General features: G+C 50.3%; 4 protein-coding genes and 3 non-coding genes across 7 annotated transcripts; 2 read left to right on the top strand and 5 right to left on the bottom strand.

The window, feature by feature from the left end:
• Positions 1-9,018: 9,018 nt before the first annotated feature.
• On the top strand, positions 9,019-119,210 carry L1CAM (L1 cell adhesion molecule). The gene is made up of 27 exons (XM_056850328.1): positions 9,019-9,092; positions 42,604-42,791; positions 51,742-51,847; positions 55,488-55,684; positions 59,034-59,156; positions 59,389-59,559; positions 60,281-60,392; positions 61,722-61,906; positions 66,410-66,541; positions 67,479-67,622; positions 67,982-68,093; positions 68,433-68,599; positions 71,249-71,408; positions 71,502-71,626; positions 75,022-75,123; positions 76,142-76,339; positions 77,392-77,462; positions 81,796-82,015; positions 84,626-84,741; positions 86,723-86,951; positions 87,739-87,861; positions 90,811-90,978; positions 92,438-92,560; positions 104,277-104,441; positions 110,023-110,151; positions 112,372-112,444; positions 118,837-119,210. The coding sequence occupies exons 1-27, from the start codon at positions 9,019-9,021 to the stop codon at positions 119,063-119,065; spliced, it is 3,942 nt and encodes a 1,313-aa protein (XP_056706306.1). The 3' UTR covers positions 119,066-119,210.
• A 15,607-nt stretch (positions 119,211-134,817) lies between these two features.
• On the top strand, positions 134,818-162,005 carry PDZD4 (PDZ domain containing 4). The gene is made up of 8 exons (XM_056855985.1): positions 134,818-135,022; positions 153,414-153,685; positions 154,373-154,463; positions 155,488-155,586; positions 157,592-157,654; positions 157,775-157,876; positions 159,697-159,813; positions 160,667-162,005. Exons 1-8 carry the CDS (start codon positions 134,963-134,965, stop codon positions 161,999-162,001), a joined length of 2,139 nt encoding a protein of 712 aa, XP_056711963.1. The 5' UTR covers positions 134,818-134,962; the 3' UTR covers positions 162,002-162,005.
• An 8,030-nt stretch (positions 162,006-170,035) lies between these two features.
• On the bottom strand, positions 170,036-177,289 carry SSR4 (signal sequence receptor subunit 4). Its single transcript, XM_056855957.1, has 6 exons — positions 177,212-177,289; positions 175,509-175,627; positions 173,743-173,817; positions 172,189-172,278; positions 171,603-171,668; positions 170,036-170,140 (listed from the first exon to the last, which is right to left on the bottom strand). The coding sequence occupies exons 1-6, from the start codon at positions 177,276-177,278 to the stop codon at positions 170,036-170,038; spliced, it is 522 nt and encodes a 173-aa protein (XP_056711935.1). The 5' UTR covers positions 177,279-177,289.
• On the bottom strand, positions 172,367-172,505 carry LOC130493648 (small nucleolar RNA SNORA42/SNORA80 family). The gene has a single exon (XR_008934010.1). It is a non-coding gene; the product is annotated as a small nucleolar RNA SNORA42/SNORA80 family (small nucleolar RNA).
• On the bottom strand, positions 175,266-175,401 carry LOC130493646 (small nucleolar RNA SNORA42/SNORA80 family). Its single transcript, XR_008934009.1, has one exon. It is a non-coding gene; the product is annotated as a small nucleolar RNA SNORA42/SNORA80 family (small nucleolar RNA).
• A 16,120-nt stretch (positions 177,290-193,409) lies between the features above and the next one.
• FLNA (filamin A) lies at positions 193,410-282,648 on the bottom strand. Its single transcript, XM_056855973.1, has 45 exons — positions 282,258-282,648; positions 267,542-267,790; positions 265,771-265,868; positions 263,845-263,992; positions 262,654-262,772; positions 262,470-262,547; positions 261,611-261,773; positions 256,690-256,890; positions 255,195-255,332; positions 249,635-249,761; positions 248,456-248,592; positions 247,206-247,399; positions 246,377-246,490; positions 246,100-246,243; positions 244,796-244,919; positions 243,443-243,603; positions 242,794-242,884; positions 241,095-241,264; positions 240,213-240,330; positions 237,686-237,948; positions 235,981-236,578; positions 234,653-234,826; positions 233,206-233,368; positions 231,255-231,415; positions 230,459-230,629; positions 230,247-230,370; positions 229,545-229,701; positions 228,067-228,256; positions 224,250-224,497; positions 214,072-214,162; positions 212,820-212,960; positions 212,186-212,314; positions 211,128-211,301; positions 210,406-210,567; positions 210,110-210,313; positions 208,726-208,878; positions 207,331-207,453; positions 205,762-206,028; positions 205,304-205,441; positions 202,786-202,901; positions 201,823-201,955; positions 198,191-198,367; positions 197,873-198,091; positions 195,886-196,074; positions 193,410-193,609 (listed from the first exon to the last, which is right to left on the bottom strand). The coding sequence occupies exons 1-45, from the start codon at positions 282,646-282,648 to the stop codon at positions 193,422-193,424; spliced, it is 7,818 nt and encodes a 2,605-aa protein (XP_056711951.1). The 3' UTR covers positions 193,410-193,421.
• On the bottom strand, positions 255,074-255,145 carry TRNAE-CUC (transfer RNA glutamic acid (anticodon CUC)). Its single transcript has one exon. It is a non-coding gene; the product is annotated as a tRNA-Glu (tRNA).
• Positions 282,649-284,861: the final 2,213 nt, after the last annotated feature.

The following is a 284,861-nucleotide window of genomic DNA, read 5'->3' as shown; positions in this document are numbered from 1 at the left end:
TGCACAATGCAGGAAATTCACAACTACCTCCCCGCCACACCCCCATGGACCCCTACTCCATGCCCAGAAGATGGCCAAGATGCCCTTCCTCTCACGATCTGCCTAAGGTCACAGAATCAGCTGACAGAATGGTGACAAATGCATACATAGAGTTTCCAGGTCCCTCTTTGCCACCGGCAGGAGGTTTTTGGGGAGGGACTCCCATGCCATAGAGTCCAATGGCCAAAGCGGCCATTTTCTCCAGGTGATCTGATCTCTATCCGCTGGAGATCAGTTGTAATAGCAGATCTCCAGCTAGTACCTGGAGGTTGGCAACCCTAGTTGCCAGCTCCAGGTTGGGGAAATACCTGGAGATTTCTGGGGTGGATTCAGAGGAGGGAAGGGTTTAGAGAGGGGAGGGACTTCAATGCCATAAAGTCCAATGGCCAAAGTGGCTATTTTCTCCAGGGGAACTGATCTCTGTCGGCTGGAGGTCAGTTGTAATAGCAGGAGATCTCCAGCTGTTACCTGGAGGTTGGCAGCCCTACGCGTACAATATAGACACCACACACCCCATAGGGCAGGTCTTTCTCGGCTTCTTTCTTTGAGAGCGGTGGGGGCCTCTGGAAAATTCTGTAGAATCTGATTCAGGAAGTGCCAACCCAAGAAAGGAAGATGACTGAGAAAAACATCAGCTGCCACCCTTTTTTCTCAGTGGTCATACACTCTTGATTTCTTTACCAGTTACCCACAGGAACAAAAGGAAGTTGTGATTGGGGGGTGGGGAGGGTTGAGAAACATCAACCTTTTATCTTTTTATTGCTCCCAACTGGGGCCTGATTCAAGTAAGATGCCTGTGGAACGAAATAACCTCTCCGTGACTTTAGCATCTTGTTTAAACCAGGTTACCATATGCGCGGCTTTAGAATGCTGGTGCAGCACCTGGAAGGGGTACATATCTTTATTATTATTATATTTACTTTATTTGCTTCATTTATACCTTCCTTTCTCCCCCATAGGAGCCCCGTGGCGCAGTGTTAAGCTGCAGTATTGCAGTCCAAGCTCTGCTCACGACCTGAGTTCGATCCCGACGGAAGTCGGTCTCAGGTCGCCGGCTCAAGGTCGACTCAGCCTTCCATCCTTCCAAGGTCGGTGAAATGAGCACCCAGCTTGCTGGGGGTAAAGGGAAGATGACTGGGGAAGGCACTGGCAAACCACCCTGTAAACAAAGTCTGCTTAGTAAACGTCGGGATGTGACGTCACCCCATGGGTCAGGAATGACCCCGTGCTTCCACAGGGGACCTTTACCTTCTCCCCCATTGGGGGCCCAAACCAGCTTACATCATTCCCCTCTCCTCCATTTTATCCTCTTCTTCTTGCCTCCATTTTCCCCCTCACAACCAACCCTGTGAGGCAGGTCAGGCTGAGTGTGTGTGACTGGCCCAAGGTCACCCAGCGATCTTCCATGGCACAAGTGGGGATTCGAACCTGGGTCTCCCAGGTCCTAGTCCGTCACTCTGTCGACTCCACTCCACTGCAGTATCTCTCTTGTGCGTGTTTATCCTGACCTTCCTTCCTGCTACTCAGGGAGGTGAACAAGATTTATCCTCACAACGACCCTGTGAAGTAGGCTAGGCGGAGTGTGAGGGATTGGCTCAAGTTTACCTAGTGAACTTCAAGACCAAGGTCTGTTATGCGTGGCTGTTTCCCTTGCAGTCACCCCTCCGACGATTTCCAGTCTTTGTGTTGATTATGCATGCCGTTTCCGACCATCAGTTGTAGGGTTGCCAACCTCCAGGTAGTGGCTGGAGACCTCCCGCTATTATCTCCAGGCCCTTCAGCATTCACCCATGGTAGATATAAAAAAATTCCTCATAATTTAAGGCTATGTCCCTGCTCCTCAGGTTCAATAGAGGATCTCCCACGTATTTTGTTTAGTTGCCCATTTTACAAATCCATTCGTTTTAAATTAACCCAGCATATCCCTGATGTATTAGATACAGTTGAGGGTCGAGTTAGATTTTTAGTGGCAGACGTTAATTCAAAGATCACGCTTAGTGTGGCCTTTTATACCATGTTAGCTTCTAAGCTAAGGAAGAAATTTGTTGAAAATTAGACTCCGAAGTTGATACAGAAAGAATAATTTAGGAGAACTATAATATTCAATCCAGTAACCAATATGTATATATGTGGCTGTCTGTAAAAATTTTATTCATGTAACTGGGCATTGTGGGTTATACATTTTGAATGGTTTTAATCTGAACATTGTTAAGGTCTGTGACTAAAACAGTAATAAAATTGATGGTGAGTATCTCCAGGTGACAGAGATCAATTCCCCTGGACGAAATGGCCGCTTTGGCAATTGGACTACGGCATTGAAGTCCCCCCGCTCTCCAAACCCCACCCCCTCAGGCTCCACCCCCAAATCTCCAGGTATTTCCCAACCCGGAGCTGGCAACCCTAATCAGTTGGTTGGCAACCCTATCAATCGAGTTCAGTATTGTCCACTCAGACCGGCAACGGCTCTCCAGCATCTCGGGCAGAGGTCTTTCACATCACCAACTGCCTGATCCTTTTAACTGGAGATGCTGGGGATTGAACCTGGGACCGTTTGCATGCCAAGCAGAGGCTCTTCCACTGAGCCACGGCCCCTCTCCATGGCTCTCCAGGGTCTCAGGCGGAGGTCTTTCACATCACCTACTTGCCTAGTCCCTTTTAACTAGAGAGGCCAGGGACTGAACCTGGGACCTTCTGCATGCCAAACAGATGCTCTACCACTGAGCCACGGCCCCTCCTCTTCCACTTCTGATGGCTGTGCCTATCGAGTTTTGAATCTGTCACCGCTTCCTCTCAAGAAGCCCTTTATTTCTTTTTGCAATGAGCCCTTTGAATTGAGTGGCAGTCCAAAGCCATGTGACCGTATCCTTTGCTTCAATCGAGTTCCTAGCCGAAAATAGGTCCCACCCTTTTATATGAGCCGGACGGCTGTCCAAACGCTCGCTGTCCAGAGCTGAAATGCGATTGCAGATTAATATGCAAATTGCAGCTGGGATTTTAAAAAGAAAATATGCCGTCACTCTGGGGGTTTAAGGTCAGGGTTCAGCGCCTCTAACTTGTCTTGTGTGCACCACAAAGGCCATTCATGCCATGCGCCGGAACATGAAAATGCTGCAGCAGCTATAATGAAACAGGATTGTGTTTTAGCATAATTTTTCCATGGCTTTTGCTGGTCAGTGGGAAAAGAAAAGAGCGTCATGGGGCAAACGAACCCGTGCCCCATTTAAACCAATGGAAATCCTGTTTGTGTTGCTGTGATCTCTGGGGTTTGCGAGTCTCTCTTAGCAGATTGGAGGACAAGAAGCTTGCTTTTAAAATGAGCGGACCCTCCATATGCAATTTCGTGCTCGCAGGGGACAGCCGGCGACTTGTGGGGTAAACGCCCTCATGGGCCGAGACACAAGGAGCCAGCAGTTCTTTTTAGCCTTGTAGCTTTCCGCTTGCCCTGACCTGGACGGCCCATGCTAGCCTGACCTGGTCAGATCTTAGAATCATAGAATAGAATCATAGAGTTGGAAGGGACCAGCAGGGTCATCTAGTCCAACCCCCTGCACAATGCAGGAAATTCACAACTACCTCCCCCCCCCACAAACATCCCCAGTGACCCCTACTCCGTGCCCAGAAGATGGCCAAGATGCCCTCCCTCTCACGATCTGCCTAAGGTCATGGAATCAGCATTGCTGACAGATGGCCATCTAACCTTAATTGATACTGTTTTTATTGTAAATTTATGTTACTCCTGATTAGATCTGTTCTTTTTTTTGGTCAAATGACAGTAAAATAAATGATTGATTGATTGAACCTCTTCTTAAAAACCTCCAGGGAAGGAGAGCTCACCACCTCCCGAGAAAGCTTGTTCCACTGAGGAACCACTCTGTTAGAAAATTCTTCCTAAGCTAAGGCGGATCGGCCCACGTTAGTACTTGGATGACAGACCACCAAGGAAGCCCAGGGTTGCAATGCCGAGGCAAAGAGGGACCTGGCCACCCTAGCGCAGCAGCAAAATGGCTGCCACAAAATGGCTGCCGCAGGAGGCGGAGCCAGCCACAAAATGATTGCCGCAGCTGCATTTCAGCAACCCAGTGCAGAGCCTTGTGCTGGGGTGGCAGATGCTGCCAAAGCAACACTTGGGGAAAAAAATCTGCACAGCCAATCATATCTCTGATACTCGATCAGAAGCTGGGCAAAAGCCCTTCTTGCCCCCCCCCCCCCACGTCCTAAAATCGCTTGGCGGGACCAATGCTCTAGAGCTAAATGTGACTCAGTGCCGAACCAAATATGTGCCTTAAAATTATATATACGTAAAATCTTGCAAGGTGTAAAGTGGGGCAGTAGATGCCCAGTACGTGAAAGGAATGGAAAGCAAAGATTTTTATGGGTGTCAAGGGCTTCTGAGACATACTTTCCAGAAAGGCAAAATGAGAGAGGGGAACGGTTGCCAGGAATTCAAGCGTGAGCCATGTGCAAGTGTATGCCAGTAAAACGATCGAGCGGGTGCTCCTCTGTAATACTTATGAGTTATCGCGAGTCCTTGTGTGTGCCTAACAAAGGAAGCGCGGCAGCCAGCGTTTGGGCTGCGGAAACTTTAATAAGGTGGCCAGCTCCAGGTCGGGAAATTCCTGGAGATTTGGGGGTGAAGCCTGGAAAGGGAGAGCTTTGGGTAGGGGAGGGGCTTCAACAGGTATAATGCCATAGGGTCTCCCTTCTGAAGCAGCCATTTCCTCCAGGAGAACTGATCAGTTGGAGGTCAGTTGTAATTCTGGGAGATCTCCAGGCCCCACCTGGAGACTCAACCTGTCAGTAATGCTAAGTTGTGTAGTTTTTACTGATGCCCACAGGCAGCTCTTTGTTGGTCTCTTGCTCTGGATTTCGATGTAATTTGGCCCTTTAATGAGAAAACATTGCAAGTGTTTGTCCCAAGGGCTCCTGCTTCCAGGAGATGCTGAAGTACTTGAAGGGCTGTCAGTATAGAGGAGGGCACCGAGTTGTTTTCTGTTGCCCCAGAAGGTCGGACCAGAACCAACCGGTTGAAATTAAATCAGAAGAGTTTCCGTCTGGGGCACAGGCCCCACAGGGGGCAATTTGAAAGCTTGTTTAGACCAGGTTAATGGCCTTTTAAGACTTCCTCCACTTGAATAGGAGTTCACTTTTTGAATAATAAGAATTATATGGCACAGGGGGGGCATCAGGACTTTAGAGATGCTTAGGTGGGACATGGCCAAAAAAAGTTGGGAACCACTTGGAAGACCTTTCTAACAGAGCGGTTCTTCGGTGGAACAGGCTTCCTTGGGAGGTGTTGAGTGCTCCTTCCCTGGAGGTTTTTAAGCAGAGGCTAGATGGCCATCTGTCAGCAATGCTGATTCTGTGACCTTAGGCAGATCACGAGAGGGAGGGATAATTAGTTGGTATCCAAGCTTCCAAGTTGCCTGAAGAGGAGAAGAGAAGACTGAGAGGGGATATGATAACCATCTTCAAGTACTTGAAGGGCTGTCAGATAGAGGATGATGGTGCCGAGTTGTTTCCTGTTGCCCCAGAAGGTCGGACCAGAACCAATGGGTTGAAATTAAATCAAAAGAGTTTCCGTCTAGACATTAGGAAGAACTTTGTAACAGTCAGAGCGGTTCCTCGGTGGAACAGGCTTCCTCGGGAGGTGGTGAGCCTCTCCTTCCCTGGAGGTTTTGAAGCAGAGGCTAGATGGCCATCTGTCAGCAATGCTGATTCTGTGACCTTAGGCAGATCATGAGGGAGGGCACCTTGGCCATCTTCTGGGCATGGAGTAGGGGTAACGGGGTGTGTGTGTGTGGGAGGAGGTAGTTGTGAATTTCCTGCATTGTGCAGGGGGTTGGACTGGATGACCCTGGTGGTCCCTTCTGACTCTATGATTCTAGATCTCATGCCTACTCTCTGTATCCATGGGTCCCTGCAGTCCATTTCTGATCCATGAAGCTGGTGGTCACATAGCCCAAAGTCACTCGTAGACCACGGCTGCTGGACCTCCAGAGGAACTGGTGAGCCTCTCCATGAAACAGGATGCTGGACTAGATGGACCCTCACTGGTCTGATCCAGCAGGGCTCTTCTGGTGTTCTTACCAAGGGAAGGCCTCAGCTCTGTGCCCTGTTGTTGGACCTCCAGAGGAACTGGTTGGCCTCAGTGTGAGCCCGGATGCTGGACTAGATGAACCACTGCTCTGATCCAGCAGGGCTCTTCTTATATTCTTCCCCTATCAGCACAAATACATGAAGATGCATTATAGTAAATCAGATGATCGTTCCATTAAGGTCAGAATTGTTCACTCAGACTGGTAGCAGCTCTCCAGGGTCTCAGACAGAGTCACATCGCCTTTTAACTGGAGATGCCAGGGATTGAACCTGGGACCTTCTGCATGCCAAGAAGAGGCTCTGCCACTGAGCCATGGCATAGGGGAAGCCCTACTGATTCAGACCTCTTGTCCATCAAGGTCAGCATTGTCCCCTCAGTCTGGCAGCAGCTCTCCAGGGTCTCAGGCAGAGGCCTTTCACATCACCTACTGCTTGGTCCTTTTAAACTAGAGATGCGAGGGATTGAACCTGGGACTTTCTGCATGCAAAGCAGAGGTTCTACCACCGAGACATCGCCCTTCCCCAAACACACAGTCAGACTATCAATCCATCAAGGTCAGTATTGTCTACACAGACTGGCAGCAGCTCTCCAGGTTCTCAGGCGGAGGTCTTTCACATCACCTACTACCTAATCTTTTTAACTGAAGATGCCAGGGATTTATCCTGGGCCCTCCTGCATGCCAAGCAGAGGCTCTCCTCTTCTCATCGTGCCCTGGCCCACCGCACCCTCTTTTCTGATTTTGCCTCCTTCCCTCAGTCCGTCAGTCCCCTGCCCCCAAGAGCTGCCCCCTTCGGTTCTTTTCCCCTCTCCCTGCTGTATGGGGCTGCTTTGCTCATCGGAATCCCAAAGGAGCTCAGCTCCATTTCTCTCTGCCAGGTGTTGCTATGCCCTGTAACATACAGCGGGCAGGCTAGCCCCGGAGCCCCCTGGCACAAGAAGGGGGGGTCAGTATGACTCCTTTGTGGGCGACCTTGCCCCTGCAGCCTGAGTTTTGAGTGATAGGGATTCTAAATGTGTTACACACGACACCCCCGCAGCCAGGAGATGCATTTCAGGGCCGCCTCCAAAGAGAGGCGTGTCTGTTTGTGCATGTGTGTGTGTGCTTGTCTGTAAGAGAGAAAGACAGCTCAGACAATATGGGGAGGGGGTTTTGACCTCCCCCCAGTCAGTGGTGGTGCAGAGGGGTTTAGGGGGGTGGAAGAAAAATCCTGACCCCCCCTCTTTTCCCTTGCCAGAACCCCTAGTGTCAAGAGGCCAAGGGGCCATGGCTTAGCGGTAGAGCATCTGCTTGGCATGCAGAAGGTCCCATGTTCAATCCCAGGCATCTCCAGTTAAAGGGACCAGGCAAGTAGGTGATGGGAAAGACCTAACCGAGAGCCTTGGAGAGGGGCCGTGGCTCAGTGGTAGAGCATCTGCCTGACACATACAGAAGGTCCCAGGTTCAATCCCCGGCATCTCAGTTAAAGGGACTAGGCGAGTAGGTGCAGTGAAAGACCCCTGCCTGAGACCCTGGAGAGCCGCTGCCGGTCTGAGTAGACAAGACTGACTTTGATGGACCAAGGGTCCGATTCAGTAGAAGGCGGCTTCATGTGTTCAAGAGTCCTGCCTCTACTCCAAGAGCTGAGAACCCAGCCAGGACACCTGGGTCACACCCATCCCCACTCCGGTTCCAACTTGCTCCCTCCTCCCTCCCTTTTCCAACAGCCAGTCAATAAGGAACCCGGGCGTCCTGACCTCCTGCAATGGATTGAACAGGGTTTCCAGCCTGGTGAAGTGGTTAAGAGTGGTGGTTTGGAGCAGTGGGTTCCAATCTGGAGAGCTGGGTTCAATTCCCCACTCGTACATATGAGTGGCGGACTCTAATCTGGAGAACCAGGTTCCATTCCCCACTACTCCACATGAGCTGCAGACTCTAACTTGGAGGACCGGGTTTGATTCCCTGGCTCCTCCACATGAGTGGCGGATTCTAATCTGGAGAACCAGGTTCGATGCCCCACTCCTCCCCATGAGCGGCGGACTCTAATCTGGAGAACCGGGTTTGATTCCCCACCCCTCCACATGAAGCCTGCTGGGTGACCTGGGGCCAGTCACAGTTCTCTCCGAACTCTCTCAGCCCCACCGACCTTGGGAAGGCAATTGTAAGCCGGTTTGATTCTCCTTAAAAGGGAGAGAACATCGGCATATAAAAACCCAATTCTTCTTTTTCTTTTTGTGTCGTCGTCACCCTCCTCCTCTTCTTCTTCCTCTTCTCCTCCTCCTCCTCCTCTTCTTCCTCCTCTTCTCCTTCCTTCTTCTTCTTCCTCTCCTCCTCCTCCTCTTCTCCCTCTTCTTCTTCCTTCCTCTTCCTCCTCTTCTTCCTCTCCTCCTCCTCCTCCTCGTCTTCTCCTTCTTCCTCCTCTTCTTCTTCCTTCCTCTTCCTCTTCTTTTTCCTCTCCTCCTCTTCTCCTTCCTTCTTCCTCTCCTCCCCTCCTCTTCTTCCTCTTCTTCTTCCTTCCTCTTCCTCCTCTTCTCCCTCTTCTCCTCCTCTTCTTCTCCTTCTTCCTTCTTCTTCCTCTTCTTCATTCCTCTTCCTCTTCTTCCTCTTCTCCTTCCTTCTTCCTCTCCTCCCCCTCCTCTTCTTCTTCCTCTTCTTCCTCCTCTTCTCTTTCTTCTTTCTTCTTTCTTCTTCCTCTTCTCCTCCTCCTCCTCCTCTTCCCAAACTCTCTCTGCGGCAGGGATCTCTTTTTGGGGAGGGGAGTGGAGGGGAGGGGGGAAGCGATGCCGGATCTCTCCTTCCCAGCCTGAGCCAGAGTGGCGGGGGGGGGCCGGGGGGGGCGAGAGAGCCGGGGGCCGGGCGGGGCCGGGCGGGCGGGGCCTGGCTGCTGCCGCCGCGGCTGCCGATTATGTCACATCGATCAGAGGCGCTGCAGCAGCAGCAGCGGCGGCAGAAGCAGCGGCGGAGACGGGCGCGGCCCAGGTAGGAGCCGGGGCGGGCGGCTTGCGGACCCCCCCCCCGCGCCTGTGCGGGGTGGAGAACCGGGGGGGCAGGAGGAGCAATCTTGGGGGGGGTGCCCCCTTCCCACTAGGAGGTGTGTCCCCCATAGCCTTTGTCAGAATCTGGAGGGAGGGGGGATGCTCCCCCCAAATCAGGGATGTAGAATGGGTGGGGTGGGGGTCCCTTCCTCTCCGGCGTCCCGGGAAACCAGCCCCCCCTTGCTTAGAAGGAATTGGGGGGGGGCACCGGTAAGAAACTGCAAGAGGGGAATCTGGAGGGGGAGGCTCCCCCCAAATCTTGGATGCAGAATGTGGGGGGGGGTCCCCTCCTCTCCGGCGCCCCGGGAAATCAGACCCCCCCGCTTACCAGGAATGGGGGGGCGCCTCTAAGAAATCTGCAAGGGGGGGATAATATATCTCTAGATCCCGGCTCCAGCGTGGTGGGAGGCGTGCTGCTGGTTGGAGAGCGAATGGGCTTTTATTCTAGGGGGCGACTGGGGAGGGGGGGGAGAGGCGAACGTGGGGAGGGCGGGGGTCCCCCCTTTGCAATGCGTCCCCCCCTTGCCAATGCATGGGAATGCGGGGCAGGTGTGCAGGACCGGCGGAGGCTGCGGCAGGGTGGGGGAGAGGGGTGGGGGAGAGGGGTGGGGGAGAGGGGAGGGGGCGCAGGTTGCGCTAAAGCCACAGGCGCTATGGGTCCCACAACCCCCCCCCCAGTCTTCCTAGAATCTCCCATAGGGGGTCCCTAAGAGGTCCCAGTATGATGCATGCGGGGGGCCTGGGAGTGCCTGGAAGAACCAGGTGGGACCGGCGCGCGTGCAGGAAGGAGAGGTGGATCGGGACCCTCGGTCTGGAAAGATGGGTTCCTCGGCACAGGTGTAGACCAGTAGACCGGTGTAGACCAGTGAGGAGAGGCTGGCGCTAAGGTTGCCCAGGGCGGGCTGCGCATGAGAGGGATTCTCCCACAGGCGGGGTGGGGTGGGGGTCCTTGGGAGGGAGAGGGCAACTGAACGGTGCATGGCACGGTCTGTGCATGCATGCACCGAGGGGAATGTGGTAAATGTGTGGGTGTGGGTTCAAGTTGCGGCCCTGTGGTGTGTGGGAAAGGGAAGCTTTGTGTGTCGGCCAGGCTGATGTGGGAAGGTGTGGGTGATGGGAATATACGGCATTCTGGCCATTCAGCGGGCATGAAAAGGGTGTGGCGGTTGGCGCTGGGCCTCAAGTAGGCGGATTTTTGGGTCACCCGTGGAAGCCCAGATTTACGCTCAGGCCGGCCGGCGGGGCCTACCCTACATGGCGGGATTGGAGGGCGGACAACGAAAAGGCCGCCAACTGTGGATTATTTCACAGATCATAATATTTTTGGGTGTCGGAGGCAGCAGAATGTTTGGGCTGAGCCATGCATCTCTGGCCATTTATGCACGGCAGGTTTTGCCTTGGATTTGCCACTCTCTAGATGCCCATTTTCCCCATCCGAATTCTCAAAACACTGCACGGGGGCTTATTGTTGAGTTTTGAGAATTTAGATGGGGAAAATCGGCATCTAGAGCGCGGCAAATCCGAGGCAAAACCTCCCAGGCATAAATGGACTGTGGAATACAAAATAAGGCATGTGCTATTTTTTTAAGTACAAGGCGTTTGACTGTAGGGGTCAAAGAACAAGTAATATAAAGTGTCTGGGGGGGTTGGCTTTTCTATTTTACAGGGGTCTCCTCTGACTTCCTGTTTTGGACAGCAGAGTCTCATTTTTTTGCGCTTGGGGGACTATGGAAGGGAATCCCCACCCTGTCGGTGGTGCGTGGAAGGTTTGTGAACTGGAGTGTGTATGAGAGAGAAGGACGCTGGGTGTGTCGGCGACGTGCTGTGTCGTACCGGGAGGGGCAGCGGAGAGGGACAGCCGTGCTTTGTGTGTGTTTGTGTGCGGGATCTGGCTCTGAGCACCGGTCAGGGATAAAGCCAGGAGTCAGATCTGTAAGGTTTTGTTGGTTAAGGTGTGCGCAGAGAGCTGTTGTGGGTGCAGAAGGTTCATGTCTGTGTGCAACCCCTGTGCGCGGGTGTGTGGGGGAGAGGGAATTCTAGGTCTGCGTAAAAGGAAAATGCCTCAGTGTTTTCAGGGCTCGGATCTGAGGCTACTGCTATAAAATACAGGTTGTGTAAGCAGTGGGTTGTGGGGAGGGGCTGTGGCTCAGTTTGTAGAGCATCTGCTCAGCATGCAGAAGGACCCAGGTTCAACCCCCGGCATCTCCAGTTAAAGGGACTGGGCAGGTAGGTGATGTGAAAGACCCCTGCCTGAGTCCCTGGAGAGCCACTGCCAGTCTGAGTAGACAATACTGACTTTGACGGACCCAGGGTCTGATTCAGTAGAAGGCAGCTTCATGTGTTTTAGGGGAGGGGCCATGGCTCAGTGGCAGAGCATCTGCTTGGCATGCAGAGGGTCCCAGGTTCAATCCCCGGCATCTCCAGTTAGAAAGACCAGGTAGTTGTTTATGTGTAAGACCTCTGACTGAGACCCTGGAGAGCTCCTGCTGGTCTGAGTAGACAATACTGACTTTGATGGACCAAGGGTCTGATTCAATATAATGCAGCTTCATGTGTTGGGGAGGGGCTCAGTGGCAGAGCCTCTGCTTGGCATGCAGATGGTCCCAGGTTCAATCCCCGGCATCTCCAGTTAAAGGGACTAGGCAAGTAGTTGATGTGAAAGACCTCGGCCTGAGACTCTGGAGAGCCGCTGTCGATCTGAGTAGATAATACTGACTTTGATGGACCAAGGGATCTTCATGTGTTTTAGGGGAGGGGCCGTGGCTCAGAGGCTGAGCATTCCCTTGGCATGCAGAAGGTCCCAGGTTCAATCCCTGGCATCTCCAGTTAGAAAGACCAGGTAGTTGTTTATGTGTAAGACCTCTGCCTGAGACCCTGGAGAGCAGCTGCCGGTCTGAGTAGGCAATACTGACTTTGATGGACCAAAGGTCTGATTCAGTAGAAGGGAGCTTCATGAGTAACTTGTGTTAGTAGTGGGTAAGTAGTGCATGCCGGAGGGTTGTGTTGTGGAGTGTTAGTGCACGAGAAATGTTGTGTGTCTGGGCATGCAAGCGAAGGAGTCTTACATGTCTCATAGTCATATTACACAGAAGTTTGTTGGGGCTGTGTTTTTGTATCAGGATGCTTATATGGTGTGTAGTGCCAGACATGCGCCGGGATGCTAAAGAGTGTTATTCACTGAGCGTGCAGCAGGGCTTAAATTGAGCAACAGTCTCTCCCCCCCCCCCCCACGCTGGCCTGGAAATCTGTTTGCAATAGAACAAGAAGCAGAGTTGGCTTTCATTTGCTGATTTTATGTAACCTTTTAAGGACAATCAAACCGGCTGACAATCTCCTTCCCTTCCTCTCCCCATAACAGACACCCTGTGAGGTAGGCGGGGCTGAGAGAGCTCAAAGAGAACTGTGACTAGCCCAACTGTGACTGGCCCGAGGTCACCCAGCTGGCTTCATGTGGAGGAGTGGGGAATCAAACCCGGTTCTCCAGATTAGAGTCTGCTGGACTTAATGGGCCTTGGTCTGATCCAGCAAGGCCTTTCTTATGAGAAGAATAAGAATAATAAGAAGAGTTGGTTTTTATATGCCGATTTTCTCTCCCTTTTACGGAGAATCAAACCGGCTTACAATCGCCTTCCCTCCCCCTCCCCACAACAGACACCTTGTGAGGTAGGTGGGGCTGAGAGAGCTTGAAGAGAGCTGTGACTAGCCCAAGGTCACCCAGCTGGCTTCATGTGGAGGAGTGGGGAAACCAACCCGGTTCACCAGATTAGAGTCCACCGCTCACGTGGAGGAGTGGGGAATCGAACCCGGTTCTCCAGATTAGAGTCCACTGCTCTCAACCCCTATACCACACTGGCTCTTAATAGAGAGTTGCCAACTCTGGGTCAGGAAATTCCCGAAGATTTGGGAGTGGTGCCTGGGTAGGGTTTGGGGAGAGAGGGTCCTCAGCAGGGTATAATGCCATACAGCCCACCTTCTGATTCTTTTATCTCCAGGGAAAGGGGTCTCTGTAGTCTGGAGATCAGCTGTAACTCAAGGAGATCTCCAGGCCCCACCTGGAGGTTGCTACCCTGAGTTTGCAATGCCGGGGCTTGTCATTGGGAGTGGAAGAGGATACATTTGGGGAATGGCTGTGGCTCAGTGGAAGAAGCTCTGCTTTGCATGCAGAAGGTCCCAGGTTTAGTCCCCGGCATCTCCAGTTAAAGGGACCAGGCAGCAGGGGATGTGAAAGACCTCCGCCTGAGACCCTGGAGAGCTGCTGCCAGTCAGACAATACTGACCTTGATGGTCCAAGGGTCTGATTCAGTACAAGGCAGCTTCATGCTCATGCAAATCAGTAAGGGTGCCTTAATCTCACCACTGAGAAACTACTAACCTGGTTGTGAGGTCAGTGAATTCAAATAATCCCAGGTCCCTCTCTTTTGAGCAATTGCATGCAGATGTTTTGCATTGTAGATTTGTGTGTTGCGTGCTACCTGAGAGCATACAGCACTGATTTGTACTGGGTGAGGTCAGTTGTAATCTCCTTATTCCATGCCCAATTTGCTGTGCATGCATAAGAAAGGCCCTGCTGGATCAGACCAAGGCCCATCAAGTCCAGCAGTCTGTTCACACAGTGGCCAACCAGGTGCCTCCAGGAAGCCCACAAACCAGACAACTGCAGGAGCATTATCCTGCCTGTGTTCCACCGCACCCAAAATAATAGGCCTGCTCCTCTGATCCTGGAGAGAATAGGCATGCATCATGACCAGTATCCATTTGATAGCCATCCTCCATAAGAACATAAGGAAAGCCCTGGTGGGTCAGACCAAGGCCAATTAAGTCCAGCCATCTGTTCATACAGGGGCCAACCAGGTGCCTTTAGGAAGCCCACAAGCGAAATGATTGCAGCAGCATTATCCTGCCTGAGTTCCACAGCACCTTAATAGAATAATCATGCTCCTCTGATCCTGGAGAGAATAGGTATGCACCGTTACTAGTATCCATTTGGACTGGTAGCCATGGATCGCCCTCTCCTCCAGGAATATGTCCACTCCCCTCTTCAAGCCTTCCAAGTTGGCTGCCATCACCACATCCTGGGGCAGGGAGTTCCACAATTTAACTAATGCAGGATGTGGAAGTGCGCCTAAGGCTTTGAATGCTGCAGGGGGTGTGTGGTTCATCTAGGGAGTTATTGGTGGAGAACAGGTGGGTCTACGTACAACCCTTGTCTTTGGCCTGGCTCTCGCGGGCTCCACTTGCAGAACCCGAGCCCAGCCGAGCGAGACCCTAATGAAAAGAGAACACCTCGAAACATGCGCAGAGTGGCCTTACTTCGCCCCTGGCTAACTACACCTGGGAATAGGGGTAAAGGCTAGGTTAAGGAGTATAACCTCGAGTTGAGCTTTCATTTTGGAAAGGAACCAGGGCTTATCCTCTCCGTGTGCAAACAGGGTAAGGCTAGTTGTGGAGAAAGTTGAATGCCACCGTTGGCCCCAAGTTTTATTTATTTATTTATTTCATTTATACCCTGCCTTTCTCCCCCATGGGGACCTGAAGGGGCTTACATCATTCCCTTGCCAGCATGGTGTAGTGGTTAAGAGCGGTGGTTTGGAGCGGCGGACTCTGATCTGGAGAGCCGGGTTCGATTCCCCTCTCCTCCACATGAGCAGCTGACGCTAAACTGGTGAACCAGGTTGGTTTCCCCGCTCCTACACGCGAAGCCAGCTGGGTGACCTTGGGCTAGTCACAGCTCTCTCAGTCCCACCTCCCGCACAGGGTGTCTGTTGTGGGGAGGGGAAGGTGACTGCAAGCCGGTTTCATTCTTCCTTAAGCGGTGGAGAAAGTTGGCTTGTAAAAACCAACTCTTCTTCTTACCTCCATGTTTCTTCACAACAACCCTGTGAGGTAGGCTAGGCTGAGTGTGTGTGACTGGCCCAAGGTCACCCAGCGAGCTTCCATGGCACAAATGGGGGATTTGAACCTTGGTATCCCAGATACTAGTCCGACACTCTTCACCACTACACCATGCTGTGTGTGTGTGGGGTCTTCCTGACCTCCTCAGGCCCTGTGACCCCCACCCAGGGCGGCCAATACCAGCGTGGATCCTTCCATAGCGCTGAAGACCAAGACACCCAGTATTAGGTACAGTAAAACACCCATCTTCCTCAACTCCCTTGGATTCTTCTTGGATTCCAAGGTGGGGGGACAATAATTCCAAGATGAGGGGCTTGTATAGAGGCGTTTCCTTGTCTGGGAAATTCCTGATTGAGAGCTGAAATCCGGAAGGTTCACACCCATGGCAAATGTGTATATACCTACGCATTCCTCCCCCCTCCCCGGTCACTACGCTGTCAAAAGGCCAAAGGGCATCGTTTGACAAGGGATTGTCAGAGATGGTCCCACAGTGGGGTTGCCAGCTCTGGGTTGGGAGATTCCTGGGAGGAGCGTGGCGAGGGTGGAGTTTAGGGAAGCCCAGCAAGGATGCTACTCTTAGACTCTATGGTACACCATAGAGCCCTCCCTCCAGAGCTTCCATTTCCTCCAAGGGAGCTGAACTCCTTAGTGTGGAGATCAGTGTCAATTTGGGGAGAACCCGTGTGTGTATGTGTGGGGTCTTCCTAACCTCAGGCAGGCCATTTCACAGAATGGGGGGCCACTACAAAGAAAGCCCATGTTTGGGCAGATGTGGTTCTTGTCCAGATGTTGTTCTTGTCCCTATTCCAGAGCCCTGTGTCAAAAATCTGGAAAGGGCCTGGAGTGGGAGTCAACAGATCTCCTAAGAGAGCCAGCATGGTTTAGTGGTTAAGAGCGGTGGTTTGGAGCGGTTGACTCTGATCTGGAGAACTGAGTTCGATTCCCCACTCCTCCACATGAGCGGTGGAGACTAATCTGGTGAACCAGGTTGGTTTCCCCAATCCTACACATGAAACCAGCTAGGTGACCTTGGGCTAGTCACAGTTCTCTTAGAGCTCTCTCAGCCTCACCTACCTCACAAATGTGTCTGTTGTGGGGAGGGGAAGGGAAGGAGATTGTAAGCCGGTTTGATTCTTCCTTAAGTGGTAGAGAAAGTCGGCATATAAAAACCAGCTCTTCTTCTTCTTCTTCTAATGTGCCGATCCGAATGTTGCTGAGCTCAGAAATTCGCTCAGACGTTCACTGACATCTCTCCGATAAACCAAACCGCAACTCCTGGGTTCCTACCAGACCGGAGGCCCAAGCAGTTGAACAACCACACACACACACCCCGTACCAATCAACTGGGTATTTAGGAAACTGAATAGAAATCAATGACATTTTCTGCCCTGTGAGATTAGGGGAAGTCCCCAGAGCCACAGTAATAAACATGAATGGGAATTGTATCCCGGGGAGTGAAATAACCCCAAATCTCCTGTCAAACCACTTTGCAATTTTGAATTTCTGGAGTTTGGAGCGGGGAGTAATTTCCCCATCTGATGTTTATTTTGGCAACGTGAGACGCCCTATGGCTGTTTGTTTGGCTCCCTTATTAGGGAGACGCTTGGTAATTAGCGTTTTCATTAGCCTAATAATAGCAGGGGGCGGGTAGAACTCATAATCCCGGTATTAGGGCAATGATTTGCTTTTTGAATTCCTCGCCAGAAAAATTATATCTTGGCCAGCTTTGCCAAAGGACCCGTTTGCTGGCCGGCTCTTCCCCTTCTGGCCCTAAATTGAAGGCCCAGTCCCAGAAAAAGGCCACGGAAGAGAACCCCGGATCTCTTTCCCTGCCCCAACCCAAGTCATATAAATGGATCGGTTTTTCCATCTATAGAAAAAAGACCAATTTGGGTGCCCCCCGCGAAGCACTATTCAGTTCTTGTGTTTTTCTCTCTCATTCCAATGGAGCTTAGGGTTGCCAGCTCTGGGTTAGGAAATTCCTGGAGGTTTGGGGGTGGAGCCTGAAGACGGCAGGGTTTGGGGGCGAAGGACCTCAGCGGGGCATAATGCCATAAGAATCCACCGTCCAAAGCTGCCATTTTCTCCAGGGACACTGATCAACGTCGTCTCAAGATCGATTGCGATAGCAGCAGATCTCCAGGCCCCACCTGGAGGTTGGCAACCTCAGGGTTGGGAAATTCCTGGAGTTTTTGGAGGCCGGCTTTTGGGAAGGGAGGAACCTCAGCTGGGTATAAGGCCATAGAGTCCACCCTCCAAAGCAGCGTTTCTCAACCTTTTTACCCTTGCGGAACCCTTGAAATAATATTAATGTCTCCGGGAACCCCTACATACGATTTACATATGATTTACATATGATTAGCCTATTCATCACTATTTCTCGCGGAACCCCTGGCGATTTCTCGCGGAACCCTGGTTGAGGAACGCTGCTCCAAAGCATCCATTTTCTCCAGGGCAACTGATCTCTGTAATCTGGAGATCAGTTGTAATTCCGGGAGATCTCCAGGCCCTGCCTGGAGGTTGGCAGCCTTCCCGGGGAATCGGGTCCCAGCGCCCACCTTTATTAATTAACCAGGCCTTCCCCCTTTCCGCCGGAGCAATGGGAGCTAACCCCGGCTGCCCTCGGCCTGCCTCTCTTGCCTCCTGACAGGAGGGAATTGGGGAGGGGGCAGCAGGTGGCAATTGATTTACAGGAGGAATCTGTCCGAGGCAGGGCTAGGGGGGCGACGGTGGTGGTGGTGGTAGGGGGGGGGGGCGAGTGGACGGGTAGCTATTTGTTGCTGAGCAACGCGAAACGATGGCCTGGCATGTTCCCCATCAATCCCCCTCGCCTGTGGCTCCGGCGGCAGGGTGGAGGGAAAGGTCCCTCCCGCCGCGGCACTGCCCGGGGTCCTGACCCCGGCTTTCTGATCTCCCTGCTTTGACAACACCCCCACTCAAGCCCTTGCGAGACTCCCTCTCCGACCCACACAAGGGGTCTCTTCCCTCCCTGTGAAGGGCTCTTTGTTTCCCCTTCGGCTGCATTGTCCCCTGCTTCTCCCGATGCCGCAAGAAAGGGGGCCAGGAGACGCCTTTAATCTCCTGCGTTGCAGAGCACGGTCGCGTGCGTGCCGAGATTCTTTTCTCACCAGCTACGGCCGGGCCCGGGGTTCGCCCTGAGCCGCCCCGGGCCTGGCCCAGCCTTTGCAGCTACGGGTTCGGTGCCCCGAGCGTGCACCTGCGTTTCTCGCCCCGTAACCAGACATGCGGTGACTCATTGCCCTGCCCTTTCTTTTCATGTCGCTTATTTGCCTGCCGAGCAGCCGCATGTCCTCTCCCCGCGGCACCTGCCGGGATGAATCCGGAGGCAAAGGAGAGGCGTGAGTGGGGGTGCCGGCCTCCGGGTGGGGCCTGGGGATCTCCCCGGAATTGCAGCTCATCTCCAGATTACAAAGATCAATTCCCCTGGAGAAAATGGATGCTTTGGAGGGTGGATTCTGTGGCCTAGGGATGCCAGCCTGCAGGTGGGACCTGGGGATCCCCCGGAATTACAGCTGCGGTTGCCAGGTCCCTCTTGGCAACCAGCGGGAGGTTTTTGGGGCGTAGCCTGAGGAGGGCGGGGTTTGTGGAAGGGAGGGACTTCAAGGCCATAGAGTCCAATGGCCAAATTGGCCGTTTTCTCCAGGGGAATGGATCTCTATCGGCTGGAGATCAGTTGTAATAGAGGGAGATCTCCGGCTACTACCTGGAGATGGCAACCCTAATTACAGCTCATCTCCAGACTACACAGATCTGTTCCCCTGGAGAAAATGGATGCTCTGGAGGGTGGACTCTATGGCATTATACCCTGCAAAGGTCACTGGAAAAGAATCGTCTTCCACCGTCCCTTGGAGTGGTGTTTTTTTTTACTGCAGCCCCCTTTCCCTTTGATAGCGAACGGAGACTTCTAAAATAATGGGTCAGGGACAGGAGTCATTCTCTGTCCAACCTAGGGATGCCAACCGGCAGGTGGGACCTGGGTCTCTGTCCTCCCCAGGCGCCATCCCCAAATCTCTAGGAGTTTCCAACTTGGAGTTGGCAACCATCCCTCCTTCACACACCCTTGCCAGTGGCCAGGGGGTATCTGGCAACCCTAGGAACCACACGCCTTTGAAAGGCATCCTACGAAGGATACATTCCAGAGGGACGGGACACCTGGGGTATTAGACAAATAATAGGGAGGCCAGCAGATGATATTCGCAGCTGTCCTCAGCCATAGGCCTGGTGGAAAAGCTCTGTCTTGCAGGCCCTGTGGAACTCTTTAAGGTCCCACAGGGCCCAGATGTCACCAGTCAGAGCATTCCACCAGGCTGGTGCCAGCACCGAAAAGGCCCTGGCTCTCGTCGAGGACAGCCTTAAGTGGTAGAGAAAGTCGACATATAAAAACCAACTCTTCTTCTTCTTCTTCCTCTTCTTCCTCATCCTCCTCTTCCTCGTCTTCCTCTTCCTCTTCCTCCTCCTCCCATGAAACAGCCTCTGTTGTCCGAGCCCGATCAAAATCGAGCCACAGCGAAGCATTTTTAGCTGCTTCCCAGTGGTAAACGAGGTTGCGGGCATACTGCGCCACGTCACGTTTCATCATGTGGTAGGCTGTTAGATTTAAGGAGACAGCCCGTCCCGAGCCATGGGAATCAGACACCTGGCAGGAGGTCTCCCTGGCGCTTGTGAATTTGAATTCACATAGGAGAAGATCACCCGTCACGCCCGTTTAGCGTCTTGTAGCAGGGAGGGAAGACATTCGACCAGGATTCAATCTGGATTTCAATCCTTTCCCTCCGAGTGGTTCCCTCCTCTTGGGTGGGCCGAGGGACAGCATGGCTATCTTATGGGGCCGTCTACGGAGAATGGATGCTCTCCTTACTGTCAGTCACAGAATCACAGAATCATAGAGTTGGAAGGGACCACCAGGGTCATCTAGCCCAACCCCCTGCACAATACAGGAAATTCACAACTATCTCCCCTCCCCACACCCCCAGTGACCTTACTCCAAACCCAGAAGATGGCCAAGGTACCCTTTTGTCAGCCAGTGTGTGGCCATAGGCCTTTACAATCAAGACAATATTACAACAACTTAAGATATATATAAAACCATTAAAAGTTGTAAGATTAAAGTACCCCAATTTGGCTCCTTTCCTCGTTCACTGGCTTTTTTGTGCCCGGATTTTCCTGGCCGCGAGGCCATAAAGTGCCATTTTCCGGGAAACAAAAGGGTCAGTATTGGAAAGCAAGAAAAATTAGTTTATCAGCATCAGATAATAAATAGAAAGTGGAAAGAATATTTGCCAGGAACGTATTCTGAGGCTCGGTGTAAACACGGCAGGCCAGGATATTATGGAATAGATCTTCCACTGAGCTACCGCATAAGCAGATATGTTGAGCCCAGGTTTTTTTCCCCAAAAAATGACTCGCAGGAAGCTCATGAACACATGAGCACATGAAACCGCCTTATACTGAATCAGACCCTGGGTCCAAAAAGGTCAGTATTGTCTACTCAGACCGGCAGCGGCTCTCCAGGGTCTCAGGCGGAGGTCTTTCACACCACCTACTTGCCTAGCTCCTTTAACTGGAGATGCCGGGGCTTGAACCTGGGACCTTCTGCATGCCAAGCAGAGGCTTTACCACTGAACCACATCCCCTTGGTCCATCAAAGTCAGTATTGTCTACTCAGACCGGCAGCAGGTCTCCAGGGTCTCAGGCAGAGGTCTTTCCCATCCCCTACTTGCCTGGTCCCTTTAACTGGAGATACAGGGGATTGAACCTGGGGCCTTCTGCATGCCAAGCAGAGGCTCTTCCACTGAGCCACATCCCCCTGGTCTATCAAAGTCAGTATTGTCTACTCAGACGAGCAGCTGCTGTCCAGGGTCTCAGGCAGGGGTCTTTCACATCACCTCCTTGCCTGGCCCCTTTAACTGGAGAGGCCGGGGATTGAACCTGAGACCTTCTGCAGGCCAAGCAGATTCCCGACCGCTGAGCCACGGCCCCTTCCCTTCGTGGGCATAGTTTGAAATCGCAGTGATGTGAGAGCTGCTCTAAGGCTATACGTTGCTATATCATCTCCTTACAGTTCGGCTGGGCCCGGCAGGAAGAACGGGGGCTCTTAACGGGTCACTCGGAGGCCTAAGCTGCCATCACTCCTCTGGAATCCGAATCCCAAACAATCACCGCCTTGTCAAGGGCTCTCTGCTTCTTGTTGACTGGACAGCTTAGCGGCCCCCATATTTCCGCTGACGCGCCCTTGGCTTGACCCAGCCCCAGGGCATCGTTGGCACAAATAGGGGCTTGATGGGGGTCCCAGGGCACTGATGGATCGTTGAGGGGCCGAGGGGAGGATGGGCCATGCTCTGGGACAAGCAAACAGGACAGGTGACTGGGAGGACCCAAGGCCTGGATCTCTCATACTGACAGCAGCATGAATCAGGCTGTTCCGAGAAGGAGGCGTTTCCCCATGCGGGACCTTTTCTTCCCAGAAGTACCAGCCCACTCCAAGCAGGCTGCTGGCCTCATCCCAATGAGGGCTAGCCATTGTCTTGCAAACCAGCAGAGGACCTAGAATCTTAGAGTGGGAAGGGACCACCAGGGTCATCTAGTCGAACCCTCTGCACAATGCAGGAAATTCACAACTGCCTCCCCCCCCACACCCCCAGTGACCCCTACACCATGCCCAGAAGTTGCCCAAGGTCCCCTCCCTCTCATCATCTGCCTAAGGTTATAGAATCGGCGTTGTTGACAGATGGCCATCTAGCCTCTCCTTAAAAACCTCCAGGGAAGGAGAGCTCACCACCTCTCTAGGAAGCCGATTCCACTGCTGAACTACTCTTACTGTAAAAAAGGTTTCCTAATATCCAGCCGATACCTTTCCGCCTGTAATTTATACCCATTCTTGCGAGTCCTATCCTCTGCTGCCTGTGAGCTCATATCCAGTTGATCCCCAATAGGTTTGACCTAGGGTTGCCAACCTCCGGATGGTGGCTAGAGATCTCCCGCTATTACAACTGATCTCCAGGTGACAAAGATCAGTTCACCTGGAGAAAATGGCCACTTTGGAAGGGGGACTCTATGGCATTACACCCCACTGAAGTCCCTCCCTGCCCCAAACCCCGCCCTCCTCAGATTCCACCCCCAAAATCTCCAGGTATTTCCCAACCTGGAGCTGGCAACCCTAATTTAACCCGAAGTCCATTCCAGTGTGGACAAAGAGCATCCTATTTGCCTGTGATTGCGTTGTCTCTTTTCATGAACCTAACGGGGGGAGCTTCATTGCTCGATATTATTAATCGCCTGTAAGCCAAGTTTAATATTTATTTATTCTAGGCCCTTATTACCTGCACTCTCAGCCAGGAAATTTTGGCTTTTTGGGTGTCTTACACAAAACAATCAACAATGGTACAATAAGCAAGCCAAACCATTAAGGGTTGGTTTCGAACTTCTGCCAGTGGAAGCATGGATCTTTGCTGCATCTCCCCCCACCCCCACCTCAACCGAAGAAGAAGAAAAAGGGTTGGTTTTTATATGCTGACTTTCTCTACCACTTGAGGAAGAATCAAACCGGCTGACAGTCACCTTCCCTCCCCACAACAGACACCCTGTGAGGTAGGTGGGGCTGAGAGGGCTCCAAGAGAGCTGTGACTAGCCCAAGGTCACCCAGCAGGCTTCATGTGGAGGAGTGGCGAAACCAACCTGGTTCTCCAGATTAGAGTCCGCCGCTCATGTGGAGGAGTGGGGAATCAAAGCCGCTTCTCCAGATTAGAGTCCACCACTCTTAACCACTATACCACGCTGGCCGACAGAAGAGACAAACAACAAAATGACAAGAAACTCCTATGCTGAAAAATAATAACATTTAAACGGTTTTAGGTTAAGGATTACATTAATTACTTCCATCTGACAGTTGATAGAATCATAGAATCGTAGAGTTGGAAGGGACCACCAGGGTCATCTAGTCCAACCCCCTGCACAATGCAGGAAACTCACAACTACCTCCCCCCCCACACCCCCAGTGACCCCCACTACATGCCCAGAAGATGGCCAAGGTGCCCTCCCGCTCATCATCTGCTTAAGGTCATAGAATCAGCATTGCTGGCAGATGGCCATCTGATGTTTCTATATGATCCTTTCTCATCCTTCCAACTGTTAAGCTGATACTATACATGCGTCTTTCTGAATTGACTCTCCATACTTTGAGAGCAGGACTGTTAAGGCGTTCTTATATGGACTGTAGAACCTGTTATCAAAAACGGTGGACAAATCTAGGGTCCCGTCAGCCGCGAGCCTTCTCTACCAGCTACAAGCTCTCCTCTCCCAGCTTCAAGCTGCAAGTCTTCAATCTTTACCCTGACTTCAAATATTATTGATGAGTCATTTATTTCAAGCCACAAGCATCTTTACAAACTATACTTCAAGCCTCCAGTGTGTTTGTTTTTAACCTGAAGACTTTACACAATATTATTGAGGCTTACCTGATACTTACCTCATTGTACTGATGTTTAGAGCCTGCCTATTATATGCTGTTTCTCCTCTGGGAAGGGAATGGCCAGATGGCAAAACAGGCAGCCAAATTTTGTGCAATTGCGTATAAAGTTCGACGCCTAATGTTGGGCAATTGCAGTTGGATTAAATCCTAATTTGGTCAGTGTTAGTCTGTTATGAATTATTGGGAAATTTGAATTAGGAATGTTTTTGGTTGAACTGCTACATTTTTTTTACCTTTTGTATAAACGATACATGTGTTTTACTGGCTTATGCTGCATTAATAAATCTGAATCCATATTATGTTTTGTTTTTTGATAAAACACTCTAGTATTGTGTTATGTCTAGGCGTTTCTCATAACGTTCTGTTACTAGTTAGGTAGCCATTTGCTTGATTTAAGAGTATCTTTGGGCTCGACGTTCTCTTTTGGTTTGACTTGTCTTGTTTGCATAATACTTTGCTTCCAATGTACTGTTTAGTATTGGCCATCGCGCTGGTTATTTTGTTTAGATGACAGAAGAGACCGGGATGGTGCCTTTTACCTCCTTCCCCTCTACACTCTGCCAACCCTCAGACCTTTGGGTTCATGCGGGCCCTCCGCGCCCCTGGGAATCTAGTTTCCAGAAGGGAGCAGGGACTACTGGGGCAGAGAGCAATGTGTTAAAAGTTCTGCCGACTGTTGGCGGTGGCAAGGATCCAACATTAAAAATAGCAGCATGCAAAACGCAGGAAAGTAAAACCAAGGGGAGTGAAAACAACTAGATTCAAGCGCAGCGGCACCTGCGAGACCAAGATTTCCCGGGTATAAGCTTTCGAGAGTCAAAGATCCCTTCGTCAGAGCGTTGACTCTTGCAAGTTTATACCCTGAAAATCTTCCTGGTCTCCAAGATGCTGCTGGACTCGAATCGAGCTGTTCTATAGAGCAACATGGCTGGGATCCTCTGAAACTATCCCCAGTGAAAACAGGAGCTTTTTAAACCAGCAAATCCAAAGCATTTCCAGTATTTTAAAAGCCAGAAGCTTGGTAACATTAAACAGGCCATGTGAACGTTTATATCTTTTATTGTTTTTATAAAGGAGTGCAGAAAGTAAAAAAGGGGAATAAGGGGGAAGGGATCAAATCTATTTCTACTTCCGAGCATTACACGGTCAAAACTATAGTCAGGTCGACATAACGCGAGTCATCTTAAACATATAACTATTGTTATAGACACTCGTTGATTAATTTCTAGAATAATTCTCTAAATTCCTGATTTTTAATAAATATTCCTGGCAGGTGAGTAATGATCATATAAAGGTTGCCATGGCGTCGTGAATGCGTCCATTGAGTTCATTTTAGCAGGTGAGTTAGTCTGGCCATTAATGCAAAGTCAAAGAGTTTGCTGCTAGCATGTAAACATTTATAATAATGACGGTGCTCAAAAGGATACAAAGGAGAGATCATAGTCAAATAGAATCGGTGGTACAAAATAATGATAAAAATAGAGATCCGCATAATGAGGGAGGGAAACATAATAAGTAAACTTGACAAAATGTGTAGGCGGATGAATTTTAATCAGGCTCTGGAAGCGAGAAAGGTTCTGTGCGGGGTGAAAATGGTGGGGAGATTATTCCCGAGTGAGGATGCTATAGAGGAGAAAAGCTTGTCCTGTAGGGGTCCTTGGAGCCAGGGCTGCCAGCATCCAGGTGGGGACTGGATAGGGTTGCCAACTGCCAGGTAGTAGCAGGAGATCTGCTAATTCAACTAATCTCCAGCCGATAGAGATCAGTTCACCTGGAGAAAAATGGCCGCTTTGGCAATTGAACTCTATGGCTTTGAAGTCCCTCCCCTCCCCAAACCCTGCCCTCCGCAGGCTCCGCCCCCCAAATATCCCGCTGGTTGAAAAGAGGGACCTGGCAACCCTAGGACTGGAGATCTGGAATTGCAACTGCTCTCCAAATGGCAGAGATCAGTTCCCCTAGAGGAAATGGCTTCTTTTGAGGCCAAACAATATGGCATTATAACTAGGGTTGCCAGGTCCCTCTTCGCCACCGGCGGGAGGTTTTTGGGGTGGAGCCTGATGAGGGCGGGGTTTGGGGAGGGGAGGGACTTCAATGCCATAGAGTCCAATAGCCAAAGTGGCCATTTTCTCCAGGTGAACCTGGACCTTTATTGGCTGGAGATCAGTTGTAATAGCAGGAGATCTCCAGCTACAACCTGGAGGTTGGCAAGCCCTAACTATAGCTAAGTATATTGCATGCCAAGCATCAGTTTGTCTTTCTGGCTAGCAGAAAGAACATTCTGTGGCTTGACTCGGAGTAAGGCGAAGGGGGCTGCCCAGACGTTTGTTCTCAGAGTTTTGTAACCAAGTTGCAACCATACATAGTAAGTAGTAGGGGCTTGTTTACTCCCTATTACATCCTGTTATAAAACCTGTTGATACTTGTGATTTTTTGGGGGGAGAGTGTTCTGTTGTCGTGTCGGTCAGGCGCCGCCTCTCCCGTTTACGAGAAAGTATTGACCATTTCCCCAGATGTTCTCTGAGCTTCATATTTGAGTTCAGCCCGTAGTCTTGAACCTATTTGGGTCGGGGTTTGGATTTCCCCGATGATCCCAGGGACAGACGTCTCTGCGTGCTGAGATTTGGGGGCACTGTTCCTCCTACGGGTGCCAACTCTGGCTCGGGAAATTCCTGCAGATTTGAAGCAGGGCTTGGGGTGGGAGCTCTGCCGTAGAATCCACCCTCTGAAGCTGCTGTTTACCCCAGGGAAACTTATATCTGCAGTCTGGGGATCAGTTGTAATTCTAGGGAAGCTCCGGGCCCCACGCTCCTCCCTTCCTCCCCCAATCTAGAACTCTAGATCTGGGGACTGTTTTACTCTCTTGTTGGGATTTGCATGTTTTCTTTTGCAAATGATGTCCCAGGAGGCAGGTGGGGTTAACCCCTTAGCCTCCAAACGGAAGGTTCCTCCTAGCTTCCTGGTCAGCAACCCCTCCCCCACCCAGAAATGGACATGGGGATTCTCTGTTCAGTTTATTCAGCAACCCAATGGGAAGAATAGAAAATTGGGAGCCAAGATCCTGAGGGCTGTATTCCTGATTTTAGGAAATGAGCAGGGTGGAGTGGTTAGAGCAGGGGGGGTGCTGAATCTCACCCCCAGGTTTTGTTCTCCAGTGAACTATCAGGATCCTCCCCTTTCTCCATCTTTCGTGTGTGTTTACTGGGCAGAATCCTGAAGGCTGTTTGGTTTGAAGGTCCCGGTAGCTCAGCTATGCTGGCAGATGCCATGGAGACCCCAGATTTGCACCATCGTGCAGGGCAGGGGAGGGGCCGTGGCTCAGTGGTAGAGCATCTGCTCGACATGCAGACGGTCCCAGGTTCGATCCCCGGCATCTCCAGTTAAAGGGACCAGGCAGGTAGGTGATGTGAAATACCCCTGCCTGAGACCCTGGAGAGCCGCTGTTGGTTTGAGTAGACAATACTGACTTGGATGGACTGAGGGTCTGATTCAGTATAAGGCAGCTTCATGTGTTCATGTGACAGAAGTTGGGAGAGGGGTTTTCGGGTGTGCGAGATGCAGTGTGTCGAGAGCAGGGAATCTGTTGTGCCACGTGGGGGTAGTGTGAAATTTATCTAGATTGACGTGGCTTCTTTGGAGGAATGAAGAGGACGCATTCACAAGTGTGAATTCACAAGCAGAAACTTGCAGAGAAATGAGGTTGCTTTGCACCTTCAGATTTGCAAAGGGCTGGTTGTTCTGGTAGGGGTTGGCTGGGTGGCGGCAGCTGCTTTCTTATACATGTAAAGACATATTGGGGGCTCCAGGGGCATTTCCTATCGTGCTGCTAAAATAAACCGGAGTCCAGTGGCGCCTTAAAGATGAAGCAGATTCTGTTCCTGCAGATGCTTCCGTAGACTAGAGTCTGCTTTGTTTGGTGGCAAAGAAGCATCTTTTCTCTGTCTGATGATGCGGTCTCCAGTCGGCGAAGGCTTCTGGTCAGTCTTTAAGGAGCCCCCAGACTCAATTTCATTTTTGTTGCTATAGACTCAGGTTGCTCCCATCTTTACCCCATGCGGACAGCGGGAACCCCCTGCTGTATTTTATCTATACATTTCATTTACATTTATGCCCTGCCTCCTCACCCCCCATTGGTGACACCTTTCGCCTCTCCTCCGTTTTTATCCTCACAACCACCCTGCGAGGTAGGTTAGGTTGAGCTTGTTGACTGGCGCAAAGTCAGACTCCAGACTCCAGAGATTGGTTACCCTATAGTGGGTGTCAAACATCCAGGCCTGCGGGCTGGATCCGGCCCCTTGAGAGCTGTTATCCAGCCCGCAAACCAGCTGAGGCAGCCACCCTCCAACTCTCGATCTGGGCTGGCGAGGCATGGCCCGGCCCAACCAAGTGACATTTATGACATATACGGCCCTCGTAACAATTGAGTCCAACACCCCTGCCCTATAGCGTTATGCCCCGCTGAGGTCCCCCTGTACCCTGCCCTCCCCAGGCTCCTCCCCCAAACCTCCAGGATTTCCCAACATGGAGTTGGCAACCCTATCGGTCAGAGCTCCTATCCTGGATGTTTTCTACAATGCTTTCTTCATCCCTTTACAAATCTTTCCCCTTTTTTCTCAGTTTGAAGGTATACTGTCAAATACCTCTTTAATCTGTTTTGAAAAGCATCGGTTCACGTGTCTTCCACCCCCCCCATGCTTTATGTCAGTTTTTATTGAACTACTATTAATTAATAGCTGGTCACCCAACCCCTTGGGGAGGTTGTAAATTACCTGCTATGCTTTTTAATAGCATTCTGCCCCCAGTGAGTTTCTATTCTGTGCATTTTCTAAATTGCCGACGGTACCTTTTCCAACATTTGCGCGCTGCTCTCAAAGGTTTCTCTCCTCATTCTTATATCTAATAGCCAAGAGCCTGGCCTCTGCATGGAGAACCCCCCCCACACACACACACACAACTGGACAAGCCTTCAGCTCCCATTTAGGGTTCTGCAAACCAGAGGGGAACCGGATTTAAATGTGCTTTTAAAGATATTATTATTTGAGGTAGAAAAGAGCAAGAGTCCAGTAGCTCCTTAAAGACGAACAAAATTTCTGGCAGGGTAGGAGCTTACGTGAGGCATGGCTGTGGCTCATGAAAGCTCCTACCCTTAGGGCCGTTTAGCTTGGAAAGACGGTGGTTAAGGGGAGACGTGATAGAGGTCTATAAAATTATGCATGGTGTGTAGAGAGTGGACAGGGAGAAGCTTCTCTCTCTCTCTCTCTCTCGTCATACCTGAACGCGGGGTCATCTGAAGCTGGAGGGTGAGAGATTCAAAACAGATAAAAGGAAGTATTTCTTCACACAACGCATAGTTAAACGGTGGAACTCCCTGCCCCAGGATGTGGTGATGGCCGTTGACTTGGAAGGCTTTAAGAGGGGAGTGGACACGTTCATGGAGGAGAGGGGTATTCATGGCTGCTAGTTAAAATGGATACTAATGATGCATGGCTATTATCTCCAGTATCAGAGGAGCATGCCTATCATATTAGGTGCTTTAGAACACAGGCAGGACAATGCTGCTGCAGTTGTCTTGCTTGTGGGCTTCCTGGAGGCCCCTGGTTGGCCTCTGTGTGAACAGACTGCTGGACTTGATGGGCCTCGGTCCGATCCAGTATGCCTTTCTTATGTCCTTATGATAGGGCTATCCATGGCTACTAGTAAATACTGATACTAGTCATGATGCATACCTATTCTCTCCAGGATCAGACGAGCATGTCCATTATCTTAGGTGCCGTGGAATACAAACAGGACAATGCTGCTGCAGCCGTCTTGCTGGTGGGCTTCCTAGAGGGACCTGGTTGGCCACTGTGTGAACAGACTGCTGGACTTGATGGGCCTGGGTCTGATACAGCAGGGCTTTTCTTATGTTCTTATGTTCCCTTTTCTACAGCGATTGACAGACTAACATGGCTACCCATCGTGATCTGTTATTTGAGGGTTAACCCCCCCTCCTCCCTAAAGGTTAAAAGTGGTGTCTCTACACAGTCACAGACTTCTTTTTTAAAAAAACACACAAGGTTTGGATGGCGCCAGGAAGAGGAGAAGCGTGTAGGGAAACCGTGCCAGCTAAAGCCGGAGTGTGAAAATGGATCCGGAGCCAGTGGGGAGGGAGGAGAGGCTGACAGGGGAAAGCAGAGGCAATATGGGGGGGGAGAGAGAGAAGGGAATGGGAGTCCCACCCCCATGAATCCTTGCAGCGCCCCCCTTGTAAAATTTCTATTTTTGCACTCATGTCCATATATCATTTCTTCATTTTCTGACATGTTATAATAACGATAAAAATACGGAAGAACTGGACTCTCGCTGGAATTCAACCATTTCAAGGATGGGAAAAGCACTCCAATGTGTAAATTGCAGAGAGATGTAATAATCGCAGAGAGATGTAGAGAGATGTAATAATAATCACAGAGAGATGTAATAATCATGCGGATTCTAGATAAATAGAGTATTACTTGATTAAGTGCTACGGGTATTTTAGTTATATTAGTAGCACTGTTTTAGTTTTTTTAAAAATAATTTGTATCATTAGTATTTGATTTTTTTTTTTAGGAATGTTATATCTATGTGTTGTTGTTTTAAAATAATTTCTTCTTGTCCTTCGGGTGTTTTTCTTCAACTGCATTCAGCGACATTTATTATCATCAAAAGATCAGTCAACAGAAGTTTAACAGAGCGAATTACATACAAATATAAAATGAATATACAGAGATTAAAATGCATAACCTTATTGTGCTGCAATTAGTTATACACAGAAGTTATTTAAAACATTTGAAACAGCTGGTTTCTTATGGATCGGGTTGCCAACCTCCAGGTACTAGCTGGAGATCTCCTGCTGTTCCAGCTGACCTCCAGCCGATAGAGATCAGTTCCCCTGGAGAAAAGGGCCGCTTTGGCAATTGGACTCTATGGCATTGAAGTCCCTCCCCTCCTCAAACCACACCCACCTCAGGCTCCACCCCAAAAACCTCCCGCCAGTGGCGAAGAGGGACCTGGCAACCCTCCTTATGGACAAAATCTCAGCGCAGAATTTAGCCGCTTTAGAGATGGTCTCGTTGGACCCGCCAGCGAGGAGATAGGGGTAGAGTTTTCCAGATCTTCCCATTCGTTTTCTTGCACTTGGGTACCTCAGCTCTGCTATTCGTTCCTTTCTGTCTTACCTTAGATGTGCAACGTTTTCATCTTTATTCCTTTTGTAATTCCCCACCTTGCTTTTCCTCTGTTGAGAAGGGTGTCAGATTGAAAATCTGCATTGGACTTTTGTTGTACTGCCGTTGCTGTTCCCCCCTTCGCGCGCACTTGAAGAATCCTAGGCAGAAAATAAGATCCATCTGGTTGCCTCTCTGCTTTTAAGTACCGCAGTGTGGTTGAATGACTTGAGGGGGTAACTAATCTGTATTAATGGGGTGGTTGGTATGCGCGGTGTGGGGGCAGCGAGATTGAAATGTTTCGAGCGACAGCCTGTGTCCCTTAAGTCAGAGAGAACGTGTGGAAAGGAGGATCCTTGGAATTGCAAAAGGTCATGGCGACCGTAGGGTTTGCCACCCCCTAGGGATTCCATACTCTGCTGGAGAAAAACACGATCGCTCTGGGCTGAAGATCTCCCAATCCTCCCGGGCTTTCGCTTTCCTATTAAATGCCGAAGCCGCAAATCAATATGTAAATGAAAACAAAGATCCAGTTCATTTCAGAAGATGGAGGGGCCATGCTGGAAATGACGGTGGATGGAAAGCGGTGCGTGTCCCCCAGAGGCTGCCAGGCAGATCGTAAATCGGCTGAGGGTGGAATCATAGAATCATAGAGTTGGAAGGGACCACCAGGGTCATCTAGTCCAACCCCCTGCACAATGCAGGACATTCCAAACTACCTCCCCGCCCACACCCCCAGTGACCCCTACTCCATGCCCGGAAGATGGCCTCTCATGATCTGCCTAAGGTCATAGTATCAGCATTGCTGACAGATGGCCATCTAGCCTCTTCTTAAAAACCTCCAGGGAAGGAGAGCTCACCACCTCCCGAGGAAGCCTGTTCCACTGAGGAGCCACTCTAACTGTTAGAAAGTTCTTCATAATAGACGGAAACTCTTGATTTAATTTCAACCCGTTGGTTCTGGTCTGACTTTCTGCGGCAACAGAAAACAACTCGGCACCCTCCTCTATGTGACAGCCCTTCAAGTACTTGAAGATGGTTATCATCTCCCCTCTCAGTCTTCTCCTCTCCAGGCTAAACATACCCAGCTCCTTCAACCTTTCCTCATAGGACTTGGTCTCCAGACCCCCTCACCACCATTGGGTGAAAACACATGGTCGCTTTATCCTCCTTTAATCCCTGTTTCAGCCAGGATTCAGCCTGGATCGAACGCATGCGTTTCGCCTAATGTGAGTTCGATCCTGGCTAAAACAGGGGTTAAAGGAGGATAAAGCGACCATGCGTTTTCACCCTTTGTTGCCCTCCTCGGGACACATTCCAGCTTGTCTACATCTTTCTTAAATTGCGGTGCCCCAAACTGAACACAGTACTCTAGGTGAGGTCTAACCAGAGCAGAGTAAAGCGATACCATCACTTTGCATGATCTGGACACTATACTTCTGTTGATACAGCTACCTTCTTCAGTATCTCACAAAAAGATGCTTTGAAAAAGTGTTAGCGATATTTTTGGTCCTAAACGTAATCAATCTACGACTCCGTTACAAGTCAGAAGACAGATCACTCAGCTAAAAGCTCTGTAATGGATTAAAAGCCTTAGTGAAAAGGGGTTTTCCAGTGAGAAAGTGGTAACTCTGATTTCATAGACTCATAGAGTTGGAAGGGACCACCAGGGTCATTAATCCCCTGCTCAATGCAGGAAATTCACAACTATTTTCCCCACACACACCCCCAGTGACCCCTACTCCATGCCCAGAAGATGGCCAAGGTGCCCTCATCTGCCTAAGGTCATAGAATCAGCATTGCTGGCAGATGGCCATCTGGCTTCTGCTTTAAAAAAAGCCCACCACCTCCCGAGGAAGCCTGTTCCACTGAGGAACCGCTCTCACTGTTAGAAAATTCTTCCTAATGTCTAGATGGAAACTCTTTCGATTTAATGGTTCTGGTCCAACCTTCTGGGGCAACAGAAAACAGCAACAACAGATTTGGTACAGGGGGGTTGATTCAGGGCTCTCAAAGGAGATCTCTTTCTTTCTCTCATGGCGTACAAGTGGCTGAGGTGGGGGTGGGCTCCTCTACCCCCCCCAAACTTCCCCTTTCTTTCATCCGAGCCCATAATCAGATTCCCCTCTCTTCACCGCATCCCCCTACCCATCAGTCCAGCCTCCATTAAGGGGGCTTTTGACAGGGCCTGTCATGAACATCATTAATTCTCCTGCTTCCAGGATGTTTGTTTGTTTTTTAACCCCAGGGAGAAGAAATATGAAAAGGTTAAAAAAGAGGATTCTGATAGGGGGAGGGTAGGATTGGGTCAAATAGAGGCGAGAGGGAATGGGGGAGGGGGGGAAACGAAGAGCGCTGAACGATGAATGGGAGGCCAGACTCCGGGAGATGAATGAGGAGAGGATGAAGATTTCTTGGATTTATTAACTGATCTCCAGATAGCAGAGATTGATTTCCCTGGAGAAAATGGCTGCCTTGTAGGGTGGACTCTATGGCACAAGTTGTGTGTCTCTGTGTGTGCATTTGCACATGTGACGTTTGTGTTGCATGTGGGGACAGTAGTGGTGGAAAGCGCCATTGGGTTACAGCCGACTCGTGGCAACCCCGTAGGGTTTTCAAGGCAAGAGATGAACAGAAGGGGTTTGCCATTGCCTGCCTCTTCATAGCTACCCTGGATTTCATTGGTGGTCTCCTATCCAGGGCTGACCCTCTTTAGCTTCCAAGATATGATGAGATCTGGCTAGCCTGGGCCATCCAGGTCAAGAAAAGAGACGAATAGAAGTGCCTGCCTCTGCCTTTGCCATTGCCTGCCTCTGCGTAGCAACCCTGGACTTCCTTGGTAGCCCCCCCCCCCATCCAAGTACTAACCAGGGCTGACCCTGCTTAGCTTCCAAAAGCTGCTAAGATTGGGCTATCCTGGGCTATCCAGATCAGGGCAAATGACACACACAGGTGGTTTGCTATTGCCTGCCTCTGCATAGCAGACCCTGGACTTCCTTGGCTGTCTCCAGTCCATGTACTAACCAGGGATGACCTTGCTTAGCTTCTGGGATCTGACCAGATTGGGCCAGCCTGGACCATCCAGGTCAAAGCAGAGATGAACAGAGCTGGTTGGAAATTGCCTCCCTCTGTACAGCAACCCCAGACTTCCTTGATGGTCTTCCAACCATGTACTAACCAGGGCCGATCTTGCTTAGCTTCCGAGAGCCGATGAGATAGTTCCAGCCTGGGCCATGCTGACCAGGGCACATGGGGATAACATTGCTCAATAACACGGGCACTCTGCTCCCCTGAATGGCGTCTCAAATCTTCCACCTGAATGATCTATGTTCGGCACCCTTAAAAGAGAGCCAGCGTGGTGTGGTGGTTAAGAGTGGTGGTTTGGAGTGGCGAAGTCTGATCGAGAGAACCAGGTTTGAGTCCCACTCCTCCACATGAGCGGTGGAGTCTAAGCTGGTGAACTGGGTTGGTTTCCCCACTCCTCCACATGAAGCCAGCTGGGTGACCTTGGGCTAGTCACAGCTCTCTTCGAGCTCTCTCAGCCCCACCTGCCTCCCAGGGTGTCTGTTGTGGGGCGGGGAAGGGAAGGTGATTGTAAGCCTGTTTGATTCTTCCTTAAGTGGTAGAGAAAGTCAGCATATGAAAGCCAACTCTTCTTTTTCTCAATACCTCTGAGTGGGCTGGGAATTATATCATGGTGTGAATTCCAGGGCTGGGAAAGTATTGATTGATTGGGAGCGATTTAGACTGAGGCTGCTTCGTGCATGAACATGTGCTTATTAGCAGCGTCCCCCTCCCCCCGGACAAGCTCTGCCTTGCTCTACGGAACCATCTGCTGCAGGGCGACCTGATGGGTCTCAGAGGGGCGGAGCCCCCTGTTGATACCCAGAATGGCTGCCCAGGATGCCAGCTGAGCATCTGGGCAGAGGTTTGAGCCAGCTGCTCCACTGGAATGAGCCTGCTGGGAAGAACTACAAGGGGGGGAGTGGAATCTGGTTGGATAGTATCTGGAGACTACGAACCTTCCCAGTTCCCACCCATACTAAGCGTTTCTAATTTTTACTTGGGGAGGGGCTCAGTGGAAGAGCCTCTGCTTTGCAAGCAGAAGGTCCCAAGTTTGATTCCGGGCATCTCCAGTTTAAAGGGACTAGTCAGGTAGGTGATGTGAAAGACCCCTGCCTGAGACCCTGGAGAGCTGCTGCCGGTCTGAGTAGACAATACCGACTCTGATGGACCAAGGGTCTGATTTAGTAGAAGGCAGCTTCATGTGTTCATGAGTACTTCTTTGCAACCACAAGAGCTATAGTCGTGGGTGTTGAAAGCAAATGGAAGCATATTTGCCAAAGCTGTCTTGCGCCTCTGAGCTCCTGAGAGCCAGCGTGGTGTAGTGGTTAAGAGCGGTGGTTTGGAGCGGTGGACTCTGATCTGGAGAACCAGGTTGATTCCCTGCTCCTCCATATGAGCAGTGGATGCTAATCTGGTGAACTGGATTTCCCCCCACTCCTCCACATGAAGCCAGCTGGGTGACCTTGGGCTAGTCACAGCTCTCTGAGAGCTCTCTCAGCCCCACCTACCTCCCAGGGTGTCTGTTGTGGGGAGGGGAAGGGAAGGAGATTGTAAGCCGGTTTGATTCTCCCTTAAGTGGTAGAGAAATTCAGCATATAAAAACCAACTCTTCTTCTTACCTCTTTTATTTTGGCATAGAAAAATAGATGGTGCCAATAGGTTGATTTCAAGTTGGTTGGTCATGTGTGTGGTGGGTTATTTTTCCCCAGCAAAGGACACAATAAACTTGAGGGGATATATGCAGGGAGTTCAGTGGTGGCATGGCATAGTGGTTAGTGGGTTGGACTAGGATCTGGGAGACCATATAATACCATTCGTTGTACCAGTTAGCTCAAAACAATGCGCAAGCTTTCGAGCCCGCCGGGACTATTCATCAAGTTGGATTTTACAAGATTTAAAAAGATACAAGGGTGAAAAGCAGGTGAGTATTTTCAGGGCTGCAGTCCTATGCACGCTTACCTGGGGTTCTTTCTTCATTTTTTGCCATCAACTGTGTTAAGGAGGAAGAAGCGTTGTTTTTTATATGCTGACTTTCTCCACCACTTAAGGGAGAGTCAAACTGGCTTACAATCACCTTCCCCTCAAAAGACACCTTGTGAGGTAGGTGGGGCCGCGAGAGTTCTAAGAGAGCTGTGACTGGCCTGAGGTCACCCAGCTGTCTTCAGGTGGAGGGGTGGGGAAACCAACCCGGTTCACCAGATTAGCGTCCACCGCTCATGTGGAGGAGTGGGGGAATCAAACCGGGTTCTCCAGAGCAGAGTCCACCGCTCCGAACCACCGCTCTTAACCACTACACCGCTCTTAACTGGCTCTCATTTAACCCCATGGGACTTGCTTCTCAGTAAATATGCCTATAATCAGAGCGAACCGCCCTGGCCCTGAGGTATGTGAACGCTCTTGAGTAGAAATCCGCAGCAAATGTGAGCTTTAAAGAAGGAACGGCGGCTCGCTGTTCTTAACCTGCAATAGACCACAGAAGCCCCAGTCAAAGCGGGGTGGGTTGGGGGAGGTCTCTCTTTGTCTCCATCCTGAGGAAGCGTCAAGGGAAGAGGGGGTGTTCCCCAAAGGCAGGTAAAGACTGAAGCGCCAGAGAAGCAGCGTCTAGAGACAAAGGGAAACCCTCTCCAGAAAAATGCAATGGAAATAGGGGCGTGAACTTCTTAATGGGGCAGCAAATTCCTTTTGTTGGCCCCAAACCAGCCTCTCTCATATGCCCTCCATCGTACAGAAAAAAACTTCTCTGGCAACTGGCTGGAAAGGGAAAATACTGGTCCTGCCAGTGGGAAATGGAGTTGCCAACCTCCTGGTGGGGCCTGGAGATCTCCTGCTATTACACTTGATCGCCACATGACCGAGATGAGTTCCCCTGGAGAAAATGGCTTTCCCTCTGTGGAAAGCACGTGCTCATTTATTTTCTTCCGATTTCTTTTTGTTAATTGAAACGCACAACCGTGTCCCCCCTGGTGCCTGTCCTTTACTACCTGAGCCAAGTCAGCATCGCCGATCCTTCGGCGGATTCTCCTGTGATTTGCCAGGACAATAATCAGAAGCATCTTTCCAGGCCTGTGATTTCCCCCTCTTCCTATTCCCCCCCCCTGCCTCCTCTTATTTGCGTTGCCTTGACCTTCCTTGGCATTGCAATCAGAATCATGGCCTGTCCCCTGTGGGGGTTCCCCCCTCCCTTCCCCGGCCCCGGCTGACAGGTTGCTGTCTCCCAGCCCCCTTCTGCTCTTAAATAATTCAGTCCCCCATAGCTGCCCCTCGGTTCCATCTGCATCGCGGCTGCTGGCTGCTGGGCCCCCGCCGAGCTAACAACATAAGCCCCCTCGCTCGGTAATTGCTAGATGAATAGAGGAAGGCGGGAGACACCGGAGGGAAGTGGGAGGGAGCGGCGTTGGTGGAGGAATGCATGAGCCACACACAACCGAGCGTCTTTGCTCGGAGTTATCAGGAATCCAGAATCACGGCTGCTCCCTGGTTCCAGATGCGGGAATACAGAGGATCGTTTGCCAAGATGATGCATGCCTATTCTCTCCAGGATCAGAGGAGCATGCCTATTATATTAGGTGCTGTGAAACACGGGCAAGATAATGCTTCTGCAGTCGTCTTGCATGGCTTCCTGGAGGCACCTGGTTGGCCACTGTGTGAACAGACTGCTGGACTTGATGGACCTTGGTCTGATCCAGTATGGCCTTTCTTATGTTCTCATGGAGGGTAGGGCTATCCATGGCTACCAGTCAAAATGAATACTAGCCATGGTGCATATCTATTATCTCCAGGATCAGAGGAGCATGCTGAATATATTAGGTGCTTTGGAACACTGGCAGGATGCTGCTGCTGCTGCAGTCGTCTTGTTTATGGGCTTCGTAGAGGCACCTGGCTGGCCACTGTGTGAACAGACTGCTGGACTTGATGGGCCTTGGTCTGATCCAGCAGAGCTTTCCTTATGTTCTTATGGAGGATGGGGCTATCCATGGCTGCTAGTCCAAATGGCTACTAGTCATGATGCATACCTACTCTCTCCAGGATCAGAGGAGCATGCTGAATATATCAGGTGCTGTGGAACTCAGGCAGGATAATGCCACTTCAGTCGTCTTGTTTGTGGGCTTCCTAGAGGCCCCTGGTTGGCCCCTGTGTGAACAGACTGCTGGACTTGATGGGCCTTGGTCTGATCCAGCAGGGCTTTCCTTATGTTCTTATGATGCATGCCTATTCTCTCCAGGATCAGAGGAGCATGCCTATTCTATTAGGTGCTGTGGGACGTGGGTAGGAGAATGCTGCTGCAGTTTTCTGGTTTGTGGGCTTCTTAGAGGCTCCTGGTTGGCCACTGTGTGAACAGACTGCTGGACTTGATGGCCTTTGGTCTGATCCAGCATGGCCTTTCTTATGTTCTTATGTAAAGGTGCACAAAATCGATTTGGAAGAGGCATGTTTGCACACTTCTGCATAGAGTTGCCAACCTCCAGGTGGGGCCTGGCGATCTGGCTGAGTTACACATCTGATCTCCAGACTACAGAGATCTGTTCCCTGGAGAAAATGGCTGCTCTGGAGGGCGAACTCTGTGGCGTTTCACCCGGCTGAGGTCCCTCCCTTTCCCAAACCGCACCCTTCCCTCGCTCCACTCCAGAATCTCCAGCGGTTTCTCAACATGGAGATGGCAACCCTACGGGCTCTGAGCCTAGTCAAAACTTTGGGGGAAGGTTAGAATTCTCACTGCTTGGCCAGAGGATGCAGCTGACCGGCTTAATCAATAGTTGCATGCCCAATGCAATGAGTTGGTACATGGTCCACTAGAAATATGAGAACCATCTTCAAGTACTTGAAGGGCTGTCATACAGAGGAGGGTGCGGAGTTGTTTTCTGTTGCCCCAGAAGGTCAGACCAGAACCAACAGGTTGAAATTAAATCAAAAGTGTTTCCGTCTAGACATTAGGAAGAACTTTCTAACAGTTAGAGAGGTTCCTCAGTGGAGCAGGCTTCCTCTGGAGGTGGTGAGCTCTCCTTCCCTGGAGGTTTTTAAGAAGAGGCTAGATGGCCATCTGTCAGCAAGGCCGATTCTATGACCTTAGGCAGATGATAAGAGGGAGGGGACCTTGGCCATCTTCTGGGCATGGAGTAGGGGTCACTGGGTGTGTGTGGGGGGAGGTAGTTGTGAATTTCCTGCACTGTGCAGGGGGTTGGACTAGATGACCCTGGTGGTTCCTTCCACTTCTATGATTCTATGAAATTCGTGAGACTGCTTGGTTCCCCTCCAAAAGGTTTTGGCTGGGCCAGGAACAATTTGATTTGACAGGGTTCCAGGATGCACTCTAGGCACATGCAGAGAGGCTGAACAAGTCTGATTGACAGCCCCTCAGGCTATTCTGAGATAATCTATGCATGCTCAGGATTTAACTACACATTGCATTTTCTCAAGTGCATGCAACAAGATGTGGATTATGGGGGAGGGGAGTCTGTGTTGTGTGGGCCAATTTGGATTGGGACCACATCCTGAGGGGAGAGAGGGCTCATTCATTCATTCATTCAAAACATTTACTAGCCGCCTTTCTACCTTCCAGAACAAGGCAGCTTACAATGTAAATAGAACATCAAACATAAAAAAGACGTAAGATGCATGAAAACGACTGCTAGTCCAAATGGATACTAGTCATGATGCAGACCTATCCTCTCCAGTTTCAGAAGAACTTGCCTATTCTACTAGGCGCTGTGGAACGCAGGCAGGACAATGCTGCTGCTGTCGTCTGGTTTGTGGGCTTCCTAGAGGCGCCTGGTTGGGCCACTGTGTGAACGGACGGCTGGACTTGATGGGCCTTGGTCTGATCCAGCAGGGCTTTCCTTATGTTCTTGTGTTCTTAAGTTCTGACAATACTGAGGTGTATCTTCTGGGTAGCCTGCAGCTGGTGTGATCTGCAAATTGCACGACAACTTTCATAGTTGTCTTTCATAGTAACTTTCATAGTTGTATCCCCACAGCTGTCCTCTTCTGCGTGTGTGCAGCTGGATCAGGGCCACTGTCTCTCCCCTTCCCAAGCCGTTGCCAGCATTCAGCATATATTCCCTACTTTCTCATCTCAATTTAGGTAGCTAAAGCTTATGTCCTTGCTCTGGCTGGAAGTTTGGGCCCGGGTCAAAAAGACTGGGCAATTCATTCTACCTGTGTTGTAAGTAATTATTAAAGGATAACTCCACAGCAGTAGCTCTCTTGGCCTGTTGCAGGAAAGCCAAACCAGAGTCTTGCATAGGTCAGGTTGCCAACCCCAAGGTGGGGCCTGGAGATCTCTTGGAATTACAACTGATCTCCAGACGACAGAGATCAATTTCCCCCAAGGAAATGGCTGCTTTGGAGGGTGGATCCTATGGCATTATACCCCACTGAGGTCCCTCCTCTCCCCAAACCCTGCCTGCCTAGTCTCCACCCCCAAAAATCTCCAGGAATTTCCTAGCCCAGAGTTGGCAATCCAATGTGTAAGGGTCTCTTCAGAATCCCCGGCCAATCTGGCCCAGAGGAAAATTGCTTCCTGACCCAAAGTGGCGATAGGCAGTATCCTGGACTTGTAAGCAAGGGCCATAAGAGCCAAACACTGTCACAATCCTTCCTGCCCTCCCTCTCATGATCTTGCTAAGGTCACAGAATCAGCATTGCTGACAGATGGCCATCTAGCCTCTTCTTAAAAACCTCCAAGGAAGGCGAGCTCACCACCTCCCGAGGAAGCCTGTTCCACGGAGGAACCGCTCTAACATATCTGCTTCATTTTTATCCTACCTTTCTCCCCAGTGGGTACCCAAAATGACTTCTGCAATTCTATCCTCTGTTTTGTCCTCGCAACAAAAACCTGTGAGGTAGACTAGGCCGAATCTGACCCGAGGTCACCCAGCGAGCTTTCATGGCAGAGCGGAGATTCGAACCTGGGACTCCCAGACTTTAGGAGAGTTTGTTCCCCCTTGGAATCCTGGGCCTTCCCTTGTGGCCTTGGTGGTATCGGGCGGGGGCTTCTTTCAGTGGGCCACGGCCTCGTTGGCTGACGAGCATTTCAACCAAAAGCAGTGCCTTCCTCTCGGCCGTATCTAGAGCATTTCCCCCTCCAGAACAGGGAGAAATAAGATGTTGCAGATAGGGTTGCCAACTCTAGGTTGGGAAATACCTGGAGATTTTTGGGGTGGAGCCTAAGGAGGGCGGGGTTTAGGGAGAGGAGGGACTTCAGTGGGGTAGTCGTAGAGTCCACCATCTATAGCAGCTGTTTTCTCCAGGTGATCTCTGTCACCTGCAGTTCAGTTGTAATTGGTGTTGCCAACCTCCAGGTGGTGGCTGGAGGTCTCCTGCTATTGCAACTGATCTCCAGCTGATAGAGATCAGTTCACCCGGAGAAAATGGCCACTTTGGCCATTGGACTCTATGGTGTTGAAGCCCCTCCCCTCCCCAAACCCCGCCCTCTTCAGGCTCTGCCCGGCGAAGAGGGACTTGGCAGCCCTAGTTGTAATCCCAGGAAATCTCCAGCCACCACCTGGAGGTTAAAACCAATAGAAACCAATACCGCTATACCAGTTTGAGTCTATTTTAAATACATTCATTAATGGTTAGCTCCACATATATAAGCTCTTATACAAATGTTGTAACATAAATACATACATTTTCACAGCCTTGCATAATAAATAAGTTAATAGAGGATAAGTAAACTTGTGTTATAAACTTTGTTTTACATAAAGAACAGGAATAAGAATCAGTAAGACTTCAAAAGCCACTAAGATTCTCCTGTGAAATTTAAAGCAACGAGACTTCCGAGGAAGCAAAAAGTGAAACAAGGAAAACCCACAAAACCTTGTCAAAACTTATGCATTTGTGTTACAACATTTGTATAAGAGCGTATATATCTGGAGTTAACCATCAATGAATTTATATAAAATAGACTCATACTTGTATAGGGGTATTGGTTTTCTATTGGTTTTAGTTCAGGTACCATGTGGAGATTGGCAACCCTAGTGGGAGAGGGCTTTTGTGTTGCTGAGTTCTCCCCCTCCCACCTCTCATTCATCAGAAATCTCTGCTGGGGGGAGGTGGGGGGGATACATAAGCATTGACAATCAGCTGCTAAAAGCATGAGGTTTCAGTTTCCATCGTTTCCCTTCCCATCTGCACACTTCCAGGCATTTCCCCTGCTCTTCCTCCTCCTCTCTCTTTCCCTCCTCCATCCGAGCAGGCTGCCTGCCTTTCCCCACCACCCGCCCGCCGCTCCTTCCATCCATCAACCCACAGCTCGCCCCCCCCGTACTCCCCCCACCTCCCTTCTCTCTCCCCCCACCTCTTCTCCCCATCGACCTCCCCCGAGCATCCCGGCCCCCCCCTCCGCTCTGCCTTTCCGTGACCCGTTCTCCTTCCCAGAACAAAAGGGCCCCTCCCTTCCCCGTGCTTGTGGCCCTGAAATTGTGCGCTATGCAGGGAAATCCCTCCTAGCTCCCTTTTTTTCCTCTTTCCCTATTGAAGCATCTCCCTTTCTCTCTGCTTTAATCCCCCCCCCCCCGTTTGTTGGTAGGAACGGAGACATGGGGAGATGCCTTAATTCCCCCCGCCCTTTGCTGGTAGGAACTGAGACACTTGTAAGGATGCAGCGCGATCCTCCAACAGGTTGGAGGGGAAGGAGGATGGAAATACAGAAATAAAGGGCTGCATTAACTCTCTTTCTCCCTCCCCCCTCCCTCCCTCCCTTCTTTTTGCTGTCTGTGCTGAAGTCCTTGGGGAGAGGATGTTTTGTAGAGGTGGGGGCGTTACAATTACGCAAGGTTTTTTTTCCTCCTTGGCTAATGGTCTCTCTCTCTTTCTCTCTCCCCCGTCAGCCACAGTTCACTCTGGGGTGCGCTAGCCACGGGCTCCTCTAGTGCTGTCCCCCTCCCCGGGTCCAGCGACTGGGCCCAGCCCAAACTGCTGAGGAAGATGCCTTCCAGGACGGCCTCTTTGCTGCTGCTGGGCTCCTTGGTGCTGCTGTTCTGCGGTCCGGCCGTTGCCATCCAGTTGCCCAAAGACTGTGAGTAGCAGAGGGGGCTGCTTCTGCCTCGGAGGGGGTCCGTTGGCAAGGTGTGGGGTGGGGTTTGGATCTTTGAGATCCTTTGGGCAGGGTTCTGATGGCGGGTGGCATTTGGCGTTCCGGCAGCTTTTCTCGGTTTCCGGACTCGGCGCATTTGTCTCGGCGGTTGGTTCCACTCGTGGTGTAGAATCAGAGAATCACAGAGTTGGAAGGGGGCGTACAGGCCATCTAGTCCAACCCCCTGCTTAGTGTGGGATCAGCCTAGAGCAATGGTCCCCAAAGTGGGCAGTACCACTTCCTGGGGGGCAGTGGGATTACCTAGGGGGGCAGTAAGAGGCAAGGGGGCAGAGGGTGTGTGTGTGCTAGAGGTGGGCCCCTTCAACTGTGTTGTTGGATAGGGTAGGGGGCACTGGGGTTGAGTTTGTGGAACCAAGGGGGGGTTCCCCAAAAAGTTTGGGAACCACTGGCCTAAAGTATCCCTGACCAGTGTTTGTCCAGCCTCTGCTTAAAGACTGCCAGTGAGGGGGAGCTCACCACCTCCCTAGGGAGCCGATTCCACTGTCGAACAATTCTTACTGTAAAAATGTTTTTCCTAATATCCAGCCGGTACCTTTCCGCCCATGATTTAAGCCCATTATTGCGAGTCCTACCCTCTGCTGCCAACAGGAACAGTTCCCTGCCCTCCTCGAAGTGACAGTCCTTCAAATACTTAAAGAGAGCCATCATGTCCCCCCTCAACCTCCTCTTCTCCAGACTGAGCATTCCCAACTCCCTCAGCCTTTCCTCATAGGGCTCGGTCTCCAGGCCCCTGATCATCCTCGTCGCTCTCCTCTTCACCTACTCCATTCTGTCCTGTCCCCCGTATGTGTTGGCTTTGCAGAGCGGCGTTGCCTCGGAAGATGCCTTCTTTTGCATTTGCTCCACTTAGGGTCACCTGCTGTAAACTTCCAAGTCTGTCTAAGGGCAGACTGGCCTTTAACTTCCAGGGAGTTTTCCCTGTCGGCCACTGGCCTAGAGGGACGATGGGGGCCAGGAGCAAGAAGAGCCAAGGCCAAACAACAGCCAGTGGGGATCCAAAACCGCTTACATCGTTCTCCTCTCCTCCATTTTATCCTCACAACAACCCCTTGAGGTAGATCACGACGGGTAGCTGCTTTAGTCTGTCACTAACAGTAGAAAAATGTTGGAGTCCGGTAGCACCTTAAAGACTAACGAAATCCCTAGCCTAACCCTTTCTAGCCTAACGCTGGGAGCCAGCATGGTGTAGTGGTTAAGAGCAGTGGTTTGGGGAGGTGGACTCTGATCTGGGGAACCGGGTTTGATTCTCCACTCCTCCACATGAGCGGCAGATGCTAATTTGGTGAATTGGATTTGTTTCCCCACTCCTACGCATGAAGCCAGCTGGGTGGCCTTGGGCTAGTTACAGCTCTCTCCACCCCACCTACCTCACAGGGTGTCTGTTGTGGGGAGGGAGAGGGAAGAGAGATTGTAAGCCAGTTTGATTCTTCCTAAAGTGGTAGAGAAGGTCAGCATATAAAAACCAACTCTTCTTCTTCTTCTTTGAGGTAGGTTAGGCTAAGAGGGTGTGGCTGGCTCAAGGGTCGCCCAGAGAGCATCCGTGGCAGATTGGGGATTCGAACCCGGGTCACCCAGATCCTAGTTTAACTCTTTCATCACCACACCTGACTGGTTCTCATTGCTCTGAGGTTCTCAGAAGAAGCATGGGGTGAAATTTGAAAGACGGGCAAATAACGCAGCTCCACTACAGATTGGATGTCTGGATAGTTATTAATATCACTTTGAACTTAGGTAGCATTTTTAGTGTGCTGAGATTTTCTCGGGCTGTCCGTGGCTATCCTCACAGTGACCCCTGAGAGGGATTGACACAGTTTCATTTTAGAGCTGGAAAAGAGAAGCTAAGAACTAATGACCGGCCCAAGGCCACAACAGTGGTCTGAGGCTGGGAGGTGGAATAACGCCAGGGCTGCTATACCCAAGTCCAGGAATTTATTCACTGGGGTCCCCACAGCCTTAGATGAGGCATACCTTGGAGATACTGCAGGTTTGGTTCCAGACCACTACAATAAAGCAAATATCGCAATAAAAAAAAAGTCAGACTTTTTTGTTTGTTTGTTTCCCAGTGCATACTTTACTTTAATGATACTGGCCAATTCGGCCCTGAACAATGTCACAAGCTATTTAGCTTGGAAAGAAGGCAGCTAAGGGGAGGCATGATAGAGCTCTATAAAATTATGCAAGGTTTGGAGAGAGTGGACAGGGAGAAGCTTTTCTCCCTCTCTCATCATACTAGAATGCGGGGTCATCTGCTGAAGCTGGAGGGTGGGAGATTCAACACTGATAAAAGGAAGTATTTCTTCGCACAACACATAGTTCAATTGTGGAACTCCCTGCCCCAGGATGTGGTGATGGCTGCCAACTTGGAAGGCTTGAAGAAGGGAGTGGACACGTTCATGGAGGAGAGGGGTTTTCATGGCTGCTAGTGAAAATGGATACTAATGACACATGGCTATTATCTCCAGTACCAGAGGAGCATGCCTATCATATTAGGTGCTGTGGGACGCAGGCAGGATAATGTTGCTGCAGTCGTCTTGCTTATGGGCTTCCTGGAGGCACCTGGTTGGCCCCTGTGTGAACAGACTGCTGGACTTGATGGGCCTTGGTCTGAGCCAGCAGGGCCTTTCTTATGTCCTTATGATAGTGCTATCCATGGCTACTAGTAAATATGGATACTAGTTATGATGCATACCTATTCTCTCCAGGATCAGAGGAGCATGTCCATTATATTAGGTGCTGTGGAACCCAGGCAGGATGGTACTGCTGCCGTCGTCTTGCTTGTGGGCTTCCTGGAGGCACCTGGTTGGCCCCTGTGTGAACAGGCTTCTGGACTTGATGGGCCTTGGTCTGATCCAGCAGGGCTTTTCTTATGTTCTTATGTTCTCACACTAAGATCAAAATTTTAAAAAGGAACTATAGATATAGATATATAAACAGATATCTAGATAAACACAATATCTGTGAAACACAATATCTGTGAAGCGCAACAGAACGAGCTGTGCTGGTACTTTCTCCAGCGATCTGCTGCTTCGCGCGGTGCAGGCCTTTTCAAAGTTAATTAATTTTATATTAGTGTTTGCATCTGTGTTGCTCCGCTCCTGAATGGCCTGTGGGCCCTAATAAAGACTGAATTAACTGAACAAGGCGTCAAGCCCTTCCGCCTTGCCTTTCCGCTTTCAAACCTCCTGGCTGCTTTGATGCAAACGGAAGGCTTTGGAATCGGGGTTGTGCTCTCCGGCCAAATTTCAGCACCACGGACAGTACACAAGAACTGGCGGACAGGTAGACCGTTGTCTTTTCAGCACCGCGGAGAGCGCACCAGGGCAGGACAATTCCGGGGAGGAGGAGGAGAAGAAGAGTTGGTTTTTATATGCTGATTTTCTCTACCTTTTAAGGAGAATCAAAGCGACTTACAATCTCCTTCCCTTCCTCTCCCCACAACAGACACCTTGTGAGGCAGGTGGGGCTCAGAGAGTTCAGAGAGAACTGTGACTAGCCCAAGGTCACCCAGCAGGCTTCAGGTGGAGGAGGGGGGAATTGAACTCGGTTCAGTAGGCCTAGAGAGCCAGTGTGGTGTAGTGGTTAAGAGCAGTGGACTCTAATCTGGAGAACCGGGTTTGATTCGCCACTCCCCCACCTGAAGCCTTTCAAGCAGTGGGAATACAGATGACCGTTTGCCAAGAGGATGCATGCCTATTCTCTCCAGTGTCAAAGGAGCATGCCTGTCTTATTAGATGCAGTGGAATGCAGGCAGGGTAATGCTGCTGCAGCCGTCTTGCTTGTGGGCTTCCTAGAGGCACCTGGTTGGCCACTGTGTGAACAGACTGCTGGACTTGATGGGCCTTGATCTGATCCTGCAGGGCTTTCTTTATGTTCTTATGGAGGATGGGGCTATCCATGGCTACTAATCCAAATGGATACTAGTCATGAAGCATACCCTATTCTCTTCAGTGTCAGAGAAGCATGGCTGTCGTATTAGATGCTGTGGCACACAGGCAGGATAATACTGCTACAGTCGTCTGGTTTTTGGGCTTCCTAGAGGCACTTGGTTGGCCACTGTGTGAACAGACTGCTGGACTTCTTTTGTGTGGTTTTTTTGTCTGGTATTTTGAGTTCCTATAAGGTAGAAAGGCGGCTAATAAAGGTTTTAAATAGCTAAATTAAATTAAATTAAATTATGCCCTTCTCCCTCCAGTTTGTCCTCACAACAATCTTGTGAGGTAGGTTAGGGCGAAAGAGGGTGACCGCCCCAAGGTCCTCGTCTAGGGTTGCCAACCTCCAGGTTGCACCTGGAGGTCTCCTGAAGTTACAATTGCTCTCCATACAACCATGATCTGTTCCCCCGTAGAAAATGGCTGCTTTGGAGGGTGGGCTGTATGGCATATTACCATGCTGAGGGCCCTCCCCTCCCCAAACCCCACCTTCCCCAGGCTGTACCCCCACAAATCTCCAAGAATTTCCCAACCCAGAGTTGGCAATCTTAGCTTTTCTGGCTGCAGCGTGCTACCTCGTTGGCCTATACCCCTTTGGCCTATACCATTTCTGCATCTCAAATGAACAAATGGTTGTTTGTGAGTTAGGGGAGGGGCTGTGTCTCAGTGGTAGAGCATCTCCTAGGCATGCAGAAAATCCCAAGTTCAATCCCCAACATCTCTGGTTAAAGGGAATAGGCAAGTAGGTGATGTGAAAGACCCCTGCCTGAGTTCCTGGAGAGCTGCTGCTGGTCTGAGTAGACAATACTGACTTTGATGGACCACGGATATGATTCAGTATAAGGCAGCTTCATGTGTTCATGTTTTCAACCTTATACATATGAATCTCATGACACCCATTGTATCAATTATAAATGCTTGCAAATTTGGATCAAGCAGATCCGTAATATGTTTAATTCATTTTGTATAATGTTCATGTGCGGCAAACGGTTCAGAGCCTTGAGAAACGGGCATATAATTTGAAGGTGGTCATATCAGAAGCCGGTATCTGGAGATTAGCATTTTAGCTGCTGATCGTAGGCATGGCATAACTTTTGCTTGGGATCTCTTTCCTAATCCCTTTAGGTATCCTGGAAACAGACCTGGTGCCTTTTCTAATAATTTCCGTCCAGATTGTTTTGAACCACCGTTTCTGTCTTTTCCTGGAATCATAATTGCTTCGACATTATGGTTTACGTAATTTAGTTAGGAGCACAGTTATTGAGTGCCTCTGAGCTCCCTCTCTCAATATAAACCCTTGGGAGGGTCTCACCTTCCACTAGCGTTCCTTGCAGCCCCCAGCCCCCCCCCATCCTGGTGTTTGTGTATCTCTCTCCTCCCCTCTACCCTTATGTCTGGGATGAGCAGGCAAGTGATTCCCAGGAGATACTTCCCCTCCCCTAATTGGAGCGTCTTTCAACGCTGACTCAACCAGATGCAATGTTTCCTACAAGAATCAATTCCTCTTGCATTAAAGGGGTGGGAAGGGGGAAGGACTGCCTGGACTTTCGGCCTAGGGTTGCCAGCCGCCAGGTACTAGCTGGAGATCTCCTGCTATTACAACGGATCTCCAGCTGAGAGAGGTCAGTTTCCCTGGAGAAAATGGCCACTTTGGCAATTGGACTCTATGGCATTGAAGACCTTCCCCTCCCCAAATCCCACCCTCCTCAGGCTCTGCCCCCAAAACCTCCTGCCGGTGGCGAAGAGGGACCTGGCAATCCTATTTCGGCCAGATTCAGAGGAGGGAGGGTCCTTCCTTCCTTTTGCTCTGACCTGTGAGGGCGGAAAAGACACACAACTACAAAGGGCAAACCCACACTGAGGACCAAACTAGACATTACAGTGGCCGCGGGTCCAACCTGTGGCTGCTGACGTAGGGTTGAAACCTAGGTGGTGGCTGGAGATCTCCCGCTATTACAACTGATCTCCAGGCGACAGAGATCAATTCCCCTGGAGAAAATGGCCCCTTTGGCAATTGGACTCTATGGCATTGATGTCCCTCCCCTCCCCAAACCCCACCCTCCTCAGGCTCCATCCCAAAAACCTCCCGCCGGTGGCAAAGAGGGGTCTGGCAACCCTACCCACTAGGTTCGCTTTTTAGAAAACCATGTGAGGCTGAGGTCTTTAGAAGGATTGATTAGAACGAAGAGATAGAGGTGGGAATTGGCATTTCCCGGCTCTGTGCGATATCTCCCAGCTCTAATCAAGCGGATTACATTCTGCATCCTACCTCTGCATCCTCACAGCAGCTGGTCCATTCTGGGGGCACCCCGCCCGCCTTCTGACCTGGATATAAAGACTGATGACTCTTCGTTCTTCTTTGTATCTGAGAAGGCGAGCTTTGCCTCACAAAAGATGATGTGGTCAAGAAGCAGCCGACCTTTGGCAACCCCACAGAGTTTTCAAGGCGAGAGACGGACCGAGGTGGTTGGCCGTTGCCTGCCTCTGCGTTGCAACTCTGGACTTCCTCAGCGGTCTCCCATCCAAGCGCTGACCATGGCTGATCCGGCTTCGCTCCCAAGACCTGAGACCGGGCTAGCCTGGGCCATCCAGGTCAGGGACACGAGAGCCTATGCCCTGGAAAAATTGTGTTCATCTCTAAGGTGCTATTGGATTGGATTTTGTTCTGCTGTGGCAGACTATAGCTCTCCACCTGAAAATAGATTGACAATCAAAGCCCTTAGAATCCAGAATCTCATAGAATCATAGATTCATAGAATCATAGAGTTGGAAGGGGCCATACAGGCCATCTAGTCCAACCCCCTGCTTAATGCAGGATCAGCCTAGCACATCCCCGACAAGTGTATAGAATACTAGAGTTGGAAGGGGCCATACGGGCCATCTAGTCCAACCCCTTCTCTCCAGGATCAGAGAAGCATGCCTATTATATTAGGCGCTTTGGAACGCAGGCAGGATAATGCTGCTGCAGTTGTCTTGTTTGTGGGCTTCCTAGAGGCCGCTGGTTGGCCCCTGTGTGAAAAGATTGCTGGACTTGATGGGCCTGGGTCTGATCCAGCAGGGCCTTTCCTTATGTTCTTATGGAGGATGGGGCTATCCACGGCTCCTAGTCAAAATGGATACTAGTTATGATGCATGCCTATTCTCTCCAGTCTCAAAGGAGCATGCCTATTATCTTAGGTGCTGTGGATCACAGGCAGGATGGTGCTGCTGCAGTTGTCTTGCTTGTGGGCTTCCTAGAGGCACCTGGTTGGCCCCTGTGTGAACAGACTGCTGGACTTGATGGACCTTGGTCTGATCCAGCAGGGCCTTTCTTATGTTCTCACTGTCTGATCCAGCAGGGCTCTTCTGGTGTTCTTATCAGGGGAAGGCCTCGGCCTCTGCTCCCTCTTGCTGGTCCTCCAGAGGAACCGGTTGGCCCCTGTTCGAGGCAGGATGCTGCACTAGATGGACCATTAGTCTGACCCAGCAGGGCTTTTCTTCTGATGTTCTAATAAAGGCCTTGGCCTCTGTGCTCTGTTGTTGGCCCTCCAGAGGAACTGAGCGGCCACCGCTTCAGGCCGGATGCTGGCCTAGATGGACCACAGGTCTGATCCAGCAGGGCTCTTCCTATGCATTTGTATTTCCCTTCTCAAACGTGCTTGGTATGCATCCTGCGTAACCTCCCGCCGTGTGTCGTTTCGCTCTTTTGCATACAACTGCATACTTACATTTCCATGCCGGGCTGAGCTTTGATTGACAGATGCAAAGTAGCCAATGCAATAATAGCAGATTTGGCGTTAACAGCAACGATCATAGCTGACACTCTAATCATAACTTCTTTCTCTCTTCCCTTCCTCCTTTGCTTTCTTGATGGCGCAGATGACCTACAGAACTGTAAGTCTTTTAGGAAATGGGGCAGTGGAGATGTGAGGGGGGCAGAGGGAACTCAAAGCCAATCAATGCTTGCGTTTTGGGGCTCACATTTTTGCATCTGAATTCTGCAACCCTTTCTCGTGTCCTTCTGAGAATCACAGTTATTTTATTACAGCCTGCTAAGAGGAGAGGGACCGGGTGTGCTGAATCTGTGGTTCTGGCTTGTAACTTTCTCTCTCTGTGTGTTAAGTGCCGTCAAGTTGCTTCCGACTCATGGCGACCCTATGAATCAATGTCCTCCAAAACGTCCTATCCTTAACTGCCTTGCTCAGGTCTTGCAAACTGAGGGCCGTGGCTTCCTTATAGAGTCGATCCATCTGTTGTTGGGTCTTCCTCTTTCCCTGGTGCCTTCCACTTTCCCTAGCATGACTGTCTTTTCCAGTGACTCTTGTCTTCTCATGATGTGACCAAAGTACGACAGCCTCAGCTGAGTCATTTTAGCTTCTAGGGTCAGTTCGGGCTTGATTTGATCTATAACCCACTGATTTGTTTTTTTTTTGGCCATCCATGTTATCTGTAACACTTTTCTCCAACACCACATTTCAAAGGGATCTACTCTCTTCCTATCAGCTTTCTTCATTGTCCAGCTTTCACACCCATATGTAGTAATACAGAATATGATGGTATGAATTAACTTGATCTTGGTTGCCCGTGACTCATCCTTACCCTCAAGAATCTTTTCTAGCTCCTTCACGGCTGCCCTTCCCAGCCTCAACCTCCTTCTGATTTCTTGGCTGCAGTCTCCCTTTTGGTTGATGATGGAGCCAAGGAATAGAAAGTTTTCAACAATTTCCATTTCCTCATTGTCAACCTTAAAGTTGAGTAACTCTCCTGTATTCATTACTTTTATCTTCTTGATGTTCAGCTGTAGTCCTGCTTTGGCACTTTCTCCTTTAACTTTCATCAGGGGTCTTTTCAAGTCTTAAGGGCTTGTTTTTAATGCATGCATTTGCTTTGTAATAAGTAGAATAGAAATAGAAAGTCTTGAACAACCTCAATTTTAACTTTCTCTGCCTCTCTCCATTTTGCAGTGTGGAAACCACCCGAATTCACAGAGCAGCCGGAAGAGGAGCATATTGTGTTCTCTAACGATTACGTATTGCTGAAATGTGAGGCCACGGGGAACCCCCCTGTGACGTGAGTATGGGAAATCCTTGCAACCCCCTGCCCCCACTCCCCTTGAAAAGAACATGGAGGGTGTCTTCCTGCAGCATTTTTAAGGCATTGGTCATTTATGCATGGGTACTTTCACTCACGTTCGCTCCCGGCCTGTCTTGGTTGTTCCTTGGAGTTATGCATGACTTTCCCATCCATTAGAGATGATCTCGCTGCCAGCCCTCACTGCCAGCCCTCACAAACCCTGGGTCTTCCCGTTCCTCTTGTTAACCTGATTCTTCCCTCTCCCCTGAGCTCAGCCTGGATGAATTCTCTGTGCAGAAGGCAAAGCGCAGGTCATGGAAGCTTGGTTTCTCTCATAGCCAATCACAAAGCAGCATGTAAAGAGGCGGGGATTCAAATGCTTCCTGCTTCCTCGGAGCTCCTTCTGAGCTGAAGAAAGGCTTTTTAAAACCGAGGCTTGGACGCCCCCCCTTTCTTTCAGATTGCTCCGGTTTTCTTTTTTATGCAGCTACTGGGTTTTGGGGGGAGATTTTCTTTCACAGTAAGCACTACAAAGTAAACCAATCACAAAGCAGCATTTCAAGGGGCGGGGACTTGATTTGAGCTTGGAGGCTGCTGGTGCATAGATTCCCAACAGGAAAGTGTGGGTCCAGCCAGCAACAAACCTCAGGCAAAACTCCCATGCATAAATGACCACTGTTTCCCAAATGGTTAGGAGCTGAAGTGCTGAATTACAATTGGAGGATGAGATTCCCTGAAAAAGACTACAGAATACTCTGATGGGCTGGTAGGATTGCCTACCAAGTTGCCACAAATGGCCATCAGAAGGGTTGCCAACCTCCAGCTGGGCCCTGGAGGTCTCCTGGAATTACAGCTGTTCTCTGGGTGACAGAGATCAGTTCCCCCAGAGAAAACGGCTGCTTTGGGGGTGGACTCCAGGGCATTATAGCCTGCCGAGGTCTCTTCCTTGCCCTCCCCAGGCTCCATCCCCAAATCTCCAGGTATTTATTTACTTACTTCATTTATATTCTGCATTTCTCCCAAATGGGGGCTCAAAGCAGCTTACATTATTCTCCACTCATCTGTTTTTTCCTCGCAGCAACCACTGCACCACGCTGACTCTATTTCCCATCCAGGAGTGGGGAAACCTAGCCATTGGTAGCATAAAGGGAGTAAGAAGAAGAGTTGGTTTTTATATGCCGAGTTTCTCTACCATTTAAGGAAGACTCAAACCGGCTCACAATCACCTTCCCTTCCCCTCCCCACAACAGACACCCTATGAGGTAGGTGGGGCTGAGAGAGCTGTGACTAGCCCAAGGTCACCCAGCGGGCTTCATGTGGAGGAGTGGGGAAACAAATCCAGTTCACCAGGTTAGCCTCTGCCACTCATGTGGAGGAGGAGGGGAATTGAACCCAGTTCTCCAGATTAGAGTCCACCGCTCCAAACCACCGCTCTTAACCACCACACCATGCTGGAGGAAGGAAGGCAGCATGGTACAGCCAATCCTGTCAGAAGCTAATCCGGGTCAATAATTGGATGGGAGACCAGCAAGAAAGACTCTGCAGAGGAAGGCAATGGCACACCACCTCTGCTTCTCACTTGCCTGGAGAGCCCCTTGCTGGGGTCACCAGGGACCACCAGGGTCATCTAGTCCAACCCCCTGCACAATGTGGGAAAGTCACAACTACCTCCCCCCCCCAACCCCCAGCCCCAGTGACCTTTACTCCATGCCCAGAAGATGGCAATAAAAACTCTTCAGAATCCCTGGCCAATCTGGCCTGGAGGAAAATTGCTTCCTGACCCCAAAGTTTCAATCAGCATTACCCTGGGGCATGTAAGAAAGGGCCACAAGAGCCAAACGCTGGTGCAACCCTTCCTGCCCTCCCTCTCAAGATCTGCCTAAGTTCACAAAATCAGCATTGCTGACAGATGGCCATCTAGCCTCTGCTTCAAAACCTCCAGGGAAGGAGAGCCCATCACCTCCCTAGGAAGCCTGTTCCACTAAGGAACTGCTCTGACTGTCAGAAAATTCTTCCTGATGTCTGGACGGAAACTCTGTTGATTTAATTTCAAACTGTTGGTTCTGGTCCAACCTTCTGGGGCAACAGAAAACAACTCAGCACCATCCTCTATGTGACAGCCCTTCAAATACTTGAAGATGATTATCATATCACCTCTTGGTCGCCTCCTCTCCAGGCTAAACATCCCCATCTCCTTCAACCTTTCCTCATAGGACTTGGTCTCCAGACCCCTCACCATCTTTGTTGCCCTCCTCTGGACACCTAAGGGCCACTTAAGAAGAAGAGGCAAGATTTGAACTGGTTCACGGCTCACAGTCCCCTATGCTAGCTATAGATGTGGGTCTAGGTGGGGGTATGGGCATACACATGCTGTGCCAATATCTTCTCTTGCAGCTGCCTCGCTGCTCGGCATCAAGCAAATATCACATTCTGCAGAAATTCAAATGTCCAGCATACAAATAAACCATTCTTACGCTACAACCGTCGCTGATATGAAGTTAGTTGCTTCATTGAGTATTGCGATTCAATCTGCATACATTTGCACAAGAGCCAAGCATACTTCCGACAAAAAGAAAAAAGCGTGGCTTTTAGGTGATGCGTACACCCTGTCACGTCTGCAGCGTCCTTCAATTAGCAATGCACTGTTTAGTCCGCTCATTGGTCCTGTTAACGGATTAAAAGCTTTTTGATTGACTAAAAAGATGCGGCAGGTTTGGAGAGGTGGACTCTGATCTGGAGAACCGGGTTTGATTCCCTGCTCCTCCACATGAGCGGCGGAGGTAATCTGGTGAACTGGGTTTGTTTCCCCACTCCTACACATGAAGCCAGCTGGGTGACCTTGGGCAAGTCTCAGCTCTCTCAGGCCCACCTACCTCACAGGGTGTCTGTTGTGGGGAGGGGAAGGGAAGGTGATTGTAAGCCGGTTTGATTCTCCCTTAAGTGGTAGAGAAAATTGGCATATAAAAACCAACTCCTCCTCCTCCTTTTCCTCCTCCTTCATATAGAATTGCAGTTGTGTGTTTATCTGCCCAAGGCTCAATACATCCCAAGATACTTTAGTTTATGGTTGCTGTTTCCTGAGGGCTGGTAGAAGGTGGATTTAATGCCATAGAGTCCAATTGTCAAAGTGGCCATTTTCTCCAGGGGAACTGATCTCTGTCGCCTGGATGTCAGTTGTAATAGCAGGAGCTCGCCAGCTACTACCTAGAAATTGGCAACCCTAGAGATAACACTTATACTTGAGTGATTTAGTTCACTTTCCTTTCAAGCTCCTGTGACCCAAAGGTTTGGAGCAGGAAATAGGGAGCCTTTATTTCTTTAAGGAAAATACAGTGGATATTTAGGGTTGCCAGGTCCCTCTTTGCCACCGGCAGGAGGTTTTTGGGGCGGAGCCTGAGGAGGGCGAGGTTTGGGGAGGGGAGGGACTTCAATGTCATACAGCCCAATTGCCAAAGCGGCCATTTCCTCCAGGTGAACTGATCTCTATCAGCTGGAGGTCAGCTGTAATAGCCGGAGATCTCCAGCAAGTACTTGGAGGTTGGCAACCCTAGGGAGAAAGGTTGGGGTGGAAATGAAGCAAATACATCAATGTCCCCCTTTGACTGAGCCATTTCTTTTCCTCCCCCCGATTCGGCAGGTTCCGCTGGACCAAGGATGGGAAAGAGTTTGATCCGCAGAAGGAGGTATGGGTGACCCATCAGAACGAATCCGGGACCCTGGAGATCATGACCAGCAACGGCGTTCTGGCGAGCAGGTTCCAGGGGATCTATCGGTGCTACGCCAGCAACTCCTTGGGCACTGCCATGAGCACGGAGAGTCGCGTCGTGGTCGAGAGTGAGTGCCCTCCCCCTGCCTTTCTACTGATGCTCTTCAATTAGGGTTGCCAACTCCAGGTTGGGAAATTCCTGGAGATTTGGGGGTAGAGCCTGGGGAGGGAAGGGTAGGGGACCTCCGAGGGAGGAGGAGGAGGAAGAAGAAGAGGAGGAGGAAGAGGAGGAAGAGGAAGAAGTAGTAGTTTTTATAAGCCGACTTTCCCTTACCACTTAAGGGGGAATTAAACCGATTTACAATCTCCTTCCCTTCCCCTCCCCACAACAGACACCCTAGGAGGTAGGTGGGGCTGAGAGAGCTCTAAGAGAGGGGTGACTAGCCCAAGGTCACCCAGCAGGCTTCCCGTGGAGGAGCGGGGAATCGAACCCGGTTCCCCAGATTAGAGTCCGCTGCTCATGTGTCGGAGTGGGGAATCAAACCCAGTTCTCCAGATTAGAGTCCGCCACTCATGTGTCAGAGCTGGGAATCGAACCCGGTTCCCCAGATTAGCTTCCGCCGCTCATGTGGAGGAGCGGGGAATCAAACCCGGTTCTCCAGATCAGAGTCCACCGCTCCAAACCACCGCTCTTCACCACTACACCACGCTGGAAAGCAGCCATTTCCTTCCGGGGAGCTCAACTCTGAAGCCTGAGGAGGAGTGTTGTCGTGCTGGGAGATCTCCAGGTCCTACCTGGAGGTTGGCAACCCAGTCTTCAGCCCTCTCCTTTCCTCATCTACATCTCTCTCTCTCTCACACACACACACAACATACTGTAATACTGTATCTGCCCAGGCTTTTGCTGATGCCGCCGGTCCTTGGCCCCGCCGCGGCTGCAGCACAGGAGAGCGCGCGGGGCACGCCCCGTTCTCCGAGCCATAAATTCCTCTCCTCCTCCCTGAGCAATAAATGTCTTTTCTCTCCCAGCATCGTCCCCTCTTTTTACCTGCCCGGCCTCCCCGGAGTGCAGCCGGGCGCCCCTGTTTCCCCGGCAACGGTTGCCATGGTTTCGCAGCGTTGGGGGTGATGTAATTGCCAATCTCCTCCATCCGCAACTCTGCGGGGTCTCCCTCCCCCACGCTGCCTCTCCGGCCTCGCCCTCCCACCCACCGAGGATGAAGTTTAAAAAAAAAAGAAAGGATGGGATGCATTTGGGGAGGTGGCGGGTGGGAAGAGGAGGCCCGGCATCGATCCGGGCTGCAAGCCGCAAAGAGGATTGATGCCGGCGAGGAATTTGCTTGGGGTTGGGCCCTGGAAGCGTTCCAGCGTCTCTCTTTCGCTTCCAGAATTGGAGCTTCTTTGCAGTTCCCCCCCTCCCAACTCTGGCTCTAAAAACCCCCAAAGAAATACCCTTGCCCTTTATGGCATCCCCATCTTGCTCATTATTACTGGAGCGTGAACCGGGTGAATTCTCCGTGGCTTTCGGGGAGCCGCTGTCTCGGCAGCGTTGCCAACCCCTGGGCAGGGTCTGGAGATCTCCCGGAGTGAGAACTTTATCTCCGGTCGACAGTGATGAGGCTGCTTCACGGGGTGGTTGTTGTAAGGATAAAATGGGGAGGGGCCGTAGCTCAGTGGTAGAGCCTCTGCTTGGCATGCAGAAGGTCCCAGGTTCAATCCCAGCATCTCCAGTTGAAGAGACCAGGCAAGTAGGTGATGTGAAAGACCCTGGAGAGCTGCTGCCGGTCTGAGTAGTCAATACTGACTTTGACGGGCCAAGGGTTTGATTCAGTAGGGAAGGGGCTGTGGCTCAGTGGTAAAGCATCTGCTTGGCATGCAGAAGGTCCCAGGTTCAATCCCCAGCATCTCCAGTTAAAGGGACTAGGCAGGTAGGTGATGGGAAAGACCCCTGCCTGAGACCCTGGAGAGCCGCTGCTGGTCTGAGTAGATCGACACTGACTTTAACTGGAGATGCCGGGTGTTAAGTCCGCGTGCAAAGGATTCACGAGATCAGAGACGGAGTTCAACAACACAGCTTTATTTGATTTCAGCACAGAACTAACTTACCCATGGAACGTGCCCTGCTTATATGCCCCCCTGGCTGCCTGCGGCCACTCCCCCCCTGATCCGTGATAGGGGGGGAATACCCTCTCGGTGACCAATGGGACATGCTGGCTTAGGGCCAATAGGATCCGTTTGACCAATGGGGTGAACAGGGTTTAGGATCCTGCGTGCAGAACTCAAGCTCCTGAGTCCCCCTTGATTACTCCCCAACTATATACATACACATCACCGGGGATTGAACCTGGGACTTTCTGCATGCCAAGCAGATGCTCTACCACTGAGCCATAGCCCCTCCCCAAGGTCTCTCTCTCTGTGTCTCTTTCTGCCTTGCTTTCGTATTTACCTGGATATTCTGAGTCTGTCATTCAGGAACTTGAACTCAGACCTCTCCCATTCCATGCTGCACGCACTAGACAACAGGCACCATGGCATGTTACCCATGATCCTGCCAAAGCAAGGATTTCCACTCACAATCATCAAAGGCCTGTTAGGAACCATGCAAATATGTAACTTATAAAATTGGATTTCTTCTTTCTCTCTTTGCTTATTGTTTCAGCATGATAGTAACAAAAAGAAGAATGATAATGATTTGAGTTAATTATATATCGTATGCTAAGAGAACAGACAAGTAAAATGCAAATAGTTCATTTCAAACCACCAATATTATAAGTTAAAATATGCAGGTGAATATTTTGTAGAATCAATATTGATAGCTTAATATAGATATATAAGAAATGTAGCTATGGTGTGGTATAACTAAAAGCTTTTTTATATACTTCTAGGTAGATATAAATACAAGTTAAGTGGCTAACTAGAAGTAGAAAACCTGGAGACAACAAGACGTAGTGTGGAATAGCAGGTAGAAATAAAAATAATAACAGATGCTCAATTTAGATTAAAGCTAGTCACATTTGGTAACGTGTTAAATGTAATGCTAGGTATGTTGTGTGTTATGTCGATGTTATTTCTTATTCTTTTTTTGTAATTTGCAAGTTTAAAGTAAACATTTATCAAAGGCCTATTAGATTTACATCCTTCCCTAGGGCTGAGGAGAAACTGGAGGCAAGGAGGATCGAAGACAGAGGTTCCCAAACTGTGCTCCACGGAGCACCAAACATCTCCTAGTGCTCCATGAAGAGACTGGAAAGAAAGATGCTACTGTCATTCGGTTTTGTATATAGGTGCTAGGCGAAAATTAGTGCTCCGTGACAATTTTCTCTCCTGAAAAGTGCCCCAAGACTCGAAAAGTTTGGGAAACTCTGATCTAAGGGAAAGAGCTTTGCCTTTCGTGCCCGTAACCCTTCCCTGGCGGTTTCTCAACCTGCCCCTCCAGCCCTAACTTCCTTCTTTGTTCTGTGCTTCCTTACCCTCCAGCGGCTCCCCAGTGGCCGAAGGAGAGCATGGCCCCTTTCGAAGTGGAGGAAGGGGCTTCGGCCATTTTACCATGCAACCCGCCCCTCAGTGCCTTCACCCCCAAAATCTACTGGCTAAACAGCAGTGAGTATTTCGGGTTGCTGTTTGGGAGACCTCTAGATCTGACCAAAATAGGATGGTTGCCTGCTTTTGTAGGAAGTGATCAATCACTAAGCATGTTGGTTTGGGGATGGGCTTGCGTTTTGTTCCTGCGGTGTTGGGTTGGGCTTCCCCTGCAGATTGGGGGAGGAAGACACCTGTCGGATGGCCCAGTGGGACTTGACCCCTCTGCCGTGCTCCGTTCTCCCCTCCCCAGAGATTATCCACATCAGACAGAACGACCGAGTCAACATGGGTCAGGACGGGAACCTTTATTTTGCCAACGTGCAGTTGTCCGACAACCGCCCAGACTACATCTGCAATGCCCACTTCCTCGGCCCCCGAGTAATCATGCAGCAGGAACCTATAGAACTGAAAGTCAAACCTAGTAAGTCTCCGGGGGATCACAGCCCTCGAGGTTGACGTGGCGGGAGTCCTGTTTGATCTCGGTTTCCGAAGTGATGGTATCGCTTTACTCTGCCCTGGTTAGACCTCACCTAGAGTATTGTGTTCAGTTTTGGGCACCACAACTTAAGAAGGATGTAGACAAGCTGGAAGGTGTCCAGAGGAGGGCAACGAAGATGGTGAGGGGTCTGGAGACCAAGTCCTATGAGGAAAGGTTGAAGGAGCTGGGTACGTTTAACCTGAAGAGGAGAAGACTGAGAGGGGATATGATAACCATCCTCAAGTACTTGAAGGGCTGTCATACAGAGGATGGTGCCGAGTTGTTTTCTGTTGCCCCAGAAGGTCGGACCAGAACCAATGGGTTGAAATTAAATGAAAAGAGTTCCCATCTAGACATTAGGAAGAACTTTCTATCAGTTAGAGTGGTTCCTCGGTGGAACAGGCTTCCTCAGGAGGTGGTGATCTCTCCTTCCCTGGAGGTTTTGAAGCAGAGGCTAGATGGCCATCTGTCAGCAATGCTGATTCTTTGACCTCAGGCAGATCATGAGAGGGAGGGCTCCTTGGCCATCTTCTGGGCATGGAGTAGGGGTCACTGGGGGTGTAGGGGGGAGGTAGTTGTGAATGTCCTGCCTTGTGCAGGGGGTTGGACTAGATGACCCTGGTGGTCCCTTCCAACTCTATGATTATATTATTCTTTTCCACAGCCAACTCTATCCTGATGAGGAAGCCACGTCTCATGCTGCCGGAGAAAATGTCCAGCTCCTATGTGGCTCTGCAGGGAAAGTCCTTTACGCTGGAGTGTATCCCAGAGGGGCTGTAAGTTCCCGGGGGAGAAGAGTTGTTCGGGGGCAATGGGGTAGTCGTGCAAAGACTTGCGAGTAAAGATGGACATGGTGTCTCTGTTGGGAGATCATTTCAGAGGGTAGCTGTGTCAGTCCGCAGTAGAAGAGCTAGGTTTGAGTTCCCTACTGTGCTGTTGGTCTATTAGTTTGGGGGGGGGGGGTTGTATATTTTCATTGTGATTTCGTGGGGGTGCTGACATGTTTTGTTAATTTGTGAGCTGCTGCAAAGAAGCAAGACAAAATAAATATGTTTTTAAAAGGAAGGATTCTGGATTTCCCCTTTGCTCCTTACAGAAGGTTGGCAGGGAAATGGAAATCTCAGCCTGGGAACAAGAACTTCTCTGAGCCATCAGACTAACATTAGAACATAAGAAAAGCCCTGCTGGATCGGACCAAGGCCCATCAAGTCCAGCAGTCTGTTCACACAGGAGCCAACCAGGTGCCACTAGGAAGCCCACAAACAAGACGACTGCAGCAGCACCATCCTGCCTGTGTTCCAATACAATAGGCATGCTCCTCTGATACTAGAGAGAATAGGTGTGCATCATGACTGGCATCCATTTGGACTAGTAGTTGTGGATAGCCCCATCCTCCATAAGAGCATAACGAAAGCCCTGCTGGATCAGGCCAAGGCCCATCAAGTCCAGCAGTCAGTTCACACAGTGGCCAACCAGGTCCCTCTAGGAAGCCCACAAACAAGACAACTGCAGCAACGTTATCCTGCCTGCGTTCCAATACAATGGGGATGCTCCTCTGATCCTGGACAGAATAGGTATGCATCATGACTAGCATCCATTTGGACTAGTAGCCATGAATAGCCCCATCCTCCATAAGAACGTAAGAAAGGCCGTGCTGGATCAGACCAAGGCCCATGAAGTCCAGGAGTCTGTTCACACAGGGGCCAACTAGGGGCCTCTAGGAAGCCCACAAACAAGACGACTGTAGCAGCATTATCCTGCGTGTATCCCACAGCACCTAATATGATAGGCATGCTCCACTGATCCTGGAGATAATAGGTATGCATCATGACTGGCATCCATTTGGACTAGCAGCCATGGGTAGCCCCATTCTCCATAAGAACATAAGGAAAGCCCTGTTGCATCAGACCAAGGCCCATCAAGTCCAGCAGTCTGTTCCCACAGCGGCCAACCAGGTGCCTCTAGGAAGCCCACAAACAAGACGACTGCAGCAGCATTACCCTGCCTGCGCTCCACAGCGCCTAATATAATGACTATTTGCCCTCAGACCAAAGTGAGAAGCCAGCTTTCCTGACTCCCCTTACTTTTTCCCCTTCTCACCACAGCCCCACACCGACAGTGGAATGGATCTACAAGGACGGGCTGATGCCCCTACACCGGGCGGTCCTCGAGAACTTCAACAGGACCCTGCGCATTGAGAACGTGACCGAGGACGACGACGGCGAATATCAGTGCATCGCCCGCAACACCCACGGCTACACGCAGCACACGTTCCACGTGGCTGTTGAAGGTACGTGCGAGATTGTAGCAAAAGAAAAAGGACTATCAAAGAGCTGAGGGAAAGTGGGGGATCCGGGGGAAAGATTTTAGGACTTTCACACATACCCATAACAAGACATGATCCACGCCAGGCCTTGCTCAGGTCTTGCAAACTGAGGGCCGTGGTTTCCTTTATAGGGTCCGTCCATCTCTCGTTGGGTCTCCCTCTTTTCCTGCTGCCTTCCGCTTTTCCCAACATGAAAACCCTAGGATGGGACAATAAAAAAACAGATAAGAAATATAAAATATTAACATTAAAATTAACATTTTATTTAATAAAATAAACATATACGGTTAGCACCATACCACTACAAAACAACCCAAACCTAGGCAAGTTTGGTGCCGAGTTGTTTTCTGTTGCCCCAGAAGGTCGGACCAGAACCAACTGGTTGAAATTAAATCAGAAGAGTTTCCGTCTAGACATTAGGAAGAATTTTCTAACGGTCAGAGCGGTTCCTCAGTGGAACAGGCTTCTTCGGGAGGTGGTGATCTCTCCTTCCCTGGAGGTTTTTAAGCAGAGGCTAGATGGCCATCTGTCAGCAATGCTGATTCTATGACCTTAGGCAGATCATGAGAGGGCATCTTGGCCATCTTCTGGGCGTGGAGTAGGGGGTCACTGGGGGTGTGTGGGGGAGGTAGTTGTGAATTTCCTGCGTTGTGCAGGGGGTTGGACTAGATGACCCTGGTGGTCCTTTCCAACTCTATGATTCTATGATTCTAACCTACTCCATTTCAGTTTCAGTATCTCTTGCTTTCCAAAGCCCTGCAGGACCTGATTCAATTTCTCCTCTTTGTTTGCACTCTGCAAAGGCCCTCTTCTCCGAGCAGAAACCGAGAGCCAGTTATTCCCGTGGAATATCTTCTGTGGGAATCTGGTGATGTTCCCAGACTGATGTTTCCAGGGAAGAGCTATTCTTTCAACGTGCCGCGTTCTGTTCCGCTTGCAAGTTGTGCCAAACAGAAATGAGGACTGCTTCAGTCCAAGGATTATTCTAATGTGCAGTGTCAAAAAAATTGTGCGGCATGAAATAGGTTTCTGTGCAGCTGGGTGTATGGAATTTAATGAAGGATTTGGTTGTTTCTTAAAAAGAACTGGACGAGAAAAAAAGACGTATAGCGGAGTTTGAGTCTTGTCTCACAACTCCAGCAATTAGCGGAACCAAGCAACACCAGGATAAGACAACATTCACACCAGCTGTTGTGTGCATCACAGACATTATTCTTTATTGGTTTGTTTTGTCATCATAAGCAAATACTCTTCAGTGCTAAAGCACCTGAGCTCTACAATCTGTGAAGGTGGATGTAATAGAAATGAATTGCTGGGGGTAATGCAACAGCACTGGGAGACCTTTAGCACAGTAATGGAGAAGTGTGAGAAACTGACAGATAGAATCATAGAAGAAGGGACCACCAGGGTCATCTAGTCCAACCCCCTGCACAATGCAGGAAATTCACAACTACCTCCCCGCCTACACCCCCAGTGACCCCTACTCCATGGCCAGAAGATGTCCAAGATGTCCTCCCTCTTATCATCTGCCTAAGGTCATAGAATCAGCATTGCTGACAGATGGCCATCTAACATTAAAAACCTCCAGGGAAGGGGAGCTCACCACCTCCCGAGGAAGCCTGTTCCACCGAGGAACCGCTCTATCTGCTAGAAAATTGTTCCTAATGTCTAGACGGAAACTCTTTTGATTTAATTTCAACCGGTTGGTTCTAGTTCGACCTTCTGGGGCAAAAGAAATCAACTCGGCACCCCCCTCTATCTGACAGCCCTTCAAGTACTTGAAGATGGTTATCATATCCCCTCTCAGTCCTCTTCAAGCTAAACATACCCAGCTCCTTCAGACGAAGTGGATATAGATCAGGGGTGTCGAACTCATTTGTTACGATGGCCGAATATGTCATAAACGTTACCTGGTCGGGCCAGGCCATGCCTCACCTGTCCAGATTGGCAGTGGGGGGGGGCATGCTAACTCACCTGGCTCGCGGGCCGGATAAGAGCTCTCAAGGGGTTGGCCCTGGCTCGCTGGCCTTATGTTTGACCAATTTGATGTAGAACTTACAGCCCCATGACAACCCAAACAACAGACAAACCATGCTAATCTTCCCAACCGATCCACAGAAGAGTTTTACCAGCTATCCATCTACATTCCTTGCCTGGATTCCTTTATTACGTCACCAAGGACTCCTTTTAGTGATGAAAACCAACCTGCTTACTGTTTATTTTATTTTATTTATTGCATTTCTATCCCGCCCTCATTCCCAGCAAGCCAGGCTCAGAGCGGGTCACAACAGGATAAAAACGTAGGTTGAAACACATATTAAAACATACTATAAAATCATTCTTCGTTATACATTAAAACAATAGAACAAGATGGCATTCTCTTTCGTTTGTGCCGCTAGACCCTAAACAGGCCTGGAGAACAGAGGACCCCCAGATCTAGTTGGGGGAGGATGGGGAGGCCAACAAATGATGAAAACAGAGGACAGTTTTATAAAGACTGAAATCAAATCCAACTCAGACGAAGAAAAAACACTTCCAAGCCCATGTTAATTCTGTCCAGCAATTTAACAAATCTGGAAACTTTGCAAGCGAATCTGGCATGTCTTGTGGTCATGCCTTGTGGTCTTGGCATGACTTGTGGTCAAGAAGAGATACAAAGGAAAACACATTCATCGTTGTGTGACGTATGCAAGCTGAGACTTATTGCGCTACTGGACTACTCCAGATCGTTCCCCCCTATTAAAATGGCCATTCTTACCGCCCTTTGACTCCCAGTTACAACGTGCACAATTGAACAATCCTTTAGAAGTCTGCGCAGAGTGTAGGTATAGGGTTGTGGGCCTGCCTGCCAATGCCTCCACGGATGAGGATGAGGAAGAAACGGAGGAAGCCGGCCCCAGCCCTTGCAAGCCTCCATGCAGCCCTTGTCCACTGGACGAGGCAGAAGCCCCACCCTCCCCAATCTTCACCTCCAAATCTCCAGGAATTTCCTAACTTGGAGTTGGCAACCCTACTCAGAAGGAAAGCAGGGTTCGCCTGGGTTAGTTCTTGGATGGGAGACCACTGAGGAAGTCCAGGGCTGCTCCACTGAGGCAGGCAATGGCAAACCACCTCTGTGTGCCTTTTGCCCTGACCTGGTAGCCCAGGCTAGCCCGATCCTAGAAGCTAAGCAGGGTCAGCCCTGGTTAGTACTTGAGGAAGTACCACCGAGGAAGTCCAGGGTCGCTATGCAGAAGCAGGCAACGGCCAGCCACCTCTTTTCGTCTCTTGCCTTGAAAACCCTAAGGGGGTGCCATACATCGGCTGTGTCCCTTCTACAATGACATAAGATCGCAGTACATTCTCTCCATATTGTCATCCTTTCCTGGGAGATCGGAAGAAGCTAAAGTTTCCCTTCTCAGCAGACTCCTCTCGGGAGATAACCAACCAAGTAGCCAAATTTTGCCTCCAGTCTAGTGGGATTTGTAAACTGCCGATTGAAAACCTTTCCCCATAGAAGATCTTCCCTCCTCCTCTTTAAATCATCCCTCCCAGAACCATCAACGTTTATTATTTTAACCTAACTTTGATTTTTATTCAGAGCTGATAAATAAAAGAAGAAGAAGAGGAAGAGTTGGTTTTTATATGCCGACTTTCTCTGCCACTTAAGGCAGAATCAAACTGGCTTACAATCACCTTCCCTTAAGAACATAAGAACATAAGAAAGGCCCTGCTAGATCACACCAAGGCCCATCAAGTCCAGCAGTCTGTTCACACAGTGGCCAACTAGGTGCCTCTAGGAAGTCACAAACAAGATGACTGCAGCAGCACCATCCTGCCTGTGTTCCACCGCACCCAAAATAATAGGCATGCTCCTCTGATACTAGAGAGAATAGGTATGCAGCATGACTAGTATCCATTTTAACTAATAGCCATGAATACCCCCTTTCCTCCATGAATATGTCTACTCCCCTCTTAAAGCCTTCCAAGTTGGCAGCCATCACCACATCCTGGGGCAGGGAGTTCCACAATTTAACTATGCTTCCCCTCCCCACAACAGACATCCTGTGAGGTAGGTGGGGCTGAGAGAGCTGTGACTAGCCCAAGGTCACCCAGCTGGCTTCATGTGGAGGAGCGGGGAAACAAATCCAGTTCACCAGATTAGCCTCCGCCGTTCATGTGGAGGAGTGGGGGAACAACCCCGAGACTCCACTGCTCCAAACCACCGTTCTTAACCACTATACCACTGTGGCTCGATTGATTGATTGATTGATTGATTGATTGATTGATTGATTGAAATTGGCTGTGAATTAACGGCACTTTCAGCCCCTAGTGACGGTGGAGATGGGGGAGCTTTGAGATCAGGAGAATACACTTGAATCTCTTTCTTTTAGGTTTCAAAAGTTGGCCGGGCACAAGCAGCTAACCGTAGGCCGGAACTGACATTATTTCAATCAGCGCAATTAACAGTGATCCTTTTCCTATCAGCTGCTCCATCATGGTCCAAGCAGCCAGAGAGCCATATCTATGGGCCGGGGGAGAACGTGCGCATGCCTTGCGAGGCCGACGGGAAACCCAAGCCGGAGATGGAGTGGAGAATAAACGGGATTCCTCTCAAAAGTGAGTATTGTGTCTAGATCACTGGTTCCCAACCAGGGGTCCACGAGAACTAAACCAGGGGTCCATGAAACAAAGTTATAAACCCATAATAAATTAATATTTTCAATTAAAAGTTCTCTATTATAAAATATATATTCAAATATTATTCTAAGTTTAATGTTTAACTAACAGTTATGATTAAAGTTTATTTTCAAATTCTCAGAATTTTTATTTTGAAACTTGGGGTCCCTGCACCGAACAAAAAAGTCCTAGTGGTCCCTGGTCAAAAAAAGGTTGGGAACCACTGGTCTAGATCAAGGGACGTAATACTACCACTGTATTCTGCATTGGTCAGACCTCACTTGGAATACTGTGTCCAGCTTTGGGCTCCACAGTTTCAGAAGGATGTTGACAAGTTGGAGCGTGTCCAGAGGAGGGCGACCAGAATGGTCAAAGGTCTGGAATCCAGGCCCTATGAGGAGAGACTTAGGGAGTTGGGTTTGCTTACTTTGGAGAAGAGAAGGTTGAGGGGAGACATGATGCCCATGTTGAAATATTTGAAGGGATGTCATGTTGATGAGGGAACTAGCTTGTGCTCTGTTGCTCCAGAGACTAGGACGCGGAGTAATGGATTTAAACTAAGAGAAAAGCGATTCCACCTAAACGTTAGGAAGAACTTTCTGACGACGAGGGCTGTTCGACGGTGGGATGCACTTCTGCCTTGGAGGGTGGTGGAGTCCCCGTCTTCGGAGGTCTTTAAGCAGAGGCTAGATGGCCATCTGTCGGGAGCACTTTCATTGTGGGATCCTGCATGGCAGGGGGTTGGACTGGATGGCCCTTGTGGTCTCTTCCGACCTTGCGTGATTTTTGTGATTTGGGGTGGGGGAGTGGGGAGGGGAACAAGGCACCAGAGCGCCCGACTTCCCCTTCCGTGCCTCAATTCTCTGTCGGGTTTCAGATCTGCCGCCGGACCCGAGGAGGATGCTGCAACGGGGAGCCCTGATCTTCAGCCAGGTGGAGCCCAACGATACGGCGGTGATCCAGTGCCATGCCCACAACAAACATGGCAGCCTCTTAGCCAACGCTTACATCTACGTAGTCCGTGAGTCCCTCTGTTTGTCTTGGATCAGAGCAAAGCCGGCGAGGGGAAAGTTGGAAAGGTGGGGTGTTTGCGGGACCTGCGGAAGGTCCTGTTGCCCCAACAAGGCTGTCATTTGACATGACGGGAGGGTGAGAGATTCAAAACAGATAAAAGGAAGGATTTCTTCACACGACGCATAGTTAAATTGTGGAACTCCCTGCCTCCGGATGTGGTGATGGCGGCCAACTTGGAAGGCTTTAAGAGGGGAGCGGACATGTCCATGGAGGAGAGGGCTATCCATGGCCACTAGTCAAAATGGCCGGGACCAGCTGTTTGTTTAGCTAGTAGCCTGTGCCAAACATCTGCTTGGTTTGCCCCAGGCCTCCCAGCACAGATCCTGACCCCCGACAACATGAGCTACAGCGTGGTGGAGAACCAAACGGCCTTTTTGCACTGCAAAACCTTTGGGGCGCCGGGGCCTACGGTGAAATGGTGAGTCCTCTCCTCACTTATTCTGCTCTCAGGTGACCCTCAAAACGTGCGGGGGCTTGCTTTGTCCTTAGTTTGTGCCACCTTCACATGTCGACCGATCTCCAGACTACAGAGATCTGTCCCCCTGAAGGAAATGGTTGCTTTGGAGGGTGGGGGGACCCTACAGCATTAGACCCCCGTTAAGGTCCTGCCCCTCCCCACACCCCACCCTTCCTAGTCTCTACCCCCCAAACCTCCCAGAGTTCTGGAACCCAGAGCTGGCAACCCCAGGCATGACGATTAGGGAATTTTCTCCTTGACGCACCACCCACTCCACCCCTTTCTTCTTCTCCTCTCCAGGTTTACGGAAGACACGTCCCCTGCCCTCGAAAACGACCGGTCCTTCGAGTTCACAAACGGTACCCTGCAGCTGGAGCAAGTCCAGGGCAAGGACGCGGGGAGTTATCAGTGCTTGGCGAAGAACGACCAGAACGAAGTCTCCATCACCGCGCGTCTCATTGTCAAAAGTGAGCTTCCCCAGCGTGCGCCTGGTTATTCGAGGGACGATATGAAATCGCAGACGGGGTATCGTGTTAAGCAGAATGAGGCATGATGGGAAGGAAGTGGGTCAGAGCGAGGTACCGGGTGCCAGTGGGGTGTAGTTGCTAAAGAATTGGACCTGGGAGCCCTGGGTTCAAATCCACCTTCTGCCTTGATGCTTACTAGATAATCATTGGCCCGTCTCTCATTCTATCTCTCTGCCTGGCCTACCTCATAGGGTTATTGGCTATTTATGCAGGGTCGATTTTGATTCTCGCTCAAAGCTCCTTTTAAAAATCTGACCTTTAAAATACCTATTCGCAGTCCCGATGCAAGAGGAGAAAGTCAAACAAATTCCACCCCTCACTTGCCTGCTTCTTTGTTCCTTTGTTTGCATAGCCATTAGCAATCATCGTTTGCATAGCTAACCCTCGGCTGTGATTCTTCATGCTTCCTTGAGTGGATGCTTCGAGGCGGGGACGGAGCAAATAAAAAAGGTCGCTTTAAAGGGGCTCTTAAGAAATGCGAAGCAGGCGTGCGCTGGCTTCGCAGTGACTTCTGGAATGACGGTTCAGCATGAAGAACTAAAAAAAATAAATATGCGGGGCACTTCAGCCTGGAACGCGCTGCTAATCGCCAAGCATAAATGGCCACTGTGAGGGTAGCAATAGGGAAGAGAGAGCCATATATACCACTCCTTTGAGGAAAGGTGGGGTAAAAATACCCCAGATATGTGAAAAATAGGCCTGAGGGTTTCGACATTCACCTTCAAAGGCAAACAGAGCGAACGGTCTCAGAAAGACGGAAGAGAACTTGCTTTACTATCTGTTCTAGTACACACTTAAATGGGTCTCCCCTCCTCCCTTTTATCTTCACAACAGCGTTGTGAGGTAGGCTGGGATGAGAGAGAATGGCTGACCCAAGGACACCGAGCATGCTTCATGGCAGAGTGGAGATTTGAACCCAGGTTTTTCAGATCCTCGTTCAACAGGCTAACCCACTAGCATTTCCTCCTGCCCCTGAGAGGTTTCATCCAAGGACATTCACTAGTAACTATATAGTGCAATAAGGGAGCATCACCAAATTCACAGCTTCCCATGATATAACACTCTCCTCTTCCTGAGTCTTTTGAGATAGTGCCAGAACTGTATCCTCCATCATAATTTCGGAAAACAGGTCAGATTCCTTTGGGTCTTGTGCCGTCGCTTGAGTAGCCCTATTCAGCAATGTTGCACGCTCTCTCTTTCACCAGGATTGGTGGCAGAGAAACACTGTAGCTCATTTGCATACATTAAATCATTTATAAACACAGAGACTGAAAGAAAAATGTGCTGTTATTGAGCTGACCTAAGAAAAACCTCTCCATGTAAATATTAGAAGAAGAAGAAGAGGAAGAGTTGGTTTTTATATGCTGATTTTCTCTACCACTTAAGGGAGAATCAAACTGGCTTACAATCTCCTTCCCCTCCCCACAGCAGACACCCTGTGAGGTAGGTGGGGCTGAGAGAGCTCTTAATAGAACTGTGACTTGCCCAAGGTCATCCAGCTGGCTTCGGGTGTAGGAGTGGGGAAACAAATCCAGTTCACCAGATTAGCATCCGCCGCTCATGTGGAGGAACGGGGAATCGAACCCGGTTCTCCAGATCAGAGTCCACCGCTCCAAACCACCGCTCTTAACCAATACACCATGCTGAGATAGTTTAAAGGTAGCCCGATGGCCACTATAATCAGGGGTGACTGTACCACGAGGCCCGTAAGGTGGCCGGTTTAGATGGGGTTGGGTTTTGGAGTGTCCATAAAGACAACAGAGTGGGAAATGGGGTGAGAGCCAGTGTGGTGTAATGGTTAAGGGTGTCTGCCTAGGATCTGGGAGACCCAGGTTCAAATCTCCACTTGTGCCATGGAAGCTCGCTGGGTGACCTTGGGCCAGTCACACTCTTTCAGCCGAACCTACCTCACAGGGCCGTTGTGAGGATAAATGGAGGAGAGGGGAATGATGTAAGCTACTTTGGGTCCCCGTTGGGGAGAAAAGGGAGATATAAACGAATGAAATAAACAGGAAAAAACGCTCTCCCCCAGTTCCCAGTTTGTTTCAGCTAGGAGAATATCTCATTGTGATGAAGGGGAGCGTTGACTCTCGAAAGCTTACCCCCTGAAAATCTCGATGGTCTCTAAGGTGCTTCTGAACTCCAATCTTATCTCAGCCTTGTTAATGAGGTGGCAGAGGAAACCTGCCAATTAATTTTTCTGCCTTGGGGCACCAAAATGAGTTGGCTGGCCCCAGTTGCAGTGGAAAGAGCCGAAGCGGTACGGAAGAGTGGGGAGGGAAAAGAGTGGTGAGCCAAAATTACGAGAGGCCTGTTGAGACCTCTGCAAGGCATGATTGGGAAGGGAACCAAAATTACGAGAGGCCTGTTGAGACCTCTGCAAGGCATGATGGGGAAGGGAACCAAAATTACGAGAGGCCTGTTGAGACTTCTGCAAGGCATGATGGGGAAGGGAACCAAAATTACGAGAGGCCTGTTGAGACTTCTGCAAGGCATGATGGGGAAGGGAACCAATATTACAAGAGGCCTGTTGAGACCACGGCAAGGCATAATGGGGGAGAGAGAGCACAACTCTCTGATCTCTTCCAGGAGCCACCAGGATTTTGGTGGGGCCTGCCAACAAGAAGATGATGAAAGGCACCAGCGTGACCTTCCACTGTGAGGCGTGGTTTGACGACTCCATACTGAAGCATGGAATCAAATGGCAACTAGAAGGACGGGACATTAAGGAGTCAGACGACACCGACAAGTGAGTGTTGTGGGCGAAGGGGCGGACAGGAAGGCTTGCTCCCCTGGGAGGAAACCTGCGCGGTATTTGTTGTGTTCGTTTCTCTCTCCCCAGGTATTTCATCAGCAATACCACCCTGACCATCACCGACTTGGACTACTCTGATCAAGGGTTGTACAGCTGTGTGGCTTGGACATCTCTCGACTCTGTGAGGAAGAGCGCCAGGCTGTTGGTGGCTGGCAAGTATCCAGAAAGGGCATTAGGAAGTAGGCTGTTTCCCCTCTTGGGACCTCTCAGGACTCCAGTGAGAAAGTCAAAGGCATGGATTGGGGTGGTTGTTACGGGTGGCAGGTTTTGGGGGGTAGGGTGGCCAACCTTCAGGTGAAGCCATGGCTCTATGGTAGAGCATCTGTTTGGCATGCAGAAGGTCCTACACTCAATCTCTGGCATCTCCAATGAAAAGGTTCAGAGAGAGTGTCTCTGTGTGTAAAGTGCTGTCAAGTCACAGCCGATTTATGGCAACCCGGTAGGATTGTTAAGGCAAGACATAACAGAGGTGGTTTACCATTGCCTTCCTCTGCATAGTGATCCTGGTATTCCTTGGTGGTCTCCTATCCAAGTACTAATCACGGCTGACCCCGCTTAGCTTCTGAGATCTGACGAGATCATGGTAGCTTGGGCCATCCAGGTCAAGGCAAGAGATAAATAGGGGTGGTTTGCTATTGCTTGCCTCTGTATAGCAACCCTGAACTTCCTTGGTTGTCTCCCATCCAAGTACTTACCTGGGCTGACTCCGCTTAGTTTCTGAGATCTGACAAGATCAGGGTATCCCAAGCCATCCAGGTCAAGGCAAGAGATAAACAGAGGTGGTCTGCCGTTGCCTGCCTCTGCGTAGCAACCCTGGACTACTTGGGGGTCTCCCATCCAAGAACTAACCAGGGCCCACCCTGCTTAGCTTCCAGGATCTGACAAGATCAGGGTAGCCTGGGCCATGCAGGTCAGGGTGGTTCAGGTAGCAGGTGATCTGAAAGACCTCCACCTGAGACCCCGGAGAGCTGCTGCCAGTCTGAGTAGACAATACTGACTTTGATGGACTGGGGGTCTGATTCAGTATAAGGCAGCTTCACATGTTCAGGTGGTGCCTGGAGATCTCCCAGAGTTACAACTAATCTCCAAACTACAAAGATCAATTCCCCTGGAGAAAATGGCTGCTTTGGAGGCTGGACTCTAGGGCATTATATCCCACTGAGCTCCCCCGCTTCCCAAATCCCGTCTTCCCCAGGGTCCATCCCTAAATCTCCAGGGATTTCCCAACACAGTTGGCAGCCTTATTTGTGGGAACCGCAATGTGTTGTCCGGTATTTAATTAGTAGGCTAATCAATTAAAAGCGGAGCTGGTTAATTGGTGGGGATCTATTCTAATGAAATTTGAATAGGTAAGGGCTGCACACAAAGGTCTTTTTTTTAAAGGCAGATTTTGTTCTGCTGTGTTACTATAATAAGGAACTTAAAATATTAAAGATGGCCTTTCTACGTAGAACCTTTTGTTTAATAAATCATCAGCCGTTTTACTCTCCTTTAATATGTCAAGAAAGGAATCTGTTTCGAGATTAGGGTAACACACAAATGAACTTTAAATTTCATCATCAAATTATCAAAAAGGCAACTTATTAATGATCTAAAAACGTCTTTGGACATCCCCGATCAGTTATGTAAATTAATATATTAATTTTTAACAGTTTTGATGCATTCTTTCTTACCAAAACCAAATACAAAAAAAAATGCTTAATTTGCCTTAAATACATTTAATATATACATAAATTATATTTAAAAGAAAGTTTATTTAATGTAACAGTTTAATCTGCGATACTATCAATTTTCCACTTTTTTTCTCCCAATCCCCCCATTGTCTGTCTTTAGGGTGGTTAGTTGCGAGCAAAAAGCAGCACAAAGGCTCCGCTGAAATCAATAATACAATAATTTACTAAATGCCTATAACATCCGTTATAATTCTCTGCATTGCAAAACATAAATTGCATAGCATGAACACAAATAAGGAACCAACAGTTACTCAGAGGAACGAATTCAACTGATGAGACCAACTGATGAAGCAGTTTTGCGAAACGTACACTGATCTAGAGGTGTCGTCTTATTGACTGGACTCTGCTTGCTTTCTTCTCCTGGTTGGGCACATTCGCGGTCTTGGAATCAGGGGAAACAGCCACGGCTTACCACTTCCTTGACACAATTTTGGGACACCTTCATATAGATCAGCTCCAGTAGCGCTTGAAAGGACATATTCTCTCATGGAATTCGTTCCTCTGAGTAATTGATGGTTCCTTATTTGTTCCTTATTTGTGTTCATGCTATGCAATTTATGTTTTGCAATGCAGAGAATTATAATGGATGTTATAGGCATTTAGTAAACTATTGTATTGTTGACTTCAACTGAGCCTTCGTGCTGCTTTTTGCTAGCAACTTTGTTAATTCAGCATAGGTATTTCTTATATAAGAACCTCCAGGCGGTGGCTGGAAATCTCCCACTATTACAACTGATCTCCAGCCAATAGAGATCAGTTCACCTGGAGCAAAGGGCCGCTTTGACCATTGGACTCTATGGCATTGAAGTCCCTCCCTTCCCCAAACCCCGCCCTCCTCAGGTCGACCACCAAAATCTCCAGGTATTTCCCAACCCGGAGCTGGCAAGCCTATCTGTCTTCCACTTTTATACCTACTTCTGCCTTCTTAGAGTCTCTTAAAATATAGATCAACTTTAAATTGGATAAACTATTCCATCATTTAATCTCCCATTCTTCTATGATCTCCCTATTGATTTTTAAAATGTAATCTCTCTTCTGATTTTTCTAGTATTTTTCAACCTTGATTCCTGTGGTCATCCATAAATTAAATAGCAGCTCAGTTATCTTGTTTCACATATTCTAAATAGTATCATTTCTGGAACTAAAGGGATTTCTACTTCTGCTACTTGTGGACCCAATTTGTTGCCTTTATACCAAAAGCAAATTAAGTTGTTGGCACTGCTAACACATATATATGAGAACAGCATTTTTCCATCTAAATTTCCAGCACCAACATTAGAATACATATTTTTTTTATTCCGATTTTTATCAGGACGGGGTGGTGGTGGTGCGGGGAAGTGCCATTTAGAATTTCCGTCTTAGGTTTCAGCACTCTTGGGGTTGGCCTTGGCAAATCTGCTGAAAGAGTTTGGGAAGATCTTGGAGCCTGCATAGTGTTGCCAACCTCCAGGTGGTGGCTGGAGATCTCCCGCTATTACAACTGATCTCCAGCCGATAGAGATCAGTTCACCCGGAGAAAATGGCCTCTTTGGCAATTGGACTTTATGGCATTGAAGCCCCTCCCCTACACGAACTCTGCCCTCCTCAGGTTTTGCCCCCAAAATCTCAAGGTATTTTCCAACCCGGAGCTGGCAATCCTAAGCCAACATCTGTCAATTGCAAAGCTTTTTTTGGGGGGGGGGGTAGTTGTGAATTTCCTTCATTGTGCAGGGGGTTGGACTAGATGACCCTGGTGGTCCCTTCCAACTCTATGATTTTATGATCTTCTAGGGGCTTTATCTCCCGTTTGGGTCAGGTAATTTTCTCCCTTTCAGGCTTGCCCGGTCCGGTGTTGGATCTGGAATTGTCAGAGCAGCAGGAACGCCAAGTGAAGTTGACGTGGACGCCGGGAGACGATCACAACAGTCCTATCCTGAGTAAGAAATCGCAATGGGTGTCTTGGGCCTAGAGAAGAGCGTTGCCAAAATATCAAGAGGCAGTCCAAATCCAGAAGCTATTTGTGTTCTATCATCAAAACTCTTGTATGAGGGTGTTTGGGGTTGCCGTCTCCAGCACCCCAGATCTTTTCTGTCCCAGTAATCACCTCAGGAAAGAACATCAGAGAACAACGCAGCTGTCGTGTTCGTCAGCAATTTATCCTCTTTTCTCTAAATCAGAGAGAGATAGAAGAAGAGTTGGTTTTTCTATGCCGATTTTCTCTGCCTTTTAAGGAGAATCCATTCAGCTTACAATCTTCTTCCCCACAACAGACACCTTGTGAGGTAGGTGGGGCTGAGACAGTTCGGAGAGAACTGTGACTAGCCCAAGGTCACCCGGCTGGCTTCATGTGGAGGAGCGGGGAACCCGGAGTTAGTGTCTCCTTTGCAACTGAGAGCTCTGTGTGTGCATTTTGGCATTGAAACTGAGATCCTTTCGGACCTGAGGTTTAAAGGCAAGGTGGTTGATGAGATGGGGTACGCCTAAAAGTTTTACAAACATTTGAAATCTCAGGCATGCTTATCTGAGAGGAGGGACTCCTTGTTGACCATACGTCCAGTGGCAAGCCCGGGTGTCACTTGTTCAATGACCAAAGTCGGCATATAAAAACCAACTCTCCTTCTCCTTCTCCTCCTTCTCCTTCTCCTTCTCCTTCTCCTTCTCCTTCTCCTTCTCTTCTCCTCCTCCTCCTCCTCCTCCTCCTCCTCCTCCTCCTTCTTCTCCTTCTTCTTCTCCTTCTCCTTCTCCTTCTCCTTCTCCTTCTCCTTCTCCTTCTCCTTCTCCTTCTCCTTCTCTTTCTCCTTCTCCTCCTCCTCCTCCTCCTCCTCCTCCTCCTTCTCCTCCTCCTCCTCCTCCTCCTTCTCACTTCTCACTTCTTCCCAGTCAAGCACTTCAACAGCCCTGAACGTCTTCCTTTCCAATAAGATTCTGACGAGATTCCCCTTTCTCTCCCCGCAGAATATTATGTGTTGTTTGAGGAGAGCATCTTCGATCCCGGCCAGTGGCACACTCTGACCCACGTGCCCGGCAACCAGCCGTGGGCCAAGCTCCGCCTCTCGCCGTATGGGAAATACCGCTTCCGCGTGCAGGCGGCCAACTCCTACGGGCGCGGTAATCAAAGCGAAAGCTCGGAACTTTATGAGACCAGCCCAGGAGGTATGGGACCCGAGGGTGCCGTGGAGAAATGTGTTAGGGGTAGAGGGGCCCTTGAAGGAGGAACCCCTCACCGCTGCGTGACTAGGAACAGCGGAGTGCCCAGATCAGATGGCAATCGACCGGGGCGACGAACCCCTTGCATAACTGATGAGGAGACTAGATTGAGTGCACGCTAGATTTCCATGCAGGATCAGACAGTCACAGAATTCTCTGCTCGAGTGTAGAAATGTGCAATCTGGAATTCCCAGCTGTAATTTTTTTTAAAAAAAGAAAAACGTTTCTTGCCCTGATGGTTACTAGGCATGGTGACTAAAGGGAACCTCCACGTTCAGAGGCAGTCAACCTCTGAATCCCAGTGCCAGGAGGCAACATCAGGGGGAGGCCTCGGCCTCTGTGCCCTGTTGCTGGACCTCCAGAGGGACTGGTTGGCCCCCATGTGAGAAAGGATGCTGGACTAGATGGACCCCTGGTCTGATCCAGCAGGGCTCTTCTGAGGTTCTTATGAAGTCCTCAGCCTCTGGCCCTGTTGCTGGACCTCCAGAGGATCTGGTTGGCTACTGTGTGAGACAGGATGCTGGACTAGATGGACCACTGGTCTGATCCAGCAGGGCTCTTCTGAGGTTCTTATGAAGTCCTCAGCCTCTGGCCCTGTTGCTGGACCTCCAGAGGATCTGGTTGGCTACTGTGTGAGACAGGATGCTGGACTAGATGGACCGCTGGTCTGACCCAGAAGGGCTCTTCTGATGCTCATGTCAGGGGAAGGCCTTGTTGGCCTGTGTGAAACAGAATGCTGGACTAGAGGGACCCTCCCTGGTCTGATCTAGCAGGGCTCTTGTTATGAAGGCCTTGACGTCTCTGTCCTGTAGTTGGCCCTCCAGAGTAACAGGTTGGCCACTGTGTGAGATGGGATCCTGGATTATATGGACCCTTGCTGGTCTGATCCAGCAGTCCTCTTCTGAGGTTCTTACGTTAACCTCAGTCTTGGAGGCAAGGTGAGCTGTTGATGATGACTGATAAATAAGCCAACGTAACTCTAATCTGTTGCTCTCTAGCCCCTGACGTGAATCCGTCTGGAGTAAAAGGGGAAGGAAATGAGACCGATAACATGATCATCACCTGGAAGGTAAGAACAATATAAATATTCTTGCACCACTGGTATTGGTGTGCCTCTGTTCACAACAGCAGTGCCATTCTTTGGGGAGGGGCCCTGGCTCAGTGGTAGATCCTCTGCTTTGCATGTTGAAGGTCCCAGGTTCAACCCCCAGCATCTCCACCTGAAAGGGTCAGATAGTGCTGTGAAGTTGCAGCCAACTTATGGTACCCCGTAGGGTTTTCAAGACGAGAGAGGTTCAATGGAAGTTTTGCCATTGTCTGCCTCTGCATAGCAACCCTGGACTTCCTTGGTGGTCTCCCATCCAAGTACTAACCAGGGAAGACCCTGCTTAGTTTCTGAGATCTGATGAGATTGGGCCATCCTGGGCCATCCTGGTCAAGAGACAAACAGAAGTGGTTTGCCATTGACTGCCTTTGCGTAGCAACCCTGGACTTCCTTGGTGGTCTCCCATCCAAGTACTAACCAGGGCAGACCCTGCTTAGCTTCTGACATCTGATGAGATCGGGCCAGCCTGGGCCATCCGGGTCAAGAGACAAACAGAAGTGGTTTGCCATTGACTACCTCTGCGGAGCAACCCTGGACTTCCTTGGTGGTCTCCCATCCAAGTACGAACCAGGGCTGACTCTGCTTAGCTTCTGAGATCTGATGAGATCGGGCTAGCCCGATGAGATCAGGTCAGGGCCCACATTGTATAATCTGGAATAATTCAGAGGTCGGTCATTCTTGTGCATCACACACACAGCTGGTTTAATTGTACATTAAATTGTGTATCTAATTGGCCATTTTATTTCACTGGCCTGATGGTCCTGTTTCCAACCCCGCTGCCTGTTTTGAGACGCTTTTCAGCTCCGACGAATTTTTGGAGTTTTTTTTTTGGAATGGGGAACGAAAAATCACAGATAATTCGCAGCACCCCTGAACTTGATCTGTGGATATGACAGATAATTTACTTATTTCTTTATTTAAAATATTTATACGCCCTCTATGTGTGTGTGTGTGTGTAAAGTGCCTTCAAGTCGCAGCCGACTTATGGTGACCCCTTTTTTGGGGGGGTTTCATGGCAAGAGACTAACAGAGGTGGTTTGCCAGTGCCTTCCTCTGCACAGCAACCCTGGACTTCCTTGGGTGGTCTCCCATCCAAATACTAACCAGGGCTGACCCTGCTTAGCTTCTGAGATCTGACGAGATCAGGCTAGCCTGGGCCATCCAGGTCAGGGCTCGCCCTCTATAGATGGTGCATAAACAGCCTCTTTGCTCATAGACCATGAGGTCAGGCAATGTGCGCGCGCCGTGGTGCGTCAGAGTGGTGCGTTTTGGTTGCGGTGGCGTGTGTGTATGCCCCACCTATGTCTTTATTTATTTCCACGGTGTTTGGGGCGCCTGCGTTGGAACACAAGAGGGTTGCCTGTGCGTACTGCAATGTGTCTGCCTTCTGGCGTGGTCCCTGAGTGCCCGCAGTTTGCCATCGCGATGGGCATCCTGGGCCACCTTCTCGGTAGAGGCTGGTGCCAGGCGATTCAGCCTGAGGAGGCTCATCCCGCATTCAGTCTGGCAAACGTTGTTGCCAAAATACAGAAAGCGGAGCAGACAGTCTGCTCTTGCCGTGGCTGACCCCGCTTTTCTTGCTCCCCCATGGTTGTGGTTTTTCTTTCCCTTTTCACACATCAGAGCCATGGTGGTGTAGTGGTTAGGAGCGGCGGACTCTAATCTGGAGAACCGGGTGGCTGGAGATCAAAGTTAAATTGTGGAACTCCCTGCCCCAGGATGTGGTGATGGCTGCCAAATTGGAAGGCTTTAAGAGGGGAGTGGACATGTTCATGGAGGAGAGGGCTATCCATGGCTATTAGTAAAAATGGATACAAGTCATAATGCATGCCTATTGTCTCCAGGATCAGGGGAACATGCCTATTACATTAGGTGCTTTGGAACGCAGGCAGGATAATGCTGCTGCAGTCGTCTTGCTTGTGGCTTCCTAGAGGCACCAAGTTGGCCACTGTGTGAACAGACTGCTGGACTTGACGGGCCTGGGTCTGATCCAGCATGACCTTTCTTATGTTCTTATGGAGGATGGGGCTATCCATGGCTGCTAGTCAAAATGAATTCTAGTCATGATGCATACCTATTATCTCCAGGATCAGAGGAGCATGCCCATTGTATTAGGTGCTGTGGAACCCAGGCAGGATGCTGCTGCTTCAGTCTAGTTTGTGGGCTTCCTAGAGGCCCCTGGTTGGCCACTGTGTGAATGGACTGCTGGACTTGACGGGCCTTGGTCTGATCCAGCAGGGCTTTCCTTATGTTCTTACATTCTTATCTCCCACTTTTACAACTGATCTCCAGGCAACAGAGATCAGTTCCCTTGGAGAAAATGGCCTCTTTTTTGGGGACTCTATGGCATTATGGCAAGGAGCCCCGTGGCGCAGAGTGTTAAGCTGCAGTACTGCAGTCCAAAGCTCTGCTCACGACCTGAGTTCAATCCCGACGGAAGTCGGTTTCAGGTGGCCGGCTCAAGGTCGACTCAGTCTTCCACCCTTCCAAGGTCGGTGAAATGAGTACCCAGCTTGGGGATATGACTGGGGAAGGCACTGGCAAACCACCCCGTAAACAAAACGAAACGTCGGGATGTGACGTCACCCCATGGGTCAGGAATGACCCTGCGCTTGCACAGGGGACCGTCACCTTTACCTTATATGGCATTATACCCCATTGAGGTCCCTCCCCAAACCCCCCCTCTTCAGCCCCCGTCCCCCCCCCCAAATCTCCAGCCGTTTCCCAACCCAGAGCTGGCAACCCTGCGGCCACCTGTTTTCCTTGGCCCCGCTCCTCTGCTTTTAACAGCTGCCTGCAAAGAAATGTGATCGATGAAGCCTAGCACAGATCGCTTAAGTGGTGGTGGTGTAGGGGAAGCTTGGCCTAAAGGCAAACCCCCTCCATGGGGCCAGGAACTTAAGGGGACCACCCCCATGGTCATGCACATTGCTGGGAGCCTTTCCATGTATCTGTGTTTTGTGCTGGCTGGACTGTTCTTTGCAGAGTCTTCTCAATGGATACCTCCCCCTGCTGGACAGTCAAAGAACTGCCATGGTACATAAGCCGGGCTCCTCAAACTATTCCTTTTTTTAAAATTACTTTTTATTGTTTTTTCCCATAATATCGCAATCCATCTTATTCGGTATTTCATAAAGCTTATCTTTCCATATGTTAGTAAATAGCAATATATAGCTTAATGTATACCTTCAATGTTAAATACATCTAATAGTTGGGACTTCCCCCCTCAGCTTCCTCTAACCTATTCATAATCTAGTCACTCCTTTTTATTGAAAATTATCTATTCTTTCTAGACTGGTATATATTTATTTCTAATTTTCTATTTATTCCTAATATCCATTATATACCCATTGTCATATATAAACTAATCACCAATATCATCAACTAAAATTAAAAGAATTAAAAATGCTAATAGGTTACATAATAGTTCCCAAAAAAGGATAGATCTATAAATTCTTTACATTAATAAGCAAATTAAAAACTTATCCTCAAACTTTTCCTTAGGGCAGGCTCCACCCAAGAGACCACTGCCCCATTGCTTCCCCCTCTGCTGCCTTCTGATTGGGCCCTATTAATAATGATAATAATAATAAGAAGTTGGTTTTAATATGTCGACTTTCTCCACCACTTAAGGAAGAACCGAACTGGCTTCCAATCGCCTTCCCTTCCCCTCCCCACAACAGGCATAGGGTTGTCAGGTCCCTCTTCTCCACTGGCGGGAAGTTTTTGGGGCAGAGCCTGAGGAGGGTGGGGTTTGGGGAGGGGAGGGACTTCGACACCCTAGAGTCCAATGGCCAAAGTGGCCATTTTCTCCAGGTGAACTGATCTCTATTGGCTGGAGACCCGTTGTAATAGCAGGAGATCTCCAGCTAGTACCTGGGGGTTGGCAACCCTAAAAAGACACCCTGTGAGGTCGATGGGGCTGAGAGAGCTCCAAGAGAGCTGTGACTAGCCCAAGGTCACCCAGCGGGCTTCATGTGGAGGAGTGGGGAAACCGACCCGGTTCACCAAATTAGCGTCCGCCACTAACATGGAGGAGTGGGGAATCAAACCCGGTTCTCCAGATTAGAGTCCATCCATCACTCCAAATCGCCACTCCAACTCGTTACACCACACTTATCAACAGCGAATAATGGAACATCCATAAACAGGAGTAGTATAGCTGGGATGGACATTGCTGCCTTCATGTCCTATTTGTGAGAACTGTCTTGGATACAGATAATGGGCGAAGTAGACTTTGGGTCTGACCCAGGTTGGCTGTCCTTATTTGCGGTTCCTTCGTTTGTCTCCCTCTCAGCCGCTGCCTCCCATGGACTGGAACGCCCCGAAGGTCAAATACCACGTGCAGTGGCGCCCGTTGGACGAACCACACTGGAACGAGGTTGAAGTTGCAGGACCCCCGGTGGTGGTGTCGGACACGCCGACCTTCTCCCCCTACCTGATCAAGGTGCAGTCTCGCAACCAGTTTGGCCACGGACCCGAACCGGACGTCATCAGGGGCTACTCAGGGGAAGATGGTGAGTAAGGAGGGGGGTGGGGCGTCCCCCATCCCCGGCAGGGGTGACATCCACTAAGGAAGGAGGGAGGTCATGGAATGCAACACGTTGATTTGGGCCAGGGGTCCCCAATAGGGTTGCACACCTCCCGGTACTAGCTGGAGATCTCCTGCTATTACAACTGATCTCCAGCCGATAAAGATCAGTCAACCTGGAGAAAATGGCCGCTTAGGCAATTGGACTCTATGGCATTGAAGTCCCTCGCCTCCCCAAACCCTGCCCTCCTCAGGCTCTGCCCCCAAAACCCTATGCCAACACCTTTCCTGGCACCCACCAAGTGTTTTTAGAAAGTGGATGGGTATTGGAGATGTGAGGGGCTGTGCAGATTTTTTAAAATGTTGCTTTGGCAGCAGCTGCCCCCTCAGTACAAGGATCGGCACTTTGTCACTGCAAGCAAGCTGTGGCATCCATTTTATGTCTGGTGAAGTGCCTGGCTGTCTCATAGAGTCCAATGAACAGACAGCAAGGAGGAGGTTAAGTTCAAAAGCAAACCGTTCTTTATTTAGCTAAACACAGAGCTGGGTGAGTTAAACCACTGATAAGGCACGGGGTTACTCACAAAGGAACAAAGCATGGGATAGATCCTTTATACCTTAGGATCGGGGGAAGGTACATTGCCTTACAAGGAAACATTTCGTATTGCAAAAGAACCAATACACATTAGGTGTCTACTAGTAGTTAATTAGCATAGCCTATAGACATTGCCCGAAGGCGTAACTGAGCAAGTGCTTGAACTTGTGAGCTAGGAAACAGAAACTACATTCCTAAGGTTAGAGGTAATTCAAAGACAGCTTTCTCTCTACTGGTGAGAGGCAGTACCAGGCAGAGTATGATTTGTTGGCTCAAAGCCTTTGGATGCCAACTTCCCTAAAGCTTCTATGTGTGTGCATATGAGAACATAGTGTTTTATACCTAACCTTAGATCTGGGCACTACACTGGCTCTACCTTCTGCAGCAGCTGTTTTGTAACAGCCAATTTGTGGCTTGCATTAGGGTTGCCAGGTGCCCCTTTACCACCGGCGGAAGCTTCAGTGAAGGGGGGGTGATTTGCAAGCGCACAGCTTGTGCACAAAATAATGTCCTTTCCGGGGTAAACCCAGAAGCGGGGATGCTCTAGCACATCCCTCCCCAACAAACCCCTCTATTGAAACCATAATTTTTTTGGAGAAATGTGCTAGAGCATCCCTGTCAAACCTGGAAGTGATGGGAACACTCTAGGATGCTCCTCCAAAAACACTATGGTTTCCATAGAGGGGTTTTTTGAAGGGACGTGCTACAGAGTCCCTGTCTATTCTGGGTTTACACTAAAAAGGACGTTATTGTGCTGCATGCTGCCGTCTGCGCATGCCGATTGTCTTCCCCCCCTTTAGCTGGACTGCTTCCCCCTCTGGCCAGCTGAGGGGCGGCGGGCAGTAGGGTTGCCAGGTCCCTCTTCACCACCAGTGGGAGGTTTTTGGGGTGGAGCCTCAGGAGGGCATGGTTTGGGGCGGGGAGGGACTTCAGTGCCATAGAGTCCAATGGCCAGAGCGGCCATTTTCTCCAGGGGAACTGATCTCTATCGGCTGGAGATCAGTTGTAATAGCAGGAGATCTCCTGCTAGTACCTGGAGGCTAGCAACCAAGCAACAACAGCACAATTTTTTCAAATTGTGAAATTGTTCAGCTGATGAAGCCTTGGCGAAACGTGGACAACGATCTTGACAATACGTTCATCATCTTCCGGCTGTTTTTTATTGTGGAACTCTTCTTACTTTGTATCTGAAAATATCATACTATACTTACCTGGAACCTTGTGGAAAAGGAAAAGATTATTATTAATAACATTTACTAGTACTTACCTTGTTTGATAGTTATAACTTATTAGTTCTCAAATTGTATTGTGTGTATTGTTTGTCTTTTATGTATTCACATCACACCTTTTGCACTTAATATATGTTTTTGCATTGAAAAAATTGTGCTGTTGTTGCTTGGTTGCTATACTTCACAGCACAGAGCCTCCCTTCTTCTGGTAGTACCTGGAGGCTGGCAACCCAAGCATCTGGTAACCCTAGGCTGCACCCACCATGTTGTGTCAGAATGCCCAATGTGCCCACGGTCTCAAAAAGGTTGGGGACCCCTGATTTAGACTTTTAACTCATTTCAGGAGATCCCCCAACCCAGCAAGTGTGGTGTGGAGAGCCAGCGTGGTGTAGTGGTTAAGAGCAGTGGTTTGGAGCGGTTCGATTCCCCACTCCTCCACATGAGCGGCGGAGACTAATCTGGTGAACTGGATTTGTTTCCCTGCTCCAACACACGAAGCCAGACGGGTGACCTGGGGCTAGTCACAGTTCTATTAAGAGCTCTCTCAGCCTCGCCTACCTTGCAGGGTGTCTGTTGTGGGGAGGGGAAGGGAAGGTGATTGTAAGCCGGGTTGACTCTCCCTTAAGTGGTAGAAAAAGTCGGCATATAAAAACCAACTCCTCTTCTTGTTCTTCTTGTTCTTCTTCTTGTTCTTCTTCTTCCTCCCCCCGATCTACTTTGGAGGTGTCCTTGCTTTGTTCGGTCTGGGCACTAATTCCTCTTCTCCTTTCAGTGCCTGAGGCCACCCCGGAAAATGTGGGAATGGAAATAATCAACATCACAACCATCAACCTGTCCTGGAGTCTGCCTAACGTTGAGAAAATCTGGGGCCACCTCAAGGGGTTCAAGGTAAAGCCATAACTCAGCTCAAGGTGGGTGGCGTTTTTAGGGCTGGGGAGCCAGGTACGTAAACAGAAATAATTACCATGAATCCTGCATTCAGCACTCATTTAGCAGCTAGCTTCGGGGGCTCACAAATCTTGTCTGGCCTTGATAGCTAGCTAACACTTCTGCGCACAACCGACAAGCTTCTCCCCCACCCCCCTTGTGCGGGAATGTCAGGCTGAGCTATGGCAGTTGCCTTCCTCTGCAGAGGCTTCCTTGGTGGTCTCCCATCCAAGCACCGACCCTGCTTAGCTTCCTGCTAGGTGACCTTGGGCCAGTCACAGTTCTCTCTGAACTCTCTCAGCCCCGCCTGTCTCACTAGGCATCTGTTGTAGGGAGAAGGGAAGATGATTTCTTCTTCTTCCATTTTCAATTTTCAGGGATTGGGAGGAGGGCTTCAGTGACCTGTGTTGCCCTATGGCGTAAACCTTATCACTAGCAACCTTCCCCCCCCCAAAAAAAAAAATTAAGCAAAATTGGGGTAGCAGAATAAATGATGCAAAGTAAGAGAAAGCATACACTTTTTGATTCGGCAGATCAGGAACGAGGGTAGCTGATTGTCCAGATGTTTATTGGCCCAGCCAGAATTTTGTCCTCCTGACTACCAGCTAGAACACTGGTTCCCAACCAGGGGTCCGTGGACACCCAGGGGTCCGCGAGAACTAAATTAAGGTCTGCGAAACAAAGTTATAAACCCATAATAAATTAATATTTTCAATTAAAAGTTCTCTATTATAAAAATATATATTCAAATATTATTCTAAGTTTAATGTTTAACTAATAGTTATGATTAAAGTTTAGTTTCAAATTCTCAGGATTTTTATTTTGAACCTTGGGGTCCCTGCACCGAACAAAAAAGTCCTAGTGGTCCCTGGTCAAAAAAAGGTTGGGAACCACTGAGCTAGAAGGACTGGATATAGAACTAGAATCACATTGTGTTTATTGTTCCTGTTGGTGCTTCCCTGATTCCTATAAGCTGCATTGTTTTGAAAAGAATGTGCTCTGTGGGTAGTGTTGCCAACCTCCAGGTGGGGCCTGGAGATCTCCCAGCATTATAACTGATCTCCAGACTTCAGAGATCAGTACCCCCGGAGAAAATGGCTGCTTTGGAGGGTGGGCGGTATGTGGCATTTTACCCCACTGAGGTCCATCCCCTCCTAAACCCCATCCTCCCCAAGCTCCAACCCCAACTCTCTAGGAATTGCATAACCTAGAGTTGACAACCCTACCTTTGGGGAGAAGGAGGAGACATTGCTTCTGGTCAGGCGCATTCTGGTTTTACATAAACGTCTTTTGAAAAACGTTTACTATCAGAGCGGGACATTGGAGACATGTTTCCTGTAGATCCTTCTTTAAAAGCGGTGTTTCTGTTGGAGGAGGAAGTACGCCACATATGCTCAGAGGCACGTAGCCCAAAGGCTACTATCATAGAATCATAGAGTTGGAAGGGACCACCGGGGTCATCTAGTCCGTCCCCCTGCACAATGCAGGAAATTCACATCTACCGCCGCCCCCCACACCCCCAGTGGCCCCTACTCCATGCCCAGAAGATGGCCAAGGTGCCCTCCCTCTCATGAGCTGCCTGAGGTCATAGAATCAGCATTGCTGACAGATGGCCAACTAACCCCTGCTTAAAAACCTCCATGGAAGGAGAGCTCACCACCTCCGAAGGAAGCCTGTCCCATTGAGGAACCACTCTGTTAGAAATCAGGGGGAAATCAGAGGGGTAAATGGAGACACATTTCCTACAAATCCTTCTCAAAAAGCGGTGTTTCTGTTGGAGGAGGAAGTATTCCGCACATGCTCAGAGGCACATAGCCCAAAGGCTTCTAGAAAACAGGATTTGGTGATACTAACGGGAGCAGCTGCGAGGGGATGGGTGGGCGGGGGGCTTGGGTTATAGGACTGCAGGTAAATAACACTCTTTCCCTCTCTCCTCCCCAAGGCTTATTACACCTGGCTAAAGCCCAAGGGAGAGCACCGCTGTCCGCAGCCACCCCCCCACGGTCACCACCACCAGGAGAAATGGGACCAGCTGATTGACGGGAACGTGTCTCAGACCCTACTGGGGGTTTTCATGCCCTGGACCCGGTACCAGATTGAGATGACTGTGCTCAACGGGAAGGGGGAGGGGCCCTTCAGCGAAGCCATGGAAGTGACCATGCCGGAAGGAGGTAAGGACCATGAACCTTAAATCCATCACTGAGAGCCAGCGTGGCGTTGTGGTTAAGAGCGGTGGTTTGGAGCGGTGGACTCTGGTCTGGAGAACCGGGTTTGATTCCCCACTCCTCCACGTGAGCGGCGGAGGCTAATCTGGTTAACTGGGCTGGTTTCCCCCACTCCTACACATGAAGCCAGCTGGGTGAGCTGGGGCTAGTCACAGCTCCCTCAGCCCCACCTACCTCCCAGGGTGACTGTTGTGGGGAGGGGAAGGGGATTGTAAACTGGTTTGATTCTTCCTTAAGTGGTAGAGAAAGTCAGCATATAAAAAACAACTCTTCTTCTTCTTCATCTTCACACTCCATTTTCTACTTACAATAGAGCTTCTCCTTGCACTTTACTTGTGGTTGGGCGTATACATTTCTTAAGTGTATTTTTTAAATGTTATGGGCTTCCTTTCTTTGCAAAAAAAGAGCAAGCTTAACATGCATAAATACACATGGGGAGGGGCTGTGGCTCAGTGGTAGAGCACCTGCTTGGCATGCAGAAGGTCCCAGGTTCAATCCCTGGCGTCTCCAGTTAAAGGGACCAGGCAAGTAGGTGATGTGAAAGACTTCCACCTGAGACCCTGGAGAGCCACTGCCGGTCTGAGGAGACAATACTGAATTTGATAGACCGAGGGTCTGGTTCAGTAGAAGGCAGCTTCATGTGTTCACCCTGACTTGTGATTTCCTCTCTCCCCATCCCCAAATCTTTCCCCTGTTTTCTTCACTCTCCATTTCTCTCTGCCTGCACATGTAGTGCCTAGCCCCCCGGAGGCTGTAACCATGGAACTCCTCCCGAATATGACGGTGAGCATTCAGTGGAGATGCCCCAAATACCCCAATGGGAGAATACTGAAATATGGATTGAAATACCATCTAGGTGAGTCGGGGGAAAGTTTTTGTTGTGTGTGTATGTACAAATGTACTGTATGGTTTCAAGGGAAACAATTCCTACTGAATGGTTTAAAGGGAAACAATTCCCGGGCTCCTGAACTGCATGTTCCTATTGGCGACTAGGGTTATCCTCCCAATCACGGACTTGGGGGGGAGTGGCCGCAGGTGGCCAAGTGGGCATAAAAGCAGGGGTCCGATCACAGTAGTTAGTTCTGTTCTCCGTTGTTGGTGTCCGTTCTTCGTCTCCGTTCTTCATGTATCACCAACGCTACATAACAGTTTTGGCTTTGCCCGGGGATCGAGTTGCACAGGGCATGGGGAATCTTGGTAGCTCATACTCCAGGATAATTCGGACTGTTCCATAATGACTGTTTAAAACATTATTGTTATAATAATTTTGGAAGACTCTTTCCAAGATCCTTTTTCTTGACAGGTCAGGTGGGCTCTTGCACTCTCCTTCTTTCTGGGATCTTTTTCAAATATTTGAAAACTGTCCATACATATGGGTGTTCTCGAAAGGCCAGATCCCGCCTGCAGGGCCTTATGTTTTTTTTTCTCTTTGATAAAGTTTTTATTATTTTTTTATATAACACAATCAATTTGTACACATCACACACTCCTTAAACTTCATACCCACTACAAGATGCTCCTCCATTAACAGACGAAGTGGAGCTAATACATTCTATATCAGTTAATACATTTCTTGTTAGTCTGGACTCACACTATATTCTTTACTAAAATACATATTCATTGGCCATTTATGCACAGGGGTTTTTGCTTTGGATTTGCCTCTTTTTAGATGCACATTTTCCCCATCCAGATTCTCAAAACTCAACAAAAAGCCCCCATGCAGAGTTTGGAAAATTTGGATGGGAAAAATGTACATCTAGAGAGGGGCAAATCCAAGGCAAAACCTCCCATGCATAAGTGGCCTTTGACTAACATTTAATCTGGTTATTTATCTTCATTTGGTTAATCTCGCATCTCAGAACCTTAGGGTGGCTTTCACCTCCCTAAGATTTCGGACCATGCCTTCCGCCTTTCTGAAAAGGCGGTATAATAAAATCCCAAAGGAACATCACCCATGTATCTGTGGATCTTTATTACCGGAGGACATTTTTCGTTATGTGCGATCATGTTTGTTGTATAGTGACCCTAGAGCCAAATTCTTGGATGGAATTTTGAAGGGAGTAAATTTTTGTTCTGAAATTGATAAATTGTTTTGTTTTTTTACTCTCTGACTCTGATTCACATGTCACCTTTAAAATGTCTCTATTTGCTATAGCGGCCAGGAAGATTAGAGCTCTTGACGCTATTAAGAAAAATTTTGTATAGGAAAGCAAATGAGTGCGATCTTTGTTTTATTAGAGATTTTGTATGAAATAGTTTTTATCCAGGCAATGTATATTGAGTATATTGAGTACCCAGCTTGCTGGGGGTAAAGGGAAGATGACTGGGGAAGGCACTGGCAAACCACCCCGCAAACAAAGTCTGCCTAGTAAGCGTCGGGATGTGACGTCACCCCGTGGGTCAGGAATGACCTGGTGCTTGCACAGGGGACCCTTTACCTTTACCTTTTTAATGTATATTGATGCAATTTTATCCCTTGTTTGGCCTTTTGTACATATGTAAGGATATTTTGTAACGGACTATGGCTAAACAAATAAATGAATTCTCTCTCATTTGTAATTATATTAACTTAAAACATTAATGCTCCTGGCTAAAGCTAATAATCGGTATTTTAAACTACCATTAAAACCAAATATTTTTCCATGTCAAATCTGCTGTCTACTCTTATATCTTTGACACCGGTGATTTAAGCAATTTTGTGAAAGTTTTGTCAATACGGCTCCTAAGGGAGTGAAAGTTCTTGCAGCGACCGAAGCCGAGGTGGTCGGCCGAAGGCTATAGCATAGAAGCTGTGGCGTTTAGGAGCGGAGATCTGGAAAATAAAGCAGGAAATTGAAATGGCTAAATTAGAAAAAAAGGAGAAAGAACTTGAGATGTTGAGAATAAGGCCGTTTATGCATGGGAGGTTTTGCCTTGGATTGGCCACTCTCTAGATGCACATTTTCCCCGTCCAAATTCTCATAGCTTTGCATGGGGGCTTATTGTTGAGTTTTTGAGAATTTGGACGGGGAAAATGTACACCTAGAGAGCGGCCAGTCTAAGGCAAAACCTCCTATGCATAAATGGCCTAAGACAAAAAGCCCAGGTAAATGGAAATTGAATTAAAAAGAGAAAAGCCCAGAGATAGCAGGAAATCAAATTAAGTAAATCAAATTGTAAGTAAGGGCTGGGTTGGGACATTCTAGGCTAGGGGGCGATGTCTATGACATCGATCAAAAGAAATTTCCAAAATTTCAGAAAGGCGACAATATTGAATTCCCCCTGTAAGCTTTTAAAGGGCTTGTAAAGATTTTCAGGTGGCTGACCATTTAGGTGAAAGTTCGGCACCAGCAACGCCCTCCCACGTGCCACCCTCTGCTAGTTTGGTGCCCCGCGTGGCCACCTGGGTTGCTCGGGCAGCGAAGGATGCAGTGCCTAGCGTTCGGGATTTGCCTTTCATTGTATTAAAGGTAAAGGTCCCCTGTGCAAGCACGGGGTCATTCCTGACCCATGGGGTGACATCACATCCCGACGTTTCCTAGGCAGACTTTTGTTTATGGGCTGGTTTGCCAGTGCCTTCCCCAGTCATCTTCTCTTTACCCCCAGCAAGCTGGGTCCTCATTTTACCGACCTCGGAAGGATGGAAGGCTGAGTCAACCTTGAGCCGGCGACCTGAAACCGACTTTTGTCGGGATCGAACTCAGGTCGTGAGCAGAGCTTGGACTGCAGTACTGCAGCTGACCACTCTGCGCCACGGGGCTCTTGATGCGTTGTATTATGTGTCGTATTAATATTCCCACCCACGCTTCTGCCTTCTTCTGCCTAGCCAATGAGACGGAAGGGGATCTCCTCATCGACATCCCGGACAGTCAGCATTCATACTCCATCAACGGCCTGGTGCCCAATGCCGACTACAAATTCTACTTGTGGGCAGCGACACAGGCGGGGCCGGGGGAGCCCTACGTCCTCGAGGGGAGTACAGTTCCAGAGTCAGGTAAGAATAACCCATTGAGTAATTTCTCGAAAATGTTGAGAGAGACAGAGGGTTTTTCTGCATTCTCCTTTTGGAGCGGTGGCCTCTGATCTGGAGAACTGGGTTTGATTCTCCACTCCTCTACATGAGCGGCGGAGGCTAGTCTGGTGAACTGGATTTGTTTCCCCACTCCTACACATGAAGCCAGCTACACTTGAGCTAGTCACACTCTCTCAGCCCCACCTACCTCGCAGGGTGTCTATTGTGGGGAGGGGGAGGGAAGGTGATTGTAAGCCGGTTTGAGTCTCCCTTAAGTGGTAGAGAAAGTCAGCATATAAAAACCAACTCCTCCTCCTCCAGCTCCTCCTCCTCTTCTTCCTCTTCTTCCTCTCCTCCTCCTCCTCTTCTTCTTCCTCCTCCTCCTCTTCTCCTTCCTTCTTCTTCCTCTCCTCCTCCTCTTCTGCTTCTCCTTCCTTCCTTCTTCCTCTCCTCCTCCTCCTCCTCCTCCTCCTCCTCCTCTCTTCTTCTTCTTCTTCTTCTTCTTCTTCTTCTTCTTCTTCCTCTTCTTCCTTTTCCTCCTCCTCCTCCTCCTCCTTGTAAGTTCCTGTTTCTTTTTGGGGGGGTTGTTTCCGGTTCCGCATGTGTTTTTCTCCCTCATGCTGTGTTCTACATGGGAAGAATCCCTATGTGGAAGCGGTCCCTGTGTGGTCGCAGCCTAGAAGAGCTCCTCTTTGTGGAACGCAGACCCCTGCCGGAATTTCCTCTCCTTCCTCGCGATGACGATAATTCTTCAACATACATTTGTAGATCATGGGAACGGCCACCGTTGAAACGTGGGGTTTTTGACCTCGTTGATTTGAGGCCGTATGTTGGAAGGACCTGGTGCAGAATCTGGGTCTGCGGTGAACAGGCTGCAGGGCAAAGAACGTCTGTGTTTGGGTCAGTCTTCCCAAGAGACAGAGGCAGGCAGAATGATCGATCTCTCAAGCAAGGTCAAGTAGGAATGTGAAACGTTTCTGGACATTTTGAAGCCATAGGATGGACCAGAGGGAAGGAAGGCGGCATGGTATAGCCCGATTATGTAAGGTCTCGGTACTTGGAAGTAGGGTCGCCAGGTCCTACTTGTCCACAAGTGGGAGTTTCTTTGGCGCTGGGCTTTATTTTGACGGTCTGCGTATGCATGGCACAATGGTGGCACTTCCGGGTTTACCCCAGAAGTACCAGCATCATGTGGGATGCTCTAGCAATTCCCTCCAAAAAACTCTAAAGAGTTTTTGCCCAAACACCAGAGTGTCCCCATGTTGGCAGCAACGTGATGACATCACTTAGGTGAGCGCTGGAAGTGATGTCGACGCATCGCCAGCGATCGAGACCTAGGTCTTCGTTTGCTGCTGGTAAGTCCGTCGGTAGGCTCTTGAATGACGGCTTGAAGATGCTGCGCTAATAAATTCCTTTTCCACTCCTTTTCCTCCCTGCCTAGTGCTGCTTTCCTTTGAGAACATCACCATTGCTGAAGTGGGGGAGAACTTCACCGTCATCAGGTGGATTCCACACACCAAACGACGCGACATCGAGTTTTCAGTCCTTATTATGGACAAGACCGGTAAGGGCGAGGGGCTGTGACCCTTCTTATGGGAGGGTGGGGCTGGGTGAATAACAACATTCCCTTCTCACATTTGTTTGCATGTCAGTTGTATAAGGTCAATTGGCTGTTATAATTTTGTAAGTCGAGGAACAATTGCCCCAAGCTACCCTGGCCAAGGTCTTCAAAGCCCCACACTCGTTTGCCTTGTGAGCTAATTTTTGTCCTGTCCTTAGAATATAGCACATGTTCTTGGATGAGTTCCTTTTAGCTAACAGGAAAAGGCAGACTTGTGGAGGGGTTCTCTCTTTCTTTCTTTCTTTCTTTCTTTCTTTCTTTCTTTCTTTCTTTCTTTCTTTCTTTCTTTCTTTCTTTCTTCCTTCCTTCCTTCCTTCCTTCCTTCCTTCCTTCCTTCCTTCCACTCTTCTTTCTTTCTTTCTTTCTTTCTTTCTTTCTTCCTTCCTTCCTTCCTTCCTTCCTTCCTTCCTTCCTTCCTTCCTTCCTTCCTTCTTTCCTTCCTTCCTTCCTTCCTTCCTTCCTTCCTTCCTTCCTTCCTTCCTTCCTTCCTTCCTTCCTTCCTTCCTTCCTTCCTTCCTTCCTTCCTTCCTTCCTTCCTCATATCTTCAGTATCCATAGAAAAATAGCTAAAAATCATCTCTTCAGTACTAGTAGATAAATACAGACGGGTTGCCGGCTCCTAACCCCGTTTCATAAAAATCTTCTTCAAAACTTAACATTTGTCATATTTGTCCAGAATAATATATGATCTGACAAACTTCTAATTTCATGAGGAGATATCCACCACATGTGGAAGAACAAGCTCAAGAATTGCATAAGGACTCTTGATTCTATGTAGCTGACATTATGCCAGTAGAAGTATTGATTGTAATCTTGGATGTATTTTAGTCAATACATCTAGGTAGTCATAAAGTTTTGTAAATGATAAATTAAATTTATGAGGATTTGTCCCTCAGCCACATACTTTTGTATTTTGAGGTTTAATGACAGTTGGACTTTTGCCAGTCTCTGAAATTATTCCGCTTGGACTATTTGGCTGGGAGACAGGGGTGTGACATTTGAGGGGCTGTTTCCAACAATAAGACAGGATTGTGATTGCAGAGTATTTTTCTTTACAAAAAAAAAAGAATATTTGCAAGCTTCTTTGAGTCCTACTTTGCAGGAGGAAAGTGGAAACGAACTATTTTAAAATGAAACAAAGAACTGCAGATCAGGTGCCCGGCGGGAGGCGATTTCAAGCTGAAGATTCACTTAACAGCCCAAGTTTCTCCTGGGTCGACGGCCGATACTAAAGGGCCGGTCCTGAACCCCAAGCAGGTCTTCAGTCTCTCTGGGCTGCCGATGTCCAGATTGGGGATTTTGTTGTTGGGGGAGGCCATCTGGCCACTCCAACTGTCTGGGCCCCAGACAACTGGCTTTCAGCCTGCCAGTCTCCGAGACATTTGGGCATCCTGACAGATGGAGAGAGCTGGTGGAAAAAGAGCCTGTGCCAACTGCTGGAGTGGATTCCAAGATCTGGCAGGTTTTGCTCTAGCATGAGGTTGGGGGGGGCAAGACAGACACTCTGGAGGCTCCCAAGGGTGTCTTGACAACCTGGTTCCTCTCTCTACTGTGTTCCTCAATGTCAACCTCCCTGGAGGCCGAGGATAATCAGATTCCCCTATGTGTTTCGCGCGAGCTTTTCCAGAGAGATCTTTCTGTACTTCAGAGTCCTGGAAAGAAAGGTCTCCCTGAAGAAGCTCATGTGAAACGCAGTGGGGGTTACACAATTTATTAAAACATTCCCTTGCACCAATTATTGGGGTTTTTTTTGCCTTTGTTTTATTTTGGCACGGACCTCTCTTTTTCTGGTTTGTAAGTCGCCTTGAGTTCTGTAAGGTAGAATGTGTGTGTTAAGTGCCATCAAGTCGCTTCCGACTCAAGGCGACCCTATGAATCAATGTCCTCTAAAATGTCCTATCTTTGACAGCCTTGCTCAGGTCTTGCAAACTGAGGGCCCTGGCTTCCTTTGTAGAGTCCGTCCATCTCTTGTGGGGTCTCCCTCTTTTCCTGCTGCCCTCAACTTTTCCTAGCATGACTGTCTTTTCCAGTGACTCTTGTCTTCTTGTAATGTGACCAAAATACGACAGCCTCAGTTTAGTCATCTTAGCTTCTAGGGTCAGTTCAGGCTTGATTTGATCTATAACCCACTGATTTGTTTTTTAGCAGTCCACGGTATCCGTAACACCCTCCTCCAACACCACAGGTCAAAGGAATCTACTTTCTTCCTATCAGCTTTTTTCATTGTCCAGCTCTCACACCCATACATAGTAATAGGGAATACGATGGAAGAATTTCTCTTTAAAAGGTTTCTCTTTAAAAAAAATATTAGTTTTGTAATATTATAGGGATACGGAAGGGGAAAAAGGGAAGGATAGAAATAGAATAAAAGGGTATCCGTCTTGCAGTAATGAAAAAGGTAACATAAGCGTACACGTCTTAAAGACTAATGAAGCAGATAGTATTATTATTCTTTTTTTTCTGTTGCTTCAGGCAAGATTTTACATGCGTTTGAAGAATAGACACCCTCTACCTATTATATAGGTATAACCTATTATATAGGTATAACCTATAATAGGTATTGTGAAGGAAAAGCACCCTGCTTTCCTTCTAGGAAACACTGGTTCAGGCTTCAGGCCTGGTATTTTCTGATATTAACCGTTGGAGCATTAAACATTGAGGGGCCTGGAATAACAAGCAGGCTTCTCACAAATCACAGTGGAATGTACTTTCGGTTTTAGAGGTACTCCTTAAAGATCTCAAGGTTGGAGATAAACAGCTGCCCTGACTTTACAGCTATTGGGGGCAGCACCAACGATTTATCTCCTTGACAACGAAGGGGCCCATTAAGCGTTATCACTCAGTTGGAGTCTTTCCAGGTGCCTCGCATAACTGCAGAATGCGGGACACCGGTAACACTCGTGACTGGGAGATGACCGGACAATTAATTCAGGGCTGATTGAAATTCTCGCCATTTTATTGGCTAGGATGGCCATAAGCCGCTAAGATGGAGGGAATAAAATGAGCCCTGTTTGGACTTAGAGGCTGGAGGCTTTTGGGATGCGCGGGCGCATCCTGGAGTCTTTCATCACCTCTTGCTTTGTCCCATAGAACGAATCTATGCTTGACTGAGGAGACCAGCATGCTGACACCCAGATGCTAACTCGTGGACTGTGGTAACTCTTTTGCATCTCCAAAAGCTTTACCAATTTGCCTGATTGCCTAAACCTAAGCCAGTTGCCTTTCTGATGAAATGTGTAGTTAGATTATTGAAGCTTTCTTGTTTTATATGCTAACCTGCCTCACGTTTGTCTTTCTGTAACGAGCACAAACTTTTGAATAAACTTCTAGTTTATTATATTTGTTGTGTCTAGTGGTTTCTGTGGTTTTCCCAAGCCTGAATCCTAGTGCCTAGACTGGCTTTGCCCATGCTATCTTTTGTGTAAACCTTTTGGACAGTGTGAACCACTCTGACCAAGTCTCAGCTTGGCAGAGAGACTCACCCTGTATTTGGAGCTTGGTAAGGGTTGCTCTGAGCCCTTTGCCTGGAGGCTCAACCTTTTGATTCAGAGCTGGTGGCAGCGATCCGTTCAGCTCAAGGCGGAAGCCTGGAGTTGAACGTTTTGTTTTGTAGATTACCCCAAACCTAAACACCAGAGAGCCCAGCTGGTGGAGACCGGTTGGCGCTCTCTCATTTTGACATGGTGGCAGCGGTGGGATTCGAACTGGGAACCCAGAGATTGCTTTACACCTATTTTGTGCTGAGGATTACAGTGTGAGGTGGCTGGCAAGTGTTTGTTATTTTGTGAGGTGTGAGTTAGGAATTTGGCAATGGCAACAGGTAGGCTGTCTTTTGAAAACCAGAATGAGAGCAGCCTAACGACAGTTGACCAGACTGGTCTTTTGGACACTTCCTACCGGATGGGGGAAGAGGGGGGAGAACCCCAGAGACCTTTACTTGACAGAAAGGAACGAATTACTAAACCTCTGACTGAAGTGGGATTGCGAGACCTCGTGGAGCTCTCGGAGGATGAGTGGGACCTAGTAAGGCCAGACCCACAACCGTGTTGGAAGCCTATCAGTGGTGAGCCGGCAGTACGCTCTAAACAACCTGCCCCCCCAACTGTTGGGAATTTGGCAACGACTACTCGACCTGGCAGCTCGACCCAGCTTGCGGCTATGGAAGAAGAACTCCGAAGTGCCCAGCAGAGAGAGGAGGAGATGTGGCAGGAGATGAGACGGAAATGGGAGAGAGAGTGGGGCCAACCAAGGAAGCCGACGGCAGCTTTTTACAGCTCTGCAAACCACCTCGGTGAGTCTGGGGAAAGGAGGGGAGAGCCAGAAAGAGCGAAGTCCCCAAACATCCAACCTCGAGACCGAGAGGCAAGGAGATGGGAGCTGGAATGCTGTGTGCCCCGGGAGCCAAAGCTGACGACTTACCGCCCGGAAGACTACATGGGTGAGAGTGGGGAAAGGGGGGAAAAGACTTTTCGAGCTAATTCCCCAGTACCCACACCCCGAGACTCAGAGGAGAGGGGAAGGTCCAGGCAAAGAGACTGGGAGAGACGGGAGGAAGAGCAGAGGAAGTTTTCCCTGTGGGACAACCGAGAGAGATCCCGTCCCCTCGAACCTAGAGCCAAGCCAGAAGTCCCCTACAGCAGCCCATCCCCAGCGGAGCGGAAGTTTATCTGGCAGGGAGATGGTGGGGCAGGCGAGCTGACGGATCACAGACCCCTAAGGCAGCGGCAGCAGAGCCGGGAGAGGAGGAGAAGCAAGTGGAGAGATTACTATACCTCCGATGAGGAAGAAGACTTTTCCCCGCACCGTGGCCGAGGCCAGAAAGATCCTCTCGCTACATGGCGAGCCAATAGACATTTGCTACCGCCATACTCAGAGTCTTGTGATCTTTTGGCATATTTTTCACTTTTCGAATTGGCATGTCTGGATTTTAATATCCCGACTAATCATTGGATGAGAGTTTTGAGGGCCCAGATATCGGGGAGCCTACTTGACTTGATGGGGAACCTCCCCCTTAGCGCGAGTAATGATTATATGGCATTTAAGAAGCTAGCTCAGCAGCACTTCGCTTTGTCTGCTGAATCCTATCGTAGAGCCTTTAGAAAGATTGACCGAAATACCACTGAGGGCTACCCAGCCATTGCGTCCCGTTTGAATCGCAATTTTGAAAGGTGGCTAGCCTCAGAGAACATCCATACTTTCCAAGACTTGAAAGAGCTTATGCTTCTGGAACAATTTTTTCGGCTTCTCCCGGAGGATCTGGTGGCCCTTGTCAAGGATAAAAGCCCAGGGACTTTGACCAGTGCAGCCAGTTGTGCTGAGCAGCTGCAATTGAACAGGCAGAAGGGCTTTGGAAAACCAAGTAGCATGGGAGGGCAGCCACGAAACCCTGCTCCAACTCAGAGTAAGAAGTCGGGAGGGGAAGAGAGACGTGGGGGAAAGCCAGCAGAAACCTCCCCTACAGCTACAGTACATCCCCATGTGTCCATCGAGTCTGGCCTATGCTCCTTCTGTAAGAAGAAAGGGCACAAAAGACAGGACTGCCCGGCATTAAAGGAGAGGGAGAAGAAAAAATCAAACCCCCCCACTCCTGCTCCAAGAGTGCGGCTTGTGACTACAACTCAGCAGCCTGCAGCTGAAAATTGGGAAGAGGAAATCAGCATAACTGAGGGTGAGCCAGCGGCGGCAGTTTCAACTCCTCCAGCCGGAATGCAGACAGCCGGGAGGGAGCCGAGAGAAGCAGCCCCAGCCCAACCTGATGCAAGCCTGCAGCCTGTGAGGATGGCCTTCATCGACCCGAGGCAACCCTGCTGGTCCAAAATGACTTTTAGCTGCGAACTTCAGGTGAATAATAAAAAAGTGTTAGGGCTAAGAGACACCGGTTCAGAAATAAGTAGTATAAATGAGAATTTGTTAGAACCGGGACAGTTGAAAGAGGGACAACAAATGTGGGTGACCCCTTATGCCAGTGATCCAATTTCAATGAGGGTTGCTTTTGTAAAAATTGCTTATAAAGATGTGAATGAGGTTATGCCTGTCTTAGTACACTCAAACAATTGTGGGCATCAGTGTCTTGTGGGAAATGATGTAGCATATAAGCAATATTTGATTGATAAAATGAATTTTGAAAAGGAGGAAGAGGGGGAAGGGGAAATTCCTTTACCTGTCTTGATTGCTAAGCCTCTCTTGCCAGAGAGCAGCTCCACGAATTCCTCCCCTTCAGATGTAAATGAGCCTGAGAGTGAGGGAAAGGGACCAGGAGAGCCTTTGCCTCTCACAGTAGAAAATGTTAACTTTGCAAATGAGCAGCAACAAGATGAGACTCTTGAAAGGTGCCGAGAACAGGCCCAGACAGAGCTAAGGGCCTCTGGAGACAGAAGGGTACGCTTTTATTTTAAAAATGAGTTGCTCTATAGAGAATTTCATCCCAAGGACTTAGCTCCTGAATGTGCCCCTAGAAAACAGTTGGTTGTGCCAAAATCTCAGAGAGGCAGTGTGCTTCAGATGGCACATGAGTGTGCTTTTAGTGGGCATTTTGGAGTGAAAAGGACTTTAGAGAAGATCTCCAGACAGTTCTATTGGCCGGATGTGTATGAGGATGTTAAAAATTATGTGAGAACTTGTGATGTGTGCCAGAGGGTGGGGTATGAGCGAGATCATGCAAGGTACCCCCTGCAACCCTCTGCCATAGAGGGAGAGCCTTTTGCAAAATGGGGAATTGATCTGGTAGGGCCCTTTCCGACCCCCACCAGAACTGGGAAGAAATATATACTGACCATGATTGATTTTTGTACCCACTTTTGTGAAGCCATTCCCCTTGCTAGTATCTCAGCTCCTAGCATTGCTAAAGCTTTATTAACCCTTGTGTGCTCCTTTGGGATTCCTAAGACCATAGCCAGCGATCTTGGGGGTAGTTTCCTGTCCAACCTGGTCCAACAGGTGTTCAAGTTGGCTAACATAGAACACCGAGTCAGCGTCGCGTATTGTCACTGGTCAAATGGTCTGATAGAGAAGTTGAATAAAACAATTGGGACCATGCTGAAAAAGTACGCTGTGACTCACCCAGCTGACTGGGATCAGAATTTGCTGTTTCTTGTGTGTGCCTACCGTGATACGATTCAGGAAAGCCTGGGGTTTTCCCCAAATGAGTTGGCTTTGGGCAGATCTGTACGCAGCCCCCTAAACTTGTTAAAACAACAGTGGGAAGGGACCCTAGAGGTTGGGCCCAGATCTGTGTGTGAATACATGACTAAGCTGAAGGAAACTCTAAGTGGTGTGTGGAGAATAGCCCAGCAGAACATGAAGAAGGCTCAACTAGTACAGAAAAAATACTATGATAAAAAAGCTGTGGTCAGAGAATTTGAGGCTGGGGATAAAGTGTTGATTCTCAGGCATATCAGGCCTAATAAGCAAACTTTGGCCTGGTTAGGACCTGGTGAAGTTCTGAGGAGGGAAAATGAAGTGAATTATTTGGTATCTTGCCCCCAGGAACACCCCAAGCCTCGCCTCTATCATGTGAACACCCTTAAGAGGTACCATGAGCGAGCTCCTGGCATGTTTGCAGTAAAAGCTGAGCTGGAGGAACAGCCTTTTGATCTGCTTTCAGACTGCCAGCAACCTGGTGGGTTGAGTGAGCTAATGTTAAGCCCTGCTCTGAGTGTTTCACAGGCTGAACAGTTGTATGGTGTCTTGAGCAAGTTTGAAACAACTTTTTCTAGTTTACCGGGAAAGACCAGCATGGCTAAACATGCGATTGATACTGGAACTGCAGCTCCATTAGCTGTACATCCCTATAGAGTGTCCCCTCAGCAAGGGAAAGCCATTGCAGAGGAAGTAAAAGCTATGCTGGAGATGGGGGTGATTAGGCCAAGTAATTCCCCCTGGTGTTCCCCTGTGGTGTTGGTGAATAAACCTGATGGTTCTATTAGATTTTGTGTAGACTATAGGAAGCTGAATGCTGTGACAGTGGCAGACCATTTCCCAATGCCACGGATAGATGACTTGATTGAAAGGTTGGGGCGGGCCCAGTATGTCAGCTGTATAGATTTGACCAAAGGGTACTGGCAGATCCCTGTGGAGCCCGAGTCCATTCAGAAAACTGCTTTCTCTACTCCTATGGGACTCTATGAGTTTGTTACTCTCCCTTTTGGTCTTCGAAATGCCCCGGCGACCTTTCAAAGGTTAATTAATTCCCTGTTAAATGGTCTTAATGAGTTCTCCTGTGCGTACCTAGATGATGTGGCGATCTATAGTGACAGTTGGGAAGAACATTTGGTTCATTTGGAAAAGGTTTTGGAGAGACTGAAGTCTGCAGGCCTAACTGTGAAAGCCCCAAAGTGTCAATTTGGGCTAGGATCTGTTCAATATTTGGGCTATATCGTTGGCAAGGGCCTGATTCAACCTTTAGAGGCCAAGGTGCAAAGTATCCAAGAGTGGCCTAGGCCCAAAACCAAACGTCAATTGCAGGCCTTCCTGGGCCTTATAGGATTTTACAGGAGGTTTATAGCCCACTTCTCTACCCTGGCCACTCCGCTGACGGAGTTATGTAGAAAAAGACAACCCATTAGGCTCGTTTGGACTGAGGAGTGTCAAACAGCATTTGCTGCGTTAAAGCAGGCTCTTTTGCAATCACAGGTGCTAATTGCCCCTGATCCTAATGAACAGTTTGTAGTCCAGACGGATGCGTCTGATTTTGGCCTTGGAGCCGCCCTGCTTCAGAAGGATCCTCAGGGAGAACTGAGGCCTGTGGTATTTTTGAGCAAAAAGTTGCTGCCACGAGAAAGGAACCTGGCAGTTATTGAACGGGAGTGTTTAGCTATTTTTTGGGCATTAAATAAATTGAGACCTTACCTATGGGGACAGCAATTTGAATTGCAAACGGATCACTCACCTTTATGCTGGCTTGATAGAGTTAAAAATACCAACCAGAAACTTTTGAGGTGGAGCCTTGCTTTGCAAGATTTTGATTTTAAAATAGTTCACATTAAAGGGAGGGACAACAAGGTTGCTGATCACCTCTCTCGAGCTTATGTGGACTCTGATTTGGTTTAGGTTAAGCTGTTTTAACCCTGTTTTCTCTTCTGTATTTGTGTAGTTATTGGAATATAGCCATTTTTGCACAATGCTGCTAGTAAAACCTAATCTACCTCATATATGTTTAGTTTCTGTATTAAACTGTGTAGGTTGTTGTGTGATTTTAATTGACTATGGTAGATTAGTTTTATGGTAAGATAAAAATAAGCGAACCGCGTATTTTCATCTCCCCGAAGGGAAGGATGTGAAGGAAAAGCACCCTGCTTTCCTTCTAGGAAACACTGGTTCAGGCTTCAGGCCTGGTATTTTCTGATATTAACCGTTGGAGCATTAAACATTGAGGGGCCTGGAATAACAAGCAGGCTTCTCACAAATCACAGTGGAATGTACTTTCGGTTTTAGAGGTACTCCTTAAAGATCTCAAGGTTGGAGATAAACAGCTGCCCTGACTTTACAGCTATTGGGGGCAGCACCAACGATTTATCTCCTTGACAACGAAGGGGCCCATTAAGCGTTATCACTCAGTTGGAGTCTTTCCAGGTGCCTCGCATAACTGCAGAATGCGGGACACCGGTAACACTCGTGACTGGGAGATGACCGGACAATTAATTCAGGGCTGATTGAAATTCTCGCCATTTTATTGGCTAGGATGGCCATAAGCCGCTAAGATGGAGGGAATAAAATGAGCCCTGTTTGGACTTAGAGGCTGGAGGCTTTTGGGATGCGCGGGCGCATCCTGGAGTCTTTCATCACCTCTTGCTTTGTCCCATAGAACGAATCTATGCTTGACTGAGGAGACCAGCATGCTGACACCCAGATGCTAACTCGTGGACTGTGGTAACTCTTTTGCATCTCCAAAAGCTTTACCAATTTGCCTGATTGCCTAAACCTAAGCCAATTGCCTTTCTGATGAAATGTGTAGTTAGATTATTGAAGCTTTCTTGTTTTATATGCTAACCTGCCTCACGTTTGTCTTTCTGTAACGAGCACAAACTTTTGAATAAACTTCTAGTTTATTATATTTGCTGTGTCTAGTGGTTTCTGTGGTTTTCCCAAGCCTGAATCCTAGTGCCTAGACTGGCTTTGCCCATGCTATCTTTTGTGTAAACCTTTTGGACAGTGTGAACCACTCTGACCAAGTCTCAGCTTGGCAGAGAGACTCACCCTGTATTTGGAGCTTGGTAAGGGTTGCTCTGAGCCCTTTGCCTGGAGGCTCAACCTTTTGATTCAGAGCTGGTGGCAGCGATCCGTTCAGCTCAAGGCGGAAGCCTGGAGTTGAACGTTTTGTTTTGTAGATTACCCCAAACCTAAACACCAGAGAGCCCAGCTGGTGGAGACCGGTTGGCGCTCTCTCATTTTGACAGGTATAACCTATTAACGATTTCCTACTCTAAACTTAAAATTATGTTGCTATTTTATAGTATTAAAGGTAAAGGTCTTCTGTGCAAGCACCAGGTCATTCCTGACCCATGGGGTGACGTCACATCCCGACGTTTCCAAGGCAGACTTTGTTTGCGGGGTGGTTTGCCAGTGCCTTCCCCAGTCATCTTCCCTTTACCCCCAGCAAGCTGGGTCCTCATTTTACCGACCTCGGAAGGGTGGAAGGCTGAATCGACCTTGAGCCGGCTACCTGAAACCAACTTCCGTTGGGATCGAACTCAGGTCATGAGCAGAGCTTTTGACTGCAGTACTGCAGCTTAACACTCTGCGCTGCGGGGCTCAGTTATAGTATTAGGTTACTATTTTTGTTTCTGTTAGTCTTGAGCCTGAGTGTATCTGTAGAATAGTTTCCATTTTTCATTTGAACAGTTCATATCACATCATTAATTGTATTTGCCATGTGGGTTTCTCGAAGAACATGGTTCAGGTGAAAATTAAAAACCCCCGAAAGAGCCCAATGTATATATGATTAGCTGGACATCACTGAGCCCCACGTCAAATCAGAACATCTAGCTGCTCTACGCTGCTGGTGGACATGCCCAAAAGTTTGTTTATTTTGGGACAAGATCTTGAGAGAGAGAGAATTAATCACGCCATGCAAAGTCCCTCGCGGTGCCTTCATTGTCCTACTAGAAAAATTTGAAATACAACAACTCTCTACCCCCCAAAAAGGGAACTGATTTCAATACTGCTACTGGCAGCAAAATTGCTGATTGCCTGGTAATGGGAAAAAGCAAAGATGCTTTCCACTGGGCAGTGGTATGAGAAGGTGTGGAACCTTTTAATTTTAGATAAGATATCTTCTTCACAACTCAAAGTAGCAAATAACTTATCATACTCTACAAGCGTTTTAAATAGATGGCTGCCTTTTCTAGAATATGAAGGAGGCATCACGAACTAAACGATGCCCACGAAACTATCGTACAATTTGCGTTTATTAAGTTCTGCCCAGTGAATACAACAAATGGTATGATTTCTGTAAAGAGCACGGATGTATAATATTGGAGCATATGTTGAAACCAAGTATTGAAACCTATCTTGACTGTACAAGGATGTTTAACCTACTGCTGTATTTTTATTTTGTTGTGGTTATTATAAAATAAACTTAAAATAAAGAGTTTTTCAGCTAGCTGCTGAAGGAGCTGAATATAACTTGGACATTCCCCCTTTCTTTCTGGGCACTCACCAGACGGAGAAAAGTGGCAAGACTTAGGGAAGGCGAGCTCTAGCACAGGCTTCTACATTATCTCGGACCTGCAGTCGGGGAAACAGTATCGTATCCAGTTTGTGAAAGAGCACCGTAACGGGACCAGCGAAACCTTCTGGGAGGAAGAGGTGGAAACCGACGGCAACGGTAAGTGGTCCTGCGGACAAAGGGGTCAACATAGAAATGACCGCTATCACTCTATAGGCTCATACTTGCTCATGTTCGCGCTATGCTCCCTTTGCTTGATCTGGATGGTCCAGGCTAGTCAGATCTCGGAAGCTAAGCAGGGCCGGCCATGGTTAGTACGTGGAGGGGAGACCACCAAGGAAGTCCAGGGTAGCTGTGCAGAGGGAGGCAATGGCCAACCACCTCTGTTCATCTCTGCCCTGACCTGGAGAGACCAGGCTAGCCCGATCCCATCAGATCTTGGAAGCTAAGCAGGCTCGATCCTGGTTGGTACTTGGGTGGGAGATCACAAAGGAAGTCCAGGATTGCTCCGCAGAGGTGGGGAATGGGCAGCCGCCCCTGTTTCTCTCCTGCCTTGACCTGGATGGCCCAGGCTAACACACTCTCATCAGATCTTGGACGCTAAGCATGGTCTTAGATGGGAGACCACCAAGGAAGTCCATGGTTGCTACACAGTGGCAGGCAATAGCAAACCACCTCTGTTTGTCTCTTGCCGTGACCTGGATGGGCCTGGCTAGCCCGATCTCATCAGATCTCAGAAGCTAAGCTGGGTCGTCACTGGTTTGTACATAGGGTTGCCAACCTCCAGGTACTAGCTTGAGATCTCCTGCTATTGCAATTGATCTCCAGCCGATAGAGATCAGTTCACCTGGAGAAAATGGCCGCTTTGGTAATTGGACTCTATGGCATTGAAGTCCCTTCCCTCTCCAGCCCCGCCTTCTTCAGGCTCCGTCCCAAAAACCTCCTGCTGTTGGCGAAGAGGGACCCAGCAGCCCTATTTTACGTGGATGGGAGACCACCAAGGAAGTCCAAGTTTTCTGTCAATGGCAAACCACCTCTGTTCTATGGGGCCTGTACCTTATCTTGCACAGGGTCAGTTTGGGAGATAAGCTTCCACACTTGGTATTTGATCAGGCTTTATTGTTTATGGGAAACGGGGTTTTTCCCCACTTCCAGACAGCATCAGAGTCCTTTTGTGCACCTTGCAGCTTCCCCCTGCGCATTTTCTGCAATCTTTCCTAAACCTACTTTTCTACAATCTTTTACTTTACTGCAATCATTTTCCCTGTTGCTACGAAGGCCATTTCCCCCTCTCATATCACTGGATTTGGTAACTAGCAAATTGCATTATAACTTTGGTAATTGGCAATGTGAGAAAGGGCCTTCTTGGTGGTGGCACCAAAACCCTGGAACACCCTTAAAAACCCTGCAATACCCTTCCCAGTAGGGTTGCCAACTCCAGGTTGGGAGATGACCAAGATCAGTTCCCTTGGAGATAGGGTTGCCAACCTTCAGCTACTAGCTGGCGATCTCCTGCTATTACAACTGATCTCCAGCCGATAGAGATCAGTTCACCTGGAGAAAATGGCTGCTTTGGCCATTGGACTCTATGGCATTGGAGTCCCTCCCCTCCCCAAACCCCGCCCTTCCTAGGCTTCGCCCCAAAAACCTCCTGCAAAGAGGGACCTGGCAACCCTACTTGGAGAAAATGGCTGCTTTGGAAGGTGGACTCTATGGCATTATATCCGGTTGAGGCCCCTCCCCTCCCCAAACCCTGCTCTCCCCAGGCTCCACCCCCAAAATCTCCAGGTGTTTCCCAACCCAGAGCTGGCAACCTGTCTCCAGGCTTGTGGAGGATTATATATTACATTGAATATTCTCTTCTATTAAACTTCATAATAGAATGTACATTTATAAGGCGTCAGTTCACAGCCGGCGCTTTACAATCTATCAGTAGTATGCTTAAAGACGTCAGTTTTTTATCGCCCTTTCTGTTTTCCTCTTTTGAGCGTTTCCTCCCTCTTGGTTTCTTGGGCATTTTAATAGGTTTAGTGGTGTATTATTTATGGATCGCTGTTATTCGATGTGACCCGTTTAAGAGGAGGAAGGCCTGGCAGGCGTCTTGGCCGGACGCTGTCGGAAAGCCAGGCTCCGGTAGCGATGCCAAGGAAGAGGGTTCTGAGTTGGTTTTGGAAACGATGATGAAGGCAGGGGATTCGGTAACCGCCTTGAAATATTTACGAGGTGGCGACAGAGAGGAGGGAGAGGGATTGTGCCTTCTTGTGGGAGACAAAGGGCCAGAGATTGCTACTGTGGGCGAGCAGGTTTGCGGGAAACATTAGGAAGGGCAGTGAGTGGACTTCATTGAGGTTGACGGAGGCTTGAATTACGAAGCTTTTCAAAAAAGGGGGTTGGGGTTTTTAATGTTTTTCTTGCCTTCCGTCTCACCCCCAGGCTGTTGAAAGTGAGCAATGGGGTTACCACCTGCCTGGAGGGGGGGAAATTCCTAACTTTTTAACAGGGGTTTATTTACCAGGGGATGTTATTTACATCAGTGCCATGAAAAACATCATTTCTACACATGAATTATCTTCATCATGAATATTATGAATATTATTATGACATTATTATTATGAAATGTTGTTAGTGGTTAAGAGCGGTGGTTTGGAGTGGTTTGGAGCGCTGGACTCTAATCTGGAGAACCGGGTTCGACTCTTCACTCCTCCACATGGGCGGCGGATACTAATCTGGTGAACTGGATTTGTATCCCCACTCATACACATGAGCGGGAAACTCTGATCTGGTGAACCGGGTTCGATTCCCCACTCCTCCACATGCTGCCAGCTGGGTGACCTTGGGCCAGTCACAGCTCTCTTAGACATGATCTACAACCTTATTAAAGGTAAAGGTCCCCGAGACTTCCGGTGGTGACGCTGGGCTGAGTGCTTCATTCTCCCAGGGGCTCCTGGGGGAAATCCAAGTTTGCGTTTCTTTTGGGGTGATTTACTGCACCCCAACCCAGCCCTTGCAAGTGGGCTGGGAAGCAGGAATTCCCTGCAGCCATCTATGCGGTTTGATCTCCTGAATACTCCGAGGGAGCTTTATTAAGTCCCCCGGAGATTCAGACGCTGATCCCGTGGGCACGAAGGGATTGAAATCGCCAGAGCGCAACTTCGGCATTTAGACTCTACCCTCCACCACCTTATAAACATCATAAGGACTACATTAAGATTAGAACCTCACCTCCAGATGCCCAAGTGAGTAGATAAGAATCTTTCGTTCTTCACTGGCGTTATCGAATAACAGGGGGTAGAAGAAAAACATTCCTGGTAACCGTGTTCCTCCCTTAACTGAATTGGATGATTTTGCTGCATGAGATCCATCAGACAAAGCAGCAGGATCCTTATCAAACTGATCAGCTTAAACTAAAACAACAAGCTTGAATGATTGACTTAAGATCTGCCAATCCGACGCATCCTTAAAGGAAGGGGAGGGAGAAACCTTTGAGAACTTGTCCGGTGTAAAAAAGGTCCTCCAGCCACGTTTTACAACAATGAGGATATCTTGGACCGGAAGACTCTGTGCTTCATTCAATATCCCTCTCTATTGTTCTGCAAGCAAATCAACAGGAAGCAGGTCGTAGGACCGGAAATTCGTCTTACTCGTGTTACACTAAAACCATTCCTGAAGGTAACAACCATAAAGAAGAGACGATAGAAGGTCCGCGATGAGGTAATTCCTGGAATACTTCCTGGTTCTGCCGATCTAGAGCGTCTGGTAAAACTCGTTGGTATTGTCAACTTTAAAAAGTTATTTTAAGCCTAAATACTTATTTCTTCAACCTGGAAAAAATATTAAGCTGGTCAATGAAATATTTTTTATTAATTACATGCAATGGACTCCTGCTAGATGACCATCAATTTCCTAGCTAAGTTACTTATGTAAATGTCTGGAACTTTTCCCTGATCTGGCTTATTTCATAGCCCTGCCTTATGAAATTAAAGGAAACTTTACAGAATTTAACCATGGGAAAAAAAGTGCAGGACATGCTTGCTAAACATTCTGAGGCGACAATTAAACAATTAAAACAGATATCAACACAGATGGCTCAACTGATTTCAATGATGACGATTCTTGACCAATCATCACAGATATGTAATCTGAAGTTGGATCTGGTTACAGAAGACATAAAAGACATGAAGGTTCAAATGATGGCTACCAATACAGACATGCAAGTAATGGACTCTTCTGTCAAAAACGTTATGGAAGAATACAAGGATACAAAGAAGAAGACAGAAGTCCAAGAAGGTAACCAGCTTGTGACAATGAGAACAGACATACAAGAAATGGACTTTTCACCTTAAAAAGTTATGGAAGGACGTGTGGATATAAGGAAGAAGAGAGCAGGTCAAGGAAAACAGATTGAAGCCATGATGGAGATGAAGGCCAGAAAGAACTATCTTTGGTTATGCAACCTGCCTGAGGAAATGAGAGAGAATAAAGAGATCCTGTTTCCATATCTGACTGACTTATTTCAGATGCAGAAGGAAGTATTAGACCATGGTTAAAGGACTGGTTTAAATATGACTGCTGGATTGGAAGGCTTTGACAGTGTGGATGGGTGGCATGGCTATTTACGGTGTAGTGGAATTAAGATTTAGACATCATTTTGGGATTAAGTAAACAAGTCCTCCTTATACAGACTATGGATGTGATATAAATATATATTGGAATTATCAATATTAATGTGATTATCACTTTAAGGAAAATGTTGGAATGTAGTAAGGATATTGGTTTTTTCCCCCCCTCTTTTATAAGGGGTGGACTTGTGATATGGATTTGGGATATGATTTACAATGAAATAAGATTGATTAAACAGAAAAATATCCCTAAAATATTGGAGATGATGTTACTTAGCATGATTAAATTTATGTTATAATGGCTGCAAGATCATCTAATGCAGCCAAATGGAAAGGGACAAATGTTTCAGAATAAAGGGATTAGATTATTTAAATGTTAGAACTGGTGGAGTTGGAGAAATTAGGGAAAATGGGAGGCTTGGATGAATCATTGGGACAATGTATAAGATCTGGGGAAAATGGAAGGTTACTTTTTACTCTGATCCAGAATGTAAACTTTTATATAACATGAAACTTTAGAATGAGATTAATATTAGGATCAGAATATGTTAACGAAGGATAGTAACACTTTATTAAGAGGTAGACGGAGGTGATGAGGAAGTTGATTTATTTTTTATGTTTATTGGAAATTAAGACAACAATTGATGTAATTGTGATTTTGACATTAATTTTACATTGTTGTTAAAATTATGAAGAATTTATAGCTTTAAAAAACCAATAAAATTTATTTTTTTTAAAAAAGGTAAAGGTCCCCTGTGCAAGCACCGGGTCATTCCTGACCCATGGGGTGACGTCACATCCCTACGTTTCCTAGGCAGACTTTTGTTTACGGGGTGGTTTGCCAGTGCCTTCCCCAGCCGTCTTCCCTTTACCCCAAGCAAGCTGGGTACTCATTTTACCCACCTCAGTAGGATGGAAGGCTGAGTCAACCTTGAGCCGGCTACCTGAAACCAACTTCCATCGGGATCGAACTCAGGTCGCGAGCAGAGCTTGGACTGCAGTACTGCAGCTTACCACTCTGCGCCATGGGGCTCCTAACAACCTTGTTTGCTTCATACAAATGCACAGCCGGGCAGCCGTCCTGGCCCCGTGGTTGGCATTCTCCTGATCTTCCTTTGCAGTCCACGAGAGTCGGAAGGGCTTCGCCACGGAAGGTTGGTTCATCGGCTTTGTCAGCGCGATCGTCCTCCTGATCCTGGTGCTGGTCCTGCTCTGCTTCATCAAACGCAGCAAGGGTGGCAAGTACTCGGGTGAGGTGCCCCCAGCCCCGCCCTAGCGCAGCCGATCCCCCGAGGGCCTTCCTCCCCCCGCAGGCTGTTATCACTTGTCAGTCGCGTAGCACTTTTTTAGCGAGCCTGGGTGCCGTTCGTCCTCACAACGGTCCTGTGAGGTAGGTTGTTACCATTCCCATTTTACAGAAGAAGAAGACTGAGCCTAAGAGGTCGGGGAGGACCTGCTGGAGGTTCGTCTGGCGAAGACCGCAACTGACCTAGGAGTTGAACCCGGTTGATAATCGGAGTACCAATGCGGGGTAGGGGTGGGGACACAAACGAAATGGTTTCGAAACATCCTGCCTGCGGCACTGTGAGGTTCTGCCGTCAACACAGGGTTGCCAACCTCCAGGTACTAGCTGGAGATCTCCTGCTATTACAACTGATCTCCAGCCGATCAGTTCGCCCAGAGAAAAGGGCCGCTTTGGCCATTGGACTCTATGGCGCTGAAGTCCCTCCCCACCCCAAATCCCACCCTCCCCAGGCTCTGCCTCAAAAATCTCCCGCCAGTGACAAAGAGGGACCGGGAAACCCTACCTCATAGGGTTGCCAACCTCCAGGTAGTAGCTGGAGATCTCCCGCTATTTCAACTGATCTCCATTCGGTAGAGATCAGTTCGCCCAGAGAAAAGGGCCGCTTTGGCCATTGGACTCTATGGCGCTGAAGTCCCTCCCCACCCCAAACCCCGCCCTCCTCAGGCACCACCCCAAAAACCTCCAGGTATTTCCCAGCTCAGAGCTGGAAACCTCAGGTCAACATTTGAGCGATGGGGTTCTGCAGGCTAATCCTGAACTCAGGGAGACCAATTGGCTTAATAACCATTGCTTTGCTCATACAAGTCCTGGGAAATGACGTCGGTCGAGAGAGCTCCCCTATCACAAGCGCTCATCGTACTCCCAGAACTACTTCCCAGGGTTCCTTGCGAGGAACTCATAACAATTAAAGCTGTCCAAAACTGGTTAGGACGGCTAGATCCAAACCTTAGAGACCAACAAGATTTGGGGCAGGGGTATGAGCTTTCGAGAGTCAAAGCTCCCTTCGTCGAATACCATCTGGCAAAGGGAGCGTTGACTCTCCAAAGTTCACACCCCAAAAATCTTGTTGGTTTTAAGGTGCTACGGGACTTGAATCTAGACCTTGGGGAGGGTTTCAGAGGGCAGCTATGTTGTTCTACAGTAGAAGGGCTAGATTCCTGTCCAGTAGCAACTTGGAGACCAACAAGTTTTTCAGGGTATGAGTTTTTTGAGAGTCAAAACTCCCTTCATCAGATACAAGCAGGAAGGGAAATCCCTCTGCACTTGTATCTGATGAAGGGAGCGTTGACTCTCAAAAGCTCATACCCCCAAAATCTTGTTGGTCTCTAAGGTGCTACTGGACTGGAATCCAACATGTAGGGTTGATAACCTCCAGGTACTAGCTGGCGAAATCCCCCCTATTACAACTGACCTTCAGGTGATAGAGATCAGTTCACCTGGAGGAAATGGCCACTTTGGCCATTGGATTCTATGGCATTGAAGTCCCTCCCTTCTCCAAACCCCGCCTTCCTCAGGCTCCACCCCCTAAATCTCCAGGTAATTCCCAACCTGGAGCTGGCAGCCCTACCAACATGGCTAGCTTCTGGGGGAAAAACTGGTTAGCTTTCTCTATTTTTGGTGTGCACATGTTACTATCTTGCCATAGCAAGACCACTAGGAATCCCATGCTGAGGAACAATAGTTGGTACGATAGAGGCGTTGTTTGTGCCTGGACGCCCTCCTATCGTCTCTAGCCAAAGAAGTTTGCCAGCTTTTCGTAGTGCTTCCAAAAACCTGCAAAACCTATCTGATATGAGATGTTAGCAAGTCACCGTGTGTACCGTAGGTCTCTATTGTGTGATCTTCAACTCTCCTACATACTAACATCCTTCTTCAGCTTTAACGCTTTAGATCCCTTTCTGGAACCATCCATTCTCTCGACTCCAGTGGTTGAAGGTAGCTCCTTAACAATCCCTTCGCATCCCAACATTACTAAGGCCCCTACTCCCGAAGAGAAAGCCACCCATCTTAGTCTTATTGGCCATGGAGATGTGTAGCTTTCTCTTCCGGAGATACCATTTGATACTAACCCCACCCCGTCCCCCACTTCCAAAACCCTGCTTAGGGTGGTCCCTGCCTCCTAAACCGTTTCTTCTAGTTTAACATGTGCTCTCTTCTGTTCCAGTTAAGGACAAGGAAGACACGCAGGTGGACTCTGAGGCCAGGCCCATGAAGGACGAGACCTTTGGGGAATACAGGTAACCCGGCAGAGAAGTAGAGGCGTCTCTCCAAATGCACAGAGGCCAACAGATAGGCTGGGTCGGGGCGTAGCAGGATATCCCCTTTCCCAGAGGCAAGATGCCGTCACCCCACAATTCATATGGTGGATGAATGTACGATGTTGTAGAACCTTTGTGTAGAAACTTTGAACGCATCGTCCACCGCATTAAACAGCCTTCGGCCGGCTGGGCTCAGCAAGTGAGGAAACCAGCCGAGCAAGGGAATAAGGAGTGAGAGGGACGATCTTTCCCGAATCCTTGCGTACGACATGGTCTGTGGTGGACATCCAGTTGGGTTCTGGGAGGCCAGTTTGGGGAACAGAGAGCTATGGGCCACTGGAGATTGGATTGGCTGTACAGATTTTTTTTTTTAAAAAAAAATGTTGCATTGGCAGCAGCAGCCACCACAGCCCAACATGGCACCCATGTTGCGTCTGGCTCCTCCTCCTGCGGCAGCCATTTTGTAGCTGCGCCTGCCACAGAAAAGAGCAACCAAAATGATTGGGGTGGGGGGGTAGAGCAACTGGTTAAAACGCTTAGGGCTGCTTACCTTGGAAAGAAGGCGGTTCAGGGGAGACACGATAGAGGTCTATAAAATTATGCATGGTGTGGAGAGAGTGGACAGGAAGAAGCTTTTCTCCCTCTCTCGTAATACTAGGACTTGGGGTCATCTGCTGAAGCTGGAGGGTGAGAGATTCAAAACAGATAAAAAGAAATAATTCTTCACACAACGCATAGTTAAATTGTGGAAGTCCCTGCCCCAGGATGCGGTGATGGCTGCCAGCTTGGAAGGCTTGAAGAGGGGAGTGGACATGTTCATGGAGGAGAGGGCTGTCCATGGCTACTAGTCCAAATGGATACTAGTCATGATGCATACCTGTTCTCTCCAGGATCAGAGGAGCATGCCCATTATATTAGGTGTCGTGGAACTCAGGCAGGATGCTGCTGCTGCAGTCGTCTTGTTTATGGGCTTCCTGGAGGCACCTAGTTGGCCACCGTGTGAACAGACTGCTGGACTTGAGGGGCTGATCCATTAGGGCTTTTCTTATGTTCTTATGTTCACACTCTGTCAGAATCCCAAAGGTGGCCACAGGCTCCAAAGGTCGGGAACCCTGATCTAACCCTCCCTAGTGCACCCATTTCTGCTTTTTGTCCTCTGCTAGATGCCTTTATGCCCTGACCTGGATGGCCCAGGCTAGCCTGATCTCGTCAGATCTCAGAAGCTAAGCAGGGTCGACTCTGGTTAGTATTTGGATGGGAGACCCCCAAGGAATACCAGGGTTGCTGTGCAGAGGAAGGCACTGGCAAACCACCTCTGTTAGTCTCTCGCCATGAAAACCCCAAAACAGGGTCACCATAAGTTGGCTGCGACTTGACAGCACTTCACACACACAGATGCCTTTATAAACCTGATGTTGGTTCTCTTCTCTTCTCTTTCTTTCTTTTTCCTCCATTTTCTTGCTTCGCTTATGCAGATCCTTGGAGAGGTAAGAGAGGAAAGGGGCGTGGGCTGGGTCTGATTCAGTCTAAGGCAGCTTCATGTGTTCATGTTCTACCTCCTTCCCCCAACTGAAACCATTACTTGTAAGGAAACTGGATTGTATCCAACACAGGGGAGAGGGGATAGATTGTGTGCGTGTATGCAATTCTGCTATCATGGTACATATAAGTAAAGTGTACCCAAAAAAAAGGGGTGGGGGAGAAAAACAACACTTAACCCTAAAAAGAGAATTAAATACCTAAAAGGTCAAGCAAAAAACCAAACAACTAGCAAGGCCAAGAAATATACAATGAAAAGTTAAGCCATTTAAAAATGATCTAAGTTCACATAGGTTTAATGCGAGTTAAAACCAAGTGATGCTAATGTCTCCTATATGGCCTCGCAAAAAGCCTCCCAAACACATATATTAAACTAACACAATTTAATCAATGTTTTTTATTTTTTCATTATTTTTTCAGAATACTACGTCCAAAAGTCACAAACATTTGTAGAAATCTGATACTTAATTTAGAGTCTGGTGTGCTAATTTCTTTTAGACCCCTGAAGAAGGCAAATGCGCCAAAACGTGTATGTTCTTTACATGATTGTATGTCTATGGTTGACGCATGATGGTATGTCAAATTGTATAATGCCAATTGAGTTATTTTAATATATATATTTGGAAGGCTTTTTGCAAGGCCTTATAGGAATCATTCTGTAGTCAAATAGTACCTCCTAAAATAAAATATTGCAATGTTAATAGATTATCAACATAAAATCTTTTTAAATTTCAACAAAAGTAGGTAATGACTCACCATAAGATATATATCAAAATTATTTCAACACATTTTGATGTATATCTTATGGTGAGTCATAACCTACTTTTGTTGAATTTTAAAAAGATTTTATGTATATAATCCATTAATATTGCAATATTTTGTTTTAGGAGGTACTATTTGACTGCAGTGTGTCTTGCTGACAAATTTAGTACTTTCTTATTCCCCCTGTGTGTTTTTTTTCCTTCCCCCCAGCCTATATAGGAGCCATTAGCATCGCTTGGTTTTAACTTGTATTAAATTTATGTGAACTTACAGTGCATTCCTAAGGAGAGTTGTGTGTGTGTGTTAAGTGCCGTCAAGTCGCTTCCGACTCATGGCGACCCTATGGATGAAAGTCCTCCAAAATGTCCTATCTTTGACAGATAGGAGGTAGGAGAGTTACTCCAGTCTAAGCCCATTCATTTCAATGGGCTTAGACTAACCCATTCATTTCAATGGGCTTAGAGTAACCCATTCATTTCAATGGGATTAGACTGGAGGAATCCTTAGGAATGCACTGTGAGATAATTTTTAAATGGCTTAACTTTTAATTGTATATTTCTTGGCCTTGCTAGTTGTTTGTTTCTTGCTTGACCTTTTAGGTACTTAATACATATGAGCAAAGTGCCTAATGTGCAGGTTTTGACCCTCCCTCCTTCTCTCTCGTTGTCTTCCTTCCTTGAAGTTCATCCATGCTTAGAATTAGGTAACAAGCCTTCTGCCCTCCTGCCTTCCTTCCGTCCTTCCTAGGCTCCCGGGCTCCCAAACTGCCTTCCCAGGCAGAACAGATGCTTAGCCCGAGCATTGCAAACTGCACGTTTTCCTCTTCGCTCTGAAGGCTGTAGCTTTTCTGGAACTGGGGATCAGGAACCGCAGAGATCCCAAGGGGCATGGCCGGTGTCAGCATACCCTCGTAGAATCATAGAGTTGGAAGGGACCACCAGGGTCATCTATAGGGCTGGAAATCTCCTGCTATTTCAACTGCTCTCCAGCCGATAGAGGACAGTTCCCCTGGAGAAAATGGCCACTTTGGTAATTGGATTCTATGGCGTTGAAGCCCCTCCCTTCTCCAAACCCCGCCCTCCTAAGGCTCCACCTCCAAAACCTCCCGCCGGCGGCAAAGAGGGGCCTGGCAACCCTAGTCGACTAGTCCAACTTCCTGCACAATTCAGGAGATTCACAACTACCTCCTCCCCATTCCCCTAGTGACCCCCACGCCCAGAAGATGGCCAAAAAGAATTCCTCCAGGATCCCTGGCCAATCTGGCCTGGAGGAAAATTGCTTCCTGACCCCAAAGTGGCGATTGGCACTACCCTGGGCATGTAAGAAAGGGCCATGAGAGCCAAACACTGACTCAACCCTTCCTGCCTTCCCTCTCATGGCCTGCCTAAGGCCATAGAATCAGCACGGCTGACAGATGTCCATCTAGCCTCTGCTTAGAAACCTCCAGGGAAGGAGAGCCCACCACCTCCCGAGGAAGCCTGTTCCACCGAGGGACCGCTCTAACTGCCAGGAAGTTCCTCCTAATGTCTAGACGGAAACTCTTTTGATTTAATTTCAACCCGTTGGTTCTGGTCCAAGATTCTGGTGCAATGGAAAACAACTTAGCGCCATCCTCTGTATGACGGCTCTTCAAGTACCCTGAGGAGGGGCAACTGCTAGGACCCAGGGCTTCTGGCAGGGTCCGTTACCACTGACCTCTTGCCCCCATGCCTGCCCTGCCACCTGCCGCAGTGCCCTTCCCACCATCTGTGCTCTCTGCTGTATGCAGAGTTGCCAACCTCCAGGTACTAGCTGGAGATCTGCTATTACGATCTGCAGCCAATCAAATCAGTTCCCGAGAAAATGGCTGCTTTGGCAATTGGACTCTACGGCATTAAAGTCCCTCCCCTCCCCAAATCCTGCCCTCCTCCAGCTCCACCCAAAAAACCTCCCGCAGGTGGCAAAGAGGGACCTTGCAACCCTATCCGTATGCCCTGCCCAGCATCACTGGGGAAGGGTGTGGTACATAGTGGTGGTGTTTTGCCCTCTTCAGCGGCACACTGCCAGGTGGTAGGGTGGGAAGGGAGGTGCTAGGTGGGGGGCTTGGTGAGGGGCAGAGGCAGGGAGGAGATCCCCTGGGGATTCTCTACCCAGGGCTCCCCAAAACCTGGAACCGGCCCTGCACAGGGGTCACCCAAATCCGTTCCTCACACGTTTGTGGGCATTTTGCACCCTTTTATGGCCAGCCACCCTCTGGCGCTTGCTGCATCACATAAATCTGCCCTTTAAATGACTATTCATGGTTGCAATGCAAGAGGAGAAAGTCAAACAAATTCCACCCCCCACACACACTCGCCTGCTCCTTTGTTCCTTCATTTGCATAGCCATTAGCAATGGTCATTTGCGTAGCTAAGCCGCGGCTGTGATTTTTCATGGTTCCTTCAGTAAATGCTTCCATGCGGGGGCAGAGCAAATACAAAAGGTCGCCTTAAAGGGGCTCTTAAGAAATGCAAAGCAGGTATGTGCCGGCTTCGCAGTCACTTCTGGAATGACGGTTCAGCGTGAAGAAATTAAAAAAATATGCGGGGCACTTCAACCTGGAATGCGCTGCTAATTACCAAGCATAAACAGCCTTTGCAAATTTGCTTAATTCGTGTACATTCATACAAGTTTCAGATTTCAACCATTCTCGGCATCAAATTTGGACATCCTTGACTGAAAATGTGAATTTTTAAAACCGCAAAATCAGTCACAACTCTGACCCAGCCGGATCTGCTTATACTAATTCCTTTCTGTGATCCTGTACCTGAACAAGTTTTGTTTGGGGGGTGGTTTTTTTTGTGTGTGTGGTTTTTACACAGCCTCTTTTGCAAGCCTGTTTCCCAAGTGGTAACCCCTGCATTCTTTGTGGTGTCAAACAAACTTTTTGCGTGCCTTGCATGAATGCATTTGTTCCTTTCACTTTTCACATCCACTGTTGCGCCCAGATTTTAATCATGCACGTTTGCCAGGACAGTCTGTTTCCCAATGCCTGTTTCCGCTGTCGCCTGTGCATCCATGCTCGAAATGTATCCTCGCCTACATTACTTTTGTGCATGGCTAATGCATCTTGGATGCTCGAGGTTTTTGCTGTTGTGCTTGTTTTTAATTCAGTACGGACTCAGGCGTAACTGAGGCACCTCCCCTGAATTTTCAGGTTTGGTGTGGTTGCTTTTTTATAAGTGAACTGTATCGCTTCAACTTGGAAGACATGTGCAGGCAGGCAGGGTTTTACCTATTTCTTCAGACAGAAGCAAATCTCCACGTTGTCCCATTTTTCTCGCCTGCGAGCGAAAAGAAACTGCGCTGAGTTACGAACAATTGGAGCATTGGGCAGTTATTTACAAACCAAGTTATTTTGTTTTAAAAAACGATACAGTACTTTCCCTAAGCATATTACTTGGGTGAAGCTTTGCTAAAAATCAGTTGTAACTGTCATGTAAAGCAATGGAATGGGCCACAGTCGCATCTAGAAATCCCAGGGATGTCAGTGGGAGTTAGTTTGTGACTATCATTTTTCAGGATCGGGCTCTTGTCTTCACGAGTTTGGCATTTTGCATGAATTTCCGATGGGGCCTCTCTCCCAAGAATGTGCGAAGGCTGCCCATACTGGATATTGCACGATCATTGTCCAATAGCAATCATTGTGCAGTAGGACCAGCTCACGCACAAAGAGAAATACAGTTGTAAGCCGGTTTGATTCTTCCTTAAAGGGTAGAGAAAGTCGGCATATAAAAACCAACTACTATTCCTCTTTCTTCTTCTTCTTCTTCTTCTTCTTCTTCTCCTTATCCTTCTCCTCCTCCTCCTCTTTCTTCTTCTTCTACTACTACGACTTTCACTACTACTACTACTACTACTAGATAGTATCAGCCGTGGGTCAAACCCTTGATCACGGTAACGTGTGGTTTGGCCCTCTGATACTTTCCGAAAGGGGGGTTCCTTTGTCCTCTGCCCTAGAGCAGTTTTGGGCATGAGGCCCCTCTTGGCTAGTGAAATGTACACAGGGGGCTACTAGCATTCTGACTCCCGCTTGCCTCTCCCCACTGCAGCGATAACGAAGAGAAGCCCTTCACGAGCAGCCAGCCCTCTTTGAATGGCGACATCAAAGCCCTCGGAAGCGACGACAGCTTGGCGGACTATGGCGGAAGCGTGGACGTCCAGTTCAATGAGGACGGCTCTTTCATCGGCCAGTACAGTGGTCAGAAAGGCAAAGAAGGAGGAGGAAACGACAGCTCGGGCGCTACCAGCCCCACTAACGTGGTTGCTGCCCTGGAGTAAGAGGGGGCGTTTCCCAAAGGATGCCCCCCCAATCCTGGGGGGAAGAGGGTTTCCCTCTGGATTATTTGGGGGAGCAAAGAGGTACCCCCTCACCAATGGAAACAAAACAATTTCCTCATTCAAAAATTATCTCCCTTAAATGGAAATGGTAATTGGGGTGGATTCGCCCCTTTGTTTACTAATTAACTCCCCACCCCAAAATCAGGGAGGGTTAGAAAATCAGGGGATTCCCCAAATTACCCACCCTACCCTGAGCCAAGTCAACCTCTCATTTCTGCCCTCCCCACCCCAAAAATGACGTCCTTGGCCAAATTATGTATGTGTGTGGCGGGGAAGCAGGAGCAATGGTTGGGTCAAGGGGGTGGGCTTATGTAAATGAAGGTGGGGCGTCGGTTGGGAGGGGCTAGGGTTCAATGTTGCCAAAAGGACTGACGCTCCCTTCCCCCGAGCCCTAGAAATGTTTATTATTTGTAAATGTTGGAGGGGAGGAGGCGCGTTAGCTGGGGCAGCAAAGACACATCTTCACTCCAGTCCGGAAAAGGGGACGGAGCAGCTTTTAGACTAGTAAGGGCTAGGAGACGTGGGTTGCTTCCCCTGCCTCCCAGAGGGAGCAGACATCTTGTGGGGTAAGTGGAAGAGTCAGGAACCGCAGTTCATGAAAGGAATGAGGTTACATGGGTTGGAAAGTCAAAGAGTCATTTGATTATGACATGCACCTGCATGGGGGGATTATGCTGACCGAGATCTCTAACATATACAGCTGAACCTCAACCCCACTTCCCTCAATCCGCCAATCCTTCTGCCTCCTGCCCTCTTTCTTATTTTTTGCTCTGTGTTCAAACCACGCCTCGTCCGAGAGGCGGATTTCTTGGAGCAGTGGTTTTCAGACTTTTTTTTTTTTTACAGTCAGGGAACCGTTTCCATGTTATCTTGTTGGCCGAGGAATTCCTGCATGTCTGCCACGGAACTTGTGTGTTTGCAGATGATTCTGGGACATATTCTTGAACTCAGGTCCCGCAGGGCGCTGGCCGTGTCAGCTTGCTGGGCCTCGCAGCTGCCCCGTAGGAACTGGGCATGCTTCGGAACCCCCTCGACACTTCCCCCCGCTGTTGGTCGTCCATCGCAGGGGGTGATGGGTAACCTGGAACACAGTTTGAAAACCACTGTTGCTATGATGTCCCTTTCTGGTGCTGAATTTCCCACTCGGGGTTTCCTCCGTCCCTTTTGTCCTTTCGGAGTGCCACCTTACTTCACGTCTCTGTTTCATACAATGACCAAAACGTAGGGTTCCTTCCACAGGGCCCGGTCTCCACCATTTCACACACACATGCACCTCTTTTCCCTGTTCCTCACCCTCCCCGCAGGAAAGTCCCCCAAGAGACACCCCGCTTCTTGAATGCATCTCACGCAGCTGCCTTGCGACACAGTCTGTCTTTCAGTAGTGGCCTCTCGTTCACCGAATCGAATCCCCCGTCCCACTTCCACCTCTGATTGGTATAATATTTTTCCTCTCTTGCTTGTCGGGGATGAAATAGATCCTTGCTTTTTTTGCATAAAAATAAAGTTTTGGAAAAAAATGATGTAAAAAAAATGTACTGGTGTTTTGAGCACCCTTCATGAAGTAAACCTCCTCCATTCCCCCTCGGTCTGTAAATATCTCAAACCCTTGTGCTCAAGTTTGTTTTAGATGTCTTTAGGACTGGTGTTTTTGAAGTCTTCTGGTTGGTCTATTTAGGTGGCTTGGATTTTAAAAAAATATGGGGGGAAAAACATTTTAAAAGGTCCCCTTCCTCCCAATCTGTGATGCCTCCCCCCCTTCCAAGCCTTCCTTCCCTGTGTATTCTCTTTTGTCCAGTCTGTTGCTATCTACCTTTCTCTCTCGATGGCTTTTTTTATATATATATATATGTATATATAAACAGAATTATAAAATGGTAAATAAATGCTGAAATTGGAGATTGCTTGGTGTGTTGATGGACTAAGTATGTTTGGGATGACCTATATGGGCCTGCCAACCTCCAGGTACTAGCTGGAGATCAGTTCCCCTGGAGAAAATGGACGTTTTGGCAATTGGACTCCATGGCCTTGTCCCTCCCCTCCCCAAACCCCGCCCTCCTCAAGCTCCACCCCAAAAATCTCCAGATATTTCCCAAGTAGGGTTGCCAACCTCCAGGTGGTGGCTGGAGAGCTATTACAACTGATCTCCAGCCGATAGAGATCAGTTCCCCTGGAGAAAATGGCCGCTTTGGCAACTGGACTCTAGGGCATTGAAGTCCCTCCTCAGGTTCTACCCCCAAAACCTCCCGCTGGTGGCAAAGAGAGACCTGGCAACCCTAGTTGGAAAGTTCCTGGACATTCGGGGGTGGAGCCTGGGTAGGGCAAGGTTTAGGGATGAGAGGGACCTCAGCAGACTATAATGCCATAGAGTTCACCCTCCAAAGCAGCCATTTTCTCTGGGGGACTCAGTCTCTTCCATCTGGAGATCACTTGTAATTCCAGGAGGCCTCCGGGCCCCACCTGGAGGTTGGTAACCCCTCGATATGATATATGCATATCGATGTGACATACTTTGAGTCGCAAAGTGCTACTCTGAAAACAAAACTTGGTTTTCCTTCCTTCTTGCCAAATACCTAACCATTGTTCTGAGTTGGCTTTACATCCGCAATCGCTACTTGGCCTCAAGAAATTGCAAGGAGATATTGCACTTTATTGAGTTTTACACCAACTTTCGCCAGCCTCGGGCTCCTTGGCACATGAGTTGTCAGCAATGTGTCTGGAAGAAGAAGAGACAGGGGCTCTCAGGGCCACGATCCAGGGGGTTCTACTCATTCCTGGCCAGGGAGATCCCAGAAGATAGTGGCAGGTTGTTGACTTAACTGTTAGAGAGTTGTTCCTAATGTTTAGAGTTTCCATCTAGACATTAGGAAGAACTTTCTAACAGTTAGAACGGTTCTTCAGTGGAAATGGCTTCCTCGGGAGGTGGTGAGCTCTCCTTCCCTGGAGGTTTTTAAGCAGCACTAGATGGCCATCTGTCAGCAATGCTGATTCTATGACCTTAGGCGGATGATGAGAGGGAGGGCATCTTGGCCATCTTCTGGGCATGGAGTAGGGGGTCACTGGGGTTGTGTGTGGGGGAGGTAGTTGCGACTTTCCTGCATTGTGCAGGGGGTTGGACTAGATGACCCTGGTGGTCCCTTCCCAACTCTACGATTCTATTCTATGATTCTATGCGATCTTGTTCTTGGGGTCTCTTCTGTGGAGTCACAGAAATAAAAACATAAGAGCAACCCTGTTGGATCAGAACAGAGGTCTGTCGAGTCCAGCATCCCGTCTGAGAGCGTAACTATACAAAAAGAAGAATTGGGTTTTTAAATCAAACCGGCTTACAACCACCTTCCCTTCCCCTCCCCACAACAGACACTACTTGGAAAATTCCTGGAGACTTGAGCGGTGGAGCCTGGGAAGGGTGGAGTTTGGGGTAGGGGGGGCCCCACCTGGCAAATGGCAACCTTATCTCTACAGAAGAAGAAGAAGAGTTGGTTTTTATACGCCGACTTCCTCTACCTTTTTAAGGAGAATCAAAGCGGCTTACATTCGCCTTCCCTTCCCCTCCCCACAACAGACACCTTTGTGAGGTAGGTGGGGCTGAGAGAGTTCAGAGAGAACCGTGAATGGCCCAAAGGTCACCCAGTTGGCTTTGTGTGGAGGAGTGGGGAATCCAACCTGGTTCACCAGATTAACCTCCGCCGCTCATGTGGAGGAGAGGGGAATCAAACCCGGTTCTCCAGATTAGAGTCCACCACTCATGTGGAGGAGTGGGGAATCGAACCCGGTTCTCCATATTAGAGTCTGCCGCTCTTAACCACTATACCACGCTGGTTCTCCTTTATGACCCACCTACAAATTACAAAAAGCGAGTTAGCTATCAAGTTTAATAGAACTCTTCCTCAGGTTTGTTCCTGCACAGAGGAAGGGAAAAAATTGGATGGGAGGAAGAAAGTTGTACCTAGTAGACCATCTTGGACATGTTGTAATCTTAAAACGGTCATTTGGGAAGCTCTTCACACACTAATTAGGTTAGTTTTGTTTGTGTGTGTCTGTTTGGGACAAAGGCTCAAAAGTTGCATGAAATTCTAGGAGGGTATCCCTGCTACTCTGTGATAGCAAACATTGTCAAAGATGAAATAGATATATCCTCAGCTGACAAAGAACTGTATACATGAATACAGTGATTTAAATATATACATATATAAACAGAGCTGGTTTTTATATGCTGACTTTCTCTACCACAGAAGAAAGAAACTGGGTTACGATCACCTTCCCCTCCCCACAACAGACACCCTGTGAGGTAGGTGGGGCTGGGAGAGCTGTGACTAGCCCAAGGTCACCCAGCTGGCTTCATGTGTAGGAGTGGGGAAACAAATCCAGTTCACCAGAATAGCCTCTGCTCATGCGGAGGAGTGGGGAATCAAATCCGGTTCTCCAGATCAGAGTCCTCCGCTCCAAACTACCGCTCTTAACCACTACACCATGCTGGCCCAAAGCCCATGAAATACGAGAGGCTGCAGTAGGTTCACAGAGTCCACGCATGTGCAAGGTAAGTGGCAAAGTCACAATGGTAGTGGCTGGTGATGGATGCTACCTTTCTAGATGCATGGTGCTCATGCTAACACCTCCAGAGGGAATTATGAAACCCATCCTAACGCTAGGTGACTAAAAGAAAATTCGCTACTGAATTTCAGTTCAGCCGTTCCACATTGGAGCTTCTCTTTGCAACATCCTACTGGAATGCAGAACGAGCCCTGCAACCAACTAACAAAGCGAGCAAAGAAGCAACGGTCACTTTTCCTTTTGAATGAGACCAGCACTTGATCAAATTTGTCTTTTGTAGGGTTGCCAGCCTCCAGGTGGGGCCTGGAGATCTCCCAGAAGTTAAGATGACCTCCAGGCTTCAGAGCTCAGTTCCCCTGGGGGAAATGGCTGCTTTGGAAGGTGGATTCTGTTTGTTATAACGTGCTGAAGTCCCTCCCCGCCCCACATCCCATATCCTCTCTCCAAAGTGGCCATTTTGTACAGGTGAACTGATCTCTGTCGCCTGGAGATCAGTTGTAATAGCAGGGGATCTCCAGCTAGTACCTGGAAACTGCAATCCTATATTTCACCGTCCCATTCAGAGGGGAACGCCATAAAATGGGTGAGCTAAATTCCTCCAAATTAATTCACCTTCCTGTATTTGCAGTGTTAAGTATTAAGAAGAGAAATTGTAGGGGTTTTTTTTGGGGGGGGGTTACATGAGATTTCCAGCACCACCTGCTGACACTTAAAAGTTTCTTCCTTCTGATGCACCTAATTGGTATCCTCCCCTCGTAATGAACAGGAGTCTAAGGGCTCTTAAGAAGAAGAAGAAGAAGAAGAAGAAGAAGAAGAAGAGTTAGTTTTTATATGCCGGTTTTCGCTTCCACTTAAGGCAGAATCAAACCGGCTTATAATCACCTTCCCTTCTCCTCCTCACAACCTCCTGTGAAGTAGGTGGGGCGGAGAGAGCTCTAAGAACTGTGACTAGCCCAAGGCCACCCAGCTGGCTTCATGTGTAGGAGTGGGGAAACCAGCCCGGTTCACCAGATTAGCCTCCTCTGCTCATGTGGAGGAGGGGGGAATCAAACCCGGTTCTCCAGATCAGAGTCCATCGCTCCAAAGCGCCGCTTTAAACCACTACACCAAGAGCAGAACCTTTTTCAAGTGGGCGCTAGTCCATGAAAGAGGATGCTGGAATGATGTTTTTAAGGTGTCAGAAGATTAAAGTGGCCAACTGGCCAGGGGAGGGGGTGGGTGGGAAATGGAGGTTAACCACTACACCATGCTGGCTCTCTCTGGGGAGAGTGCTCCAAACTAATGGTACTTATCATTCAACTTGCCATCAGCAGCAGGAACGGAATAATCCTGAACAACATATTTTCTTCAGCAATATTGTCAGATTCAAAAAGTTGAATCAGAGTCAAAAACTTTTTGAATCTGACAATACTGCTGGAAAAAAATACGTTGTTCAGGATTAGTCCGTTGCTGCTGCTGATGGCATGTTGAATGATAAGTACCGTTTGGAACAATAAAGACTACTGAGAAAATGAAGGGCCCTGGAGAGCCCCTAGAATCAGTAATACTGCAGTCACTTCTGGAAGGGGAAAAAAGAACGGGTTACCTTAGCCACAGCTAGGTTCTGTGCAATAGCTTTTAAAGTTCGCCTTGCAAAGGTTTCCTCAAGGATGGGTCTAATTTTAAATTAGGGGGGATAAGCAAAATCTAACTTGATGGATTTGTATTTTTGTATTTTAAATTAATGTACAATTGTGAACTGTGGACATTTTTATTAAGTATTCTTAGAATGGCAATGCCGTAATAAAAATCTGTTCTGTTCTGGTTTCTTGTCTGTTTGTATAATAATTTGTTTTGCACTGGGGATATTTTTCACTTATTTTCACATGGTTGTAATGTATTGTTATAATTTAATATTCAATATTGTTTGAAATTGAGCGTGTACTGGGTCGTTTTTGTAACTTACTATTACAGTACTGGTGAATTTTTTCTTACTGGCCGGTGGTTGGCCAACCCTATGTCCTAGTGTTTCCCACAACATTATTCCTTCCCTTGCCAATATCGGGGTGCAGCGGCCATGGTCTCTGACGCTGTGCCTTGGAGATTCTTCCTTTGGGGCTCTGGGACTTTATGTGATAAAGAGAAAACTGGTCTTGCCGGTAACAGGGTTTGGTAGTTCCAGACATGGCCTGCAGGGAGCAGTTGAATACTGCACTGTGTTGCCGCCGCATACCGCTTCTGAACTAAGAACGCGACGGTTGCCAACTCCAGGTTGACAAATTCCCGGAGATTTGGGGTTGGAACCTGGGGATGGCAGAGTTTGGGGAAGGAAGGGAGCTCAGAAGGGATGTGATGCCATTGAGTTCATCCCCTGAGGCTGCCGTTTTCTCCAGGGGGACTTATCTCTGTCATCTGGAATTTGGTTGTAATTCCAGAACTCCAGGCCCCACTGGGAGGTTGGCAACCCTATCCCAGAACTGCCAGATTCAACAGTGCGGCTTCAAGAGAAGCACAGAATGGGCAACTCCCCCAGGTAAGCTCCGAAGAAGGAGGAGTAGGAGTTGGTTTTTATATGCTGACTTTCTCTACCACTTAAGCAAGAAGCAAACCAGTTTACAGTCCCCTTCCTCTCCCCACAACAGACTCCCTGTGAGGTAGGTGGGGCTGAGAGAGCTCTAAGAGAGCTGTGACTTGCCCAAGGTCACCCAGCTGGCTTCATGTGTAGGGGTGGGGAAACCAACCCGATTTTCCAGATTAGCGTCCGCTGCTCATGTGGAGGAGTGGGGAATTGAACCCGGATCTCCAGATTAGAGGCCACTGCTCCAAACCACCGCTCTTAACCACTACACCACGCTGGCTCTCCAACATTGTAGTTTGATGGATTGAGGGTTTGATTCAGGCTAAGGAGCTTCATGTTTGGTCAGTATGAAACCCTTCTTTAAGGGAAGAGCATCAGCTTGGTATGCAGAAATTCCCAGGTTCAATCACCACCATCTCCAGTTTAAAGGATCAGGCAGTAGGTGATGTGAAAGACCCCTGCCTGAGACCCTGGAGAGCTGTTGCCAGTCTGAGTAGACAGTACTAACCTTAATGAACCTGTGGCCTGACTCTGTTGTATAAGATAGCTTCATGCATTTGGGGAGGGGCCATGGCTCAATGGTAGAGCATCTGCTTGGCATGTAGAAGGTCCCAGGTTCAATCCCCGGCATCTCCAGTTGAAAGGACCAAGCAGTAGGTGATGGGAAAGACCTCTGCCTGAGACCCTGGAGAGCCGCTGCCAGTCTCAGCAGACAATGCTGGCCTTGATGGACCAAGGGTCTGATTCAGTAGAAGACAAATTCTTATATTGGGGAGGGGCCGTGGCTCCGTGGTAGAGCATCTGCTTTGCGTGCAGAGGGTCTCAGGTTCAATCCCCAGCATCTCCAGTTAAAAGGACCAGACAAGTAGGTGATGTGAAAGACCTCAGCCTGTGACCCTGGAGCGCTGCTTCTAGTCTGAGCAGGCAATACTGACTTTGACAGACCAAGGGTCTGATTCAGTAGAAGGCAGCTTGTTGGTGGATTGTTGGGGAGGATGTGAAAAAGACAGGCACCTTCCTCCATATGCAATGCACGCGCCCAAGTGAAAGCCTGTGGGAAGGAATAATCAATATTATGAAACGCATCACGTATCCGCAACTGCTGAGTGAAACCCCTCCTTGGCCATGCACAGTGCTTAAGTGCAGCAACTCCCAACAGGATGGGACTGAAGTGCATACACAGCTTCAAAGGTGCTAATCGTATGCAATTGGCGAACTGTCTCTGGCTCTCTGACTGCAGAAGAGTTGTATAAGTTTCTAAAAGACAGGAATGCTAACAGTGCAGATGATTTTCGTCTGAATTTCGTCTGACATAATGTAACCTTAATTGAAAACACCATCATGGAGGGGGAGAAAGACACATTTGCTCTCTGAGTTAAGTGCATTGAATGTGGACAGGGAGAAGCTTTTCTCCCTCTCCCATAATACTAGAACGCAGGGTCATCTGCTGAAGCTGGAGGGTGAGAGATTCAAAACAGATAAAAGGAATTTTTTTTTTTCACACAATGCATAGTTACATTGTGGAACTCCCTGCCCCAGGATGTGGTGATGGCTGCCAGCTTGGAGGGCTTTAAGAGGGGACATATTCATGGAGGAAAGGGGTATTCATGGCTATTAGTTAGAATGGATACTAGTCATGCTGCATACCTATTCTCTCTAGTATCAGAGGAGCATGCCTATCATATTAGGTACTGTGGAGCACAGGCAGGATAATGCTGCTGCAGTCGTCTTGTTTGGGGGCTTCCTAGAAGCACCCAGTTGGCCACTGTGTGAAGAGACTGCTGGACTTCATGGGCCTTGGCCTGATCCAGCAGGGCTTTCCTTATGTTCATGCCTATTCTCTCCAGGATCAGAGGAGCATACCTATTATGTTAGGTGCTATGGAATGCAGGCAGGATGGTGCTGCTGCAGTCGTCTTGCTTGTGGGCTTCCTAGAGGCACCTGGTTGGTCCTGTGTGAACAGGCTGCTGGACTTGATGGGCCTGGGTCTGATCCAGCAGGGCTTTTCTTCTGTTCTTATGAATAAATCATAGAGTCGGAAGGGGCCATACAGGCCATCTAGTCCAACCCTCTCCGTAATGCAGGATCATCTTGAGGACTGCCAGTGACGGGGAGCTCAACACCTCCCTAAGTAGCTGATGAACCAACGGATTAATGAATAGGAAAACGTCCCCCTTATGCATCATTTTTCTTCTTTTGAAGAAGAAGAGTTGGTTTTCAAATGCCGATTTTCTCTACCTTTTAAGGAGAATCAAACGGGCTTACAATCACCTTCCCTTCCCCTCCCCACAACAGGCACCTTGTGAGGTAGGTGGGACTCCGTGTCTAGCCCAAGGTTACCCAGCTATAGGGTTGCCAAGTCCCTCTTTGTCACCGGCAGGAGTTTTTTGGGGGTGGAGCCTGAGGAGGGTGGGGTTTGGGGAGGGAAGGGACTTCAATGCCATAGAGTCCAACTGCCCAAGTGGCCATTTTTGCCAGGGGAACTGATCTGTCTCAGCTGGAGATCAGTTGCAGTAGCAGGAGGTCTCCAGCTACTACCTGGAGCTTGGCAACCCTTTGCAGCATCCATTTTATGGCTGCGGCCACCGCCCTGTGACAGAATTCCAAAGGTGCCTGCAGGCTCCAAAAGGTCGGGGACCCCTGCTCAAAAAGGTCGGGGACCCCTGCTGTATTCGCTGCTTGCCAATACGTCCCATGGTTCAGTTTCCTAAAATTGGTTCATACCAGTCTGCCCTCCCCAGCTGCAACCTTACGGATCCATACTGGGCAAAGGCAGCATTCGTTGACAGCTGCATCTCCCCAGGGGCGTGCATTTTGGGGATGCAAAAATCCTGGCAAAGGTAAGGCCGTGGGGGGGGGATCCTCTGATAAACAGCTGCGCGTTTCATAACCCCATCGGTTTCCCAGTACCCGCTGCTCTTTCTCCCTTCATCAACCTTGGCCCGTCACCATGAATCAAAGAATCAATTTACCTCCCAGCTCACTCCCTGCTTGGAATCATTCATGAGATGTGGCAGGGACCCCCGGGGCAAGCGTGGCAAGAACAAATGGAGCCCCCGTTTCTCTTCACTTACAGCCTCTAATCCCTGCCTTGGTCCCACGCTACTCCCAGAGCCGGAGAGTGGGCAGGGTTGCCAGCTCTGGATTGGGACATTCCTGGAGATTTGGGAGGGGGGAGGATTTAGCCTAGGAAGGGTGAGGTTTGGGGAAGGGAGGACTCTCTCTCTCTATATAAAATGAACACATGAAGCTGCCTTTTACTGAATCAGACCCTGGGTCCATCAAAGTCAGTATTGTCTACTCAGACCAGCAGCAGCTCTCCAGGGTCTCAGGCAGGGGTCTTTCACATCACCTACCTGCCTAGTCCCTTTAACTGAAGATGCCGGGGACTGAACATGGGACCTCCTTCATGCCAAGCAGAGGCTCTACCTCTGAGCCACGGCCCCTCCCAATAATAATTGGTACAAAACGATACAGAAAAAAAAACAAAAAAGCAGATACAAAAAGAATATAAAATACAGAAAATAGAAAAACAGCCAGATAAGATAAATAACACTAAGATTACTGCTACCCATAAAGTTGATGTCACAAGTTTAAACCAAGATATTTGACAACTCCCATCTTTAGCGTCATTAAACTCTGATTATTACCTCTTAGATTCTTCACAAACGATAACCACAATACAAATGTGTTATTACTTCATATCTATTATATAATCTTGAACTACCCCTTACTTGAATTATCTTATTTGTAACACCTGAGCATAATACAAAACAGATCATTTTACTTAATCTAAAATTTTGTCTCTCAGGTCGCATCTTCCCGATTTTTGAGAGATCTCCAGGCCCTAGCTGGAGGCTGGCAGTCCTAGGCTGAAATGGAGGGGCAACCCTGGAAACCCCTTCCCCCTGTTGTTAAACACTGGTATGCAGGACTGGGTCACACCAATAAGCCACCTGACCCAATGCCCCAAATGCCAGCGGCCGGTGAGATTCTCTGAATCTGTTGCATTTATAGCCTGGCTTTCTTCTGTTGAGCTGCCTTCGTAAGGTCAGAACTGCCCATCTTCGGTGGCAAGGCTGCTACAGCAGTTGCCTCCAGACCACTCCCTGAGGAAAGGCCATAGGTCAGTGGTAGAGAACCTGCATGGCATGCAGAAGGTCCCAGGTTCAATCCCTGGCCTGGCATCTCCAGGTAAAGGGACTAGGCAGGTAGGTGATGTGAAAGACTCCTGCCTGAAACCCTGGAGACCTGCTGTTGGTCTGAGTAGACAATACTGACTCTGATGGACCATGGGTCCATGTAAGAAAGGGCCACAAGAGCCAAACACTGACGCAACCCTTCCTGCCCTCCCTCTCATGAGCTGCCAAAGTTCACAGAATCAGCCTTGCTGACAGATGGCCATCTAGCCTCTGCTTCAAAACCTCCAAAGAGGCTCACCACCTCTCAAGGAAGCCTGTTCCACTAAGGAGCTGCTCTAACTGTCAGAAAGTTCTTCCTAATGTTTAGCCGAAAACTCTTTTGATTTAATTTCAACCCATCAACATCCAGAACTCTTTCCAATCTTTTCACATATTTGCGATAAGGCTTTTTAAAATATTGGGACTGCGCAGTGGTACGTGGTTGTAATGGGCACACATGGTACACACCCTCTACCGCATATGTGCATATTCCTTATTGCTTTGTTGCTTAGAGTCACATCCCCTGACATGAAGCTTTACAGCAAGTGGGAGAAAATTCTCATAAACAGGAGATTTGATGGCCCTAATGAGGAAGAGGGATGTACTCAGGTTAGCATAGCGCGCTTTTTGCATGTCTTGAATTTTGGAACTGCACAAATGTTCTTTCCAAAATGCACGTTCTCCCCCCCCCCTCTGGGAATGGTATGTTTTGCATTTGATTGCACATTAAAAACAAAAGACCTGCCATGAAAAGAATGGAGGTTGGAGGAGGGGCTTTGGCTCAGGGGTAGATCATCTGCTTGGCATGCAGAAGGTCCCAGGTTCAATCTCCAGCATCTCCAGTTAAAGGTTCCAGGCAAGTAGGTGATGTGAAAGACCTCTGCCTGAGACCCTGGAGAGCCGCTGCCGGTCTGAGTAGACAATACTGACTTCGATGTACCAAGGGTCTGATCCAGTAGAAGGCAGCTTCATGTGTTCATGTGTTCATGTGAGGTTCTCTCGTATGCAGCTACCTACCTCACAAATGTGTCTGTTGTGAGGAGGGGAAGGGAAGGTGATCGTAAGCCTGAGTCTCCCTTAAGTGGTAGAGAAAGTCAGCATATAAAAACCAACTCCTCCTCCTCCTCTTCTTCCTCTTCTTCTTTCATTTCCCCCTCACTATCAAAAGTACCTTTTTCTATGCTGATAAAACAGAGCTGTGGATCTCTTTGCCAAGGGAGCTCTCTGCCATCATGGGTAGCTTTCCAGCATAGTGTCAAGGCAGGGATCTTTTTGGAGACCTTTTCAGAGTTGATAAACTATTGGTCCTCTGGTTTTCTCCTCTGTTTACTGGCTGTTCTTTGTGTATGTGGGAAGTAAATTGATTAGCTTTTAGGCGGTATTTAATGATATTGTCGAGGGAAGGAGGCTTGGTATAGCCAGATCTCATCAGATCTTGGAATCTAAACAGGGTCAGTCCTTGGATGGGAGACCATCAAAGAGGATTCTGCAGAGAAAGGCAAGGGTAAACCGACCGCTTAATTGCTAGGGTCACCCTAAACTGGAAGCTAAGCAGGGTTGGTACTTGGATGAGAGACCACCTAGGAAGGCTCTGCAGAGGAAGGCAATGGCAAACCACCTCTGCTTAGTCCCTTGCCTGGAAAGCCCTTTGCTAGGGTCACCATAAGTTGGAAGCTAAGCAGAGTCGGTGTTTGGATGAGTGATCACCAGGGAAGACTCTGCACTGCAGAGGAAGGCAATGGAAAACCACCTCTGCTTCCTGCTTGCCTTGAAAGCCCCTTGCTGGGGTCACCATGAATTGGAGCTAAGCAGGGTCAGTTCTTGGATGGGAGACCAAGGAAGACTCTATTAGGGACGGGAGCAGCAAACCACCTCTGCTTCTCACTTGCCTTGAAAGCTGGGGTTAACCATAAGCTGGAAGCTAAGCAGGGTCAGTACTTGGAAGGGAGACCACCAAGGAAGGCCATGACAAACCACCTCTGCTTCCCACTGGTCTTGAAAGCCCCTTGTGGGGGTCCCATAAGTTGGGTGCCATTTGGGGGCACTTCCCACCACCAATTATACGATGTGTTTAAATTTCGTTAGGTTCTATCCCGTGGTTCGATTTGGATGGAAGAGCTAGCTATAAAAATGACTATTGCTATTGTTTAATTCTTCTAAAATCAGTGAGGAAGTGATGGCTGGCAGTGAGGGCAGTGAATGATAGATGGTGTGAACAGTAATAGATGCCTCTTCGCTACCTTACTCTACCACATCACCAATCTGATTCTATGACCTTAGGAAGATCATGAGAGGGAGGGCACCTTGGCCATCTTCTGGGCATGGTTTAGTGGTCATGGGGTGTGTGTGGGAGGGGAGGTAATTGTGAATTGCCTGCATTGTGCAGGGGGTTGGACTAGATGACCCTGGTGGTCCCTTCCAGCTCTATGATTCTATGATCTCTCTCTCCCCCTTTCTCCTCTATCTGGTGGCGCTCTGGATAGGGCCCAGGTTAGTTCTGTACAGCACTTAGCATGACACTAATAGACAGTTTAGTGTAGTGGTTAGAGTGTCAGAGTAGTTTCTGGGAGACCTGTGTTCGAATCCCCACTGCCATTTAAGTTTGGGCCAGTCTCACACTCTCGGCCTGACTGCCAGCATGGTGTAGTGGTTAAGAACGCTGGTTTGGAGCGGTGGACTCTGATCCGGAGAACCAGGTTCGATTCCCCACTCCTCCACATGAGCGGCGGAGGCTAGTCTGGTGAACTGGATTTGTTTCCCCACTCCTACACACGAAGCCAGCTGGGTGACCTTGGGCAAGTCTCAGCTTTCTCAGCCACACCTACCTCACCGGGTGTCTGTTGCAGGGAGGGGAAAGGAAGGTGATTGTAAGCCGGTTTGAGTCTCCCTTAAGTGGTAGAGGAAGTCGGCATATAAAAAAACCAACTCTTCTTCTACCTCAAAGGGTTGCTGTGAGGACAACACAGAGGAGAAGAGAAGGGTGTTGTAAGCTGCTTGGATACCCACTGAAGAGGAAGGGGGGCATAAATGAAGGAAACAAATACATAAATAAATGTTGCAGGAGGAATGACAGTTGACACCCTTTAGTCGATTGAGTGGGTGGGTGTAGGGAAACGGGTCGGGCAGAGGAGACAGGGATGGGGAGTTTGATTGTGGGGTTGCCAACCTCCAGGTGGGGCCTGGAGATCCCCTTGAGGCACAACGGGTCTCCGGACTAGAGAGATCAGTTCCCCTGGAGAAAACGGCTGCTTTGGAAGGGGAACTCGGTGGCATTGCATCCCTGGGGGGGGGGGTCCTTCCCCTCCCCACCCCACTTTCCTCCCAAATCTCCAGGAATTTCCCAACCCAGAGTTGGCCACCCCAGAGATGGAAAGGTGATGTTCGGGCTACCTGCGCCACAAGGACCACTCGGTCCCCTCCGGCTCCATCCAAAGAACCCCAGAGATGGACAGGTGATGTTCAGGCTACCTGTGCAGCAAGGACCACTCGGTCCCCTCCGGCTCCATCCAAAGAACCCCAGAGATGGACAGGTGATGTTCAGGCTACCTGTGCAGCAAGGACAGCTCGGTCCCCTCCGACTCCATCCAAAGAACCCCAGAGATGGACAGGTGATGTTCGGGGTACCTGCGCCGCAAGGACCTCTCGGTCCCCTCCGGCTCCATCCAAAGAACCCTAGAGATGGACAGGTGATGTTCAGGCTACCTGTGCCGCAAGGACCACTCGGTCCCCTCCTGCTCCATCCAAAGCAGTCATTTCTGCCCCTAACCCCCCCCCCCCGCTTAGGACCAAGCTTAATATCAGGGACACTGAAGATGGATGGAAAGGAAAGGATGGGATGGGATGGGGGGGTGTCTATGGAGGTAGACAGACCGAATGGAGAGGGGATTCCCAGGGTTGGTGGGATGGGGGGGAGACGGAGGACCAGAGAGAGAGGAGCAGGAAATGTTGGGGGGTGCAAAAGAGGGGAGAGGAAGATGTGGGCGGGAGATGGGTAGCAATGAATGGGAGAGTGTGTTGGGGGGGGGTCGACGGCTAGACGGGGCGGGTAGGGGGGCAGCGGGAAGAAAGAAAGCGAGACCCTCCTGGGGGGGAGAGGGAGAGGGGGTGTGGCCTGCGATGGAGTAAAGGAGGGGAAGGGCGCCGGAGGGGGGGGCGGGCTGTCGGTACCCCCCCTCCCCGAAGTCATCCATATTGATCCGGCCTCCCCCCTCCCCTCCCCTCCCCTCCTCGCCCCTCCCCGTGGCCAGGCGAGCCAGGCAGCCCGGGCGGCGGGCGGACGAGCGCCCCTCTCCCCGCAGACCCCCTCCTCGGGACCCCCGCGTCGAGCCGGCAGGGAGAGGGGGGGGATCTCCCGGGGCCCCCTCCTCCTCTTCCTCCTCTTCCTCCTCCCCCCCTCCGCCATGCCCCCCGGGGGCTGAAGGGGTCGCAGGGCACCCCCACCCTCCCCGCCCAGGGCTATGCCGGGGTGGGGGGGCCGGGAGCCCGCCGCCCCCCACCTGTAGGACCCCCCCGGGAGGGCGACCCTCCCCCCCGATCCCATCCATCGCCATGGGATGTAACATGTGCGTGGTGGAGAAGCCGGAGGAGCAATATAGGGTCATGCTGCAGGTAAGATGGGGGGGGGGGTTTGAATGCATGGGGGGGTTGAATGCATGGGGGGGTTGAATGCATGGGGGGGGGAAGGCGAGAATGCACCAGAATTGGGGGACAGGTTGGGGGGTTGGAAGGGTGGGGAGGTGAGGAGCCTGTGCTTGGGGGGGGAGCATCCAAAGGGTGTGAAAGGTAATGGGGGGGGGAGATAGGGTTGCATGGGGACACGGTAGGCGTGGGGCGGGCTGGAGAGAGTTGCTTTAATGGGGGGGGGGTCCTGTGGGGAGGGGGGATACATTGCATTGAAAGAAAAAGGGGCGACCTGGGATTTTTTGGGGGGTGCGTGCAAAACAGGGGTGCCTTTTTAACGGGGAATGGGTGGATGGGGGTGAAGAGGGGAGCCCCTGGCACGGGAGGGGTTGGGGGGGTTGCTGCTGCAGTGGGGGAGGGGAACAGGTACCCGGGTGAGGGGGAGTTGCTTAGCAACTGGTCTCCCCCCCCTTCCCCATAGCATACAGCCCCTCAAATGGTGGGGAGGGGTCGCTGCAAAAAGAGAGGGGGGGAGAGAAAGAAAGGAAGGAAATGGACCCCCAGGGTGGCAAAGAACAGCTAAGGTGGGGGGCGAGGAGTGGGACAGATCCCTATTAGACAGGTATTCATTCATTCTCCTGCTCCCACCCATTCATCCCCGCCCCGCCCCCCAATTCTGTTCATCTTAGCCATTTAACCCCACAATGTGTTCCTTCTTTCTGTCCAGGTCTTCTCTTTCCCTGCATTTTCCTTTCTGGGTCTTTTTGTTGTCTAACATCTCCCTCCGTCCAAATATCTGCCCCCCCTCCCCCTAGACGGGATTCTCTCCTCTCCACCCATTGATAGATCCCATCCACCCATCCTGGTCTTTCTCAGTCCTGTCTTGTGCCTCCGTTCTGCTGGTTCCCCCCCTCCCGTCTCCCCCCCCCCCTTATCCCCAGATCCCAGGTACAAAGGCAGTTTCCCCACGAGCGAAACCTTTGGGGCAGAAGAATTAAGCAGAGGTTCGAAGGTATTCAGTGAAAAGGTGTACCGCTTATTCTGTACCCCGTTTGCAGGGTTATATTACCAGATGTGCATACCTGTATGCATATGCTTAATATGTGCCGTATTATATAACCGGTGAGAATATAGACATGTGCATACGGGTGAATGATTTGGGTGCGTAGACACGGATATATATTTCCCGGCGTGGACATTTCACTGACGTTCAGGCTAGTGTGGTATCGGAGACGCGATTTCCTCTCTCTTTCTCTGGTCTCTTTGTATAGTTCTTGTAGGTTATCCGGGCTGTGTAACCGTGGTCTTGGAATTTTCTTTCCTGACGTTTCGCCAGCAACTGTGGCAGGCATCTTCAGAGTAGTAACACTGAAGGACAGTGTCTCTCAGTGTCAAGGGTGTAGGAAGAGTAATATATAGTCAGAAAGGGGTTGGGTTTGAGCTGAGTATTGTCCTGCAAAAGTATTGTCCTGTAAGTATCAAGATAATGTGCTAATGAGGGTATGGTATGTTAATATGGAACCATTGTATCCTGAAGTGATCTGTAAATGTGTGTAATCCAAAGCTAATCTGTATGGCTATTGTTGAATGATGTCTTTGTCTGGAGGTTTTTCAGGGCAGGAAGCCAAGCCTTATTCATTCTTAAACTCTCCTCTTTTCTGTTAAAGTTGTGCTGATGTTTATGAATTTCAATGGCTTCTCTGTGCAATCTGACAAAATAGTTGGTAGAATTGTCCAGTCTTTCAGTGTCTTGGAATAATAACAGGACACAGGGTCTTATTCCAAGACACTGAAAGACTGGACAATTCTACCAACTATTTTGTCAGATTGCACAGAGAAGCCATTGAAATTCATAAACATCAGCACAACTTTAACAGAAAAGAGGAGAGTTTAAGAATGAATAAGGCTTGGCTTCCTGCCCTGAAAAACCTCCAGACAAAGACATCATTCAACAATAGCCATACAGATTAGCTTTGGATTACACACATTTACAGATCACTTCAGGATACAATGGTTCCATATTAACATACCATACCCTCATTAGCACATTATCTTGATACTTACAGGACAATACTTTTGCAGGACAATACTCAGCTCAAACCCAACCCCTTTCTGACTATATATTACTCTTCCTACACCCTTGACACTGAGAGACACTGTCCTTCAGTGTTACTACTCTGAAGATGCCTGCCACAGTTGCTGGCGAAACGTCAGGAAAGAAAATTCCAAGACCACGGTTACACAGCCCGGATAACCTACAAGAACCAATGAACTCTGACCGTGAAAGCCTTCGACAATATCTTTGTATAGTGTTCACCAAGGGATGCGCAGTGAACAATTGGCAATAAGTCTAATTTGTAATTTAAAAAGAATTGTCTCCAGATGTATGGGCTACTCCTCTCTCTGTGTGTGTGAATGTACACTCTAGGTGTGGATCATATCTTCATGCGCACAGGCATACAAAGCTTTGCATGTTTTTTTTTAAATATCGGCAGAGTAAAGCATATCTGCTTCTAAGCATCAGGTATCTCCGCCGGGAAACCAAATAAGCCTCCGGGATCAGCTTGCATACGCAATTATTTGACACATAGCTGTGTTCCTTTTTTGACCACACACAACCGCACACAGACAGCAAAGGTATCTTTGTGCGGATCATCAATACCTGAGTGTATTCTTCTGTGTCCTTTTCCCAGTGCGCTTACTGGTTCTGAGGTGACCTCGCATGTTATGTTTTGAAGGCGCGCAGTTTGTACGTACACATCAAAACATTGGGTGGGCATGGATGTCCTCGGCTACGCGCACCGTACAGGTTCCTGCTGCGGTGCCCAGCAGACATTTGCCCCGATTAATCTGTCAAGTGGTTCTTTTAATGAAGATCCATCCTTTAGGACTGGATCCCCAAAGGCTAGGCTGGGACTGGTCCTTGTATTCCCAGGCAGGATCAAGGCTTCGGGATGAGGTGATATTCAGTCTTTGAAGTGCTTCAAAAGGCCTTGGGTCTCAATGCAAGATGAGCCCTGCTGGATCAGACCAGTGGTCCATCTAGTCCAGCATCCTGTCTCACACAGTGGCCAACCAGATCCTCTGGAGGTCCAGCAGCAGGGCACAGAGGTTGAGGCTTTCTCCTAATAAGAACCTCAGAAGAGAACTGCTGGATCAGACCAGTGGTCCATCTAGTCCAGCATCCTATCTCACACAGTGGCCAACCAGTTCCTCTGGAGGTCCCACAACAGAGCACAGAAGCTGAGGCCTTCCCCTGATAAGAACATCAGAAGAGCCCTGCTGGATCAGACCAGTGAGGGTCCATCTAGTCCAGTATCCCTTCTCACACAATGGCCAACCAGTTCCCTTCTCCACAATGGCCAACCAGCAACAGAGCAGAGAGGGCGAGGCCTTCATAAGAAGAGCCCTGCTGGATCAGACCAGTGGTCCGTCTGGTCCAGCATCCCGACTCTCACAGGATTCCCACATAATATTGTTTCTCTGTTCAGGGAAGACCCCTGAAAGATATATTATGCCAGTAGTTCTGTGTGGCTTTGGCAGCTAAGATCGACGAAGAAGAGTGGCAATAATCTAACCGTCCAAGTGACCGTACTGCTGCCGAAACCATTCATTTGCTATCGGCGAACTAGCAAAGAGGATCTTTGTAGGTTAAGTCAAGAATTGGAGATGGCTTCTCGAACTGCAATTTACTGTTCGCTTATACCAGGGAACTTGTCCTCCCCTTTTCTCCTACAAATCCTTTGATTTGTAAGTCTGTCCACAAAGGCTGTCTTGATTCTTGGGGACTGAAGCGGTAGAGTCTGATCTGTAGAACCGGATTCGATCCCTCACTCCTCCACATGGGCGGCGGAGGCTAATTTGGTGAACTGTATTTGTTTCCCCGCTCTTACACACGAAGCCAGCTGGGTGACCTTGGGCTAGTCACACTCTCTCAGCCCCACCTGCCTCACAGGGTGTCTGTTGAGGGGAGGGGAAAGGAAGGTGATTGTAAGCCGGTTTGAGTCTCCCTTAAGTGGTAGAGAAAGTTGGCAGGTAAAAATCAATTCTTCTTCCTCTTCCTCCACCTCCTCCTCCTCCTCATAGTTGCTTTATTTTGGAAGGGGCAAGAGAGGCTATATAAATATTAATTAGCCGATTAATTTATTAAAATATTTATTAGCTGCTTTCTCCCTTGAGGAACTCAAGGTGGCTTGTGTGTGTTAAGTGCCATCAAGTCGCTTCCGACTCATGGCGATCCTATGAATGAAAGTCCTCCAAAATGTCCTATCTTTGACAGCCTTGCTCAGATCTTGCAAATTGAAGGCTGTGGCTTCCTTTATTGAGTCGGTCCATCTCTTGTTGGGTCTTCCTTTTTTCCTGCTGCCCATAACTTTTCCTAGCATGACTGTCTTTTCCAGTGACTCTTGTCGTCTCATGACGTGACCAAAATACGACAGCCTCAGTTTAGTCATTTTAGCGTCTAGGGTCAGTTCAAGGTGGCTTACAGTATAATTAAAACAACATAAAAACAAAAGAAGTATAACAGATCAAACCCCATTAAAAAGTCATAATTTTAAAACTCCCATTAGGACTGCTGATAAATATGAACTAAAATTAGTCAAATGCTGTCTGAAATAAGACCATCTTCAACTGCGTCCTGAAGATCGACCATGAGGCAGCCAGGAGCACCTCTCTGGGGAGGTCGTTTCATAATCGTGGGGCTGCCACCCGAAAGCCTCTGTCTCGTGGGACCCCCAGACAATCCTCTTTGATTGATGGGACAGTCAGGAGGGCCTCTCCATGCAATCATATTTCCCGGTCAGGAACGTATAGGAGAAGACTTTGGGGAGGAGCTGTGGCTCAGTGGTATTCTGCTTGGCATGCAGAAGGTCCCAGGTTCAATCCCTGGCATCTCCAGTTAAAGGGACCAGGCAAGTAGTTAATGTGAAAGACCTCTGCCTGAGACCCTGGAGAGCTGCTGCCAGTCTGAGTAGATAATACTGACTTTGATGGACCAAGGGTCTGGTTCAGTAGAAGGCAGCTTCATGTGTTCATGACAGTCCTTCAGATGCCCTGGTCCCAAGCCATATAGGGCCTTAAATTTCTTTCAACTCCATTTGGTTGCTCTTTGACATATACATTATCAGCAACCTGGGGTCCTTTCTCTCTTAGCCTCTTCATAACAAAACTAACAACCAACTGTGAAAGGTGTTGGAGAAGACCTCTGTTGCTGGGCAAGAAGAACACTGTAATCTCAGTTTTCTGCCCCTTCCAGCATCACAAGTAGGGTTGCCAACCTCCAGGTACTAGCTGGAGGTCTCCTGCTATTACAACTGATCTCCAGCCGATAGAGATAAGTTCCCCTGGAGGAAATGGCCGCTTTGGCAATTGGACTCTATGGCATTGAAGTGCCTCCCCTCCCAAACCCCACCCTCCTCAGGCTTCGCCCCAAAATCTCCCGCTGCTTGCGAAGAGGGATCTGGCAACCCTATTGTTGCTGGGTTCCCACATCCACCGGTGGGGCGCTCCCCTCTTTGTTAACTGCAGCTGGTGAAACGCAGTTCATGTTTACTCAGCAGAAACTTTATCAGAGTTCAGAAGGACTGACTCCCAAGTAAGCATTAACATTGCCAACCTCCAGATGGTGGCTGGAGATCTCCTGCCATTACAATTGATCTCTAGGTGACAAATATCAGTTCCCCTGGAGAAATTGGACTCTATGGCATTGAAGTCCCTTCCCTCTCCAAACCCTGCCCTCTCAGTCTCCACCCCAAAAACCTCCTGCCAGTGGTGAAGAGGGACCTGGCAACCCTAATCCCAAGTCCTGCCTTTCAGTCTCGGTTTCCAACAGGTGGAGTGGCCAAGTCAAACCCGGAGGTTTGCCTTTGTTTCCTTCTGCTTGGCGTTGCCCCGTCCCATCTCTTGGTCACGCTGGGTTGTGGCCAAGAATGCTAGCTCTTGCGATTGCTTTCAGATATTTTTAGTAATATAATTTCACTGGGTAGCCGTGTTGCTCCGCAGTAGAAGAGCAAGATTCAAGTCCAGGAGCACCTTAGAGACTAGGGCTACCAACTCCGGGTTGGAAAATACCTGGAGTTTGGGGGTGGAGCCTGAGGACGGGGTTTGGAGAGGGGAGGGGCTTCAATGCCATGGAGTCCAATTGCCAAAGTGGCCATTTTCTCCAGGGGAACTGGTCTCTGTCGGCTGGACATCAGTTGTAATAGCAGGAGTGCTCCAGCCACCACCTGGAGGTTGGCAACCCTATTAGAGACCAATACAATTTTTGTGATGTAAACATTTGAGAGTCAAAGCTCTCGAAAGCTTATCTGTCGAAGGAAAGTTTATCTGCTGAACACACGAGAACGCACATGAAGCTGCCTTCTACTGAATCAGACCCTTGGTCCATCAGGGTCAGTATTGTCTACTCAGGCTGGCAGCCGCTTTCCAGGGTCTCAGGCAGAGGTCTTTCCTATCACCTACTACGTAATCTTTTTAACTGGAGATGCCAGGGATTGAACCTGGGGTCTTCTGCCTGCCAAGTAGATGCTCTACCACTGATTCCCGGCCCCTCCCCTAGGGAGAGGAGCTTTTGACTCTCAAAAGCGTATCGTGCTACGGGACTCGAATCTAGCTCTTTTAGTAATATACTTTCCGATTTTTCCGCATTAACCTACAAGCAGATTTTTTGAGATTCTTCAGTAGCGTTCAACGACGACTCGTCTTTGGACAGAGTCCGATATCTGCCGCGACAACTGTTTGCGAGATGAGTCACAGCGCCTTGTTTCGTGGAAGCAGAAATGCATTTGGAGTGCAAACCAGCTTGGCTTCGTGCGCTGGAGTTTGTTTGCATATTGAATCGGAAGCAAAGGGAAACCAAGAGGCAAAGTGTGCTGACTGGACAGATTTCTCCTTCATTAAACAAGCAAAACGACAGTCGGTGGAAACGGGGAATAACAAGACTCAGGCAGATCCAAGCCGTCGGGAGGGAAATGCAACTGTTTGTTAGGACTGAATTGTGAATGAGTAATGGCCCGATTCTGGGCTGCTGCAGTCATTAGGAGATTTATAGGTACACTTTGCCTAGAGTAGAAATAGACACTTAACTGCCCGTCTCTCAGACGTGAAATTTATTTTATACGCGCCAAGAAATCTCCAAAGAACGCCAGTTAACACATTGAAGGCTGCATCGAAGAACTGCGTTGTGAAAGTCCGACGGTGATGAGGAATTTCTAATTTCAAGGGTTGCTTCTGCGTCGTTTTAATGCCAGAACGCGGGGTCATCTGCTGAAGCCGGAGGGCGAGAGATTCAAAACAGATAAAAGGAAGTATTTCTTCGCACAACGCACAGTAAATGGTGGAACTCCCTGCCCCAGGATGGGGGGTTGGCTGCCAACATGGAAGGCTTTAGGAAGGGAGTGGACATGTTCAGGGAGGAGAGGGCTATCCATGGATACTGGTCCAAATGGATACTAGTCACGATGCATACCTATTCTCTCCAGGACCAGAGGAGCATGCCTGATCTTAGGTGCTATGGAACCGCAGGCAGGGCAATGCTGCTGCAGTCGTCTTGCTTGTGGGCTGGCTAGAGGCACCCGGTTGGCCCCTGTGTGAACAGACTGCTGGACTGGATGGACCTTGGTCTGATCCAGCAGGGCTTTCCTTATGTTCTTATGGAGGATGGGGCTATTCATGGCTATTAGTCCAAATGGAGAAGAGCCCCGTGGCGCAGAGTGGTAAGCTGCAGTACTGCAGTCCAAGCTCTGCTCACGACCTGAATTTGATCCCAACGGAAATCGGTTTCAGGTAGCTGGCTCAAGGTTGACTCAGCCTTCCATCCTTCTGAGGTCGGTAAAATGAGTACCCAGCTTGCTGGGGGTAAAGGGAAGATGACTGGGGAAGGCACTGGCAAACCACCCCGTAAACAAAGTCTGCCTAGGAAACGTCGGGATGTGACGACACCCCATGGGTCAGGAATGACCCGGTGCCTGCACAGGGGACCTTTACCTTAGTCCAAATGGATACTAGTCATGATGCATGCCTACTCTCTCCAGGATCAGAGGAACGTGCCTATTCTATTAGGTGCCATGGAACGCAGGCAGGATGGTGCTGCTGCAGTCGTCTTGTTTGTGGGATTCCTTGAGGCACCTGGTTGGTCTCTGTGTGAACAGACTGCTGGACTGGATGGTCCTTGGTCTGATCCAGTCTGATCCAGCATGGCCTTTCTTATGTTCTTATGACACCTGAAGATGCCTTAAAGTACGTCGGAGCCTCAGTCTCCTGAGGTCAATCTTGTCTATCCTGATTGCCAACAACTTTCTGGGTTCTCAGGCAGAGGTCCTTCCCATCCCCTGTATCCCGATCCCTTTAATCGGAGACATCGGGGATTGAACTTGGGACCTTCCGCATGCCAAGCAGATGCTGTGCCACTGAGCCACGGCCCCCTCCCACTGCCTGGCGTGTGTATGGCTGACTGAGAAACAGTGTGGTCTGCTAGTTAGAACGCTGGCCTAGGAATGACGGAGGGCAGTCCCCACTCAGCCATGAAACTTGTGGGGAGATCTTGAGCCAGTCACTCTCTTGTAGCCTGATCTACCTCGTAGGGTTGTTGTAGAAATGGTGGAGCAACCACTCTCTTCTCACAGACTGAGAGCCAGCGTGGTATAGTGGTTAAGAGCAGTGGTTTGGAGCGGTAGACTCTGATCTGGAGAACCAGGCTGGATTCCCCACCCCTCCACGTGAATGGTGGACTCTAATCTGGTGAACTGGGTTTGTTTCCCCACTCCTCCACACAAAGCCTGCTGGGTGACCTTGGGCTAGTCGCAGCTCTCTCTGAACTTTCTCAGCCCCACCTACCTCCCAGGGTGTCTGTTGTGGGGAGGGGAAGGGAAGGCGATTGTAAGCCGGTTTGATTCTTTCTTAAGTGGTAGAGAAAGTCGGCATATAAAACCCAACTCTTCTTCTTTTGCCTTTGTGGTCCCTTCCTTGTCTGCCATTAAAACCCATTACAGCAAGATTCTGCTCTCACATTTCTTGCCGTTAGATCCGGTCTGAGTGAGCTTTTACCAATGAAGACAACATACTTGACTTAGGGAATTCACTTCCCAAAGATGTGGGGATGGACACAGGATAAGCCAAATTCATGGAAGAGTGGTCTAGCAATGATAACTGAATGTCATGCACTGGAATATGTCTGAGAACCAGATGTTGCAGGCACAGATTTAGGGAGTGCTGATGCAGCGTGCACAAATGCTTGCACATTTCTCGGAGGTATTTGTTTGGCCACTGTTTGAGGTACAATGCTGCATTTGGTGGACCATTGGTCGGATTCAGTCGTGCGGTTCTTAAGTATTTTGTTTTTAAGCTAACTATGAGGAGGGTTACCCGGACCTGGATGGTCCAGGCTGGCCTGATCTCATCAACTCTCAAAAGCTAAGCAAGGTTGGCCCCTGGGTTAGTGTATGGTTGCCAGGTCCCTCTTCGACACCGGCTGGAGGTTTTTGGGGCGGAGCCTGAGGAGGGCGGGGTTTGGGGAGGGGAGGGACTTCAATGCCATAAAGTCCAATTGCCAAAGCGGCCGTTTTCTCCAGGTGAACTGACCTCTGTCAGCTGGAGATCAGCTGTAATACCAAGAGATCTCCAGCTAGTACCTGGAGGTTGGCTAACCCTAGGTTAGTGCTTAGATAGGAGACCACCAAGAAAGTCCAGGCTTGCTACCAGAGTAGTGGCTGGAGGTGGCTGGAGATCTCCTGGGATTACAGCTGATTTCCAGACAACAGAGATCAGTTCCCCTGGAGAAAATGGCTGCTTTGGAAGGTGGACTCTATGCCATTATACCCCATTGAAGTAACTCCCCAATTCCCACCCTCTTCTGGCTCCATCCCTAAAATCTCCTGGTATTTCCCAGCCTGGGCATCCTGTACCAGAGGCAGGAAATGGCAAACCACCACTGTTTGTTACTTGTTTTGAAAACCCCACGAGGGGTCTCCATAAGTAAGGTTGGCAGGTCCCAACCCAGGGGGGTGGGAGGTAAGGTTGCCAGATCCGGGTTGGGAAACTCCTTGAGATTTGGGGTGGAGCCTGGGGAGGACAGGGACCTCAGTGGGGTACATTGCCACAGAGTCCACCAAATAGGGTTGCCAGGTCCCTCTTTGCCACCGGCAGGAGGCTTTTGGGGCAGAGCCTGAGGAGGGTGGGGTTTGGGGAAGGGAGGGACTTCAATGCCATAGAGTCCAATTGCCAAAGCGGCCGTTTTCTCCAGGTGAACTGATCTCTATCGGCTGGAGAGAAGTTGCAATAGCAGGAGATCTCCAGCTAGTACCTGGAGGTTGAAGCAAACGAAACAAAACTCGAGCTGCACCTTTGAAAGTTAGATACAAATAGAAGCCACTATGGCCAAAAACCCTTATACAATATATATATAACTAAATCAGGCTCCAAATTAATTTCAGCAGCATATATTCAAACTTTTTTCAAAAGTATATATTCACACACATATTGAAACATACATTATATATAAAGTTATCCTGGCATCTCATTATTCTGAAGTACCACACACAATAATCACCCCATCTCAATTTCACCATCCAATGGAAAAATCCAGCTACTCTGACAAGAGTCTCTTGGGACGTGCTAAACGGCAGGAGATCTCCAGCTAGTGCCTGGAGGTTGGCAACCCTAGCAGGGGGCGAAGAGGGACCTGGCATCCCTGTTCCCTGCACATAGGCACACACATCTACCAGCATCACAGTTAATGCACACAAAATACCTTGGCACCACCCATTTGCCGTTCTCTGCTGCAGAGGGACCCGGCTGAGTGTGCTAACCCCGGTTCCTGGCCCTGGTTGCTTGCAAAAAAAAACTGGAGGGGGGAAATCAGCCAGAACTGGGAAGGTGGGATTGTAAAGTCTCCAAAGAGGCCAAGGCTGAGCTGGGGTTGGGGGGCATGAGAAGAAGAAGAGAGAGGGCTCTCTGGGAAGGGGGGTGCTTGTTTCTGGAAGAGACAGGGAAATAGGACAAGGGGGGGAAGAGACGCACACAAAGGAAAGCGGTGGGGGACCATCTGCGGCAGGCTCGGGGCTGGATCTCATTCCGGCCTCGCCTGCAGGAATGTGATTAGCATCCGTTATAAATTCCGGCAGGGCCTTCCTAAGACGGAGAACATCTCCCTCCACCCTGTGTCCCCCCCCCACGGCCCTCCCCGAACCGCTAGACGGGCCCTGACTTTTCTAGCTTTCGACAAAATTTTAGCCTCTTCCCTCTTCGGGTCGGTTCTCCCCCAGCCCGGCCCAAAGCAGCCCTGCGCCCTCCACCGGCGCTGGGGGCTCCCCCTGCGAACCCCCCCAACCCCCGGGCCATCCTGGTTGTGTCCCCCCCCCCATCCCCCTGTTTGTAATTCAAAATGAGTGAGGAGGCAGGAGGGAACGGCGCTGCCGGTTTCTGGACTTCAAGGCAAGGGAGCGCAGAGGAGATCTGCACGGCGTTTGATCCCCTTTCCCCATATTTCCCGTCTCCCCAGCTGCAGATGCCTGTATCAATCACTCCAGTTGCCATGGTAACTGCAGCTGCAGTGATGGAGAAAGAGAGAGAGACGCGCACACACAATGGTGTTCCGCAAACGGCAGCGCAACACAAACCCTCCCTCCGCACCTTCCACGGTGACGCACCCACAGGTGCGTCAATCCGTGACGCAAAGAGGTGGCGGAGATCCACACGGCAAAATACATCTACACGACGCCTGGAATTGCGCGGGTGCGCGCGTACGAGGCGGGTGTGTCACCAGGGGCCTTTTGCGAGACGAAATGAACAAGTGCGCAGGGACAACTGCTGGGTGCAGATTGTGGTGAGAGCGTGACGGCCCTTACATAAGAACATAAGGAAAGCCCTGCTGGATCGGACCCAGGCCCATCGAGTCCAGCAGTCTGTTCACACAGGGGCCAACCAGGTGGCTCTAGGAAGCCCACAAACAAGATGACTGCAGCAGCACCATCCTATCTGTATCCCACAGCACCTAATATAATAGGCATGCTCCTCTGATCCTGGAGAGAATAGGTATGCATCATGACTAGTATCCATTTTGACCAGTAGCAATGGATAGCCCTGTCCTCCATGAGAACATGGTCTGCTGGATCAGACCAAGGCCCAGCAAGTCCAGCAGTCTGTCCACACAGGGGCCAACCAGGTGTCTCTAGCAAGCCCACAAACAAGACGACTGCAGCAGCATTATCCTGCCTGTGGTCCACAGCACCTAATATAATATGCATGCTCCTCTGATACTGGAGAGAATAGGTATGCACCGTGACTAGTATCCATTTTGACTAGTAGCCATGGACAGTCCTCTCCTCCATGAACATGTCTACTCTCCTCTTAAAGCCTTCCAAGTTGGCGGCCATCACCACATCCTGGGGCAGGGAGTTCCACAATTTAACCATGCATCGTGTTAAGAAAGACTTCCTTTTCTCTGTTTTGAATCTCTCACCCTCCAGCTTCAGCAGATGACCCTGCGTCCTGGTATTGTGAGAGAGGGAGAAAACCCTCTCCCTGTCCCCTCTCTCCACACCACACACAATTTTATAGACCTCTGTCATGTCTCCCTTCAACCACCTTCTTTCCAAGCCAAACAGCCCTAAGTGTTTCAACCACTCCTCATAGGTCAGTTGCTCTAGCCCCCCTCCTCCCCGATCCTTTTGGTTGCTCTTTTCTTGCACAGCCGAAATAGAAATAGCAAAAGACACTTCCTCTCTTCCCTGAGTTGTCATCTGCATAACAGATACCCATAAATAGGACTGGAAGAAATGCGTGAAGGGAGGTGGGTGGTTTTTATGAATGGGCACGTTGATGACGTTGGCACAGGTGGTGGTTAGTGGCACTAGTGGCAAAGGCGTGCTCTTTTCTAGCTCTCAAGCTTTGAATTATGAGTCATTCAGAAATTCAGTGTGCGCTTTCCCCAGCCTTTGGGTAGACAGCTTTCTCCTGTGAATTTCCTCTCGCCTTGCCGCCGTTGAAGGCAAAAGGAGAACAAAGTTGGGAAATGGAGTCTAGCTGTAGGTATAACCATCGCAGGAGCGTGCTGTGGCTTAGTGGTAGAGCATCTGCAGAAGGTCCCCAGTTCAATCCCCGGCATCTCCTGCTAAAGGACCAGGCAGGAGGTGATGTGAAAGACCTCTGCCTGAGACCCTGGAGAGCCCCTACGTCTGAGTAGACAATGCTGACCTTGAGAGGTTAAGGGGAGACATGATAGAGGTCTATAAAATTATGCGTGGTGTGGAGAGAGTGGACAGGGAGAAGGTTTTCTCCCTCTCTCGTAATACCAGAATGCGGGGTCATCTGCTGAAGCTGGAGGGTGAGAGATTGAAAACAGGTAAAAGGAAGTATTTCTTCACACAACGCATAGTTCAATGGTGGAACTCCCTGCCCCAGGATGTGGTGATGGCTGCCAACTTGGAAGGCTTAAAGAGGGGAGTGGACACATTCATGGAGGAGAGGGGTATTCATGGCTGCTAGTAAAAACGGATACTAGTCATGATGCATGCCTATTCTCTCCAGGATCAGGGGAGCATGCCTATGATATTAGGTGCTGTGGAACGCAGGCAGGATAATGCTGCTGCAGTTGTCTGAAAAGCAACCTGGAATTCTTTGTGTGTCAGTGGAGATTCCGGCCTGCGGTGATAATAAGTCCATGACAGCCCCGGAGAGCCATCTCCGAATGTGCAAACAAGCAGACCTTATCTCCTTCTACATCCACTGCTGTAATGGCTTTGTTTTACATGGTCATTTATCTGGTGACAACATCCCTTCACCTCCCCACAGCCTGCGTGGTTTGTTTACATGTTCAAGGGTGGATCAAATTAACAATCCCGGCAAGCTCAGGGCCGTCCATCTTCCATCTCGGGAGAAAGGGTTCTTGCTCTTTGCAGACTTTCTCCGTTCAGAGAATCCTTTCCACATCAAAGAACATAAGGACATAAGGAAAGCCCCGCTGGATCAGACCAAGGCCCATCAAGGCCAGCAGTCTGTCCACACAGTGGTCAACCAGGTGCCTCCAGGAAGCCCACAAGCAAGACGACTGCAGCAGCATTGTCCTGCCTGCGTTCCAAAGCACCAAATATAATAGGCTTGCTCCTCTGAGACTATGGAGAATAGCTATGCATCATGACTGATACCCATTTGGATTAGAAGCCATGGATAGCTCCATCCTCCATAAGAACATAAGAAAAGTCCTGCTGGATCAGACCAAGGCCCATCAAGTCCAGCAGTCTGTCCACACAGGGGCCAACCAGGTGCCTCTAGGAAGCCCACAAACAAGATGAAGGCAGCAGCATTCTCCTGCCTGCGTTCCACGGCACCTAATATAATAGGCCTGCTCCTCTGATGCTGGAGATAATAGGTATTCATCATGACCAGTATCCATTTGGACTAGTAGCCTTGGATAGCCCTCTCCTCCATGAACATGTCCACTCCCCTCTTAAAGCCTTCCAAGTTGGCAGCCGTCACCACATCCTGGGGCAGGGAGTTCCACAGTTTAACAATGTGTTGTGTGAAGAAATACTCCCTTTTCTCTGTTTTGGATCTCTCACCCTCCAGCTTCAGCAGATGACCCCGCGTTCTGGTATTATGAGAGAGTGAGAAAAGCTTCTCCCTGTCCACTCTCTCCACACCATGCATAATTTTGTAGACCTCTATCATGTCTCCCCTTAACCGCCTTCTTTCTAAGCTAAGCAGCCCTAAGAGTTTTAACCGCCCCTCATAGGGCAGTTGGCATTGCTGGTCATGGAAACGCTGCCCGTTTCTGTGCACTCCAGACTTCGCACTCGGGGCCTGACTATATGCTGTGTTTTCATTGTGCCCCCTGTGACCGGGTCTGTGTCATCAGGCATGCATCGTGGTTTCTGTGCTGGGAACTGAATTCCCAGGCCTCGTGAGCCCGATTTGGAGTGAGACCATGATGCGCATGGCCGGGAGAGCGCTCTTAATCCTTCCCGCACCATTCTCACAACCTGAAACAGCCCTGAGTAGGCCCTGTTTGCCCCAATGGGCTGCACCTAAAATACATTGGGAGGCTTAAAACACCCCAAAGAGTAGAAACAGTTCGTCTGTAGCTTTAAGAGATTAATGCCTACCGAGATCTCGGTGGCCATTGAGGGGGTTGCTAGGTAACTGCAACAATACAGCCCAGCCTTCCAAGTTTTGGTTTCTGTCAGTCAAAGGTGGTGGTGGGGGGTGCGTGGAGGAGACTACAAAAGGTGCAAGATGGAAGGGAGGGAAGGAAGCAGGAAAAGGGGAGAAAAGAATGGAGGAAAAAATAAAGCGGTAGTTTGGTAGATGGAGGAGGACAGAAAGGGAGAAGAAAAGCTGAAGGCTGTGGGGGGACAGATAGAGGTGGGCTGTCTGGTGGGTGTGAGGAAGAGAAGGAAGCAGGGAAGGAAAAATGGGAATGGTTTGGGGAGGGGATATGGGGGGGGGATGAGACACTCCCCGCACGTACCCGCGGGTCCCCCGCTTGTTCAGATCTAATCCGAAGAATTGCGGAGAACGCTCCGTAGCTAGGCTGAGTTAGTTAACACCTGCAAGTAATGAGAAACCCCAAGGGGTTTTTTTCTCTCTCTTCCAAGCCAGGAGGGGAGGGAACGTGAAATCTCGATAAACCCCAGTCCAGCCGTTTCACGCTGGAGTTTTCCTTTTAAGTTCTTATGTTGAAAGACGGTGCATTAGAGATCAGAACCTGCAAATTTGGGGAGGCTGAAGTGTTCCCCTGCTGGTTTCTAAATATGAGCTGGGGTCCCGTGCTACATTTTCACAAACGGAAGGAGGGATTTTTTCTGTGCCAATTCTGCCTCCTGCAGACGTCCAACCCCGCCTATTCTTTTGGGGTCTCCTGTCCCACAAAAACAGCATTTCTGTGAGGGTGGAAGGATGAAGGCGAGGAATTTCTCTTCCCTGGCTGGACGTGCCTTCCCTTAGTAGTAGGGTTGCCAACCTGCAAGTGGTGGCTGGAGATCTGGAACATGTCCAGAGGAGGGCAACAAGGATGGGGAGGGGTCTGGAGACCAAATCCTATGAAGAAAGGTTGAAGGAGCTGGGTGTGTTTAGCCTGAAGAGGAGAAGACTGAGAGGGGAGATGATAACCATCCTCAAGTACTTGAAGGGCTGTCATATAGAGGATGGTGCCGAGTTGTTTTCTGTTGCCCCAGAAGGTTGAACCTGAACCAACGGGTTGAAATTAAATCAAATGAGTTTCCATCTAGACATTAGGAAGCATTTTCCAACTGTTAGAGAGGTTCTTCTGTGGAACAGGCTTCCTCGGTTGGTGGTGTGCTCTCCTTCCTTGGAGGTTTTGAAGCAGAGGCTAGATGGCCATCTGTCAGCAATGCTGATTCTATGACCTTAGGCAGACGATGAGAAGGAGGGCACCTTGGCCATCTTCTGGGCACGGACTAGGGGGTCACTGGGGACGTTTGTGGGGTGGGGGGAGGTAGTTTTGAATTTCCTGCATTGTGCAGGGGGCTGGACTAGATGACCCTGGTGGTCCCTTCCAACTCTATGATTTTAATTTTTTTTTAAGTTAGAAACAACTGATCTCCAGGCGACAGACATCAGTTCCCCTGGAGAAAATGGCCACTTTGGAAGGTGGACTTTATGGCACAACACCCCACTGAAGTCCCTCTCTTCCCCAAACCCCACCCTCCTCAGGCTCCACCCCAAAAACCTCCAGCTATGTCCCAACCCGGAGTTGGCAACCCTACTTAGCAGAGCTTTCCTACAGGTTCCAAGCCGTTTTGATTTCAATGTCAGATTGGTGTCCATTCATTCTTTTACACTGATAGTTTGTCAGGAAATTTCTGTCCATAATAATTAGTAGAAACCCTACCATGGACACATATTGTAAGTGATTGCCCCCCCCCCATAAGATAACAAACTCCCAAAGGAGAATAGCAACAGCACATTTTTACAATGAAGGACAAATCACGGGCAATGCATTCATCACTTTGATGCACAGAATTTAATATTTGTGGCACATGCCATTCCGATCAATATTGCACGGAGTTTCCTGGCACTTCAGTGCAGGTTTGCTAGACAGGAAATTTTCTCACGGTGCATCACCGAATTGAGTGCAGATGTGGGGGAAAAAAGGCAAAGAGAAATGAGATGGGAGAAAGACCCCCCTCCCCACAAAAAACTCTGCAAGAACCTTTTAGTCTTTTTCCAGAAACCCTCACGTGAACACATGAAGCTGCCTTATCCTGAATCAGACCCCCAGTCCATCGAAGTCAGTATTGTCTAATCAGACCGGCAGCGGCTCTCCAGGGTCTCAGGCAGAGATCTTTCACATCACCTACTTGCCTGGTCCCTTTAACTGGAGATGCCGGGGATGGAACCTGGGACCTTCTGCATGCCAAGCAGAGGCTCTACCCCTGAGCCACGGCCCCTCCTCCAACCTCCATTCTTTTCACGGCAGGTCTTTTGTTTTTAATGTGCAATCAGCTGCTTGCCAACAGAGGGGAGGGATGCTTAGCATGCAGAAGGTCCCAGGTTCAATCCCTGGCATCTCCAGTTTAAAGGAAGGTAGTAGGTGATGTGAAAGACCTCTGCTTGGGACCCTGGAGAACTCCTGCCAGTCTGAGTAGACAGGAGGAGGAGAGGAGAAAGATGTAAGCTGCTTCGGGTCCCCAAAGAAAGGTGGGGTATAAAGAAAGTAATGAAATAATAATAAAACATGTTGTTTGGCCCTCAGCAGGCTGGGTAAAAGGAGCATAAGAATTTGGTACTCACAAGGAAATATGTCTTACCATGTCTCTCTCTCCTTCCTCCCTCTCTCTCTCTCTCTCTAATCTGGAGAACTGGGTTTGATTTCCCACTCCTCCACATGAAGCCAGCTGGGTGACCTTGAGCTAGTCACAGTTATCTCTGAACTCTCTCAGCCTCACAGGGTGTCTGTTGTGGGGAAGGGAAGGTGATTGGAAGCCGGTTTGATTCTTCCTTAAGTAGTAGAGAAAGTCGGCATATAAAAACCAACTCTTCTTCTTTGCCTTCCTTCCTCCAATCTGGAGAACCGGGTTTGATTCCCCACTCCTTTATAGGAGTGGCAGAGGCCAATCTGGTGAACTGGATTTGTTTCCCCACTCCTCCACATGAAGCCAGCTGAGTAACCTTGGGCTAGTCACAGCTCTCTCAGCCCCACCTACCTCACAGGGTGTCTGTTGTGGGGAGGGGAAGGAGATTGTAAGCCGGTTTGATTCTTCCTTAAGTGGTAGAGAAAGTCAGCATATAAAAAACAACTCTCTTTCTCTTTCTCTTTCTCTTTCTCTTTCTCCTTGTCCTTCCTTCCTTCCTTCCTTCCTTCCTTCCTTCCTTCCTTCCATGTATTTATTTAGCTGATCTCTTCCTCCTCCCTCCCGTGCAGGTGAACGGCCGGGAGCTCTCTCGTCTCTCCCAGGAGCAGACCCTGGAAGCTCTGCGGTGCTCCAAGGAACCTTTGGTCATCCAGGTGCTCCGGCGCAGTCCCCGCAGCCGCGGCGGGGGCAGCGAGGGCCCTGCCCCCCAGGGGGACCTGGCCACCCTGGTGGACAGCGGGACCCAGACAGACATCACCTTTGAGCACCTACTGGGGCTAGGAAGGCTGCGGCCGCCGAGTCCCCCGGCCGTGACTTTGGAACCCTACGGCCTGCCAGATCTGTGAGTACTCCCCAGATGGAAATGACCTTCCTTTGCCGTCCCACTTCATGACCGTGAATTGGAAACCAATTCCTGTTCCAACTGTTATGCGCTTCACCTGTCCACTGTGGTGGTGGTGGAGGAAAGTGCCAACAGGTTGCAGCTGACGGATGGTGATCCTGTAGGGTTTCAAGGAACAAGACGAATGGAGGCAGTTTGCCATTGGCTGCCTCTGCGGAGCAACCCTGGACTTCCTTGGTGGTCTCCCTTCCAAGTACAAACCAGAGTTGACCCTTCTTAGCTTCCGAGATCTGATGGGACTGGGTTAGCCTGGGCCATCCAAGTTGAAGCAAGAGACCAACAGAGGTGGTTTGCCATTGGCTGCCTCTGCGGAGCAACCCTGGACTTCCTTGGTGGTCTCCCATCCAAGTACAAACCATAGTTGACCCTGCTTAGCTTCCAAGATCTGATGGGACTGGGCTAGCCTGGGCCATCCAAGCTGAAGCAAGAGACCAACAGAGGTGGTTTGCCATTGGCTGCCCCTGCGGAGCAACCCTGGACTTCCTTGGTGGTCTCCCATCCAAGTACGAACTAGAGTTGACCCTGCTTAGCCTGCACCATCTAAGTCAAGGCAAGAGAGGTAGAGAGGTGGCTTGCCATTGCCTGCCTGGTCCTCCTAATTGCCTTTTGTCTTCCTCTGTTCCACAGCCCCTCGATTGGCCATGAGTATTATGATCCCGTGGAGTTCATGGATGGAGGTGCTCCGGAGACCGAGCGGGCCGAGGAGCTGGAATATGAGGTGAGAACGTGGTGGGTTTGGGAGCTGTTTCCTGATGACTGTCTGCAGTTTCTGGGAATGCATTTCCACTATTTGTTAAACCTCTGGTGCCAGGATCTGGGGTTGACTCTAGAGGGTGGCAAAGTTGGACGACCTTTGCTGGGAGCCCCAGGTTGGCAACAGACCCGACCGTAAGCGCCACTCTCTTCCCCTCCTCCCACCATTTTCATTGCATGAACCAACGTGATGGGATTTACGTCCAACTTCCTGCCCTTGGTGCCATTTGGCAAGGAAGCAGGGGATAAATTCAAATAAATAATCATAACAATAATAATGCTTGCTGAAGAGCTAAATACTGGAATGGGAAAACGATAGGGTTGCCAGCTCCAGGTTGGGAAATACCTGGAGATTTTGGGGGTGGAGACTGAGGAGGGCAGGGTTGGGAGAGGGGAGGGACTTCAATGCCATAGAGTCCAATGGCCAAAGCGGCCCTTTTATCCAGGGGAACTGATCTCTGCCGCCTGGAGATCAGTTGTAATAGTGGGAGATCTCCAGTCACCGCTGGGAGGTTGGCAACCCTAGAAAACAATGCCAGTCTGGACAATCAAAAGGCATGTTTTAGCCTTGGATGTCACCTGGGGCTGACAGCCTCCAGGTACTAGCCAGAGATCTCCTATTTCAGCTGATCTCCAGCCGATAGAGATCAGTTTCCCTGGAGAAGATGTCTGCTTTGGCAATTGGGCTCTATGGCATTGAAGCCCCTCCTCAAACCCGGCCCTCCTCAGGCTCCGCCCCAAAAATCTCCAGGTATTTCCCAACCCAGAGCTGGCAACCCTGCTGACTGACGGAAGCGATAACAGGCAGGGTAGATACACTCTGTGCAGATGGATCTTCAGAGAAGGGGGAGTGGAGAGTATTTATGTATTTATTAGTCCATTTGTATTGGGCTCTTCTTCCCAGAGGGGTCTCCGAGCAGCTAACAATACAGAGGGGAGAAAGACCAACATACAGATAATTGCTGCGTCTGCTTTTCTCTGTCCCGCAGGAGGTGGAATTGTACAAATCCAGTCACCGGGACAAGCTGGGCCTGATGGTTTGTTACCGAACTGATGACGAGGACGACGTGGGCATCTATGTTGGAGAGGTGGGGGCGGTCGACGTGTGGGCCGGGGGGAAACAGAGAGAGAGGACTGCATGCGGGGGCTGAGGATCCAAGTTTTGAGAAACGGAGATCCTGGACTGTTCAGTTAGGGTTGCCAGCTCTGGGTTGGGAAATACCTGGAGGTTTTTTGGGGCGGGGCCTGGGGAGGGCAGGGTTTGGGGAGGGACTTCAGTGCCATAGAGTCCAATGGCCAAAGCGGCCATTTTCTCCAGGGGAACTGATCCCTATCGGCTGGAGATCAGTTGTAATAGTGGGAGATCTCCGGCCACCACCTGGAGGTTGGCAACCCTATGCTGAATGTGGGGGGGAAGGGGGTTGACAAATTTCCCCAGAACCAGAGCAGGCCACACGTGTTCCTGACTGGGGTAGAGACCAGAAGGAGATTCCTAAGATTGCTCCAGACCAGGGTGTCGAACTCAATTGCTATGAGGACCGGATATGACATGAATGTCACTTGGTCGGGCCAGGCCATTCCTCACCAGCCCAGATCAAGAGGGGTGGGTGGGTGGCTGTCTCAGCTTGCTCACGGGCCGGACAAGAGCTGTCAAGGGGCCAGATCTGGCCCGTGGACCGTATGTTTGACACCCCTGCTCCGGACAGTTCCAGATGTTGGTAGAGGCCTTGTTGGAGTGTGCCAATGCTAGCATTGGCAGATTAGCCAGTAAGCTAGTTGTTGTGGGTGCTAAGAGTGATGGAGGTGGGCTGCGGAGACCTGGGTTCCGATCCCCATTTGCCATGAAACTCAACGGTTGACCTTGGGCCAGCCATTCTCTGTCAGCCTAACTTGCCTTGAAGAAGAGAGGTGAACCGTGTGAACCGCCTTGAGCTCTGTGGAGGAAAGCGGGGATAAAAATGCACTAGCAGTTCTAAGAAACATCGGTGGGGAAGGTAGCTTTCTCAAGGCAAGGAGAACGGAATCAAGAGGAGGGGCTAGAAAGTCCACAAACTTATGGTGACATCGGAGCACAGAGACAGGGAGCGTGTTTGGAGTAAGCAGCTACCATATTTACTCAAAAGGAAGATGAAGGAGTTGGTTTTTATACCCTGCTTTTCTCTACCGTAAGAAGTCTCAAAGCGGCTTACAATCACAATCTCTTGAGAACCAGCGTGGTGTAGTAGTTAAGAGTGGCGGACTCTAATCTAGAGAGCCAGGTTCAATTCCCCACTCCTCCACATGAGCGGCGGACTCTAATCTGGAGAACCTGGTTCAATTCCCCACTCCTCCACATGAGCGGCGGACTCTAATCTGGAGAACCAGGTTCGATTCCCCACTTTTCCACGAGTGGCGGACTCTAATCTGGAGAACGGGGTTTGATCCCTCACTCCTCCACATGAGTGGCGGACTCTAATCTGGAGAACCAGTTTTGATTCCCCACCCCTCCACATGAGCGCCGGACTCGACTCTGGAGAACTGGGTTTGATTCCCCACTCCTCCCCATGAGCGGCGGACTCTAATCTGGAGAACCAGTTTTGATTCCCCACCCCTCCCCATAAGCGGCGGACTCAACTCTGGAGAACCAGTTTTGATTCCCCACTCCTCCACATGAGCAGCGGACTCTAATCTAGACAACTGGGTTCGATTCCCACTCCTCCATGCGAAGCCTGCTGGGTGACCTTGGGACACCTCAGGACTGGGGGGGGGAGTGGCTTCCTTGGTTGGCTTGTGGGCCGGATAAGAGCTTTCAAGGGGCTGGATCCACCCCCCTGGGCCTTATATTTGACACCCCTGCCTTAGGGTTTTCCGGGCAAGAGACGAACAGAGGGGGTTTGCCATTGCCTGGGTTTGCATTGCAACCCTGGACTTCCTTGGTGGCCTCCCATCCAAGTACAAGCAAGAGCAGATTCCACTTAGCTTTGAGATCTGACGAGATTGAGCTAATCTGGGCCATCCACGTCAGGCCATACAAAGGGGAGTACCAGTAGGAAAACCAAGATACTCGATTTATCCCCTTGATGTTCATTTCCCTCTTTTTTTTTATAACACCAGGTAAACCCTAACAGTATTGCTGCCAAGGATGGTCGAATCCGGGAAGGAGACCGTATCGTCCAGGTGACTTTGGGGCCCGGGGGGGGGGGGGCGGGGGCGGCGCTTTTGTGCAAGGAGGGTGAACACTTTGTGCGTGAATTTAAACCTGCCTTCCCCCCGCCCCTACATTTCCTTCCCTCGTAGATTAATGGGATGGAGGTGCAGAACCGCGAGGAGGCAGTAGCAATTCTCACCCAGGAGGAACGGACCAACATCTCTCTGCTGCTGGCTAGACCAGAGACCGAGGTGAAAGGCACCTAGATGCTTGGCTTGGCCAATTCAGAAGTGTGGGGTGGACAGCGTGTTGAATCTGGAAAGGTGGACTTGGGAAGGGAGTCCCAAAGGCAAAGGAATTTGCAGACTTCTCTCTGGTTGGCGTCCCTCCCAAAGGCAAAGGAATTTGCAAACTTCTCTCTGGTTGGCGTCCCTCTTAGCTGTAAACGAGGGGATGCTTTTGAGCCTTTGGTGGTGGTGTTCTGTAACATTTTCTCATTTGGGATGAGAAAAGTCTTTCAATGGGGGTGGGGGCTGGACACTCCCCAGCCAACATATATACCGTTACAGGGGAAGATACAGGAGGGGGGGCGTGTAACCGTCCAGTAGGGTTGTGCATACTGATAAATCCAAACCAAAAATAAACTCGAAATTAGCCATTTCAGCAATAGTCAGGTTTCGGTTTTACCAAATACCAAAACCTGGGAATAAAGCCAAAGCCGGATAGCCCATCACCAAGTCAGCCAAATAGGTATTTGGCTTTTTTTGGCTTCGGCTTTCCCCATGGGAGTTTTTTAATGAGCTCTGGGGGAGGCATTTTTGGAGGTATTTACCGAATTTATTTATTTTTTTGCACAACCCTACCGTCCAGCTCTCAAAAGCTTTGCCCATCCTTCACCACGTTCGAATAAGTTGGTCATCCCTGATTTAGAACCAAGGAAGGGAAAGGTTTTAATCAAAGTCTGTCCATGCGAACTGGAATATAAACAGTTCAGGATTCCTCAGAGGGATATAATTCCAAAGGGTACCCATGTTGGTTTGTGGTAGATGAGTTTGATTTGAGTCCAGTTGCACCTTAGAGACCAAGAAGATTTTCGGGGTATGAGCTTTCAAGAGTCAAAGCTCCCTGTGTCCGATACCCCGAAAATCTTGTTCTCCAAGCTGCTAGTGGACTCAAATCCAGCTGAGGAATATGGCTGTATAGATCCGTGGTGACAATGCCGGAAAGGTATTCAGGGGTTGGGTTGGGGTTTTGGGAGGACATCTCCAATTTCCCCATGTTTAGCATTTGATGAGCAGGATACTATTATGACAACGTGGCAGCAAAATATAGCTGCAGAGGTAAAGAGGGTTACTTGAATGCAGTGAGGAAACACTGTGTATAGTTCTGGTCACCACACCTAAAAAAGGATATAGCAGAGCTTAAGAAGGTGCAGAAAAGAGCAACCAAAGTTATCAGTGGACTAGATCAACTGCCCTAGGAGGAGGAGTTAAAACGCTTAGGACTGTTTAGCTTGGGAAGAGGGTGGTTAAGGGGAGACATGATAGAGGTCTATAAAATGATGCATGGTATGGAGAGAGTGGACAGGGAGAGGTTTTTCTCCCTCTCATAATACCAGGATGCGGGGTCATCTGCTGAAGCTGGAGGGTGAAAGATTCAAAACAGATAAAAGGACGTTTTTCTTCACACAATGCATAGTTAAATTGTGGAACTCCCTGCCCCAGGATGTGGTGATGGCTGCCAACTTGGAAGGTTTGAGAGGGAAATGGACATGTTCATGGAGGAGAGGGCTATCCATGGCTGCTAGTCCAAATGGATACTAGTCATGATACATACCTATTCTCCCAGGATCAGAGGAGCATGCCTATCATATTAGGTGCCGTGGAACACAGGCAGGATAATGCTGCTGCAGTCGTCTTGTTTGTGGGCTTCCTAGAGGCACCTGGTTGGCCACTGTGTGAACAGACTGCTGGACTTGATGGGCCTTGGCCTGATCCAGCTTTTCTTATGTTCTAAAGAGCCCGCGTTGGGTTGGGATCCTGTTTGCCATTGTCTCTTGTCCCTCTTCCAGTTGTCCAAGCGTTGGAAGGATAGTGACCGGGAGGATTTCCTAGATGACTTAGGCTCTGACCACGAAGCGGGAACGAGACCCCGGCGGCTCCTTTCACCACCGGATCAGCAGGTACGCGTTCGAGAGGGGGGAAGCAGCAGCAGCCATATATACTGTCCCTCATGCCTCTGAAACACTCATCTTTTTTAGGAGCGGAGAGCCACAACAAGCAGATTTATAATGGGATACCCCCACGCAGGCATAGCATCCAGAACTCCACTCGCGGCCAATACACTGGGCATAAGACCGCTGCTAATTGGTGTTAGTTATCCCCAACTGGTTGTGGTGAACATTGCTGCGGTTAAGATGTGAACTAGGAAGCCACATTTTATGGTGATCCATGGCCTATGCTTTGGATGAAGCAAGCAACAGATCTCTTGTTGCGTGCAGAATAATCAAGGCTGCCAAGCCCTTGTTGGAGCGGGGAGTCCCCCGTCCCCCCCCTTTGCCCATCACCTCTCTGAATTGTAGCAGGGCAAAAACAAAACAAACAAACAAACATGATGTCATTTCCGGTTTAAAAAAAAAAGCAGAAGTGACATAGAGTAGCTCTAGGAATCATTGGGAACTCTGTTGCTTTACCATAGTTTCTATGGATTCCTAGAGCATAAAGCAGGTATGCATACTTGCCCCACTGCTATTCAATTTTTATATAAATTATATTGATAATCACCCCTGGGGTTTTGCCCCCCCCCCAAAGCCCTCCCGCTGTCGCCTGGCAACTGTAACAGCGGTAAAAAGACTTTGATTTGTGTTTTGGCTCCTGCGAGAATCTGCCACAGGCTCTGCCTTTGATGAGTTCAAAGCTGGCTCTGCCAATGTGAGGTCTAACGATAACACAAAGGGACTGAACACGGCTAAAACACTGGGCCGAAGAATGATATCCCTGCTTCATTCTGTTTTAATGATGTTGTGTCCTTCCTCTCTGTAGAATGAACCTCTCCAAGAAAAGCCTGCTGGGGATCCCGCCACCCCCCTGACCAACAGCCAGGAGCTGGACAGCGGCGTCGGGCGCACCGACGAAAGCACCCGCAACGAGGAGAGCTCTGAACACGACCTCCTCGGGGACGAAGCCCCCAGCGCCGCCAACACCCCCGGGAGCCTGCGAAAATTCGGACCCAGCCTGCAGCCCCGCGACTTCCACTACAGCATGGACTCGCTGCTGGCGGGGGAGCCGCCGAGCGCCGTGGGCACCGACCTGATGCCGGGGCTGACCGACGAGGAGTACGAGCGCTACCGGGAACTGCTGGAGCTGAAATGCCACCTGGAGAACGGCAACGAGCCGGGCTTGGTGAGCTCGGCGCTGGACGTCAACCGCAACGAGGTGGCGCTGCTGGAGGAGGAACTCCGCCACCTGGAGTTCAAGTGCCGCAACATCCTGCGAGCGCAGAAGATGCAGCAGTTGCGCGAGCGGTGCATGAAAGCATGGTTGCTGGAGGAGGAAGGACTGTACGCCTTGGAAGGAGAACCTAAGAAGCACGAGCTGTCGGACATCACGGAGTTGCCGGAACGCTCGGACAAAGACAGCACCAGTGCCTACAACACTGGGGAGAGTTGCCGCAGCACCCCCTTATTGGAAAGCCCCTTGCGCCGCTTGGCTGAGCCCCCCAACCTTAACCGGACTGCCCCGCCCTCGCCGCCGCAGCCCAAATTCCGACGGGAGGAGCGGGTGCGGCGTAGCCCCAAAGCGGGGGGAGAAGGGAGCCCCTATCTGAGCCGGCGGCAGCGGGAAGAGCCTCCTCCGCCCATCAGCCCCATGAGCCTTGCCAGCATATGCAAAGACTCTCTCGGGGGCAAAGGAGAGCCCCGCATGGAATGGAAAGTGAAGGTCCGCAGCGACGGTACGCGCTACGTGGCCAAGAGGCCAGTGAGGGACCGGCTGCTGAAAGCCAGAGCCATGAAGATCCGCGAGGAGCGCAGCGGCATGACCACGGACGACGACGCCGTCAGCGAGATGAAGATGGGGCGCTACTGGAGCAAGGAGGAGCGCAAGCAGCACCTGATCCGGGCCCGCGAGCAGCGGAAGCGCCGCGAGTTTATGATGCAGAGCCGGCTGGACTGCTTGAGGGAACGGGAAGGGAGCGAAGCCCGCGGGGTGTCCGGGGAGGTCAACATCTTGGCCCTGAGCCACCGCAAAACCATGAAGAAACGGAGTCGCCGGATCTTGGATAACTGGATTACCATCCAGGAGATGCTGGCGCATGGCACCCGCTCTGCAGACGGCCGCCGGGTTTACAACCCGCTCCTGTCCGTCACCACCGTCTGAGCCGGTGGAGACGAACAGCGGAGGACGCTGCCATGTTCCGGTTTGCGCCCGGCGTGTCGGAGAGCCGGCCTCCTTTCCTGCGACCAGGAAAACCGCTCTTGGGACACGCCGGGGAAGTGTTTAATGTTGCCCTCTGAGCTCCGTGCGGCTCAGAAGGGCCTGACTCTCTGAACCAAATTTAGATTGGGACAGTCGGCCCAGCGTCCCTTCCTGCCTTAAGAACCAGGGGGCAAGAGAGGCCGACTCCAGAGTCTGCACCCATCACGAACTCGCTGGGTAGAGAGGCCCGTTTTCCTGCTTTCTTGCAAGGCGCGGGGCAGCTTCGTCACCTGTCTCATATGGAAAGTTCCTTCCAGCTTAGCTAGGGTCGCCAACCTCCAGGTACTACCGGAGATCTCCTGCTATTACAACTTATCTCCAGCCGACAGAGATCAGTTCCCCTGGAGAAAATGGCCACTTTGGCCATTGGCCTCCATGGCATCGAAGCCCCTCCCCAAACCCTGCTTCTCCACCCCAAAAACCTCCTGCCGGTGGCAAAGAGGGACCCGGCAACCCTACTCCAGGTACCAGCTGGAGGTCTCCTGCTATTACAACTTATCTCCAGCCGATAGAAATCAGTTCCCCTGGAGAAAATGGCCGCTTTGGTAATTGGACTCTACGGCATTGAAGTCCTTCTCCTCCCCAAACCCCGCCCCTCCTTAGGTTTCACCCCAAAAACCTACTTCCGGTGGCAAAGAGGACCTGGTAACCATTCTCCAGGTACCAGCTGGAGATCTCCTGCTATTACAACTGATCTCCAGCCGATAGAGATCAGTTCCCCTGGAGCAAACGGACGCTTTGGCAATTGGACTCTATGGCATTGAAGCCCCTCCCCTCCCCAAACCCCGCCTTCCTCAGGCTCCGCCCCTAAAAAAAACCTCCCGCCGGTGGCGAAGAGGGACCTGGCAACCCTAGGCTTAGCCCCTGCCAATCATACTCCGAAGCACAAGAATTTGGCTGTGGTTGACACAGTGTGCAGAGCACAAAGGAAGAGACGGGGCTCCCCCCGCCCTATAGGTCGACAGCACCAACGAAGACCCCCCCCCCACGACAACTGGGACGTTGTGACGTCTTTCTCTCTTCTCTCTCTCTTTTCCTCTTCTCTTTTGTGATCGTGGCTCTCGATTCCTTTTTTCCCCCTTTTCATTTCTGTATTTGAACCCGGAGCCTTGGGCCCTGGAGGCTCATCCTGCAAGCGACTGAAAAGAGTGTCCCGTCCCCCCTCCTGCGTCTTCTATCATCCGGTGGCCTCTCCTGTCCTGGGGGGGAGGAACAACAGAACTGGGAGGCTGTGGGGCAGATAGCTTGCGGTTAAACCCAGCACCCGTGGCTGAACTTGCATTGTTATAATAAAAATTGTTCTTTTTACTCATTGCAGAAAAAAAGCCCCGTGAAGTTAAGTTTCGTAGGGTTTTGTTTCGGAAGGAGAACGCTATGGGACTGGGACCACAATACTGTTGATCCTGGAAACCCTTTTGGGATCTTGAGATAGGGTTGCCAACCTCCAAGGACTACCTGGAGATCTCCTGCTATTACAACTGGAAATTGAGCCACAAAATGGCGGGAGGCTTCAAGGTAAGGGGTGGCAACCGTTTCCACAAGGGTACTCCCCGAAGACACCCAAGGGATGAAGCCTTCCTGGGCTCTTCTGAAGCACACCTCCTGCTCGAACGAGGTGGAGGGAAACCTGGGCTGGCTGCTCGCTTTGTGGATGAGACCAGGAAGCCAGGGGACACACTGGTGAGTGGTAAGGCAGGAGCTGCCATAAGAACGTAATAAAAGCCCTGCTGGATCAGACCCAGGCCCATCAAGTCCAGCCGTCCATTCACACAGTGGCCAACCAGGCGCCTCTAGGGAGCCCACCAACAAGACGACTGCAGCAGCATTATCCTGCCTGTGTTCCACAGCACCTTATGTAATAGGCATGCTTCTTTGGACTAGTAGCCATGGATAGCCCCATCTTCCATAAGAACATAAGAAAGGCCCTGCTGGATCAGACCAAGGCCCATCAAGGCCAGCAGTCAGTTCACACAGTGGCCAACCAGGTACCTCCAGGAAGCCCACAAACAAGACGACTGCAGCAGCATTGTCCTGCCTGTGTTCCACAGCACCTAATAGAACAGGCATGCTCCTCTGATCCTGGAGAGAATAGGTATGCATCATGACTAGCATCCATTTGGACTAGCAGCCATGGGTAGCCCCATTCTCCATAAGAACATAAAGAAAGCCCTGTTGCATCAGACCGAGGCCCATCAGGTCCAGCCGTCTGTTCACACGGGCCAACCAGGTGCCTCTAGGAAGCCCACAAGCAAGACGACTGCAGCAGCATTTATCCTGCCTGCGTTCCACAGTACCGAATACAATAGGCATGCTCCTTGGATACTGTAGAGAATAGGCGTGCATCATGACTAGTATCAATTTTCGCCAGTAGCCATGAATACCCCTCTGCATGCCAAGAGTCTACAAACTGAGCCACAACCCCTGGCTATCTACATACACTTGTTGAAGTGAGCCATCGGTTCATAATATAACAGGGAGCAAGCCCCCTCTCTGAAGGCCTGACAAAGAGTTTCAAAATCCATAGAACAGGAGTGTCGAACTCAATTGTACGAGGGCCAGATAGGACATAAACGCCACTTGGCCGGGCCATGCCTCACCAGCCCAGATCAAGTAGCGGGGTAGCTGCCTCGGCTGGCTCGTGGGCCGGTTAAGGGGTCTCAAGGGGCCAGTTCCAGCCCGTGGGTCTTATGTTTGACACCCCTGCCCTAGAACATACATGTTTGCTTTTTTATAGGATCCAAATGGGGAGGGACCTATCATTCAGCAGTCAATCACCTGCTCTGCATGCAGAAGGATGTCGGTTCAGTCCCTGGCATTTGAAAGGATCTTAGTTGCCGGAGCTTTAATCTGAACATTGTTAAGGTCTGTGACTAAAACATTAATAAATTGAGTGAGTTGCCGGAACTGGAAAATCTCATTCCAAAGACCTTTGAGAGAGAGAAATGTGCGCACCAAAATTCCTGAGCCAAAAACATAGCCAAAAGTACATTTGGGGCTTGTTTTCTGCGTTTACGGAATGAAGAATGGTATCACCGAACTTTCCAGAACTACCCCCCCCCCAAAAAAAACCCATGGGGGCGGACTAGGGAATTTTTCTGGGGGTCTGGAGCAGGTGTTTATAGAGCAAACGGCCCCAGACATGCAGGGAACCAGGTCCACCCTCTCCGCTAACCCCCCTAACTTTGAAAGGGGAAGAGTTGTGGTTCAATGGTAGAGCATCTGCTCGGCATGCAGGAGGTCCCAGGTTCAATCCCCGGAATCTCCAGTTAAAGGGACTAGGCAGGTAGGTGATGGGAAAGACCCCTGCCTGAGACCCTGGAGAGCCGCTGCCGGTCTGAGTAGACAATACTGACCTTGATGGACCAAGGGTCTGATTCAGTAGAAGGCAGTTTCATGTATTGGGGAGGGGCTGAGGCTCAGTGGTAGAGCATCTGCTTGGCATGCAGAAGGTCCCAGGTTCAATCCCCAGCAACTCCAGTTAAAAGGACCAGGCAGCAATTGATGGGAAAGACCTCCACCTGAGACCCTGGAGAGCCGCTGCTGGTCGTAGACAATACTGACCTTGATGGACCAAGGGTCTGATTCAGTAGAAGGCAGTTTCATGTGTTCATAGGGATTGGACAAAGCAGCCAGACTTTACAGACCCCCGAACAAGGTGCCTCCAGCCATTCTGGCTTCTTATGGGGAAAGGAGAATATGGGATCTTTCCAGGCTCCTGAAATGGTTACCTGTAAGGTGGATCGCATGAAAACTGCAGTGCCCCATTTTCCCTCTCTCCTAAACCCCTCCCCGTTTGAAAACAAGGGGAGAAGGAACGTGGCGGCTGAATGAAACACGCTTTGCTTTCAAGCTCTCCTACTTCACGAACGGACAGGCAGGGGCTGAAAACAACCCGAAGCCCTTCCTAATTGGAAGCTCCAGTCAAGAAGTGCAGGTAACAGCGTGGGAGTTTATTTTCTTTTAACTCATAGCTCCAAACTGCGGATTTCACCTTGACTGAATCATAGAATCCTAGAGTTGAAAGGGGCCATGGAGGCCATCTAGTCCAACCCCCTGCTCAATGCAGGATCAGCCTAGACTCTAGAGCATCCCTGACAAGAGTATAGAATCATAGTTGGAAGGGGCCATAGAGGCCATCTAGTCCAACCCCCTGCTCAATGCAGGATCAGCCTAGAGCCTCCCTGACAAGGGCTTGTCCAGCCTCTGCTTAAAGACTGCCAGGGAGGGGGGGGGGAGTGCAAGGAATAGACCCTCCCTAAGCCTTTGCTGTGATGTGTGTGTTAAGCGCCATCAAGTCGCTTCCGACTCATGGCAACCCTATGAATCAATGCCCTCCAAAACGTCCTATCCTTAACAGCCTTGCTCAGGTCTTGTCAATTGAGGGCCGTGGCTTCCTTGATAGTCAATCCATGTCTTGTTGGGTCTTCTTTTCCTGCTGCCTTCCACTCTTCCTAGCATGATTGTCTTTTCCAGTGACTTGTCTTCTCATAGTATGTCCAAAGTACGACAGCCTCAGTTTAGTCATTTTAGCTTCTAGGGTCAGTTCAGGCTTGATTTATAGGGAACAGCAACTTAGTGGACTCTAGACCAGGGGTGTCAAACATATGGCCTGCCGAGGCAGCCACCCCCTCCCCAGTCCCGATCTGGGCTAGTGAGGCCTGGCCTGGCCAAATGACATTTATGTTACATCCAGCCCTCTTAACAAATGAGTTAAACACCCTGGCTCTATACCAAAGCAGGGTCCTTGAGGGATTGATTGTTAACTTGACAACACAATACAGGGAATAGCAGAAGAGGACGACAAATTGGTTTTTACATGCGGACTTTCTCTACTGCTTAAGGAAGAATCAAACCGGCTCACAATCACCTTCCCCTCCCCACAACAGACACCCTGTGGGGTAGGCAGGGCTGAGAAAACTGTGACTAGCCCAAGGTCACCCAGATGGCTTCATGTGCAGGAGCGGGGAAACAAATCCAGTTCACCAGATTAGCCTCTGCCGCTCATGTGGAGGAGTGGGGAATCCAACCCGGTTCTCCAGATCAGAGTCCACTACAGCTCTTCACCACCACACCACCTCTGCAGCAAATGGGTATACCTTCGAATCACTTCGGAGCCACCGTTTTCTCTGTAAGGTGCATGCAACTAAAAACACAATGAACGTTCTTCCCTCTTTCACCCCTACACCCAACCTATGGAGGAGCAGGAACAAATTATCTTCTGGCTGTCTGGAGGTGATGTAACTGAGCTAGAGGTCCCTGCGATTTTTGCAGAGGAGCAATAACCTTCCCTTCCAGATCCATCTTCCCACTTATGCAGTCTGATTTATAGCTCTGTCACTGCGGGCTTCCTTCCTCCAGTCTGTCCCTCATTTCTCCTGCCTGAGAACGAGGAGGCACACAGCCATCTGGGAAGTCAAGCGGTCCGTGTGCGTGTTTGGCCTATAACAGCTGGCACGCACACACACATTTTATTCGGTTCATAAATTAAGCGGATCCAGCTTTTTAACAACTGTTTCTCTTCCGCCAGGTTAAAATGGCCCTTAATATAACCTTACAGTGCTTAAAACAAATTTGACATTTTCTAAAGCCGAGTTAATTGGCCTCCTAAAGTGGGCTTAAAAGACCCCCTAACATGATTGGAACAAAAAAATGTATACAAACAGGACTATCTTTTATTCCTTAGCTGCGGTAGAATGGGAGCGGCATTCAAAACAGGATTGCTGTCAAAGCCCACCCACATTCTAGCAGGAGGCAGATTCAAGACTAATGCACGTGGAACAGGGTCAAGCGTAAGGGCTTGCAGGTGAAGCTGGGCTGGCCAGAAAATAGCCACAAGCAGCGATAAAGTTCTACATGGACGGATTTGCTTGCTCAATGCAGGAAGAATAGTTGATTTTTATATGCTGAATTTCTCTGCCACTAAGGAAGAGTCAAACTAGTTTACGACCACCTTTCCCCTCCCAACAGACACCCTGTGAGGTAGGTGGGGCTGAGAGAGCTGTGACTAGGCCAAAGTCCCCCAGCTGGCTTCATGTGGAGGAGTGGGGAAACCAACCCGGTCCTCCAGATTAGAGTCCTCCGCTCATGTGGAAGTGGGGAATCAAACTCGGTTCTCGAATGGGGAATCAAACCCAGTCCTCCAGATCAGACTCCGCTTCAAACCACTGCTCTTAACCACAGTCGTGTTTAGATACAGGGGAGCTCCTCTAAGCATCCCTTCCTTTGTAGGACCGCAGCAGAACATTCTAGGCAATGAATGCGGCTCCCCCAACTCCCCTTGTGACCGGCTTCCCCCCTTTAATCTGGCATTAATGCAACTTCAGCGCAGCGGTGTAATCCCACCCGCACCGCGCCGGCTCACACCCGGAGCTGCTGTCATTAGGCGGATAACAAGCCGTGGCATGAATAGCGCTGCAACCAGGGATGGGCCGCTTAACGGGATTAAGGCAGGGAACCGGGCCGAAAGCTCACGGGTGGGAACACCAACGCTGGAGCGGCGGATCCTGGAGACCCCCAGCGGCGAGACAGTCCAGCACGGCTCTTCCGGCCAGGGAAGAGGGCGCTACAGATACTGGCTAAGTCCGAGAGCCTCTTTGGGTTCCCACAGCAGTCTCTCTCCAACGAGCCTGCTGTTCTCAGAAAGCAGCTTTAAGCACCAAGGAAGAGAGTCTCCTGAGTGGCACTAACCGTCAGTGAAACTGCCTGCTACTGAATCAGACCCCTGGTCCACCAAGGTCAGTATCATCCAGAGACTGGCAGTGGCTCTCCAGGGACTCAGGCTGAGTCTTTCCATAAGATCATAAGCCCTGCTGGATGAGACCAAGGCCCATCAAGTCCATCAGTCTGTTCACACAGTGGCCAACCAGGGGCCTCCAGGAAGCCCACAAGCAAGATGACTGCAGCAGAATTACATTGCCTGAGTTCCACAGCACCTGATATAATAGGCATGCTCCTCTGATCCTGGAGAGAATAGGTATGCACCATGACTAGTATTCATTTTGACTAGTAGCCATGGATAGCCCTATCCTCCATGAGAACATAAGAAAGGCCATGCTGGATCAGACCAAGGTCCATCACGTCCAGCAGTCTGTTCACACAGCGGCCAACCAGGTGCCTCCAGGAAGCCCACAAACAAGATGACTGCAGTAGCATTATCCTGCCTGCGTTCCACAGCACCTAATATAATAGGCATGCTCCTCTGATCCTGGAGAGAATAGGCGTGCATCATGACTAGTAGCCATGGGTAGCCCTCTCCTCCATGAATGTGTCCACTCCCCTCTTAAAGCCTTCCGAGTTGGCAGCCATTACCACATCCTGGAGCAGGGAGTTCCACAATTTAACTATGAGTTGTGTGAAGAAATATTTCTTTATCTCTTTTGAATCTCTCACTCTCCAGCTTCAGCAGATGACCCCTTGTTCTAGTATTATGAGGGAGGGAGAAAAGCTTCTTCCTATCCCTTTCACTCTGCTTTGCTGCCTGGTCATTTCAACTGGAGATGCCGGGGGTTGAACCTGGGGCCTTCTGCATGCAAAGCAGAGGCTCTACCACTGAACCACAGCCCCTCCCCAAATGCCTTAAAATTGAATCAGACCCGTGGTACATCAAGGTCGGTATTGTCTACTCAGACCGGCAGCGCATCTCCAGGGTGTCAGGTAGAGGTCTTTCCCATCACCTATTGCCTAGTCCTTTTTAACTGGACATGCCGGGGATTGAACCAGGTAACTTCTGCTTGCCAAGTTGGTGCTTTGGAACTGAGCCACGCCCCCTCCCATCCTTGCCTTCTCTCTCGCCCCCAACCCAACCCAAGCACAGGCCTGTTGAGAGGCAGACCTTCCAGAGCTGGTACAGGGCTGCGCAGCCCAGCCCATGCCCACCTCCCCAAGAAAGTACGGTCGAGACCAAGGTTGGCAGGAAGAGTTTACTGAGAAGTGGGATCAGGCTTGGATGTGGCTCTTGGCGCTAAAGGCCAGGTAATAAACCAGGAGGCCGATGCAGGCCGCCAGCACCTCGGTGGAGACCCACGGTCCACTCCAGGCACCCTGGAAGAGAAGGAAGGAAAGGCGAGGGTTAGAATCAAAAAGGAAGTATTTCTTCACACAACACATAGTTCAATGGTGGAACTCCCTGCCCCAGGATGATGTAATGGCTGCCAACTTGGAAGGCTTAAAGAGTGGACATATTAAGAGGGGACTGGAAGTGTTCATGGAAGATGGGGCTACCCATGGCTACTAGTCAAAATGGATACTGGTCATGATGTATACCTATTCTCTCAAGTATCAGAGGAGCATGCCTATCATATTAGGTGCCGTGGAACACAGGCAGGATAAATGCTGCTGCAGTCGTCTTGTTTGTGGGCTTCCTGGAGGCACCTAGTTGGCCACTGTGTGAACAGACTGCTGGACTTGATGGGCCTGGGTCTGATCCAGCAGGGCCTTTCTTATGTTATTAATCATGGAGTTGGAAGGGACTGCCAGGGTCATCTAGTCCAACCCCCTGCATAATGCAGGAAATTCACAACTACCTCCCCCCCAGCACCCCCAGTGACCCCCTACTCCATGCCCAGAAGATGGCCAAGGTGCCCTCCCTCGCATGATCTGCCTAAGGTCATAGAATCAGCACTGCTGACAGATGGCTATCCAGCCTCTGCTTAAAAACCTCCAGGGAAGGAGAGCTCACCACCTTCCAAGGAAGCCTGTTCTACTGAGGAACTGCTCTGTTGGAAAATTCTTCCTAATGCCTAGACAGAAACTCTTTTGATTTAATTTCAACCCATGGGTTCTGGTCCGACCTTCTGGGGCAACAGAAAACAACTCGGCACCTTCCTCCATATGACAGCTCTTCAAGTACTTGAAGATGTACCCCCTCTCAGTCTTCATACCCCTTCTCAGTCTTCTCCATGTTAAACATAGCCAGCTCCTTCAACCTTTCCTCATAGGACTTAGTCTCCAGACCCCTCACCATCTTTGTTGCCCTCCTCTGGACATGTTCCAGCTTATCTACATCTTTCTTAAATTGTGGTGCCCAAAACTGAACACAGTACTCTAGGTGAGGTCTAACCAGAGCGGAGTAAAGCGATACCATCACTTTGCGTGATCTGGACACTAGACTCTGTTGATGCAGCCCAAGATCGTATTTGCCTTTTTAGCAACCGCATCACACTGCTGACTCACATTCAGTGTTTTGTCTATATAGGTGAGGCAGGCAGGGAAGCAACAACCAATCCTGGTTGTACGCTCCAGGGAAGGATCGCACAGCAGCTCTGGCAAGGACGACTGTGTGGGGAGGCTCAAAACGTTACGAGCCAGAAGGGCAGGCTGCTCCGACAGGGTCCAGGACTTTGGATTCAGGGTCAACCCTCTGCTGAAGTGCGGGGTTAAGTCCTTTATCAGTTAATCATTACATCGGGGGAGAGGATGCTTATGGGGTGGGGTGGTGGGGAGGGAGATGTTGGTGACCTCGTTCCTTCTCCACCCGCAGCTGCCTGCCCGTCTCTTTACTCACTCGATGGTCAACATTGACAGTGAACAGGGGCTTGATCTCAGAGACGTCCTCATTGTTGCGCTGAGCCTGGTGGAGGGTAGAATGGGTGGCAAATGCACAAGAAGTTAAATGGAGCTCCTTGTGACATAGGGCTTTCTCTGCAGAGAAAGCCCCACCGTGAGTCCCTTACACTGAATGCTCGGCAGGGAAGAGACCAAGTGAATTTCCAGCAATTGCAATAAAGCAGCAGCAGAAGAAGTTGGTTTTTATATGCCGACTTTCTCTACCACTTAAGGCAGAATCAAACCGGCTTACAATCACCTTCCCTTTCTCTCCCCACAACAGACACCCTGTGAGGTAGGCTGGATGTGGCATCCCCTTGAGTGCTCTTATCAGGCCCACGAACCAGCCACTCCCCCCCTCACCGCCACTCTCAATCTGGGATGAAAGGCCCCAGCCAAATGTCAGTTATGTTATATCAGGCCCTCGTAACAATTAAATTCGACACCCCTGGGATGGGACATCCTTCCAACGCACCAGGAATCCAACCGGTTGCAATTCCAGCACAAAGAGCGTTCTCCCTCCACCCACCAGGGTGCAACCTCACCTTGCGCAAGATGCTGTAAGACTCCTCGTCGAAGAATTTCACCTCGTAGGTGCCGGAGCGGGCCAGCTTGTGCTCCATGCTCCAGGAGACCTGCCCGGGAAAGGGTCATCGTATCAGTGCCCAGAGAGATCGGACTCTCCCCTAGCGAAGGGACACGCGTGCATAGCAAGGTGCGTGCAGATGTGCCACCCGCTTCAGTGGCCAGGGCTACAGCAAGCCGAGCTAGCCAATGGTTCGGGGTAGTAGGATTGCTTTAGCATGGAGTACACTATGGAAAGGGCCATGGGACCAGACCCACCATAAATCCAGAGCCATGCAGTTTGCACAGGAAGACAAATGTGCTGGGGGGAGTTGTGTGAATTTCCTGCAGGGGTTTGGACTAGATCAGTGCTTCCTAAACTGTGGGCCCCATATGGAGTCGAGTAACTGAAGGTGGGGGTTGCAAAAAGTCTGACAATAGTAAAAGGTTTCTGAATGGTAAAATTATATCTATACCAAAGAATTGTTTTAAAATAAATTTCTTTATGATTTCTTATCAGTAAATAGGCGAGGGGCCGTGGCTCAGTGGTAGAGCATCTGCTTGGCATGCAGAAGGTCCCAGGTTCCATCCCCAGCATCTCCAGTTAAAAGGACGAGGCAAATAGGTGATGGGAAAGACCTGAGACCCTGGAGAGCCGCTGCCGGTCTGAGTAGACAATACTGACTTTTGATGGACCAAGGGTCTGATTCAGTATAAAGCAGTTTGGGGAGGGGCCATGGCTCAAGTGGCAGAGCCTCTGATCGGTATGCAGAAGGTCCCAGGTTCAGTCCCCAGCATCTCCAGTTAAAGGGACCAGGCAAGTAGGTGATGTGAAAGACCTCTGCAGGAGACCCTGGAGAGCCACTGCCGGTCTGAGCAGACAATACTGACTTTGATGGACCGAGGGTCTGGTTCAGTATAAGGCAGCTTCATGTGTATGTGTTTGATCAGCATACCTGTTTTATATACCTATATACCCGGGGTTGTGTAAAAATTTCTCAGGCGAAAAGGGGTCGCAAGTGGAAAAAGTTTAAGAAGCCCTGGACTAGATGACCCATTTCAACTCTATGAGTCTATGCACGCTGCCTCCCCGTCTCCCGATTATTGAGCACCATGCCCGGCAGCCTGTTCCACACTGCCAGCGCCAAAGGGGCCCCTTAGGGTATAGCCAGCCTGCTTGCTTCAGTTGGGGCTAATCGGGCCAATGTTTTCTATCACCAGATTGCTGTCGTTACCAATTACAAGCTATGGTTGGTGGAGGGATATTATTCTATAACATCCGTGTTCTAGCACAGGGGTTCCCAGCATTGGGCCCACGAGTGCCACGGTGCCTGTCAAGTGCTTTTAGAGAGTGGGTGGGGTCAGGTGGGGTTTGCCGGGCACCAGAAAAGTTATCGGCAGGGTGCCATGGTGCCCACTGGCACCACGTTGGGGACCCCTGACCCAGAATTTCATGTCACATCCACAACTTTCCCCATCCATCAATGCCCCGTTGCATTCCTCGCCTACGACCAAGGAACACGGCATATCCATACCTGATAGCGGCCAACATCTTGACCCCGAGTGACAGGAAACTGCTTGCCATTAACATCTGCGTAGAGGGCAACGTTCTAGAGAGCGAGAGGGACAAAGAACGATTAATATTGAGAAAGGTGGGTGCACTCTCCTTCAGCCTCAAAGGCCAGCACAGCTCTCGGGTTATAAGGCATGCTAGGCCATAAGAACATAAGGAAGGCCATGCTGGATCAGATCAAGATCCATCAAGTCCAGTGGTCTGTTCACACAGTGGCCAACCAGGTGCCTCTAGGAAGCCCCCAAATAAGATGACTCCAGCAGCATTATCCTGCCTGTGCTCCACAGCACCTAATATAACAGGCATGCTCTTCTGATCCTGGAGAGAATAGGTATTCATCATGACTAGTAGCTATTTGGACTAGTAGCCATGAATAGCCCCAACCTCCATAAGAACATAAGGAAAGCCCGGCTGGATCAGACCAAGACCCATCGAGTCCAGCAGTCTGTTCACACAGTGGACAACCAGGTGCCTCTAGCAAGCCCACAAACCAGACGACTGCAGCAGCATTATCCTGCCTGCGTTCCATGAACATGTTCACTACCCTCTTAAAGCCTTCCAAGTTGGCAGCCGTCGCCACATCCTGGGGCAGGGGGTTCCACAGTTTAATGATGTGTTGTGTGAAGAAAAGCCACAAGGCCTGACGCTACTGAGGGTTCAAATAAAGGTAAAGGTCCCCTGTGCAAGCACCGGGTCATTCCTGACCCACGGGGTGACTGTTGGAGTGAGAGCGACTCAGCATGCCTTGACATTGGAGGGCGCTATTTTACTCTAAATTTGTAGTTGCTGTTTCTTTAATGAGATGTAGCTGTTTTGCTGTACTTGGGGGCTGCCCTCTAACTCCTCCTCCTCCTTTCTCAGTAGCCATTTTGTCTTTCTCTTTCCACATGGTCTGCAAAGGAGGCAGACGTTTCTACAGGTCTCTCCTGCATAAACCATAAAATCATACTTGCATTCACATGACGCTGGATTAGCTAGCCACTTGAATAGGGACAGGTATTCTTTAGATGAGGCTTTCTATCTTTTATCAACTGCAACAAGAATGTTAACAAACTATACCTGAATAAATGTAAGTTCTACTTTTTTGCAATTTACTTCTTGGGAAGACTGAATTTATTGCACTCAGTATCTCGCTTCCATGACTGGGCAAACTCTACTATATTAACCAAATATAAAACCCAATAGTGACGTCACATCCCGACGTTTACTAGGCAGACTTTGTTTACGGGGTGCTTTGCCAGTGCCTTCCCCAGTCATCTTCCCTTTATCCCCAGCAAGTTGGATGCTCATTTTACCGACCTCGGAAACATGGAAGGCTGAGTTGACCTTGAGCCGGCTACCTGAAACCAACTTCTATCGGGATCAAACTCAGGTCGTGAGCAGAGCTTGGACTGCAGTACTGCAGCTTACCACTCTGCGCCACAGGGCTCCTATAGGGTTCACATAGCAAGCTCCCATATGGGTTCTTTGCCCTTCCCCAAATGCACATGTGCCACCCACTTCAGTGGTGGAGCTATGGAAAGCCAGCCCAGCCAATGGTTCGGGGAGGTCAGATGCTATGGCATGGGGTACACTATGAGAAGTCCATGGAGCGGGACCTGCCATAAATCCAAAGCCATGCGATTGCCAAAGAACAAGGATTCCCTCTGTCATCCCACCAGAGCAAAAACTGGCCCCCTCCCTTCCGAGTTCCCAGCCCCACTTCAAACCGACCCAGTCAGAACTCACCTGAGCTCTATTTTTACAGGTGAGGGAAATCTCAACGACAAAGACAGTCTCAGAAGAGATAACAGCATCTGAGGTAGTGTAGTAGGATGGAGAGATGGTTGGTTCTGTACAGGTTTCCGCTGATGGAAAAGAGAAAGCAGCTTATGAGTAAGACATCCCAAGCCAAACAGAAAATGGTGTAAGGTGTTCTGTGCGGCAAAGACTCTACAGAGCTCAGCATCTCGCCACAAATCTATGGAGGCATCCGAATTTCTCTCAAGGGGTCTCCAGAACCCACTGCTTGCTTGGCGACAAGATCCATCTGGACAATGGAATCTAAGCCCCAAGGAGAACACAGATAACTCATCCCACCATTAAAAACAACCACAAATTCAGAAGTCAATATTCAGAGCGCAAACCACTTAAAGAGACACACATATTTAATATTTTAGCCTTTAGCCCCACAATGTCCATTTGACCTCCTATTTTAAAGATGACGGAATGAGCTCTTTTATCAAAGAACATTTGCCCAGCTGGATCATAAATCAGCATGAGGTTTAGCTGTTGCTGAATGGAGAACATTCAAATGGATACTAGTCGTGATGCATGCCTATTCTTTCCAGGATCAGGGGAGCATGCCTATGATATGAGGTGCTGTGGAACGCAGGCAGGATAATGCTGCTGCCGTTGTCTTGTTTGTGGGCTTCTTAGAGGCCCCTGGTTGGCCCCTGTGTGAACAGACTTCTGGCCTTTATTCTGCTCCAGCATGGCTTTTCTTATGGAGGACGGGGCTATCCACGGCTACTAGTCCAAATGGATACTGGTCATGATGCATACCTATTCCCTCCAGGACCAGAGGAGCATGCCTGTCATCTTAGGTGCTGTGGAACACAGGCAGGATAATGCTGCTGCAGTCGTTTTGCTTGTGGGCTTCCTAGAGGCACCCGGTTGGCCCCTGTGTGAACAGACTGCTGGACTTGATGGGCCTGGGTCTGATCCAGCAGGGCTTTCCTTATGTTTTTATGGAGGATGGGACTATCCATGGCTACTAGTCATGATGCATACCTACTCTCTCCAGGATCAGAGGCGCAAGCCTATTATATGAGGTGCTGTGGAACGCAGGCAGGACAACGCTGCTGCAGTCATCTTGTTTGTGGGCTTCCAAGAGGCCCCTGGTTGGCCCCTGTGTGAACAGACTGCTGGACTTGATGGGCCTGGGTCCGATCCAGCAGGGCTTTCCTTATGGAGGATGGGGCTATCCATGGCTACTAATCCAAATGGATACTAGTCATGATGCATACGTATTCTCTCCAGGATCAGAGGAGCAGGGCTATTATATTAGGTGCTGTGGAACCGCAGGCAGGATAAATGCTGCTGCAGTCGTCTTGCTTGTGGGCTTCCTGGAGGCCCCTGGTTGACCACTGTGTGAACAGACTGCTGGACTGGATGGGCCTTGGTCTGAGCCAGCAGGGCCTTTCCTGGGCTCTTGTGTGAGCAACCCTAGGGACTGATCCCTGTGTTGTGGGGATCCACTGTAATTCCGGGAGATCTCCATGCCCCACCTGGAGGTTGGCAACCCTAAATACCGGCCTGGCCCAACATTTCTGCTGATGCGTCCACTGGGGGGGGAGGGGGAGAAGAGGGCGTTTAACCCTTTCCTGACTCCAGGCATGCCTCAAGAGGGGGAAGGCAAAGGGGCGCTGGGAAGAGGCCTCTCCACCTACCTCGAGCCCCGCTCAGCACGAGCAGCACGGAAACCAGCCCCGCCAGGCCCCGGCCGGCCCCCGCCATCGCCGGCCCGGAGAAGAAGGACACACCCGCCGCGTGGCCACCCGCCGCTCTCCCAGCCCGCCAGGCGGGGGCTGCCGGGAAGGCTCCCGGAAGCAGGCCAGCCAATCGGAGCCTTCCCCCTCGCCACGTGACACGGGATGGCCCTCGGAGGGACACGTAGCTCTCCCGCAGCGAGCAGCGCACGCGCGGCTTGGCTGCTTTCCTACTCGAGTGGCGCGTGCGCAGCCCGACTTCTTCCCTGATTGAATGGGGCGCGGAGTGGCGCATGCGCGGACCGGTTTCTTTCCCTCCTGAGTGGGGGCTCAGAGCCTGATTGACTCGGGCGCGGGGTGGCGCATGCGCGGCTCGGTTTCTGTCCTACCTGAGCGGGGCTCAGAGCGACGCATGCGCGGTTCGGTTTCTTCGGTAATTTGAGTTGAGGGCAGGGTGGCGCATGCCATTGGAAGCTCGCTCGGGCCAATTACAGGCACTCTGGCCTACCTCGTAGGGTTGTTGTGAGGAAAGGGGAAATATGTACGCCGTCTCGGGTATCCATTGGGAGGGGGAAAGGTGGGGCGTAAAGGAAGTGAACAAATCCAATAAATATATATTTCGTCTACATTTATACTGAGGTACAAGCTCTCTCAGTGATTGCGATTGTGTAATATATTCCTCTCTCATTTTGGTCAGTAAAAGAAAAACATCAAAAGTTCCATCCTCAGACAAAGGAAGCCTCTCCGCCTCCTTGAAGGAATTCTAAAATGGCCGCCGGGAGAACTGCGCATGCGTGAAATGGGGCGTTTAAGCTACTCGTCGCAGTTTGCGCATGCGCATTAATCGTGGCCGTGGTTACGGTTGGTGCAGTTGTCTTCCTCCCCCCTTTTTTTTGGGGGGGAACCGGTTTTTTCTCCCTCAACCCCCTAAAAGCGTCGCGAGATGTGGAGCTACGGACGCTTCCGCTGCTTTATGTGACCACGAGGTCCGAGCGAAGAAACGGCTTCCGCTCCCGAACAAGAAACGCGGCTACCAAACCATCCCGACCACGCTGCCAAGTTGCAAAGACTGTCGTCATGGCAACCACCGACGACGGCTCTCTATTGGAAGAAGGTTCGCTACGTGGCGTTGCTGATTGGCGAAAGACGGTGAAGGGGCGGGATAAGAGAACAGGACTCGGTAGGAAGGAGGATGTTGGAAGGGACATGATTGGTCAAGGGAGGGAGAACGGCGGAAGGGATTGGTCCAGAGCTTGGGTTTGTGGGCGGTTCTCACGGAGGGGAGGTTTTTCCCCTCCCTGGAGGAGAATCATCCCCGTTGCCACGGCAACCGCTGCCTGGGGTGGCTTTGGCACGCGGGCGTCCAGTTGCTGATCCCCAGATTAGGCGCCCTGATGGGTGGATGGCGCCTGTGGAGGCTGGGGCGGTCTGCGGTCTTAGAGCTTTAATGCAAGTGTAGGGAGGAAGAACCAGATAAGATGGTGCAATAAAAAAATCACGACCAGTGGGTTTCAGAAGGCATTGCAAAATAAGTGGTGCAGTCTGACATCTCTCTCTCTATATATAAAATGACGATAAATATAATAATGTTAATATAATATATATTAATATACAGCATTTCAATATATATGTACGCCTTGTTAAAACGGCTACATATATTAATATATACTAATATTTATTAACATGTTTATTAATATTATATATTAGTAAATATTATTATATAATATCTATATATCGGTGTATATAATATTAATATGTATGTATATTAAAAAGTAAAAGGTCCCCTGTGCAAGCACCGGGTCATTCCTGACCCATGGGGTGACGTCACATCCTGACGTTTCCAAGGCAGACTTTGTTTGCGGGGTGGTTTGCCAGTGCCTTCCCCAGTCATCTTCCCTTTACCCCCAGCAAGCTGGGTCCTCATTTTACCGACCTCGGAAGGATGGAAGGCTGAGTCAACCTTGAACCGGCTATCTGAAACCGACTTCCGTCGGGATTGAACTCAGGTCGTGAGCAGAGCTTTTGACTGCAGTACTGCAGCTTAACACTCTGCGCCATGGGGCTCATATGGATGGATAGATGGATAGAAATGTCAGCCATGAAGGAGCTAGAAAAGATTCTGAAGTGTAAGGATGTGTTCCTGGCCACCAAGATCAAGTTAATTCATGCCATAGTATTCCCCATTACTGTATATGGGTGTGAAAGCTGGACAGTGAAGAAAGCTGATAGGAAGAAAGCAGATTCCTTTGAAATGTGGTGTTGGGGGAGAGTGTTGCGGATACCCTGGACTGCCAAAAAAAAAACCAAATCAGTGGGTTCTCAATCAAATCAAGCCTGAACTGACCCTAGAAGCTAAAATTACTAAACTGAGGCTGTCGTATTTTGGTCACATTATGAGAAGACAAGAGTCACTGGAAAAGACAATCATGCTTGGAACAGTTGAGGGCAGCAGGAAAAGAGGAAGACCCAACAAGAGATGGATTGACTCAATAAAAGAAGCCACAGCCTTCAATTTGCAAGATCTGAGCAAGCCTGTCAAAGATAGGACATTTTGGAGGACACTGATTCAAAGGGTCGCCAAGTTGGAAGTGACTTGACAGCACTTAACACACACACATAGAAATGTCAGACTATATATATATATACACACACACATACATATATATACACATACGCGCACATGCTTCGTCTCAAAGCGTGGGGTGGTTTCCCACAGGAGCATTTTCATTATTGCACCTTAAGTAATTTACGCCTTTGCTTTGGGTTCAGTGGGGAATAACCCCCAGCAACAGAAATGTCTTGGATTAGAAGCGGATTGAAACTGAAGATAAACCTTTGATTGAGTCAGTGGCCACAAAGCAAAGATAGAAATCAGGCACCAGCCGCAATCTGTGTCTGGAGAGGAAACTGCATAAGCAGCGCTGTGGGGAAGAACCATGCACGCTACATTTCCCCACTATGGGGAGAATGCTCCCTCTTAAAGGCAGTTTCTTGAGAGGCAGAAGTGTTCTGAGTGAAGCCTTCTCTAGTCCGCGCTAGGGAAAGTTGGAAGTTTTAAGGCAGGGGTCCTCGAGCGTTTTGTGGTTTTGGGCACCACTGGAATTCAGCGTGGTGGGTGCAGCAGCAAAATGGCTGCCACCTCTTACCTTCGGGCACACAGGTCTGTGGTGGCCAAAGCAACATGTTTAAAAATCTGCAAAGCCAATCACCTTTCCAATGGCCAGTCAGAAGCCTGGCTGAGAAAAGCCCCATATGGCTCCTCCTCTTTTCTCAAAGCACGTGGCCGGCAGCTAGAAAGGTGTTGGCGGGCCCCAGGGCACCCTCAGGCACCGTGGGGGGGAATCCCCTAGTTTAAGGCATAGCCATTGCTAAAGAACAGAAGGATATTCTGCTCACCTCCCAAGTGAGTCAAGCATGTAAAACATAGGAAAAGCCCCGCTGGATCAGACCAGGGCCCATCAAGCCAAGCAGCTTGTTCACACAGTGGCCAACCAGGTGCTTCCAGGAAGCCCACAAACAAGACGACTGCAGCAGCACCATCCTGCCTGCTTTCCACAGGACCTCATATAGGCATGCTCATCTGATACTGGAGAGAATAGGTAAGCATCATGACCAGTATCTATTTTGACTCATAGCCATAGATACCCCTCTCCTCCATGAACATGTCCACTCCCCTCTTAAAGCCTTCCAAGTTGGCATCCATCACCACATCCTGGGGCAGTGAGTTCCACCACTGAACTATGTGTTGTGTGAAGAAATATTTCCTTTTATCTGTTTTGAATCTCTCACCCTCCAGCTTCAGCAGATGACCCCGCGTTCTGGTATTATGAGAGAGGGAGATAAGCTTCTCCCTGTCCACTCTCTCCATACTATGCATAATTTCATAAACCTCTATCGTGTCTCCCCTTAACTGCCTTATTTCCAAGCTAAACAGCCCTAAGCTTTTTAACCACTCCTCATTGGGCAGTTACTCCTTTCCTTTCCTTTTATCCCTTAGAAGCTCCTTGATCAATTGATCTCGAGCAGCATATATCTAGTGTTGGAGGGATATGAGGATTGAAACAAATCTTGCCACTGACAATGAAGCCTTGGGGTCCCTATCGCTTAGTAAAAAAGGCATTATGTCAGTCACAGAGGCATTGGATTTGTATATTAAAAGGGGGGGAAATATAGTGCGATCCAAGTTCCTCGTAAAAGCGGCATTCCAAAAGGGCATGGGCTAATGAGTCAATAGAGCCAGAAGAGCAAGGGCAGATCCTGTCTGAGTATGGTATATTCAGAATTCTGCCCTGCATTACCATAGAAGGATTAGCATTCAGTCTAGCCAAGCAAAAAGCTCTACAGAGACGAGGAGTTGTCAGATAATATGTATAGGTAGGCAGACCACATGGAGGGGGTATTCCGAAGAACTGGGATGAACAGACGCGACGAGCACGAAAAGTAGTGCTGTTATAATCGAGCTCTTTAATGCGCTTTTTAATTTTGGCAAAAGCTTCAGTTTTCCCAAGATCTGATAACATATCCTGCGAGAAGCCCAGCAACGCCAGTTTCTCATCTAAGATTTTTTGCCATGAGGATTTGAAAGGGTCATGCTTCAGAGAAGCTAGGAACCCCTCAGTGCTAGCTTCAGAGAAGCTAGGAACCCCTCGGAACGAAGAGTAACGCCAGCAACACATCGAGGGGCATTTAGGAGTTTTTGTAAGAACTGAAGCAGTGGATGATCTATAGTTTCATTGATGACTGTAATCCAGATGGCAACACCAAAGAGGATAATTGGGGTAATTTTCAGGTTAAAAACCTGAATAGCCCCTGGAATATATTTGCCACCTTTGGGGGCAGTTGCTCTAGTCCCCTGATAATTTTGGTTGCTCTTTTCTGCACCTTCTCAAGCTCTGCCATATCCTTTTTTTAGGTGTGGTGACCAGAACCGTACACAAAATGCCAAGTTTGGTCTCACCCCAGATTTGTACAATGTATCCCCTTGAGGATTGGTAGCAACAGTTTGGCGGGGGGTTCTTTCCTTCCAAGTAAATGGATGCCCTGACCTGGATGTCCCAGGCTAGCCTGATCTCGTCAGATCTCAGAAGTTAAGCAGGGCTGACCCTGGTTAGTACTTGGATGGGAGACCACCAAGGAAGCCCAGGGTCGAGACACAGAGGCAGACAATCGCAAACCGCCGCTGTTGGTCTCTTGCCTTGAAAACCCTACGGGGTCACCATAAGGCAGCGGCAACTTGGCAGCATTTCCCACCATCGATCTGTCGATAAAGAACAATTTAATAGACCTTCCAGGGATGCTGGCGTTACTGGAGGCACCACAGACGGCTGAGTCCACATTCTTAAAGCTTGACAGATGACTTGGGCATACCTCCAACGATGCGTTCCCGCCATCGCTTCTCCGTCAGAAACCTTGCGTTGGCTCGGATTCCTGTTGCCTCTAATGGTGTCGGCCTGACGTCTGTTCCCTGAAATGGCCGTCCTGCTGTGACTTCTGGAAGGGAATCCTTTAACATTCGCTGTGCTATTTTATTTACTTTATGTGTTTTATTTGTACAGGGGGAAGGCGGCTTGGTAGATAGCCCGATCTTGTCGGATCTCAGAAGCTAAGCAGGACCAGTACTTGGATGGGAGAACCACAAAGGAAGACTCTGCAGAGGAAGGCAATGGCAAACCACCTCTGCTTCTCACTTGCCTGGAAAGCCCCTTGCTGCGGTCGCCATAAGTTGGAACGTAAGCAGGGCCAGTACTTGGATAGGAGACCCCTAAGGAAGGCTCTGCAGAGGAAGGCAATAGCAAACAGCCTCTGCTTCTCACTTGCCTGGGAAGCTCCTTGCTGGGGTCGCTATGAGTTGGAAGCTAAGCAAGGTCAGTACTTGGATGGGAGACCACCAAGGAAGGCTCTGCAGAGGAAGGCAAGGGCAAACCACCTCTACTTAATCACTTACCTTGAAAACTCTTTGTGGGGGTCACCATAAACTGGAAGTTAAGCAGCGTCAGTACTTGGATGAGTGACCACCAAGGAAGACTCTGCAGAGGAAGGCAACGGCAAACCACCCCTGCTTCTCACTTGCCTTGAAAACCCCTTGCCGGGGTCGCCATAAGACTGCTGCGACTTGACGTCGCTTACATACCTACGTATTTTATTTATATTATGAGCTGCCTTGAGTTCTGCAGGGAACAAATACATGCTGTAAATAAATAAATATGCAAAGCTGGCCGCCGTGGCCGGTGCTCATTCTTTTTTGCTTTTATTGTCTGCATCCCTCTCTCTGAATGTTCCTCCACTCATAACAACTCAGAGAATCCAAATCCTAAAACGAGCCACAATTTGGGGGGTGGGGTGGGGGGGAAGCAATCGTCGCAGTTCCCCTGTATCACCACCAGGTGTCTCTGCCAAACCAGAGAAAGAGGGTGGGAAGAGGTAGGAATGGGTGCTGCTGACTAGCCAAAAATATTTCGGGCTCCCCGGGGGGCAAAAAAGCCAAATGGCATGCTCTACAGACACTAATGCAGGGGTCCCCAGCCTTTTTGAGCCTGCGGGCACCTCTGGGTCTCTGACACGGCATGATGGGCGCAGCCTCAAAACGGTTGCCACAAAAATAGCTGCGGAAGGAGGCGGGGACAGCCACAAAATGATTGCCGCAGCTTATCTTCAGTAACACTCGGCAGATGCTTGTGTGGCGGTCCTTGTGCAACTTAAAAAAAAATCTGCACATCCAATCAGATCTCCTGTAGTCAATCGGAAGCCTTGCTGGGCAAAAGCCCTACCTGGCCCCACCCACTTCCTCAGAAGAGTAGGGGGGCTCCATATTGGGGACTAGGGCTGCCAGCTCCACCTTGGGAATTACCTGGAGATTTTGGGGGTGGAACCTGAGGAAGGTGGGGTTTGTGGAGGAGAGGGAATTCAACCGTAGAGTCCAATGGCCAAAGCGGCCGTTTTCTCCAGGTGAACTGATCTCTATAGGCTGGAGATAGGGTTGCCAGGTCCCTCTTCACCACCGCCGGGAGGTTTTTGGGGCGGAGCCTGAGGAGGGTAGGAGGGGTTTCAGTGCCTTAGAGTCCAATTGCCAACGCGGCCATTTTCTCCAGGAGGACTGATCTCTACTGGCTGGAGATCAGTTGCAATAGCAGGAGCTCTCCAGCTACTACCTGGAGGTTGGCAACCATAGCTAGATATCAGTCATAATAGCAGGAGATCTCCAGGTAGTACCTGGAGGCTGGCAACCCTAGGGTGAAGCCTGAGGAGTGTGGGGTTTGGGGAGGGGAAGGACTTCAATGCCGTAGAGTCCAATTGCCAAAGCGGACATCTTCTCCAGGGGAACTGATCTCTATCAGCTGGAGATCAGTTGTAACAGCAGGAGATCTACAGCTAGTACCTGGAGGCTGGCAACCCTATTGGGGACCCCTGCTTAATTCTTCAGACCTAGACTCCGCTCCAAGTTCCACCCCACGCTGATGCTAATGTAGATTAGAATCGCCATTCTTGCCCTGTAATAAAATGCGGGGTGGGGGTGTGTGTGGGGGAGAGAACCAGCCTTCCGTCACCCTCGAAGCATCCCAAATGTGCCTGCGGAAGAGCGATGTGTCTTTAACTGCGTTCCTACCCAGTCCCTCGCTTGGCCCCTGCCCATTTTTTCCTGGAATAGGTCTTCTTAATCCTTTAATTCACCCAACACTGTTATTTACGGGATGGGGAATAAATCACAGGCCTCCTTTCTTGAAAATGGACTTTTATGGCTTTTGGTGCATTTGGTTTTGGCTGCCCTTAGATGGCCAGGAGCGATTGCCACCGTTAACCCTCAGTTTGCGGGGCTGAGGAGGGTCGCTCGCGATAGTTGAAAGATGGCTAGCAGCTTTGCAGGACCGGGCCACCGGATTCGAGGTGTCGTGAAAGGATGTGGCTGGTACGGGTTCGAGAAAGAGGAAGCCAAGTGGCACCGTTGCCACTGGAAGGAAAAAGAACGGGGTTGCGGTTAGCTTGGCTTTCTCGATGGAAACGAAAAGGGCTTTTAAAAACCCTATTCACAGGTTCATTTTCCGTATCTTAAAATATCTTCAGGGAGTGAGGGGATTTTTGCTGATCGGTTTGGTTTTTAGGGAAATGGTCTTTTTTTCCCCCTTGGGAAAAGTCAGGGTGGGGGAGTTAACTGTTTCATGTATGCTGTTGCCTTCTCTTGTTCAAATCTGTTGAGAAAAATGATCCGGCTCATGAAAAGCTCGTGTTAGCTTTTTGTAGTTGTTACTTGGATTTCCGGTTTAAATTTTTAAAAGAATACCTCTTCCATGGGGGCTGTCATAAGAACACAAGAACATCAGAAAGACCGTGCTGGATCTGACCAAGGCCCATCACGTCCAGCAGTCTGTTCACACAGTGGCCAACCAGGTGCCTCTAGGAAGCCCACAAGCAAGACGACTGCAGCAGCACCATCCTGCCTGTGTTCCACAGGCAGGCTCCTCTGATCCTGGAGAGAATAGGCATGCATCACGACTAGTATCCATTTGGACTAGTAGCCGTGGATAGCCCTCCCTGAACATATCCACTCCCCTCTTAAAGCCTTCCAAGTTGGCAGCCATCCCCACATCCTGGGGTAGGGAGTTCCACAATTTAACTATGTGTTGTGTGAATAAATACTTCCTTTGTCACTGCCTTGGTGGGGAATAATGGATGCCATTTTGAGATTAGATGGGGCAGGGAGTGTCAGGGTTGCCAATCTCCAGGTGGGACATGGAGATTTCTCGGAATGCCAACTGATCTCCAGACTGCAGAGACCAGATCCCCTGGGGAAAAAATGCTGCTTTGGAGGGTAGAGGGCATTCTCTCCTTGGGGCCCCTCCCCTCTGCAAATCCTGCCCTACCCAGCTCCACCTCCAAAACCTCAAAGAATTTTCCAAGCCAGAGGTGGCAACCCTAGGGAGTGCTCCTTGACCCAGGTCTTGGAGAAATTATTTTGGACTCAGACCTCAGATACTCTGAGTTAGGAAACTCCTGGAGATTTTTGAGGTGGGGGGTTGAGCCAGGGAAGGGGCCTCAAGCCATAGAGTCCACCCTGCAAAGCAGCCATTTCCCCCAGGGCAACTGTGTTGTTTGGAGATCAGCGGTGTTTCTGGGAGATCTCCAGGGCCCACCTGGAGGTTGGCAACCCTCCTGAGTCCTGTGTTCGAATTCCCGCTGACTCCCAGCTTTGCTGAGTGAACTGCTCTCCTTCAGCCCACATTCCCCACCCTCTGTAGAATGAATATAGCAGCAATCTCCCCACAACAGGATTGCCAACCTCCAGGTACTAGCTGAAGACCTCCCGCTATCACAACTGATCTCCAGCTGATTGAGATCAATTCCCCTGGAGAAAATGGCCGTTTTGGCAATTGGACTCTATGGTGTTGAAGTCCCGGCAACCCTACCCTACGAGGTTCATCGTGCCCTGAATACAAAGGCCTGGGTTTGTATTGGGTTCAGCGATCCCATCTGGAACATCCGTGCTAGTGACGGGAGAACGGGTTGCAAGATGTTCACAGCTGTCGAGAGGAAGTATCTTGTTCCTTCATTTCCCCGGTGCCGTCTGAAATTGTCCAGCTGTCTGGAAATATCCGGGGAAGCCTGGGTTATCCATGCTTTTGTGTGTGTGTGCGCGTGAGAGAGGGAGCAACCAACTCACTGACCAACAGAGGTAAGATGCTGACCCGATGGTGGCAGCAGGAAGGGCCTAATACGGCGGCACATACTTTCTCCTGGCCCAAAATCGCAGCCGGAAAGGCAGGCGAGAGATATTGGCTTCTCAGCCAGCTGCTGTGCCTACCAAAGGGAATAATGCCCAAAGAAGGGAATGTCGGCGCTACAGAGCTTCACTCTTCGGGACGTTCTGTAGCAGCTGGCCCCCAGCGCCAGCGCCGCTTCTGTGCCAAGCTGGGGTGTACCCGGCCAGCCAAGGATCCCCAGGGAGACGCAGCCCCTAAGCTCACCTGAGCTTCTCTAAGCCCGAACAGCCCCTGGTAGCCGGCTGCACAAATCCCCCACTGGCAAAGTCTGGGACCCGGGGCTGTCATAGATGGAGCCCAGCCTGCCTCCCAGATTAACAAGCGTGGCATCCGAGGCACGGCTGTTTTGGAAAGGGTCCACCGGAGGCATGCGCAGGGCAGGGACGTCAGGAGGATCGCAGGCTGGTCGGAGCGGTGCAAAGCGCAGAAAAGGGCAAACCTAGGGTCGCCCACCTCCAGGTACTAGAAGAAGAGGAGTTGGTTTTTGTATGCCGACTTTCTCTACCGCTTAAGGGAGACTCAAACCGGGTTACAATCGCCTTCCCTTCCCCTCCCCACAACAGACGCCCGGTGAGGTAGGTGGGGCTGAGAGAGTGTGACTAGCCCAAGGTCACCCAGCTGGCTTCGTGTGGAGGAGTGGGGAAACAAATCCAGTTCACCCGATTAGCGCCCGCCGCTCATGGGAGGAGTGGGGAATCAAACCCGGTTCTCCAGATTAGAGTCCGCCGCTCCAAACCACCGCTCTTAACCACTACACCACTAGCTGGAGATCTCCTGCTATTACAACTGATCTCCAGCTGATAGAGATCAGTTCGCCTGGAGAAAAATGGCCGCTTTGGCAATTGGACTCTATGGCATTGAAGTCACTCCCTTCTCCAAACCTCGCCCTCATCAGGCTCTGCCCCAAAACTCTCCAGGTATTTCTAGGGTTGCCAACCTCCAGGTACTAGCTGGAGATCTCCTGCTATTACAACTGATCTCCAGCTGATAGAGATCTGTTCCCCTGGAGAAAAATGGCCGCTTTGGCAATCGGACTCTATGGCATTGAAGCTCCTCCCCTCCCCAAATCCCACCTTCCCCAGGCTCCGCCCCAAAAACCTCCCGCCGCTGGTGGCGAAGAGGGACTTGGCAGCCCTAGGCAAACATCGTGATGAAGGAGGTGCAGAAACACTTTCCCTACAAGGAAAAACCGAAGTGTTGGAGTGCCTTCCGTTGCCAAGAGCAGCCAACTAACTCATCTCAGGGGCCAACTCACACCGCACCCTTCTCCCCAGCGGGGACCCAAGGGGGCGGACACAAATCTCTCCTCCATTTTATCCTCACAACGACCCTGTGGGGTAGGCCTGGCCGAGAGCAGGTGACTGGCCCAAGGTCACCGAGCAAACTTGCACGGCAGAGCCGGGATTCGAACGTGGCTCTCTCGGATCCTAGTCCGATGCTCTAACCGCTGCGTCACGGCTTGGACTCCCAGCAGAGAAGGCAACAGGTTGTTGTATCAAAAAAGATCGGAACTGACAGCTGTTGGGGAAGCCTCTGGAGAAAGTCACCCATAGGGTGGGGTTTGGGGAGGGACTTCAATGCCATAGAGTCCACCTTCAAAAGTGGCCATTTTCTCCAGGTGAACAGATCTCTGTCGGCTGGAGATCAGTTGCAATAGCGGGAGATCTCCAGCTACTACCTGGAGGTTGGCAACCCTATCCACACACCAAGCCTTTGTTAAAGAGACAGGACATTTTTTCTCCAGGTGTGTTGGTAGCCCTAACGGCAGGTGCAGGCTTTTCTGCTATGGGGCGTCCTCCTCTTCTCCCCACACTTGCTCCCTGACTGATATAACCCCCCACCCCGGCCCTGAATCCAGCCTGGATTTTTATCCCTTGCTTTTGGCAGGGCTTTGAGCTTCGAAAAATCTTCTTTCCAGACGCTCAGCCGATGTTTATGCATTTGAATGTTTATTCAGTGCCTTCTTTGGAAATCCATTTTTTAAATTCTTGAATCATTACTCCAGATTTGAGGGAGGGGGTGTTATGGCTGAAGGGGGGGGAGATCAGTGCTGTCTAGGGTAGCGAGCTCCAGGTTGGGAAATACCTGGAGGTTTTGGGGGTGGAGCCTGAGGAGGGCGGGGTTTGGGGAGGGACTTTAATGCCATAGAGTCCACCTTCCCAAAGAGGCCATTTTCTCCAGGGGAACTGATCTCTATTGGCTGGAGATCAGCTGTAACAGCAGGAGATCTCCAGCTGGTACCTGGAGGTTGGCAACCCTAGTTGGGAAATGGCTGGTGATTTGGGGGTGGAGCCTGGGGAGGGTCCTCAAGAGGGCCGAATGCTTTAGACTCCGCCCTCCAAAGCTGCCATTTTCTCCAGGGAATCTGACCCCTGTCGTCTGGAAACCAGTTGCAATTCTGGGAGATCGCCAGGCCTCACCTGGAGGTTGGCAACCCTATGCTCTGGGCCGGCTCTGCTCGGAACCAAGGTGCTAATTTGGAGTCTCTTCTTCGGGGGACAAAAGCCCCTGTCGTAGCCGATTCTACTCCGAAACGTGTCCAGCTTCCGAGAGGGCAGCGGGCATTTCCTGCACACTTTCAGCCCTCTCTTTGCAACCGTGAATGCCAGTTGCACGCTCCGTTTCTAAAACCAACCACCCCAAACACCTGGAGGCCGTCTGACCGACATGCGGTGGCTTTCTAGCCACCCACACGGCACTATCGCACACCACAGGCCAGCCAGTGAGGAACCAAGACCGTACTTCACTGTGCCACTTCCCGGCAGAGGGTTATTTTAACTATGCCAGTCGGTGTTCACCGTTCCTTGGCATGATTGAATCACGCAGCCTGGCTTTTAGCACTACCGGAAGGCGGCCACTGCTTGGTTTCCCTGAAAGAGGGCCCAGCTCTTGAAGACGCACTTGTTTCGAAAACTCCAGGTACAGTTGGAGAAAAATTGGTTTCCCGGCCCGTGGGTTGCCTGCCTACCCAGCCTGACACAAAGAAGAAGAATTGGTTTTTATATGCCGACTTCCTCTTCCACTTAAGGGAGAATCAAACCAGCTTACAATCACCTGCCCTTCCCCTCCCCACAACGGACACCCTAGGAGGTAGGTGAGGCTGAGAGAGCTCTAAGAGAGCTGTGACTAGCCCAAGGTCACCCAGCTGGCTTCATGTGGAAGAGTGGGGAAACCAACCCAGCGCACCAGATTAGCCTCTGCTGCTCATGTGGAGGAGTGGGGAATCGAACCCGGTTCTCCAGATTAGAGTCCGCCGCTCCAAACCACTACACCACGCTGGAAGACGCACTTGTTTCCAGAACTCCAGGTGCAGCTGGAGAAAAATTGGGTTTCCCCTGCCAGCGGACTGCCTGCCTACTCGGCCTGATACAAAGGCAGGCGGACGTTTCCCTGAAAGGTCGCAAATCCACCAAGCCAGACAACTTATTACCCATCAAGGGTGCAAAGAATTTTTTTGCTTCCGAGCAAAGAGCTCAAATGAGTATTAGTTCTAGCTGGAAAATCCAAAACGGACAGCTCTGTGCAGCCTCAATTTGCCTCAAAGCCATGCAGGGGCTAAGGAGATTGTTTAACCCTTCAGCTTCCACTAGGCTCCTGGCCTGCATTGTTATTAGCATTTTAAAGGGTTAGGGGTCGGGAAACGTGTGCTTTAAGGATACCTTTTTTCCCCACTTAAGATGCTTAATGAAGTAAGGAGCCCCGTTTCAAATAGCAGGAAGAGGTTAAAACCAGCTCCCTTTCCAGGACACCTTGATACTGAATTATCTGGGGACATGGACGAGATGGAAGGAAAAGAGGGCTCTGCACATCTCAAGTTGGAAGGGACAATTCAGGAAATTCACAGCTACCTCCCCACCCACACACACACACCCAGTGACCCCTTATCCATGCCCAGAAGATGGCAAAAAAACCCTCCAGGATCCCTGGCCAAACTGGCCCGGAGGAAAATTGCTTCCTGAACCCAAAGTGGCGATCGGCACTACCCTGGGCATGCAAGAAGGGGCCACGAGAGCCAAACACTGATGCAAACCTCCCTGCCCTCCCTCTCATGATCTGCCTGCGGTCATAGAATCAGCATTGCTGACAGATGGCCAACTAGCCTCTGCTTAAAAACCTCCAGGGAAGGGGCGCTTACCATCTCCCGAGGAAGCCTGTTCCACTGAGAAACCGCTCTAACTGTTGGAAAATTCTTCCTAATGTCTAGACAGACTCTTTTGATTTCATTTCAACCGGTCGGTTCTGGTCCGACCTTCTGGGGCAACAGAAAACAACCTGGCACCCTCCTCCATATGACAGCCCTTCAAGTACTTGAAGATGGTTATCGTATCCCCTCTCAGTCTTCCCCTCTCCAGGCTAAACATACCCAGCTCCTTCAACCTTTCCTCATAGGACTTGGTCTCTTGTAGTTATTCTTGTGGTCACGTGTGGTGTCTGCTGGGAAAACCCTGGGCACATTATGCACTGGCTCCAACAATTTCTAGGTCCCGTCTTTGGAAATATAATGTACAAGGCTATTGCCTGTATAGTGCCCTAATGACCTCAGTGGAGCAGCCTTAAAGGGATTAGCAACTCTAAAAGGATTAATATCTACTAAGCTCATCAATCCAGGTACCAGACAGCCAAATGTTTGCTCTAAGGATGCTGACTTCAAGATGGAATTGTCATTGTCTTTCTTTCCTTTTTATCTCATTAATCTTGGTATGCCTTGTTTTAGTTCCATTGTTTGACCTTTGCTATCCATTGTATTATTGCTTAATAAACTGAGAAATCACTGGGGCAATTCAGATTGATCTCTGGAACTCAAGACACTGTATGTGTTCTTCCCTCAAAGCACCGTGCATGCTTTCCCCAAGGCACTTTCGGGGTGCCTTCCCTTCAGTCTCCAGACCCCTCACCATCTTTGTTGCTCTCCTCTGGACACGTTCCAGCTTGTCTACTCAGACTGGCAGCAGCTCTCCAGTATATCAAATAGAGGCCTTTCCCATAACCTACTGCCTGGTCCTTTCCACCGGAGATGCCAGGGATTGAACCTGGGACCTTCTGCATGCCAAGCAGGTGTTCTACCACTGAGCCATGGCCCGTCCCTACACATGAAGCTGCCTTACATATAGTCAGACCATCAGTCCATCAAGGTCAGTATTGTCTACTCAGACTGGCAGTGGCTGTCCAGGATCTCAGGCAAAGGTCTTTCCATCACCTATTGCCTAGTATTTTTAACTGGAGATGCCAGGGGTTGAACCTGGGACCTTCTGCACGCCGAGCAGAGGCTCTCCCACTGAGCCACAGCCCCTCCCCTACTGAATCCCCTTTGTCCATCAAGGTCAGCATTGTCTACTCAGACTGGCAGCTGCTCTCCAGGGTCTCAGGTAGAGAGGTCTTTCCCATCACCTATTGCCTGGTATTTTTAACTGGGGGTTGAACCTGGGACCTTCTGCATGCCGAGCAGAGGCTCTCCCACTGAGCCGCAGCCCCTCCCCTACTGAATCAGACCCTTTGCCATCAAGGTCAGTATTGTCTACTCAGACTGGCCGCTGCTCTCCAGGGTCTCAGGCTGAGGTCTTTCACATCACCTGCTTGCCCGGTCCCTTTAACTGGAGATGCCGGGGATTGAACCTGGGACCTTCTGCATGCCAAGCGGATGCTCTACCACTGAGCCACAGCCCCTCCACTCCCCTGGAACACACGGGACGGTGAGCTAAGTCAGACCTCCAGATGAGAAGAAAAGAGACGGACAACAGGCAGCCATTTGAAGCAGAACTTTATTTCCCTCCCTCGTCAGAGCAAAGGGGTCGCGCCGTTGCGCCCAACGGCGACTGAAGACTTGGAAGGACTAAACAAGGTTTTGGTTACAAACCGGCAAAGCAAGGAGACGCAACGGCAGCTCCCGCCGCCGGTCATCGAGAGAGCTTCCCCCTCGGGCCGAGAGGGGAAGGAGGGGGACTCGAGTCGGGGAGGCGAGGGCCGCCTGCCACACCGTCGGGAGCAGTGGTTTCTCGGAAGCAGTGGGTGGCGCCGGGAGGTATACGCGGTATCCCGGCGCCCTGTTGACGGCTAAGGAGCCTCTCCTGGCAGAGCCAGGGGGCACGGAGGTTCAGTCCACGGGCACAAAAGGCAGTGTTTAGGCAAGAAAAAGCATTGTCAGTCCTGCCCTCCCCCCTTCCGAGGTGGAGGAGGAAGTCACGGACAAAACGGGTCGGGGAGTTTAGTGCTGCATTGTAAACAGATCCACAGGAATCCTGACCCGCCCCACCCCCTGCTTATTTTAAAGGAAACCTGCTCCCCCTCCCACCCCCATCGCCAGCCTCTTTGGCACAAAACCCACGCCCCCCCGGCAGGAGGAGGCGTCTCGGGTTGGAGGGGGGAGGCTTTAGTGGCACTGCAGAACGGGGCTCGGGAGGGGCGGGGGGGCATGAGGAGGATTAAGGCACGGAGACGCGGAAGGGGCTGCCGGGGATGTGCTGCTCCCCCCATTTCACCACCAGCACGTAGTCCCCTCTGTCCTTCAGCAGGTAGGTGACGTTGTACAGCCGGTTGCCCAGGTGCTTCACCACGATCTCTTCGCAGGGGGTCTTGGGGCCGTGGACGCCCACCAGCAGCATGTTGTTTCCTGGGGAGGGGGAGAGAGGGGAGCGGTCAGGGGGTGACGCGCCGGCTTTGATGGAGTCTGATCTGGAGGAGTGGGGGAATCACACCCGGTCCACTGCTCCAAACCACCGATCTTAACCACTACATCAGGCTGGCTCTTATACAGAGATATAAGCATCCGCTGTACTGGGAAGCAGAAGAGCAGAACGTGAGGATTTAGATCAATCCCCCTTCTTCCTTTGTAGCTGCCAAACCAGAAGCACCCTCGGGAGTGAACATAAATCCTCCTCGGTAAGTGGAATTATCCCTGCTGATTTTTCGCTTTGTAAAGATAAGATAAAGGTTACATCGAAATATATTTATTTTAGGGCGCTTGTATAAGGGTTAAAAACATTAAAAATGGTCAAACAAAGCACAATAGCAACTGTTAAGGTTGATAAACTTAAACCACACACCAACGCGTTTCGGCCAACTGGCCTACATCAGGGGTCAGATAAAATCCCATACAACGCACACACAAACAATATACAAACGTATCACACTATATAAACAGAACTGTAAAAGCCCAGGTATGTCTGTAGGGGTATATATCAATTTTCAAACTTGAAAGCCCACTAAGGTGGTATACTTGCACATCGTTCTACTCTGGGCTATATTAAAAAAGGTAAAGGTCCCCTGAGCAAGCACTGGGTCATTCCTGACGCATGGGGTGACGTCACATCCCGACGTTTACTAAGCAGACTTTGTTTACAGGGTGGTTTGCCAGTGCCTTCCCCAGTCATCTTCCCTTTACCCCCAGCAAGCTGGGTACTCATTTCACCGACCTCGGAAGGATGGAAGGCTGAGTCAACCTTGAGCCGGCGACCTGAAACCTGCTTCCGTTGGGATCGAACTCAGGTCATGAGCAGAGCTTTTGACTGCAGTACTGCAGCTTTATAACCCTGATTATATCTAGTCTGTTATACAGTTCGCTTTCTCATCATTTATTCGCCCCAGATTCCCAGGACAGGGAAAGACTATGCACTTAAACACGCAGAAAATGAGCTTGGTGGGTCGAAGAAGCCTTATCGGGGCCGTCGCATAGGGCAGGGTTGCCCAACCTTTTTGAAGGTGGTGAGCCCCTTTGGAATTTTTGGAACAGGGTGGTGGGCGCAACGGCAAAATGGCTGCTGCTGGAGGTGGAGCCAACCACAAAATGTCAGGGAGTGAGGTTACGCGTAATTCTAAGCAGCAGCTAACATTTCAGGAAGTAGCTCTGTTTAACAGTTTCAGAGGGTGTCCATGTAGTTAAACTGTGGAACTCCCTGCCCCAGGATGTAGAATTGCCTGCCAACTTGGAAGGCTTGAAGAGGGGAGTGAACATGTTCATGGAGGAGAGGGCTATCCATGGCTACTAGTAAAAATGGATACTAGCCGTGATGCATACCTATTCTCCCCAGGATCAGAGGAGAATGCCTATCATATTAGGTGCTGTGGAACACAGGCAGGATAAATGCTGCTGCAGCCGTCTTGTTTGTGGGTTTCCTGGAGGCACCTGGTTGGCCCGTGTGGACAGACTGCTGGACTTGATGGGCCTTGGTCTGATCCAGCAGGGCTTTCCTTATTTTCTTATGGAGGATGGGGCTATTCATGGCTACTGGTCCAAATGGATGCTAGTCATTATGTATACCTATTCTCTCCCGTATCAGAGGAGCATGTCTGTTATATTAGGGGCTGTTATATTAGCCCTCTCCTCCAAGAACATGTCCACTCCCCTCTTAAAGCCCTGCTGGATCAGACCCAGGCCCATCAAGTCCAGCAGTCTGTTCGCACAGGGGCCAACCAGGTGCCTCTAGGAAGCCACAAACAAGACGACTGCAGCAGCACCGTCCTGCCTATGTTTCACAGCACCTAATAGAATAGGCATGCTCCTCTGATCCTGGAGATAACAGGGGTGCATCGTGACTAGTATCCATTTGGACTAGTAGCCATGGATAGCCCTCTCCTCCCTGAACATGCCCACTCACCTCTTAAAGCCTTCTAAAGTGGCGGCCTCACCACATCCTGGGGCAGTGAGTTAAACAATTTAACTATGGGTTGTGTGAAGAAATACTTCCTTTTATCTCTTTTGAATCTCTCACCCTCCAGCTTCAGCAGATGACCCCGCATTCTAGTATTACGAGGGAGAAAAGCTTCTCCCTGCCCACTCTCTCCACACCATGCCTAATTTTATAGACCTTTATCATGTCTCCCCTGAACTACCTTCTTTCAAAGCTAAACAGCCCTGACACCACGACGGTTTTGAGAACAGCTACCCACCTGCTTTGCTGCAATCCACCGTGAAGGAGTTCTTCTGTCCTACAAAGCCCTTGTTGAGGCCCAGACCCTTGGCCACAACTTTGCTGGCGTCCGATGCAAACTTGGGCATGCCTCCCTCGGGCTTGGCCGCGCCGTCCATGAAGACGGAGGACGTCTCATGGAGGCTGTGACTGCTGACCAGGCGGGCGCCTGCCACCGAAGAGAGGGAGGGAAGAAAGAAGATGACATGAGCATCGAGGCAGGCTAGCCCTGGGCAACGTGCCCTCTGCCCCTCACACAGATCAAGGCCGCTGCCTCTGGGCCATGGGTTCTCAACAAGGGGGGAATTCCCCACCAAGGGAAAATTTTAGGGTTCCGGGGGGGGGGGGATTGGGACCACTTCAGCAAAATGTGATGTCCTGTAGATTACGTACCATCTGTAAAACTGTGGTTCATTTTTAATTTAATCTGCGACATTCAATATTGTGGGATGGGGGGGATTATATGATAACCATGTTCAAGTACTTGAAGGGCTGTCATATAGGGGAGGGTGCCGAGTTGTTTTCTGTTGCCCAAGAAGGTCGGACCAGAACCAACAGGTTGAAATTAAATCAAAAGAGTTTCTGTCTAGACATTAGGAAGGATTTTCTAACAGAGCGGTTCCTCAGTGGAACAGGCTTCCTCGGGAGGTGGTAAGCTCTCCTTCCCTGGAGGTTTTTAATAAGAGGTTAGATGGCCATTTGTCAGCAATGCTGATTCTGTGACCTTAGGCAGATGATGAGAGGGAGGGCATCTTGGCCATCTTCTGGTCACTAGGGGTGTGGAGGGGGGAGGTAGTTGTGAATTTCCTGCATTGTGCAGGGGGTTGGACTAGATGGCCCTAGTGGTCCCTTCCAACTCTATGATTCTATATTCTGAACAATGGTGAAAGGGGGGAATGGAGCAAAAAAGGTTGAGAGCCACTGCTCTAGCATGGAATGTGGACAGAATGGTACGGGGGCAGAGGAGAGCGACGAGGATGATCGGGGGCCTGGAGAACAAGCCCTATGAGGAAAGGCTGAGGGAGTTGGGAATGTTTAGTCTGAAGAGGAGGATGAAGGGGGGACATGATTGCTCTCTAAGTATTTGAAGGGCTGTCACTTAGAGGAGGGCAGGGAGCTGTTCCTGTAGGCAGCAGAGGACAGGACTCCCAATAATGGGTTTAAATTGCAGGCGGAAAGGTACCGGGATGGGTATTAGGGGAGAAGATTTACAGGAAGAGTGGCTCGACAGCGGAATCGGCTCCCTAGGGAGGTGGTGAGCTCCCCCTCACTGGCAGTCTTTAAGCAGAGGCTGGAGAAGCACTTGTCGGGGATGCTCTAGGCTGATCCTGCTCTACCACTGAGCCACGGCCCCTCTCCATGGCTCTCCAGAGTCTCAGGCTGAGGTCTTCCACATCACCTACTTGCCTGGTCCCTTTAACTGGCCCCTCCCCATGCCTCTTCAGGGTATCACAAGTAAAAACACACCTTACTATGCACAATATGACATAGTGAAAAATCACAGACTAGCCTCTAATACAATACTACCGTGGTTCAAAAATATTATCAAAAGTGTATTAAATAGAACGAAACCTAAGTGCATCGCATATGAAATAGATTCTACACTACTACCTAAGATTTCCTCATAAAATTCAATCATAACCACTGCCAATTCAAGTCCATAAAGTTTGTACAGAGTCAAGCACCTCAATCCAAGGCAACCGCCTTAATCCCGGGTGCAAGAGTTCCCGAGTATCAGGCAGAGGCCATTCACATTACCTACTAACTGGTCCTTTTAACTGGAGATGCCGGGGATTGAACCTTGGACTTTCCGCATGCCAAACAGATGCTGTACCACTGAGCCACGGCCCCTCTCCAAGTCTCCCGCCATAAGGGGCAAACGGGAACCCGACCCCTAGGCTCCCGGGTTCTCCAAGAGGACCGAGGTCTGAGAAGAGCCCCCATCTCCAAGCCACAGAGGCGTCTACCTGTGATTTTGGCCTTGAAGGGGCTGCCAGCGATGTGGTACGGGCCGCCATACTTAATGGAGATGAGGTAGCTGCCGGGCGCCATGGGCGTGTAGATGACCTTGTAGCCCTCCGGGTACTCCTGGCAGTCCATCTTCACCTTTGAAGGACCGTCGATGGTGACCGCCAGTGCCCCAGGTCCTGCGTTGGTGGTGTTGACAATGAACTCGGCCGGGCTTCCTGCAGGGGAGGAAATGGGCCAGAATCCAGGGTGAGACGGATAAGCTCCTTCCCGTTGCGGCACCTGGACGGCCTGCCTCCCGCTCCCTCCGTCCTTACCTGTCACGCCACCCTCCAAGCCGGGGCCGTAGGCAGACACCATCCCCGGGTCTCCGGCCTGCCCCACCTCCCCGACGCGGATCTTGAAGGGGCTGCCAGGAATGTGGCTGCCATTGAACTTGACGTCGACAGAGTAGATGCCGTTCTCGCGGGGGATGAAGCGGACTGCGTATTTGTCTGCAGCGAGGCACGGGAGGAGAAAGGGTCAGTTTCAAGAGGCAAGGTGAGAAGGAGAGGGAGGGCAGGAAGGTTTGCATTACTGAATCTGACCCTTGGTCCATCAAAGTCAGTACTGTCTACTCACACCGGCAGCGGCTCTCCAGGGTCTCAGGCAGGGTTCTTTCACATCACCTACTTGCCTGGTCCCTTTAACTGCAAATGCTGGGAGTTGAACTTGGGACCTTCTGCATGCCAAACAGATGCTCTGCCACTGAGCCTTACACTGAATCAGACCCTGGGTCCATCAAAGTCAGCACTGTCGACTCAGACCGGCAGTGGCTCTCTGGGGTTTCAGGCTGAGGTCTTTCACATCACCTCCTTGCCTAGTCCCTTTAACTGGAGATGCCAGGGATTGAACCTGGGACCTTCTGCATGCCAAGCGGATGCTCTACCACTGAGCCACGGCCCCTCCCCCTATGGCTCTCCAGGGTCTCAGGCAGGGGTCTTTCCCATCACCTACTTGCCTAGTCCCTTTAACTGGAGATGCCGGGGATTGAACCTGGGACCAGAGAAGCTGCCGAAGTCTATGCGCAACTTATCAGCACAACCCATGTTCTGCCTAGATGCAGCTTAACAAACCCTTGAAGGCCAAGGTAGGGCCATGCTAGCAACATTTAGATATAGGTCTGACTCAAATCCTGGGGAAGGGCAACTTGCTTTTAGGGAAGAAGAAGAGGAGCTGATTTTTAAATGCCGACTTCCTCTACCACTTAAGGCAGAATCAAACCGGCCTACAATCACCTTCCCTTCCCCACCTTCCACACCTACCCTGTGAGGTAGGTGGGGCTAAGGGAGTTCTCTAAGAGAGCTGTGACTAGCCCAAGGTCACCCAGCTGGCTTCATGTGGAGGAGCGGGGAAACAAATCCAGTTCACCAGATTAGCCTCCGCCGCTCATGTGGAGAGCAGGGATTCAAACCTGGTTCTCCAGATCAGACTCCACCGCTCCAAGCCACTGCCCTTAACCACTACACCACGCTGGGTCTCCACGCTGTGGTGTTCAATTCTCCTGCCCCTTCCCACCATTCAAGCTCACATCCTGAAGTATGTCCCCTTCCCTCCCCAGCTGACTTAGGTTTCAAACAGGTTCCTGCGTTCCTTCAATAAATGCACCTTTCGAGCTTTGGCAGCCTCAGTTTGCCTAGGCGCCATGCAGGGTAGTGAGAGGGGCTTAAGGGTTTACCCCCTCCCGCTCAACTGTGCTCTTTTAAACCAGGCCACCTCTGCTCTGTTACTAGCATTTAAAGAAGGAAATATACGTTCTTCTAAAGCCATACATTTCCCTCTTAAAACAGGGAGCCCCATTTCAAACAGGAACGCTAAGGAAGGACTCCCTGCACAACCCCGAGGCAAATTTGTTCAATTTCAATTAATATGGTATGGATTTGAATGTTTTATTGTATTTTAGGATATGTTGCTGTTGTTGATACCAGCCCTGAGCCTGACCCTGGCCAGGATAGAGGACGGGATATAAATCTAATAAAATAAATAAAATAAAGTGTCTGGCAAGGTCAGTCTTCCACAACGCCAGTGAGCCCATCCATCCTCCAGCATTTTGAACGGAAGCTATCACTTGTAAATTTGAAGGTGGAAGACCTTTACTCTTCTTCTGGAGATCAATGTAAAAAAAAATGTGGCCAAACTGATCTATGCTAGAGATAAGAGTGACACTCATTTTGATGCTTGGAGGACATGTTCTCTGCATGCCCTGGGCCTGTTACCTAAGGGTAATCTTCCTATCTGGATTCTCTGGTTAGTCCAAAGTTATGTGGAATCTTTATGCATTCAAGATTTAATTGCCCTTTTTCAATGGTTTTGCCGGGCCATCTGCTAAAGATCCCTTTTTCAGACCGGCTGTGTCCCTGCCCTCTTCAGTCAGGGGACTCCTTGGTACACATCCTTTTGCGTTGTCCTTATGTATACCAACTTAGGCTAAAATAGATTATGTGCGTGTGCGTAAAGTGCGTCAAGTCGCAGCCGACGTATGGCGACCCCTTTTTTGGGGTTTTCATGGCAAGAGACTAACAGGTGGTTTGCCAATGCCTTCCTCTGCACAGGTATTCCTTGGTGGTCTCCCATCCAAATATTAATCAGGGCTGACCCTGCTTAGCTTCTAAGATCTGACGAGATCAGGCTAGCCTGGGCCATCCAGGTCAGGGCAGATCATACCATGGTATTATATATTATACCATGTAAATAGATTATACCACGTTTTAACAAACGATCCGCGTTTTCTCGAGCAACTTTGGAGCAATAGGTTCAGTTCCTCTTAGAGGACTCCGACCCTCAGCGTACTTATTTTGTTGCTCGTTTTTTGGAGGCTGCAGAGAAGAGTCGAAGGGAGGTGTTTTCAGAGATGGGTCTTATTTAAGTGTTATGGTTTTATTGTTCAAGACCTCGGTCTAAGAACAGGGGGAAACAAAGAAAGAAAGAAGAGCCCGTCCACTGGAGCTGAAATCAGTGTGGGGAAGACAAACGCTATTTTTTTTAGTTCTTTGGCTCCACTGCCCCAGCTGACCTCTCCGCCCCTTTCCATTTCCCCCAGGGACCCCTGAACCAACAAGCCAGCAGGAAACGGGTGGAGGTTAGCGCTGCCCCTCTGTTGGCCTGGCACCAGGCTTCCTCCCCCCGCCCCCCACCCATTTCCTCTTCTGCTTTGTGGACTGAATCGGCAACTGCCTGGCGACACTCTGGGGCCTCTCGTCAGCCCACCTCTATGCTACCACCGCTGCAGTGCTGCGGTTTGAGCGTCAGACTAGGATCCGGAAGCCCCTGATAAGGGAGGGACAGTGGTGATTTGGGGCAGAGAGGATTAGAAGAATAAGAATCATAGAAACATAGAGTTGGAAGGGACCACCAGGGTCATATAGTCCAACCCCCTGCACAATGCAGGACATTCACAACTACCTCCCTCCCCTCACCCCCAGTGACCAGAAGATGCCCAAGATGCCCACCCTCTCATCATCTGCCTAAGGTCACAGAATCAGCATTGCTGACAGATGGCCATCCAACCTCTTCTTAAAAATCTCCAGGGAAGGAGAGCCACCACCTCCTGAGAAAGCCTGTTCCACCGAAAAACTGCTCTAACAGTTAGAAAATTCTTCCTAATGTCTAGATGGAAACTCTTTTGATTTAATTTCAACCCGTTGGTTCTGGTCCGACCTCCTGGGGCATCAGAAAACAACCTGGCACCATCCTCTATAGGACAGCCTTTCAAGTACTTGAAGTCATCTATATATTATAATTCTAGGAGATCTCCAGGGCGCATCTGGAGGTTGGCAACCCTTCTCCCTTCTGACCTCTTCGTGTGTGTGTGTGTGTGTCGGGTGCAGTGGATGGGCACAGAGCCCTACTGGCTGCATCGCCAGCCGCCTGCCCCTGTTCTGCCAGGCGGCGGGGGGGCAGAGCTCCTTACCTTCGTCGATCTCCGTAACATGGCACTCCTCCAGCGCCCCCGAGGGGCTGTGGACCTTGGCGTCAATCACCCCCTTGGCCCCGTTCAAGCTGACGGCAAACGAGGCTGGTTGGTTCACTTTTAACCCTGACTCCTGGAAGCACAGAGCGCGTTAGAAGGCGGGAAAGATTTGGGGAGGGAGAGGGAAGATGGCATCAGGCTTCGGCCGCGGCACCCCCTCCCTTTCGCCCACGAACACGAGACCCCCCCCAAGGCCACTTACTGGAGCCCGTCGGCTTAGAGAGGGAGAGCTGCCCCAGGAAAGCTGGACGACGGCGCAAGCGAAGGGAGGGAACGAGAACGAGGGAAGGGAACGAGAACGGGGGAAGGCTTGGCCCCGCGCCCCGAAAAGCAGGAGACTGAAAAGTCTTCAGGAGCGAGAGAGGGACTTGGCAGAGGAGCGCCCGGGGAAGCTCTCCGTCTTTAAGCCCCGGCACGAGACGCAGGGCCTGTTAGTAGTCTTTAAACGAGACACGAGAAAAACCCCAAAGCAAATCCCTGCGGGGCTGACAGAGTTGGGCACCGTTGCTGTTCCAAGGCTGGCGTGAGATACCCGCCGGTCCTCGCCTAACATCTCTCTCCACCCTTCCTTCTTTCACCCCCATAAATGGCTGTATCTATTTTTATGCACTCAATTTTACACATTTTGTTCATATCGTAAGCTGTTTTGAGCTCCGTAAGGAAGGAAGGCGGCTAACAAATGTTTTCAACAAATAAAATAAGATGTCCGGCCACTGTGCTGTCTCACAGCACAGGCCGCCTGCGCCTTAAATTCTCCCCAAATCCAATACCCCCTTGCACCCCGCCACCAATCCAAAACCTTCCCCATCTCAGGGGAAGGGACAGCCAGCCTGGAAGGGCATCGATGCCTACTCTGCCCAGCCGCCGAGGGGGGCAACGGGGTGGTTTCTCCCAGTGCCTCACCTGAAGACTAGAAACAGTGAGTCGGCGGGCATCGTCGGAGGTGGAGGTGGCTGGCACCACGAAGGGGCTGTCGGGAATGTGTTCGTCATTGAACTTCACGGAAACTTCGTAGTCTCCTGCCGAGGAAAAGAGAGAGAGAAGAGGGGGGTGAATAGGAAGCCCAGCTATGGGGGCGTGTTTGGCACCCGCGACGCTCCCAAGTGCAGGCCGTTTCAAGCAGCTGTGCAGAACTATCAGTGGCTATTCTATCAGGACTAGCAATGGGCTACTAGCCATACTGACTAAAGAAGAAGAGTTGCTTTTATCTGTTGACTTTCTCTACCACTTAAGGCAGAGTCAAGCCAGCATACAATCACCTTCCCTTCCCCACAACAGACACCCTGGGAGGTAGGTGGGGCTGAGGGAGTGTGACTAGCCCAAGGTCACCCAGCTGGCTTTGTGTGCAGGAGCGGGGAAACCAATCTCGTTCACCAGATTAGCCTCCGCCGCTTATGTGGAGGAGTGGGGAATCGAACCCGGCTCTCCAGATCAGACTCCACCACTCCAAACTACCGCTCTTAACCACTACACCACGCTGGAACCTTCATGTTCAGAGGCAGTAAACCTCTGAATACTGACACCAGGAGGCAACATCAGGGGAAGGCCTCGGCCTCTGTGCCCTGTTGCTGGACCTCCAGAAGAACTGGTTGGCTTCTATGTGAGACAGGATGCTGGACTAGATGGACCACTGGTCTGATCCAGCAGGGCTCTTCTGAGGTTCTTCTGAAGTCCTCAGCCTCTGTGCCCTGTTGCTGGACCTCCAGAGGATCTGGTTGGCCACTGTGTGAGATGGGATGCTGGACCGGATGGACTCTCACTGGTCTGATCTAGCAGGGCTCTTCTGAGGTTCTTATCGAGGGAGGCCTCAGCCCCTATGCCCGGTTGTTGGCCATCCAGAGGAACTGGTTGGCCACTGCGTGAGATGGGATGCCGCTGGTCCTTGCTATTCCATCTCCAGGTCAATGCCAATCCCAACGCAAAACTCTATTGAACGGCCTCCATGATTAAAAAGGTAAAGGTCCCCTGTGCAAGCACCAGGTCATTCCTGACCCATGGGGTGACGTCACATCCCGACGTTTACTAGGCAAACTTTGCTTTACGGGGTGGTTTGCCAACGCCTTCCCCAGTCGTCTTCCCTTTACCCCAGCAAGCTGGGTCCTCATTTTACCGACCTCGGAAGGATGGAAGGATGAGTCAACCTTGAGCCGGCGACCTGAAACCAACCTCCGTTGGGATCGAACGCAGGTCGTGAGCAGAGCTTGGACTGCAGTACTGCAGCTTATCACTCTGTGCCACGGGGCTACTATTAGGGCCTACTATATTTCCCTTTCCTCCTGCCGCAAATCTGTAAATTGTGTTGGGTCAGTTTATCTCACGGCCCCCTCAGCATGCAGAAAGGCCTTTTCAAGTCTGGCTCCTACCCAGGGAGTTGACAACACCCTGCCTGTCGGGTAGTCCCAGAAGGCAGCTGCCATTTTCCTGCACTGTGCAGGGGGTTGGACTAGATGATGATGACGAAAAAGAAGAGTTGGTTTTTATATGCCGACTTTCTCTACCACTTAAGGGAGACACCTTCCCTTCCCCTCCCCACAACATACACCCTGTGAGGTAGGTGGGGCTGAGAGACCAGTGACTAGCCCAAGGTCCCCCAGCTGGCTTCGTGTGGAGGAGTGGGGAAACAAATCCAGTTCACCAGATTAGCCTTTGCCGCTCATGTGGAGGAGTGGGGGAATCAAACCCGGTTCTCCAGATCAGACTCCACCACTCCAAACCACCGCTCTGAACCACTACACCACGCTGGGTGTAGTGGTCCCTGGTGGTCCCTTCTAACTCTAGGATTCCACGCCAGGCAGATTTCCCTCTCTTTGGCTTACTAGAGCCATTGCCAAGAGAGGAGAGGCTAGGACAAGGCTGTAAAACAGTGGCTGACAGGAATAGTAAGAATAGTTCCAGGCCTGGTTTATTTATTTATTAATTTATACCCCGCTCTCAATCCACGGCCAAGGTTGAGCCCAGCGTCTCTCCCACCCCCCACCCCATGGTACTGGCAGTGATGCTATGCAACTGGTCAGGGCTACACCACTAGTCAAGGTGCAAACAGAATGCTACTGCCGGCATCACAGGAGTTGCTGCGCTCAGCCAGGCCCCAGGAATCCCTTGGGGTTTTCTCAAAAAAGGGCTTCTGCGGCCAGCCTCCTGCTCCAAGTCACGATAGAAGAAGAAGAAGAGTGTTTTTATATGCTGACTTTCTCCACCACTTAAGGGAGGATCAAACCAGCTTACAATCACCTTCCCTTCCCCTCCCCACAACAGACACCCTGTGAGGGAGGTGGGGCTGAGAGAGTGAGACTAGCCCAAGGTCACCCAGCTGGTTTCGTGTGGAGGAATGGGGGAATCAAACCCAGTTCTCCAGATCAGACTCCGCCGCTCCAAACCACCGCTCTTAACCACTACACCATGACGGCACCTGATAGCTTACCGGGTTCTTGCACAATGTAGGAAACGCCGCAGGAGCCGTCCTTCCGGTCCTCAAACGCGATCTCTGCCTTGCTGGGACCCTCCACGGCGATGGACAGGCCCCCGGCCCCCGCTTCCCTGGTCCAAATGCTGAATTCAGCTGAGATTGGGGGGGAGAGGGGTAAAAAGGAGAAGTCTTGTGAAAAGGAGGGAAGAGGGGACTCGGGCATACTCCGAGGAGCCCTGCTCCAGAGTTAGCTGGCGTTGCGGCCGTTTCCAACAACAAAGGCTTCCTCAATGGGGAACAGGAGTTTGTTTCAATAGCTCTCATTCAATCCGCTGGAATAGTCTGCCTGAAAATCCTCCCAATACCCAAGAAAGCAGTTTATCTGGACGCAAAACCCTGGGAGATTTGTACACAAGTGCGTTACGTATTCTAAATTAAGCCCTTTATCTACCCCACTTCCGGCCGCAGCATACCTGGCACGCCGGCTTCGGCTCGCTCCAATCCCGGGCCGCCTGCCCGCACCTTGTGCGCCCCACCCTCGCCAAGAGGGCCCACGGTAAACTGGAAGGGGCTTCCGGGAACGTGCTGTTCTTTGTACTTGACGCTGACCGAGTGGATGCCCGTCTCGGTGGGCACGAAGCGGATGCAGTATGTGTTGTTCTCGGCCTCCAAGATCTCCGCCTCGTGGGACTTGCCCGACGGGTTCGTCACTTGAGCGGTCATGTCTCGGATGTTGATTTCTTGAGGGGAGGAGAGGTCACAAAACATGGGTTATTGGTATGCTTGGATACCACCTCTGCGAGTTCCCTGCCATCCATCTGCACCATGCCGCACTAGGCACCCAGGTTTGCAATGCAGCCGCAGGTGGGGCAAAAATAGTCTCTGGCATCACACATATGAAGCCGCCTTCTGCCGAATCAGACCATCGGTCCATCGAGGCCAATGATAGCCTATCGCCCTTGTTGAGAGGGAGGCCGGGATGCAGCCAGACCGCCAATCTTTCAACCATGACGGTTGCCATCCAAGATCACATTAAAAATTTTTTTTTCATTTTCCAAATTAAACATACAGACATACAAACATAAACAAATCACTACATTTCTACTCAAGGCTATAGCTGTATGAGCAGTACTAGACAGACTAAATTGACAGAACGATCGATCGACAGAACGATCGATCGACAGAACGATCGATCGACAGAACAAATTACTAGATAGATAGAACAAATTACTAGACAGACAGATAGATAGAACAAATTACTAGACAGACAGATAGATAGAACAAATTACTAGACAGAACAAATTACTAGATAGAACAAATTACTAGATAGAACAAATTACTAGATAGAACAAATTACTAGATAGATAGACAGATAGATAGACAGATAGAACAAATTACTAGACAGACAGACAGACAGATAGATAGAACAAATTACTAGATAGATGATAGATAGATCAAATTACTACCTAGATAGACAGAACAAATTACTACCTAGACAGATAGATAAGATAACTACATTATATTGGAACAAACTTATAGTTACAATTCAATTACTGCCTTCTTTAACTTTTCTATATTCTGCTTATATTTTCATATCTGATGTCATTTACTTGCTTTTGACATTTACATTGTCATTGTGTGTCTAAAAACAGGGGCAAAAGGCGGGGAAACGCAGGGGGAGAGCGAGGCGACCTCTGACAGTCAGAAACGGCAGGAATAATCAAAACAAAGACCCGAAATCGTCGGAGGGGTGACAGCGAGGGGAAACAGCCATGCATAAAAGGCCACGGCTGTACTGTAGCAATCACACAACGGAACTGTCTTGTCCACACGAGAAAAATCCAGGTTGCAAGTTCCTTTCTATAGCACGCTTACTGGTGCAAGATTCAACAACGCGTGACCGCAGCCAGGCCAGAAGGGAGAAGTAGTAAATATCAAAACTGGCCACGAGCGAGAACTGTTTGCCGCAGCCAGGGTTGCAGGATTCGTTTTCTGTCCAAGTGGGGCATAACCCAACCGCGATTCGCTGACCACTCACTCACCTGGGATTTTCAAGCTGAGGTCACACTGGCTGCCGATGTTGGCAACTGATGGGGCTTTGCGGCTTCTTGTGATCGTCTGCTTCATGCGCCCCTCCCCGGTCACCTTCACAGAGAACGGACTCCCTGCGCCGGAAAAGAAACAGAAGGGGGGTCAAAAAAGGGAAACAAGAAGAGCAGTTGGTTTTTACATGCCGCTTTTTCTCTACCTCTAAGGCGTCTCAACCCGGTTTCCAATCACCTTCCCTTCCTCTCCCCACAACAGCTACCTTGTGAGGTAGGGGAGGCTGAGAGTGTTCGGAGAGAACCGTGACTAGCCCAAAGTCACCCAGCTGGCCATTTGGAGGAGTGGGGAATCAAACCCGGTTCTCCAGATCAGAGTCCACCGCTCTTATGGAGGGGTGGGGAATCAAACCCTGTTCCCCAGATTAGAGTGTGCCGCTCAGGTGTTGGAGTCAAAAAGGGAAAAAAGAGCAGACACAGTTCAAAGGAAGCCAGGTATAGATGGGGATGGGCTTGTGGTCTCTCTCTTTAGCCCCCATTCCCAGCAAGGTAGATCCAGGAATTTCCCCCCTCCCTGCTCTTCCTCTATCCTCAGGGCAGGAAAGATTTCCTGCTAGCAGGAGGGAACTCCTGCAAGCTTGGCTCTGTCCCACCATGAAAGGGACGATGGGAACAAAAAGGAAACCTCCCCATCCACAATCTCAGAATAGCTAATCTGTGAAAGACTGAGACAGCGCAACGTCAGCACAATATCCAATGCTGTATGGGTACAGCCACAGCCGTCAATGCTGGTTTCCTATTAGCAAACAACTACTCTGAGTAGCCATGCCTCGGCAGCCCAGATCGAGAGTGGGGGAGGTGAAGAGCGGTCATATTGAGGAGGGTGCCGAGTTGTTTTCTGTTGCCCCAGAAGGTCGGACCGGAACCAACGGGTTGAAATTAAATCAGAAGAGTTGCCGTCTAGACATTAGGAAGAATCTTCTAACACTTACAGCGGTTCCTCAGTGGAACAGGCTTCCTCGGGAGGTGGTGGGCTCTCCTTCCCTGAAGGTTTTTAAGCAAAGGCTAGATGGCCATCTGTCAGCAATGCTGATTCTGTGACCTTAGGCAGATCATGAGAGGGAGGACACCTTGGCCATCTTCTGGGCATGGAATATGGGTCACTGTGTGTGTGTGTGGGGGGGGGGAGGTAATTGTGAATTTCCTGCATTGTGCAGGGGGTTGGACTAGATGACCCTGGTGGTCCCTTCCAACTCTATGATTCTATTCTATGAGATGGCTGGCTCACGGGCCGGATAAAATCTCTCAAGGGGCCAAATCCTATGTTTGACACCCCTGCCCTAACTGTCCCGATCCAACGTGTGAACTCCACAGCCAAGAGGGAGCGCCCCTTACCAGGCACGTGTTGGTCTGCAAACTTGATGTTGATGATGTAGTTGCCGGGTTCGGTCGGGCAGTAGGTGACTTTGCAGGTCCCGTCCTCCAGGTCCTCCGTGTTGATGTCCACCTTACTGGGGCCCTCGATGGACAGGCTCAAACCGCCGTACCCTAAAGGGGACAAGAAGAAGGTTAGGCACTGAAGGATTCTGCCGACGCAGGTCCCGGCAGCCCTTTCTACTACAGTGTGCATTAAGCAAACTATATTGACATCCTGCATCGGGCCCAAAAACCTTCACCTACGTAGGGCTGCCCTTGAGACTGACCTGGCAGCTCCAGCTGGTTCAGAATGCGGGGGCGAGGCTCCTTCACATGATCACACAAAGCTGCCTTCTACTGAATCAGACCTTTGGTCCATCAAGGTCAATACTGTCTACTCAGACCGGCAGTGGCTCTCCAGGATCTCAGGCAGGGGTCTTTCACATCACCTACTTGCCTAGTCCCTTGAACTGGAGATGCTGGGGATTGGACCTGGGACCTTCTGCATGCCAAGCAGAGGCTCTACCACAGAGCCACAGCCCCTCCCCATGGCTTTACATGCTCCTTACGGGAGACTGGCCCAGGGAACATTGTGAAGCCAGTGCTTTACCACTTGCACTGGCTCCAGCTGGAGTATCAGATCAGGTTCAAAGTGCTGGTTTTTGACCTTTAAAGCCTTACGTGGCCTGGGACCCTCGTATCTGTGCGACCGGCTCTCCTGGTATACCCCCCAGAGGATGCTAAGATCGTCGGATGAGACCTTGCTGGTGGTTGCTGGCCCAAAGAGTGTGCGGCTGTCCTTGATAAGAGCCAGGGCCTTTTCGGTCCTGGCTCCGGCCTGGTGGAATGCTCTACCCGGTAACGTCAGGGCCATGCAGGACCTAAAAGAATTCTGTGCTCTAGGCTGATCCTGCATTGAGCAGGGGGGTTGGACTGTGTGTGTGTGTGTAAAGTGCCTTCAAGTCGCAGCCGACTTATGGCGACCCCTTATGGGGTTTTCATGGCAAGAGACTAGCAGAGGTGGTTTGCCAGTGCCTTCCTCTGCACAGCAACCCTGGTATTTTTTGGTGGTCTCCCATCCAAATACTAACCAGGGCTGACCCTGCTTAGCTTCTGAGATCTGACGAGATCAGGCTAGCCTGGGCCATCCAGGTCAGGGCGGGGTTGGACTAGATGGCCTGTATGGCCCCTTCCAGCTCTATGGTTCTATATACTTGTCAGGGACGCTCTAGGCTGATCCTGCATTAAGCAGGGGTTGGACTAGATGACCTCTATGGACCCTTCCAACTCTATGGTTCTATTCCAGTTGGTAAGAAAAAATCCCAACACTGCACTGTTTTCAAATTAAAAGCCCCCTTCGTACCAGCGTCTCTCGTGTCGATGATGAACTCAGATGGCTCAAAGGTCCGGCCCTCACTGAGCCCGGGACCCGACACCCTCACGCGGCTGGCGTCCCCGATCTCCGACTGGCTGATCATCACGGTGATGGGGCTGTTGGGAATATGCAGCCCGTTCTTCTTGATGTTGACAATGTGCTCCCCGATCTCTTTGGGGACGAAGGAAATCCCTGCGGAACGAAGAGAAGACCCATCATTCATCCGTTAACCCAGTCCGGGAGTATATCGTGTCAGACCCGCGTCAGAGGCCTCGCCCGCTTACCAACATGACCGTTGCGGAGTCTTTTCAGCAAGCAAGGCTCCTCACGGCCAGAAGGCGGGACCACGGTGGCTGTCAGCTGGCTCAGGTCCGTCTCCGTGATGTTTAAGGGGATGTCGGCAGAAGAGCCCACTTTGAGGTGGGACATGCGCATGGTATCGTCTCCTGCGAAAGCAGAGAAAGAAAGAAGAAAGACAAAGAAGAAGAAAGAGAAAGAAAAGGAAGAAGACAGACAAGAAAGAAGAAGACAGACAAAGAAGAAGGAAGAAGAAAAAAGAGAAGGAAGAAGAGGAAGAAAAAGAAAGAAGGAAGAAGTAGAAAGAAGAAAGAGAGGGAATAAGTAGAAGAAAGAAGGAGGAGAGTTGCTTTTTATATGCCGACTTTCTTTCCCACTTAAGGAAGAATCAAACCGGATTACAATCGCCTTCCCCTCCCCACAACAGACACCTTGTGAGGTAGGTGGGGCTGGGAGAGTGTGACTAGACCAAGGTCCCCCAGCTGGCTTCACGTGGAGGAGTGGGGAAACCAACCCAGTTCACCAGATTAGCCTCCACCGCTCATGTGGAGGAGTGGGGAATCAAACCCGGTTCTCTAGATTAGAGTCTGCCGCTCCAAACCACTGCTCTTAACCACTACATTACACTGGTTAGATGCCCACCTGCCCACCCCCACGTCGAAGGCTGCACGGATAGGCCAGGCCCTCTAATGTGTGTCTTGGGACTCACCGGTAATCTTGGCAATGAAGGGACTCCCTGGAATGTGTTTGTCGTTGTATTTCACCAGGATGTTGTAGTCACCGGGTAGAACCGGAAGGTACGACACCGTGCAGGTGCCATCCTGGTTGTCGGTGCAGCCGATCTCGGCCTTGGAGGGTCCTTCGATGGCCAGAGACAGGCCGCCTACCCCAAAAAAGGGGACAGAAGATGGAATGTGAGTGGCCCGTTAGTCCTGACGCCCCCAGAAACCAAAATATTCTCTCTTTGAATTAGAACTTTTTAAAAGTCAAAATGCTTAATTAACATCTCTGTATTCTTTAATTTCCACCTCCCATTTATACCCCACCTGTCCTCGTGGTTCAAGGGGGCCGACGATAATAGTTAAACATTATCGCTTAAAACAAAAAATGAAATAGCAAAGCCCACATCTATTCACCTCCTTAAGAGTCTCCTGCCAATCAAGAAGACGAAGAAGAAAAAGAGCTTGTTTTATATGCCGACTTTCTCCACCTTTTCAGGAGAATTAAACCAGCTTACAACCTCCTTCCCTTCCTCTCCCCACAACAGACACACTGTGAGGTAGGTGGGGCTGAGTTGGGAGAGAACGGTGACTAGCCCAAGGTCACCCAGATGGCTTCAAGTGGAAGAGTGGAGAATCAAACCCGGTTCTCCAGATTAGAGTCTGCCGCTCATGCAGAGGAGATGGAAATCGAACCCGGTTCCCCAGAGTAACGTCCACCACTCATGTGGAGGAGTGGGGAATCAAACCCGGTTCTCCAGATTAGAGTCTGCCGCTCTTAACCACTACTCCACACTGTCTCTCCCCCAAAAGCAGCCCCCCAAAAGCCCAAGCAAACACGCAGGCCTCGCAGTGCCTCCTGAAGATCTCCTAGGAGGAGGCCTCCCTCACCTCTTTGGGGAGCCCATTCCACACAGCTGGAGCCACGTTGGAAAAGGCCCCGTGCTCTGGTTGACACCAGACGGGGGCTACCCGAAGCAGTGGGACAGCCGGCAGATGGCTGCCTGATTACCTTAGCTGGCGCACAGGGACATGCTCTTAAACTCACCTTCGCCCGCATCTTTTGTGTTGACCGTGAAGACAGCTGGCTTGTTAACCACCCCGTGGATGAGTCCGGGCCCATAAGCCGTCACGTGGCCACTGTTGACATAGTCCACGTAAAACTGCAGAGGGCTACCTACAGAGGTGGAAGTAAGCACATGGCAGCATTGAAGAAGAACAGCTGGTGTTTATATGCCAACTTTCTCCACCAATTCAATTTAATTTATTATGGTCGCTGACCAGCAAAACAAATATTCAAGAGAATTAACATGATTAAAAAGGATAACATTTAGCAATACATCTGTTCTCTACCTTTAAGAAGTCTCAAGCTGGTTTACAATCGCCTTCCGCCCCTCTCCTCACAATAGACACCCTGTGAGGTAGGTGAGGCTGAGAGAGCTGCGACTAGCCCAAGGTCACCCAGCTGGCTTTGTGTGGAGGAGAGGGGCACGGAACTGGTTCTCCAGATTAGAGTCCACTGCTCATGTGGAGGAGCGGGGAATCAAACCTGGTTCTCCAGATGAGAGTCCACTGCTCCTAGCCACACCACCACGCTGGCTCTCAACTGCTTGCTCATCTCCCCGCAACCTCCGTCAAACCTTGAGGATTCCACCGTCGTGATTCCTCCAAGGAAAAGTTACCTGGGATGTGCATATTGTCGTAACGGATGTCCATTTCGTGCAAGCCAGCCTCCGTGGGGGCGTACCGCACCGTCACGGTACCATCCTTGTTGTCTGTGATGTCTGGCTTTGCCACTTTCCCAGACGGCATGCGCACCTCCCCTGATGGAACAGGAAGCAGAGGACAGGACTTGCAATAATGGGTCTAAATTGCAGGCGAAGAGGTACTGGCTGGATATCAGGAAAAACATTTTTGCAGTAACAGTTGTTCGACAGTGGAATCGGCTACCCAGGGAGGTGGGGAGCTCCCCCTCACTGACAGTCTTGAAGCAGAGGCTGGAGAAGCACTTGTCAGGGATGCTCTAGGCTGATCCTGCATTGAGCAGGGGGCTGGACTAGATGGCCTCTATGGACCCTTCCAACTCCAGGATTCCAAGATGCTATGAGGATGATCAGGGGCCTGGAGACCGAGCCCTACGAGGAAAGGCTGAGGGAGTTGGGAATGTTCAGTCTGGAGAAGAGGAGGTTGAGGGGGGACAGGATTGATCTCTTTAAGTATTTGAAAGGATGTCACTTAGAGGAGGGCAGGGAGCTGTTCCTGGAGAAGAGGAGGTTGAGGGTGGACATGATTGCTCCTCTTTAAGTATTTGAAAGGATGTCACTTAGAGGAGGGCAGGGAGCTCTTCCCGTTGGCAGCAGAGGATAGGACTCGCAATAATGGGTTTAAATTGTGGGAGGAAACGTAGTGTCTGGATATTAGGAAAGCGTTTTGTACAGTAAGAGTTGTTCGACAGTGGAATCGGCTACCTGGGGAGGTGGTGAGCTCCCACTCACTTGAAGCACTCAGTCTTGAAGCAGAGGCTGGACAAGCCCTTGTCAGGGAGGCTCTAGGCTGATCCTGCACTGAGCAGGGGGTTGGACTAGATGGCCTCTATGGCCCCTTCCAACTCTATGGTTCTGTGATGTACTACTGGAAAGTGGGAGGGGCTAGATGGGGCATTTGCCCAGCAGGGCTTCTGACTGGCTGCGCTGATTGAAAGGCATCCTTGTTAAAAAGAGCTTCTGCCTGTCATGTTGAAGAGTTACGAGTTATTGCAACAGCGTGCACTGCTGTCTCAGAATGCCAAAGGTGCCCCCAGGCTCAAAAGGTCGGGGACCCCTGCTGTTCAGTATTAACGGCCCAATCCTACGCCAAGATCCACTTCAGCGGAGGTAAAACTCGGCTTAGGATCGGGACTGCCTGGTCGCTCCGAACTCTTAACGTCCCCGTTACCTGTAATCTCTCCTTTTTTGATCGTGAAAGGGATGACCAGGTCAAAAGGCCTCAGTCCAGCGTCCAACCCGTTCACAGGACGATCCGTCGCCTGGAAAACAAAAAGAGGGACCCCGTCCCCCAAGGGAGTTGAAAATCAAATTGGAAGGCCGGAGGCAACACGGAAGGGTGGGAAACAGCGATGGAACATGGAGCAGACGAAGACAGCCCGGAAAAGCCTCTCGCTAACCTCCCGTTCAGGCCTTATTCGCACCCGGGAGATCAACCCGGCCAAGGGGGTGAGCCGTTCCAAGTTGCAGTTTGCGAGGACAGAATTTGACATGGCTTTCGTCATGTTTCCATCCTTGCAAACCGAAACTTTCCAGCGCTTTTGCACATGCTGAATAATGCACTTTTCAAGGCGCTTTTCAACTGGATTTTTACGGTGTGAAATGGCACGATCCGCTCACAAACGATCTCTGAAGTACAATGGAAGTGCATTGAAAGTACATTATTCAGCATGTGCGAAAGCGCTATTTTAACAGTTTCCAAACCAGGGCTTTTTTTTAACTAAACGTGTTCTAAGGAGGGTTTCAGTCACCGTATTTCAGGTATTGGCATCTGCGTGTCAAACACTCGTTCGCACTTTCAGTACCAGAGGGAGCTCCCAACGCCAGCCTCAAGCTGGAGTGCTACAATTCAGAATTCTAGCTTTGGCATCATGTAACCTACGGCCCATAAAGCAGCTAGGAGACAATTACTGCATGTTTCCTCTTGCAGAAGCTGCGCTTAAAAAACAAAGCCCAACCAGAAGCAGAAACCGGCATTTACGGCTCGCATTTACGGCTGCTTCGGAAATCGCTGCGATCTGATTGCAAGCGAGTTGCCAGCTCGAAGCTTACGCTTCCTGCAGAAGCATCCAACGCTGCTTTTTGGAGCCGCGCATCATGCTCCTTGGCACTGCGCCCAACTGTCTTGCCAGCACACCCACCCCACCCCCTTTCCTTGGGGAGTAGCCCTCTCCTATCCCCGTGACCAAATGGGTTATTTTGGCCCTGAGGATAGGAAAATCATGCACGGTCCTCATACTGGGGGAAAGCCGCTGTAGGCAGAGCTGTTCGTAAAGCAGCTTTCCCTCTCTCCCCCAGTGCCTTTATGCTGTATTGTCCCAATCTGAGACGGGCTGCCCCGTCTTTGGCTATGCTCAGCCGGCGCTTACAAAAGCGCAAATCCTACAGGAAAAATCATGGGTTTCTCGCCTGCTGCGCAAAGCATTCAGCTCCTTTAGAAGAGCAGAAATATTTTCCCCTCCAAATGGCCCTGTTTTGTGTGGGGTTGACCGGCTTCAATCCATCAATCAATATATAGATAAAAAAACCTGCCTTGCCAACTCTGTCTGTGGGCAACATTTCTTCCTGGGTCAAATTCAGTGGCAAGGATCTCCCCCCTGCCCAATTCCCAAAACGGCGTGTTCTTGCAGACGAAGGAACGAAGAGAAGCAGCACAATATACTCCACGCACACACCCCTTCTCCAGTTAAGACGGGAACACTGTACGGACTCGGGACAGGGCTCGACAATCCCACCAGCGGAGGCATCGACAAAGACAACACAAAGCGTGGTGATGGCCCCCCCACCTCCCCGCATCGAGAGATGGAGGGACGCAGGGTTGCCAACCTCCAGGTGGGGCCTGGAGACCTCCCGCTATTACAACTGACCTCCGGGCGACGGAGATCCGTTCCCCTGGAGAAAAACGGCTGCTTTGGAGGGCGGACTCTACGGCACAAGTCCCACCCCTCCCCAACCCTGCCCCCCCCAAATCTCCAGGTATTTCCCCACCCAGAGCTGGCAACCCTAGAGGGACGTGATCTCAGACAAAGACACCCTGAGAAAAGACCCCGTTTCATTCTGGGGGGGCCTCTTCCCTCCTTGGAATTCAGGTGCAGGATAGCCGGCGGTGAAGCAGTCCGTTTGCGTGAGCGCTGAAGATGTGGGGAGGAAGGAGAGGGGGGGAGGCAGAGCCGCGGCTGGAAAAGGGACCTCGTGGGCCAGGCGAAGCGCTCCCACGTTCGGCCGCCCACCAAAAAGCTCCGCATAAGCTTCCGAAAGAACGAGGGCTACGTTTAGCTCGGCCAGTCGCCGAACAGGAACGCTGCTCCAAGCTGAAGTCTTGCTTTGGCGTTCCTGGACCAGGGGACCCCATCCAAGGGGCGAGGGAAGATGCCCGCCACCTGGGACAGGGACCGCGGCTGATTTACCAGGGCTAAGAGGCTGGTGGGAGTCGGAGACCCAGCTCCAAAGCCTGCTCCCCTCGATCCCGCCGCCCCTGCTAGCGGAACAAGCTTCAAAACGCAATGGTGGAACGCGGGCTTAACAGAGGGAGAAATGGGTCGAGAAAGGCGCAGCCATAAGCAGCAGGCGGGCCTTTGGGGTGCAGGGTGTGAATCCCCGAAAACAAGCCTGGCTAGCCTGGCAGGCCTCATCCTGGGGCCGTCCTGAGCTGCTTTAGTCAGGGCAGCCCTAAGAGTTGCTGCTGAGCTAGTGGGGGTGTTAGCATCTCATCCCACGGAGCCTCAAAGTTGGGTTTTCCCGCTGAGGGCACAGATTCTTCCAAAGAAGAAGAAGAGTTGGTTTTTTATATGCCAACTTTCTTTACCAAGAAGAAGAAGAGTCTCCTGCGAAAGCAGAGAAAGAAAGAAGAAGAAAGAGAAAGAAAAGGAAGAAGACAGACAAGAAAGAAGAAGAAAGACGAAGAAGAAAGAAGGAAGAAGGAAGGAAGAAGAAGGAAGAAGAGGAAGAAAAAGAAGAAAGAAGTAGAAAGAAGAAAGAAGGAATAAGTAGAAGAACGAAGGAGGAGAGTTGGTTTTTATATGCCAACTTTCTTTACCACTTAAGGAAGAATCAAACAGGCTTACAATCACCTTCCCCTCCCCACAACAGACACCCTGTGAGGTAGGTGGGGCTGAGAGAACTCTAAGAGAGCTGTGACTAGCCCAAGGTCACCCAGCTGGCTTTGTGCGTAGAAGAGGGGAAACCAACCCGGTTCACCAGATTAGCGTCCGCCGCTCATGTGGAGGAGAGGGGAATCCAACCCGGTTCTCCAGATCAGAGTCCACCGCTCTTGACCACTACACCACGTGTAGGAGGAACCTGAGACGCAGAAAAGCACGGGCTGGCTTCTTTTTAACCATCTTCCCAACCCATTCTGGGATTGCAGAAGCAGGGCCCTCCGTGGGGGCTCACACCCCTTCGGTTAACCCGACGAACGAGGGACCCGCGGCGGCCTCACGGCGAGAAGCAACCCAGTGCCCCCAAGCAGAGCCATTCAGCGTGAAGCGGGCTACTGAATTCCACGGGGCGGCTCCCCGGCCCAGAATGGCCTGGGCTCGCTTTTCCCCTCCGAAAAACTGAACTGTTACGGTCGGTCCCCACGGCTGCTGGGCACCGGGCTGGTACGCGTAGGGTGGGGCGCGCATCGGCTGCGCCATCTGCTGGGGGGTCGGGCGCTCACCATCCAGAGCCTGTGGCGGGAACGGGGTGGGAGGGCAAGAATGTTAGAAAGGACTGGCGGAGGGGCTGGCCCGGGGCCAGGATGTCATCACAGCGCTTCGGCATTCAGAACTCTCCCCCATCCTTTCCCGGCAAGGTTTCTCCCCACCGCCCACTGAAAGCATTCCAGCAGCACTACAGCCGTTTGCCATCCCAGGACATAGAGTCAGAGTTGGAAGGGACCACCAGGGTCATCTAGTCCAACCCCCTGCACAAGGCAGGACATTCACAACTACCTTTCCCCTATACACACACCCAGTGACCCCCTACTCCATGCCCAGAAGATACCCAAGATGCCCTCTCTCTCATGATCTGCTTAAGGTTATAGAATCAGCATTGCTGACAGATGGCCATCTAATTTCCTCTTAAAAACCTCCAAAGAAGGAGCACTTACCACCTCCCAAGGAAGCCTGTTCCACTGAGGAACCGCTCTAACTGTTAGAAAATTCTTCCTAATGTCTAGATGGAAACTCTTTTGATTTAATTTCAACTCATTGGGTCTGGTCCGACCTTCTGGGGCGACAGAAAACAACTCGGCACCCTCCTCTATATGACAGCCCCTCAAGGACCTGAAGATGGTTATCATGTCCTCTCTCAGTCTTCTCCTCTTCAGGCTAAACATACCCAGCTCCTTCAACCTTTTCTCATAGGACTTGGTCTCCAGACCCCTCACCATCTTCGCTGCCCTCCTCTGGACCTATTCCAGCTTGTCTACATCTTTCTTAAACTGCGGTGCCCAAAACTGAACACAGTACTCTAGGTGAGGTCTAACCAGAGCAGAGTAAAGCGATACCATCTCTTCGCATGATCTGGACACTAAACCCCTGTTGATGCAGCCCAAGATCGCATTCACCTAGTCCCAGAAAACAGTTTGGTGCGTGTTACCGCACTGGACAAAACAGTCTTATCTCAGACTAATAATCATGCTGGTCCCGCACCAACACCTATACCCCAAGATCCCGCTCCCCAGAAAGTAAACACGCACATCCAGGATGCTTTGTGCAGAAGGGTTTACTGGAGGAGTGGTCTCTTATCCCCCACATCCTACTGTTCAAATCCAAACCGAGCTTCTGAACTACCTGAAACATACGTCCAGTAGCAGAAGGAGCCCCTGGGAAGAGTTATCAGGATGCGAATGGGAAGTCGCTCAGAAAAGCTCTCAGCCTCTACCCGAAGCCTGCCAAGTACATGTAAGCTTGCCATAAAGAAGAAGAAGGGTTGGTTTTTACACCCTGCTTTTCTCTACCTTTAAGGGGTCTCAAAGCAGCCTGCAATCGCCTTCCCTTGCCCTCCCCACAACAGACACCTAGTGAGGTAGGTGAGGCTGAGAGAGTTCGGAGAACTGTGACTAGCCCAAGGACACCCAGCAGGCTTCATGTGGAGGAGTGGGGAAACCAACCCGGTTCCCCAGATTAGAGTCCGCCGCTCATGTGGAGGAGTGGGGAATCCAACCCGGTTCCCCAGATTAGAGTCCGCCGCTCATAACCACTACACCGCGCTGGCTCTATCTGCACCAAGGCCTACATTTACACAAAATGCTAAGCACGCTGAAATACATACGTGCTAAACATTAAACAAGCCTTCTCCACCTTATTCTGAATTAAACCAGTCCACCTTATTCTGTATCGTTGCTACAGCTTTTTTGAGCTAATGCAATAAAGGCTCGATGATGGTCCACAAGTCTTGTGTGGGAGGAAAAGGCTAAGCTGAAAACCTGCAGTTGCTTTCGCAGAGTTACCGATTCCATTTCCCCCAGCCTAGGCAGCACAGAGATCTGTGCACAAAAAAATAGGGAAACTACAGTTTTGCCCTTGAGCGGGGAATCTAGCTCATGCTTTCCATGCAGTCAGATTTTCCCTGGCTGGGGGGACGGGGACGACGCTTGCGAGCCTCTTTTGAACAGGCGTCGCGAAGACAATGCCAGAAAGGGGATATTGTGCTCTGCCGCCCCACCCGCTCAGTCAACTGTTGAGAGCCAGAGGGCTTCTTTTGTACTGGAATCTGGAAACACTGACTAACGTTTGAAACAGGAAGCCTTAAGAAAGCCAAGAGATGAGTCAGGAAGACATGCTCTGCAGAACACTTGGATGGTACTTCTAAAACACAAATGCCAGTTCTGTGTGTCTCATCCACTTTGTGCTTTCCAAATCCGAGTCCGACAAGAAGAAGGGTTGGTTTTTATATGCCGACTTTCTCTACCACTTAAGGGAGACTCAAACTGGCTTACGATCGCCTTCCCCTCCTTTCCCACAACAGACACCCTGGGAGGTAGGCGAGGCTGAGAAAACTGTGACTAGCCCAAGGTCACCCAGCTGGCTTCGTGTGGAGGAGTGGGGGAACAAATCCAGTTTAGCCTCCGCCGCTCACGTGGAGGGGTGGGGAATCAAACCCGGTTCTCCAGATCGGAGTCCACCGCTCCAAACTACCACTCTTAACCACTACACCATGCTGGCTCTCCTTAGATACCTTAGACAATGCCTTATTTTGGGGGGTGCATGGGAGCTTCGAATCTCAAAAGCTCATAGCCTCCCAAATCTCATTGGTCTCTAAGGTGCTAGTGGACTTGAATCTACCTGTTGTGCACACTGAGCACATGAAGCTGCCTTATGCTGAATCAGACCCTTGGTGCATCAAAGTCAGTATTGTCTACTCAGACCGGCAGCCGCTCTCCAGGGTCTCAGGAAGAAGTCTTTCACATCACCTACTTGCCTAGTCCCTTTAGCTGGAGATGCCGGGGATTGAACCAGGGACCTTCTGCATGCCAAGCAGATGCTCTACCGCTGAGCCACAGCCCCTCCTCAAACTTGTTCTTAAAGCTGAGCATAACATGGCTTCCCTCTGAAATTATAATTTGTGCTTTCTAGTTCATGAAGGTTTTTCCTTTGAATTGCAGTGTCAAGCTCTACCTACGCAGCCAGGACCCTGAACGGCATCGCTGTAATGGGAATTTGTGTTTTTAAAATATTTCCTCCCCTGCAAAGAGTTTCCCGAGTGAGAGCGATGCTAAATCTCTGGCATTGCTTCGCTTACTATATATGGGGATTGCATGTAGGATAAAGGGGAAAATGCAGTCCCCCCGCCTACATTCTGAAGTGGCACAAGCCAAACAATTCTTCCACGCCTGCGTAATGTGTATGTAAGCTTTCGGCTTGGAGGGGGGGGCTCCTTTCCCGCTTGGGCCAGTCACAAAGAGGTTTCAAAAAGCACAGGAATGCACAGCAGGGGAGAACAATAGGAGGAAGGGCAGGGAACAGCGGGAACACAAAACCTGCTGGAAGAGGGATTACACTGGGGAGGGGCCGTGTAGACCCTCAGTGGTAGACCCTCTGCTTGGCATGCAGAAGATCCCAGGTTCGATCCCCGGCATCTCCAGTTAAAGGGACCAGGCGAGTAAGTGATGTGAAAGACCTCCACCTGAGACATTGGAGAACCACGAAGAGGGGCCGTGGCTCAGCGGTAGAGCATTTGCTTGGCATGCAGAAGGCCCCAGGTTCAATCCCCGGCATCTCCAGTTAAAGGGACTAGGCAGGTAGGTGATGTGAGAGACCTCAGCCTGAGACCCTGGAGAGCCTCTGCCAGTCTGAGTAGACAATACTGACTTTGATGGACCAAGGGTCTGATTCCATAGGAGGCAGCTTCATGGGTATTTGGGGAAGCATGGTTCAATGGTAGAGCATCCACTTGGCATGCAGAAGGTCCCAGGTTCAATCCCCGGCATCTCCAGTTACAGGGACTAGGCAAGGAGGTGATGTGAAAGACCTCCTCTGCCTGAGACCCTGGAGAGCCGCTGCCGGTCTGAGTAGACGATACTGACTTTGATGGACCTTGATGGTCTGATTCAGTATAAGGCAGCTTCATGTGTTCATGTGGATATCCATCTCTCAGATGCTCGGAGTCGGCCCGTGATTCAGGGTGGGTAGCAAAAATGCAAATACGAGTCGGACAACTCGTTCTTGCCGCCCAGAGGTTGGACTGCAAGTATTCCTTCTGTCCACAGGGCTGCCTGACAAAGGCACCCCAAGCTCGTTCGACTGAGCAGAGCCACACCTATGCTCAGCTTTAAGAACAAATTTCTATCCCCTGAGGCTGCAGATGCGAGGCACCTGTGGGAAGGGCTCGACAAAGAGTCAAGCGGGCCTTCTGGAGGGCCGCCATGGAAACTCCGTGCCTGGCACGGATCCCTCTCCGCCCCCCGGTGCCAAAAGAGTCATAAGAACATAAGAAAGGCCCTGCTGGATCAGACCAAGGCCCATCAAGTCCAGCTGTCTGTTCACACAGGGGCCAACCAGGTGCCTCTAGGAAGCCCACAAGCAAGACGACTGCAGCAGCATTTATCCTGCCTGCGCTCCACAGCACCTAAGATAATAGGCATGCTGCTCTGATACTAGGGAGAATAGGTATGCATCATGACTAATATCCATTTGGACTAGTAGCCATGGATAGCCCTGTCTTCCATGAACATATCCATCCCCCTCTTAAAGCCTTCCAAATTGGCAGCCATCGCCACATCCAGGGGCAGGGAGTTCCACAATTTAACTATGCATTGTGTGAAGAAATACTTCCTATTATCTGTTTTGAATCTCTCACGCTCCAGCTTTAGCAGATGACCCCGTGTTCTAGTATTATGGGAGAGGGAGAAAAACCTCTCCCTGTCCACTCTCTCCAAACCATGCATAATTTCATAGACCTCTATCATGTCCTCCTTAACCGCTTTCTTTCCAAGCTAACAGCCCTAAGCGTTTTAACTGCTCCTCATAGGGCAGTTGCTCCAGTCCCCTAATCATTGAAGCGGAATATCTTTGACCAGCACATTGGAGAACATGGGGCATTCAACCTGATCAGAACCTCTCTGCTGCCAAAATTTGGGGGTTTGGCACACTGTGAAGGTATCTGCCACCTACGCTCTCAGGCCTAGAGGATTTCCCTCACTTCCCGACAAGGGAAAAGAAAGCTGTAGGCTCAACTGTTGTATTACAATGGCAGAAAGCAACTAAAGTGAAATACTTGGGAATTTGGATTTCTATAAAAAATGCAGATCTGATTATGAACAATTATCTTAGATTATGGGAAGAAATAAAGATATGATGATTTGGACCAACAAAAATTTGTCCCTGCTTGGCCACATTTCAACAATACAAATGAATGTATTGCCAAGATTATTATTTTTGTTTCAGAATCTACCTATGATATCCCAAGTAAAGTATTTTAATACTTGGAAGAAAGACTTACTGAACTTCATCTGGCAAAGTAAAAAACCAAGGATTGCATATAAATATTTGGTGGATTTCCCCACTCCTCCAAATGAAGACAGCTGGGTGGGGGGGGGGGGGAAGTCATTTGATTGTTAAATTAGAAATACTATTTTTTTATTATTATTATATTGTCTTTGTTGATATATTAAATGAAGAAAATTAAAAAAATATTAAAAAAACCTGTTGTATTACAGACTCCCTTGCAGCAACATCTCCCGTTAATAGGGTTGTCCAACCTCCAGGTACTAGCTGGAGATCTCCTGCTATTACAACTGATCGCCAGCCGATAGAAATCAGTTCCCCTGGAGAAAATGGCCACTTTGGCAATTGGACTCTATGGCATTCAAGTTCCTCCACTCCCCAAGCCCTGCCCTCCTCAGGCTCTGCCCCCAAAATCTCCTGGTATTTTCCAGCTGCTGGTTAGCGCTTCTGGACTCGGCCAGGTGTGTATTAATTTATTATTGTTATTTAAAACATTTGTTAGCTGCCTTCCTTCCTTATGGAGCTCAGGGCGGCTTACGATCTAGATTAAAATACATCAAAACAGAATACACACAACCAACATTTAAAACCGCAATTTCGGACGGCTTTAATTACATGCAGCCCTCAATAAAAGTGTCTTTGGCTGCCTCCTCAAGCGAGGGAGCCGGGCACACCTCTCTGGGGAGGTGGATCCATAATTGGGGGGCAGCCACCAAAAAGGCCCTGTCTCCTGCTCCCACCAGATGAGCTTCTCTGGTTAAAGGGGAAAGGCAGGAGAGCCTCTCCCTGCGATCTTAATTCCTGGGCAGGGGCATAGGGGAGAAAACGGCCCTTTAAACACCCCACTCCCAAGCGATGTAGGGCTTTCGCTGCAACTACATCCAAGTTCTTTTTTTCTTTAATACTTTTTATTGCTTTTTCCATAAAAATAATACATTCCTTATTTGGTATTCCATTTAGCTTATTTTTCCATATATATATGAATAATAATGCATAGCTTAATGCATACCTTCATGGTCAAATACATATAATTTGAACTTCCCCCCCACTTCCTCTAACCCAATCTTAATCAAGTTACTCCTTTATATTTCTATTTGTCTATTCCTTCTGAACTAGTATATATTTATGTCTATTTCTTTCTAGTGTCCCTATATACTCCATAGCTTAGTAACCCAATCTCTAATATATTCACTTAGCATTAAAGATATTTAAAAATACTATTAGGATACATAATTACTCCAAAAACAAGGATAGAACTATATATTCCTTCATCTTGCTTGCCCACATTTGCGGTGGACAGGCCCTTTAGCCACAATGCTCCATGCCAGAGACTCGTCGTTGGACCGAGCCACAGCAGAGGTCGCAAGCCATGCCCCCTTCTGTGCCATGCCCCCTTCCGCGCCATGGCAGGACTTACCGTAACCTGGAAAGGACTGTTCGGAATATGCTCCCCTCCAAAGCGCACGCAGATGACGTATTTGCCCGGCTGGGGGGCCGTGTAGAAGATGTCGAAGGTGCCGTCCTCGTTCTCCACCACGTCCACGTCCACCTCTGTGCCGTCGGGCGTGCAGACCGTGCAGGTCACTTTGCCCTTCCCGGCGGCCTTGGCATCCACTGTGATCACGGTCTCCTCTCCGATCTGGATGGTGGGGCCGATGCCCGCTCCTGGCAGAAGGGAGACCCGTCAGGGACGGAGAGCTTCCCTCCTGGCGCCGATTCCCCCCCCCCCGATCGTGCACAGCAAGGTATCTCAGTCTGCTAAGGGGTCTCCCCAAGCCCTAGCCTCATATCTAGAGCAGCCAACCTCCAGGTGGGGCCTGGAGATCTCCCAGAATTACAACTAAATCTCAAGACGACCGAGGTTGGTCTCCCGGGAGAAAACGGCTGCTTTGGAGGACGGGCTCTACGGCATGACGCCCGGCTGGACCACTTCCGCTCCCCAAACCCTGCCCTCCCCAGGCTCCACCCACAAAAATCTCCAGGAATTTCCCAAGGCGGAGTTGGCAACCCTTCCCAAATGCCACCTTAGAGACCCCCATTAATCCTGGGGAAGCTGGATAACAGCTTGGCTTGCGGCTTCTGCAGGCGTGAAGACGCCAGCGCGGATAAAAGAGACCAGAAAATAACCCTTAAACTGCAATACGGTTTCCACAGTCAGCTGCTGGGGGGGGGGGCCTCAAATCAGCTCACACCTGGCTGCCCCCCCCCCCCCGTTGAGCCCTTGGGGAGTGCCTGAACATAGACTATGCTGATTCACACTTCTACGCGAGGGATACTTGCAGTGATACCATTTCCCCACCTTGGGGTTGGTTCCAACTCTCACTTGGCTGTGTTCCTACCACCTAGCTTTTAATAGAAAGTAGGGGGTAAATTCTGAAGAAGCAACCTCTAGAAGGGCCGGGATTCTACCCGATCCATGGTCCCCACCCTCACCCCCAGGCCAAATACGAAGAGCTTCGTCTATCAGACAGACAGCTATGTTTGTCAGCTAAAGCTTTGGCAGAAACCAACCCCCTTATCACACTTCAGCTCCTATTTTGCTCGTGGTTTACTCGAGCGAGAAGGGAAGAAGAGTTGGTTTTGATATGCCGACTTTCTCTACCACTTAAAGGTAAAGGTCCCCTGTGCAAGCACCGGGTCATTGCTGACCCATGGGGTGACGTCACATCTCGACGTTTCCAAGGCAGACTATGTTTACGGGGTGGTTTGCCAGTGCCTTCCCCAGTCTTCTTCCCTTTACCCCCAGCAAGCTGGGTCCTCATTTGACCGACCTCGGAAGGATGGAAGGCTGAATTGACCTTGAGCCGGCTACCTGAAACCGACTTCCATCGGGATCGAACTCAGGTTGTGAGCAGAGCTTGGACTGCAGTACTGCAGCTTACCGCTCTGCGCCACGGCTCATTCTACTACTTAAAAAAGAACCAAAGTGGCTTACAATCGCCTCCCCACCCCCTCCCCCCAACAGACACCCTGTGAGGTAGGTGGAGCTGAAAGAGCTCTAAGAGAACTGTGACTAGCCCAAGGTCACCCAGCTGTCTTCATTTGGAGGAGTGGGGAAATCAACCCGGGCAACCCTTCAGAGCATCACGTGGAAAGGACCCAAGCAAGATGGGGGGGCGCAGCAACCCAAACTTTGATTACAGCCCAGAAGCAGATGAAAAAAAGGAAAGGTTGGGGGAACAAGGGATGGGCCAGACCTGAAGACTTTTTTTGTAACAGCTAGTGCACCCCGGCAAAAATTTTTTTAAAGCTCTAGACCTGGGAACCATAAGCTACAAAGCTCGAGAACTGGGACCTCTAGTTCTGTGCTGTGGGTCGTAGTCTGGATGGCTCTGCCCTGGATGGCTCAGGCTAGCCCCATTTGGTCATATCTTGGAAGCTAAGTAGGATCGACCCTGGTTAGCACTTGGATGGGAGATCGCCAAGGAAGTCCAGGGCTGCTACGCAGAGGCAGGCGAAGGCAAACCACCTCTGTACCACTTTTGCCCTGACCTGGATAACCCAGGCCAGCCTGATCGCGGCAGATCTCAGAAGCTAAGCAACATTGGCCCTGGTTAGTACTTGGATGGAAGACCGCCAAGGAAGTCCACGGTTGCTATGCAGAGGCAGGCAATGGCAAACCCCGACGGCAGGTGCATTCCCCACCCACCCGCAGTGCGAGCCAAGTCCAGCCAGAGACGAGGGGCCAAGAGAAAGGACTAATCTGGGGAGGGAGGAGAAAGAGGGTGGGATGCACTAGGAAAACCATGCCGTACCGCCAGCACTTCGATCCACCTCCTTGCATGAGTCGACAACCAGAGTTGAAGGAAGTTACCCGGAGAGATTATGAATGCAGTTTCACCTTTATGCCTCTGAAGAGGTTCAATCAAAAAACAATTCTGCCCTCCTGGTGGAAACCATAACTAAGGGAAAATCGCATGAAGTCACTGGTCCATCAAAGTCAGTATTGTCTACTCAGACAGGCAGCGGCTCTCCAGGGTCTCAGGCAGGGGTCTTTCTGATCACCTTCTTGCCTAGTCCCTTTAACTGGAGATGCCGGGGACTGAACCTGGGGCCTTCTGCATGCTGAGCAGATGCTCTGCCACTGAGCCACAGAACTCTCTCATGTAACTGCTTTATACTGAATTAGACCATAGGTCCATCACGGTCAGTCTTGTCTACTCAGACTGGCAGCGGCTCTCCAGCGTCTCAGGCGGAAGTCTTTCAAATCACCTCCTACCCGGCCCTTTTTGAACTGGAGATGCCGGGGATTGAACCCGGGACCTTCTGCATGCCAAGCAGATGCTCTGCCACTGAGCCGCGGCCCCTCCCCCATGGAACCACTGGGTTTAAAGAGGTTTACGGTAGGGCTACGGCTAAACTAAAACTGCAGCTACTGGTTTGAATTGAGGAGCGCCCCTTCATTTTGAACAAAACATTGCTTGTCAAAGGGGAACATGAAAGGGGTCTTTCCTTCTTAACGACAAATGGCTATCATGACCATCTAGGCCAGGGGTGTTCAACTCCATCATTGCAAGGGCTGGATGTGACATAAATCCCACGTGGTCAGTCCCGGCCCTGCCTCACTAGCCCAGATGGGGGGGGGGGTTTTGCCTTGGCTGGCTCGCGGGCCGGATAAGAGCTCTCAAGGGGCCGGATCGCGGACCTTATGTTTGACACCCCTGATTTAAGTTACTTGGCTGCAAACAGGCAAGTTTCGATGACCTGGCAATTGATTCCCGGGTCTGGTGTTAGCCAAAGGCTCTTCTAGCTCTAATTTGAACCCCAGAACAGAGAGACGGGGGACCGCCGCCCCCCCACAGCCCCTTCTTTCCGGTCTGAAGCAGAGGTGGAATCTAATGCAGGCGTCGACGCATGCAAGGGGAAAGCAACGGAGGGGTGAGCAAGCAGGGATTGCTGGGGAAAGCCGCTAGCAAGCTGCTTACCTGGCCCGTGGTCTCCGATCGACACTGAGGTGAAAGGGCAAAAGCAAGGTGAATCAAGTGAGATAAAGATTCACACAGAACAGCGCACAATAAAAAAAACCCACACACATACACACACACACACAGACGAAAATGCACACAACGTGGCAATCCCCTCCCCACGGTGGGTGAGCGGTGTGGCCGGACGTGCCCGACAGAAGCAGTTGGTGTGTGGTTGGGGGGGCGTGGCGTTCTGTCAGCGTGGCTCGCCCCACCCTCTGATTGCCCCCCCATCTCCCCCACCCCGGCACTTGCCCCGAGCTCTCTCACCTGTTACCGTACACTTGCTGGCGTCTCCAGTGGGCAGGGCACGGATGCGGTACGGCGAGTAAGGAATCTCATCCCCGCCGTACTTGATGAGGATGGTGTAGCGGCCGGTCATGTCCGGGACGTACGAGACAGTGTAGGTGCCGTCCTGGTTGTCACGGATAGTGGCTTTTTTCGGTTTGCCTTCAGGATCCTAGCCAGAGAAGAGGGGTGGGAAAGTGAACCTTAGCGCAGAGGCAGCCAAAACTTACCAAGCCTAGGCTAGGTTCGATTCCAGTAGCCCCTTGGAGACAAGCAAGATTTTTTTAATATACATTTTTATTTTTGATGTAAAAAGGCATACAAAAGGGAAGGGGAATTATGTTGTCAACATTAAGTTTGGACAGTACAGGGCGGGGGGGAAAGCAGATCAAGCAGATTAGTTTCAATATCCAGCTATTCAACACTATCTTACGACCAAAATACATACCTGGCTTAAAGAGAGGAGTTTTAACAGTCAAATACTACTAATCTTATCAAAAATATAGGCCTACTCACTTGTTTTATTATGATTATTATAATCAAACCTCGCTATTCTTATTATAATTAAATCTCAATATAATGATAGAATAATGTCCATTTTTCATGAAACTGTTCATAATTCGTGTTACTATTTATCAAAATAGTCATTTTAGCCATAGTTGCATATTCCATTAGTTTTTCCTTCCATTCTTCTGCATCTGCAAGGAATGCCTGTTTCCATTTCCTCGCTAAGACCACTCTAGCGGCTGTTGTGGCCTATTTGAATAGATCGTGGAGTTGTGGGGCTAATTCTGCTGATGTAATACCTAGCAGCATATTCTTGGGATCTAGGGGCAGTTTTCGTTTCAACATCTTTTGAAGTTTGTGATGTATGTCTTTCCAATACGACTGGGGCAAGCAAGATTTTTGGATCACTGTTATGCTGGTCTAGGACCATCACAAAGTAAACGTAAGCCAGATTTTTTGGGGTATAAGCTTTCGAGAGTCAAATCTCCCTTTGTCGGATACCAGAGCTTTTGATTATCAAAAGCTTATACTCCAAAAATCTTGCTGGTCTCCAAGGCGCTACGGGACTCAAACCAAGCTCTTATACTGCAGATGAACACGGCTACCCTCAGAAACTATCTTCGTGGAAAGCCGAGGCCAGGGGTCCCCAGCTTTTCTGAGCCTACGGGCACCTTGGGAATTGTGAGACAGCAACCCCAAAAGAAGCGAGGTTATGTATAACCCTCACACTAATTCTTCAACTTTTAGGGCAGAAGCACAGCCAATCAGAAGCTGGGCACAAGCCCCACCTGGCACTGCCCACTTTCTGTAAAAACTAACTAGTTTATACGGAAGTCTGGGCCGGGCCACATCCTTCACCACCATTTTACTCAAAGGGGCCCCCATGTATTCTTAACTCGAAGTTTTGCACGTTTCCCGTATGCACCGTGCTCCAGCTAGCGGTTCCCACTCACCGTGATCTGGACAGCCAGAAGCCCTTCGCCAGCATCCTTGGCATCAATGGTAAACTCCACTGGCAGACTGGCGGGCACCCCGGTCGTGTTGAGCCCCGGCCCGCTGGCCTTCACCTTGCTGGCATCGTGGGTGGGCAGAACCTTGACCTTGAATGGGCTGAAAGGGAACGGGGAGTCGGTTTCCGGTAGCCGCTCATCCTGCCAGGGTCTCAAGCAGAGGTATTTTACATCACCTGCTTGCCTAGTCCCTTTAACTGGAGATGCCAGGGATTGAACCTGTGACCTTCTGCATGCCAAGAAGATACTCTACCACTGAGCCACAGCCCCTCTCCAGGGTCTCAGGCTGAGGTCTTTTACATCACCTACTTGCCTAGTCTCTTTAACTGGAGATGCCAGGGATTGAACCTGGGACCTTCTGCATGCCGAGCAGAGGCTCTACCACTAAGCCACAGCCTCTCCCCAATAAACACAAAGAGTTGAGAACACATGAACACATGAAGCTGCCTTACACTGAATCAGACCCTCGGTCCATCAAAGTCAGTATTGTCTACTCAGACTGGCAGCGGCTCTTGAGGTTCTTTAAACATCACCTACTTGCCTGGTCCCATTAACTGGAGATGCCGGGGATTGAATTTGGGACCTTCTGCATGCCAAGCAGATGCTCTACCACTGAGCCACAGCCCCCCTCCAATCAGCCCATACCTGCGGGGCACTTCGTCATCTCCGTAGTGCACAGCGATGCTGTACGGACCCTCCCGGCTCGGGACGTAGCTCGCCGTCTGAGTGCCGTCTGCGTTGTCCACAACGTCCACCGGCTCGACCACCCCTGCAAGACAAAAAAAAAAGTGTGCCCGGTTGAAGAGAGCTGAAATGCCAGAAGGCCTGACCTGTAACACTTGGGTGGGCAACGTTACCTTTTGGGCCTTGGACTTTCACCTGGAGCGGGGCCACCCCTGCCTTGCTGGTATCCACAGTGAACGACTGAGGCACATTGGCTCTGACGACGCCCGGAGTCAGGCCAGGGCCTGAACATTTGACCTTGGAAGAATCCACCACGTCATGTACAGGGACTTTGAAAGGGCTCCCTGTGGAGGAGAGAAGAAGAGTTGGCTTTTATACTCTGATTTTCTCTACCTTTAAGGAGTCTCCAAAGCGGCTTGCAATCACCTTTTCTTCCTCTTCCCCACAACAGACACCTTGTGAGGTAGGTGGGGCTGAGAGAGTGTGGAGAGAACTGTGACTGGCCCAAGGTCACCCGGCTGGCTTCATGTGGAGGAGTGGGGAATCCAACCCAATTCTCCAGATTAGAGTCCACCACTCATATGGAGGAGCAGGGAATCAAACCCAGTTCTCCAGATTAGAGTCCGCCACTCATGTGGAGGAGCAGGGAATCCAACCCGGTTCACCATATTAGCGTCCACCGCTCCTAAGTGCTACACCACGCTGGCTGGAGGGCATGTATGGGGGACTGGTGGGGGTAGAAGAAGGGCTTGGGGGCCCTGGGAACTCTCTGCCCAGGGCTCCTCAAAATCTGGAACTGCCCCTGAAGCAACCCATACTCTCCAGGGCAAGAATGACGACCAGCCATCGCCCGGAAGACACAGAAGTGGGAAAGAAAATGCAACCGAGCATCAAGAACGACGACCGCTAAGCTCAGGTGAGTGACGGATCCCCCACTCTCCTCGCCCACCTTCCCGCCACCCGGAGTACCTGGTACTTGGTGGCCACCGTAGGTGACGTTGAGGTTGTAGGTGCCGGGTTCGTAGGGGATGTACTCTACGGAGCAGCTGCCGTCTTTGTTGTCCGTGCAAGACATCTTGGCCTCGGACGGGCCCTCGACAGCCAGGCCGAGCCCACCCGTGCCGGCCCCCCTGCGAAGGAGAAATTTGGCCCGTTGGAAACCTACACGATTAGGCCAGTCCAAGTGAAGTTAGAAGCTAAAGCTCTTCCTCGGGAAGAAGAATAAGGAAAGGGAAGCCAACACGTTTCAGCTTGGCTCGCGCAGGTGCCCCCGAACTTTTTAACTGCGGGTACATATGGAATTCGGGGGCCAGCCACAAAACGATTGCCGCAGCTTAACTTCATATGCAAAAATCACAGCTACTACAACTCAGCACCTGGAAGCAGATTAGTTACGTTTACCGGTTGCTGGTGGAATAGCCTCCCCGGTGAGATCAGAGCCCCGCGGGACCTTAAAGAGTTCCACAGGGCCTGTAAGATGGAGCTATTCCGCCAAGCTGGCGACAGCATCTTCCTAGACAAACTCTGGCCTCCCTACCTACTTACCCCTCATATCATTCCATGGGGGGTTTATTTTCCAGCATGCCCTACTGTGTGTGTGTGTGTTAAGTGCCGTCAAGTCGCTTCCGACTCATGGCAACCCTATGACTGAAAGTCCTCCAAAATGTCCTATCTTTGACAGCCCTGCTCAGATCTTGCAAATTGAAGGCTGTGGCTTTCTTTATTGAGTCAATCCATCTCTTGTTGGGTCTTCCTCTTTTCCTGCTGCCCTCAACTTTTCCTAGCATGACTGTCTTTTCCAGTGACTCTTGTCTTCTCATAATATGACCAAAATATGATCTTGCAAACTGAGGGCCGCGGCTTCCTTTATTGAGTCAATCCATCTCTTGTTGGGTCTTCCTCTTTTCCTGCTGCCCTCAACTTTTCCTAGCATGATTGTCTTTTCCAGTGACTCTTGTCGTCTCATGACGTGACCAAAATACGACAGCCTCAGTTTAGTCATTTTAGCTTCTAGGGTTAGTTCAGGCTTGATTTGATCTATAACCCACTGATTTGTTTTTTTGGCAGTCCGCGGAATCAGTAACACTCTCCTACTGTAGTTACTAGTAAATTAAGGGCGCCACTTACCGTATTTTTCTGTGTATAAGAAGCCCCCATGTATAAGACAACCCCTATATTTTTAAACCTAAAAAGAAATCAGGGGTCACCTTATATATGGGGGGGTAGGGAAAAATACGGTGGGGAAGAGAGTGGGGATCCTGGGAAGGCGGTCCCTGGCCAGCCAGGGCAACCGGGTTCTTCCTGCCCTGCATTCCTTGTATAAGACGACCCCTATTTTTCTACTTAATTTTTTTTACCAAAAAGGGTCATCTTATTCACAGAAAAATACAGTAAATACACGTGGTTCTTATTTATTGATGTTTTAGGGCTGGTTTTTAACTGTTGTTTAAAAATGTTTTAATCCTCGTTTTATTGTTTCTGTAAGCTGCTCTGAGTCAGGCTTTGGCCAGGGAGGGAGGGATAGAAACCTGAATGAAGGAATGAATAAATGAAATGAATAAATGAAAAAATCAATCACTCAATCAATCAATCCATCCTGAGTTTGTGACCGGTCTTTGAAAAAACCGAGGAGCCTAGCTCGTTCAGACCAGGCTGACATTCCCAGCAAAAACCCTACTCATCGGCAGGCATTAAGTGGTCAAATAGAAAGTCTGCCAGTCATCCATGCTGCAGGCTGTGTGGTCTATCTTCTACCCACCACTCGGCAGGGGAAGTTTCTTCTGAGAGCAGAATACCCTAACCCTAGCTGGAACGAGCGGCTGCATACGTCATGGAGACGTAAAGCCGATTTTGAGCCCCAGCTCCCGGCTCAGCAGGCAGCTGCTATGATATTCCTGCGTCACCAGCTTCCCATCTTTACCTGGTCTCCACGGTGAATTTGTTGGGCTTGTTGGTGGTGCCGCTCTGAATGCCAGGGCCGTGCACACGAACCCTCGTGGGGTCGCAGCCTTCTGTTACGGGAACGCGGAAGGGGCTGCTGGGGACCGGACTCCCGTCGTAAGTCACGTCGATGGAGTGGACGCCTGAAGCAGAAGCAGGCACGGTCAGGAGGTGTGCGAGGAAGCGGAGGTCCCCGCCCCAGAGCTGCCTGCCTTGAAAGACCTTGCCAACGCAACCAGGAGTTGGCAGCGGCTGTACCCAAGCGCCATCAAGTCACGGCCGAAGTGGGACTGGCCCCAGGTCCCCCAGCTAGCTTCATGGGGAGGAGTGGGGAAACCAACCCAGTTCACCCGATTAGCCTCCGCCGCTCATGTGGAGGAGTGGGGAATCGAACCCGGTTCTCCAGATCAGAGTCCACCGCTCCAAATCACTGCTCTTAACCACTACACCACACTGGCTCTCTCCACGCTGATACTTTGGGAGTCAGCCAATTCAAGGTACTGAGGGAATTCCACACTCCCGTCTCACCTAGTATGCAGGCAACCGAGGCAGGAAGAGGAGGAGGGTAGGTTTTTCTATGCCGACTTTCTCTACCACTTAAGGAAGAATCAACCCGGCTTACAATCACCTTCCCCTCCCCACGACAGACACCTTGTGAGGTAGGTGGGGCTAAGAGAGCTGTGACTAGCCAAGGAAACATCCTGCCCCAGGATGGGGGGATGGCTGCCAGCTTGGAGGGCTTTAAGAGGGGAGTGGACATATTCATGGAGGAGAGGGGTATTCATGGCTATTAGTTAGAATGGATACTAGTCATGATGCATACCTATTCTCTCTAGTATCAGCGGAGCATGCCTATTATTTTGGGTGTGGTGGAACACAGGCAGGATGGTGCTGCTGCCGTCGTCTTGTTTGGGGGCTTCCTAGAGGCCCCTGGTTGGCCCCTGTGTGAACAGACTGCTGGACTTGATGGGCCTGGGTCTGATCCAGCAGGGCCTTTCTTAGGTCACCCAGCTGGCTTTATGTGGAGGAGTGGGGAAACCAAGCTGGTTCACCAGATAAGCCTCCGCCGCTCACGTGGAGGAGTGGGGAATCAAACCTGGTTCTCCAGATTAGACTCCACCGCTCCAAACCACCAAACCACGCTGGCTCTCTTTATAATGCCACTTCTTTGGGGCAGACGCACCCTTTGCGCCGCGTTTCTCAGCTTTTCAAAAACATCTGGTTGACCACTGTAGAAAGCAGAAAGCTCGACTAGATGGGCCCCAAGGTCCCAGTTCGGGCTAGTCACAGCTCTCTCAGCCCTACCTACCTCATAGGGTGTCTGATGTGGGGAGGGGAAGGGAAGGAGACCACGGCACGTTTCCCACCTCCACTAGCATCTGCCCCACCAGCCTCGGACAGCCATCCCAACCCCTCAAGGGTCTCACCGTCTTCATAAGGCGTGTACTCCACGTGGTAGGTACCGTCTCCGTTGTCGCGCACGTAGCTGTCCGTCACGTTTCCCGAGGGGTTGGACACCCGCGTTTTGACGTGGGGCCCTCCGGCCTTGGTCAGGGTGCGTGCGTCCACGTTGAACTCCGTCGTGGCCTCGCGGAACACGCCTGGGGGAGCAGAAGCAGCGTCAGAAAGCACATCGCATGGGGGGAGTCTGAAAAGGGCTCTGCCTCCCCTGGTCTTGATGAGTTGGACTCCCATAATGGGGAATTTTGCAGCTGACGTAAATGCATAATTCTGTCACCCGGGATAAAAAGCTAAGCATGGTATGGAGAGAGTGGACAGGGAGAAGCTTTTCTCCCTCTCTCCTAATACTAGACCGTGGGGTCATCTGCCGAAGCTGGAGGGCGAGAGATTCGAAACAGAGAAAAGTCGTGAAAAAACCGTGAAAATTGGTACAAACAATTTTTCAGATGGTATATCACACCAGTGGACATTAAAAAAATGAATGAATCTTATGACAGTCGGTGTTGGAAATGTAAAGATAAAGAAGGAACATATTTTCATTTGTGGTGGACATGCAAAAAGTTAAGAAATTTTGGATACAAATTCATCAAGAAATGCAGGACGTTTTAGGAATCAAATTCCCTCTGAACCCAGAAACTATGCTATTAGGAATTGAACCTGATAACTTGGATAGAAATCATGAACAATTATTCGGCTAATTGACAACGGCGGCCAGATTAATACTGGCAGCATCCTGGAAACAGGATGACATCCCAGACTTGGAAAAATGGCATCAAAAAATGGATGAATTTGCGGTGATGGCCAGACTGACCAGTTTGTTAAAAGAGAAGACGACTGAAGACTTCCAAAAAAAAATGGGAATGCTATTTCGAATATGTTAAACAGAAAAGATAGATTGTTAGAGATAAAGATTCGTTTATAAAACTTACTATATAGGATAGAAGGAACTTATTTAAAAAAAACAAAAAACCGTTGACTATAATAATGTATAGGATATTTGAAATGAAGAGACAGACTCCCCGAAGGAGTACAAACTGTGTGAATGTGTGTATATGTAATTTGTGTGTTTTCTTTCTGAAAATGTTAATAAAATATCTTTTAAAAAAAAAGAAACAGAGAAAAGGAAGTATTTCTTCACACAACGCATAGTTAACTTGTGGAACTCCCTGCTCCAGGATATGGTGATGGCTGCCAACTCACACAGTGGCCAACCGGTTCCTCTGCAGGTCCAATAACAATTTGGCCCCAGCTGCAAACGTCTGTCCTCCAGGCTAGCCCGCGCGTCTGTCCTCACCTTTGCCTTCCACTCCCGGGCCATACACTTTGACCCCGGAAGTGTCCACCGCGGCTTCCACGTTGAGCTTGCTGGGGAAGTTCGGCACCGGCTGCCCTCCGTACTTGATGGTGATGGTGTAGATCCCCGGGCACAGCGGGATGTAGGTGATGGTGTAGGTGCCATCGCCGTTGTCCCGCACGTGGACCTCGGCCTGGGTGCCGCTCTCGGAGATGATCTCGATGGTCAGCTCGGCGCTGCCGGCGCTGGAGCAGTCCACGCTGAACTCGCCGGCCTGCCCCACCGTGGCGTGCTCCAGCCCGGGCCCCGAACACTTCACCTTGGACGGGTCGAAGCCGGGCACCACCTGGGCCTTGAAAGGGGAGCCCGGCACGTGGGTGTCGGCGAAGAGGATGTTGATGTTGTACTCGCCGGGCTCGGTGGGCAGGTAGGAGACGGAGCAGGTGCCATCGCCGTTGTCCAGGCACTCGATCTTCGCCTCGCAGGGGCCTTCCACCGTCAGGCCGAGCCCGCCGTTCCCAGCCCCTTTGGTGTCGATGGTGAAGGGGGCCGGGGCGCCGGCCAAGCCGCCCTTGAGACCTGGTCCGTAGGCCTTCACCTGGGGGAGAAAAGACAGGTTGTCGCCTTTGAGGTCCGGGGACACCTGAGAACTCATAACAATTCATTTGGGCCGAGGCACCCCCTTCCGAGGATGCTGCCTCCCCCGCCACCACGTGGTATTTCATGAATGGCAAGATGGCATTCCCAACCCAACACACAGGTAGATCAGTGGGAACTCCGTGGCCCAGAGGAGGAGGAGAAGAAGAGTTGGTTTTTATATGCCGACTTGCTCTACCATTCAAGGAAGAATCAAACCAGTTTACAATCTCCTTCCCTTCCCCACAACAGACCCCCTGTGAGGTAGGTGAGGCTGAGAGAGCTCTAAGAGAGCTGTGACTGGCCCAAGGTCACGCAGCTGGCTTTGTGTGAAGGAGCGGGGAATCAAATGAGGTTCACCAGATTAGCGTCCACTGCTCATGTGGAGGCGTGGGGAATCAAACCTGGTTCTCGGGATTAGAGTCCACCACTCCAAACCACTATACCATGCTGATTAGTCCCTTCTGGAGATGATGGAGGAAGAGGAGGAGGAAGAAGAGATGGTTTTTATATGCCGACTTTCTCTACCTTTTAAGGAGAATCAAACCGGCTGACAATCCCCTTCCCTTCCCCTCCCCACAACAGACACCCTGAGGGGCAGGTGGGGCTGAGAGAGCTGTGACTAGCCCACGGTCACCCAGCTGGCTTCATGTGGAGGAGCAGGGAATCAAACCCGGTTGTCTAAATTAGAGTCCACTGCTCTTAACCGCTACACCACGCTGGCTTGGCACACAGAAGGTCCCAGGTTCAATCCCCAGCACCTCCAGTTAAAAGGACCAGGCAGGAGGTGATGGGAAAGACCTCCGCCTGAGACCCTGGAGAGCCCCTGCCCAGTCCGAGTAGACGAGATTGATTTTGTGACTATTTGTGTTGGTTTGGTAGGCTACTGTAGGGCCTTAAATATGTTATTGATTTTAGCCTGCAATAAATATCTACATATTCTCCAATGCACTGGGGGCTAAAGCGGCAAGCCCAGCCCAACCACAGAAGCACAGAGTTGGAAAGGGTGCTCCGGGAGCCTCCAGCTCCTTCCCAGATCTACTACGTAGCTGCCAGCAAGTCGCCCTACCTTGGATGGGTTGGTGGGAGGTACGGCCTCCACAGGGAAGGGGCTGCCCGGGACCGGGACCCCGTCGTAAGTCACGTCCACCTCGTAGGGCCCCTCTTCGCGGGGGATGAACTTCACCACGCTGTTGTCGGGGCTGAGGCCCGGCTCCACCTTGCAGGGCACGGGCTTGCTGGAGGGGCCCACGATTTTGGCCGCCACCTTGCCCTGCCCGCCGGCCCCTTTGGATTTGACCGTGAACTCCTGGTCCTTGCCCACTTCCACCTCTGCAAGAAACGGCCGCACGGGTCAGACGTTCATCCGAAAGGCAGCCCGGCGAGCTCTTGGCATTCCCCCACCAAGAAATCCCACCCACAAGACTTGGGCCCTACCTCCTAAAATGGACCAAGAACTGCAGAGTCTGAAAACAGCCATACATTCCTAGTTAACTGAAAAAGTAGAGTTGGTTTTTATATGCCGACTTTCTCTACCACTTAAGGAAGAATCAAACCGGCTTACTATCACCTTCCCTTCCCCTCCCCACGACAGACCCCGTGAGGTAGGTGGGGCTGAGAGAGCTCAAAGAGAGCTGTGACTAGCCCAAGGTCACCCAGCAAGCTTCATGTGGAGGATCGGGGAATCAAACCCAGTTCTCCAGATGAGAGTCTGCCGCTCATGTGGAGGAGCAGGGAATTGAACCAGGTTCTCCAGATTAGTCTGCTGCTCATGTGGAGGAGCAGGGAATCGAACCTGGACCTCCAGATTAGAGTCTGCCGCTCATGTGGAGGAGCAGGGAATTGAACCTGGTCCTCCAGATTAGAGTCTGCCGCTCATGTGGAGGAGCAGGGAAATCGAACCTGGACCTCCAGATTAGAGTCTGCCGCTCATGTGGAGGAGCAGGGAAATCGAACCTGGCTCTCCAGATTAGAGTCTGCCGCTCATGTGGAGGAGCAGGGAAATCGAACCCGGCTCTCCAGATTAGAGTCTGCCGCTCTTAACCACTACGGCATGCTGGTGTTTCGAGAGCTCTCGCAGCCCAAGACCTTGAGAAGATGGAGACGCTTTGTGGCTGAGGTTAAGCAGAGGGAAAGGGAAGGATGCTGGCATGACTAATCTTTCCTGGAAAACAAAGAAGCCTTTGGGGAGGTGTTTCCAACAATTAGGCTCTGGCACGGCGTCAGGAAAAGAACGTTTTGTGAGCTGCCAGTCAGGAAGCCTCGGAGGGAAGGATCGTCAGTTCAGAGAAGCTGGTTTTCTCTCGTGGAGCTCGGGAAGGGCTCAGCGATCGATGCATGTGACGGTGGTGGAGTTACCACGGTTCTCAACAGGGCAGGGAACCAGAACAGTTTGATCCAAATCAGGGGTGTCAGACATAAGGCCCGCGGGCCATATCTGGCCCCTTGAGAGCCCCTACCCGGCTCGCGAGGCAGTGACCTCCCCCCCTTGCTCTCGATCTGGGCTGGCAAGGCATGGCCCGACCAAGTGACATTTATGTTGTATCTGGCCCTCGTAACAGTTGAGTTCGACACCCTTCATCTAAATGCTGCTGGAAATAATAAAGAATCTGCAGGAATTCCTGGCGCAAGGACTTTACCACGTGGTACAGCCTGGGCTAGGTCCATGCAGTCGTTCTGCATGGGAGCAGGGAGTTTAAAAATAGCATAAACCTTAGAGGCCTGAATTAGACATGACACTGCTATGAAGAAGAGTTGGTTTTTATATGCTGACTTTCTCTACCACTTAAGGAAGACTCAAACTGGCTTACAATCACCTTCCCTTCCCCTCCCCACAACAGACACCCTGTGAGGTAGGTGGGGCTGAGAGAGCGTGAATGGCCCAAGTGGGGAAACCAATCCAGTTCACCAGATTAGCCTCTGCCGCTCATGTGGAGGAGCGGGGGAAACAAACCCGGTTCTCCAGATCTGAATCCACCACTCCAAACCACCGCTCTTAACCACTACACCACGCTGGCTCTCCATGACCATCCATCACGAAAGCTACTACTAAAGTTTTCTGGCTTTCTGCTTTAATACCCAGCAGAGAAGGGAGGCTTAATAGGGTCTTCCCACGAGTAAGTGGCCCGGCCCGGCAATGGCCTCAACTTCCCCCAACTTGGTGGTGGAAAGTGCTATCAAGTCACAGCTGACTCACTGCAACCCTGCAGGGTTTTCAAGAGGCAAGAGATGAACAGAGGTGGTTGGTCATTACCTGCCTCTGTGTAGCAACCCTGGATTTCCTGGGTGGCTCGCCATCTGAGTACTAACCAGTTGAAACAGAATCATGCAAGTCAAGTCAACAGAAGAGTTGGCTTGTATATGCTGACTTTCTCTACCACTTAAGGAAGAATCAAACCGGCTTACAATCCCCTTCTCTTCCCCTCCCCACAACGGACACCCTGTGAGGTAGGTGAGGCTCAGAGAGTGTGACTAGCCCAAGGTCACCCACCTGGCTTCGTGTGGAGGAGTGGGGAAACCAACCTGGTTCTCCAGATCAGACTCCACCGCTCTTAACCACTACACCACGCTGCCACTTAAGCCAGTAAGATACGTACTGTCATCGAGCCCGGAAATCTTGATCTTGCTGAGGTCCAGAGTCGGTGCCACGGCGACGTTGAAAGGGCTTTTGGGGATGTGGTCTCCACCGTAGGTCACGTTGACGCCAATGTTACCCTGAAAGAGGCAAGGACCGCCATCACCTACAAATAGGGTTGCCAGCTCCGGGTTGGGAAATACCTGGAGATTTGGGGGGTGGAGCCTGAGGACGGGGTTTGGAGAGGGGAGGGACTCCAATGGGGTATAATTAGGGTTGCCTGCTTTTAGAAAGCAGGCAAGGCGCGGCGGGGTCTTTTGCCCAGCAGGGCTTCTGATTGGCTGGGGAAATCAAAAAGCATCCTGTTAAAAAGAGCTTTGGCTTGAAATGTTGATGGGGTAGGAGAAAAAGAGTTTTTACACGCCGACTTTCTCTACCACTTCAGGAAGAATCAAACCGGCTTACAATTTCCTTCCCTTCTCCTCCCTGCAACAGGCACCTTGTGAGGTAGGTGGGGCTGAGAGAGTTCTGTGACTAGCTTAAGGTCACCCAGCAGGCTTCGTGTGGAGGAGTGGGGAATCAAACCCGGTTCTCCAGATGAGAGTCCGCCACTCACGTGGAGGAGTAGGGACTCAAACCCGGTTCTCCTAGATTAGGGTCCTCCAGTCCAAACCACTGCTCTTAACCACTACACCTCACTGGCTCTCTATTAAAATTATATATAACCTCCCTCCCTGACGTTTTGTAGTTGGCTCCGGCCATCGTGTGATTGTGCCTGCCACCCTGAATTCAGAAGTTGCTCGTAGGCTCAAAAAGGTCGAGGACCCCTGGCCCAGCATTTTCTGCAGGAAAGGAAAGGACCACCGGAAAGCGGCCCCCACCCATCTCCTTTCTCCTCGCTTACTTGCTGGATTGGGGTATATTTGACTGTATAGGTGTTGTCATGGTGATCGATGATTTCAGAGTCTCGGATGGCCTCCCCCTTTGCCGGCCCGGTGAACTGGACGTCCAGCTTGGCTTTGCCAGCCGGCTTGGTGTTGACCGTGAAGTAGGTCGGCTTGCCGATTTCCACTCCTGTTGGAAAGGCAGAGAGACGTTAGAGAGATCTGCGGGGGGGGGGCCACGCCGTGGGCTGTCACGGCAAGACCTTGGACAGAGACTTTGTCAGCAACCGCCCCCCCCCCCAAGCCTCCAGGTCAACATGCGTTCACACAAGGTTTCATATAGTTAAAGACAGCTTTCCCACTTCAATTTTATTCCAAGACAGTCCAAAAGCTTCCCTAAGCTACCTTTTTTTTACTTCTTTGCAGACCCTGCAACCAGAACAGTAAGAATCCACAGAGTTGGATCGAATCTGGCCAGCAGGAGACCATAATTTAACTGAGAGGGGATATGATAACCATGTTCAAGTACTTGAGGGAGTGTCATATTGAGGAGGGTGCGGAGTTGTTTTCTGTTGCCCAAGAAGGTCGGACCAGAAACAACGGGTTGAAATTAAATCAAAAGAGTTTCCATCTAGACATTAGGAAGAATTTTCTAACAGTTAGAGCAGTTCCTCAGTGGAACAGGCTTCCCCGGGAGGCAGTAAGCGCTCCTTCCCTGGAGGTTTTTAAGGAGAGGTTAGATGGCCATCTGTCAGCAATGCTGATTCTGTGACCTTAGGCAGATGATGAGAGGGAGGGCATCTTGGTCACTGGAGGTGTGGGGGGGAGGTAGTTGTGAATTTCCTGCATTGTGCAGGGGGTTGGACTTGATGACCCTGGCGGTCCCTTCCAACTCTATGATTCTAACTAAAGTTGCTAAGGTAAAGATAATGTGTGCATTAGCTGACTTTCGCTACATCAACACAATCCTATGGAAGTCGGCTAATGGAAAATTCCCATAATAGGAAACAAAGGGGATTTTTGCAAAGCTCCTGGGGGGGGCATTTTTGGGGGTAGAGGTCCCAAATTTTCAGGATTGCTTTCAGGTACTCTCCCTTGCATGAACCCCAAAGTTTGGTGAAGATTGGGTCAGGGGGTCTTGTTATGGGCTCTGAAGAGGACACCCCTCCCCCCTCTATAGACAAGCATGAGCCAATTAGTGAACAGAGAATCTCTTACCTTCCAATGCTTGTCTATGGAGGCAGGCAATGCTTGTCTATGGAGGCAGGAGGGGGTGGCCTCTTCCAGACCCCAGAACTTCAGACACCCCCCAACCCAATCTTCACCAAACTTGGGGGTTCTTGCAAGGAGAGTGCCTGCAAGCTACCCTGAAAGTTTGGGGGCTCTACCTCAAAAAAATGCACCCCCAGGGCCGAATTTTTCAGGAAACCCGAAAATAAACTGCATTCCCATATTTACCGGTATGGGAATTTGGCTTATTTCAGGTTTCCCAAAAAAAAAATCGGGCCCAATAAACCCAAACCCGAATTTTACCGATTTGTTTTGTTGTACACTCCTACTCTTAACCACTACACCATGCTTGCTCTCTTTCAGGCACCTGCCTGAAATTCCCCTTCTACAGAACCCTAATGTTGGAACCTTGTCCGGTCTTGAGGTAGGGCTCAGTTCTCCCAGCCTAATGGACCTCAGCCCCACCCCACGCCCCGCCACCCCACTCACCGCTCCTGTTGAGGCCGGGCCCCTCAGCCTTGACCTTGCTGGCATCATGGGAAGGATCCACTTTGATCCGGATGGGGCTGGTGGGGGTCGTCTGGAGGAAGCAAAAGTGAAGTTACTATAACCCAACGGGAGCCCTGCCACCTTCTGCAGAAGCCACTGTGGCAGGGTAGTGTTGCCAACCTCCAGGTAGTAGCTGGAGATCTCCCGCTATTACGACTGCTCTCCAGGCGACAGAGATCAGTTCCCCTGGAGAAAATGGCAGCTTTGGCCATTGGACTCTATGGTGTTGAAGTCCCTCCCCTCCCCAAACCCCGCCCTCCTCCGGCTGCACCCCCAAAATCTCCAGGTATTTCTCAACCCGGAGCTGGCAACCAGATTAGGATGGCCAACCCCCAGACGGGGCCTGGAGAACTCCAGGAATGGGGTTGCCAACCTCCAGGTACTAACTGGAGATCTCCCGCTATCAACCGACCTCCAGCCGATAGGGATCAGTTCACCTGGAGAAAAATGGCCGCTTTGGCCTTTGGGCTCTATGGCATTGAAGTCCCTCCCCTCATCAAACCCTGCCCTCCTCAGGCTCCGCCCCCAAAATCTCCAGGTATTTCTCAACCCGGAGCTGGTGGCCCTACCACTGGGAGAGAGGTCTTACCTGGTCAGCAAAAAGCACCATGATGGTGTAGCTGCCAGCCCCACGGGGCGTGTACTTGACTGTGAAGGTGTCGTTGTCGTTCCGGATGATGTCGAAGTCGATGTCCGCCTCCGCTGGGCCCACCACGCCTGGGGCGCACTTGATCCCGATGCTCACGTCGCCTTTGGCAGGAGACAGAAGAGACAAGGGTCAGTACCGGGTAGGAGACGGAGACCTGAACTGGAGTCCCTACAGCCAAGCAAGCCCCTGTTCGGTCCGTCAAGGTCAATACTGGTAAAAAGGCAGGTAAAATGTCTTGCGTAAGGCCAAAGGCCATGACCATATAACCAAAACAATTGCCCAAGCAGTAATAAATACAACAATAGGAAACGCAGCAAGGTTAAAAACAGTTTTAAAATTGTCAGGGCAAGAATTTAGCATGGATTTTCTTAGTATTGTCTACTCGGATTGGCAGCCGCTCTCCAGGGTCTCAGGCAGAGGTCTTTCACTTCACCTGCTTGCCTGGTCCCTTTAACTGGAGATGCCGGGGATTGATCCTGGGACCTTCAGCATGCCAAGCAGAGGCTCTTCCACTGAGCCACAGGCCTACCACTAAGCCCCGAGCTCTGCTCTAGGGGACAGCAACACAGAAGTGAACAATTCACATTGCGCCAAACCATGGCTTGGCACAATGACTCAACTGAGCCAAGGTTATGTAGAGCTGACCTGCCTTGGCCTCCCCCACCCCCCGGATTAGAGAAAACGCAGCCCTGGGACGGGACCACAGAAAATCTAGATGCTCAACTAATATAGAATCATAGAATTGGAAGGGACCACCAGGGTCATCTAATCCAATTCCCTGCACAATGCAGGAAATTCACAACCCCCCCCATACCCCCAGTGACCCCTACTCCATGCCCAGAAGATGGCTAAGATGCCCTCCCTCTCATCATCTGCCTAAGGTAATAAAATCAGCATTGCTGACAGATGGCCATCTAGCCTCTGCTTAAAAACCTCCAGGGAAGGAGAGCTCACCACCTCCCGAGGAAGCCTGTTCCAGTGAGGAACCGCTCTAACTGTTAGAAAATTCTTCCTGATGTCTACACAGAAGCTCTTTTGATTTAAATTCAACCCGCTGGTTCTAGTCCGACCTTCCGGGGCAACAGAAAACCACTCGGCACCATCCTCTCTATGACAGCCCTTCAAGGACTTGAAGATAGTAACTTCAAGTACTTGAATATGTGTACAAGGAAATCCACAGCAGCTACTGGAGTGGAAACGGCTTTGCTCAACTGGCCAAGCAGAACAGGGGGAGGCTGTTCTTAACGGGGGGGAGTCAACTCATGGGAAAAAGAGAAGCACTTCCGAACTCACCCTGCCCAGCTTCCGTGCAGTCTACCGTGAAGTAGGTCGGCTCGTGGGCTTTCAAGCCCGTCTTTGCCACCCCGGGACCATACACCTTCACTTTGTTAGGATGACTGCCAGCCCCAACGTTGACCTAGAGGGGGAAAGAACACATGAACACATGAAGCTGCCTTCTACTGAATCGGACCCTTGGTCCATCAAAGTCAGTATTGTCTACTCAGACCGGCAGCCACTCTCCAGGGACTTAACTGAGGTCTTTCACATCACCTGGTCCTTTAGCTGGAGATGCCGGGGATTGAACCTGGGACCTTCTGCATTCCAAGCAGAGGCTCTACCACTGAGCCACAGCCCTTCCCCTACTGAATCAGACCCTTTATCCATCAAGGTCAGCACTATCTACTCGTACTGGTAGCTACTCTCCAGGGTTGCAGGCAGAGAAAGGTCTTTCCCATCACCTACCGCCTGTTCCTTTTAACTAGAGATGCCTGGGATTGAACCTGGGACCTTCCGCATGCCAAGCAGGGGCTCTGCCACTGAGCCACGGCCCTTATCAATCCCCTGCGTGCAGGCGACGAAGCCTAGGAAAGCAAAAGCCCTGCACACAGCTGTATCCCCTTGCCAGAGGGAAGGAGGCATATGGATTGTGTGCAGCAACTTCGCTTTGGACTGTGCCTCCCCCTTCGGCAGGACATCCTGGGTAAGACCAAGCGGCTTCTGCTCCTGGGGGTTTTGTTTTAATTATTTTTTCTTCCTTCCTACTCTGCCTTCCTCCCCAGTGGGGACCCCCAAAGCAGCTTACATCGGTCTCCTCTGCTCCACGTCATCCTCACAATAACCCTGTGAGGTAGGTCAGGCTAGGAATGTGTGTGATCGGCCCAAGGTCACCAGTTAAGCTTTCGTTCCAGCGTGGCGGTTAAGAGCGGTTAAGAGTGGCAGACTCCAATCTGGAGAACCGGGTTTGATTCCCCACTCCTCCACATGGGCGGTGGACTCTAATCTGGAGACCCAGGATGGTTTCCCCACTCCTCCACATGAAGCCGGCTGGGTGACCTTGGGCTAGTCACAGTTCTCTTAGAGCTCTCTCAGTCCCACCTACCTCACAAGCTGTCTATTGGGGGAGAGGAATGGAAGATTGTAAGCTGGTTTGATTCTCCTTAAAAGGCAGAGGAAGTTGGCATATAAAAACTAACTCTTCGTCTTGGTGGAAAATTGGGAGATTCAAACCTGGGCTTCCCACCTCATAGTCTGACACTAACCTCGCATTCCCTCCAGACCTCTGTGTTTTCCACAGTGGGGCGGGGGGACACACTAACCCTGTAGGGGCTGTTGGGGATGTTGACTCCTCCCCAGGAGACCATGGCTGTGTGCTTCACCGGCTTCTTGGGCAGGTAGGAGCAGCTGTAGGTGCCGTTGCCGTTGTCTTTCACAGAGACGTCCATGGGGGCGCCTTCCGCATCCTGAAAGAAGTGTTATCAGCCGATTGCCATAGCGAATGCCCCCCACACCCCCTGAAACCAACAGCCCCTCTATTCCCCCCCACCCCCAAATAGCACCAGCTCTCTCCTGCTGGTGAGGGAGGGGGCGTCTCACCTGTACTTGAACCTTGAGAGGCGCCTTGCCACCGTTCTTGGCATCGACGGTGAACTCGGCCGGCTTGTTGACAGCCACGCCAGTCTTCTCCAGGCCCGGGCCGTGAGCTTTCACCTGGGAAGAAGATGGAAAGAAGAACAAGGGGTGAGCTTGCTGGTTACCATTCCCATCTGCAGACAGGGCAAAGCATATAAGGAGGGTGGGCTGAATTACTAGCAGGAATATTATTCGGTATCAATACACACTCGGATGCAGAGAAAATTATATTTCTGTTATCTGATAGTGATGCATATGCGTCATAGAGTCTCATTGTTTGCTCTTGCGGCAAAGAAAAATAAAGTCTAATGTGGTGTCGGAAGGAGCAGCTACTTGTCTTTTAAATTGAAATGTTTTAGAAGAAGAAAAAGAAGAATCGGTTTTTATATGCCGACTTTCTCTACCACTTAAGGGAGACTCAAACCAGCTTACTCTACCACTTAAGGGAGACTCAAACCAGCTTACAATCACTTTCCCCTCCCTACAACAGACACCTTGGGAGGTAGGTGGGGTTGAGAGAGTTCAGAGAGAACTGTGACTAACCCAAGGTCACCCAGCTGGCTTCATGTGTAGGCATGAGGGAACCAACCGGATTCACCAGATTAGCCTCCGCCGCTCATGTGGAGGAGTGGGGGAATCGAACCCGGTTCTCCAGATCAGACTCCACCGCTCCAAACCACCGCTCTTAACCACTACACCACGCTGGCTTGTACAGCAATGCTGACATGGAAATGCCTTTTAAAGGTCCCTCTGCTCTTCTACCGCACACCCCGCCCAGGGAGGAGTCTGGTACCTTCTCCGGGAAGAAATCTCTCGGGGCAGCTTTGATTTCTGCCATGAAGGGGCTGAGTTTGATGTCTTCGTTGTTGCAGAGCACGTGGACGGCGTACTCCCCAGGTTCCTGGGGCCAGTAGCGCACGTCACAGGAGCCGTCCCCTTTGTCATCACACTCGATTTTGGCTTGCGAGGGGCCCTCCACGGAGAAGCCTGAGGTCGGGCCGAGGAGGAGAAAAAGAGGGCAAACACGTACACAAACATCAGTGCTGAGCTGCCCATGGGACAGGTTGCAAAAATCAGAGCAAAATTGGTTGCCATAACCCTATCAAGATTCCCACGATTGCCTACTAAAAATCTCCGAATTAAGATTTAAAAGAACAGCACTCACACAGCGAACATAAAATTAGAAATCGGAAGAACTAACAAGAAAGAAGAAAACGTGCCAACTGAGAAGCCTGAGGTCGGGCCGTGGAGGAGGAGAAAAAGAGGGCAAACATGTAACACGCGCAAGAGCCCAGCTGAGAAGTGGAACAACGATACAGGATGCAAAATTAGAGCCGAACTGGTTGAAACAACCTGATGAAGGTTATCAAGGCTGCCCACTAAGCATTCCGAAGTAAGATTTAAAAGACAGCAGTCGCACAATGGCCATAAAATTAGAAATCGGAAGAGTTAAGAAGAAAGAAGAAGAAAACGTGCCATGGAGAGTGACACATGACAACCTCTCATGGGGTTTTCCCAGGCAAGACAAAGAGTTCTGCATAGAAGAAGAAGAAGAGTTGGGTTTTTCTATGCCGACTTTCTCTACCACTCAAGGAAGAATCAAACCGGCTTACAGTCACCTTCCCTTCCCCTCCCCACAACAGACACCCTGTGAGGAAGGTGGGGCTGAGAGAGTTCGGAGGGAACTGTGACTAGCCCAAGGTCACCCAGCAGACTTTAAGTGGTGGAGCGAGGAATCAAACCTGGTTCTCCAGATTAGAGTCCACCGCTCTTAACCACTACACCACACTGGCTTTCGCCATGAACAAGTTCCTGCTAAGTAGAGCCACCATACTCTGGGCCCCTCGCTCATACAATGGCCAACCGCTTCTTCTGGAGGGTGAACAACAGGCACAGAGACCAAGGCCTTCCCCTCGGCTTGCTTCCTGGCACTGGGGATGCCTTTGAAAGCGGAGTACGTTTCTGCATTTAAGCCCAGCCTTCGTACAAAGAAGCACCCACATGCAAATACGAGACAGCTGCGGCGGGCGTCTTCCGGCTTACCAAGCGTGCCGACGTCGTCCCCGATGGCTTCCACGACAAAGTCAGCCGACTTGCCCACGACGCCTCCTTCCAGGCCGGGCCCCCAGGCCCGCACCTTCTGGCTGGGGCATTCCGTCCCCACTTTGACCTCAAACGGGCTAAGGGAAGAGGTTGGAGAGGCGTCACTCACCTGCCCAGATTTACCCCAGTGACAGAAAAGACAGAACCCTCAGTAGCTCCTCAACAGAGAACCCTCAGTGGCCCCTGCTTAGGATCTGAGATCTGGGCCATGCAGGTCAGGGCAAACTGCGTGTTGTCAAGTCGCAACCAAGTCATGGCGATCTCAGGACCATGGGGTTTGGAGGCAAGAGGTGGCTTGCCATTGCCTTCTTCTGCATAGCAACCCTGGCCTTCTTCTGCGTAGCCACCCTGGTCTTCCCCAATGGTCTCCCATCCAGGGCTGACCCTGGTTAGCTTCTGAAAGCTGATGAGATTGAGCTAGCCTAGGCATGTAGATCAAGGCAAGAGACTAGCAGAAGTGGTTTCCCATTGCCTGCCTATGCGCAACAACTCTGGACTTTCATGGTGGTCTCCCATCCAAGCACTAACCAAGGCTGACCCTGCTTAGCTTCCGAGATCTGACGAGATCAGGCTAGCCTGGACCATCCAGGCCAAGGCAAGAGATGAACAGAGGTGGTTTGCCCTTGCCTGCCTCTGCGTAGCAACCCTGGATTTTCGTGGTGGACTCTTATCCAAGTACTGACCAGAGCTGACTCTGCTTAGCTTCCAGGATCTGATGATATTGGGCTAGCCAGGGCCATCTGGGACCGGGCAAAACGCTACATTTATCATAACACAAACATGCCAGGAAGGAAGGATCCGAGGTATGCCCACCACATCCCTTGTGCACAATGAATTGTCCATGAACACATGAAGCTGCCTTATGCTGAATCAGACCCTTGGTTCATCAAAGTCAGTATTGTCTACTCAGACTGGCAGTGGCTCTCCAGGGTCTCAAGCAGAGGTCTTTCCCATCACCTACTTGCCTAGTCCCTTTAACTGGAGATGCCGGGGATTGAACCTGGGACCTTCGGCATACCAACCAGATGCTCTACCACTGAGCCACAGCCCCTCCAAATCAACTTTTTTTTCACTTTAAAAAGGAGCAGCACAGCCCCCTCCCCACAGCCAAGGCCTTACCTGCGAGGGATATGCTGCCCGCCCCAGGTGATGGTGACCGTGTAGTTGCCAGGTATGGTGGGGTAGTATTCGAAGCCATACACCCCGTCTCCCAAGTCTTTCTGCTTAATGCGTTCCTCCAGGCCTTCTGCAAGGAGAGGTTAAGAAGAGCCCTGCTGGATCAGACCAGTGGTCCATCTAGTCCAGCATCCCGTCTCACACAGTGGCCAACCAGATCCTCTGGAGGTCCAGCAACAGGGCACAGAGGCTGAGGACTTCAGAAGAACCTCAGAAGAGCCCTGCTGGATCACACCAGTGGTCCATCTAGTCCAGCATCCTGTCTCACACAGGGGCCAACCAGATCCTCTGGAGGTCCAGCAACAGGGCACAGAGGCCAAGGCCTTCCCCTGATGTTGCCTCCTTACACTGGTATTTCAGGGTTTACTGCCTCTGAACATGGAGGTTCCCTTCAGTCACCATGGCTAGTAGCCACTGACAGACCTCTCCGCCATGAACCTGTCCAATCCCCTTTCTTTATGCCTGTTGCCATCATGAGATCCTCTGGCAATGAATCCCCCCATTTTCATCGCTGACTGAGCGAAGAAGTATTTCCTTTTGTCTGTCCTGAATCTGCAGCCCACCCGTTTCATTGGATGGCCTCCAGCTGTTGTATTTTGGGAAAAGGGAGAAAAGATTGTGAAGGCCAAGGCCGGCTTCTAATCCCACAGATGAAGCAAAGCCAAAACACGCCGAACTCCCTGGTTCTCCTAAGCGCCAACTTCTCCAAATAATGATTTTCTTTTTTGCAAGGATATCAGGGCGAGGGTGGAAAAGTTATCGCGACCGGCCTGAAGGCCAGGAAAGCCGTCCCTGGGACAGAAAAAGCCATGCAGTCTACAAAACTTGCACATGGCTGTGGAGTGTTTGGATCAGACACGCATGCATGCTCGGGCTTTCCTCTGTGTCTCCAAGGTCACCTTGACCTGACCCCCAGGAGAGATGGGACCCCCAGGAGAGCTGGGATGTTTAGACGGCACATTTCGCCTTTGCCCTATTATCAGAAGCATGGCGCACGAAGCCATGGGAAACATGCCCAGGAGATGCTTTAAGCTTGGGTTCCCATTTCAATCATTTAGTCCTTCCCGTTACGAAGCAACATGCACACAAAGAAGAAGAGTTGGTTTTTATATGCCGACTTTCTCTACCTTTAAGGAGACTCAACCCGGCTTACAATTGTCTTCTCTTCCCCTCCCCAAAACAGACACCTTTTGAGATAGGTGGGGCTGAGAGAGTTCGGAGAGAACTGTGACTAGCCCAAGGTCACCCAACAGGCTGCAAGTGGAGGGAGTGGGGGTCGAACCCGGTTCTCCAGATTAGAGCCCACAGCTCTTAACCACTACACCACGCTGGCTCTACATCACGCTGGTTTAGCCCAGGAAGAATGCAAGGGAAGAGTTCGAATTCCCCCCTCCCCCCGCCCAGCACCGTTTTCCAAGCCAAGTCAGCTGCCCTACATGGACTCTTTCGATTAAAGGCCTCTGAAATGCTGACCATGCCTAAGTTTTATCCAGAAACACGTTTGCAGAGAACTGCTTGCTTGCATAGCCTTGGTTTCTCGCAGGGATTTTTTTCCCTTGCTAACTGCCCCAGGCACGCTCAAATCCAGTTCTGGGCTCGCTGCGGGAACTCATAGTGGAATCGCTGACTAACGGCATGGGGGAGGAAGACATGACTCATCAAGATTCCTCAGCGCCAACGGCAGCCATTAACTTTTGCTTTTACACACACAACAGGCTATTTTACTGCTGTATCCAAAGCCCCCCTGCAACCAAGCCAAAGGCATCCATAAAATGCAAAGATCTAATTCACGAATGCAAACCTCTGCATTTTATGTGCAAGTTCTGGAGACAACAATCTTGAAATATAATCCTTAGTCAATAAATTAAAATATTTTTATGCACCAACCTGTCTGAGCTTGTGGGCATTTCTGGGATTCTGATACAGGGTGAAGAAGAAGAGTTGGTTTTTATATGCTGACTTTCTCTACCACTTAAGGCAAAATCAAACCGGCTTATAACCACCTTCTCTTCCCCTCCCTACAACAGACACCCTGTGAGGTAGGTGGGGCTGAGAGAGTGTGACTAGCCCAAGGTCACTCAGTTGGCTTCATGTGGAGGAGTGGGGAATCCGACCCGGTTCACCAGATTAGCCCCTTGGCCGCTCATGTGGAGGAGTGGGGAATCGAACCCGGTTCTCCAGATCAGAATCCACTGCTCCAAACCATCGCCCTTAACCACTACACCTTGCTGGCTCAAAGCAACATTTGAAAGAGAAAAAAAAATCTGCACAGCAAATCAAATCTCCAGTATTCAATCAGCAGCCTTGCTGGGCAAAAACCTTACCTGGCCACACCACCTTCCTAAAAATATTTGGCGAGCCAGAAAAAGTATCAGTGGCCCCACGCTGGGGCCCCTTTGTAATACACTGAAACACGGTAAGCATCTTGTCAATATGGAGATTCTCTCCGTTTGGGTGCGGAGGTACAGTTTCCCTCCCATCTCCCACATGCCCTCATTCTGCATTTGTAACATGGCACCCTCCTCTATATGACAGCCCCTCAAGGACTTGAAGATGGGTTATCATATCCCCTCTCCGTCTTCTCCTCTTCAGGCTAAACATACCCAGCTCCTTCAACCGTTCCTCATAGGACTTGGTCTCTAGACCCCTCACCATCTTTGTTGCCCACCTATGGACACGTTCCAGCTTGTCTACATCCTTCTTAAACTGCGGTGCCCAAAACTGAACACAGTACTCTAGGTGAGGTCTAACCAGGGCAGAATAAAGCGATACCATCACTTCGCATGATCTGGACACTATATCTCTGTTGATACAGCCCAAGATTGCATTCGCCTAGTCCCAGAAAACAGTTTGGTGCGTGTTACAAACGGAAACACTTTCCTGTTTTTCCTCAAACTGGATCAAAAGCGGTTTAAGAAATCCCGAAGAAAACACAGCGGGAAAAGATGGAAACGCAGCCGCTCCGACAGGTCCCTTCTCTTAGCAGACTCCTCTTGGGAGATAACCTCTCAAGCAGCCAAATTTTGCCTCCGGTCTAGTGGCATTCGTAAACGGCTGATTGAAAACCTTTCCCCATAGAAGATCTTCCCTCCTCTTCTTCCCATCATCCCTCCCAGAACCATCAACTTTTATTAATTGACTTTATTATTTTAACCTGACTTTGATTTTTATTCAGAGCTGATATTGTTATTGAAATGAAACTTGATTGATTGATCTTTACACACAAGGAGCCCCGCGGATCACACCAGGCGCCCGACGACACGTCCCAAGCTCAAGCTAGCGGAGGGTTGACCTGGTAATCTGACCATCTGCAGGAGCGCCAGACGTTGTAACGTTCCTCCCCGAGAACCCAGGCATGCCTTCGGCTCCTCTGTTAAGTTGCAGATTCAAGGGAACGGATTGCAGACCAGACGCCCTCAAGATCTTATCTCCAAGCTGGGACGTCTCCAGTTCCTCATCGAAGGCTCTGGTTTCTAAAACCTGCCTTGGGCCTAGTTGCTCAACTCGCCTTTGAACTCTTGCAGCTGGACCCCGGAATGCAGCCACTGAATCCGGCGTCTCTCTGCAAGGAGGTTTGATCTGGCTGGGACAATTGGTTCTCTGCTTCCAGCAATCCGTCATTCTGCCTGCCTCTGAGAGCTCCCCCCTCTTACTGTTTACCACACTGCCTCTTTCCTTGACATAAGAAAATAAGGAAAGCCCTGCCGGATCAGACTAAGGTCCATCAAGTCCAGCAGTCTGTTCACACAGTGGCCAACCAGGTGCCTCTAGGAAGCCCACAAGCAAGACGACTGCAGCAGCAGCATCCTGCCTGCTTTCCACAGCACCTAATATAACAGGCATGCTCCTCGGATCCTGGAGAGAATAGGCATGCATCATGACCAGTATCCATTTTGACTAGTAGCCATGAATAGCCCCATCCTCCATAAGAACATAAGGAAAGGCCCTGCTGGATAAGACCAAGGCCCATCAAGTCCAGCAGTCGGTTCACACAGGGGCCTCTAAGAAGCCCGCAAGCAAGATGACTGCAGCATTACCCTTCTTGCGTTCCACAGCACCTAGTACAACATGCATGCTCCTCTGATCCTGGAGAATAGCTACGCATCATGACTAGTATCTATTTGGACTAGTAGCCATGGATAGCCCCATCCGCCATAAGAAGACAAGAGCCCTGCAGGATCAGACCAAGGCCCATAAAGTCCAGAAGTCTGTTCACACAGTGGCCAACCAGGGACCTCTAGGAAGCCCACAAGCAAGATGACTGCAGCAGCATTATCCTGCATGCGTTCCACAGCTCCTAATATGATAGGCAGGCTCCTCTGATCCTGTATAGGCATGCAGCATGACTAGTATCCATTCTAACTAATAGCCATGAATACCCCTCTCCTCCATGAACATGTCCACTCTCCTCTTCCAGCCTTCCAAGTTGGCAGCCATCACCACATCCTGGGGCAGGGAGTCCCACAACTGAACTGTGCAATGTGTGAAGAAATGCTTCCTTTTATCAGTTCTGAATCTCTCTCCCTCCAGCTGGGCATCTCCTGGCTTGCGTCAAATACCAAGACGGGGCCCCGTTTCTGTCATGGCAGGAAGTCGACCCCTCTCTCTTTACTCAGGAATGTAGTAACCCAGAGGCTAGAGACGGGCTTGATATGATTTAGAACCTTTTGCTGTATTTGAAACATAGTGCGCTGCCTATGCCAGGGGTCCCCCACATGGTACCTGTGGGTGCCATGGCACTCGCCAACCCCTTTTTGGGTGCCTGACGAGCGTTTTTAGAAAGTGGGTGGAGACAGGCACAGCTGTTGCCTAGCAGAGCTTCCAATTGACTGGGCGGATATTTTTAAAACATTGCTTTGGCAGCAGCGGCCACCACAGTGCAAAAATCTTCACTGGCTGAGTGAAGTTGAGCTGTGGCAACCATTTCGTGGCCGGTTCCACCTTTGGTGGCAGGCATTTTGTGGCGGCGCCCACAAACAGTGCCCGCAGGCTCCAAAGGGTTGGAGACCTACTCAGACTGGCAGCCACTCTACAGGGTCTCAGGCCTCAGGGTCTTTCACATCACCTCCTAACTGGTCCTTTTAACTGGAGACGCCAGGGATTGAACCTGGGACCTTCTGCACGCCAAGCAGATGCTCTACCACTGAGCTACAGCCCTTCCCCTCGATCCAACAAAGCCAGTATTGTCTAACTCAGACCAGCAGCGGCTCTCCAGGGTCTCAGGTAGAGAGGTCTTTCACATCACCTACTTGCCTGGTCCCTTTAACTGGAGATGACGGGGATTGAACCTGGGACCTTCTGCATGCCAAGCAGATGCTCTACCACTGACCCGGGGTATCAGGTCAAGGTCTTTCCGATCACCTCCTACCTGGTCCGTTTAAGTGGAGATGCCAGGGATTGAACCTGGGACCTTTTGCGTGAGAAGCAGAGGCTCTCCCACTGAGCTACAACCCCTTCCCCACCCCCCTCTCTCAAAAGTTAGCAAGGCAAACACGAGACTTACTTGGGCCTTTTATCGTGACCTTCAGTTCTCCACTGCCGGCGCCTTTCGTGTAGACCTTGAAATCCGCCGTCTCCTTCACCCGGACCCCCTTCGGCTGCAGGCCTCGGCCCACCGCCCGGCAGGCGCTGGGGTTGCATGCTGCGGCGGCAGAGAGAAAAGGGTGCTGAGCGGAATCGAAGTAGGCCCCACTGCATTATTGCAAGGGTCGTCAACGGGCAACAACATGCTATGGCAGTGGTTCCCAAAGTGGGCAGTACCACCCCCTGGGGGGCGGTGGGATTACTTAGGGGGGCACTGAGAGGCGAGAGGGCAGCTTGGGGGCTCTAGAGGTGGGCCCCTTCAACTGTATCAGAATTTTTCCCCCAGACTTTGAAGAGCTGGTACTGCTGGATCAAGTTCATCCGTTTGGTTGAATTCCAACTAAAAAGTTTTAATTTGATTTTGAACAGATGTGCAATTAGAATCATAGAATCAGAGAGTTGGAAGGGACCACTAGGGTCATCTAGTCCAACCCTCTGCACAATGTAGGAAATTCACAACTACCTCTTCCCCACACACCTCCAGTGACCCATACTCCATGCCCAGAAGAACGATCTGCCTAAGGTCATAGAATCAGCATTGCTGACAGATGGCCATCTAGCCTCTGCTTAAAAACCTCCAGGGAAGGAGAGCTCACCACCTCCTGAGGAAGCCTGTTCCACTGAGGAACCGCTCTAACTGATAGAAAGTTCTTCCTAATGGCTAGATGGAAACTCTTTTGATTTAATTTCAACCTGTTGGTTCTGGTCCGACCTTCTGGGGCAACAGAAAACAACTTGGCACCATTCTCTATGTGACAGCCCTTCAAGTACTTGAAGATGGTTATCATATCCCCTCTCAGTCTTCTCCTCTTCAGGCTCCTCTTGCATGAACCACCCAAGAAGATAACAACAATAAATTTCATAACAGTAACAATTAATTGTTACTGTTTTGAAATTTTATTGTTATTATCTTCTTGGGTGGTTCATGCAAGCCCCTATTTTGAATAATGCTTTTTATAGGATAAGGGGGCGCTGGGGTTGTGTTTGTGGAACCAAGGGGGCGGCGGCTCGGAAAGTTTGGGAACCACTGTGCCACGGCATCGAAAGGGAGGGCGGGATTTGAAAACCGTGAGAATTCCCCTCCATGGGGGGGGGGGGAGGAACAGACAGGCCCCCGTGCCCCAGATCTCCCGCCCTGCCCCAGCCATCAGAGAGAAGTACCATTGGCCCCGGGTCCAGGCGCTCAGCAGCTGAGACGGCAGCAGAGATCCGGGGAGATGTCTCTTCAGAGAGGACAAGAATAGAGCAGAGGAGAGCTGGCCGAGATAGAAGGCAGGCAGGCGGAGAGGAGAGGACAGAGGTTAGCACAGGAAAGAGCACCCACCCCCTTTCGGGCCACGAAGAAGAAACCCAAGCGGAGATGCCAAGGACGAGAAGCCCCGCTGCCACGCCCCGGCGCGGGATGGGCAACTTACCTTGGCCCACCGTGACCGAGTAAGGGCTGCGGGGGATGGGCATGCCCCCAAAGGTGATGTAGATGGTGTAGGTGCCCTCCAGGACGGGCTTGTAGGAGCAGCGGTACGTGCTGTTGCCCTTGTCTTCCAGCTGCTGCTCGACAGTCCCTTTCCGGCCGCTGGGATCCTGGATGATGACCTCGATTTCCCCGACTCCGGCACCTGGTGCGGGGAGAGCGATTAGAAGAAGAGGAGTTGGTTTTTACATGCCGACCTTCTCTCCCGCTTAAGGGAGACTCGAACCGGCTTACAATTCACCTTCCCTTCCCCTCCCCGCAACAGGCGCCCTGTGAGACAGGTGGGGCTGAGAGAGCTGTGACTAGCCCAAGGTCACCCCAGCTGGCTTCACGTGAAGGAGCGGGGAAACAAATCCAGTTCACTGGATCAGCCTCCACCGCTCACGGGTTCTCCAGATCAGAGTCCACCGCTCCAAGTACAATTTTAAAATTTTTAAAGAAAAAGACACTAGCATCACAGGCTGGGACAGGGGTGCCCAACGTGATCCCCGTGGGTGCCTGTTTTTAGACCTTTACAGGTGCCCTCCAAAAGTTTTTAGGAAGTGGGTGGGGCCAGGCCAGGCTTCTGCCCAGCAACGGCTACTGAAGATCTGATTATTGTAAGATGGACATCAGAATTATCCAAAACTACTATGGGCGAAAACGCATGGTTGCTTTATCCTCTTTTAATCCCTGTTTCAGCCTGGATCGAACACATGCATTTCGCCTAATGTGCGTTCGATCCTGGCTAAAACAGGGATTAAAGGAGGATAAAGTGACCATGCATTTTCGCCCTATGATTTCACCAGTGCAGTGTTGCATTACTATGCGCCGTATAGAAGATAATTCCATTCATATCACACTTCCCTGTATCTTCTCATGACTACCAATTCATCTGTCGTCTGGTAAAGATAAGGCTGTTGCGGTTGACTACTTAACAAACGCTTTGAAGAGACGCCAAAAGTTATAATCAAGTTACGCCTAAATGCTCATTTGCATTCACGCGCTCTTTTTGCATTGGAACTGGATAGAAGATAACTGTTTCCTAACTCTTGTTTATTGGTTCAACTAGTAGATGTTTTAATGAATGCTGTGACTTCAAGATTTTTAGATCGGACCGTACCAAACTATTTTTCTTCCCTGTGTTCGTATCTCTTAATCCTTTGTTTATATATATATTCAATAAAATGTATTTTTTAAAAAAGATCTGAATGGCTGTGCAGATATTTTAAAAAGTCGCGCTGGCAGCAGCTGCCACCACAGCACAAGAATCCTCACTGCACGACTGGGGTAAAACGGTGCCAAATGTTTAGCGGCTGGCTCCATCTCCCGAGGCAGCCATCTTGTAGCCAGCCCCACCATGCAGGGGCAGCGTTCCAAAGGTGCCCCGTAGGCTCAAAAAGATCGGGGGCTCCTGGCCTTGCGTAGCCTTCAAAATTCACCTACAGCAGGGGCCCTCGACTTTTTTTTGGCCTGCGGGCATGTTTGCAGTGTGGAGAAAGGAAGAAAGGGGGGCGAGCACTGACCCCAAAACGGCTGCCACAGGGGTACCCCCCCTCCTCACACCTTCTTGCACCCACGGGCAGCAGGCTGGGCACCATGCAAGGGAACCCTGAGCTATAGCACGCTTTTGACGAGGAAAAAATGCCTCGATGGTTTTTAAGTCTGGGTTGTTGTTTTTTGCCACCTTTGCAATTAAAGAGCTACGCTGCATTTACATCCAGAGTGAGAGATCCATTAAAAAACAGAAGAAAGCACATTTGCACAGCCGTGCAACTCAACATTACTATTAATTGATAAGCGGATAAGTATGCCACACAAATAATCTACCAAACTAGTTTGTTAAACACCTAGGCCATTTTTGCACGGGAGGTTTTGCCTTGGATCTAGATGCACATTTCTCTGTTCTCTAGATGCACATTTCCCCCATCCACATTCTTAAAAATAAGCTAACATGTAGAGGTCTGAGAATTCGGATGGGGAAAACATGCACCTAGAGAACGGCAAATCTAAGGCAAAACCTTCCATGCATAAATGGCCCTAGTCATCCGAGATACTTTCTTGAGAATGCCCTCAAAATTTCCACTTGCAATTTCTTCTTTTAGGCAGCCGAGAACGCCACTATGCGCCGCCCCGCCCCCCATTCCTCAGCTCTGAAAACTTGCTTTCCAGCTGTCTTCTGGCTCATAGTCAAAGTCACAACTTTTTAATTGGAGGAATCCTCCGGGAAGCCCGTTATGCTCTATTTAGCGCAAGGCAGGTTTCGGCCGGGATTAAGACGGTGGGGGAGCGATTCAGACAGCAGCTAGTTCCCCAGGAAAACTAGCTTGTCTTCACCCCCTTAGCCCACAGAGATGGCTTAAGATATTCAACGATACTGAAAGCTCAAGACAATAAATCAATTGTCTTGCTAAGCACTACGGGAGAAGGAAACAGCCTCTAGCCTGAAGGGAAAAGAGCTGTTGGGCGCCAGGTAAGAAAAACCAGTTCCTATGGAGACTGGCATTCTCGGACCAACTGGACGGCCGATTCCGATCTGAGCAACTGTTGTGTACTTTGCTTCATTGTCGGCGTTTCACAGCCTGCCAAATTCAATAAGCCTTGAGGACTCCTGACAAGTTATGCGCTCGACAAGCTATGCGCTGGAAAAAAGTTCCACCCGCGTGGCTCGGAAACAAACACACAAATGTTTTATCTCTGACATTTCAGTCGTCTCGTTCCCCCTTCGCACACCCAGAAAGCAGTATGCTGGAAGGAAAAAGCACGGAGATTAGCCACAGATAAGCCGGGAGTTAAGAAGGGATTCTTCTAACCACACCCTGATTAAAAAGCCAGCGGCACAGAGCAATTAAAGGTACTGCTGCGAAATCAGGAAGCCCCGGGTTCAAATTTCAACTCTGCCTTCTAGTCAAAGACACTCTCCTCTTCTGAGGTTTACAGTAAAGATTGGAGAATGCAAGTGAAACTATTGTCGAACTATTGTTCATCAGTTCATGTAGGTTATCTGGGCTGTGTGACCGTGGTCTTGGTATTTTCTTTCCTGAAGATGCCTGCCACAACTGCTGGCGAAACTTCAGGAAAGAAAATACCAAGACCACGGTCACACAGCCCGGATAACCTACAAGAACTGGCAAGTGAAACTCTTTGGGACATTATACAGCTAGAAGAAGAAGAAGAGTTGGTTTGTACATGTCGACTTTCTCTACCACTCAAGAATCAAACTGGCTTACAATCACCTTCCCCTCCCCACGACAGACACCCTATGAGGTAGGTGGGGCTGAGAGAGTGTGACTAGACCAAGGTCATCCCGCTGGATCATGTGTAGGAGCAGGGAAACCAAACCTGGTTCTCCAGATCAGAGTCCACTGCTCCAAACCACCGCTCTTAACCACTACACCACGCTGGCTCTCCTACACCACACTGACTACTCATATATGTTGGTTTTCCATTCGTGTTCCAGCCCAAGGTCTGAACACCTCTGGACGCAGTTTCAATCTAGTGTATAAAAAACCAGGACAGCTGGAAACATTTTGGGTCAAGGATATCAGATCTCCACTAGATTCAACTACGTCCACCCGGAACACTGAGAGACGTCCTTCAGAAGGAGAAAAAAAATTACTGGGAGAGTCCTTCGAAAGAAAGAAAAAAATCACTCTCTCAAGTCCTAACTTTTCTAGAGATTAACCCAAGCTTTTCCAAACTCCAGCCAATGCTTGGAACATGAAAAAAGAGAGCACCTCTGTGCTAATACCGTTAGGTTTGGAAACTGGCACGGGAAAAATCAGTACAATGATACAAAATATGTATTGTGTTTCAAAACATATCAAGGACTACAAAAAGTGACAATGAACAATATATATACAAAATATACAAAACGTGTTTGATGCACGCCAGTATTACAGGATTTATGGTAGACTATTAGGAACGCGGCGTGAGTGATCCTTTATCTGCAGCTGTTGGCTTTAAACAAGCTTAGCTGCTGCCTACACTTTGGAATATCCTACGGGAACTGGTGAATTGACTTCATGATATATAGAATTTAATTAAGCTTGGATACTTGTAAGTATAATATATATGAATTAATTTTAATTAAGTGAAGCTCAGAAATTTCATGATGGAATGTATTATATTTAATGTAGGAATGGAAATGGGGCTGAAGAAATATTCTTGAAACGGCTGTCCCCAACCCATGATGCTTAATGAAGACTTTGTGATCATTTATACATGTACCTGATGATAGATAGAGAGAGAGAGAGAGAGAGAGAGAGAGAGAGAGAGAGAGAGAGAGAGAGAGAGAAGATTGTACTATTTATAGACTGCATCAAACACGTTTTGTATATTTTGTATATATATTGTTCATTGTCACTTTTTGTAGTCCATTGTACTCGTTGATATGTTTTGAAACACAATACATATTTTGTATCAATGCTTGGAACATGGCAGGAGACAGCAAAACGTTGACAGCACGATGTCATTGCCGGGGCCACGCTGGAAGCGACATCATGTCAGTCTAGGATGCATCAGAAGCTCTATGGTTTAACAATCCTAGAGCTAGATGATGTCAATTTTGTAAATATATGTATGTGTATATATATATATGTGTATGTATATATATATTTAAAATAGTTGAATTTTGAGGGTTTTTTCGCTTTCTTGTTCTTTTTAAGGTCCGTGAACACAACAAGAATAAATCTGACTCTGTTCTTTTTCCCCGTTTTTGAAATAAATAAATTTTTAAACCATGGCTGGTTTTGCCTTATTCTCTCCCCCCCCCCCACGACCTATCAAGTGGCAGAGAGGTTGGGGGGCCGCCGGCAGGAGGTCTCCCACTCACCCTTGTGCTGGAACGTCACCCTCCCACCCTCAGGACACCCCCAAGCACTGACCAGCGGTGAAGATCTCGAAGTAGGTGGTCTTGTTTGCGATGTTGCCCGTGGGCTCCAGGCCGGGGCCTTGGGCGGTGACCTTGCTGGCATCCCCATGGGACTTGTCCACGTTCACCTCAAAGGGACTCTTGGCAATATGCTGCCCAGCGAACAGGACCGTCACCTGAAGCAGGAGAGAGAGAACGGGACCGTGGTTGGCGCCACTGATTCAAAACAGATAAAAGGAAGTATTTCTTCACACAATGCAGAGTTAAATGGTGGAACTCCCTGCCCCAGGAGGTGGTGATGGCTGCCAACTTGGAAGGCTTTGAGAGGAGAGTGGACATGTTCATGGAGGAGAGGGCTATCCATGGCTACTAGTCAAAATGAATACTAGTCATGATGTATACCTATTCTCTCCAGGATCAGAGGAGCAAGCCCATGATATTAGGTGCTGTGGAACGCAGGCAGGACAATGCTGCTGCAGTTGCCTTGTTTATGGGCTTCCTAGAGGCACCTGGTTGGCCGCTGTGTGAACAGACTGCTGGACTTGATGGGCCTTGGTCTGATCCAGCAGGGCCTTGGTCTTATGTTCTTATGGAGGATGGGGCTATTACTAGTCAAAATGAATACTAGTCATGAGGCATACCTATTCTCTACAACTTCAGAGGAGCATGCCTATTATATGGGGTGCTGTGGAACACAGGCAAGATAATGCTGCTGCAGTCGTCTTGCTTGTGGGGCTTCCTAGAGGCACCTGGTTGGCCACTGTGGGAACAGGCTGCTGGACTTGAAGGGCCTTGGTCTGATCCAGCAGGGCCGTTCTTATGTGTCAAGGCAAGGCCCAGTTCTAGAACCCTCTTCCACCCATCTGCCTTACCTTGTGGACCCCAGTCACCTTTGGCACGTACCACACGGAGAACGTCCGATTCTTGTCATTGTTGGCAATAACCTTTGCCTAAAAAAGAAAGGGAAAACTAAGGCATCGGCCTTTCCGTTCTCTCTCTCACTCACAATCTCTAGCCGGCCACCCTGCTCTCCTGGGTGCTTTCCAAACACAATACCTCTTCTCGATGTCCAGCGGGATCCTCCACATAGACCAGGACCTCTCCCTGGCCGGCACTGATGGTTTCCACTGTGAACTCGGCCTTCTTCTTCACCATGTTTCCTGTGGGTTCAATTCCTGAAAGACACCATGGAGACAGCAGTCACCGCACGGCTCTCCGCGCCACCCACACCTGAAAAGTGGGCTGGGTGGTCAAAAGTCAAGCCATGCCCACAGCTGGAGAGGTCACCTCAGGCCCAACACACTCGACCCCACATCTGCAGCGTGGGAACAATAGTAGGCCTGCTTTCCCCAATGAAAGAGCAAAATAATCTGAACGGCAGCTCTACAGTTAAAACAGACTCCAGCCACACCAAAATAACCAGTTCATTGGGATCTACAATAGGCCCCGCATGGCCAGAACTGGTCACCAGCATAGAAGGCGGCACAAGAAGGTCAGAGTAACCAAGTGGTATTTCAGCATTTCATAAACACTTAAGAAAAACTCTTCATTCGTGCTCTCCCTTATAAAGAGTTGGTTTTTATAAAAGGTAAGGTAAAGGTCCCCTGTGCAAGCACCGGGTCATTCCTGACCCATGGGTGACGTCACATCCTGACATTTCCAAGGCAGACTTTGTTTGCGGGGTGGTTTGCCAGTGCCTTCCCCAGTCATCTTCCCTTTACCCCCAGCAAGCTGGGTACTCATTTCACCGACCTCGGAAGGATGGAAGGCTGAGTCGACCTTGAGCCGGCTGCCTGGTTTTTATACCCCGCTTTTTCTCTACTTTTAAGGAGTCTCAAAGCGGCTTACAATCACCTTCTCTTCTCCTCCCCACAACAGACACCTTGTGCAGGAGGTTGGGCTGAAAGAGCTCGGAGAGAACTGTGACCAGCCCAAGGTCACCCAGCAGGCTTCATGTGAAGGAGTGGGGAATCGAACCCGGTTCTCCAGGTTAGAGCCCACCACTCCTGTGGAGGAGTGGGGAATCGAACCCGGTTCTCAAGATTAGAATCTGCTGCTTATATGGAGGAGTGGGGAATCAACCTGGTTCCCCAGATTAGAGTCTGCCACTCTTAACCACACCACTCCAGCTCTCCACCACAAAATAGACCCCACCCGCTTCCCACTGCAGCGGGCCTCACGAGCCCCCCCCCCAAAAAAAACACACATCAGGTGCCTCAAATTGCTGGCATCTAGGGCTGGACTCACCTGGTCCATACGCTCTGGCTTTCTTGGGGTTCAGCTTGGGCCTGAGTGGGGCTCCAGGCTTTAGCTTGGCTTTGGGGAACTGGGAGAGGTAGGTCATGACCGAGTGCTCATCTACATTGGGATCCACGATCTCTTCAGGAGTGATCACCTAAGATGCACACAGATTCCAGCAGAAGAGAAAGGGGTGAATGGGGTTATGGATACGCCAGAACATAGCAAGCCAATACAGAACAGTTTCAGAAGGTAACCATGTTCATCTGAAGTACACATAAACACACATGAAGCTGCCTTCTACTGAATCAGACCCTTGGTTCATCAAAGTCAGTATTGTCTACTCAGACCGGCAGCAGCTCTCCAGGGTCTCAGGCTGAGGTCCTTCACATCACCTACTTGCCTGGTCCCTTTAACCAGAGATTGAACCTGGGACCTTCTGCATGCCAAGCAGATGCTCTACAAACTGAGCTACAGATTCAAGTCCAGTAGCACCTCAGAGGGCAACAAGATTTTAGGGGGGAGTAAGAGCTTTCGAGAGTCAAAACTCCCTTTGTGAGGCATCTGACTCTTGAGAACTCATGCCCTGAAAATCTTGCTGGTCTCTAAGGTACTCCTGGATTTGAATCCAGCTGTTCTACTGCAAACCACCATGACTACCCACCTTAAACTCCTTGCATCCAACTAGATTTGAGTCCAGAAGCCCTTTAGGTGACCAACAAGGTTTTCGGGGTATGAGCTTTAGAGGGTCAAAGCTCCCTTTGTCCAATACCCCGAAAATCTTGCTGGCCTCTAACTTGCTACTGGACTCAAACCCAAATATAGAATAAATGCAGGATCATTTCTCTCCAATTTTTTTTTTAATGATTCTACTCTCCAACGCTACACTGATAGGCTTTAATATGTCTAGGTCAAACATTGTCTCTAAAATGCTACTGGACTCAAATCTAAATATGTAACAAATGCAAGATAATGTAATAAATACAGGATAATGACTACAGGAGAATTACGCAACTTTAAGGTTGACAATGAAGAAATTGAAATTGTTCAAGACTTCATATTCCTTGGCTCCACCATCAACCAAAAGGGAGACTGCAGCCAAGAAATCAGAAGGAGATTGAGACTGGGAAGGGCAGCCATGAAGGAGCTAGAAAAGATTTTGAAGTGTAAGGATGTATCACTGGCCACCAGGATCAGGTTAATTCATGCCATCAAATTCCCTATTACTATGTATGGGTGCGGAAGCTGGACACTGAAGAAAGCTGATAGGAAGAAAGTAAATCCCTTTGAAATGTGGTGTTGAAGGAGAGTGTAATGGATTCTGTGGACTGCCCCCCAAAAAACAAAAACAAATCACTGGGTTATATAGATCAAATCAAAGCTGAACTGACCCTAGAAGCTAAAATGACTACACTGAGGCTGTTGTATTTTGGTCACTGGAAAAGGAGTCACTGGAAAAGACAATCATGCTAGGAAAAGTTGAAGGCAGCAGGAAAAGAGGAAGACCCAACAAGAGATGGATTGATTCAAATTAAGGAAGCCACTGCCCTCAATTTGCAAAATCTGAGCAAGGCTGTCAAAGACATGACATTTTGGAGGACTTTGATTCATAGGGTCGCCATGAGTTGGAAGTGACTTGATGGCACTTCACACACACAATGTCCGCCTAATTATTTTGATTCTACTCTCCAAAGCTACACTGATAGGCTCAAATATGTCTGGGCCAATCATTTTGTGGCTATCCGAAGGGGAAAAAAGGATTATTAGCAGCCAAGGGCAAAAATTTCAGCACCATTTTATGACTGGCAAAAGGTCAATCTGTCTTACAAACGCACTCCATTTGCAGCATTTGGACATGTTTATGGATTTAGCTCCTTAGGACCACACTTGGCACGGTTTTGGAGCAAAGCCTCTTTCTGACCATCAGCCACTTACCTGTGGGATGCCCAGCCAGTCATCAGCCTGCTGCATAGCCTCCCGGGCATTATTGACAGGTTTGCTGGCGTCCCACGAATCCCAGTCAGGACACAGCCCTGTTCGGAGAGGAAGTTTCCCCATCAGTCACAGGTAATAAACACCTTTCCCCTTTCCCCCAGGTGGTTCGAGAGAAGCAGATGCATATCCACTCCTCCTGTGAGAATGAACTGCCAATCTCCAATTCACCCAGCAGAACAGGCAGCTCCAAGACGATTCCGCCTAGAGGTGAGATATAAGGGATCTCTATTCCGACTTGTATCTGACAAAGGGAGCTTTCGATTCTCCAAAGCTCAAACTATGGAAATCTCACTGGTTTCTAAGGTGCTACTGGACTCGAATCTAGCTGCCTAGAAGTGGTAATCTTAATAGGAGACACATAACAGCCGTGGTTTGTGTCATTAGGAGTGGGAGAGATCTAGCCCTACAGAACAAGTTTCCTAGCAAAGCTTAGAGCAGGGAACAGGTTCTGGGTAAGGACACTGCGTGATTTTGGTGCTGTTCAGTGATAAAAGCATGTGCGGAGAACCTGGGCCCCAAGAGAGCCAGCAGAAGCGGGCCATCATCTTAAGACCATCAGAAGAGCCCTGCTGGATCAGACCAGACTAGATGGCCCCTCACTGAAGAAGAGTTGGTTTTTTATATGCCGACTTTCTCTACCTTAAGGGAGACTCAAACCGGCTCACAATCACCTTCCCCTCCCCACAACAAACACCCTGTGAGATAGGTGGGGCTGAGAGAGCTGTGACTAGCCCAAGGTCACCCAGCTGGCTTCATGTGTGGAAACAAATCCAGTTCACCAGATTAGCCTCCGCCGCTCATGTGGAGTGGGGACTCAAACCCGGTTCTCTGGATCAGAGTCCACCGCTCCAAACCACCAGACCACCACTGGCCTTTCTCCCCTCCATCTTTCTCTTCTCTCCTTCCTCCAGCTGCTTCTGTGCATCTTTGATTCGCCCCCGTGCCTCCTTCTCAGTTTCTTTTCAACATCAGCTGCGCTTCATTGCCTGCTTTTAAACCCACAACTTGCAGGGCCTTTGAGCAGGGGAAAATAAGTCACTTTTTAAATTGGCTTCATTTCTATCCCCCCCCTTCCTCCCCCAACAGGGACCCAAAGTGGCTCATGTCATTCTCCTCTCCTCTGCCTTATTCTCACAACAATCCTGCGAGGTAGGCTACACCGAAGGCGAATGCCCGGCCAAGGTCACCCAGCAAGCTTCTGCAGCAGCGGAGATTCGAACCTGGCTCTGCCAGATCCTCGTCCGACCACTCTAACCTCTACACCACGCTCCCGTGCCCCCTCCTTCCCCTTTTGTAGCCCACTCAACTGTCCAATGTTATCACACCAAGCTGCTCTAAGCAGCGTGGTGTAGTGGTCAGAGTGGTCGGACTAGGATCTGGGGGATCCAAAGTGGCTTACATCCTCCTCCTCTCCTCTGCCTTATCCTCACAACAACCCTGTGAGGTAGGCTACACCAAGAGTGAATGACTGGCCAAGGTCACCCAACAAGCTTTGGCGGCAGTGGGGATTTGAAACCGACTCTCCCAGATCCTCATCCCACCACTCTAACCTCTACACCACGCTCTCCGTGCCCCCTCCTTCCCCTTTCTTAGCCTACTCAGCTTCCAAAGTTATTGCACCGAGCTGCTCTAAGCACTGCCTTCCCCCTGGCTGCCCCCTTGAGATAACCCCCCGCCCACTGTCGCCCATGGGTGCTGGGGCTTTCTGTACCTGGGGCGCAGCTGTCCACGAGAGCGCCGAGCGCCCGGCCGCTCTGCCAGTCCCTGCTGAAGTTGGTGATAGGCAGCTGGGGCAGCTTGTTTTGGATCCAGCCAAGCAGGCGTTGCTTGGGGGTCTGCTTCTTGGTCTCCTCGTCGTCTTCCTCGTCCCACATGGGCATGGAGATGGAGTAGTGCAGGATCAGCGTCCAGATCAGGCCCAGGATCAGCTTCAGGTTGCCGTCCACAATCGCTTTGCTGTCTGGAGGGGAGACAGGAGCAGGGGGTCAGAACTGCAGGGAGAGCGCAGCCGTAAGGACATAAGGAAAGCCCTGCTTCTAAGCTCACATGGAGATAAACGCTACAGTCCAACCTCACGCGGAGGTAAAGAAGACAGAGAAATCCAACAAGACGTGAAGAATCCTGGTGGTCAGGTAAGTGTGGACGCTGAACAATGATCCAAGTGGATCATAAAAGGTCCAAAAGAGACCAAAGAAGGAGACGGTCGTTCCGGATACAAATTAGGAGTCCATTTCTGCCAAAGGTTTCATCAGACATTCGATCTCAGAAGAGTCTGTGCCTAGTATTCAATTCTTTCATAGGACATTTAAGCCTCTTGCCATATTAGATTCAAATCATCACGTCTCTTTCTTACTTACCGCCTCCTGAGGTTGGACTGCAATGTTTATCTTCACCTGTGCTTAGACACTATATAGATTGTTATACATTGTAGTATTTCTTGTATGTTTCTTGTCTATTTCATTACGGATTGTACCATTCTTTAGCTTCTGCAGATCGGGCTTGCCTGGGACATCCAGGTCAGGGCAAGAGACAAACAGAGGTGGTTTGCCATTGCCGGCCTCCGCATAGCGACCCTGGACTTCCTTGGGGGGCTCCCATCGAAGGACTAACCTGGGCTGATCCTTAGTGCCTGAGAACGGACTAAGCTAGAAGTTATTACAAATTAAATTGTGTTACTATTTAACACGATTCGACGATGCGTATTCGAGTTATGCTTATTCTGCATGGCCCCTCCACAACATCTTTAAAGCTTGTTCTCCTGACAAGATCCCTGGTTACAGGCCTGGACTATAAACACCATCAGAATTGTTTACGACAGACGGAGCCCCGGGTGCCAACACAACTGGGACCACAGATCTTCTGCCACCGCTGGATTTAATTAGATCGCTCTCCTCCCTTCCCCAAGGGTGGGTTCGAGTCGACCCTCCAGGGTTATCATTATATAAAGACTGTCAGGATTGCATGGATACCTTAAGAACTTTGCAAGGAAGGGAGCTTTATATTGTTCCTGAAATTATCCAGGCCGCAACCTTAGGGTCCAACCGCCGGCAATAATAAAAAGAAGCTGTGCGCCTCCCCATAAGGATCGTGGCCATGGCAGTGGGAATAGTCAAATTCAGCTCCTTCGATGCAATCAATAGCTCAAGCTATGGGGCACCAGGCTGGCAAATTTGGTGGAAACTATCAGAATTTGTTTCCAGACTTTGAAGAGCTGGTACCACTGGATCAAGTTCATCAGTCTTGTTGAATGAATTTCAACTAAAAAGTTTTAATTTGATTTTGAATAGATGTGCAATTAATCGTTACGGTTTTGAAATTTTATTGTTATTATCTTCTTTAGTGATTCATGCAAACCCCTACTTTTAATAATGCTTTTTATAGGATAGGGGGCACTGGGGTTGAGTTTGCGGAACCAAGGGGGCAGTGGCCCGAAATGTTTGGGAACCACTGATCTAATGAAGTTCCACAGATTGGGGAAGGACTACGGATCCATGGCGGATCCTCTTCTTGGCATGCAGAAGGTACCAGGTTCAGTCCCCGGCATCTCCAGTTAAACAAGATCAATTAGTAGGTGATGTTGAAAGACCTCAACAAGCCGCTGCAAGTCTGAGTAGGCAATATTGACCCCGACGGACCGATGGTCTGATTCAGCAGAAGGCTGCTTCATGTGTTCATAAGTGTGGAGAAACCCTAGAGGACACCTTCCTTTGCTAGCACTCATGATTACAGGAGAGAAGGCCTGGAGAAGCCTACAGACTCCATGCCAGACTGAGTCAAGCACCTGGAGATGTGTTTGGAAGTCTACCTAGAGAAGCCTACAGGCTCTATGCCAGGCCAAGTCAAGCACCTGGACATGTGCTTGGAAGCCTACCTAGAGAAGCCCACAGGCTCCATGCCAGGTAGAGTCAAGCACCTGGACATGTGTTTGGAAGCCGATACTCATGGCAAACGCCGGTGCGCCGGCATAATGTGCTTTGTAGCATACCCACCGCTATAAAAACCACAGGAGTGGTGCAAAACAACTCTGGACAAGAAAGCCTTTGAACACATGAAGCTGCCCTGTAGTGAATCAGACCACCAGTCCACCAAGGTCGAGATTGTCTGTTCAGACAGGCAGCGGCTCTCCAGGGTTTCAGGCAGAGGTCTTTCCCATCAACTATAGCCTGATCCCTTTAACTGGAGATGCCGGGGATTGAACATGGGACCTTCTGCGTGCCAAGCAGAGCCCCTCCTCAAGGGAGGGTTAGTAGTCCAAAATGCATAATGCAGAAGGGGGGGGACCACAAAAATTGGAAAGTTAAAGATACTTGGATCTGCCCCAAAAATACCAGCTAGAAGAAAACACATATTTAACCTAGGTGTGTAGTCATTGTCTGCTAGAGATGAGAAGGCCAGGGAAAACCCCTATTGGAATTTTAGGGGGGGAACTTGCTCCTACCTCTGAAAAAAACTGGAAATTTTAGAGAAGTGCTAGAAAAAAACCCTGATAAAGGTTTTCTTCCTGAATGAGTAAATGCTGCGAACAACAATGTAAAACTCACTCACACAATGACTGGTATAGAGACTGCGTGTAAAGCAAGGTGTGTGTGTGTGTGTGTTAAGTGCCGTCAAGTCGCTTCCGACTCATGGCACCCAATGAATCAAAGTCCTCCAAAATGTCCTATCTTTGGCAGCCTTGCTCAGGTCTTGCAAATGGAGGGCTGTGGCTTCCTTTATTGAGTCAGTCCATCTCTTGTTGGGTCTTCCGCTTTTCCTGCTGCCCTCAACTTTTCCTAGCTTAACTGTCTTTTCCAGAGATTCTTGTCTTCTCATAATGTGACCAAAGTACGACAGCCCCAGTTTAGTCATTTTAGCTTCTAGGGTCAGTTCAGGCTTGATTTGATCTATAACCCACTGATTTGTTTTTTGGGCAGCCCACAGTATCCGTAACACTCTCCTCCACATTTCAAAGGGATTTACTTTCTTCCTATCAGCTTTCTTCAATGTCCAGCTTTCACACCCATACAAATAGGGAATAGGATGGCATGAATTAACTTGATCTTGGTGGCCAGTGACACATCTTTACACTCAAGAATCTTTTCTAGCTCCTTCATGGCTGCCCTTCCCAGTCTCAACCTCCTTCTGATTTCTTGGCTGCAGTCTCCCTTTTGGTTGATGATGGAGCCAAGGAATAGAAAGTCTTGAACAATTTCAATTTCCTCATTGACAACCATAAAGTTGTGTAATTCTCCCACCCTAGGTGGTGGCAGCTGCCAAAGCAACATTTTTTTTAAAAAAAAAAACACCCTGCACAGCCAATCAAATCTCCAATAGCCCCACCTGGTCCCTCCCACTTTCTACCAACACTTGGAGGGCACTGGGAAAGGTGTGGGCAGGTACCACATGGAGGACCCCTGTGTAAAAACACAGAACTCTCAAATCCGAGATGCATTTTTGCACCAAAGAGGGGGTGGGAATCTTCTTCAGAAGAGCAGGTAGGACCATCTTTGCTAGTGGGCTTCTGCTTTGGCTTCCCCTGGTTCTTTGCACTCATTTGGGGGGATAATAAGTGCCAACGTCCCAAATCTGCCAGCTTCTTGACCTCCTACCATATCAACCTTCTCCACAACAGACTGTGACGCAGGCCAGGAAACAAGCAGCTTATCGCTCTGCGTGGCCGGCCAGTGATGCTCGTGTTTGAGCACGCTTTATTTTTAAATGTGGCTGACTCTGTCCAAGACTAACACACAGTGATGACACGCTATCGAACAACTCGGCGTTTTCTGCCTTGCAAAGTTCAACTTGATACCCGTATATGTTGTGAGTCACATCGTGACTCGCCAAGTTTTCCTTCCCTGCAAGATTTTTTTAAAATTTCAACATTTATTCCCTCCCCCACCTTTCAAATGGCAAACATTAAGATAAAAGTACTAAGGCAGCATAGGGTGAAGAAGTCCGTAGCTCCCTCTTCAGTATTGGGTACCTTTGACTGTACAGAAACTACGGCATTTATAAGTTTTATAAGCAGATGATGAGAGGGAGGGCATCTTGGCCATCCTTTGGGCATGGAGTAGGGTCACTGGGGATGTGGGGGGGAGGTAGTTGTGAGTTTTATGCATTGTGCAGGGGGTTGGACTAGATGACCCTGGTGGTCCCTTTCAACTCTATGATTCTATAAATAGGAAAAACAGTGCAGTCTTACATACTAAGTTATGAGTTCTGCATTTAATGTTAAAAATCACAGCGTAGGCTAAGAAAGTAAATATTACATATTTCTCTTCCCCAATTATTTCTCCCAAGGAATCTTCTCCCCAGCTCAAACAAGTTTTTAATATCACTATTGCCTGCTCACCTGGAAGCCACTGCTACTCACCACAGGTGAGCAGACAAGACTCACTTCTCTCCGCCCTTCCAGCATTAGCGGGCAGGCTAGTCAACAGTGTGAGCTCATCGCTTTTGGAGATCTGCAAGGCCCTCTTAATCTCAGGAAGCAAGTAGCCACTTGAATCACAGCCCTTCTAGATCTGCCAGCTCAGTAGTGAGTAGCCAAAGGATGGGCAGCCAACCCCCCACCCCCGGAAAGGAAAAGACCCAGCGGTAAACCACAAGGAGAGAGGAGAGATTTCATAGTCATTCCACACCTTAGGTGAAAAAGAGAAGCTTGCACCCAAAAAGATAAAACTGGAGATGAAGGTTAGAGCAACAGGTCAAGAATTTTGCCTTCACTGGAAAACTTCATCTCCTGCACATTTTTAAGAACATAAGGAAAGCCCTGCTGGATCAGACCAAAGTCCATCAAGTCCAGCAGTCTGTTCCCACAGTGGCCAACCAGGTGCCTCTAGGAAGTGCACAAGCAAGGCGACTGCAGCAGCATTATCCTGCCTGCGATCCAAAGCACCCAATATATTAGGCATGCTCCTCAGGTCCTGGAGAGAATAGGTATGCATCACGACTAGTATCCATTTGGACTAGTAGCCATGGATAACTCCATCCTCCATAAGAACATAAGGAAAGCCTTGCTGGATCAGGTGCCAACAAGGTGCCTCTCGGAAGCCCACAAGCAAGACGTCTGCAGCAGCATTATCCAGCCTGCGTTCCACAGCTCCTAAAATAATAGGCATGCTCCTCTGATCCTGGAGAGAATAGGTATGCATCACGACTAGGAACCGGCATGGTGCAGTGGTTAAGAGCGGTGGTTTGGAGCGGTGGACTCTGATCTGGAGAACCAGGTTTGATTCCCTACTCTTCCACATGAATGGGGGACACTAATCTGGCAAACTGGATTTGTTTCCCCACTCCTCCACATGAAGCCAGCTGGGTGACCTTAGGCTCGTCACAGCTCTCTCTCAGACCCACCTACCTCACAGGGTGTCTGTTGTGAGGAGGGGAAGGGAAGGGGATTGTAAGCCGGTTTGATTCTTCCTTAAGTGGTAGAGAAAGTCGGCATATAAAAACCAACTCTGATTCTTCTAGCATCCATTTCAACTAGTAGCCATGGATAGCCCTCTCCTCCATGAACATGTCCACTCCCCTCTTCAAGCCTTCCAAGTTGGCAGCCATCACCACATCCCGGGGCAGGGAGTTCCACAATCTAACTACGTGTTTGTGTAACACCTAGACTGCAGCATCCGATCAGGGCTTGTGAATTAACACCTCCAGGTGAGAATTTTCCTACCATCCTCAATAATTCTGCCCTCCCACCCAGTCAGTCAGTTCACAAAATAATTAAAGTACACGTGATTCCAGACAAGTTTGCCCTGTTTCAGAGCTCACCTGTAAGCAAGGTCTTCACAGGCAACAGGTGTTCAACACCTTTTTTGCAACCTAATGCTACACTATTTGTTTGTTATTTATAGTCTGCCTTGGTCGCCAAGACTCAAGGCGGATTACGTGGATCTCTGCATCTCGACTGGCACATTTACGCTAACCCCACTCAGGTGTATTGTGCAAGTCTACCTGCAGGATTGGTTCACCTGAAGAAAATGGGGTGTTCAGCCTGCGTATAGGCTAGTGTTGCCAGGTCTCTCTTCGCCACCGGAGAGAGGTTTTTGGGGCGGAGCCTGAGAAGGGGAGGAACTTCAATTCCATAGAGTCCAATGGCCAAAGTGGCCGTTTCCTCCAGGGGAACTGATCCCTATCGGCTGGAGATCAGTCGTAATAGCGGGAGATCTCCAGCGAGTGCCTGGAGGTTGGCAACCCTAGTCTAGGCTCCAGGGCCTGCCCACAGCCAAAGCCAGGACGGCGTGCCCGGCTGCCCTCTTCAACTCAGCCCCTAACATCAGCAGCAAGGAACGAGCCATGCGCCCCCCTAGCCAAAAGCCACTCCACGTCTCCCGCCTGCAAAAGACTGGCACAGCCAGGGAAGAAACCCCCTTGCCGCCAGCCCTCGGCTTTTGTCTTGCCGACCTGGGCTTAAGTCTCCCACGCCTTCATCTTAAGTCTTCCATGCCTGCTGGGATGGGGGGGGGAGGGAAGGGGGGGAAAGAGACCAGCTATCCCGGCCAACTCCCCGCCAGCCTGCGCCGCCCACCCGGCCGCACAGCCCCGCACGGGGCCGCGCCAGCATTTTTTAGCCTTATATGGAAGGGCCGGCACACTGCGGCTCCTCTATCCCGACAGGATCCTCCTTCCTGGGGGAGGGGAGGGGAGGGAGCATCCCTCCGCATGCAAGGCCCTCCCTCCCTCCCTGCCCCCCCACCACATCCTGCCTTCCTGGGAAAGCATCCCTGTCAACCCAAACTCCCCGCCGAAAAAAAAGGAAAGAAACCACGGAAGGCGAGAAAGGAAGGCCCTTCCCACTGCCCAACCCATCAATTGCTTCCTCACTGGCTATCTACTGTGCTTCCCACCCACCCAGCTGCTTATCCCCTTAGCCTGCAGACATGGGGGGGGGGGGGAGAGACGTGCCTCCTCAGTGCCTGCTGCCAGCCAGGCTCAGCCTGAGTCAGCGTCTGTGGCCCGGTGACTCACCGCATCGGCGATCAGCGCTGGATTCCAGTCACCCACCGGCCTGCTCGCCTATAAATTCCTTCTAACGCTCCGGGGAAGCTCCCTGCTAGAATTGTGGAAGGGGGGGGGGACGTCGACCCAGAGTCTGTTCCAAAACCCCCCACCCTTTCACCAGCTAGATTCGAGCACTCCCGAGACCGACCAGATTTTTTTTTGGGGGGGGGGCATGAGCTTTTGAGAAGCAAAGCTCCCTTCATCAGATGCAAGCAGGAACTGAGAGATCCCTGCGCCTTTACCTCCCAACTCTTACTCTTGGGTGTGCAAATTCCAGTGTGGTGGTGGTAAAAGGGTGGGCCTTTGGAGTGGGCTCTAAGTAGACATGGCAAGCGGTGAAACCGCTAGATTCGAGTCCAGTAGCACTTTAAGAGAACAAGATTTTTGGGGGTGTGAGCTTTCGAGAGTCAAACACCTGAACACATGAAGCTGCCTTATACTGAATCAGACCCGTGGTCCATCAAAGTCAGTATTGTCTACTCAGACTGGCATTGGCTCTCCTAGGTCCCGGGCAGGGGTCTTTCACATCACCTACTTGCCTGGTCCATTTAACTGGAGATGCCGGGGATTGAACCTGGGACCGTCTGCATGCCAAGCAGATGCTCTACCACTGAGCCACGGCCCCTCCCCAAAGCTCAGTCAGATAAGCAGGAAGGGAGATCCCTGCGTCTTTACCTCCCAGTCGGAAGGGGTGTCAAGCACCTGAACGCACGAAGCTGCCTTATACTGAATTAGACCCTTGGCCCACAGGGTCAGTATTGTCTGCTCTGACTGGCAGCGGCTCTCCAGGGGCTTAACTTTAACCAGAGATGCCAGGGACTGAACCTGGGAACTTCTGCACGCCGAGCCCCTCCCCTAGATAGAGGGTGCTGCAAAGACAGAGAGGATCGAGAGTGTTGCAGAGAGAGGAGTCAGGATGCAGAGGTACAATGCAAAATGTCATCCGCTCGATTCGAACAAGAAGAGAAAATTACAATGCACTTCGGCAACTACCCTCCCACCTTCCAACTAAGAAACAAGGACTCCTGGATCTCCATTTCGGCTTGCATCTGACAAAGGGCGCTTCGGCTCTCGAAAGCTCACACCCAGAAAACCTCGCGGTTCTCTTAAAGCTGCTGGACTCAAATCTAACTGTTCCGTAGCATACCACGTCTACTCAGAGCCCCCTCCAAAGTCTCACCCTTTCACCACTACCACACCAGAATTCGCGCACCCAGGAGTAATAGTACACAGCCAACCCCACCCAAGCGGCCCTCTAGTAGACGAGAAGAGTTGGTTTTTATATGCCGACTTTCTCTGCCACTTAAGGGAGAATCAAACCGGCTTACGATCACCTTCCCTTCCCCTCCCCACAACAGACACCCTGTGAGGTAGGTGGGGCTGAGAGAATGTGACTAGCCCAAGGCCACCCAGCTAGCTTCATGTGTAGGCATGGGGAAACCAAGCTGGTTCACCAGATTAGCCTCCACCGCTCATGTGGAGGTGTGGGGAATCGAACCCGGTTCTCCAGATCAGTCATGTTTAGAAAACAGAAGGAAGGAAGAAGAGTTGGTTTTCATATGCCAACTTTCTCTACCACTTAAGGGAGACTCAAACTGGCTTACAATCACCTTTCTCTCCCCACAACAGACACCCTGTGAGGTAGGTGGGGCTGAGAGAGTGTGACTAGCGCAAGGCCACCCAGCTGGCTTCGTGTGGAGGAATCGAACCCGGTTCTCCAGATCAGTCATGTTTAGAAAACAAGGGGCAGCTGACTGCATTTTCTGGGCCTTGGGGGGGGGACGACAGGATGCCCAGAAATAGCAGATTCATGCCCCGACAAGGGTGTGGGTTTCACCTGCCATCACCACATAGCAGAGAGGTCTTAGCACCAGAACGCTGAGCGCGTGGGAAAACCAAGCCTCGGCAACCACAGGGGCTAACTTTGACACTTGCTTTTGCCTTTCAGTGCAAACTGCAGAACAACCGATGCTCCGCCTTCCCGGGACTGGATCTAGACCGGGCCTACCTGAATACGCAACCTGCCGAGCCAGATCGCCTGCCCAGAGCACAACCACCCTGCTTACGGCTCCAACCGAAGGGCAAACACAGCAAGTTGGTTGGACTCAACCATTGCTCAGTTTGATGTCTTTCCAAGCTATGACCTGCCAGGAATAAACCCTAGAGATTTAGTTGTAACCATAACAGGTAAGAGGTTAATAGGAAACCCTGCGAGTAGCAGGAGAGAAGACTGAATAGAAAGAGGCAAGGAAAGCTATCTGATGAACCGGGTTCGATTCCCCGGGCCTCCCCATGAGCAGCGGAGGCTAATCTGGACAACCAGGTTGGTTTCCCCACTCCTCCACGCGAAGCCCGCTGGGTGACCTTGGGCTAGTCACAGCTCTCTTAGAGCTCTCTCAGCTTCACCTACCTCACAGGGTGACTGCTGTGGGGAAGGGAAGGGGACTGCAAGCCAAATCTGAGTCTCCCTTAAGTGGTAGAGAAAGTGGGCATTTAAAAACCAACTCCTCTTCTTTGTCTATGAACTCTCCAATAAAACCTGCTGATAAACGAAGCTTTGCGTTATCTTATCCACTGCGGATGCTGACAGTATTGTTCGGTCTTCGCCTAGGGTGGGCAAGATATCTGCCCTTCCTCAGAGCAGAAGGAACCTTCACGGTTAAGTAATCAAGGTTCCGGTTGCCAGGCAGGCAAGCTGACTTGCAGGGTTACAAAGCCTGATTCCAGCCAGGGTGGGGGAACTCCGCCTAAGGGATTCAAGCCTCCTGAGCGGATGCAGAGTCTATATAGAATCAGAGTTGGAAGGGGTCATACGGGCCATCTAGTCCACCCCCCTTCTCAATACAGGATCAGCCTAGAACATCCCTGACACGTGTATAGAATCGGAGTTGGAAGGGGCCATAAAGGCCATCTAGTCCAACCCCCTGCTCAATGCAGGGCCAGTCTAGAGCATCCCTGTAAAGTGCTCGTCCAGCCGCTGCTTAAAGACTGCCTGTGAGGGGGAGCTCACCACCTCCCTAGGGAGCCGATTCCACTGTTGAACTCTTACTGTAAAAAAAAAAAAAATCCTAATATGCAACAGGTATATTGGGAAAGAGGGGAAACTGGAGAATCCCTGGTGGTCCCTTCCAACTCTATGATTCTATAAATAGGAAAAACAGTGCAATCCCTAAGGCCAGCGAACCACCCGGCTACCTTGCCTGTCCGGCAGGCCTCCTCACTAGGAAGAGAAGCAAAGAGCCCAGAGAGAAGGTGCGCCTGTTACTGCCTTAAGAGCAGCCTGCTGTACTTTGATGCTCAACATGCTATGATCCACGTGACATTGTGGACCCCCCCATCCACCAAGAAGCCAAGCTGTCCCGCCCTTTCCCCACACTGTGTGTGTGTGTTAAGTGCCATCAAGTCACTTCCGACTCATGGCGACCCTATGAATCAGTGTCCTCCAACATGTCCTATCTTTGACAGCCTTGCTCAGATCTTGCAAACTGAGGGCAGTGGCTTCCTTTATTGAGTCAACCCATCTCTTGCTGGGTCTTCCTCTTTTCCTGCTCCCCACACTAGCCTAGGTCTTACGCCAAGAAATCGATCCACTGTGCCTTTGTTTAACCGGAGATGCCAGGGGCTGAACTTGGGACCTTTTGCATGCCAAGCAGACACTGGCCCCACCCCAGATGATCAGAGGTGGTCGGCCATTGCCTTCCTCCATCCCGCCCCCAAATCTAAACAGCCTAGTTGCTCAGTTTCCCTCTTCTGGCTCCGAAGACTTTAACGCCACCCACTAGATCTCTGCAGGCCCCAAGCAGGTCGGCGAGTCCAGTCAGTAGAAGAAGAGTTGGTTTTTATATGCCGACTTTCTCTACCACCTAAGGAGGAATCAAACCGGCTTACAATCACCTTCCTCTCCCCACAACAGACACCCTGGCAGGTAGGTGGGACTGAGAGAGTGCGACTAGCCCAAGGTCACCCAGCTGGCTTTATGTCTAAGAGTGGGGAAACAAATCCAGTTCACCAGATTGGCCTCCACTGCTCATGTGGAGGAGTGGGGGAATCAAACCCGGTTTTTCAGATCAGAGTCCACCACTCCAAACCACCGCTCTTAATCACTACACCACGCTGGCTCTCTCTGCAAGTTACAATTGTCCTTAAAGAGAAGCTCACACAGCCAGTGGGATTTTTATTGATTTGTTATCCAGGCTCCTGCGAAAGGAACCACATTTGGCAACGGCATGAACTCCTCTTGTAGGATTTGGCAGAACTTGGGAAGCAAAGCAATTTTGAATTAATCCCGACTTCCCTTCTGACACCTTCAACACAGCAAGTCCCTCGGGCTCCAGGAATATGCAGAGAGAAACTTTGAAGGACTCCGCCTCCTGTTGCAGGCATGCGTTTCTAACACACCCAGCTGGCACATGAGTTACTGAAGGAAGGAGCCGGCCTGTTCATCCACCTGGAGACGGGCAGCCTTGAACACATGTGAACACATGAAGCTGCCTTCTACTGAATCAGACCCTTGGTCCATAGAAGTCAGTATTGTCTACTCAGACCGGCAGCGGCTCCCCAGGGGCTGAGATCGAGATCTTTCCCATCACCTACCTGTTTGCCTAGTCCCTTTAACTGGAGATGCCAGGGATTGAACCTGGGACCTTCCGCATGCCAAGCAGATGCTCGGCCACTGAGCCATGGCCCCTCCCCATAACATAAGTAAAGCCATGAACACATGAAGCTGGCTTCTACGGAATCAGACCCTTGGTCCATCAAAGTCAGTATTGTCTACTCAGACCGGCAGTGGGTCTCCAGGGTCTCAGGCGGGGGTCTTTCCCATCACCTCCTTGCCTGATCCCTTTAACCGGATACCGGGACCTTCGGCATGCCAAGCAGATGCTCTACCCCTGAGCCATGACCCCTCCCCACTCAGACCAGTAGCGGCTCTCCAGGGTCTCAGGCTAAGGTCTTTCCCATCACCTCCTTGCCTGGTCCCTTTAACTGGAGATACCAGGGATTGGACCTGGGACCTTCTGCATGCCAAGCAGATGCTCTACCCCTGAGCCACGGCCCCTCTCCATGGCTCTCCAGGGTCTCAAGCTGAGGTCTTTCCCATCACCTCCTTGCCTGGTCCCTTTGACTGGAGATACCAGGGATTGGACCTGGGACCTTCTGCATGCCAAGCAGATGCTCTACCCCTGAGCCACGGCCCCTCTCCATGGCTCTCCAGGGTCTCAGGCAGGGGTCTTTCCCATCACCTCCTTGCCTGGTCCCTTGAACTGGAGATACCAGGGATTGGACCTGGGGCCTTCTGCATGCCAAGCAGATGCTCTACCCCTGAGCCACGGCCCCTCTCCATGGCTCTCCAGGATCTCAGGCAGGGGTCTTTCCCATCACCTCCTTGCCTGGTCCCTTGAACTGGAGATACCAGGGATTGGACCTGGGGCCTTCGGCATGCCAACCAGATGCTCTACCCCTGAGCCACGGCCCCTCTCCATGGCTCTCAGGCTGAGGTCTTTCCCATCACCTCCTTGCCTGGTCCCTTGAACTGGAGATACCAGGGACTGGACCTGGGGCCTTCGGCATGCCAAGCAGATGCTCTACCCCTGAGCCACGGCCCCTCTCCATGGCTCTCAGGCTGAGGTCTTTCCCATCACCTCCTTGCCTGGTCCCTTGAACTGGAGATACCAGGGATTGGACCTGGGGCCTGGCATGCCAAGCAGATGCTCTACCCCTGAGCCACTGCTTCTCCCCTCCCCGGCCCCAGAAGTTTGCTGCAACTTGCAACCGGCAGCAGCAGCTGGGCTCCAGGGGGTTGGGTGTCAGGGTGGGCGAGGGAGGCCGACGTCGAGGAGGTGGGGCGGGGCGGTCCCCCCCGCGGCTGATGGGCCACGGGGGGGGGGGAGGCGGCGGCTCCCCCTCCGAAGAAGCGAACCGAGGAGGCCGGAGCGAGGGAGCGCTTCGCCTTTTTTCGCTGCGCTCTTTTTTTTGCAAGGGCCAGACAAAAAAAGGGCTTGAAACCGGAGCCGCCCCCCCCCCCGGCCGCTCCTCCCCGCGATCCGGCGCCTGGCCCCGGCTCCGCCCCTGCAAGAGGCCCCGGCCGCCGAACCCGTTCCCCCCCCCCCAGGCTTGCTCCGCCAGACGCCCCTTACTGGGGGGGGCGCAATACCCGACGCCCAGCCGTGCGCGCTTTTACGCATCCCAAGGGAGGCTGCAAAGCGCGCCTCTGGGCGCTCTCCCCCGCCCCGTCCTCAGCCCAGCATCCCGGGGGGGGGCTTCCCTGCCCTCCCCCCCCAACCCCGTCCCTCCCTCCCCCGGCAGCTCCCTGCTCCGCAGCCGGGCCTCTCCCGGTCCCCTTCCACTAAGGTCTCCAACTTCAGTTCGGGGAATCCCTGGAGACCTGGAAAGGCCGGGTTGGGGTGGGGGGGCGAAATAAAGCGTCATCGCCCCCCCTCCCTCCTCCAAAGCAGCCATGTTCCCCCGGAGAACCCCTCCCCCCTCGTCCGGAGCTCGGCTGCAACCCCGGGAGCTCTCCGGGGCCCCCCTAGGAGGCCGGCACCCAACTAAGATCTCCGGCTCAGTTTGCGGAGTTCCTGGAGGCTTGGAAAATGGGGGGGTGGGGTGGGAATAAAGCGTCACAGGGTCCCCCCTCCAAAGCAGCCATTGTCTCCCGGGGAACCCCTCCCCCTCGGCTCGGCCGCAACCCCAGGAGCGATCCGTACCTCCCCCACCCCCCCACCCCAGGAGGCTGGCACCCAACCAAGACCAACAACTCCAGGTTGGGCAATTCCCAACTGCACACTTGGGATTCACTGGACGCTTGGAAAGGGTGGGTGGGGAACAAAACGTCGCAGGGTCCCCCCTCCCCCTCTAAAGCAGCCATTTTCTCCCGGGGAACTCCTCGCCCTCGCCCGGAGCTGGGCTGCGCCCCGGGAGCCCTCCGGAACCACCCCCTAGGAGGCTGGCACCAACTAACATCTCCAGCTCCAGCTTGCGGAATTCCCGGAGGCTTGGAAAGGGTGGGCGAGTGGGGAATGAAAGGGTGGGCGAGTGGGGAATGAAAGGGTGGGCGAGTGGGGAATAAAAAGGTCCTAGCCCCCCCCCCTTCCTCCTCCTCCTCCTCCTCTTCCAAAGCAGCCATTTTCTCCCGGGGAACCCAGAGCTGGGCTGCAACCCCGGGAGCTCTCCCAGGCCCCCCCCCCTAGGAGGCTGGCACCAACTAACATCTCCAACTCCAGTTTGCGGGATTCCCGGAGGCTTGGAAAGGGTGGGCGAGTGGGGAAGAAAAGGTCCTAGCCCCCCCCCCCCATCCTCCTCCTCCTCCTCCTCCTCCAAAGCAGCCACTTTCTCCCGGGAGCTGGGCTGCAACCCCGGGAGCTCTCCCAGGGCCCCCCTAGGAGGCTGTCCCCCTTTAGGCAAGGCGGGGAGGTGGAGAGCCGCGCGCCCGCCCGCCCCGGGCTCACCGATGGAGACCAGCTTGATGCTCTCGCGCTCGAGGAACTCGAGGGCCACCGAGACGTTCTCCAGCTGCATCTGTCGGAAGGTGGGGCGGGCGTTGTACTTGCGGCCCATCTTCTTCTGGCTCAGCACCTCCAGCAGGGCGATGAGGCGCAGCCCGTCGCCCAGGTCGGTCTGCAGGTTGCCGATGCGCTTGTTGACGCACTTGAGGTGCTCGTTGCACCAGCGGGTGAAGGTGTTCTGCTGGATCTTCTTCCAGGGCGCGTCCTCGGCCAGGTCCTTCTCGGTGGCCGGCATCTCGCCCTCGCCCCCCGGCGCGCCGCCGCCGCCGCTGCTGCCGCCGCCTCCTCCGCCCGCTCCCGCGGCCTGCTGGAGCCGCGCTGGGGAGCCGCTCATTATAACCGCCGGGCGGGGTCGGTGGGTGGGGTCCCGGCTGGGGGGGGGCTGGGCCGAGGCTTAAAGGCGCAGGAGCCGGAGGCTGGGGGGGGGTTTGGGCTCGCAGGGAGACAGCCCCCTTGCGCTTGGAGAGGTCGCGTTGCCAACCTGCAGGAGGGAAACAGGGATACCCTTATGCTATTGGACTAAAGTCAATGAAAACAGACAGCCTAAGTCAGAAAAGGGCAATATATATAATGCGCTTTTCTGACATATAGATATATTGCACTTTTCTGGCACACGCACACACACACACAGCACTTTTCTGACACACACACACACACATATATATTGCACTTTTCTGACACACACATATAACACTTTCCTGACACACACACATATATATATTGCACTTTCTTGACACACAAACACACACATATATATATATATATTTCAGAAAACGCACACACACACATATATTTATATATTTCAGAAAAGTGATATATATATATATATATATATATATATATATATATATATATATATATATATATATAATATATATATATATATATATGAGAGAGAGAGAGAGAGAGAGAGAGAGAGCACTTTTCTGAAATATATAAATAGCACTTTTCTGACACACCCACATATATAGCACATTTCTGACAAATATATATTGCACTTTCCCCACATAGATATAGGTATTTCACTTTTCTGACACACACACATATATAGCACATTTCTGACAAATATATATTGCACTTTCCCCACATATAGATATAGATATTGCAGTTTTCTGACACACACACATATATATTGCACTTTTCTGACAAATATATATTGCACTTTCCCCACATATAGATATTGCAGTTTTCTGACACACACACATATATATTGCACTTTTCTGACAAATATATATTGCACTTTCCCCACATATAGATATAGATATTCCAGTTTTCTAACACACACACATATATTGCACTTTTCTGACAAATATATATTGCACTTTCCCCACATATAGATATTGCAGTTTTCTGACACACACACATATATATTGCACTTTTCTGACAAATATATATTGCACTTTCCCCACATATAGATATAGATATTCCAGTTTTCTAACACACACACATATATTGCACTTTTCTGACAAATATATATTGCACTTTCCCCACATATAGATATAGATATTGCAGTTTTCTGACTTATGCTGTCTGCTTTCCTTAACCTCCAGGTGGGGCCTGGAGATCTCCCCCCCCCCCGGGTTGGATCAGAACCAACAGGTCAAAATTGCATCAAAAAGAGTTTTCTGCTAAACTTTTCTGACAGTTAGAGCGGTTCTGGAACAGGCTTCCTCGGGAGGTGAAGGGTTGGGTCAATGTCTGGCTCTCGTGGCCCTTCCTCCCATGCCCAGAGTAATACAATCAATCGCCACTTTGGGTGGGGTCAGAAAGGATTCTTTTTTCCCCTTACCAGATTGGCCAGGGATACTGGAGGGTTTTTGCCTTCCTCTGGGCATAGAGTAGGGGGTCACTGGAGGAGTGGGGAGGGAGGATGTTGTGAATTTCCTGTGTTGTGCAACGGGTTGGACTAGATGACCCTTGACGTCCCTTTCCAGCTCTATATTTCTAAATACAGTTCCTCTCTAAACTGCAGAGATCAGCACCTTCCCAGAGAAAATGTTTGCTTGGGAAGGTGGACTATTGGGTTGCCAACTCTGGGCTGGGAAATTCCTGGAGATTAGGAGGATGGTGGAGTCCGGGAAGGGTGGGGTTTGTAAGAGGGGAGGGTCCTTCGCCACCTTTCAAATCAGCCATTTTCTCCAGGTGAACTGACCTCTGTCGCTTGGTGATCACTTGAAATCTCAGGAGATCTCCAGCCACCAGCTGGAGGTTTGGAAATCAGCACAGATGCGAAGGAAATTAACAAAGTGCAAACATTTATATAAATAGCTACATAAATACACAACTGAACAGGCAGTTTACAGTACTAGTTAAAACCTTTCCCAGTTAAACCCCGAAGGAAAACAGCAAAACTGGTTATCAGTGAAACTGACCAGAGTCAACCGTTGGGGCTATAAAAGAAGAAGAAGGGTTGGTTTTTATATGCCGACTTTCTCTACCGCTTAAGGGAGACTCAAACCGGCTTACAATCACCTTCCCTCCCCCTCCCCACAACAGACACCCTGTGAGGTAGGTGGGGCTGAGAGAGCTGTGACTAGCCCAAAGTTA

This window comes from Euleptes europaea, chromosome 1 (assembly GCF_029931775.1).
Source record: "Euleptes europaea isolate rEulEur1 chromosome 1, rEulEur1.hap1, whole genome shotgun sequence".
NCBI lineage: Eukaryota > Metazoa > Chordata > Lepidosauria > Squamata > Sphaerodactylidae > Euleptes > Euleptes europaea.
The sequence above is the reverse complement of the archived record's forward strand: the minus strand, read 5'-3'. Positions and strand labels throughout refer to the sequence as shown.

What these genes read in the sequence shown, in the direction of transcription:
- L1CAM (XM_056850328.1), top strand. Translation starts at nt 9,019, where the DNA reads ATGTCACATCGATCAGAGGCGCTGCAGCAGCAGCAGCGGCGGCAGAAG. An exon ending in AGAACTGAAAGTCAAACCTA is followed by an intron (nt 59,560 to 60,280) that starts GTAAGTCTCCGG and finishes TCTTTTCCACAG; the next exon opens with CCAACTCTATCCTGATGAGG. An exon ending in GGTGGAAACCGACGGCAACG is followed by an intron (nt 104,442 to 110,022) that starts GTAAGTGGTCCT and finishes CTTCCTTTGCAG; the next exon opens with TCCACGAGAGTCGGAAGGGC.
- PDZD4 (XM_056855985.1), top strand. Translation starts at nt 134,963, where the DNA reads ATGGGATGTAACATGTGCGTGGTGGAGAAGCCGGAGGAGCAATATAGG. An exon ending in TGGGCATCTATGTTGGAGAG is followed by an intron (nt 155,587 to 157,591) that starts GTGGGGGCGGTC and finishes TTATAACACCAG; the next exon opens with GTAAACCCTAACAGTATTGC. An exon ending in AAGGAGACCGTATCGTCCAG is followed by an intron (nt 157,655 to 157,774) that starts GTGACTTTGGGG and finishes CTTCCCTCGTAG; the next exon opens with ATTAATGGGATGGAGGTGCA.
- SSR4 (XM_056855957.1), bottom strand. Translation starts at nt 177,278, where the DNA reads ATGGCGGGGGCCGGCCGGGGCCTGGCGGGGCTGGTTTCCGTGCTGCTC. An exon ending in CGTGCTGAGCGGGGCTCGAG is followed by an intron (nt 175,628 to 177,211) that starts GTAGGTGGAGAG and finishes CTTTTCCATCAG; the next exon opens with CGGAAACCTGTACAGAACCA. An exon ending in CCTGTAAAAATAGAGCTCAG is followed by an intron (nt 173,818 to 175,508) that starts GTGAGTTCTGAC and finishes CTCGCTCTCTAG; the next exon opens with AACGTTGCCCTCTACGCAGA.
- FLNA (XM_056855973.1), bottom strand. Translation starts at nt 282,648, where the DNA reads ATGAGCGGCTCCCCAGCGCGGCTCCAGCAGGCCGCGGGAGCGGGCGGA. An exon ending in GATTTCCGGGCTCGATGACA is followed by an intron (nt 237,949 to 240,212) that starts GTACGTATCTTA and finishes CGTTTCTTGCAG; the next exon opens with AGGTGGAAGTGGGCAAGGAC. An exon ending in CTTCAAGGCCAAAATCACAG is followed by an intron (nt 196,075 to 197,872) that starts GTAGACGCCTCT and finishes CTTCGGTGGCAG; the next exon opens with GCGCCCGCCTGGTCAGCAGT.